Source organism: Archocentrus centrarchus, chromosome 19 (genome assembly GCF_007364275.1).
Source record: "Archocentrus centrarchus isolate MPI-CPG fArcCen1 chromosome 19, fArcCen1, whole genome shotgun sequence".
NCBI lineage: Eukaryota > Metazoa > Chordata > Actinopteri > Cichliformes > Cichlidae > Archocentrus > Archocentrus centrarchus.
Genome location: NC_044364.1, coordinates 5,985,001 through 6,267,634, shown reverse-complemented (window position 1 = coordinate 6,267,634; position 282,634 = coordinate 5,985,001). Strand labels below are relative to the sequence as shown.

Here is a 282,634-nt window from a genome sequence, read left to right as displayed (position 1 = left end):
TCTTCTACCCAAGGAGCATCTCCAGTCTCCAGCCATTACTCTCAGACTATGTAGCTGAAACCCTCAAGCATTCCTTCATCACCTCCCGCCTGGACTGCTGCAATGGTGTCATGTTTGCTCTGCTTAACAGAGCATCAGTTAAAGGCTTACTCTCTCACCCCCCCCCCCCCCCCCCCCCCCCCCCCCCACACACACACACACCAGACTGTGGACCTAGGGGTTCCTATGGGATTATTATCAGGTACAAAATGCATGGCATAGTATATTTATATATTTTATATAAACATAACCAACAAAGATAAAGATGATTTTTAAGATGAATTTAAGATTTTCGTGGCCCAGCGTACTCTTGACATTGCTTGTAAAAATAAATAAATAAATGATAATACTAATAATATAAAATAAGTTTATCTGAAAGGCAAAACACAATGTGTTCATCCTATTACAGTCATATATGGTATTAAACAGATCCCACATTCATAAGCATTACAGCATTAACTTCCATAAGCTGTAACCTTTAATCCGAAGAACATATGGACTTTATTTAATAACTCATTTATCATAAAGATGTACCAATATTGCATTGAGGCATGCACGAGATATTCTTAATGCATACATGTTTTCATGCATGCACGCTAAGATCAGAATCAGAATCAGAATCAGAATCAGAAGGTTTTTATTGCCATATGGGTGAACAGGTTCACAGCATTAGGAAATTGCTGCGGTACTTCGTGCTTACAGAAAGAAACAAATAAGTATAAAAACTATAAGACAATATACAAGTATACAATGAGACCACCAATGAGACCACCAATGAGAGATGAGACCACCAGGGGGAACTGTTGCATCTGTTAAGTTTTTTCGGTTTTTCACTTCCCACAGTACAAAATTTGCTTATGTCACTAACAGCTTTGTGGGCATAATTGTGATTTGGCAGAGTTTCTGCACCGGATGTCTAACGTGGCACAACCCCCGTCCAGGAATCTTTCACTTGCTGGGGGAGTGTATAAACCACTACACCATGGAGTCATTTTTAGACAGATTATTACACTTCCACAGATATTTGTGGTCTTTGCGTGTACTTGTAAGATGTCAGATGTTCCAGTCTATTAAAATTAAACAGCTGCGTCATTAGATGACTCAATAGCCAAACGCACGACTAATAACACAAGGAAACAACACCACCTGCTCAAAAGCCCAACATTTCAAAAGTCAATAAATCTTTGAAATACTTTCAATTTCCCTCTCCTCTTTATTTATTTATATATGACAGCAGGACAGTTTGCACAATCGGCAGGATACGACAGTAATTAAGGAATTTCTCCTCGTAAAATGTGACTTTCTGTTACTTTCTGTTACTTTGGAAACTGACATAAACTGCCTTCTTATTCTCTTTCCACTTCTTTTTAAATTTATAATTTTTTTCAGGTTCATCCAGTTAATCTCTTCTATTACTATTTTCATTAGTTTTAATTTTTTTTTAATTTTGTTTTGCTTATTTTGCGTTATTAAAATTTTATTTTTTAAAAACTATTTAAAAAAAAAAAAAAGCCGTACTCTCATTGTGAGTTCGGCATTATTAAATCACTATTCAGCAAATTCAGTGGGTTTTCAATAATTACTATTGAACAATTAATCAGTTACCCATCTGACGACGATGGAAATACCGTCAGTTGAGTCATAGGGGAATTCCCTTACATGGCCCAGCTATGGATATATAAATGTGCCATAAATCATTGATGGCGTACACAAGAGGTCAATACTTTAAGACATTCCTAGCAAGGGCCATGCATATCCTGATTGGTGAGTAGTGAGGTAATGCTTACAAAATACTGATTTCTCCTTTTTGCCGATCATCACCAGAGAGCGAAAAGAGTCTGTAGAGGAAGCTACAAGATAATTACAAAGATCAGCCTTTGGACTTCCAGCCTTTTTTGTTTGTTTGTTTTTTAACTGATATAAAGGCAGGTTGACTTTTGCAGGCCCAGATGTTTTGATTCATTAATAGTATATTTATAATATGTTGGCATCTTTTTTTTTTTTTTAAACATCTGCTCAGGATGTCATATCCACTATGCTGAATTAATGCAGTTACTTTTGGCTGGGGCTTCTTATTACACTGACTATTCTCAACTCATGCACATATTTAGCCCCAAGGGGGGACATGCCCAAATCTGCAGCGCAGAGGAGCTGCTTGGGGAGAGGCTTTGTTCTGCCTTTTGTCCTCATCCGCTCCCACTCATTCTGCTGGATGAATGACGGCGATTGTTTTAACACCACGCCGCTGATTTCTTAACATTTTTTGATTGTTTCATTTATATTTGTTTGCAGTTTTCCTCATTCCTCTCTACATGGCCACGTTCGCCAGCAGCGCACCTCTGCCGGAAAGAAGCGCACTTGTTGAAGATCCGCAATTTCAAGAGATTGTCAAGAGAAGTCGCACGTTAATACAGAAGATCCATCTCTCTATTCCCGACACGCACAAATCCTGCATTCACACGGAGGTGAGACACAGTGCATGCACACTAATGCAGTGCTCCGGGCGCATTTTTACGTTTTCTTGCTGCTGCGTCATGAGTTGTGAGGGTCTGTCGGCGTCCTGTCCGCGCAAAGGCCATTTTACTGCCGCATTCATGTATTTATTTTATTTTATTTTTTACTGAATTTAATCTGTAATGAAACCAATGGACTGATAAAGGGAGCAACATAAATCTCTCAATGGCTTTTAATTTTTTTTTTTTTTAAAGTTGAAAAGCAACTAAGTTTCCAACATCTGGCATACTTTTTGTTTTACACAAAATAACTGTATTTTAATGACTCGGTATTAAAAATTAGGACAAATATACTTGGGCCAGTTTTTAGAATGTGATATTAGTACTTAAGGACCTGACTGCTGCCGTCACGGTTTTTGTCCTAATCCGTGTTTACTTTAAAATTCCTCTCTGACACTTTGGTGCTATCTCTTCACCACAGGCCCTTCAGCTCAACTCCGCGGAAAATGCAAAGCTTGCAACAATGGCGTCCATTATTGGCATCCCCCCTGCTCCTGTTGTCAGAGCTGTGTCAGAAAATGTCACCTTGGTGAGCATCCTTTAGGAGTGAAATGTCATGTTTTGAGAGTTAATAAAAAGCAGAGGTGATGACCAGTTTGCTGTTGTTTCCCCTTCTGTAAGGAGGCCAGCTTGAGGCGGATGTACGAGGGTCTGCAGCTGCACAGGGCCTTACTGAGCTCCATCTCTCCTCGGCTCGGAAACAAAGTTAAAGTGACCGAGTTAATGGCTGATATCAGAGACCTCGGCATTCAGAACAACAAGGTAGCAGAACTCTAATAAATTAGAGCCGGTCTTGGCATATTTTTGCATATTGCACCTTCTTTATTTTTATCTTTTTTTTTTGCAGATGTTAAAAATGGCCCAGACAGAAGGTCCAACGCAGTCCACCCAACCCCCCGTGGCCTTACATCTACCAGGGGAATATGAAGTCCAGGTGGCTGCACACCTGACTCTGGTGCAGCTCCAGTCCTTTAGTCAGGACATAGTCCGTTTCCTCAGGAGTCTGGACCACAGCAATGAGGAGGACACGGAGTCCTGACGAAAAACTGTGGTACTCTGCTTTTGGCTCATGGCGTTATTTATTGATTTGTTACAAGATGTATTTATTTTTTTATTGGTATTTATATATTTATTTATGGAATTGGTCTATTTATTTTCTTTTCTGAAAGCTGAGGCAATGCTAACACAGGTGGCTGACCATTAAGAATAATGCTCAGTTTTTAAAAAAGCACATTTTAACACTGTTTGAGATGTTGGGGGGTTTGTTACAGGATACTAATACATTGTACAAAACCTAAATAAAACTGGGTATTTTTGTATGTATTTTATTAAAATTCTAATAATGATAACACACACAGTTGCATTTTTTGCCTTTTAATAATTAAAAAAAATTGTAAAAATTTTATGAACTTTTTTGTGAATTACTATGCATAATGATGCAATAAAGGCTGGCACACACTGCCAATAAAATGATACCCAAAATTCCAATGAAGCTAATACTATAATAGAGAAGTGCAACTAAGAGTGAAATAAGGACTTTGGAGTCATTATTTCCGCCACTAAACCAGACGGATTTCCTTGAAGAAGTGTCGCAAGAGGTGCATGACTCTCTCAAAAGATGACCCAAAGTCCCTTATGCACAGTATCATGTGTTGGCCTTGCTAGCATGTGACCATTCTGACTCAAGAGACTGCAGCGACAGCGGTGATGCATCATGTTACTGAAACTTACAAAAGTGGTGGCAAAACCATAATGTGACAAGGTTAAAAAAAAACCAAAAAAAAAAACCCACAAAATACATGCAACTCATTTTGAATAAGCAAATGCTTTTTTTTTAATTATTATTCCAAACTTTAAAAAAAAAAAAAAACATATAAAAGAATAATCAAAACAATGTTTAATGGGCCGATGAATCTGAGTTCAGAGCTCTTACAAACTGTTTTTAGCCCACCGATGTGAGATAAATCTGTCAATCTCTCAGTTTATTTCTGAGGTAAATTTAAACCTGGACTTTACAAAGCAGAGATGGCTTTGGCAGCGACTCGTCTCCCCAGCGGCAGAGTCAGGTCAGTGATAGCCAGGACAACTTTAGGTTTGGCCAGAGCAGGCAGCTTCACCAGCTCGGAAACCTAAATACACAAAAAAGACAATGAATTATTCTAAGAGGCCGTATTTCTGAAGAAACAGTTCAACGGGTATGTGTTGCTCAAGGCTCATGCTTTTTTTAAGGGTGGGTGTGTTTTGACCCTTGATCTGTTTTTTTGTTTTTTGGCACATTAATGGAAAATTTAACTAGAATCAAAAAGAAGTGTTAGGAAATATTTTTCTCAGAACTAGAAACAGATGTTCTGCTAAATCAGCTCATTCTTTAATTCTCTCCATTACACTTTGATTCTGTTTGTTTGGCATTTTATTCCATTTCAAACTGCGCATGTTCTGAAAGTATGTGACAAACATAACATTTTGAAGGTTTTAGGAATGCTTAATGTCTCTTGTAAATCCACAAGGTGTCCACATCATGACCTTTAGATTCCCTCTCCCCATTATCCAGAACAATTAATCTTTAAAAGCAGTACAGCAAATACTTGTGAAGAGGATTCCTGAACCCTTCCCAGTAATGCCTGATGCAACAGTCATCCCTGTCCCTCGTTTATCTCCACCTGTCTGGCCTCTCCCCTCACAGCTCATAACTCACCATTGTAAAGGGCATGAACTGCAGGATGCTCCCACGACTTCCCTGCTCCAGACACTCAACACACTCCTCCATAAAGCTCTGCACAAACTGGGTGTGAGGTCCAGCCATCTTGGAGCCAAGGATGGAGGAAATGAGGAGAAAAAGGTTGGCTACAGAGAAGAGAACAGATGATAAGCACCGTGGCAGCTAAATTTCATATCATACACCAATCAGCCCTAACATTAACACCACTGACAGGATGAGTGCCCGTCTTGTTGCAATGCAATGTTCTGCCGTGATCTAAACATTGTTGGGGACCAAGCACATCCATCTGTTGCAATGACACTCCTTGATGGCAGCAGTCTCCCCAAGCAGGATAGTGCACCTTACCACACTGCAGAAACTGCTCAGGAACGGATGGAGGAAATGACCCCCCCCCCCCCCCCCCCCACACACACACACACACACACACCAACACACCCAAACTCCCCAGATCTGAACTTAAATGAGCATCCACAGAGGACACTGTCACAGACACTGAGTCTACGCTCCAATATACTGATAGCTTTTAATAATTGGATGGAAATCCTTTGCAGCCAGTGACTGCTTGAAGCTGAGAAATCATGGACATCACCAAATTCTGCGTTTACTCCCTTGAGCTGCTCTGCAAGGACTTTACTGCAGCCAACTTCAGTTGCTGCTTCTTTGTGGGTCTCTTTGCCTTCAGTTACATCATCAGTAACTGAAAAACCGCTCTGTTGCATCTTGGCCATTGAAGACTATCTCACTGATTTGCTTTGAGAGGCTCTGGGTTGCATTTGCAGTATGCTTTGGATCATTAACCATTTGCAGTGTGAGGTACTGTCTGACCAATTTTGTAACATCTGCATTGTATTTCCACTCATGAACACGGCTTTTGATGCTAGACGAGACGCCTACCTTTTTGACAGACTTGATTAGATATTGTAAAGAAAAGAATTCTGTGATCATCCACTTCAGTCGTCCTCTGTGGTGTTTCAAAGATTTTGCTGTTGCCAAACTGAACAGTTCTTTCTCTCTTTTTGAGAATGCACCAGGTTGGCCACTAAAGGTCTTGCTATCTCTCTGGTAGGTTTGATTTTTCAGCCTAATGAAGGCCTTCACCACTTGCATGTCTTTGGACCTCATATGGAGCGTTCCAGACACCAAGACGCCACACGTGGAATCGACTCCAGATCTTTAATCCGCTTGGTTTGTCACAATATAAAGAGGGCCATAAAACTGCTCGTTATTGAATTATCCAATTATTGTAGTGGGCTGGGCCACACAAATAGATTAAATAGACTTTGGTGTGGAAACAAAACCCATTCTTCAAGATTTTTCTTCTCAAATTATGTTGTGATTACACCTAGTCCCATTGGACATTCAGAATATGAGATTTGACTGTTCTTTCTATCATTCTATTTCTATAAGAGAGATGGGAGGAGAGCGGAGAGAGATGCCGGTTGTTTTCTCTGCTCGATTCTTACCCAGGACTCGGTTGAGCGGGTCCCTCATGTTGACAGTGTGGAGCTGTGAAGCAGATAGTGAACTGCTCATAGATCGATCTCCTGTAAGGATAAAAATGAATATGCGACAGATGAGTTGACAAGTTTCATTTTCCTTTCATTCATTTAGTCATTTGAGGAAACAAAAACAATACAAAGAACAGGAGTATATGAACGGGGAAGTTAAAAGTTTTGTTGATGATTAGCAGAAAGTTTTACTGAGCAAAGTTGAAACAGTCAAAAATGCTTCCTTCCTATTCCATCTTACATAATATTCCAGTTCTTGGAACGACACATTCGAATGATATTAAAAAGCTGATTTTGTTACTCTTAAATGTAAAATAAAAGCTTATGTCTCCTTACACCAAAAGACAAATTTTATTCATTATAAAATTTTAAACAACTACATATAAAATTACTTAGGACTAATATTTCAGCTTTGCTATTTAAGAATTTCCAGATGAAAAATAAATATGCATCTAAAGTGACGTCCAGCACTGATGAACAGTTTCTAAATGACTTTGTGTGGCAAAGAAAACCTCTATCACTTTCATCTTAACAGCAATTTAGCTCATTCAGTTTTTCCTTACTCATGCAACACAGTGAAGTTAGACATCCTGGGAAGGAATTTCTCTGTAGCTAAACTAAACAAGTGAAAATTTCCAAAACATTTAGTCATGCGGACGGCAGGAGGAAGGGGGTATATTTAGTGCAGAATCGCTCAAAGCGCAAACATCACATTGGACTACTGTGCTCAAGTTAGAACCTGCTGACGCTCGACAGGATAATTAAATCACTGGTTCCTGCTGAGGAAGACCAGCTTACAAAGCAAAGCTTATCCATGAAGTGCTTACTAGAAGTAATTTGTTGCAACAGGTAACACTTTTCAAACTGTCTGGTATTTACCATCATCCCCAGCTCAGACTGGCAGACAAATGTCTTAAAGCCACAAGCTTTATAATTTCACTGTGTATTAAAGCCCAGGCACAAAAGGAGACTAACCTGGGCTGCAAAGGGCTACAGGCTCATCCTCATTGGAGCTGAGCAGCCGCATGAGTTTAGATGGTTGAGTGTCATCCAAGGGAAAGAGGCTGTTGTAGTCCTGCAGCCAATAATGAAGAAATCGGATCAGTATTTATACATTTAAACAAGTCCTTTTTTTTAAGGGCAACACAATCCACCTTTACCTCAATATCTTCCCTCTGCCTTTTGCGCTGACGAGCTGAGAAGGGGCCTTTGTGGTGAGAGGAGTAAGAGCTGAGTGCGCACCATACAGACAACCTTAGGGGCCATCAGGAGAGGAAAGTTAACACCAGAAACCAAAATGCCACAGCCTCTGCTGCCTTTAGGGTTTTTAAGCTTTTTTTTTTTACCTGGCCAGTGCCTTTCCAGGTGGGTCAGCCAGGCTGCGCCAGTGGGCGGAGTCGGTGAGTAGGTTGGGCAGTATGGTACCCAGCAGCGTGAGGGTGATCTGCTGAGTGTCCAAACAGAAGATGCTGTAGAGCAACTCGACCACCCGATTGGCCCACTCCTGTCGCGTCTCCTTTAGCAGCTCCTGCGTTAAGAAACAGCTTAATGTTTTCACAAATTGTCCATCTTCTGTTCCAGTTGGAACAGATTGGTCATTAATTCCACATTCCCATTAGTGTGATGGAACAATGTTAGCACTGTTTGGATGAGCAGGTCCTGCTACCCTTTATTCCTACCTTGATCAGATTGTTAGTGAACCAGAAGACACCTCCCATGTTGAGAAGACTCTCGAACAGATGCAGAGCTCGGCTGTCCACCCAGCCTTTGCGCAGCACCGCCTGGAACTGCTTGCTGAGGGCCATATGGATGGGCTCCTTGGGTGGCAGCAGGTTGCGGTAAGGGATCGGCTCCTGGCCCTCCATTGGGGGGCGCAGAGTTGCACCCGTTTGTTGGAAGACGTCGGCGCACATGTGCTCCATGATGGAGCTCATTATGATCACGCTGGTGAGATTGTGGAAGAAAATGACGTTACTTTTAAATCAGGTAATAACAGATTCTGAATCAAACTGATTTCAATACAGGGAAATTTCTCTGGATTTAGTTACAGGCTCAGTTTGTGACGTATAGAGCCAATGTGCGCTGGTGTTTGTATATTCTTTATATGTTTGTACCGTTCATTGTAAAACTGCAGCGTGTTCTCTCCATAAAGGGGCGTTACAAGTTGTCGGATCATAGTCTGCGGTTTCTCCCTCTCGTCCCTTCCCAGCATCCTGACATGGGCCACCAGCCACGCCACTGCACAGATGGCCATACTGCACACTTTCCCTTTGATGTTGTCAGTTATCTTCTACACTCGTGATGACAGCAGCACCGCACCCAGAAAAGAGGAAGGATGTGATTAGCAGAATGAGGAGAACGGTTAAAGAAAGATAAGTTCTAAGTAAAAAAATTAAAAAAAAAAATGGGCATCCTTCCATTTTGCATATGAAACCAAAAAAGTTGAATGGAACAAGGAAGAAAGGAGAAGTTGACTACACCTATTAGACGTCACTAATGATGCAAGTTTTTTACTCGACGGTTTCCACAGAATATTTCGAGATTAGTTAACTAATGAGTCAAGTAGAAAAATTGTTGAGATAAAGATAATGTCAGGGTGGTTACGGTTAAAGCTCGATAATCATATGAGACACTCAGGAAACCGCGGAAAGTTTCTTTTCTGCCCACAGGAAGGAAAAATGGTGAAGTTGGACAAACCTGTACCGCCTCCACAGAAAGCACTCCATTCTCCCATGCATTCAGAACCTCCAGTATGGCCGCCGGAATGCTGAGACAGATCTCGTGCCATTTCACCTGCCTGTCACACAAGGTTACAGAGCAGAGGTAACTACACTTGTCCAAGGGCCGGACTTTTTCTCGGCAGACAGTGTGAGGGCCAGATGCACTCGTAAAGTAAAATTAAATTAATACTGTATCCTAAGTAATATAATATCATTATATATTTCAATTTTCCTTTCGAATTTATACTATGTTTAATGATGCGATGTGCAAGTCTTGCACTTACGTGTTCTTCTCTGTTACGTTGACAGTTGTTGTTATGGAGACACCACAATTGTTCTCATTATAGATATAATGAGCACGAGAAACAATAAAATGTTTAACGAGAGCAACGAGTTTATCTCTGCACAATCTACTTTTCAGAAGGCGTTTTTGATGTTGATTTTTTTTTAATGAATATATGAAGAGTTCAGATGCAAAACTCTCTGAATCTGCCTGCATGCTTTTCTTTTAAAAGAGCATTTAAAAAAAAAAAAAAAAAAAATCAGGATCTTTTGGTAAAGTTCAGTGATTTCATTTTACAGGCAATGGTGTGGGACGCATACCGGGGGCTGTGACCAGCCTCCACCCGCATGCTGAGCCGTTGAGCCACCTACCCACCAGGTCCTTCCCCCGGAGCAGACCGTGTGAGACCCTCACAGCAAAGGAGACGGGAGCTCCTCAAAGGCCGAGAAGTACCTCGGCAGCCAGTAACAGTCCTTCCGCAGGTTCACTGATGGAAATCTCGTTACGACTTTTACTTCCGTTAGTTGCACAAGTTTGATCACCGAACAATTTTTTCTACACAAAACAAGGTTAGACTCACCTTCAGCTGTGTTCATAATCTGATCACCACCAACAAAAATCGGCTCCTCAGGGCACCAGTGCTTAAAATACTTGAAGTCACATTGCCCAGTCTTGCATTCTGATTGGTTCTAGGGACATGGAGGCTTTTGCGGACAATGGGAGGTGGCGTTTTGAGGCTTTTGATCATTCAGACTAGTCAGAAATGTGAATTTAATGGGTTAGGACACGAAATGATTCACTGGCGTATAGTATGTGTAGAAAGGATTCTGTAAATATCATCATCTCATTTTTGACAGAGGTAGCATTTAGTGGCTTTTGCATCTGAACTCTTCATATTTTTTCCTCCTCACTGGCCTAGTCTTGATTTCGGTAATATTCGGGGGGCCGAATGGAAAGCTCTGGTGGGCCGATGTGGCCCACGGGCCACCAATTGACGTTCACCGTTATAGAGCATTGCTAGTCACATTTAAGACACATTAAGACTAAATAAAGGAAGGAAGTAAAGGATCAGTTTACTGATTACACTTTCGCTGGCAACTTACACTAGTTTCATCTCTGAGGAGTTGTTCAACAGGGTCACCAGGCTCTCCACTTTTCCAGGCTCAGGTCTGAAGCAGGGGTGGTCTGGGTTCAAAGTCTTGCCCTCTTCAGGCATACATGTCTGCAGCCATGTTTCAAAGAAGGGCGTCTCTCCTGAGGGACTGGGGTCTGACAGGATCACCTGGACACACAGGAGACACACAGGGCAGCCATGTACTGTATGAATCTCACTAGGATGCACAAGACACATCCTTTTTCTGGTCTCATCCCTGTCACATGTTCATGGATGCAGATGTACATAAAGTTGCAACTGCAGTACATATCTTTGGCAAAATAAGCATAGCTGATTTTAAATATCTCAACAAATGTAATAAAAAAGAAAAAAAACCAGATCAGGAAGCAATATGTCTGCCAGCTACATGTACAGCTGATCCTGATGGAAAAAAGTTAATGTCTGATAACTTCACTCAGAAAAGGAGACTGAAGAAAACAGGATACTGTAGGCTGCAGTTGGCAAATTCCAAAAAATGGCAGTAAAACTACAGCAACAGAAGTCAGCTGATCACAGCCTGCTCGCAAAGAAAAAATATATCTACTGTTCATTATTTAGAGGCAAGTTATTTTTCACTGCTTCCCCACTGCACCGGCTCTTTCTCCTCTTTTAACCCCTGCACATCATTTGAAATATCTTAATATGCAATAAAAGCTTTTTTGCTTATTAAAGACACAAGTAGGTCTCTCCCCAATTATTGTCATTAAAACTATAATTCAAACCAATTTTCAATGGATTTGGTATTTGTGTTTGATAAATCATTCTGATTTCCCACATGCTTCCTCATTAACACCAACCACACCCTCTGGGGTGTACAGTTGACAGTAGGTACCAAGAATACCCTACAGCCCATAATATCTCTCTATTCTGTGACCTAAACCTCGTGGAGTGTTGTTTGCTGGGGCCGTTGGGGTTTGTGGGGCAAGCCTTTACATTAGGATTCACAAGAATACACATTTTCCTTTTTCCTTCTGATTTTTGTCTTTTCCTCTACACACAGATCAGTTCTGCACAGGCCTCTCTGGACACCTTGTGGTCTTAAACTGAAAGGGCATTTTAACACTGTGCACTTGAGCATTGGCAAGCTGAACTAACCTCAGATCCATACGTCTGCACCACATGGCAGAGCATGAGGAAGGAGATGTCGAAGAGCAGGGCCCGTACAGATGCAGACTTTGCTAAAGGAAATGAGAGGAACAATGTTAGTATCTTATTGAAAAAACATGTTAATGAGAGAAGAAATTCCCTATTTGGAACATGCCACTCTTGTACTTGAACTCACATCCTTCACCGCTGATGTGCTTGGGAAACTCATTAAGTCTGGAACAAAACGGGGGGAAAAAACATTTACACAACACATAACATCTAGTTAAAAATGATTTTGTACGTAAACTCCAAAACTTGAAATCTGCCACTGTCACAACCTGTGTAATTTACTCACTTAATGAACTTCCGGGCAAAGGATTTGAGTTTCCCGGTGGCTGCTGCTGCAGCCAGGAGCAGATCCAGGCTCTTCCCAGACAACATGTGGCCAAGAACACCGAGCAGGCCCTCGGGGGACTTTGAGTGGTCTGCATCTACTGTCTAATGTACAAGGAGGGAAAACATATACTCATTTGCTCTTTACACAAAAGTGTTGTAGTTCTGTGACCTTTAAAGAAACTTTTATTCTGATCCTAAACATACATTATGCTTCACCGGTTGTGGATCACATTTACAATCATACACATGCAAAACAATTCCTTTTCTCTGAACCTTCTTTGGCACCTCTCTTCACTACTTAGCAGTGAGGAGACAATTAATGACCAACATTACATCTGCATTTTGATGTACGATAATTAGAATAATGTGTACAGTTCAAACAAGGTTATGGTGCTCTACCTTGAGAATATTGGTGACAGTGGGCTCGGCTCTCAGGATGAGGCCTGGGTTAGGTTGGATGTTAGCATTTTCTGCTGTTTTTAGCCTGGGGGCAAACTCCCTGTCCTCGGTGCTAAATCAAATTTGCAAAGGAGAAGGGAACGAGGGAAAGGGCAGAGGATGGGGATGGGATGGAGGTGGGGTGTCGGCAGAAACGGCATAGGGGGTATACATGAATGTAGTGAATAAAATGCCACTCAGTTCTTACCAAATCAGAAATATTCCTAATCAAGTGTGCTCTGATAGCACGGAAACTCATACCGTTTTGAAGTGAGGCTGAGCGTATTTGAGTCTGACAGCAGACCGAGTTTGTTGCACTCCGTCAGGAGCATTCCAAGGCAGTCACAACTGTGTAAGGAAACAGAAAAAATGAAAAAGAGGAATCAGCATTGTGACGCTGGCTTTTCTTATTATTTTCTTATCTAAATTACAACATCTCGCTATGAGATTCGGGGTGGCTGTAATGAGAGTTACGGGCACTTACTTGCATCTCTGATCTGCTTTGTCCAGCAGTGGCGTGAGCTTAAGTAAGTACTGAAATGCAATATTCACATCCTCCATGAAATCCTGGGAAATAAATTTGCAGTGATTGAAACAGTTTTATTACATTACATACCAAATGCTCAAGTTTGGGCCTGTGTGTTCATTTATTATACAGTGAGACATTTACTTTACCTGTCCTTTGTCATTCTGAGGATATTTCTTTAGTCGGAGTAGAACTTGCGGGATCTAAGATAAAGGAATCAGAAAAAAGTGTAGCTGATTTCTGTGTAGTGTAGACAGTAATACTGCCACTCAAATCAGTTTCATGCTGAAAGCTCAGAGGCAATACTTAAAAAAAAAAAAAAAATCACTGCACCAAATGTTAATTTATAAACTAACTTTATGCTTCTCCAAACTAAAGTACTGCACCCCACAAAAGAGTCATTTAATAACGAGTTACTTGAGGCAGAGGGCTACGTTTTCCTCTCTGAAGCAGAGCTTACCTTAAGGAATGTAAAGGCAGTCCATTTAAGCTCCTCTGTGCCCTCTGGTGACTCGATGAGGCCAGTGAAGCAAGCTTTCCATATCTCCAGGACAAAAAGAGGGGCAGGAATTCGCTGAAGGAACAGAAACATTTCATTTGCCTGCTGCTAAAAAAATATGTATGTAAAAATATCTGTAAATGTGCACCTGAAACTTTGGCAAGTGCAAATGTTTACAATTGCAATACAAATAATTTTATATTGATTTTAAAAGGGCATAGGGAAAATGAATACAAGACACTCAATCTAACCTTTATGTTATTTACAGTATAAACAAACTTATTTGGCTAGCTAATGTTAGCTATTGGATGCTGACGTACTTCATTTGTACCTTGCTTGCCCCTTTTTATTTAAGTATAACATATAACATGTGTCATGCTTATAAAAGTGCATAAACATATGTAATTACTGTGATATCCTGCTTAATGACTTTAAAGGTAGTCAAGTACTTGGCAGTTTGACCTTCTGGTTCAAACAATAGTCTAAGGCAGCTGAATTTCTACAGTTTCTTTTTTTGTAGTTTAATGTTCACCTGCATTCTTTTGATCATCATTAACTGCTCCACCAGCGGCTGTGTCTCTCCTGTCAAATTCATAGTCCCTTCCAGCATGATGAAGGCATGGATTGATGGGAAGGAGGCATGGAGAGGTGGGTCACACTGCTCAGACAGCATCATGGGAATACTGAGGAAAATTTAAGAATTGGCACAAGGACAATGGATTGTAGTTCTCTTTACATGAAACTATATAACTGTCAAGTTAAAACTTAGGACCATTTGGTCTGCATCAACACGACAGCCTCACCTTTTTACTAGTGACAAGCTCTCCTCTAATTTAGCATGCAGCGTTGAGTTATTCACACTACCAAGACCATCTGTCAAATTAAGCACAGCTTGCTCTACGTTGCTCCAGGAACCTGTGGAGAAAGAGCAGCAGAAACACTGTAAAATGCCATGTTCAATACAAACAGGCGCATTAAACATTTCGCCAAAACTGACAGTTTCAGCATATGTGGTATTCTTGTATTACTTCTGCTGACCTTTTTCTTTTGGCTTCTGATTTCATTTTGAAATCAGAGGAACTTAATATTAAAAGGCAAATAAACTATGCCATTAAGCTTTGAGAGCAGGCTTATAGACCCTTTTCAGCAATTTATACACCATCACATAACTATAAAGATACTGTACTGATACATCAGGAGATTTATACACAAACTCCCACATGCACTATTCTATACCTTGATCCTCCAGTCGAGCGATGTGTACCAAAGCTCTGTTCTTGGTGCTGTTCATCAGACTGTGGAGCTTTTCCTGGCAGGCTCCAAGAGTGGCCTCTGTGCTGGCTGATGGACCCAGTTCTCGGAGCTTGTCACAGTACCATGCGCAGCCCTGTAGCAGCCACACTACCACTGCCAGCAAAGCCCGACAAAGCCCGATGCATTCCTCTGCTTTCCCATGACAGCTGCATCAATAAGAGACGAGAAGCAGAGAAATTTTAAGCAAGATCAACAGCAGCAGCAGTCAAAAGTTTGGATACACCTTCTAATTGGTGTTTATTATTTTAAAATTTTCTGCATCGTAGATTAATACTAAAGTCTATGCAAACACTAAAGGCTATGCAAGGGCTATCTGACCAAGAAAGAGGGTGATAGAGTGCTGCGTCAGATGGCCTGGCCTCCACAATCACCTGATCTAAACCCAACTGAGATGGTTTGGGATGAGTTGGACCACAGAGTGAAGGTAAAGCAGCCAACAAGTGCTCAGAACCTCTGGGAACTCCTTCAAGACTGTTAGAAAACCATTTCAGGTGATGACCTCATGAAGCTGACTGAAAGAATGCCAAGAGTGTGAAAAACTGTAATCAAAGTAAAACGTGCCTACTCTGAATTATCTAAAAATTAAAACATATTTTGGTTTGTTTAACACTTTTAAATTTATGTGTTCCTTCGTAGTCTGGATGACTTTAATATTAATTTACAATGTAGGGAAAAAATAAATAAATAAATAAATCACTGAATGAGAAGGTGTGTCCAAACTTTTGACTGGTAATGTACACTCACTCACTTTATTAGGTACATCTTGCTAGTATGTACGTATCCATTCTTTAATGATGTTTACGCCAAATTCTGACCCTACCATCCGGTCCTAGCAACCACGCCACATTCAAAGTCACTTAAATCACTTTTCTTGCCCATTCTAATGTTCAGTTTGAACTTTAGCAGGTCATCGTGACCACGATTGTCTAACTGGACATTTGTTAACCAGCAGTTGAGCAGGTGAACCTAATAAGTGGCCAGTGAGTGTACATTTCTCAGATTCATAACACAGTCCTGCATCAATGACAATTTTTTTTTTAAAGAAATTCATTAACATTCATGTAGATGCATTAGAAAAATGTAACATACCTAAGGCGATGGCAGAACATATCCATTATTTCTAACAATGACTTGACACAGAGTTCCCGGGAAAAATCATCAAACTGTCACAGACAAGACATGTGTTAAGATCATTCACATTTCCTTACAGTAAAAACCATGTTGTGATAAGTATTATCAAGCATAAAACTACCTTGCTGATAGCCATGAGCACACTGGAATAAGACACCATCTAGGGGAAGAGAGGAGACAATTCACAACTTTCAAAACAACCAACACTGTTAGAGAACCTTCTCACATTCACTTTTTTTTTTAATTTTAGCACAACAGTGCTTTGTCTCACCTGTGAGCTTATGGCATATTTCAGGTAAGACGAGATGAGGGGGTTAGGGGATGGTCCGATCATCGCCTGCTCCATCAAAGCCTCTGGAACACACAAGGAGCAGTTACAGCAACAGCAGGAATGACACGAATCGGTGCACTTTAATAGACTCATAATCACTCACCTGCCAGGTTGAGATAGTCCCATGTTGCTCCCTTTGGAAAGTTTTTCTTGATATTGATAGCCCACTGGTAGTCACTCCAGCGCTCTTTCCAAGCCTGCAGAATGGCTTGTTTCAAATTGACCACCTTCATCCTGATAGTGATTAGCACACAACTGTAATAATGATAATAATAACCAAATAAACATAATTCAGTCACTTTACGCTTTAACAGTAAAGCTTATTGCGGGCTATTCCCAAGCTACGTTAGCTGATGCTATTTGCTAATGACGTTAAATAGTTAAATATAATTTTCACAATAAAATAACCCCAGCTCCAGCCCCACAGCGGTGCTAAATCTGATACATACCTGACGTTTTGAGCTTTTCAAAACGTACGCTAAAACACTTTTGTTTACAGAACCTCAGCTTCACAATGCGAGGGGCGACATTTTTGTTATAAAAGACGTCACCGTTCATTGGCTAATGGCCTGACGTTTCAGTATTCTTTGCGCGGATTGGTTGAAGGCAATACGGGCCGCGCTCCTCTTCAATAGCGGAAGATGTCGCTGTTTACAAAGATGAGAGTCAAGGCTCAACCGGAGAGTTTCTACCTTTTTCCTCTGAAGGAGGAAAGGAAGGTAGGGAAAAAGTTGTTCTGCCAAAGAGCAGAAAACATTTCCTAATACAACCAGTTATTCTAGCTCGTTAGGTGTTTGCAGTGCTTTTTTTGTTGGTGAAAATGAGGGAAACTCTGGTGTTTTCGAGGGTATGCTCAAACATTCATGTCATACACAACTTTTTACTTCTATTCCACTATATTTTGGAGGGAAATGCTGGACTTTGTACACCACTACATTTATTTTAAAAATATTATGTTTTTATTATATTAAAATATTTATTATTATTATATTATTAGATATAAATATAAATATTTTATATATTATTAATATAAAGTCTTCTAATAAATTATGCTATGCTATTATTGGAGATTAAGCTGCTCAGCAATATCTACATCAGTTAAAACTAACTACCATATAAAACTGATGTACGCATTAATTAATCAGTATTTATTTGGTGATATATAAAATTCTGAAATGCAGCCTTATGCCTAATGCATGCTTTTACTTTAGGTACTTTATGTATAAATTTATTCTGATAATCTTATAGTTTAGTAAGTTTAGGAGGATTATGAGTACAAGATTGCTGTTTTCCAGTCTGATTTATTTACAGATAGATTCCCCTTCCCCTACCCCTACACATGCAGGTGTTGTTGTTGCTTTTTTATGACAAAATTGTAACAGCTCCCTAGCTAAATCTGTCTTGATATGGACAAAAAAATGTCCCGTTTTATTAAATTTTACTGTCACTTGAAAGGTTATGACATGCGTTATATGTGATATAACTTAGTTTGATTTATTTTTGATTGTCTCGTCCATGCATACAGTGAAATGCATTGTTGTCTTACATAACCACCTCATTCAGCTGTGTGATTTGCTACCTCATTGCAGCCCTTTGTGTGTGCCAGTCCCCATCTTTTTCAGCAGGATTTTGTTCATTATGCACAATGTTGACATAGAAAAAAGTAAAACAGAACATGTGTCTTTATCTCCTTTTCACATCCTTATTAAACCAAAAAGAAACAAAATTACTGGGGTGAAAGAAACTGTGTGCAAAGTTTGAAATGGTTCCTTTATTTAGATAGAAATGAATAAATGGAAATCTTTAGGAACAAAATGTATTCAGAACAATGCTGAAAGTGTCACTGGTATAAAAAAGAATTCTACTCATACACGCGTTTCTCTGTCGCCTTTTGTATTTCATGCTTTAAAAAAGGGGATACTGTTCTCTATATCAAAACCACCCACCTGCTTCTGTTAGGGAATATCCTGTATTGAGTTTATGACAACAAAGACCCTCATTCTGTCTGACACTGGAGACGGTGTCCTGATAGAGCAAAGCCTGTGTCCTGGGACGGAGCCGTGCCAGCCAGCAAGAGATGATCCATGCGTCCTGGTGTTGTCTTAGTAGGTAAGGGTTGGAGAGATTATGAAGTTGTGAGGTGTGTACGTGTGTGGAAGTGAATTTGGGCAAAATGATCCTTTCCCCTTGGCCTTCTACATAGTGGAGAGCTGCATTAGTGGAGGGTACTGACAGATTTGAGTCAACCCCTGAGGAGACCACTGGGACTAAAGTCACAGCTCTGTGTCTGTTCTCATGACTTCACTGCTGCAACAGACCCAGTTTTGCTGACTCTTATTTTTCTTCTATGTAAGCTATTGAGTAATCCCATTATAATGGGACTCACTGGTGTTTAGTTTGTGGTGCTCAAAGTCTCTCAGGATTACCTTAATGTAAATACTTTCACTGAGAAAGAAGCCTATATTGACAACTTATCTAATTTTGAAAAGCCACACACTGTTATGTATTCCATAAATTTTTTCAAAGCATTATTTTTACAATCATGTTCAGATGTTTATTAGTTTTTCAAACAAAATTTTATGAGCTCTCACAATACAACCAATGCCTTTGAGCTACATTATAATGAGATAAACAACATCTACTATCTCCAAATGGCAGCAATTAACAATGAAGCTATGTGGATTATGTATTGCATTGTGTTTTGTGTAATCAGTTTATCCAATCCATTAGGGCCAATTGCTTAATAACCCATAAATATCCACCTGTGTGGGGTGCACAGAGCGGTGGATGATAATGATCCCTGTATAAGAGTAGAACTAAATAATTGTGACATTTCACAGCTTGTGTTTCTGAGGTGTATTAGCTCTTTATATCTGTTATACTACTTTATTCTGTTTTTTTTTTTTTTAACACAACATTACTGTCATTCATTCATTCATTCTCTCCAGGGGCCTTTGGGCACACCGAGATAATTACCAAGGGTTGAGAGCCAGGAAATGAGAGTGGCCCTCTCATGTCCCCTCAGGTTGTCCAGTCACGTTGCCTCATGAATCAGGATAGACTAGAGGCAACTACTATAAAAAAGAGAAGGTAAGGTACATGACGTGTCAGCACGTTTAATGTTGCATAGAGCTCCTTTCTCTCAGGTTTGAACTCAAAATGGAAGTCTTTCTGGGGCAGTGATGCAGCCACTGAAATAGCAGCTGTAACAAAGGTGAACAATAAAGTGAGAGACACACACATTGGGTTGAAAACATCTCATGTCAAACCTATGGCAGCCTACTTTGGGAATAATATGTGCATGTGGAGGCTTTCTAAATTTGCTGACCCCTTGTAATATCAAACAATGTACATAGGAAAAGCACAGCTGCAGCAAATAACACTAAAAGTAATTTATATATATTTATATCATTAGTTACACCTTGCTAGTACTGGATTGGACCCCTTTAGCCTTCAGAACTGCCTTAATTCTTTGTAGCACAGATTCAACAAGGTGAACTTAAGAAAATTCCTTAGAGATTTTGGTCCATATGATGGATGGATGGATGTTTATAAACAACTGAATGAATATCTTTCAAAGTCTTTATGATACAGTAAGTGTCAATCAGGTTTCATAACCATTCACAGCACAGGAACAGCTCTTACTGAAGACATCAGTGACCTGATGATCAACAGGGATTCACAGAGAGTTTTAGTCTTAGTTCTACTTGATCTCACTGCTGCCTTTGAAATTCAGAGGTTTCATGATTCCGTTGGTTTAAGAAGTCAGATTCTTGATTAGTTCTCATCATGCCTAAAGTGTAGACATTTTAATGTTTCAGTGGGCAGCTTGTTCCCTTACTCTCGAGCCTTTACATGCTCCTGCTTGGTACTGTCATAAAGAACCATTCATATGTAGATGATCCACAGCTGTACGTAGAATTTTTCTGTGGTGATCTAACCTCCGGTTACAAACTAATGAGCTGCACTGATAACATTAACCCAGTATTGAAGTCACTTCATTGGCTCCCAGTTCAATATGGAATTATCTTTAAAATCCTTCTATTAGTTCATAAAGCTCTCAATGGTTTGGTCCCCCAGTAGAATAGAATAGAATGCCTTTATTGTCATTATACAGGATGTACAATGAGATTGGAGTACATCTCTGTCTGCTACCAGATCTTACCAGAATTAGAGCTAAGTGTGCTGAGGTGCTTTCAGTTACTATGGTCCTGTTCTTTGGAACAAACTGCCTGCTAACCTGAGGCCAGTTACAACCATATCTACATTCCAAATCAAACTCAAAACCTTTTTATTCTCACAGGTCTACACTCAATAGCCGAGTGTGCGCATGCAAGGGAGCCTGTCCCAGCTGTCATAGGGCAAGAGGCGGGGTACACCCTGTACAGGTCACCAGCCTGTCGCAGGGCAAACACAGAGAGACAGACAACCATTCACAGTCACATTCACGCCTAACCACCAATTAATCTAACCCCAGTAACTGCATGTCTTTGGACTCTGGGAGGAAACCAGAGTACTTGGAGAAAACCCACACAAACAGAACATGCAAACTCCACACAGAAAGGCCCAGGCGGATTTGAACCCAGACCTCCTAGCTGTGAGGCAACAGTGCTAGCCACCACGCCGCCTAAAAGAATAATTTTAGAATCCTATATCTGTCTAGGTTTTAGAAAGTGATGCTACTGTAGTTAGCTATAGCACTTGCATTCATTTTTAGCTCGGCTGTTTTGAATTAAAAGTCGAGCTATTGTCACAGCCTCGGTGTTGGCGTCTGTTCCGCTTTAACATTGGCCACAACTCGAGAATGATGTGACCTAGGATGTTCAAATTCATGACATAGATGAAGCTACTAAAAATCTTGGATAAGTTCAAATTTCAGCGACCTTGACCACAAGCTTAAGGTCAGAGGTCAAGTTTTCTGAAAATCCAGTGAACACAATAGCTAAAGAAGGATCTCACCTAGGATCTTCAAATTCACACCATAGATGCGTACTGTTCAAGCTATACTCATCAAACGTCACACAGTTGTTCACCAACTTTGCTAGAACAGCACTTTGAGCCCCCCCCCCCCCCCCCCCCCCCCCCCCCCCCCCCCCCCCCCCCCCCCCCGTCCTTATGAACCCCAAAGGGCCGAGCGTTGGCTCAGCGGTGCTCTTGTTTTTTTAAATCTATACAAGTCTTTTGACATGTACGGGGCCACGGCTTACAGCTAATGGGGAACACCAGTGGACTTTTTACACAGGATGACAAGCGTGGGTAGGAGGACAAGGCTGTTGTGTCTCTTCCATTTGGGTAACAGACTACAAAACACATCTCAGTAATTGGATAAAGTCCCATCACATTTCAGGATCAGTTTGTACTGTCAGCTCAGCGGCACTGGTTTTATTTTCACTTGTCTGACTGGAAACTGTTTTGGCATACAAACTGTTTCTGCCCACAAAAATACATAGCGTCTCTTTATAGAATACCTAAATTTATATCTAACTTCAGTATACTAATGTCCATCTCATAGCAACTAATTGAGCATACTTCAGATATTGAAATGCTGGTTACGGATTGGAGCCACATGTGGTTTGACACCAAAGAGCTTTATATAGCTTCTTCAACACAGTTTTCCCTGATTTTACTGTCATCAGCAATTTTGCATACAGGGACGTTGGTCCTGCATTATTTATAACTGGTCTATATGGGCTAGGTGGCAGAGAACCTTGCCAGGCTATTTCTTACATCCTTTCATATTCTTTAATTACATTTTAGTAGGTGTAAAAATTTTTTTTCGTTTTATATCATATGATCATATGAGCAAATCTCTCTGTCCAGACCCCAGCTGGCTTCATCATCTATTCCCTAGGAGTCACAGAGGGGATATTCCCATGGGATCCAGGTTGTCAACTTGCATAATTTAGATACAATATGTTGATGATGTGAAATCATCGTGTTATCTGTCTGTCTGTCTATCAGCATACATGTGGTAGTTATTAGGTTTTGTTTGCAGCAACTGTGAGTGTGAAGGAAGAGGCAGGCACTCAAAGCTTTGGTATTCAGCATCCTACACAACCCTGGATTAGTTGGTAAAGTTAGCGTCTGTGTTCTGCTCAAGAGGCTATGTGATAAAAATGTTGCCAACAACATGTTTCAAAAACACTGTAAGTCACTGTAAAAACAGTTACGGTATGTTACAGCATGCCTTTTACAGTTTTTGTTGACTATAAATTACAGTAGTTTCATATTTTTGCCAACAGAAAATTGAAGCCTATCTCTGCTGACACTGGGTGAAAGGTGGGATTCACCCTGGACTGGTTGACAGCCCATCACAGGGCTAACACAGACACAATGACCACCATTCACTCTTACATCAGCACCTACGGCCAGTTTAGACTCTGCCGCTAACGTACATGCATGCCTTTGGTTTATAAACTCCACACAGAAAGGCAGCAGGTGCTGATCTGATGACAGAGCTAACCACTTCATTACAAAACACTGAATGAACTGTGGTGTAATGAAATAGTAACAAAAACCGTATGTTGTTTTTTTTTTTACATTTTGAAATCCTGCATGTTGTGATGCGTTTGGAATGAACTGGGTGTTAATCCAAAAACAGTCAAATCAAGAGTGCTGTTATAAGTACTCCTTCCATATCAGCAATGGTCTTAGAGAAGCAATTCTTGCCTTCCATCAATATGGAAAGGGTTATAAGGCCATTTCCAAACAATTTAAAATCTATCATTCTACAGTGAGAAAGATTATTCACAAATTCCCCATGGTCAGAGTGTGCAATGCTCAGAGAAACTGCAAAAAACCCGAGGGCTACATCTCGAAGTCTGCAGGCATCGTTTAGCATGTGAAATGGTAAAGTTCATGACAGTCCAATTAGATAAAGAGTAAACAAGTATGGCTTGTTTGGAAGGGTTGCCAGAAGAAAGCTTCTTCTCTCTTTAAAAAGAACATGGAAGCTTGACTTAGGTTTGCAGGATTGCAGCTGAACAAATCGCAAGACTCTATTTCCAGAGTCAAATGTGAGGGCATCTATCCGGCAGCTAAAGCTTGGCCAAAACTGGGCCATGCTACAGGACAATGATCCCAAGCACAGCAGCAAAAGAGCTATGCATAAATAAATGCCCACAAACCTCAATGAAATGAAGCAATGTTGTGAAGAAGAGTGGGTCGAAATCCTCATCGTAATGACTGTGCAGGTTTGACCATGGGGTGAATTTGCTTCATATTATTGCTGCTAAAGGTGGTTCTACAGGCTATTGTATCATGGGCTGTACTTAATTTTCCACACACTGCTTCTACATTTTGGCTCAGTTTTTGCTAAATAAATAATGACATGGGGTAATATGTCATTAGTTGATCATCTCAGGTTGCATTTACCTAATTTAAGACTAGATAATTTTATTATGGTCCTGATACGTAAATATTTGAATTGACATGGGGTGTACTTTCAGTTTACCTTGACTTTGGGTAAATAGTGGCATATTCTAAAGTCATCATCATAATTTACCAAATATACAAGAACTAAAAACCACAAATCTGAGCACTGACTGAGCATGGCTGACTTGCCCAAAGGCTGTTAGTTTGTTCCTGGAATTATTTTGTGTTTAAACTTTGTAAAATGACAGAATAATAAGTGACTATAAAATTTTAGCAATTTGTTACGGTGGCTAAATGGAGGCCACAAAATACTTAGCATAGTAAAAATTCAATGGGATTTCACTTGCTCAGAATAATTAAAACTGAAGTCAGAGTCTCTCTCTGTCCCAATAGGCTGCATTTTATCCTGACATGCCCTTAATTATCCAGGACCTCTTGATGTCTAATCCTACTAAGGAAGCACACAAGTCTGACATCCCAGCCCTCTGAAGACAGCTCATTTTCGGTGTCAGGTTCAACTCTGGGTTCCACGACCCATGTTACACTGATAGGAAAAAAAAAAAATCTATGATGCTTTAATGCATTAGGGACTTATTAACACAGTTTATCACTAAGTCAAGTTTCACTTTTACTCTATCTATCCGATACTAAGCTGTACAAAGCATGACATACACTGCCCAGTCTATGTTATATAATCAACTTGGCAAAAGCTTTCAGCATAGCCTCTGTGATCCCAGTGTCAGTTAGTGCTGAGACCCAAAGCCTGATCTCAGCACAACCGGTGGCCAGCATGTTAATCCCGCTACTGTAACTCACTGTGTGTGACTTATTCACCCCAACCTGAATTATTGTGAAAAAACTGATGGCCGCACTTCTCCTGCATATCACAGAGAATTATTCATTACCTGTCGAATATCAGTTCAGTGGTAATAAGCTTTCTTACTTTTTATTTTAGCTTTGTCACAGAAATGATACTTTTTATGTACATGAGTATATCATACATGTTTTCTTTCAATATAACTAATGGTAAATGGACTAGCTCTTATCTAGCGCTTTTCTACTCAGTCAGAGCACTCAAAGCGCTATTACAACATGTTTACATTCACCCATGCACTCCCATTCATACAAGCACTTCCATGTTTGCTAAGCTAAGTGCTTTTTTAATTAACTATCATTCACACACATTCATACTCCGACGGGACGGTCGGAGAGCAACTTGGGGTTAAGTATCTTGCCCAAGGATACATTGGCATGTAGCCTGGAGTAGCCAGGAATCGAACCGCTGACCTTCTGATCAGTAGGTGACCTGCTCTACCTACAGTCCCACTGTTGCATTTTTAACTTCCATTTTGCAGACTCTGAGTCTACCAGCAATGCAACTGTTAAGCTTTGAAGGACGGTCTTTAGTCTAACTTTAACTAATAAATTCCCCTTTTATTTTTAAATTTTACAGTTGCCAGAAATTGTTTATGTAAATTGTAATCCCATTTTAAAATATTTGATACAAATAATATAATATTCTTAGATGTACTTGGGCAACAACATTGGCTGATATTATTTTAAAATGATTTTCATAAGTGTGTTAGTTAGCCTACAAATAATTATGTATGGTTGGCTATAACTCGCTCTGTGACAGACTGGTGACCTGAAACTGTACCCTTCCATTTACTCTGTGACAGCTGGGATAGGCTCCAGCCCCACCCCCCCAACCCTGAACTGGGTAAGTGGAAGAAGATGGATGGATGGATGGATGGATGAATGGATGGATGGATGGATGGATGGATGGATGGATATAATTTTCAATAACCAAATTTAATTGACCCTTACAAAAATTCTCTACATCATTCAAATTTTATAGTCAATTTCTTTCCCTCTCAAATACCAGTGAAGACATTTTAAAGAAGACATTTCATTGCATTATAGGAAGAAAATGAGCTGTATTACTTATAACATTAATGATGTTCAGTACTATTCAGGTCTCCCTGTAAGTCATGACAGCATGTGAGCATGCACAATACCAGGATGCTAAAACTATCAGCCATGCTCTTATCAACACACGTACTTTCTCTACTGCGGTATATGAACCTCTCTGCTGTGAAAAACTATCAGGTTTCCTTTATTTTTTGGTAGCAAAGCAATACTAATCTCTCATTTGTTGTTACCATATTGATATGACAAAGTCAGCTGCCGGCCTCCTGTTCAATTCCCCAAGGCCAAAAGGCCTCTGGCCCCTGTAGTTGTTTGTGTGTCACAGTGGTTAATTGATGAGCCTTCTTGAATAATTGGCCCAGGCCCAGGAAGTTATCTGACTGTGGAGTCATGAAGCTTGATCTCTCTTCTGCACACACCTCTCATGGTGATGCATTACCTCATGTCAGGGCATGCTTGAGGAAACCCTGGGTTTGAATTGGATCTTACATTTCAATACAGCTCTGATCACTTTGAACAAAAGAGATGAAAAAAAAATTCACAGTTATTTCTTTTTTTATTATTGAATCATTTTAATGACTTTGAATTAAAATAGAAAGCCCAGTAGACATTTTGCTGGACATAGGAAGACTTCTACAGAGGTCAAAGGTTTTTCCAATCATCCCTTTAAGAGAAATACCTGTTTGATCAATAACATCTGCAGAAAGGAAACAACAGAAACTGAAATTTGAAAACTAACACAAGAATTACATTTTTAGCCTCTCAGTGTGATTTTATTGTAGTGCTCTGGTAAAAACAGATAAATATTGATTGCTGTATTCTATCAAAACAACTTTGTATAAAAATAAGTAGGTTGTTCAGCCCGGCTGCTCCTTATTATCACTTTTTATAATATCATCGTTCTTTTTTACACTATAAATGTTTATATTTAGCTAAAACTTTAGCGTGTGCTTCTTTTTTAAGGGCTCAGGTGGGCAACATGAAATTGAAAGAAATCTTTGAAAAAAAAATTCAGTAGAAATTGAATTGATTGAATGCCATTAATGTAGCGTGGACGCTGTGGACTCTTCACCTTTTTTAATCATTAAAATTTCATGAGTAGGTGCAGAGGCTTCACACATCAGTGCGCAAAACCTTCCCAGAAGGTAGTGAACATATAAATGTTCAAGGGTGGGTAAAGAATGCTTCATTTATCAGCCCCAACAAAATCTATTTGTATTTCACTACATCCTACATGTTTCTAAAAAAAAGAAAAAAGAAAGAAAGAAAAGAAAATGCAACATACAACCAAGAATTATCGTAGACTCAAACATATGACTAAAGTTAAATGACAGGAAAATATCAGTCATTGTGATCAGCATAACAACCATTTTATGGTTCCTCTTCTTTGATGTCCTAGTTTCATTATATTCATTCAGCCAAACAGGCGTAGACACTGGTTGGTGAATCTCTGGTAACCATCAGTTGCTAGGGAAAAATGAGTATTCCCCGACTCGTTGGTGAGATGTTGCAGGAGGTTCCTGGCTGTCGCCAGGTGACAAAGAGGGTGCTCCACCAGTCCTCACTGTGTTTGCTTTCTTAGCAGATTGCCTTGGTTGCCAGTAGGTTGCATGGAAGATGCCAACTTGTCTGCAGACATTGGCTAAATAACTAACAAGTGGTAATTGAGAAGTGCAATGCAAACTGGAAACGGAGTGCGTTCGCCTTTTACGCTGAAGGAAATTGTTATGCATTTGCAGTTTGCGTTGCAATTTTTAAAATTTCTTTACTGCTTTTCAAGTAGTTGGCAAGCGTTGGCAGACAAGTTGGTGTCTTCCATGCAGACTGCAAGCAACCAAGGCTAGTGACCAAAGCAATTGCAAGGAGATTTTTAGTGCAGGACTGTATGCATATAGCTCTTTTTGACCAGTTTCAACCAATGAAAGCCAGCGTGTAACCACTCACCAACCGTTGGGAAATGCTAATTTTTTCTTAGATACAGGAGGTTGCCAAGCAGCCACCAACTGGTCTCTAGGCCTGTGCAGCTGAAGCCTAAGTCTCCTTCTTTACACAAATATAATCTTTTATGTTTTTCATGATTTTTTTATAGGACCGTGAAAGACACATTTTACTGAGGTAATAACTCAGCTGGACTTTATAAATATTATGACATAAACATGTTGAGGTTTGAATGATAAATTCCAGCTTGGCATCTAGAGCGAGGGCTCATTTTAAAAACTTATTGTCCATGCCATAGAAAAAAAGCTGTCATGCTCAATAATTTTATATCTTTAACTACTCTCCATATAGCAATCTACAAATAAAAGATTACTTGATTTGGTTTAAAACTTTTAGTCAACAGATTTATGCTGTATTTCATGATATAGTTTTAGAAGTGATTTAAATATGCAAACTGGAGACTCAAGCTCCTTCTTAGAGTCTACTACCCATGCTGTCTAGATCAGTCTGAACTGATTTTGGAAGATTAAGGTGGGAGTGATAACTTAACAAGTTATGTCCAGGCTACACTCCACTACTTTGGTATCAATCATGGTAAATTACTTTTATTATAAGTTTTTATAAGTGCAGTACAAACTGTGGTCATTGTCCTTGCTCAAAGCCTCTTACCTTTTATCTGTGAATTAAAGCTTCTATATTCACAGAGAATATAAGCTCATTTAAAACATGTGCTTCAGTGTTTATTGCTTCCATTCAGAACTCCCTCCAGTGTCTTAACTCATTGTATTAACATATTGCTGAACTGCATTTAGCTGTCTACAGTATGTGTTGTTTTTAAAGGCAAACATCAAGTACATAAAAGGGGAACAGTTTTTTCCCCTTTTTTGTTACTGTTGGTCATGTGTATTTGAGCTTTTAGCTTGATAAACAATAAATTTGTTGAATAAGCAATCATATTTTGTCCTGCAAATTTGCTAAAGTATCGTGTGAAACAAAGATGGGCTCTCAATATAGCAACAGTAGTTAAATCAAACCACTGTTGATGTAAAATTAATTAAAACGTTTGGCCGTGTCGAAGGTGGCTTATGCATTTGGAGAATTATAACCTTAATATAAGAGCACAGTGTTGCAGACACAGCTACCCTTATGGTGCTTGTCCATTTAGTATTTCAGATGGGTGCTTTTGGAGTGGATAAGTCTTAGATTTCTGATTTAGATTAATCGTAGGCCCATTCTTAGACCAAATAAATACATCAAGCAGTCTTCCTATGTGCGGTTTTTACAGTCAGTTTAGTGCCAATTCAATTTAACTCTGGTTAAATAGATTTCAATAGCAGTTACCTTTGGAAAAGACATTATGCTTTTTTAATCTCAGGCTGTTTTTCTAAGCATTGGCCACTGATTAAACCAATGCCATTATATTTCATCTCACACAGACCTCTAGGATGCTTGCCCCCTGATAGGTTAATATGCATAGATTTGTTTTTTTGTTTTTTTTAAAAAGAACATTAAGTGTAATCAGTTTATACCAGTTTTGTCTTGATAGAATTGGGAAAAAAGTTTTAAAGACTGCTAACATGCAGGGTTTAGTTTATCTTAGCTTATCACATTAGTTGAAAAAGTAGAAGAGCACTTCAATGTGCATTTTAAGAGGTGTTTATTTATTAGATTAATTAGATCAATACAAACCATGACATTGCCACCTGTAGCATGATTGCTGAGAAATTGTGTTTAAGTTTTGTTTTATTTGACTTCTTAGCAGAACAGTGTTTGCAAATGTCATCATATGTGTAGGCAGCCAAATCATGGTCTTGTTAACTTGTAAGAGGAATTAGGTAATTATATAGAGAGTCCATACAGTTTCATTTCTTTTTGTTCTTGCCTATATCTCTAGATTGGGTTTACAATGAAGCTGTTGACTTGTGTTGTTCTCAGTGGCTCACGGTCAGATGTTTTATCACGGCTCATCGCATCTGAATGCTGCGATGCACAAATTTTCAATGTGTCACTGAATGCAGTTCCAGTAAATCACAGCAATGCGAAGAGAGCTTAAGAGAAGCCTTCCAACACTATCTTTGTTGTCAAGAACAAGTTGAAATAGCAACTTCTATTTTTAGAGGTGTTTTTGGAAACAGATACTGCACACAAAACATAACTTACCTAATAAATGTATTTACACCTAAGGTTTGATTATAAGGTTCTGTCATAAAGGTTTTCGATGCTCTGTCATTTAACACTCTAAACTCAAAATGACCATGTGAGAAAAAGATTCAAGTTTCCATAAAGGAAGAAGGTATTCCTCTAGCCTTTTCCTTGATTGTAGACATTCTTTACCACAATTTTCTAAGCTGTGTACTCCCTCTTTTGCCTATTCCTTCCAATTAAGTCCCTTTTACTATTGTTCCATTACCTTTACACTCTTTCACAGTAGTCAGCTTTTCCTATGGCACTTTGCATTGTTCTGCATTTTTACCCTTGGTAAAGTTATTGAAATTTGACCCTCAGGTCAATGTGTAGAGGTCATATTTCTGATTCTCTACGATACGACCTTTGATCCAGCACCCTGGTGGTCTGTATGCGTTCAAATTCATGCCGGCTGTTTCGGTCTGGACTGAGGTTCGGCAGTGCTCTACCTCCACCGCCTACATCCTCTTCCTCATCATCGCGATTAAGAAAGGCCAGCTCGTTTTCATAGCAGAAGGAATTAGAGCTGGGGACTAGGTACTTGTTTTCCACCATGTCCTTGGCACTGCAGCGGGGGGTGGACGGTACCTCATAGGTTTTGTGAAAGTGAGAGTAATCCACCTTGTACAGATTCTTTTCCTCAAACAAGACTGGCTCAAACCGGTGACCCCAAAGGATCTCAGAGGACAAGTAGGAGCTGCGAGCCTGGGTGGTCATGGCAGTTGCTTCAACCATTCCCTCCAAAATGACAACAATCTCAAAGTCTGCGCTCTCCAAGTCCTGTTTGCTGATCCCAAAAAGGGGGCTCTCCTCATCTATCTCGTGTAGAATAGTGATAGGTGAAACCAAGAAAATCCTGTCCAAGCCTTTGTCGAAGCCCACATTAATGTCTATCTGGTCTAGAGGGATGTATTCCCCCTCATCTGTTATCCGAGGTTTGATGAGCTGTGCTCTGACATGGGCCTCTACAATGTGGCTCTTGCGCAGATTCCCTACTCTCCACATTAGACACAGCTTTCCGTCCCGCATGGCAATGACGGCATTGTGGCTAAACAAAAGGGTTTGTGCTCGCTTCTTAGGCCTTGCCATCTTGGCCATGATGGCGCCAATCATGAAGCAGTCAATGATGCAGCCCACTATAGACTGAAAGACCACCATGAAGACTGCCACTGGGCACTCCTCAGTCACACAGCGGTAGCCATAACCTATGGTAGACTGCGTTTCAATGGAGAATAAAAAGGCAGCCACAAATCCATTGACCTGTAGAACACATGGAGTGAAGTTGTCATCTCCGGCTGGGTTATCCAGATCGCCATGCAGCAAAGCTATAACCCAAAAGGCTAGGCCAAAGGCCAGCCAGGAGACAACAAACACAAGAGTAAAGACTACTAGCATCCATCGCCAGCGGATATCAACGCACGTTGTAAAGATGTCGGCCATGTAGCGCTGCGACTTGTCGTCCATATTGGCAAACTGCACATTGCACTGCCCATTCTTTTTCACAAAGCGGTTGCGGCACTTGCGGCGTGTGTGGATCTTTCCGTTTCCAAAGCCATTCATACCATGCATGGTAGTGAGGCGGAGGCCCTCTTCTTCAGATGACACAATGCTGTAGCGGTTGATTCGTCCTACGCTCATGTTCCTGACAGCACCTCTAGCTCCAGGGTTAGAGTAGAAGGGCAGACCTGGAGTCCCAGTGCGTGATCAAGGCCCCTTCACAGCTTGATCACTGGCTCAGCTGCGTATCAGTGAGTCATTTAGGGAGATGCATTAATCCAATCCCTGGAGAAAAAATTAGAATAGGAGAATATGCCTGAGCATCTTTCCGTGTTATGGTCAAATCTGATATATGTGTATTTAAAATTAGATATTCATTATGGAAGCTTTTAATGAATCAGTGCTAAAACATTGTTCCAGAAATATAATCACTTTTTTCTTTTTGTCCAAAAGAAATGACAATGAAGTTAATAGTTTTGCACTGTATTAATGGTTTGTGTGTTTAAGCACAATTGACCATCATGACTTGGTTTTTTACATGTATTTATCTGAATGAAAAAAAAAAACATATATGTTGGGATTTCATATCATTACCTTTCACAGCATAAAACATGATTCAAAATCTTTTATTGATCCTGTATTTCTCATGAATTCCTCTGTCCATGTGCATAATTATTTTCCATTAATTAATGCAGTTAGTCGGTCTCAGTGGAGTCCCTCTTTTAAATTTGCATACTCCCAAATCTATGCTAAACAATACAACAAAGACTGTTGTGGTTGTAGCAATATTGCTTCTGTTGTGCTTCCTAATACAAGCTGTAGTGGTAGTACCCATCCTTCACCTTGCCATCTTCCTTTCTCTAAACCTCATGATTCAAAATCTAATTGGCCCTCACTCAAGGGCCCTCATGTCTTTTGATGTTGACTTGGTAAGTGAAGCGCTGGCCTCACAGCACATCCACTTCTGTCAAATAGCATTTCCTCTCTTTTTCCTCTTGCAAATTATAAAGAAGGATCACAATGGAAACCATTCCCTGCCAGATGTTTATTGTTACTTAATGAACAAATTAACTCTGGTATGAATAACTGCTTCCAATTGTTTTTTTTTGTTGTTGTTGTTTTTTTTGTTGTTTTTTTTATGTAACGAGGATGCCTGTTGAATGAGGTGTTCTCAAATAGTTATGAGAACAGCTCCATTAAAATCAAAAGCTTCACCTGATTCAAATTTGGCTGATCGCAAGACTCTGCAATTTTGAGCACGGGTGCTTTTTTTTTTTTAGATCTCTCAGTGAAAGTCCTATTTTTTCCCCTTGCTCTTTTGCACCTTTACAATGGGCACAAGGGTGTCAAAATGGCAAGCCTTCAACTTGATGAACCAGATTGGGTGAGCGGTCCAGGTATTGAACTAAGACTGCGTTGATGTGGCCACAAGGCTCCAGAACTGGCACGCTGGTATGCACCACAGTTCCGATATTCTCTCTCAGAAGACTCAGGACGTTACACCAGAGAGCTCAGCTGCCAATCTTTGAAAAGAATTATGAGTTTGCTCTTCGTCTTGCTCCTCACCTGACAGTCTGCCATCAAGCTTGGAAACTGTGGACTGTCCAACAGAAAACAGCTAAAAACTGCTCGGTAGCTCGACTGGAGACCCAGTTCTCATCATCAGCAATAACATAAATAAATTTGGGTTGCATGAAAGAGAGGTTTAACCCTGCCTTATACAAGTTTAAGAGGTCTGTGGTGAAATCTTACAGGCCCAGTGTAAGTGGTCCAAAAAGGAAGCGGTCCAGGAAGAGATCTAAAAATAGCAGCCGCACTGGAAGCTGTCTGGATATGTTTGAGATGATGACTTTTTATGTATCTATTCTCAGAACTTTTTGATCACACCTCTTATTTCAGGCCAATCAGTTATAGGGAATTCTTTAAGGTGGTAATTTTCAAGATGTCTTAGTGTAAATAGTCCTTTTAGCACAATATTTTTGTCAGGGGATTGGATGGGGTAGTTATTGTTTATTTAAACTCTTAAGGGTACATGTGCCACCGATTTGATGGACATGCAGTTCCACGTGCTATATAAAGAGATTAATAAAGAAGGGCTCTTTTTTTATTTGGCCTCATTCTGTAAAATTTCCATGGTTATTAATCATGCTGTAAGGGTGCAGCAGGTATATTCTCTTCTCTTGGTGCAGCATACAAGTAGGTAGAAGATTTTCCCCTGATACAGTGCCCTGTATTACATAGCAATTCTTAATTACATACTAGAACTTGAGCTTGCAACAATGTGATGAGGTAGACGCATGATTTAAACCACATACTCATAATGTAAGCTTAGAAATTTTAGATTTGGATAAAATGGGTCCTAATTAATACAGCTGTAAAATCACTGTCTGGCAGATGACCTGGCCACTGAGCTGGATGTTGAGCCTCAGGATTAAGAAGTTTGACCCATGGGAGTTTACTGAGGTCCCACTGGGTGCAGACAGCTTTTATCGCCTGGCCACATCCGTTGTGTGTCTGCCTTCCTGATTTGGGCCCTGAAGACTAGACAGTTCAGTCATGTGCGCTCTCAAATCCCAGGTGTCCTGCCGTCTGCCTCACACTCACACTACATGCCCTTCTCATTCACACTCTTTTCAGGTGTAAGCTCTCCTGATCTCTAGCCCAATTACATCATGCACAATCTTTAAATTGTCCAGTGAGGTAAATTTTCCTATATCAGGAAAACAAATGTGTTATTTTCGCACGTTTGCCTTAGACAAATATTATTTTTTAAAGGGTAACCCCACAGGACAGGAAGCCATCTAACTATATGTTTATTGCTGCTGTTAAATGTGCGCACATCCAGTTGTCATCTCACGTTAGTTCTCACGCTGAGAGTCATGTCAGGCAGTCTGGAAGTTGTAACAGATTCTGCAAATTGCTTGTTTATTTTGGGATCATGCATCTTTATTATCAGTTGTTAATTCCTAGCTAAATAGAGCATTAAAATGCAAAACTTGCACAACATGCAGCATGTCATTATCTCAGGGGAAAGCTATTAGCAGTGCATTTTTGTATGTATATTGTTTTGTCCTGGGGTTAAAGCACTTCAAATTTGGAAACGTCTTTGACCACAGAACACACACCTTTCATTGAAAAGGCAGGACACAGAAAGTGATTTGCACCAAATTCAATAATTTCTTGTGTAACCTTTTTGTGACCTAGCCTGCTGTGTGTGTTCTTAGGGAGTTAAGAGGAGCGACTGGCGGAGATAATAAGCTTGCTGCTGATTAGGATGAATAGGATGAATAATTGGTTGTGCAAAATAATGGAAGGGATTGTGGGGGGGGGGGGGGGGGGGGGGGGGGGCAACAGTGAAGTGGACTTGGAGAGGGCACCTCATCTTAAGACAGGCTTGCAGAAAACTGAGCTGCTGAGGAACTATGATCCTAGCCCACCTCCCAAGGCCATTGTAAAGGAAGAGCCAAGGCTCAGGTATCATTGTATTTTCCTATAGCTCACCATGCGGAACCGTCCTGTCTCAAGTGACCCTTCGAGTGTTTTAGTATAGAAAGTGACACCACCTCAGCATGCAGAAATGATGCCTAATTGCAAGTACGTTATGCAAACAACTTAACAGCTTAATTTTTGGTGTTTTTAGGTGCAGTGTAATAACTGGTGACTAACTGCTAGACAAAAATAGTACAACTATAAACAGTTACCATCACTGCAGACTGGACTCTGTATGTAAGCTATCCTCTGTACTTGCTGAATTGAATTGCAATAAAAGACTGATAACCTTAACATAAATTATAGAGTCACCTTCACACATTGTTAGAACAGCTGGTTTATTAAGCAGAGTAACATTGTGGTTTTTTGGGTTTTGTTTTTTTTACAGCTGCACCTGTAGCTATTCCACTGTTCAAACACCTGGTTCCCACTGATTGATCACTCCCAGATGCGAGCTTCACTCTGGGCTTTTTTTTGATCTTTACTTGTGTAATTTTTTACAATTATTTGTACCCATTAACACAAGGTGAATCATCCATATTAAACCTGGACTCTGCAGTTTCAAATTTGACGTGACGTCTGCTGATTAGAGTACACAAGCTTAGACAGCATGACTTTTAATGCAGAACTATTCGTGCATTTTGTCAAACTGAGCGAAGCCGAGATGAAAAGCGGGATGAGGTCATTGAACTCTCGGGCAGGATTGCATAATGCTCATTCTCTTCATCCTATCTCCCCTTTGTACCTGCACATCAGTGATTTCTTTATACACTGGCAGAAAAGTGCCCCACCTGAAGCAGCAGACCGGTCCCTTGGTACTCGCTGTCCCCAACTCCAACAGTATTGGGGAATTTAGATGTAAAGCAGACAGAGTATTTATTTAATTACATTAATTGGATGTATGATTCAGCTGATTGTCTACTCGATGTGTGTGAAACAAACATAATTTCATTATTAATTATTATATCAAACGTAAAAATACCCATTGACCCATTTTTAAAAACATGCACAGCTATTATTGTTCATTTGAATGTTTTTAGACTTTATCACTGCATTCCTGCTGTACTGAATAATATTATGTGATCTGGATCGAAGTGAATGTCAGCTTGTTTTTTATTACAAATATTTTTGGTTACGCTTTTGTTTTAACCCTGTGAGAACTGGAAGCTCCTCAATATCCTGCTGTGGTATCGGCGGGAGGAAGGCCTTCTTGGCAAGTCTAGACTCTGATGCCAAAATTAAATTAATTAACACTGCATGAAAGGTTTATTGTGGAAATATCCACATCAATTACAATATTGTATTTAACTTCATTCCCTGCTTTATTTAAGCTATACAGTGTAACCAGGTACCTAGTTTGGCTCTGTGGATTTTTCTTGAAACCATTAGACTACAGCAATAAGTCCCAGTTCAGTTTGTGCTGCTTACACTAACATCCTATAGAGAGTTCCAGGTTCAAGGGGGACATGTGCTTGCTTGAAAAGATTATCATGAGTATACTGATCATACTAAATCGTGCTTGCAAAGCCCCGATTGGTTTAGTCTAATTCAAGGATTTTTAACAGCTGTTTTAGATGTCTGATTGGATTTCAGCAGAGTGACCTGTTGGCTCCATTGGGAATGCTTAAGAGTAGAAATTGCCATTTCCATTGCCATAGAGCAATGATATCTGACACAGAAGGATGATACATTCAGGCCCCAAGCTTGGTTTAAAGTTTTCTGTCCATATCTTACCTTTATGTCTACCTGTCCTACACCAGTCTGCAGAACTAAAAGATGGTATCTTCTCTCCCAGTATCCCTGTTAACCAAACTGAGGCATTCTCTCCATCTGCCACTACAACTCCTCCTCCTTTGTTGTTAATCTAATACTGAAGAAAACCACTCCTTCGTCTTCAGCAAAAGGATAAGGCTTCTTTTGAATTTCTTCATCCTTCTTTGAGTTTTCTCTCTCTCTCTCTCTTGGTCTCTCTGGCTTTTTCAGGTGCTTTTGCGAGCGCAGATGAAATGTAGTTCTGATGAGGCTGAATCGCACCAGAACCTTGGGCCAAGCCGCTGTTACTCAGCCAGCGCTGGACTTGCAGAACAGGTGCAAAACGAGAACTATCCAAGTGAAAATTCAGGTTTTTGTATCTCCATCTTCTGAGGCAATGCCTTCAGCTGGTGTTCATCCTTAATTTTTATTAACAATAAATCTGCCTGGAAAATTTCCTGCAAAACTAATGTCCCCTCACTGCTTATTAACAGAACAGCGCTCTCTATCAATCTTTTGCAATCTGATCTGGTTGGACTGCTGTTCTCTCTCTCGCACACACACTCTCTCTCTCCCTCTGACTGTTTCTTTCTCGCTCTCCCTCTCCCTCCCTCCTTCCTGTGGTGTCACAGAAGCTGCCATTTGCAGCCTCCCTCCCTCCCTCCCTCCCTCCCTACCACTCTTTCTCTCTTTTCTCCTTCCCTACTCTCTTTTTCTTTTTCTCTGTCTTGTTGTCTTCCTCCCTCCCTCCGTCCCTCCTACATCATGGCACTACCAGTTGACAGCAACTTGATGCACAGACGTATCATTCAGAAAACACAAGCAGACCACCAGACACCGTCATACTTAATCAAAAGTAGATGAATAACTCTTAATTCACCACCTTTCTGAATGCCTTTTGTTCACCTTTTACTCTGGAGATAAATCCCGTCTTTAAAAAAGTAAATTCACTGAGGTTACTCTTGTTAATTTGCAGTTTCAGGTGAGAATATTGACATGACCGAGGGCAAATGATCATGTGTCTTTTTCACCCTGCGGTAGCCAGTTCTGCGAATGACTGACTCCGTGGGTTCAAAATATCATGCTGCTGGGTGCTGTGTCTCAGTGAAGGGAGATGCCTTTCACACTTGTCACCAACAACTAATCAAACACATTTGACCACAGGATATGTGTGTGTATGTGCGTGTATGTGTGTGTGTGCGTGTGCGTGTTGCATGGCAGTCTCCACACCAGGACTTCCTTGTCAGAAGAAATGAAATACTAGAGAGATGCCAATCACTATTAGCCAGTTCCTTTTACCATAGTCTGAAACAGTGTTTTACAAATAAACTCCTCCAGGAAAACATAGTTAAATCCCGAGACTATTTGTTTTCATGTGTCACCATGCCTGCAACACTCTTCGGTGTTCCTGGTTTTTACCTTCAGTTGTTTTTGTGGCTTTTTGTTCTCCGTCACCGCCACTGAGTACTTTACCGTTACCCTTGACGGATTCAAAACTGTGACATTACCCTCAGAGCTGTGTGTCTGCTCCCCTTTTCTCACATCTTCTCAGAGAGCCTGTCATCAGTCAAACGCTAAAAGAGATGACAATTAGTAAGAGAGGGGGCTGAAAGAGTGAGAAGTTTCTAAATACAGCCATACTGGCTCAGCCCCAGCTTTATCACTAATGATTCATCAGTGCAGGAACCCTCCCTCTCTCTGTCTCTCTCTCTCTCTCTCTCTCTCTCTCTCTCTCTCTCTCTTTCTTTCTCTCTCTGCGCTCTTATTCTTTCTCCCTGGCAGCCTCTGATTTCAGACTTCTGAGGGTGATTTGCAATAGCCTGTGTGTGATCATCACCAAGCTATTGTGTTTGGCTGAGGACGTCAACTAATGGAGCTCAAAGAGTCCTTTTAAGGGGCCTCTCAGTCTGTGTCAGCAACAGGTACTGTACTGGTTTCTGCATAATGTAAGGCCGTAGCGATGCACGCTTTGAGAACAGCAGATCACACGGTTCACACATCTAGACTCTAAACCTTGTTATGTAACTGCACCATAATCACAGGTGGCTGCTCACATATCTGTTGCATGTCTCTGTCTAAATGAGAGGGTTTTGCCTCCCAGGGAGATCGCTGAGTGTGATTCACTGGTGCTTCCATGGCTACAGGTGTAATACACTGGTAGAAATGAAGCAAATGAGAGATGAAGAGTGAGGACAGTCAACAAAAGGCTTTTGCGTTCTAAAAGCACTGAAAATTTGTCTTTTTTTTCCCTTCTTCTTCCTCTATCAGCTGCTCCCTTTAGGAGTCACCACACCAGATCCATCTCAACCAAATCAATTTTTCTTTTCTGTCACACCAACCCTTTACGTTTCTTAAATAGGGAGATTTTAAATTACTCGTAAATTTGTTTTAGAGTATCTTCAGGCAAATCTGACAATTTCACAGCATTTATTTTTTAATTTAAACTTTACTTAATCTAGAAGACCCTTGAGATTAATGTTTTTTTTTTTCAAGAGAGTCCTGGCCAAGAAAGGACCATTACAAGGTTATAAAAATTATAAAATTAAATATAACGTGAGCAGACAGCGCAAATTAAAACAAGTAAAATAATACAAAATGCAAAGTCCAGCTTAGGAATAGCAAATGCACTTTCTGAGGGAGTCAAAAACTGATTTATTTCACAACCAGGGTGTTTAATAAGAGATGCTGTTCTACAGCAAAACAAAACCCTGGGTACCCTATAGAGAAGCATTCTAGAGGAGTGAAGATCATCGCAGTTAGCAGACAAGAAGGGAGTTTACAGGCTCTATTTCAATAATTAAAAACACAGTTTAACATTCATCTTTTTCACTGAGTGCTCAACAGGTGCGTTACAAGTAAGTATTTGTAGGATGATACTTTTTCATAATACCCTGTAGGATATGAATACCAACATTATCGGAGATTTGGAAGAAATTGAAACCATGTGGTCATGCCTGACTGAGAGTAGAGCCAGCTGTGTAAAGTATTGTATCATCAGCATAAAGGTGCACTTCAGCTGTAAACATATTCTTCCTAATATTGTTTATACAGATAGTAAATAAAATGGGACCTAAAATTCCCAAAGAAAATTTGATCTGCTTTTTGGTGATTCAAAGTAATAGAAAAATTTATCTATAGTGTAATTGACAATTCCAGCAGGTGTTGGAGTTATATGAAGTAACTGCTGTTTTTCCCCAACATAAACACGTTTTCTTGGTATTTGAATTAAAGCAAAGTTTTTTTAATCAAATGAGGGTTACATATAAAAATTATTGCAGTGGTGTGAAAAAATATTTGCCCCCTTCCTGATTTCTTATTGTTGTTTTTAATTATTTCATTTATTAAGGGAAATAAGTTATCTGAACCTACCTGGCCCTGTGTGAAAAAGTAATTGCCCCCCTAAACCTAATAACTGGTTTTGCCACCCTTGGCAGAAAGAACTGCAATCAAGTATTTGTGATGACTGGCAATGAGTCTTTCACATCTCTGTGGAAGAATTTTGGCCCACTCTTCTTTGCAGACTTGTTTCAATTCAGCCACACTGGAGGGTTTTCAGGCATAAGTGGACTGTTTAAGGTCATGCCAAAACATCTCAATCAGATTTAAGTCAGGACTTTGACTACGCTTCTCCAAAACCTTTGATTGTTTGATTATTTGAAACATGTAAGTGTGAGAAATGTGCAAAAAAATTAAAGAAATCAAGAAGGGTGCAAATACTTTTTCATAACACTGTATCTATAACTCCACCTAATGCATTTCTGCATGTGAGTCATGCCTCCATGAGCAAATAATAAGAGTGAGTCTCAGCCTTACATAAACTGTCTTGATCTTCTGTCCCACTGATTTCAGGTAATGCCTGGAAGTGAGAGATGGTTTAGGTATTAAAACAATGGCTGAGCACAGAAAGTGAAGAAGCTCTACTTTTGCCCGGCTTATGCAGTATGGTGTAATTTGCATTAATCAGACAGCCAGGCCCTAAGAATAAACTTTTCACAATCATTCTGGTGATAGTGATTGTGGCATTTTCATTTTCATTTTTTTTCTTTACAATGACACTCGCCCAGGGCGGACACAGCACAGGAGCTCTGCTGAATTATTGCTGCTGACAGCTCAATCTCTCTCCATCATGATCAGGAAAAATCATCAGAAAGGTTTTGACACACCAAGATGAATAAATAGGAATGGGCTAGTGACATAAAATGCATGGATTTAATAAAATCAGGATGTATATTTTTTCTGATTTACTTCAAGAATTATTTAGGTCTTTTTTTACAATTTTGAAAGCAATAGATTTGACTACCTTTACAACAATGCTAAAGTCCTGCACACACTTACTGCATGTTTTTAAAGATTGTGAAACAAATTCAACCTTTCTCTGCCTCTCTACCGCTCATCCTAACAAATCCTGCCCTTCACTAAAGCTTCCTTATACCGTGGAAACCCAGAAGAGCTCTGAACTCTCCCCGCTCTTCCTTCTTACTCGGCTTTGTCACTAAGCAGCCCAATTAAATTATTCTCTGAGACTCCTGTCTGTTGCGGCTATTTCAGGCTTTGGAGCCATTCCTGTTCATTTCATTTTTGCAACTTTGTTTCTTGTCAGCAGGGATTAAGAATGTGATATTACTGTACTCACACTGGCTGCAATAGTTGTGAAAAGGCCTTCTTGTTCTTGGGCCCAGCTGGTTGATGGTGGCGTATACTTGTTGGGGGTTGATTCACTCTTGGACAGTGTGGAAATAACATCTTACACTTACACTTAGCTTAAAAATTGTCATGGATATGTGTTTGTCATTCTCTCATTTTGGGCCGATTGTTGCAGGATGTCTCCAGGTGCTTTTATAGAGATAATGATTTCCAGTGGCTACTTACTGGTTGTGATTTATATCAAAGGCTGTAATTTAGTGTTTAATAAAGGAAAATGGTGTTTATAGTGAAACATAATAAAATATTGTTTGTTTATATGTCTCCTGCATATAACACATGTACACTCACCATCCACTTTATTAAGTACACCCTGCTGGTACCAGGTTGGACCCAGTTTTTCCTTTAGAACTGCCTTAATTCTTCATGACATAGATTCAGTGAGGTGCTGGAAACATTTCTCAGACATGTTTTGGTCCATATTGACATGATAGCATCACACGGTTGCTGCAGATTTGTCAGCTGCACATCTCTTTAAAACCTAGATATTTTTGTGCTGGATCAGTAGTTTCTGAAATACTCAGACCTGCCTGTCTGGCATCAACAATCATGCCAAATTCAGCATCACCTAAATCACCTTTCTTCCTACTCTGATGCTCACTTTGACCTTCTGCGGGTTTTTTTGACTATGCCAGCATGCCAAAAAGTATTGAGTTGCTGCCGTCTGATTGGCCGATTATATATATATTTTTTAACAGCAAGAGCACTGTCCCTGAGATGACCACATTAAGAATACCCTCCTCCCCCCAAGTGAGATCATAGAGCCAAGGGTAGAAGAAACCGTGAGGCCCATCCAAAGCCTGAGATATTGGTTAAAAGGATTACTTTTACATATGCTGACTTCTGTGCACATTAAAATCTCCACCATTATATTCACTCTTGTTAGCCAATCCTTGTTGCTATTAAAAGCGAGGTTTTATACTGTCAACTTTATACTGGAATGGTATAAATATGTCCAAGACAACAAAACACCTGTACAATAGTGTCTTCCACAATACCTCCATTATTTCATGTGAAGACTGAGACTATTACTGCATTTACATAATGATTCCTCCAGCTGCACTTAACATTTCTCTGTTTCCATACTTTACCCCACATGATGGCTGCACGGTGGGACCTGAAATGAAACAATTAAGATGCCATTAAAGTAACAGCTTTTCAGCTTTAATTCAAGGAGTTGAATAAAAAATGTTACACTAACTGTTGAGAAATTACACATATTTTTATACAGGGTATTGTGTTCAGAAGTGGTGCTTATGTATGGAGTTAATTTTCTGCCAAAAGGTTGCACGCAAAGAACACATGCTGCACACAAATAAAACCTGTTTTACAAACTGTCTTCAGACATCGCGCACACACAAAACATATTTTACAAACTGTCCTCGAGCACAAAATGATCTCTCCTCGAATACAGAACAGCCTCTCCTCGTGTACGCAACAGGTCCGCGGTAAGGTTGTGACAAAAGTCAGGTGATATGCCAAAAGTCACTTTCCCTCCTCGACAGCAGGGGGTGCTAACTATAAAGTTATATTATGAAAAAAAATCACCACCTCTTTATTGCCAAAAGATGATTCAGGCAAAAAAAAAAAAAAAATTAGTTTTGGCAAAAAAATGACTTAGGCCATTATTTTAGGAAGGTGACGAAATTTTACTTTGATTTACTCAAACAGTACAATCAGCTCTTCAGGCTAGGGAAATGTATCTCGCTTGATGTATTAATATATTCACTGCATGAAAAGGTAGAGAAAAAGTTGACCGTACAGTGTAATTGTACTGAGTAAACGTTTTAAAATGCTGAAGTTATGGAAAACTGGTTGCGTAGCAGAAATAGCAGAACTATGGAAAAAACTTTGACATAATGTACAATCCAGCATTTTTGACCTCGATTATCAGATATAACGGCATGCAGCAACAGTTGCAGGCCAAAACAATTAATATTGTGAACAAACAAAGTTAATACTGCTCTCGGCGCGTTTCAGTTGTCTCGATAGCACCCCCTGCTGTCGAGCAGGGAAACTGGCTTTTGGCATATCACGTGACTTTTGGCACAAACTTAACTGTTTTGTATGCGAGAAGAGATCATTTTGTGCTCGGGGACATTTTGTAAAATATGTTTTGTGTGTGTGCGATGTTTGATGACAGTTTTTAAAACATTTTTTATTTGTGTGCAGCAAGTTTTATTTGTGTGCAGCATGTGTTATTTGCGACCAACCTTTTGGCAGGAAATTAACTCCATATTGTATGTGTGTGTGTGTGTGTGTGTGTGTATAGTGTTACTCTCGCTGCTGACTTAGTTCCCGCCCCTTTCCCCTGTGGAGCCAGTGCACAGCTGGCTCCACTCAGCAATCAGCGCTGCGGTATAAAGGCTGTGGAGCTGCGGTGCCCAGCCTCAGTGGGCCGGTTCTGGCAGTGTTGTAAGTGGCTCATGATAGTGAGGGGAATGTGTTATACTGAGTGGTTGTTATTTTTCAGCTGCTTTGCCGCTACCCCGATTTCGGAATGTGCTGTTGACTTCCTTTTGTTTTAGGTTTTCTTGGCCTAGCTGTCTCTTAAAAGTAAACTTTTTAATAAAATCATGTTTTATTTGGGAGTTTTCACAGCTTGAAAGCTTGGGTTCAAATCCACCTTGGCCTGGGCCTTTCTGTGTGGAGTTTGCATGTTTTCCCCATGTCTACGTGGGTTTCCTCCCGCAGTCCAGACATACAGTTACTGGGGTTAGGTTAATTGGTGATTCTAGATTGCCCATAGGTGTGAATGGGTGCGAACTGTATAGGGTGTACCCTGCCTCTCGCCCTATGACAGCTGGGATAGGCTCCAGCCCCCCCGCGACCCTTAACAGGATGTGCGGAAGCCAATGGATGGATGGATGGATGGATCAGGAAAAATATGAATAAAATATACCATTAACAAGTGTGTTAATGGTCCTGATACAATCTCTTTTATCAAGCACAAATAAAAAAGGATAGGTACTCTGAAATGTACTTAGAGTGTTAAAAACAAAAAGTGTCCCATTAGAGGACATTTTTAAAAGCTATTTTTGTGCAAAGCTAACTAAATCTCATATTAATAAAATAAGGAATATTAAGGGTCCTGTCCACGCTTTCTTGCATCTTTCTCCATCTCTGAGAGTGAACTTATCACACATTAACCTCTCTTTTCTTTCCTGTTGTCTCCTCGCTTTTCACGAGAGCTTCATTATCTAATGTGCTGTGCTGGGGGTGAAAGTCGGGTGTCTATGGTTCCCCGTGTCCTCACCTGAGAAAAGCTCCTGTCTGATTTTCCACTGATACCCTGGGGGTGAGAAATTAATCAGCTCAGGATCCAGTGTCCTCACAGCCACCCCTCCTTCTGATGACCCTGACCTCAGCCTCAGCCCAAATGGCACGCCATCCCTGTGGTGATCAAAAGCTCTCCTCCTCCTTTAACATTGGTGCAAGTACATTTACTCAAATATTCAGCTTCAGTATAGTTTTGAAGTATTGGTGCTTTCCTACACTATTTCCTTCCTAAAGTTAGAGACTTTGCCAGCATTCGGATGTAAATATCCCTTTATAACCTTTTTCAACAGCTGTAAATACTAGTATGTTTGAGGATGATGGGCTTACATACAAAAAGTGTGTTTCAGTCCATCTATCTCCTGAGAGTGGAAATTTCATGTTGCATGTATAAAAGTGAATTTTAAGACATGAAGGTCTGTGTGACATTACAGCGTGTTCAGAATCTGAATTGGAGTAACATCCACTTGAAGGGAAGCCTTCCTGTGCTGCCTGACAGCAGCTGTTCGGTGGGTTAGAAGCCTATGACACTGCAACACATTCAAAATTATACAAGCACAGTAGCAAAAATCGCATCAGTACCTCCCAATTTATAGCAACCGAGATAATCTATAGTGAGTCTTTTAAACTGACGCAGGTAGTACATTTAGATTAGATTAATGACAAGATCATAAGACAGTAGGCAGCTGTAGCTCAAGGTCACAAGGTCACTTCTTATGTCTTTATATTTTGCTTCCAAGCAGCCAGACTGACTTGTAATTTTTTAAAGTGCTGACGAGCAATAATTCTCCAAATTTCAACATTTTTCTTTGGACATTGGCTGCTTTTTCACTCATTTTTATTCCAGTCCTTGTACCTGAACATTTTCAGAGGAATGCTTTTTTATTTAAGCCACTTAACACTGACCTATGAATCATTCAAGCATATAAAGGCACCTAACTAAAGGGATGAACCAGTGTTGTGTCTATACATAACAGACATGTTTGCAAAGAACAAAAGTTGTATCTTTATGCACATTGTTACTTGCCTGTTGCAAAAACATATCATTTGTTACAATTTAGTTACATCTACAAAAATGCCAAAGATAGCACAGTTTGACAGGCATAGGTTGGGGTTTTTTTGACCAACAAGGTGATTCTTAAAGAGCTATTAGCAGAAAACTTGGCATACTCTATCTTGGCAAGAATCTGAGAAAACTGGACAGGTAGAGAACAAAAGAAGTGGCAGGCCTAAAAAAAAAAAAACTATCTAGAGCAGATTAATTCTATCTGAAAGTCATATCCTTAAAAATAGGGGGAAAAGTCCAGAAAAGACCTGACACGGGACCTGAGAGATGCATCTGGTCCTTCAGTTGATCCATCTACTGTTCACTGAAGCCTCATCAGGAATAGTCTCATTAGAAGAGCGGCTTTTTAAGGACGGGAAAAAGGGAGAAAAGGCTGAGATATGAAAAATTCAACTCATGAACAATATGTACAGAGGAGGTGAGGAGAGAGGTACAACAGTGAGTGTCTGTAAACACAGTAGAGGCTCTGACATTGGTCTGGGGCTGCAGTTCAGCCAGTGGTGTTGGAGATCTTGATGGAATTATGAATGCAGAAAAGAACTGGCAGATTTTGATCCACCATTGTCACTGGCGACAGTTTCATTTTTCAGCATGACAATGATCCCAGACACATTGCCAGCCTCAACATTTTTGTGGCAGTGTGGGATCATTTCGACAGAAAATGCAGCAAAAGGCAGCCAACATCCAAAGAAGAGCTTTGATTGCCCTTCAAGAAGCCTGGAGATCTAAAAACTTCCTGAAGACTGCTTAAAGAAATGACAATAACGTTGCCTAAGAGAGTTCAGGCTGTGTTGAAGAATAAAGGTGGTCATACCAAATATTGACTTTCAAGCTCATTGGAAAAAAAACCAGCACAATGTCAGCTTCTTAAATGCCAAAGAAATCCATAGTCATGGAGTCTGCATTGAGGAAGGAGATGTAGCAGGAGTTATCAGTCTAAGAATTCTGAACATATAAAAAATGATTTTTACCAAATCTGAACACGTCATCATTCCCTTCACCAGGATCAATTAGATGAAATTACATTTTTAATTCTAACACGTTCGACACCTGGTATGTTAGAAGAAGAAAGCATCTATAAAGACAGCTGGGAATGCTTGTTGATTTGTGAAAAAACGCTAATGAAACTGCCTAATTTCTGCTGATTTAATGTGACAGGATGTTGCACTTATTGGCCTGTTAAACCAGACACGTGCAGAGCAAGATTTTTCCTTCTCCATTCATGTCAGGATTTAAGCCATTCAGGGACTCTTAATTTAGCCACATAAAACACTCAATGTCTGTTTTTTATTTAAGCCACTAGTGTTTCCACTAAATGACGTAATGTTGGAGAAGAGATGGCAAAATTCATTACGACAGATGTGGACATGACACAACTTCAGCCTCTCTCTCTTTTGCTGAACTGATTATGTCTTTAGGCACTCCTGGTTCCTTCTCTGTTTCTGATGTTTATATTTTAGAGATGGTTTCTCACAGTAAAACTAAGTACTCACCTCCTTTTTTAAAATCCCTTGCCTTTTCTTGTGGGTTACCTCACATTAAATGGCAGAACGAGGACAGGGAGAGCAGCGAGTAGTCCGCAGACACATTTTGACTTCGTCAGAGCTGCAGTGCATGTTTGCTCATTTCTCTGCTCCTCTAACCTTGTTTTTGGAGCTATTGGACAGTTAGGAGTTGGTCCAAAGCAGTAGACTGGTCATAGAACTGAGGCTGTGTGACTTTAGACAAAATCAAGTGAAGCCAAAGCAAAAACCAGGCCTCACAGTGTCATGTCATACAAAAAGATAGAGGAGGATGAAGGTGAGATCTTCATACCACTCTCTTGTTCTATGTGTGCAGAACTTTTCTCTTGCTTTGAGCTTCTTTCATGATTGCATTTATATGCATTTATACATGCACGTAGAGAATGTGTGCACATGCAGCTATTTGTAGCAGGTCTAGCTCCTTGGGAGCCCACCCTCCATCTGTCGGTGCTACACAGCCGAGTCCGGCGAGGCTCTAATTTTACCCTAAATTTACCAGCAGCTGACCTTTTTTCTCAGCAGCGTCATAGATGCTTATCACCAAGCATCGCTCTCTAATACTTTGTCTGTGCCTTCTCACTCATGCTGTCTGCTTTTACATTCTCCCTTGTTCCATCAACATACACTCAGAGGGACCATACTCTTTATGCACTTATGTGCTTTCACACCTACACACTCATCTCTAATGTCACCAGAATAGACACAAGACACAGTAGATTAATGCTAAATAACAAAGAGCATTTGGAAGTCATAGATATAATTGGACAACTTAAATGGCATGCAGAACAGGAGGTTGAACAAATATTCCAGAGTGTGTTGTGGTATGGCTGGTATATTGAGATGATGCAACACAGGCCTGTGGCCTTGGAAAAATGAATTAACCAGTGGGGCATAAGGTAGATTTGTGCAGGCATATGGTGAGATGCCATTTGCTCCTCTAGCTCAGGGCCTTTTTGGAAAATTCAGCAAGATGTCATTCATAAGACTGGGCTAAGAGGCTCAGCTTTACACATTAGAGCTTGAGTGGAGAGGATGTGCCAGGACCATGTGCTGTACTTATTTAAACAGCCATGTCTGTTGTTTTACATCCTGAAAACCATTAGCTGAAAGAGGGAATTCATTTTAGGCAGCAACTTGTTTCAATTCATGTTGGCGTACTATGAAAACTTGGAAAGACGTGTAATTTGTTGAAATCTCTCTGTGTGAATTTTCCACCTGTGTGCTTAAGAAAACCGCCAAGAATTTCAGACTTGGATGACAATCGGACATCATAGTTTATTGAAGAAGTCAGGATGTCCTCAAATGCCCCAAACAGAAGAATCAAAATGGTCGGTGCCATTGAATAGTTTGGAAAAATACCTCCTGTCATTTTTCCTTGAGCTTGTTGGAAATGGTCCTGAGGGCAAGGAAAGTGCAAAGGAGAACTTATAAGGACTTAGGAAAAGAGAGACTTCAACTGCACTTACACTAGACTCCTTAACACGTATTCTTATCGTGTTTCAAGCAAGTCATATAATGGGAACCACAAGTTAAAAACTATAATATATAATATTCTATAAGATGAATATGAATGAAAATGGAACATATAGCCTGAAAAAGGAAATTTTCTTATCTTTTTTTTCTGGAGAGATTACCCAGTGTGGCCCCTTTCCTCCTTTTTGTAAAGGCTTTCTATAACCCCACTTCCAAAAAAGTTGACATGCTGTACAAAATGTAAAGAGACACAGAATGTAATAATTTGCAAATCTCATAACCCAAATATTATTAATAGTAGAACATAGAAAACATATCAAATTTTGAAACTGAGAAAATGTACCATTTTAGGAAAAAAGCTTGGACAGGGCCATGTTTACCACTGTGCAGCATCTCCTCTATAAACGTCTCGGAGCTGAGGAGAGCAGCTGCTGGACTTTTGGGAGAGGAATGTTGTCTGATATGAGATTCTAGCTGCTCAACAATCCCAGGTCTTCTGTTTTCAGTTGGTGGAAGGTCTGGACTGCAGGCAGGCCAGTTCAGCGTTTGGACTCTTCTACTACGAAGCCATGCTGTCGTAATAGATTCAGTTTAGCATTGTCCTGCTGAAATAATGCAAGGCCTATTCTAAAAAAGACATAATCTGGAAGGGAGCATGTGTTGCTCTAAAACCTGTATGTAGCTTTCAGCACTAATGGTGCCTTTCCAGATGAGCAAGCTGCCAATTCTATAGGCACTAATGCACCCTCATGTAATCATAGACACAAGCTTGGTCATCTTTAGTTCAGAGGACACAGCATCTAAAATTTCAAATTTCATTTAGTCTGACCACAGAACAGTTTTCCACTTTGCCTCAGTTCATTTTAAATGAGCTTTGGCCCAGAGAAGGCAGCAGTGTTTCTAGATGATGTTCACAAATGGATTCCTCAGTGCATGATAAAGGGATAGAGCATCAGTAGATAGCACGGTGAACTGTGTTCACAACTTTATGTTGAGGAATATTATTATGAAATTGTTCCACAATTTGTAGATGCAGTTTATTGCAGATTGGTGAACCTCAGCACATCTTCTACTGTGGCTTTACTTGCAGTAGAGGAGAGACAGGGAACTGGGGAAAGATACAGGGGGAGACACACAGGCAAATTGGCAACAGGCCGGGACTCGAACTTGTGCCGCCCGCACCACAACGCGGCATATGTATGTGGTCGCCGGCTTTAACCACTAACCCAACCCTCTGCAGATCTTTAGTTCTGAAAAAATCTGCATCTCAAGAATTTCACTGACCAAAACATTTTTATGGCCACTCTTGTTACTGAGCTGTTACCACTTACACTAATTAGTCGCAAAATCTTCCTCCAGCTGTTTCTTTTTAGTACCGCTTACTTTTCCAGCCTCTTGTTGGCCCTGCCCCAACTTTGGTGAGACATGTTGCTGCCATCAAATTTCAAATGAACACATATTTTTTTCATGAAAGAGTAACATGTCTCAGTTTAAACATTTGATATGTGTTTTGTGCTCTTTTGTGAATAAAATATGAGAGTTGCAGATCATTGCATTCTGTTATTTATTTATGTTTTACACAACATCCCATCTTTATTGGAATTGGGGGCTATAAGATAGAAGTAAAATTCTCTCCATCTCTCACTTACCCAATTCAGGTGACCCTGGAGCCTTTCCCAGCTGACCTGAAGTAAAAATGTATTTAATGATAACCTTGAACGCTGTCAATACTGCAGCAAATCATAAGCATGCTTTGATTGTTTTATTATGTCTCATGATCTGGATTTCGAGAGCTTTTATAAATCTTTGTTCTTCACGCAAAATAACACCATGACGTTCACAATTCACCTGTTGCGTTAACAGCCATGCACCCATTTTCTTCCACTTATCCAATTCAGGGCGGAGCCTATCCCAGCTGCCATAGGGTGAGAGGCAGGGTACACCCTGGACAGGTCGCTAGTCTGTCGCAGGACCAACACAGAGAGACAGACAACCATTCACACTCACATTTACACCTATGGGCAATTTAGAATCACCAATCAACCTGACCCCACTAACTGCATGCCTTTGGACCATGGGAGGACCCTCAGACATGGGGAGAGCCCAGGACCTTCTTGCAGTGAGGCAATAGTGCTAACCACCACTCCCACTTTAACAGCCTGAAAAAAACTCACTGATAATTAACATTTGTATGATCACCACCACTTTTTCAGTTATGTTTATCATGTTTGTAATTACTGGGATGACGCATCAGTATGAACTTCTCTGCTTTCATGAATTATGGTCCAGTGAATAAGTTTAAGTTATAAATGAACCACCTTTCCTTTGTATTTGGAGCTCTTACTATGGTTCTGTGTCACGTTGCTCAGTTAAAATCCAGCCTAAGGTTGTCACCTCTCACTTTTTAACCAATAATCACCATTAATCATAATAAAACCACCAATCATCTGAGCTCTGTAGATAGAGTTTGTTTTTGCAGATAAATAGTTTGAGGTGTATCTGCTCTTCTTTATTGTCAGTTCTAGAGAAGACGAGGACTAGATGAGGTTTCCCCCTCGTGTACTCTTGAGCGCAATTCAGCAATATTCACATCCATATTTGCACACCCGTATATCACTGATGATGGTGTGGTAATCCCAATTGTTCTCAACTTTGGAGCTTTTCAGGTTAGGTCCAGTGTTGCATGGCAGAAGCTGATCGCTAGGCCATGGCAGTGTCGTTGCGTCAGCTTTATTCTCCGCTGAGGCTTTACGCTAATTCACTGCATCCGATCCTCCAGCAAGGCGCTCAATGGCCCCCGCTCATCGGCTCCAAAGGCCAAACATTTCTCCCATTGTTCCCTTGAGAGAGGCCGGATTTAAAGGGTTGGCCGGGGATGGGGATGATATTCAGCAATTTTTTTTTTTTTTTTGGATTGCTAGTGTTGACATGAGTGAAGTTCACCAGAACTTTTTTAATCTTTAGTGACAATCAGATAGAGAAGTGCACGTAACTAATAAGACTATGTATTTGCATATCACTGAACTGGGATAAGACACTGGGACTCACTTTGGCTTTGGTGAGAGATTAGTCTTTTTTAGCTGCTGTCCCTCTTTAACAGCTCTCACTGTGGGCGTGTGGATTTGAAGTGAGAAATAGACCGAGGCTGTGTGAGATATTAAAGCCCGTCCTCATTTTAGTTGTGGGAATCACGTAATGTTAGAAGACAGGATTCAAATTTAGCAGGTACACTGAATCATATCAGTCATCTTGAACTAGACACACACACACACACACACACACACACACACACACACACACACACACACACACACACACACACACACACACACACACACACACACACACACACTCACACAATGCTAGAGACTAGGCTTATGCTAATGAAATATCAGTGCCATCAGAAAACATTCTCACTGTGTTTCTCATGTTTCGTTCCTGTGCTGAATACAGTTTCGCATCCTTTTCCTGACTCAGTCGTGATTGTGGCACTTAAGTTAAAAAGAAAACAGTATTACAATATGCTGAATAATATTAAGAACACATGTAAGAATGTTTGAGCAAAGATGTGACCATAGACTGCACTGTATAATAAAAAAAATGGAAGTAGCCACAGTTACATTATCCATTCATTGGTGGATCGCTGTTTTCAAGCCTTACATTTGCCATCTTGGTTTTTTGGAGAAGTGACCATAGTTGGACGACAAGTTATAAGAGTCAGTCTGCTATCAGTATGCTATCAGTTTGTGATTAAATGCATCCAATTACAGTCATAAAATTGCAAATATCACAAATATTTTGCACTCTTTTGCAAATCTGTTGCCCTCTACATACACAGAAATTCACATAACTTCATATACTTACATTCAGAGTCCAGTCGGAACCTCATAGATCTGAAAAGAACTTCAAAACTTATAACAGAGTATAACCAAAATGCAACCAGTTGGCAACCGGTTGAATCAGGTCCCCTACTGCAAAAAGACTCATCGCAAGAGAGTTGCAACTCACTCAAACTGATTCCACTGTGTTGGCAGTGTGTCTGTATTTATAAATTAGACAGAAATTATTTGCAAACCTTTGCCAGTCTGTCTGGAAGGGATTGCAGTAATCCTGGGTCAGACCATGCTTGTATGGAGAAAGGTTGCCTTCCACCAGGCAACCTGTGGAGTCTTGTGATCACAAGCAGTGGCCCAGAGGTTGAGGCTGTTGCATGCTCAATTTCTGGACAACCAGTTGGTCATCAAAACTACTTGCAGCAAAAAATTTAATGCAATCACTGAGCAGCCACTGATTTTTACACTAGTGTGATTGAGCCATTAGAGATACAGATACTCGCTACCAATTTTTGAATTTTACTGACCAAAACCTAAGCACAGATTTCTTGGATAGTCTGTTAATACAACGAATAACTGCACAGAAAGTCATGTTATTTCTCAGGTAATTTCATCAAAATGCTCCGGAAATTAAAACCACCACAATCACACTTCAGCGGCTTGATTAAACGAAGGTGAAGCCTAGCAGAGAGCTATCAACTGCAGCCATTTGTGTCAGCATCCATTTTTCACTCAAGTCAATCTAATCAAGCCCAACTTTTAGCCTTAATTCAATTTGAAAGACAGCTACTTTATTTAACCCTGGAGGTTGGTGCTTGCAGCTATTGAACATAAGCAATTCCTTACATGCATTTAGGTTTGAAGCTGTACCCTTTGAGCTTTTGTTGGATGGTGACTTGCATTTAGCTTTAGTGCATCTAAAGCCTAAAGCTGACATTAAAGCCTAAAGCTGTGCACCTATAATATTATCCAACTCAGGACCCAGTGGGAGGGGATGCTCTCATTACAGCAGTGAGCCTCCTGAGAGAGCCCTCCTGTCACCATGGGGGTTCAGACCCACATCACTATGAAAGAAGAGGTGCAAACTGGCACTCAGCACTCTTCTCTGTTACACTGATGGGGAGAGGTTCTTATTAACCTGACAACACATTTGTCAGTAAGATTAGGATTGAGCGCACCCCCTGAAGTGTAACACCATCTCATCCCTGCTAAACATTTTATTGAAGTTAACACTTTGCTCTAATTTTGTAAAAGCTGCTTCTATGAATTATTGGATGTAGAGATAAGTGTCACACAGATCTCTCTATTTTTTTTTAACAATGAAAACTTGCATTTGGTTATAAAATGTGTGTTTCAGAATTCAATCCCAGTGTATGTAATAATCTTTAGTCCTGGTCACGCTCTAAAACAATTATGGGAACTGCCTCATTCCTGAAAGTAATTCAGACTCACAAGCATCGTTTTGCCCAAACATCACCACCTACAAATAAATTAAATTTTGTGTTAGGGCGCTCACTCTGGCTATGGCACAAGTGTCCTACAGCTGCAGTGTTATTCACTGTGTTGCATCACATCTTTACCAGGCAATAGATGTAGAGGACAGGAAGATCACAAGTGATGATGCTTCATGCTCTCATTTTTGAGGACTTATCTTATTTTTGGCCACACAAAATACCTCAAGTGCCTCAACCAGTAGCAACCAGTGACCTCAGTGTCTAAGCAATTAATGCATGACAGATGGAGCTCATGTTGCCTGTGGTTCCTAAAATTATTGGTTCGTGTTAAGAATGACAGCTTAAATCACTGATTACTTAATTAAGTAATTTTCTGGTCTCTGTCATAGTGATTGAGCTTTAGCTGGTTTGTTAAAATCACCAAATGTTCATTGAACATATTCTTTAAAAAAACCCAAAAGAAAAAAATGCTATGAAAGACAGTGATAGTTATTAGGACTGGATGGGCAAATGGAAGAAAAATGCAATGTAATGGAAATAATGATGCTATTGATGGAAGACCAAAACAGCCAAAATCAAAAATAAATGAATGATTAATGGCTTAAAAAACAAATGCACCGGATAATACCAGTAAATGTGCCTATGATATCAAATATATGAGCATTTAAGTTTCTGCAAATTGTTCCACCATGTTTGTACTGAAACACGTATGGTAGCAGCTGGAAAACTGAGCAGTTAGTCTTTCACTAACTGGAAAAGGGTGTGGTGGCATCCTGATCACCGACCTCTGACTGACCTCTGAGCATCATCACTTCAGCCGCCTTATCACCCAGCTGAGGTGATGATGCCCAGAGGATTCTGTTTCACCAGTCTGCACTTCATATCCACCCTCTACCCCACCCCAACAGCCCCATAAAAAGCTTTTTCTATGTGGGTAGCAGACCTGATTGTTTTATAGACTGATAATTGATTTTGTTCATGTATATTGCCATTTGGAAGTGGAACATACAAAAATTCCACCCATTACTCAATACTTTAACCATTATAAAACAGTGTCACAGCTGTCTCCCCTTCGTCTCCAATATTAACTCTAAAAATTGTTTCTATAGCAACAGTAACGGTAGTCTCATTTCCATTTCATCTTAGATGTTTTGTTATTCAGATGTACCACTGACCCTTTTAGACAAAACTCCAGGCCGTTGTCTTTGGAACAAGACATTGCTTCAGACCCTTAGAACTAAAGACAGGGCACTTTTGGAAGTGAAAGAGATAGGAGGAGCGCAAAGGAGAAGCAGCAGTGTATGGTGCTGTCAGTCTAGCTCATTGTCAGGGCCTCTACAGTCAGTCTCCAAGGCAGAGCACCAGCAGAGAGGTGATGTTCCCAGGACATGCAACCTTTTCTCAACAGTCACCCCTGGACTGCCCTCTCCACTGTACTTCTTATTGTCCACCTTGTTTTGTACACCATCTTGCCATCACAGTGGCAGTGGAATACAGTGTCATGCATGTTTTGACAAAGTGGATAAGCCCCAATTACCGATGGCCCACTTTCCCTCACCCTTCACCTTCAGTTATTGTTCTTCTACATTTCCCACAGTGTCTCTCAGAAGCCTCCAGTGACTGGGTGTGAACTCGCTGCATTCAGCTGTGGTCAACACGTGTACACCAGACAGAGAGGGGCAATTAAATGTTCTGAAGTGAGAAATTTTTCAGTTGTTAAAAGCTGAGAGTAACATCCCTTTCTGAACACAAAATGCCTTTTTCTTGCCTTGCATCATAGTGTCTTGAGGCTTCTTTTTTGATGGATTTCCCTGTGCGTGGGTGGTGAAAACGCCTTTTCATTCTAAGGGACTGACCTTAAGTGTCAATGTCTGTATGGATGACGTGTTGTGTTACAGGGTGTTTTTAGTTGGCCACATGAAAGAAATTTGAGTGATTCTGAGCTATTTTCATTGGCTGTGGACTGATGAAAAATTGAAGGATATTGCATGGCCCATACAATAACAGTTCTTCCTAATCACTGCCATACCAGTGGTAAGGATGGAAATGTTGATTGGTTGATTGGTAACTATTGGCCAAGTGTTTGCAGACGAGTCTGAGTCTTCCATACAAACTATGGGCAAACAACATCCTGCAACCACTGGACAGCTGCTTGGGGAATACACACTTTTCCCAAGTGACCGGAAGTTGCCCGGGGGTCACTCTAGACTTGTCCAGTGGGGCTTTAGCAATTGATTTCACATTGACTGCCAGCAACCTCAAGCAACCACTCACAACTAGTTGAGGAGTACATATTTTTCCCCAGTGACTGGTGGTTGCCATGTGTTTGCTAACCAGTTTCTGGGTCTGTGTGACTGGGGTCTTATATGACCATTAAAGTTTTCGCAACTTGTTTCTCGTTGCTGACCTCTGACCTCTTAAATCAGTAAGGCATTTTCTCCCAGACAGCAGTCGCTCGCTGGATATTTTCTCTTTTTCTGACAGTTCTCTTTAAATCCTAGAGATGGTTGTCTGGGAAAATCCCAGTAATCAGCAGTTCTGAATTACTCGGACCTTTGCACCAGCATCCATGGCACGCTCAAAGTCATTTAAATCACCTCTCTACTTTCAACTTGACCATGTTGTCTTGACCATATCAACATGCCTAAACATTCTGAGTTGCAGCAAGTATATTATTTTTTACTTTAGGTGAGTTTTCAGAGCTATTCAACTGCAGTATAGTCCAGTACATTAATGTAACATATGATTACTGGCAAAGTCTAAATGTCAGTTATAAACAGTGTGCTTTGGCTGGCACCTGTCTGAGGATTTGAGTAGAGACCTTTCACTCAGTAAAGCTATTTGCTGTTATGATAATCAGACACATTATTTTTTTGTCTGTCTGTATCTTCTGTATTCCCACTGGCCTTTGCTTCAGGAACATCTAATCAACTCCTGTGTAATTGGAGCTGTGCTTAGATGATCTGCAGGAGTGGAACGTCGGCACTACACACACGCACACACACGCACACACGCACACACTCACACACGATGTGAACTGTAGCACTCTGGCAAGAGCAATTATTACTTCACCACTGGTACCTTTGGTTACAATAGAGAGCAGCCTGTCCACAGGGAGATGAGAAGTCTAATGAGATGCTGCACATTTTTTCACATTTTCGCCTTGTAACCTTTAAGAGAGTTTATAATTAATCAGACTTTTGTGGTCTTTTCATTTCTGCCTTGTAAAATTTTTATCAGTTCCGACTGTGAAGGTATGTGTCTGTCCTGTCAGATCTTCATTTGCATATAATAAATTATTTCTGTCTTGACTGATTTGGAAAGGGGAAAAGTGTGCAATGTCCTGCATCTGACAGGAGCAAGTAAGTTTTTTTTAATCTGTGTTTTCTCTCTTTTTATTCCCACTTCCAACTGGTTTGGGGAGATGGCTTCACATCTGTGTGCAGCTGCTGCTACCACCACTATCAAGCTGTGGCTTGATGCGTGTACTTGTGCACGCATGTGTAGCTTATCTAAAATGATTCATCCTACTGCAGACAAGATCTGCTATGATCTGCAAAAAGACTTTTTTGGCCTTCCCTTTTAATAAAATGCAGCCCCACAGGTGACTTCAGTGACCTGACCTAAAGTAAAAGTTCAGTATCTGTAACATTAGTTGAGCTAGAAGTCAGTTTGGGTTAGCGATGTGGTGCTTTTCTCCTTATGAAACTAACGGATAAGAGCTGTTGTCCAAACAATCGAGGAGTTGGCCCTGAAGTTAGAGCCCCGCAAGTGTAATCAAATTTTATTCATATACAAAATCGAACTGCATCTTTTTTAAATGTCTGGAGTAGAAAACACTAAATATTACCTGGTTTGTTTCTGTTTCTTCATCAGCATCTTAGTGATGGAAACTGAGAACCTGTGAAAACGGACTGAACAGCTTGTCACTGTCATCTGGCGCCAGATGAATGAAGTCTTTGAGGAGTTTTTGGATTCATTTAGCAGCAATCAAGTATCACCGAGCTGCGCGTCTGCTGAGCTGTCAAACAATTCCCCTTTACTGGAAGATGTAGACAGATGTAATTTCTTCCTGCTTTCCTCTCTCTCTCTTTTTTTTTTTTTTAAATCCAAAATGGTGTGTCACTTTGTGTTTGTGCCTGTATCCTCCCTGAGGAATGATAAAGTGCCTCTATAAACCTCAGCACTGCTGAGTGTGCGGCTCTCCAGCAAAGTAACTACTGCACTGTCAAATAAGTGAGAGTCCCCAAGTACGACAGGACTTTGAGTATGTTTCAGGGTCAGTCCTCTGTCACTATTGAAGCTGGGTCAGGTGCTCTAAGGATCACACTTATTCTGTCAAAAGTTTTTAGTTTTTTTTTTTTAATTACAACCAGGAGGAAGTACTTATGTAAAGGTTCTGATAACTAAAAGTTTACAGATAAATCAGGAAGTTATAGCTTCAGCTGTTAAACACAAAACACTAAAGCATATAAGCCACGTTTAAAAGCACAGGTAAGCATTAGCAGGTCTTACTTGTTCTTTCTTTTTTTTTTTTCTTGGAAATTGCAAATAGTTGCCATCTGCTTCTTGGACACCTGCTATGTTTTTATGGGTGTTGGTTACTCCAGCCAATGGCTAAAGGCAGTTTGTAAAAGAGAAATCATCAAAAATGCGTGTGTAGTTGGGTAGTGTTGAGGTCACACTAATGATGTTTTTTTGTCTGCAAGTTATTAATATTAATATGACACTGGAATCCAAATCTGAAATCTGATCTGATCTTTTTAAAGAAAAGACTACAAGTTCATGCAGCCGCATCTGCAGTCACAGCTGCTTGAACTTGCACTGATGCAACAGTCCATATATTTAAATGCAGCTTTCATGTTGTAGTAATTCATCACGTCACAACTTTTTTTTTCTGGTCAGTGAATCAAAGCTTCATTAATGCTGTGTATAGATCTGTGATTAAGCTCACAGCTGCCAAGCAGGATTAGTCCTCCTGGGTTCCAGCTCCTGTCCATTTCTTTCTAATCAAGCTATCTGATCTTATTACTTCACTAATTAACTGCAGCCAGTGGTATTTTTAGCATATAGGTCAGCCTTGTGGCCCTGTGACCTGCTTGGATTGGCTGGACACATATAAGTAATAATGTGTGATTTATTTGATATGAATAAATGCTGTTTTACCTGTTCCCTTTTTACAATTCACATAGCTGATTAATGATTCAACTTATTTTAAGTTCATGAAAGCCTTTAGAAAATAATCTTTTTGATTGTGCTTTGGCAAAAACACTACAATCATGGACAAGCGAGAATGAATCCAAATATCCCCACAGATCACACTCACTAAACGTTCATTTTTTTTTAAAGAGTTTTCATCCTTTGTGCAAAACAATATTTTTATAGCTACTTAAACGCAGCAGTGACCTTCCAGAGGACACGTCTTTTCAGACAGCTGAGAGGCAGCCTCAAGAATGATGTGAAACGACAGCAGGGATCACCACTGACCTGCCCACACAGGCAAACATCTAGTGCAAAAAAAACTTTCCTCTGAGAAATAGCACCAGTCTGGTAATGTCATAGTAAAAAAAAAAAAAAAAAAAAAAGAATTGTTTTGTCTTTTTGTCTACTAAAAATCAAACTCTTTCAAGCAGTAATTGCTTGTGCATTTACAGCTGTCAGCTCACAAAACAAAACCAACTTCAGATCAATAAGTAAGCTCTTCACTTAAGTCCACCCACTCTTTCTTCCGATTGGCTGCCCCTTGTACACAGAAGGTTTGCACAGGAGGTGGGTGGGGTTTCTGTGCTCCCAGCTAGAGCTGTGTGTCTGAGATGACCATATTAAGGAGATCCACTCTCTAGGTTGTCGTACAAAACTAAAAGACAAAGCTGTCTCCTCTTTAAACTAAGCAGTCTAAAGCCTGAGATATTGGCTGGTGGGGATTACATACACTGACCTCGTTATTTGAAACTTTGCCGGTGTTTAATATGAACATCCACCATAATAACAGCTGTGGTCAGAAATTTGTGAGAACAGGTCTGTAAAAATCAAAGCCTTACCTGATTTAATTTTTTTTTTTCCCAATCTCACACTGAAGTTCATTTTCTCGTGCACCTCTGGTCCATTTTCAGCATGGCTGCTATTTTTAGATCTCTCGCTGGTAGTCCCATTATAACTCCCTGTACTTTTGTCTCTGCACAGGGCACTGGATCTCCTCTAGTATGTCAAAGTGGCGATTCTTCAACTCACTTTCAATTTTTGGGGAGAGGACGAAATGGCAGAGAGGTAGAGATACAGAGTAGTGAGTGAAGATTGTTGCACACTGGTGTACACCACAGTTCTAATCATTTCCTCTGAGCCAGGAGCCATTAGGAGCTCCTCACCTGACACCCTGCTTTTGGGCTTAGAACCTGTGGATTCTTCAACTTCTTGCTAGTACCAGGTTAGACCCGCTTTGCATTCAGAACTGCCAAATTCTGACCTTATCATCTGAACATTGCAGCAGGAATTGAGACTCACAAGACTGAACGTTTCTCCAATCTTCTGTTCGTACGTGGAAACTGTAGCCTCAGTTTCCTGTTCTAAGGTGACAGGAGTGGCAGCCGGTGAGGTCCTCTCCTGCTGTAGCTCATCTGCTTCGAGGTTTGTTATGTTGTACAATCAGAGATGCTCTTCTGCATAGTTTGGTTATAACGAGTGGCTGTTTGAGTTATTGTTCCCTTACCCTCACCTCGTGACCATGTCAGCATACCTAAATGCACTGAGTTGCTGCCATATGACTGGCAGATTAGATATTTGTGTTAACGAGCAGTTGAACAGGTGTATCTAACAAAATGGCCAGTTACTTTCAAGCACCAGATTTGATCTCCTAGCAGCAGCATGTGGAACGCTCTATTTCTGACTGATTGTGGGGCTTTGAAACCCTGCCCTTGTTATGAAACTGGATTGTTTTTTTCTTTTATTTATGATACTGTACTTCATTTTCACAGCAACATATTAATAATATGATATAATAGATTCAACTTGGAAGCATCAATATACATTATTTGCCTGTTTGCAATGTTAACCTACACACGACAGCATAGTTGCAGTGAGCATGAATGTGATTCTGTTTTAAATGCATAGCTGTGAATTGTCAGTCTTCCTACTCATGGTGAGTGTTTTCTCAACCACGCTCTCTTTGTCTGCTTTGCGGTCGCACTCAGAATGAATCATCACTCTGAGTGCATTGTTTCTGACCAGGTTACTAGCTGCACCGGCACTGGTGCTATATCAACACAAGCGCCGAGCTGATCCTCATCTCTGCCACCGTCATTCTGTGAGTTTGCACCCATTGCCCTTATTTTTGTTTAAAATGGATTCATCCACAGGTTTTGAACAGCAAACAAGAAACCCATTTCATTCTGAATAGACACAAAAACAACACAATGACAGACTCAAAGGCTCATTTTTTTTGTATGTAACATGTAAAAAGACCAGTGAGACGAATAAAGACTGAGAGCGAGAGTAGTTCTGTCAAAATGACTAATGCTTCCTCCACACTTGGATCCAGTTTAAAGTATTGTTAATGAGGCTATTAGTAATCTTTAAGAATGTAAATGCAATTAATACTTGATTATTTCTACATTTCTCTCTCCACATTCCCCAAAACTAACCCTAACCAACCCCCCCTGAAAAGCCTTCAGTCTGTTCCCATGCTAATGTGATGGCTGACTTACCACCCTAGTAGATACGTTCTAAAATTAAAAGAGCAGATGAGTCCCTAGTCCCTCGTAACGTGACATATTTCAAAGATGTGCAGAGGATCACACATCAAGACCTGTGATTATTAATTTTCACTTGCTGGCGCTCCCTAGGAAGTATGACTATAGCACTGAGCATGACTGCAGTTACGAATGCATGCACGCACTACTTTAAATTTTGATGCACTAGTTTTTATGCCTGTAACAACCTTTGCATCTTCAGTCGTGTCTTGCTCCTTTCATTTCTCACTGTGGATCCTGTACGCGTGGACCCTTGTTCTTCAGAGGAGATTCCGGCTCTGGTTACCACACTGACCGTGCGTCACTGGTCACCTGAAACCCAGCACCTACAGCCACCTACCTACAAACAGTCAGCATCTTTTGTCACTTTCACCGCACAGCTGCGGTGAGCTCCACTGCATATACATATACATATGCCTCCTTATCAATAAGGAGTGCAAACAGATGATGGTAATAATTTCACAGTCAGACAGTTTTAAAATAGTAATCAAAATAAAAATAATTTTCACACATCATGAAAGACTGCATTATAATATAGCATGTTATATATAGAAATAAAAATGTGCATTAAACATGTCCCAATCAAGCAGCCTATGTTGCACCAAGCAGTTCCCATCCATTTTTTTTTTCCACCAACTACACTGAGACGGTTGAGTTTCCTGCCATGGCTCCCAGTGGTCATGGCTGCCTTGCATCCCTGCAGCGAGCTGTCTGGCTGGCAAACTTTTTTTCCATTTTTGTCTGATGAAGCTGGTGCTGGCTGAGCCTTTCAATGAAGCCGTCTCCTCACTTTCACCGCACAGTGCTGAGATACTCTGGCACTGTGCCCCACCAGCCTCTTCCTCCTCCTCCTCCTCCTCCCCCTTCTCCTCCTCCTCCTCCTCCTGCCCCCGTTGCTTTGTGTCTGACCACCCCATCTGCCCCCACCCCACCCCCGAGGAGCTACAACAGTGCTCCATCCAGCAAAGATGTAAACGAAGCTAACACCAACACACCCTCCTCCATTATTCATCCACCTCCTTTAATGAGTTTTCCATCCACCTTCATGCATTTACCACAATTAAAATTATTGTGTTCAATCACTTTAATTGAACTTTATCAAAGTATTATGCTGCAATAAGTGGTCTTTTGTGTAAGGCAGCATGAATTAGCATGGCAGAATTGTATAATGGGCCAGAGAATGTAAAATGAGGGTACATTTTTCAGTAGATAGGGTGCCCTGAAACAGCATCAGCAGCAACACGCAGAACTGAAACAGATTTGTCTTTCATATTCTTATTTATCTCTCATAACTAATTATATTCAGTCAGGAGTTTATTTAACAAAAACCATGCCCTTCAGAGTGCGCCTGTGACATTCCCAGTGGTCTGATCAAATCTTGTGAGAATTAATTTGATAATTAATCCTCCTCTATGACCCTCTTTTCCTTTTGCACTAAAGGGCTGTCTAGGTTTTCGTTATGGTGCCAGGCCAAAAGATCGTGTGTCAATCACACAGATAATATGTTTGTTTACATACCCATGATCATGAAAAGGGTGCCAGCTAAATATTTGATGGCTTCTTCAAGTTACTCAGGAACAGTCAGCCTGTGACCCAACACTAGAGTTGGATCCCAGCACATACAATCATTGTTAAACACCTCTACAGAGCACTGGTTGACATTTGTGGGCACATGACTGGTTAGCAAATAATATAAAGCACTCTCAGGTTTGGTCTCTGCTCTCTGGATTGTAGTCATGGACACAATCATGGCTCTCAGCAACTAGTGGTCCACAGTGCACTCAGCTCATCCAGTTCTAGATGTTCTGCCACAATAACTGAAGTGTTTATATTCCCCAGGTTTTGTTTTTTTTTAATATCTAATCATCACCCAGTCGCCCCTAATGCCACCTTAAGTTGCAATCACGTTCCTTCCTTGCAGTGTGCCAATAGACGGCCCAAATAAGCATATTCTGCACTCTCCACACTGCAGGCATTTAGCAATACTCACTACACTACTCGAGCCAACCCACACATACCTCATTCCTCCTCCTCTGATCACAAAGTAGCTACCCAATGAGCAGAGACAATATGAAACGTATCGTCCAAAACAAAAGCCAAGAGAAAGACAAAGAGTGAGTGGGATGGGAGTGAGCAAGAGAGCTGGCAATGAGACAAAAGTCTGTGACAACATGAAAAGCCAATTAAGTGCTTTGTCATGAAAGAACATCTCATTCTTGTATTGTACATATTGTATCGCTCGGTACGACAATACATGAAAATAAGAAGTCAGTATCAGATTGACACCTTTCACTGGTTTACCTCAAGACGAGCTATGGAGGCCTTTTATTTTTCGCTGTTAATTCAAAGATGACACTAATGATACTTTTTGAAACACGTTGATTTGCCGTGACAAAGCTAAGATCTTATTGTGTGCAAAAATGTTTCCATTGTTAATGTTCCGAGTGGAAGCTAATAATGATTACATTGCAAAAAATAGCCAAAAGATTTGCGTGCATATGTAACACTTGGAGGGAATTACTTTAATTTAGCCATAAACTGTTGCACTACCTTCACCACACATACGGATGTATGCACGTAGGTATTTTCTTGTCATTTCTAACCATTTGGTAAACGCACTGTAGTAGATTACTGAGGCCTGCTGGAAATATTCCTCAGACATTTTGGTCCACATTTACATGACAGCATCACACAGCTGCTGCAGATTTGTCGGCTGCACATCCATGATGCAAATCTCCCATTCCATCACATCCCAAAGGTGCTCTGTTGGATGGAGATCTGGTGACTGCGGAGGCCATTTGAGTACAGTGTACTCACTGTCATGTTCAAGAAACCAGTTTGAGGTGATCGAGCTTTGTGACAGAGTGTGTTATCGTGCTGGAAGCAGCCATCAGAAGATGGGTATACTGTGGTCATAAAGGGATGGACATGGTCAGCAACAATACTCGGGTAAGCTGCAGCCTTTTAATGATGCACAGTTGTGCATCATTAAAAGGCTGCAGCCAAAGTGCTCCAAGAAAATACCCCTCACACCATTACACCACCAGCAGCCTGAATTGTTGATACAAGTCAGAGTGGATTCATTCTTTAATGTTGTTTACACCCAATTCTGACCCTACCCAGCAGAAATCGAGACTCATTAGACCAGGCACTGTTTTTCCAGTCGTCTATTGCCCAATTTTGGTGAGCCTGGGTAAATCATAGCCTCAATTTCCTGCACATGTGCCACAGGTGTGCAAAATTAATCATGTGGCTCCAGTGGAGCACGAATCACATCAAGAACGAAGATTTAATTAAATCAAATGTCCGTCAGCATCTGCTAATCTGCTTTTTGCTTCAGAAAACATGGTAAGTGATAGTGCTGAAATATTGCATAAAATAATTCAAGTAAGTATGTCTCTGTAAGCCAGCATGCTAAGCAGTAATAGAGGTGACCTGCCATTAAAGTAGCACAATTGAATTCACCTTAACTTGTGTGTTTTGACTACATCTGTAAAGTGAAAGCAAGCTTGATATTTATTTAATGACGGTTCAAGTGTTGTCAGGACAGCAGCTAATGTGAGCTGCGCCAAAGCATCAAGCCAGGTTAACAAAGTAAGACGAGGAGATGGATTTCCCCATTTACAAGCATCTAATTACCTTCATTGTAGGCCCTTAAGTACAACATTAGATCTCCAGCTCCTGCATTATTCTTTACCCTATCATTTCCCTTTTTCCTGCTCCCACTGTTTCTTGCACCATATTTCCCCCAGGGTCTCTCTGAAACCCCTAAATAATGTACGGCGAGCGAAGGGCTGAAAGGAGTTCTGTGATGGATCACTTGCCTCTTTCTGGAGCTGATGTAGTCTTCTGGTGCTGAAGCAATGACACCGTTCTCAGGTGAATCTCTAAATATCTATATTTACACCAGACAACCTTTAATAAGAAGCACATTTTTCCCCCTATGTTCCACTTTTTAGTGTGTGGCATCGCCGCTAAAATGGGTCATACAACAGCTTTGAGATTTTAATGTTTAAAGTTTGCTTATGATTATAATGTTTATAATTATAATGTTTATTTCTGAACTCACATTTTTACAGAAATTCAGTCTATAAAGACCACCTGGCATTTCATTCACTTGCTTAAGGCAAATAAAACCTCTAAGTTAAAATGCAGACCTACACATTTACTGATTCCATAGGAATTATGAGGGTAAGTAGCAGCCAGGTGCTGATAATCATATGCACTTGATTAATGTGAGCACCTCTGTAAAAGCAAACGTTTTGGCAGTTTGCATGTCTGGAGCATTCAGATGTGGCTTAACATAATGCCAAGGAGGAAAGACATCTGTAAGGATCTTAAAGAAACAATTATTGATGACTCTCAGTCTCAGGAGAGTTATAAGGCCATTTCCAAACAATCTGAAGAAAGATGATTCACATGTGGAAAACAATCTAGACAGTTTCCAAGGAGTTCCAGGAGTGAACGTCTGAGCAAATTCACCCCAAGGTCAGACTGTGTGATGCTCAGTGAAACTGCAAAAAACCCCAAGAGCTCCAGTTCAGACTCCACGGGCCTCAGTTAGCATGTTAAATGTTAAAGTTCATGACAGTACAATGAGAAAAAGACTGAACAAGTATGGCTTCTTTGGAAGGGTTGCCAGAAGAAAGCATACATTTTAACCAAATACATCAGTCTCCTTTGATAATGAATTTGAGCCACTCATCAGAGAGTATTTGTTTGCTAATTCAAATTGTTAAAAGTTTTATTTGTGACTCAGTGGGGCATTGTGTTTATTCATAATTAAAAGGATTTTTGTATACTGAGCATCAAGTTTGAGTCACCTGAACAATTTTGGAACTTGTACCTTGTCTGTGGTCCACTGACTCTGGTAAAGTTAGGCCATGTTTCTGAGGAGTGAACTTGCTAAACTACACAAGACTTAAGGATTAAGTGTGGCTGACCCCTGGTGGATAAAGAGATCAGTTTCAGTACTTTCCTAGTGGAGTTTAATCTCAGTTTGCACAGTGTCTATTCTGTTACATGTGACTGTTAAAGGGAAAGTCATCTCAGTGCTCCCTTTCTCATGGATTCAAACAATATTTTACGTAATGAGCTTGAAAGATTTATAATTTCTTAATTTAAACATGCAAAGCTTTGCTTTAATTCACCAGTTTCACCACACAGTCACACAATCACACTTACAGTATCTTAGGCAAAACTGAGTCAAGCCCACACTTATTTGTAGGTTTACCTTTTGTAGAGAGCCTTGTTTAGTTAATTGTGATGTTACAGGCTCATTTATCCACTGTCTCCTTGTCTGACCTCCTTCATTAAGGAGATTACTTTACAGGCGATCTCTCTTGAGGTTTCCTTTACAAACCTTATTCTCTGTGTGCGTCACAAACTAGGTCCCTGTGACTGAAACCCACTCTTTTTCTTTCCCTGGGAGTTTGAGGACAGGGCTGCATACCTCCATATTTGAACCAAGGCTATTTCATCCTACAAGGACCCTGTTCACTTCTAAAAACATCAACGCCACAGCCTGAGGTTATACCCTTGTGTGTCAGCCGCTCGACTGACGTCACCCAAAAGCACTTGCACAGTTCCCTGAATTTGGTGTTCATTGGGCTCCATCCTGTGGCTGCATGCAGGCTAATGTGACGCTAGAGGATTAAAAAAAAAATAACCTCCAACTGTCTTAAAAGAGAATAGGCATTGCTAGTCAAGGTGACCCAGTCTACAGGGTGAATGAAAAGGACCTGATAAAGTATGTTACACCTAAACGCCATAAAGCACACAATTACTGAACTGGATATGCACGCCCCACTGAAATTACCAGAGGTCATGTTTGCTGATCTAAATTTTTTTTTTATTTCACTTCCTCCAGGAAAGTGGGGCAGAACATAAAAATGTACTTTAGTCCCCACAGAATAAATCAGCTAAAGAGGGCTTTTCAAGTACTTTTGGGCTATAGCCAGCTCACTCAAGTTACCGAGTTACTGAAGTGGCCACTGAAATATTTTCAATTTTAAATTAGATGAACAGCTTTCTCTTGTTGATAAAATGTTGATACTTTCCTGTAAAGTTAATTGGCTTTCTTGGATTATTAATTTAAATCACATATTTCAGCTGGGAACCATTTCATCACTGTGTATAATTCTGTGCATAATATTTGGTATCAGTGAATCCCACATGAAAAAAGCAATTTATTGTTGAGTGATGTGAGTGAAATGAGAGGTGTCCAATGATGAAAACAAGTGAACTTCTAAAAAGAGTGAACATCTCTAATCATTTCGCAGTATGAGTGAATGCTCAGTACTCTGTGCTGGAAAATTGCTCAGTATTCAGTCAACAATAACATGAGTCATATTAGACATGGATCGCTGACCCCACCTGCAGGTCACTGTCAAATGGAACTGAAAGTGATGCACGACCCGAGCGGCTCTTTCACTGTACACGTCTCATTATTATGGAGGGAACTGAGGTAGATAAAAGAAACATGAAAGAAGACTGATTTTTTTTTTTAACATTTTGTGTTATTTTGTTACAAGATTTGTGATACAGCTGCACAGATTTGTTCTGTGTCTATTGAGTTTCAATAAAAACACCAATTAATGAATTTGGAAACATTGAAATTGTGACATTTACTTGTGAACAGACAGCATTTGTATATTTCTTTTCTAATGGACCACATTAATCCATTCACGCACACATTTACACAGCACTTTGTATTGTATACATAGATTGCTACAACTATCACACACACACACATTTAGGGTAGTATCTTTGCCCAAAGACACTTTCAACATGCAGATCGGAGGAACCAGGGATCAAACCTCTAACCCTGAGCTAGGTAGAGGACCACATAGTATTGAATATAGGACTGTGGTTCTTTAAATATCAAGAAGGAAAAGAAGAAGAAATGTTATTTTGTTTATTTATTTATTTTACTTTTCTTAATGGAAAGAATAAAGTGGTGTTGATATCCATCCATTTTCTTCCACTTATCCAGTTCAGGAGAAGCAGAAAAAAGCTGTCAGGCATGAAAGGCGGGGAACACCATGGACAGGCCGTGATATTAATATGCTTTTACTGATTTTCTGTCATAGATATACTAATAAAATGGATGCTTATATTAAACATAGCCAAATTTTGAAATAAAGAGGTCAGTGTATGTAAAAGTAAGACCTACTTTTGGTTGTCTATGATGCCACTGAAAGCAGATATTAATAAGGTCATCTCAGGCACACAGCTCTGGATGTCAACACAAGAATAAAGTTGGCCTTAAAAGGAGGGGCTATAATAACTTGTTGAACTGTGGATAAAAACAAACAAAAGTATTCACTCACCCAACCAAATCATCCCGATTCTGGTGTTCTAATCACTTCCATGGCCACAGGTGTATAAACCAAGCACCTAGGCATGCAGGCTTCTCCAAACATTAGTGAAAGAATGAGTCGCTCTCAGGAGCTCACTGAATTCCAGCGTGGTACAGTGATAGGATGCCACCTGTGCAACAAGTCCAGTCATGAAATTTCCTCACTACTAAATATTCCACAGTCAGCTGTTAGTGGTATCATAACAAAGTGGAAGTGATTTGGAACGTCAGCATGAAGTGGTGGGCCATGTAAAATCACAGAGCAGGGTCATCAGATGCTGAGGTGCATAGTCCACAGAGGTCACCAGAGTCAATTACTACAGACCTACAAACTTCATGTGGCCTTCAGATTAGCTCAAGAACAGTGCATAGAGAGCTTCATGGAATGGGTTTCCATGGCTGCTGCATCCAAGTCTTACATCACCAAGTGAAGTGCAAAGCATCGGATGCAGTGGTGTAAAGTACGCCACCACTGGATTCTAGAGCAGTGGAGATGTGTTCTCTGGAGTGACAAATCACACTTCTCCGTCTGGCAATCCAATGGATGAGTCTGGGTTTGGTGGTTGCCAGGAGAACGGTGCTTGTCTGACTGCATTGGGCCAAGTGTAAAGTTTGGTGGAGGGGGGGATTATGGTGTGGGGTTGTTTTTCAGTAGTTGGGCTCACCCCCTTAGTTTCAGTGAAAGGAACTTTTGATGCTTCAGCAGACTGAGACATTTTGAACAATTTCACACTTCCAACTTTGTGGGAACAGTTTGGGGATGGCCCCTTCCTGTTCCAACATGACTGCACACCTGTGCACAAAGCAGGTCCATAAAGACATGGATGAGTTTGGTGCGGAAAAACTTGACTGGCCTGCACAGAGTCCTGACCTCAACTCAATAGAACACCTTTGGGATGAATTAGAGTGGAGACAGCGAGCCAGACATTCTCATCCAACATCAGTGTCTGACCTCACAAAAGCACTTCTGGAAGAATAAACTCAATCCTAAACCTTGTGGAAAGACTTCCCAGAAGAGATGAGGCTGTTATAGCCGCAAAGGCTGGGCTGACATAATATTAAACCCTATGGACTAAGAATGGGATGTCACTCAAGTTTATATGTGCATACTTTTGGTAATATTTACATTTGTATATATACACTATATTGCCAAACGTATTCACTCGTCTGGCTTCACACGCATGTGAACTTCAGTGACATCCCATTACATCAGGTAATGGCTCTGAACCCCTTCTTGCAGTGGTGATGGACAGGTTTACATGATGTCTGCAGATGACATTGTGATCTGTAGTGAGAGAAGGGAGCAGGTGCGAGAGAGTCTGAAGAGGTGAAGGTATGCTCTGGAGAGAAGAGGAATGAAAGTCAGTCGAAGCAGGAATACATGTGTGTGTGAATGAGAGGGAGACAAGTGTAACAGTGAAGCTGCAAGTAGTAGAGGTAATGAAGGTGGATGAGATTAAATACCTGGGGTCAACCATCCAAAGTATCGCACAGTGCACAAGAGAGATGTAGAGGAGAGTGCAGGCAGGGTGGAGCGTCAGGGATGATTTGTGACAGAAGGATCGCAGAAAAAGTCAAAGGAAGGTTTACACAATGCAGTAAGACCTGCTATGGAGATGTTAGCACTGACAAAAAGACTGGTGGCAGAGTTGAAGATGTAACGATTTTCACTGGGAGTGACCAGGAGGGACAAAATTTGAAATGAATACATCGGAGGGGCAGCTCAGGTTCAGTTGTTTGGAGACAAAGTTAGAGAGGTATTCCAAAGAAGGTAGAAGTTTTGCCTCTCTTTCTCCAGCCTCATGGTATATCTCATTGCCCAATATACAGTGTATAGACAAAAGTATTGGGTCATACCTCTTAATCTTTAAATTCAGGTGTTTTCACTCCCTTTGTCAAATGTGTATAAAATCAAGAACACAGTCGTGCAGTCAGCCTTTACAAAACATTTGTGAAAGAATAGGTCACTCTGTCACTGCTGTTGCTGTTTTTGTCCATGTATCTGGATAAATTGTATTCTGATGCTTTGGCAACGCACTTGTTTAATCACCTTTAAACTGAATCAATATGCCACATCCTTCGACTGTTAGAAATAACTAAAAGCACTTTGTCACGTGTATTAAGCACAGTATCGCAACTGGTTAGGACACTTATGATTCACAACAGAGTGCCAAAATGCAACCACTAACTAAAGAAGCACATTTACCATAATTTACAACCTGTAGATCAGCTACTTTGTAGCTTTGTTTCTTAATGTCATCAAAGCTATTTAAAGCAAGTAGGTGCTTTATAATAATGTTTCATGTGTCTGTTAACATACTCATACCTGAAAAAGACCCTCTGATTATAAGTTCTGTTTCTAGCTCACGCAGTTCTTGCCCATTTATTTTTCAGGGCTTCAGAGGAAACCATATTAAATCAGCTCTAAATTTCTAGAGAAATGGAGAATGATGTGGAAATTGTGTTTGTACGGCCTGTTTCATATTTTGTTCGTAATCACACAGGTCACCCATGAGAAAACAATGATAAAAAAGAGAAAATGCTTGTGTGAAACCACTGACAAGTACTTCTCTCACTTTTTGGTTCCACTTTTTCACAAAAAAAAATCTAAAAAATAAATTAAAAGCTAAAAAAAAAAAAAAAAATTCGGATTATTAGAGAATAGCATAATCATAAAACTACACACTAAACTAACTGATTACCTGCCTTTCTTTCATCTGTATATATCTGTATATATTGCACTTGCTTTATTATTTATTTATTTTTATTTTCTACTTTTACTTTCCTAATATACTAGTTCTTAAATTTTATTTTAACTTAGTTGCTTATTTCAATTGTTTGTAAAGCAGTCGCAAGTAAGAATTTCATTGCTCAGCATAACCACAGTGTTTTGCGGTGTACATGACAATAAACTTCTTGAATCTTGAATCTTAAATAGTCTGGAAATTTGAGACACTTTATTACTCAAATGAACACAATAAATAAAATATACAAATTGATCTCATATTACAAATCCTTCTACAGTGGCAGCTTTCCTGAGCTGAAAGGACTCTGACAGTCTTCAGTTACAACTCGTGATTGCAAAAAAACAACAACAACAAAAAAAGTGGCTTTGTCCTGAAGGACGTGTGATCCTGCATCACTGAGCGCTTGCAACATTTCAACTGTAACAACACTCTAGTTTTCTCTCCCTGGTAACTTGAATTCTTGGCGAAGATCGGGGATATCAAGCATCAGGTCTCATCATGTGACTGTAAGTAAATTGGTTTGGCCTGTTTCCTCAGGCGCTGCTGTGCTCGCAGCTTCCTGCCCTTCTGAGTTGCCAGTCCAAGCGGTGGTAAATACGTCTGCAACATAGAGTATGCAAATAAAATTTACCAATAACAATATGATCCATACAGACTGAAAGAATATATCTGATTGGTCTAATAAAGGGTCATCACTTACAGCCCTTGGGTACGGGTTTCTGTAATGCAGACCTGTAAAAAAAAAAAAACTCTCAGTGATAACAAGCAATATGATATCAAACTCTGAATAAACTACTGGCATGCTGAAAGATCGACACAGAGTCAGTACTGTTAACCTTTTCAGAATGCCTGTAAATCAGACCATTCTGCATGCTTTTAGGCTAAAGATAAACAAAATAAAAGTAAAAAGTTTGCATTTCATTTGGCCAAATATATTCAATATTTCCCTAGAAAACATTAAAAGCAAAAATGCTGCTGCTGCTATTGCAGTGTCTTCACCTGCAAAGGTTTAATCTCAGCACAGCCGTATGCAAAGAAAACTCGCAGCTTCTCTCCATTCTTACCTATTTCTATCCTTGCTTCACATTCCTCTATACACCTTTTTATTGATTCTTGTTCTGTGAGCTGGAAAAAAAACAAAAAAACAAAACACAAACAGAAAAAAAAAAACCGCATTAGTCTTGCAAATGCAATGAATCTTTTCTTCCACATCTGTGAGCAGAGTGTCGTTCACACCTTTTGGTTCTGTCTGAACAGAGTGCGGGCCTCCTGCAGTATGTACTTTCTCTCAGTCTCCGTGTCACTCAGAACACCACTTTGTGCTTGCCAGTTTCGAGCGATTCGAAAAACACGCATGTACAGCGACAACACAGTGGTACGGGTGGAGGCAGTCATTGGGGCTCAAAGTTTGACAGAAACAGAAGATACCTGCACAATAAAGAAAACTATTGTGTGCACTATTAAGGCAACAAGGCTTTATAATGAGTAAAATAATGTGCATGCTAATAAGCAATTAGTCACTGAATATATGAAACTTGATGTCACCACAAAGAAACAATGATTGATGACAACTATTTTGAACTGATGTGATATAAAAAACTATATTGAATTAATCATGTAAGCAAAAAAAAAATTATGAAATTAAATGTATTAAAATGACAGAGTTCTTAAAGCTTATTTCCTGAAACATGAGTCAAAACTCTACAGTACTGTGTAAACGTCTTGAGCCACCCCTAATTTCTTTATATTTTGCTTCCAAGGAGCCAAACTTCCTTGTAATGTTTTAAAGTGGTCTTGAGCAATAGTACTTCAGGCTTTCTAAGGCCCTTTCAAAGTTTTTTTTTTGGGAAATTTTCTGCTCTTTCACTCATTTTCAGTCCAGTTCTTCTACCTGACCAGTTTCAGACACTGACTGTGAAGTATTCAAGCATAAAAAAGGCACCTAACTCAAGAGACGAACCATTTGTTCATCTACACATAACAAGCAATTTAAAATTGTATCTTTAGAGACTTTACTAGTGGCATTTTGAGAGGCATAAAATACACTGCTCAGAAAAATTAATACTTTTTATCAGAGTATAGCATCAATTCAATTAAGCATCTGGGATATTGATCTGGTCAGTTAAGTAGCAGAAGGGGTTCTTAATCAGTTTCAGCACTTTGGTGTTAATGAAATTAACAACAGGTGCACTAGAGGGTCAACAATGAGACAACCCCCAAAACAGGAATGTTTTTTCACTAGTTTTGAATTTGGCTAGAGTCAGTGTCACTACTGGTAACATGAGGCAATACCAGTGATGGTTTGGGGAGGGATATACATGGAAGGACACACAGCCCTGTACAGGCTGGGCAACAGCACCCTGACTATCATTAAGAATAACTTTATTGACCCCGGAGGGAAATTCATATCTAATGTAGCTCATTCGCTATTTGTATAAGAATTAAAAAGCCTGATGGCTGTGGGTACAAATGATTATCGCTCCAAGAGGAGTCTTCCAGTTTTTTTGTTCAATAAAGATGTTATAAAGTGGGTGATCAGCGTTGTTCAGGATGGCTTCTCTGGTGTTAACTGGTTAAACCACCAATATCTCCAACTCATCACTTTTGTTGGACAGAGAGTTGACATTTCCCATGATGACTGTTGGCAGAAAGAGATTATATCTCCACTTCCAAGCCTTCACCTTTGCACCAGCAAAGCAAACTCAAAAACACCTCTTTTTCTCAGCTGAAATAGGGTGGTATCTTCCAGATTTGCTCCATTTCAGTGAAAAAAAGCTCTTCTCTAGAGTCAACTCTTCTCCCTACTTTGGTGGGGAGAAGAGTTTTGTCAGTGCTTGACAAAAAAAAATATATATAAAAATATAACAAAAATAAAGTAAAGCTGAGTAAAGATCAGAGCTACCAGACTTTGCTGCTACCATTGTCAGACCCTAAGCTGGTACAGTGGGTCCTCGGTACCTCCTGGTGCACGACAACGCCCAGCCTCGTGTGGCAAGAGTATGCGGGCAGTTCCTGGAGGTTGAAGGAATTAATGCCATTGACTGGCCCCCACACTTGCCTGACCTAAATCCAATACAACGCCTCTGGGACATTATGTTTCAGTCCATCCGGCACCTGCCAGCTTGCACCTCAGACTGTCCAGGAGCTCGGTGATGCCCTGGTCCAGATCTGGGAGATCCCCCAAGACACCATCACTCATCTTATTAGGAGAATGCCCTGATGTTGTCAGGCATGCATACAATCATTTTTCCCTAACACATCACCCAGTCCATATCAGTATAGATGCCGAGCATGATTTTTTTTCCCCCATTGAGATCTAATGTGTTTTCAGAGCGTTGAATAATTTTTTTGAGCAGTGTATGTATTTTTGCACCAACAAGGTGATTCCCAAAGAGCTATTAGCTGAAAACTTGGCATCTCTCGGCATGGGGTGCAGTGTCTTTTTAAAAAAAAAAAATGAAGAAACTGGACAAGTGGACATGACTCTAAAAATCATTTCCTTAAGAAATAGGAAATTAAAATCCAGCAAATCAAGCAAAAGACACAGGACCCAAGAGATGCATCTGACCCTTCAGTTAATCCATCTACTGTTCACTGAAGCCTTATCAGAAATGGTCTCAAAAAGCCATTGTTAAGGAAGGCAAAGAGGGAGAAAAAGCTGAGGTATGCTGAATTACACAAGAACTGGACTGAAAAATCAGTGGCAACAGGTCTTATGGAGCGTATAATCCAAATTTGAAATTTTTGGTTAAAATGTCATCACTATGTACAGAGGTGGTCAGTAGAGAGGTACAACAGTGAGCATCTACAAGCATCTGTAAAACACGATGGTGTCTCTGTCATAGTTTGAAATGCAGCCCACATTTTAGCCAGTGAGGAGATCTTGTCAAATTTGGTGGAATTATGAATGCAGAAAAGTACCATCAGATTTTGGCAGTGGCTTCATTTTTCAGCATGACAGTGATCCCAAACACACTACTGATGCAGTAAAAGCATACCTGATTAGTAAAACACTATCAGTCATGGACTGGCCTCCTCAGAGCCCTTCAACACTACTGAAGCAGTGTGGGATCATCTTGACAGAGAATGAAACAATGGGCAGCCAACATCCAAAGAAGCGCTTTGAATGTCCTTCAAGAAGCCTGGAGAACTTTTCCTGACAACTGCTTAAAGAAATTAAAAGAAAGCTGCCTAACAGAGTTCAGGCTGTGTGGAAGAACAAAGGTGATCATACCAAATATTGACTTTCAGGCTCGTTAGATTTGTAAAAACTCAGTTTTGTGTTATATACTGTATTTGTATGTCTGCACGTTTCAATAAAATGCTGCACCTATTTCCAATTTTCCGAGCAAAATATAAAGAAAATATTTTTACACAGTACTGCAGTTTTAGATTTTTTAATTTTAGTTAAATATAGCCTTTGTCTGGGACAATGCTTGTTTCTCCTTTTAAATATCCATATTATTCAACGCTAGATGCCACTAATACCAAGACTGTGCTATTTAACAGACTTCTACATAACTAACTGTATGCTCTCGTATGTGTTTAGATTGACGGAAATTGTAAAATAAATGGCACGATTCTCGATGTTTTTACTCACTGTTCTTTTAGCACCACTTACAAACATGAAGCTAGCTCTTATTCTGACAGCCTAAACCGTATGAAGGAACGGAGATTAAATTAACAGCAACTCTTGTGTCTGTCCCATTAATGGCTTGTATTCGCGTCGTCACTAAACAAAATTTATTTAACATTACAAACGAAAACTTCACCTACCGACTGCGTTTAAAGAGGAGGCTAGCAACCAGTTGCTTGCAAGAACTGTCGCCTAATGATGACGCTTACCCATCGACAGTCGGGAAGAAGCTAAATAATAACACATAAAGATAAAAGATTCCCAAAGTTGTAGTTTTATTTTTAACTTATTTTTGAAAAAAAAAAAAATTAGACATTAGGCTGAAATGAATCGTTACCCCTCTACAGTTCAAAGTCTACGAGCGATTTTAATTAAATTATAACGGGTTCTTGACACATTTTTCATGCCGGATATTACAAAACATTAATTTTGTCCTTTTTATATCAAAGCGTCTATCAGTTGGTTAAAATTAAAAGGATGCACAGTAGCGTCGCAGAGGCGAGGATCAGCTGTTGGCTGCTTGCAGGCAGGGAGGAAGTGATGCAGGAAAATGTCCACAGTGTAGCTCCACTCAATGACTAAAAGGGGGAAGCACAAAGAAATTGGCTGCTTTAGTCCGAGCTGGCGTTTTAACTCACTTCCAGGAGCGAACACAATTTTAAAAGGACTCAGAAGCCAGTTACTAGTTTGTTATTTGTTTATTTTCTAAGTGTGGAAGATAATTCAACATTCATGTGGAAGTTTTTTTTTTTTTTTTTTTTTTGGTCAGCTGCTAGCTAGTTAGCTAGCAATCTGAGTTTAACGCGACGAGTTTGCTTCAGTTCGTTTCTGCTCGTATTTTTTTGTGCCTAACTTGTTTAACTACTTAATTTCTTCAGCCATTCACAAAGTGATGCACGTCCACATTCGGCCGAATGTGTTTTCCCATAAAGGTAAGTTTCTTTACGGTGATAATTTTTGTTATTTCTAGGTATCTTAATAGAAAAAGACCTAGCATAGCCGATAGCTAACTTTTAGTTACCCGAGCTGATGCTAGCTAGCTATGGCGACGTCGCCAGGGCCGGGCAGTTGGGATGGAGCTGTTAAATGGCCCGGTGACGGGGATCTGATGTGGATCAATGGCAGCTTAACAACGAGCACCATCTGAATTTGGGTGTAGCAGTTAAAAGTGCGAGTTGCGAATGATCATTTAATGTCTGTTTAAACTGTATTTGTGAGTGTTGTACATGTGTTGTTAACGTTTGTTGGGAGGGTGAGCTTAACTTGCTTGAAATAACATTAATGTAGATGATAGTTAAGGTCAGTTGAGGATATATTGATGTAACAGTGCTGTATATGTAATACAGTCGTATTCCAGTTCATCTAGGACGAGCTAATAATCTGGTTAAACTACTGGCTGTATAGGTCACTAGGCTGCTTAGTGTTTACTAAACTGTCGTGCCAGCTTATTGTGGATTATATTTGACGAAATAAATAAATAAAATAAAACTAAATAAACTGAACTTCAGAAATCCATCTGAGCGAACTTGGCCTCTTAATATACCTGGGAGAGATTTGCCCCTACATGCCCGATGCATTGATCAGCACTGGCTATTTTCCCTCATGTTGAATACGTGCAGTAAATTTGAAGTCAAGAGTGATGTCTCTGCTAGATTAGTGATGCAAAAAGTGGAAGTTGGTTTTGAAAGGTTTCCTGGAGTTGCTGCCTTTACATCACAAATTGGGATATTGTGGCCCTCTAAGACGTTGTTCCCTAAAACCAGCTTTTCACAGTACGCAACATAACCGACTTCTTTGCGGTTACAAGTCAGTAAATGAAAAATCCTGCAAAAAGCCAAACCGTTTGGAAGTGCTCATATTACATATTCATAGCATGTTGACCAAAATAGACCTGCAGGTTTGGGAATGATGAGCTATCACTTTCTGCTTATGATGACAAGATAATGTGTCTTTTCAGCATTACGGATGGCAAGGTCACAATGATGGAGCTCAGTAGAAACACAATGCCGTCTGAAGGACTGTAAGTCAGCTGTTTTATTAGTTATCAAACACATGATCATCTCATACGTTTTATGTCAGCAGACTTGATTAATTTCATGAACCTTTCTTCATCAAAGAAGCCTTATTTTTTAAGTAAATGGATGTAGGAGACAGCAGTTTACACAACAGGCTTTAGTATGATTAATGTAAACTCCAGTTTACATGCAACTTGGTCACTATCTCATAATCTAGTCTGCCTTTTGTGTGTTTGTCACAGTAAGTGATTTTTGTTATTTTACTTGCTAGAGATGGCCTGAGTAACCACTGTGGTGTATTGAAACTTACTTTTGAGACACAACTTCATTGTACAGTGATTACAGAAATGTTACTGTCTCATCACAGTAATGTCTTAATAAGATTCACAACTTAGAAGAACCTAGCAAGTTCTGTAGATGAACTTTTAAGATGCAAAATGTTGGGGGAAAAAAAAGTCATAACTACGTAAAGCCAGTATAATTTTGTTATGGGCTGCTGTAAAAATTTCCTAAAAAAAGACATTGTAGTTAACCATAGCAGCCCCGTATCCTTGGTCCATGGTTGTTATTTTAGCATGTTTAAGTGTTTTTCTTTTTCATCAGCTTTCATTACTGCTGCTACACAATACTGATGGAATATAGTGCAATCATCTACTGCCTACTATAAAACTATGTGAAATGTCCTCTGTTCAAAGAAATAAGACTCCACACCATTTATGTGAACACAGTCTCTAACCTCTAAATGAGGTTATTTTTATGGCAGTATTTAAACAACTGTAGTCATAATTTGAGTACCTATAGCTAACCCTATGTTGATGCCAAGAAAACCTTAATAGAAGTCATATAAAAATTTTGTAGGTCTTCTGACATGACAAAAAACACAAGAGTAGGTTTCTGTGGTTACGCCTCTTGTACTACTTTTGTCAAGGTTCCTAGGTTCCTATGGCAACCTGAACTGTGTATGTTTACCTATAGATTGTTTTGTCTTGGTTTTTTAGGGGTTTTATGTTTGCCAATTGAAGACTTGGATCGTGGCAGATTTGGCACAGGTAGCTGACCTCTTCAGCATTCAAAAATCCTAAGTTCTTTCTACTAATATCCACATTTTGACCTCTTTGTTGTGAGCTACATTCTTTAATTAAATAAATGTTCTTCCTCTCAGGCTTGAGGGTATGTTGAGACGTCTTGTCAGGCCAGAGCAGAGGCGTCTAGGTGGTTCGGACGGGGACTGAAGGCGAGGAGGAAAGACAGACGAGGGACCAGGGAGGAAGACATGGGCCAGTGTGTCACCAAGTGTAAGAATCCGACGTCCTCGCTCGGCAGCAAGAGTGGAGACAAGGAAAGCGGTTCCAAGTCCCACAAGAAAGGTGGTAGCGCAGGTGGTGTTGGGGGCCACAAAGAGGATCCTGGCACCCAGTGTAGCAAAACCACCAGTGAGCTGTCAAATGGCACCAAACCCTTAGAGGTCACAGTGGAGACGCCAATCATCCCTGCAGGAGACACACGCAAGGACGAGCGTCTGGATGGAGATGGGCTTTCAGTCGCGCGCATTGAGGAGCTTTTCTGCTGTTACAAGGATGAACAGGAAGACGCCATCTTGGAGGAAGGCATGGAGAGGTTTTGTAATGACCTCTGCGTGGATCCGGCTGAGTTTCGTGTCCTGGTTCTTGCCTGGAAGTTTCAAGCAGCAACCATGTGCAAGTTTACAAGGTAAGGTGGAGTTTTGGAGAATGGGGTGTGTCGTTTTCACCCGTGTTTGTCAATCAGGATAAACTAGCATGACCACTGCACTGCATTACTGCCTGACGGTAATTGTTTCTGTGTGAATATTATAATACAACACAGATGTATCTTTGTTTCATATCACCAAAACACATAGCTTTTGCCCTGATTTGTTTACCTAACAAGTAGTAGAAGCTGAAAAAGCTCATTAAGACAAGCACAGACTGCCACAATTCACATAAAACGTGTCAGATTTCCTTATTACAGCTCACTCCTGTTAGTCTCACAATGTTTCACATCTCTTTCTTCACTGTAAGTCAAGCAAACGAAGGTCAAAATGCAGGGAAAAAACACTTCCTCTTAAAATCTCAAATGAAATTTCCCAAGAAATGTTCCTTCGTGACACCGGTCCTTCTCTTCTCTGTAGCACACTGTCAAAAACATGTGATTAACTTAGGCGGGATTCCTCTGGAATGAGGACAATAACTGTATTATTGGTTATCTATTATACATAGCCTGATTACTGTGGGATTTGTTTACTGTAACTTTGTATGATTAATAGCTACTCAAACTTATTATCCATTTTAAAAAAACATTAAAACTTGATTCAGACATCGAGTAGTAGCTGTCACTGCAGGGGGGTATAGTGCAGCGTTGGCTGCTGGCTCCTTCTAGATGTAGCAGCCAGCTCAGTGGTAATGATAAGGGAATGAGAGGGTTTTTTTTTTTTTTTTTTAAGTAAGTACTGTCTTAGAAGTTGTCCCTGATTAGATCAGACTTTGAAGCTGATGTTTCTTAAATGTTCTTTCTTTTCATGGATCTTTCTGTTTGTTCTTGGTGAAGAGATATGCCCTTCAGATAGCTCGGGACCTGCAGTGTCTTCTCCTGAATTGTTTCCCCCTCAGTTGATTCAGCGATTGCCAAAAAAAAAAAAAAAGAACCATCATGAACTCCCAACAGCAGTGGCACAGAGCGCCTGTCACCTTCCCACTCTTTGTCATGTTTGCATTCTAAACAGTGTAGGCATTGGTGGAATAACCACTCACTGCCTTGGTGCACATTTAAACCCTCCTAAGACAGATTTGCAAGCACAGCATGCGTGAAGCATTTACTATAGGTAAGATTGCTTTGCTTCTTACGTAGGTAGCTTTTTGCAGATACACAACTGCATTAGTGCTGTTGGTAATATGCATGATAGGAGATCAGATTGAGAGTGGAAAGTTGAAGGTGAAAACTTTTTTTTTTCCCCTATTTCAGATGACTCTTCTTGATTTAAAGCAGCTCTTTTGCACTCTCTTTTCTGTCTGCCAAAGCTGACAAATTCCCTGTGTATTCTGACAAAACCCCGCATCTCCATTCTCCGTATGTCTACTGCAACTCATGTGAGGCACAGAAGCATTGTTGCAAGCAAACCTATTGTGCCACAACCACTAAATTGTCCACTGAGCCAGGAGATCTGTTATATTGACATTCAGTCATCGATATGAGTGATGAGAGAGCAGTAACTGCTTGCTGCCACCCGCTGCTGTTAGATCACCATTTGGCAGTATTTTTTAATGACAATATGATGATATGAAAACACAGATGATCGCCCGTCCCTAATGCCGGCTAATAAGAGAGGCAGTCCAAATCTCCTGACAGAGAGTTCCATGTTGATACTGTGTAACACTGTGTGTTAGAGTTGCGTGTTCTCCCTGTGCCCGCATGGTTTCCACCAAGTACTCTGGCTTCCTCCCACAGTCCAGAGACATGCACGTGAGGTTAATTGGTGATTACCAAGTAGCTGTGGATGTGAAGTACATGGGATAAGTCATTGTTTGAATGTATGGTTGAATGTGATTTGTAGGCTTAAGTGCTTTGAGTGGTTAGTAAGACTAGAAAAGCGCTGTCTAAATGTGAGTACATCATATATGCTGTCAAGCTGCTGGCTGATTAGTAAGTACACTGATTCATCTCAAGGAAGCTGCTTGTTATAAAGACAGACTGATGAGCAGTCTTCATATGACCTATGATCACGCCCTCTGCTCTTAAGGGTGGTGCAGTACCCATCAAAGAATTAAATCTTGGGGATGATAAATATGTGGGCTAATGCCAAGTTTGTTTGCTTTTTTTAAATTTTTTTTTATGTAGAGATAAGTTGACTAGTAATGGTCACATTTAAGAGAAGGTTTATTACAGCTGTAACAAATGTGACAAGCTTGGTTACTTTTAATACATTTTAGTTAGAGAATTCAGTAATTTCTTAACTATGTGCCAAGTGCTTATGTGTTGAAATCCTACTGTTGTTTTTAGGCTAATATTGTCACATGCTGTTAACCACAATATTGTGCACTCCTAATAACTAGCATATGTTCCCATTAGCCCTTTTATGCATATAAAACAGCTTAAAAACAATATAAAATGTTTTTTAAAAAGCAATAAAGAATGGCAAATATAACAATGTTTGACAAGTTTACGTGTTCAGTTAATAACCATCAACTTATCTCCACTAATTGTCACAGACTAAGTCTTCCTCACATCTCTCGTCTTCTCTCCCAACCAAGTCAACTCATCAGTTGTTCCTGTTATGCCATCTCTTACACCAAAGTCTAAGACTCAAACTGGTCCTCACATAGGTAGTCATACAACCACTCACCCACTGTTGGGTAGGGGGCACAGAGGAAGTGGGTCCTCTGCAGTTGAATAGAGCTGCCTGTTGGCTTGGTCATTAGTCTGTGCTCCCCCCTCTCTGATTTTTAACTCAGCACTTTTCTATCGAGAGGCTTTGGACAGTACCAGACTCTGGTAACCAACATGCTTCTTTGTGATCTGATGCTTACTGAAGCTTTTTATTACATTTGAGTTTGAAAAGCCTGCACTGCTGTAGGGTTCAGAGAAGCTATATCACCCTGGGTCAGTGCCCTCAACTTGAAGTGACAGTAACACTGTTCAAAGCTGCAGTGAAAGGATGAATTTTCACCCTGGGGACAGGGTGTTTTTTTTGTGTGTGTTTGTTTGTTTGTTTGTTTATTTGTTTGTTTTGTTTTGGGGGGAGACAGACAGCGATATTGATAGTCAGTTTTGAAATTTGAGATTTTTAGCATGTTTGGAATGTATAGTTAGTGTGTAGTGTAATGTGTTGTGTAGTCGTGGACGAGGCAGATGCTAGCTAGCTTTGGTAGCCAAAAAGCCACCAAAGGCAGACTCAAATGGAAACGTTGTCTCCAGGTGTGCAACAGGAGGAGTGTCAGGCTTGTGGTGAACCTCTCTGTGGTGGACAGGAACTGTTTTTTGGGGTGGCACAAATAATTTGTGCGGCATCTTATTGTGACACCTGGTAGTTTTTTTTTTTTTTTTTTAAATAGTTATACAAAAACTGCCTGCGGCATTGCCTGCATTTTCATGTAAATAGTTGTATAAAACTTTTGTTGGTAAATTTGTTTTTGAAAATTACAACTTTTGTTTCTTAAGTTATAAAAGTAATTTGTGGGTTTCACAATCTAACTTTTTCTACTTTAATTTTATGTTTTTGTGTGATTTTTTTTTTTTTTTTTTTTGGTCCAATATGTTAATACAATGTATCAAAATGAAAAAGCTACTGCACAGTCACAAAAGTGAGGTTGTGCTGATAAAATGATACCAAACAAAGCAAGGTAAACAGTTTTTAAGGTGAAATATGAATGTAAAATCAAAAGTAGACAAAAAATGGCCAGGTATACTCCAGACTCCACATAGCGCAAATTAAAAAAACAAAATCAGATCTCGAAGGATCAGATTCATCTGATATTCAGTGCACAGTTGTGAAGGGCCAAGAACTAGTGACAAACCAAAAATCATATGGATCCGATACAGGTTCTGTATTTGCAGGTTACTTGAATTTAACATGGGAAACTCCATATAATGCATATTTTTGGCCATATCTCAGTCAAAAAGATGCATTAAGAAGCACACCACTGTTGTCCATGGACATGTAACATTTGATCGGGATATGATCTGGATACCCAAATATATGACACAACTTTTGACTCTATCAATCCACTCACTCGATTCCCCTATTATTGCCCACCCGACAAATCCAAAGCATTTTCTCATTATAAGACATAAAGCGTTTACAAAAATATGAAAATGGCCATAAAATGAAAGTTATTTTAGTTCAGCTTTTTTAAACCTCGGAAAATTATCAGCATGGACAACAGGACCTGTGTGTTATCGCTGCAATTCAGTGTTTGAAGAGTAACATGTTTGTGAGACGGACAACATTCAAATCAGCTAAAACATCTTCTGGAGGTGGGGTTTGTTGTGCATGGCACCACTTCTTGTTCTGTAAATATTATAATGTATTCTTAAACTGCAAAGGGATTTGTGTTACAGATAAGCCTGTTTTTTTCCTCAGATGTCTAAAGTGTTTTGTTGTACTTCTTTTTGCAGATTTAGATCTTAGTTCAGTCTGCTTCTGCTGCTCATATGGCTCCATTAAGAAGTAAATGATTTTACTCTGGGGCTCGTCTGGAGTGAGATTGTCTGCCTTTTGTCATTCTGATGTCCAGTCTTGTTTTCTTTGTGTCACCAGGAAGGAGTTTGTTGAGGGATGCAAGGCTATCCGAGCAGACAGCCTCGAAGGCATCTGTTCAAGCTTCCCCTGCATGCTCCTGGAGGCCCAGGGTGAGGAGAACTTCAAAGACCTGTACCGCTTCACCTTCCAGTTTGGCTTGGATGCCGAGGAGGGACAGCGCTCCCTGCAGCGCGAAATTGCCATCGCTCTATGGCGTCTGGTTTTCACACAGGACACACCTCCGATCCTGGAGCATTGGTTGGACTTCCTTTCGGAGAACCCCTCAGGTATTCGGGGCATCTCAAGGGACACGTGGAACATGTTCCTTAACTTCACCCAGGCGATTGGGCCCGACCTGAGCAACTACAGCGAGGACGAGGCTTGGCCCAGCCTCTTTGATACGTTTGTAGAGTGGGAGCTAGAGCACAGGAAAAAAGAGGAGGAGCAGGCACTGACAGCAAAGGAGGAAGAGGGGAGGTGTACTGAGATGGACTGCTCTCCCACCACAGATAGACTTGAAACAGAGGGAAGCCGCGGCTCACAGACGTGGGGGGGCCACTGACCAGGAAACAAAAAAAATAAATAAATAAAAAATTTGTAAAGGAGGGAAGGAAAAAACCTATATGAGTGGACTATACATCTGTGAATCAATGGATGAATATTAGTATTACCATAACAGCTGTTCATTTTGCTCTCCTTTTTCTGTTGGGGTGGGATTTCTGCTTTTCAACCTTGTTTTTTGGTTTTTCAAAGGGCTCCGAGAACTGTTGTGTTTTACACACATCTATTTAAGTTATTGTTTTACTCTTCTGTCTTATGTGTTTTTAGAAATTGGAAATATGGTCCATTTTAATGTACATCTACCTACCATAACCCAGCAGAATTAGCTCTTTTTAAAAGCTTAAAGTCAGGCAACACAAAGCCACGAGGTTCCCCCACAATTACAGAAAATGGATTTAGACCAGTTAGTACCACTCATCTTGTATGAGGAAATGGTTAATAGTTAAGGTGAAGGAAAATTTGGGGCAGCCTGTCTACAAATAATTTCTTACTACCAAACACAAGATTTACCCTAAGGGTAGGGGTCAGTGAAATGGTCATGATTGGATTAATATAATTCTATGTTTTAATCTTGCAGTGCTATGAGACTGAATTGGTTCCACTTGTATTGCCTTTGCAGCTGTATGCTTGCAGTTACCCAACTAACAGTAATGGATTACAGTTCTGTAACAAGGGCATTTCATTTAAAACAAAAATGATACAAACTTAATTTATCAAAGTTTCAATATTAGTTTTAAATCCAAGTTGCTTTCCATGATAACAGACCCACCCTCTCTTCAGTGTTAAGTGTTTTTGAGTGCTTACAGGGCAGTGAGCAGCTTGGCTTGTGTAAGCTGCCGCTGTGTTTCCTTTTGACCTCTATCATTTTGATATCCACCTGTTTTTGAGAAGCAGTAATGTCATATACAACACAATGATGCTGCCTTTTTTTTTTTTCTTTTCTTTTTTCTTTTTTCTTTTTTTTTTTTTTTTTTTTTTTTTTTTTTTTAATCCAAGGAAATCCATACCTCAACAAATCTGCTAAAGCTAGGTCTTGGTCATTTCTGGACAGAAGATGCCTGCATTATATTCAAGATCGTTACACTGGGCGTGACATTAATGAAGCTTATCGTATATTGTTTACTTTTGGGAGTTTGAAGCTTCACATCCTTGAACTGCTAAACAAAAAATAAAATATGTGTGCGCACTTCACAAATAAAGTTGATTGCTGCTGGTGATGGTTGTAATGAATTGCACAAAAACCTATGGCATGCTAAGTTGCTATACTTGGGAGCGCTTTTGCAGAAAGACTGATGTCAACCATGTTGATTCCATTTGAATCCTTTTCCAAAATGTTGATTAATCTTTCCTATAGATTAGGGGGGGTTACCATGAGTGAGTGTTGATTAGACTGGTTAATCATGATTCTGCAATGGGGGTTCAGTGTAAGAGAGTGACCATAACCTGATTTGTCTGGTTTACATCTACAATGGTTTTATTTCAGACCCCCTCCCCATCCTTGTCCTTTTTTTATATATAAAATGTATTGATTTATAATAAATAAAAACAGTGTTGAATTTTTGACCTCCGAAATTTGTGTCATTTCACTTCAGTGATCTTATTCAATGTAGAGCTGTGCTGTATTAATTGCTTTAACGCCCTTCCTGTCAGGTGGAGTGGGGTTTGGCAGGTGGAGGCTTGTCGATGCAGGAGGCAGAGAGCGCACCGGCGAGGGGCGTGTCTCTCTCTGCTGCGGCTCTCGCCATTGGTGGACAGCTATCCTGGTTACCAACCAACACAACGCTGGGCACATGAGAAAACAGAAAAAGCTCAAAATTTCGAAGGTAGTGGCTAACAGATTACCCTTTTACGTGGACTGTAAGTATTTTTCTTGTATATATCAGACCTGGAGAGTTTTCGCTATTATGAAAGCAATACACGGCGTTATTTTGTCATGTAATGTAAAGTAGTTAGAGGCTAACTCGCTAGCCTATTTTAGTTTTGTTATGAATGTCAGCGCTTCTTTGAGCTGTGGGCTGCTTGCTAACGTTGCTTTTGCCGCTTAACCTACTAGATAATTTATGCGACACAGCCGCAGCGGCGTTGGAAATTGCAAAATGCGTTATCTTTTCTCTAACGCTGACATAGTCAGCAAAGGCTAGCTCGTTAGCTGTTACAGAAATTAGAACGGCAGCGCTACCGCACATGCCAACTCAGTGCACAAAATGCTGAGCTGTTTTACAGCGAGTTTTGTCCAAACCCTGGTTAAAATAAGATGAAAACGTTAACAAAACCGTGAGTATTGGGTATTTGGTCCGCCCAGCGGGTGTGGCGACATTTTCAACGAGCTGTTCTGAATGTATTTGGGTTTCATGTCGCGGCTAACCTCGGGGTTATCATCTGTGTCCCGCTGCAGTGGTGAACAAACAGCACAGATTTCAGGGATACATTTGAGGAGTGTTCGTCCCTCTTCAAAACTATGGGATAGGGTCATGTGAGCAGCAGCATCATCATCTGCACCCACACCATGGATAACGAGGTAACGATAGCTTTAAGTTCATATTATCTGCCATTTTAATTTACATGATACTCTTACAGTGAACACTCTGCATTTTCCCACGGCATTAAACTCAGTTAAAATAAAGGCATGCCATTTTTTTGTCTCAATACTCTGTCACTAACAACTATTTTCTATCCTTCCTTCACATTTCTTTGCCTCCCTTCTGCTCCTGACCTTGACAGATGCTGTAGGCTAGTTGACTTGTAGAAACTGAGTAAGGGCTTTGTGATTTCTTTGTTCATTTGCATGTTGTTTCTCTGTACACACACACACACACACACATACATATATATATATATAAAATTAAATGGCATGAGCTTTAGGCGATTGTGTTATGCAGTCAACCAGTTTGCTCTCCAAGACCCACTTTTTGTTTAATCTGCTTAATTTCACCACAGGCAGCATTATTAAGCTTAAAGCAGGCAGACATCTGGTCTTTTAATAAGGACCATTTCATCTCAGTTCAGTATAAAACTGTGAGAATAAAATGCCCGATGTCACGGTTGTAGAAGCCTGTGGTAGTTCCTTACTTTAGGGTTTTTGGTTTAAAGTGACACAAATTGTTCATTTCCAGGTATTTACATTTGGATCTGATACACAATTCAGACGATGCCTCCTTTTGTCTGAAGCCACCCATTTTGGGGGGGGGTATTGGAACATGTGATTGATAAGTGTGTTTTGTTGCCCAGGCGTGTCCTGTTACACTGATTATTCAAAGAATAAATGGCACTGAACGTGCGCTCAGTTTCAGATTTGGGTTTTGACCGTGCGTTTTATAGTATAGGAGTAACCACCATGAAACCAGAGTCGTCTATGGGTGGAAAAAACTCAAGAAGATGGAAAATCAATCAGAGGCATTGCACAAACATTAGCCATAACCAGTACAACAATGTCCTGTAGAAGAAAGTCATCACTGGTGTGCTAAGTAACATGTTAAACAGGGAGACTAAGGAAAACATCAGCAGTTGATAACAGAAACGTAAGTACTGTAAAGAAAGACCCTAAAACAACTGTTAATGACATCAGCAACAACCTGCAGATTGCAGGAGTGAAGGTGTCACAATCTGTTTGCAGAAGACTTCATGAACAAAAGTACAGAGGCTTCACCGAAAGATACAAACCACTAATTAGCAAGAAGAATAAGAAGGTCAGGCTAGAATTTGCCAAGACGTACAGAGACAAGCCTCAGAGATTCTGGGACAAAGTTTTATGGACTGATGAGACAAAGATTAATCTTTACCAAGGTGATGAAAAGGCTAGAGTTTGGAGAAAGGATCTGCACATGATCCCAAACATACAAACTCATCTGTGAATCACAGTGGAGCTAATGTCACAGCTTGGGCTTGCATGGCTTCTTCTGGGACGAGCTCATTAATATTCATTGATGTTGATATGCATGATGGCAGCAGTACAATGAACTCAGGAGTCTAGAGAAATATTTTGTCAATTTAAAGAAAGATGCAACCAAACTGATTGGGAGATCCTTCATCATGCAGCGAGATAATGGCCCAAAACGCACTGCCAAAACTACAAAGGAGCTCACTGGGGGCAGGAAGTGGAAGACATTTTGACTGGCTGAGTCAATCTCCAGACTTAAACCCTGATGAGGATTTTACCTGCTGAAGAGGAGACTGAAGGGAGTACACCTATACACCACAAAAAAAATAAAAAATTGAGAGGGGCTACAGTGAAAGCCTGGAAAAGCATCACAAATGTAGAATGTAAAAGTTTAGTGATGTCAGTGGGTCACAGGCTTGATGCATTTATTGCAAGCAAAGGATTTGCAACTCAATATTAAGTCCTCTTCATGGATGTGTTCAGACAAAAGGTGCTATCTTTGGTGCTATCAGATCCAGATGTAAATACCAGGAAATAAAAGCTGAGATGTTCATCTTTTGTCTGTTATTGAGATTTCTTTCTTCTTTTTTTTTTTTTTTTTTTTATTTGAATGTCAAACCCAAATGTTTTCACTCTACAGCAAAATTAAGGCATTGGCCTCACTGATCCAATACTTTTCGAAGGGAGTGTAGTAGAGCTGCATTGTGAAGAAGTGTCTGAATTTGGCAAGACATGCAAGTACTGGGGTCTTGGCCCATGCTGAGTCAATAATTTCAGCATGAGCCCTCAGCATGGGCTTTTTTTGGGCAGTATCATAATTGTGTGGCTTCATATAAACATTCAGACTTTGGAGCTCTTTAGCAGTAGATATTGTAGATACTCTAAAATTATGTTGAGAAAAAGGGTGGAGTTGATTTGAAAATGATACTGCTCACAAATGGCTGCACTAGGCTTCAACAATGTTAATGTTTGCAGAGCTGCTTTACAAATGATCGTGTTTTATTAGGTTTGATTGGTAAGGACCTTTTTTCTTAAGTCATTTTTACATCACCCATTTAACCTTAGGCCAGACACTGACTAAATGTTTTTAAATCCAATTATAAACCTTGTGTCATGACACATTGCATATCCTGCACTGAAGCTTTAGTTACACACTCAGTGGAGGAGCAAGTTGCTTGCATAATTGTGGTGATGCTCCGAATAAAGTCGATTTTTGTGACTGTGGATACCTGTGCAAGAATGACATGTATTATGAAAATGTGTTGCCCACATACAGCTAATGTAGGCCTTTCTGACTTTTTATTGTGTGTGTGTGTGTGTGTGTGTTCACTGATGCGTGTGTTCTTGAAGGAGAGTAAGACGTGCCAAGGAGAGAAGCTTGCCTCTGCTGTAGATGACACTCTGGATGAATATTTAATCGCCCTCCAGCACAAAAACAGGTGAAGTGTGAGCACAGGCTGCTGGGGAAGAGACAGATTGGATTTCACAGGGGAAATGCACAACTCCTGTATGACTTTCAGTGGTGTCTAATTGGAGCACTGATTGGTTTGCTTCCCTCCCTTGAGAAACAATACATATAGTGTATTTTTTTTAAAAGGTGGAAGTGGAAAATGTAACATAACTTAATAAATGTGTGAGATCTGAAATCATTTATTAGCCATGTCAAACATGTTATAGTTTGCTGTGTTTTCAAAAGGTAGTAATTAGCTGTGTTTTGTTTTTGCTTTTTACTCCTCAGGGTCATAAAGCGCCTTAAAGTCAAAGACCCCAGGGAGATCGAGTTGGAACGGCTTGAGCAAGGTTTTTCAATTTATCTTAACGGAGCCAATGCCGAAGCCAGTAGGAAGCAGCTCAAGGGCTATAACCACAAGCCTGTCTCCTCACAATCACCTTGGGGGACTCCACGTGCAGCAGGTATGCGTCTGCTGTTAAGACTGATTTTAAACCTACAGTCAAAACTAGATATTCGTGTATAAGACTTTAGTGTTTTTTTGTTTTTTTTTCCCTCTGTCATCCAGGGACAGGTATTGTTCTTAAGTGTTCAGTCATATTTAAGGTACAATATCATACTTTTTTTTTTGTTTCTTCTGTCACCCATAAACCATATGTAAAATTAGCTAACAGCCACCACTTCTCAGCTTGTAGTTTGTATGGCAGGATCCCGTGCCCAATCCCAGTGAATAAATGATCGTGACAGTTGTAGCTGGCAGGCAGTTTTTTTTCGTCTTCCTCTCTGTGCTGTGGACCATCTGCGTATGTGACTGTGTGTTCCTTCTCCTCTGAGGCAGTAGTCTGCTGCACGCTGCTCATGTTCCTTTCTGTGCTGTGACTCATCGGCAGATGTCTGTAGAAGCGCCCACCAGCTAACTGAAGATAGTAGTAAACTGGAGCAGACCAACAGGAAGCGGAGCCACACCGCCCCAGGAAAAGTCCAGAGGAAAGAATGGGTGCAGGTGCAGCCATTTGATTTCCTAATCTGATCTGTTTTAACTTTTACTTTGCAGTAAAAATGGATGTTTTCCTATTTAAGTACGCACATTTGATATTTCCTCTTTTCTAATATATGCAGGATTCTGTTAAAATTCGAACAGAGGATGGACCATGTTTGCAGATCTCCCCAACAAAACGCTACTCTGATGATTTTGAGCCCTATGAAAGTGTAGACATGGAGGTAGAGTGAAGACATAACAATGCCTACTAAGCCTGTATGTGTGGGTGTTTTATTTTTAGGGGAGGGACTATCTGCCAGATGCAGCTGTCTGTACTACTTAGCATCTCTCTATCTCTGCTATTTTCCCTTTATCCAATCATCATTTTTCATACAGAGCTCAAGTCCGCGCTCCCCTCGTAGTCCCTGCTGCCCGAGGAACACCTTCAAGGTGTCACACTCTTTCAACTCCAGGCCTGAGAGCCAAGGAGGCCAGCCAAACCAGGAGCATAGCGAGAAGGTGCTTCTCAACCTTGAGGAAGTGAAGGTGAGCAGATGAAAAAAAATATGTGCACTTTTTTTTAATGTCTTCTTGTCAAAGATGAATTAGAGGTAGTTACCTTAATTTGGTTCATATCCCTTGGTGTCAATTTATGGCACTTTTTTCAATAGTAGTTACTCAGATCGTGAGGATGGTTAAACTGTTTGTGCCTGTGAGTGCACAGAGTGATGCCTGTGTGCATGGATGGATGTATAAATGCTGACCTTTGCAAAATAGGTTTTGCGTCGGAGCCTGGAGGTTAGCATGCGACGGAGCAGCCGTGGCTCAGCTGGGGAGGAGTCAGATGAAGAGTGGGTCGAGGAGCAGATTGAGAGGGATGAGAGCACTGAGAGTCTGGATGAACTGGGGCTGCCTCTCCCCTCCTCCAAGTCGTCCTGCAACAGCTCTCGGCCCAGCAGCTCCCAAAGCCATTTTGACTCAGCAAACCTCATTGTGCTGGACTTCGGACCGTCGCCTAAAGGTAGGCTCATATGGAAATTTGTTATTGATTTAGGGTGAGTCAAGAATGGTTACATCCCCTGCTTTTCTGCTTCATCAGCACTGACATAAGGATACTTGTCAGCTTGCAGTCAGCAGATGATAAGAAGCATCTATTCCTGATCTAAAACAATTTCCTTTAATTTATTTTCAGGTCGTAAGATCGAGCGTTCTCTATCTGTAAAAAGGAAAGAAAGTGTTGAGAGTTTTATACCCACCAAACCTGTGCTGGTGAAGAGTAAGACATTAGATAGGCCACCTTCAAAAGAGAGCTGGGAAGGTCAGAGTAAGTTGTGTTTTACAAGCTTGTGTCCTATTTTGGAATAAAAATGTGTCTGCAAATATTCCATAGTTTCATGATTGTTGCTTGAAAAATATGTGTGCTTCCTGCTTAAGGGCAGAGGAGTCAGGTGGAGAGGCCCCTTTCAGCAACCAGAAAGGCTTCTGTTGAGGAGCGAGACTCAGAGGAGGTTATGATTAAGGTTCGCCAGGCCATACAGAAAGAAAACAACCCTGTCCAGAGTGCAGAGCTCTTCAGTCGACACATGGTCTGTCTGAGCCACACTACGCTTCTTACATCCTTTTATCTTAGCTCTCTGTCATCTGTAACTGTATACTTTGCATACTTCTGATTTTAGTACAGTTATATTTTCCTGGATTTCACTTACACGTGAACCTTGTCCCTTTTATATGGATTTGTCTACTGCTTTCATTGGGTTTCCTTTTCCTCTAGGCCAGGGGACATCAGGTGATGAATGGTTTAGTGTGCCACGACACTCACGACAAGGATGAGAACAATGTGACTCTGGCCATGCAGAGAATCACACTCATGGGCCCCAGGTATGGTGACAGAAAGTGACACTAGCATAACTGAGTGGCATACTATGAAGCAAGTTTGGTTTTCTTTGCATTAGCTGGTTCAACAGAACCTATAACCCCAGTCACAGAGAATGCATATTATCATGGTGATTATCAACTTTCTTTGTTATCCCAGGCTTACTTCTACTTCTGTCAGAGACATTACCAGAGAAATGGTGTTAAAAAACATGCACCTGTCTGGGAGCATGATATGGGATAATAATGTACAATTCCCTCTGTCTTATTTCTAGTTAAGTCACTGCTAATCAGCTAGCTGCCTGTGTCCTGTTTCGCTACTGAGAGGCTGATCAGGCTGCTGTTGTCCTCGAGGCCTTTCAGCTATCTCCCTAGAGAATCTCTCTTCTCGTGGTCAGACGTGTTAAGACTCTAACGTCTGTGACTGCAGCTGGTGACAGTAGTGCTTGCTTTGTTCTGGGGAAACACTAACCTGAATCTGCTGCAGGTGGGAAACTAGTTCATGGGCTACCACTCAAAGCTCACCGAGGCTGCAGAGCAGAACAAGGACTGCTGTCGCCAGGTGCAGTTTTAAGACGGTGGATGTGGAGTCACATGGTGAAGAACTCACTGAAAAGCCAGCTGTTTATTGCACTGTCATTTATTGTCGGTGTATAATGTATTATTTCTCAATTCTGTTAAGCAATCGTGCGTGCACGCCTCCTTTTGTGTGCACATGGTGCACAAATACAATCCAATTCTATCTGTTTTACCACTTGGTCTGCTTTCAGTATTGCCCTCCATTTCCAACAGGACAGCTGCACATTATAACTCTTAAACTTCACGATCCATTTAAACATGATACTTGACATAGATTTAAGTCAGGCTCTGTTAAATAATCAGAGGCATTGAAATCAGTTTAATTTTTGGCAAAATTGAAGTGAAACAAATTTTCTTAATTTAATATTCTTTGTAATAAACAAAAGAAACTAATATACTCCTTAATCTGTGGCTGCAGTACCAGCAGTGTAGGACCAAGTGTGCTACAACTTAACAGCTTTGTTTGTTGGTGTTACAAACATACGCCTCAACAGGCTGAGTGTGTGCAGAAAATCTGTATAGCTATTAGAGCACATAATCAGGAAAAGAATAAGTGAAAATGTTGCATTTACAGCCAATTTTATAGGTGGAAATTGAACTTGACCTCTGCAAGACTAGATTATGTGTTCAGCACAAGTTGCTATGGTGATCTGTTCAGGGCTTCTTTTTTTTTTTTTTTTTCTTTTTTTTTTAAAAGCCACCTGACCCTAAAAAGTCTGACTATAGGCTCAACGTACCTCACTAATACATTAATCTTACTTCCTGCTGCATCTTGCTATTGCCTGTTATATTTCTGTAAGTGCTTTGGTGTTAAAACACCGATTGGTTATGTATTGTAAGCGTATAATCAATGACCTTGAAATTATGTATAGATTTAGTTACCACAGTGCTCAGCATTGGCGTGAAGATCAGGGATAAAAAAACACAGCAGTAAACGGAACGGGCAATCTACGAATATCATCCTTTTATTCAGGCAACAACAGAAATTGCTCAAAGCCTTGGAGAAACTCGAAGATGGACCTAGTTACAGCATCCCCCAGAGTGTCAAAATGGACTACAGCAAGCAGCCGGTGAGAGATCTTATTCCAGATCAGAGTGAATAATCCTGATACTGCTGGGTGGCATGCTTATGAATGTTTTGTATTGGTGTTGCAGAGAAGGCAGTCCTCGGCAGAGTACACACCTGCATTGTATGTTACCATGGAGATACTGTCAAACTGGGGGAGCGCTTTGCAGGTTGGGCTGACTGAGTTGCAGTTCTTCTGCCTCAGAAGCAAGAAGTTGTATGTGTCGCCTCTTGACTTAGACATCAGGAATGTCGACTACCCTGGGAATCTGGGGGCGCTTGTCAATGGAAAAGTGAAGGTGGGTTTCTGCTGCCGTAAATTAAATCAGCTATTAAATTAACAATTTTTCAACTGAACAACCTTAAATGTGTATAGCAGGTGTTTTTAAGTCAAATTAAGTGTCAAATTACAGATTATTTTATTTCTCTTCTCTTGGTTTGGCAGACCACCAAAGACCGTCACATGTGGACGTGTCCATTCCACCCACCCATTCAACTGTACTTCATCATCAGGAACGCAGAGCGCTCTCCAGACTTTGGAATATCTTGTATTAAAATCTGGAACTACAACAGAAGCCTCAGCGTATGTGTTTTCAATACATTTTCCATCAGTTCAACACAATCAGTTACAGACTTTTTGATTTCCATAGCAAGCTGATAGCTCATGCATGATGTTGTGTTGGTTTGGTTACGTCAGAGGTGCGTTGCTCTTTAAGGAGTGGCTGCCTGAGCTGCCACTCAGTCTGTCCAAATGTGGAACAGTGAGAGATTAGCCTCAGAGGATTAGTGTAACATGGGCTTCTGCCTGTCAGCGTCTCGGCTGTTAATAATGGGGCACAAAGACCCAAGCTTTTCCTAGCTTACTACAACCATTTAACAATATTTGTACTGGATTGTGCATAAGAGCTTGAACCTGTAAGGTAAGCAGTATGGAGTATTTTCTAGACTTCTCTAGGTTTATAGTGGTTTACTGCCTAGAGGATCAAAAAAGGTCTCAACTGCACTTATTAGCTGCTAGCTAGAGCATGTTAGTCAATAGTGTATCTCTATGAAATTTGACGAGGGATACAGAGACTTCAAAAACTAAATATTTTCCCACCTTTTGGTTTGTAGCTTCACTTGAATTTTTGTGATAATTCTGTGAAGAGGTCCAATGTAAAAATCATAAATATTTCCTCATTTTGGGTCGTATATTAGTGCTTTTTAAAACTGTTAAACATCCCTATAAGATGCTTATAAATTGATGTGCTCTATCTTTTCCAGGAGCTCGACATAGGTGCACGACATATAAAGCTGTACCTTAACAGCACATTGGTGTTTGAAGGTGAGCTGGAGAAGGGCTGTGGCAACCAAATCTTTGACTACAGCACCACAATTAATCTTCAGGATTGCCAAGTCTCTGACTCGGTGTTTTCCAGCCCTGTGTCTTCAGGACACAGTCTTCGGGGGGCCAGTCCCCATTGCTATGAGGACAGGAAAGGTGGAGAGGGTAGCGGCTGCCAGAGGTACCAAAGTTCAAATGTGCTGTCCAACACAGTAGGCCAGACTGTGGTAGACATGCAGGAGAAATCACATACACCGCTACCACCTATCATTCCTTCTGTGGGTGTTACATCCTCTACTCGTCGCTCCTCCACACAAAGGAACTCTTTTGACCTGTCTGCCTCAGCTGAGCCCCACTCTCTCAGGCAGCAGGTGGAACAGTCAGTACCCATGGAGCAGACAGTCACCACGCAGCCATCCTCTTCACGGGTTGCCCCGCAGTGGCTGCAACCTCTGAACAGAGGCCCTCCGGAGGGCTGTGAGACAAGCAGGGAGAGGCCGCTGTGGCTGGTACCTCAGCATTCTGCAGAGACCAAACAACCACTGGCTTCATCCGCTTCCATGCTCCCGGAATTGCCATGTAACCCAGGCCGTGTGTGCAGAGGGGTGGAAAGGACAACAAATGGGGTTCAGTGGAAGGCTGACTCTTTGGACCTGAGCTGCGACCTGCTGGAGGAGGTCGGAGAGCAAAAGCCAGACAGGCCCATCAGTGGACGGAGGAGCTCGTTCAGAAACTCTGCAGTCAATGCCAGGCAGACAGAGGAACAACTAAGAGCTACAGCACTTACAAACACCGGTAAGCATTGTCAGTGTTGTTATACAGAAACAGAGAGAAACACCTGTATATGGTTGCGCCACCTTTCCATTAAATGTTGCATTAAGTCTTAACTTAAAAAATATCCAGTCAAGGTACTAACAGACTAGTGCACCTCTATCTTATAAGCCTTGTAATTCAAACAAGGAAACACACTAAATTCTAGCAATATTACCTTTCAGTGAGTTATTGTCTTCATTAGCTTATCAGTTCTTTTTATAGGAAAGTTTATCTGCTGGTTAAAAATTCAAAGATGTATAGGCAGTGAGATTTGGAGAATAACACTGATATGTACACTGCTCAAAAAAAATTTAAGGAAGGCTTTGAAAACATATCAGAGTTCAATGGGAGGAAAAAAAACATACTGTTATCTACTGATATGGACTGGGTAATGTGTTAGGAATCAAAGGATGTCACACTGAAAGTTATTAACCTACAGGGACCTGAATTCAAAGACAACCTGAATATCAAAGTGAAAAGTGATGCAGCATGCTAGTCCATTTTGCTGAAATCTTATCGCAGCAACTCAAAATGGTACTCAGTAGTTTTTAATGCCTCCACATACTTGCTGGGTGCCTGACAATGCTGGGGCATGCTCCTAATGAGATGATGGATGGTGTCCTGAGGGATCTCCTCCCAGATCTGGACCAGGGCATCACTGAGCTCCTGGACAGTGTGAGGTGCAACCTGGTGGTGTCAGATGGACTGAAACATAGTGTCCCAGAGTTGGTCTGTTGGATTTAGGTCAGGCAAGTGTGGGGGCCAGTCAAGTCCTTCATCCTCCAGGAACTGCCTGCATACTCTCGCCACATGAGGCCAGGCATTGTAGTGCACCAGGAGGAACCCAGGACCCACTGCACCAGTGTAGGGTCTGATAATCAGTACAAGGATTTCATCCTGATAACTAATAGCAGTCAAGGTGCTGTTGCTTAGCCTGTAAAGGTCTGTGCGTTCCCAGGACCATCAATGACCCACCACCAACTCGGTCATGCTGAATGATACTACATCCAGCGTAATGTTCTCCACAGCTTCTCCAGGCCCTTTCACATCTGTTACGTGTAATCAGGTTGACCCTGCTTTCATCTGTGAAAAGCACAGAGCAACACCAATAGCAATTCTGGTATTTTATGGTAAAGGCCAACTAGAGAACACTGGGCCCTCAGACCACCCTCATGAAGTCTTTCTGATTGTTTGGTCAGAGACATTCACACCAGTGGCCTGCTAGAGCTCATTTTTTAGGGTTCTGGCAGTCCTCATCCTGTTCCTCCTTGCACAAAGGAACAGACACCAGCCCTGCTGATGGGTTCTGTCCCTGTCCAGCTCCCCTAGTGTTAACAGCCTGTCCACTGGAATGTCCATGCTCTTGAGACTGCTGGGAGACACAGCAGACCTTCTGGCACGTATTGATATGCCGTCCTGGAGGAGTGGGGCCACCTATGCAACCTCTGTAGGGTCCAGGTATTGCCTCATGCTATGAGTGGTGATACTGACCCTAACTAAATGCAAAACTAGTGAATAAACAGTCCAAAAAGATGAGGGGGGGGGGGGGGGGGGGTGTCAGTGGCCTCCACCTGTAAAACCATTCCTGTTTTGGGGGTTGTCTCATTGTTGCTCCTCTAGTGCAGCTGTTGTCAATTTCATTAGCACCAAAGCAGCTGAAACTGATTAACAACCCCCTCTGCTACTTAATTGACCAGATCAATTTTCCAGAAGTTCAATTGAATTGATGCTATACTCTGATTTTAAAAGTGTTCCTTTCCTTTCCTTTTCTTTTTTTTTTTTATTTTAGCAGTGTAGTTTAGCTAACTAGAGTTTCTACTCTCACCTTACTGACTGCTGTCTGGCCTTTGTGTCATCCAGTCATTGTCGTTCTTTTCGCCATTGATTAATTTGACAAACATTTGTCCTTCTGTAATCTTTTAAATGTAACATCAAAGATGTACTCATTGAAATTTGAAGGACAGAGTTGGAGTGTTAACCCTGTGATGAACTGTCGACCTGTCCAAGGTACTTTCAACTGCTGTCTGTTAGCTGGGATAGGCTCAGCTTCAGCCTCAAGCGGCATTCTAGTAAAAATGATATCCAGTTAAAGCTGACTGCTTCTTTATATTACTGTTCTTTAATCTCACTGATTTATTTGCATTGGGTTCATTTATGTAATCTTTAGATATTTAGTGTAATACACAAACTTATATATTTTTCTTATATTTGATGTCTTACAATGAATCTGACAATATCTTACAGTCCTTGCAGGAATATCTCTTTCACTTTGGTTTGTTAGTAATTCATTGTGTAATGTTTGTGTATTCCCCAGAGGAGCCCATGTCTTTAGTGAACACTAGCAGGAGGCAGAGTAACTCTCGGGCTCAGCTGCACAGCCAGCAGGATGACACCCTCATGGAGTCCTGGGATTCACTCACTAAGTTCAACCAGTGTCAGCGTGGACGGATCTCCAACATGGGGTTTGAAGGTGACATATTTGACGAGTTCCTTCAGCGCCAGGGCCGTGGTCCCCCCCCAGTCCCAGCCATCTCTTCTACATCACCCCACAGTCCACTTTCCTCCTTAACCACTCAGGGGGCACTGTGTGAAGGCCCTGATGATGATCCATCCATGGAGCGAGAAGATGAGTTTGAGATCCCAGTGTTACCTCAAGGCCAAAGACTGGTAATCAATATCCTGTCCACCTGGGGGGATCGTCACTATGTGGGTCTCAACGGCCTGGAGGTGTTCAGCTCTAGTGGAGAGCCTCTCCGACCTGTTCATATCCGTGCTGACCCTCCAGACATCAACATTCTCCCAGCGTATGGCAAGGATCCACGCGTGGTCACTAACTTGATCGATGGCATTAATCGCACTCAGGATGACATGCATCTTTGGCTAGCTCCGTTTACCCCTGGTTGCAGCCACACCATTTTCATGGACTTTGGTGCTCCGTACAAAGTGTCCATGATCCGCGTGTGGAACTACAACAAGTCGCGCATCCACTCATTCCGTGGTGTGAAAGAAGTAGAAATGCTGCTGGACGGAAGGTGCATTTTCAGAGGAGAGATTGCCAAGGCTTCTGGAACCCTTTCCGGAGGTATCTGAGCAGAATAGCTTCACAAATATTTACACTCCATGGTACATTGCTTTTGACCAACACTTCCTTTATTTATACCTTCAGGACTGGATCAGTTTGGGGACACTATCCTGTTTACCACTGATGATGAGATACTAGAGGCTATGTCTCGTTACGATGAAACCTTCCTCAGTGAAGGTGAAAGTCCTGAGAGCATGGTGTATGAGGAAGAGCTGCAGAGACCACGCACTGCTGATGGAGAAGGAGAAGAAAGACCTTTTACACAGGCTGGTTTCAGAGAGGAGGACCTCACTGTAAGTACCTCACTCAGATTCAGAAACACATTAATCTAAGCTGTGATGTTGACAGCTTTTCATTGTGTGGCCCCGAGTGGGCACAGAAACAAGGACATAACTGAGACAAAGGGCAGATTAGAAACTAAACACCATCAACAGAACAGTGTTATACAGTCATGCTTTAAATACATTGTGTTTTGTTTCAGCTGAAACTTCAACTCAACCTCACTATGAGCCAATCTGAGGAGAGTTTAGATCATATTCCTGGGATGTACACAGGAAAGTGTGAGTACACCAGTCATATCCTTTGTGTTTTGGATACTTATGGATACCATGCTAACTGTTTATCTTAATCCCAGGCCTTAGACTGGAAATGATGCTGACTTGGGGTGACTCCCATTACATGGGCCTGACAGGACTGGAGATTGTGGGGAAGGATGGAGAGGCTGTACCTTTAGATCTCAGTATGATGGCTGCTTCACCCAGGGACCTCAACGACCTACCTGAGTATGCACATGATCTGCGCACACTTGATAAGTATGTCCTGCACTAAATGTAGTGTGCCCTTTTTAATATCACAATTCAAGTGCATACTGAGATCGCATCAACATTATGTTAGCAGACACTATACACTGTATCTGTCATTGTTCAGACTTATTGATGGCCACAACGTTACCACTGATGACCTGCACATGTGGCTGATTCCTTTCTCCTATGGAGAGCCCCACATCTTGACCATTACCTTCACTAAGGCCCAGACCATCGCTGGTCTCCGTTTCTGGAACTACAACAAATCTCCCGAAGACTCTTACAGAGGGGTGAGAGACTTTTCTGCCAGGCTCAACACACATTTGTTATGATGCAGAATAAAGTTTACTTCAAACAGTTAAAATATATACTACTTTACATTGTAATTCATGCATTAACAAATTTTATGAACTAAAGGTGTGGCGCCAGAGATCAGTTGATGATTTTTAGACAAGTGCAATTTGCATACTAATGAGGCCATATTATAATAAGATATATTAAGATAAGTTTTTACTTTTAACCACAAATGTTATTTGCATGAGACTATATGCACCTTTATAAAACATAAGAATGTGTTCATGTTTGGTTCAGGTGAAACTGATTCATTTGTTCATGGATGATGTTGCCATCTCCCCAACGGAGGGCCTACTGATCAGGAAAGGACCGGGCAATTGTCACTTTGATTTTGCCCAGGAGATCCTCTTTGTCGACTTCCTCCAGACTCCAACTGATAACAAGAGCAATGAAGACTACCACAGGTAAGGACCAGAGCATGGATTTGAATAAACTGCTCTTTTCATCAGAACTGCCTTTGGTTATTTATAACTTTATTTTTAATTCAGAGGAAGCTCTAAGAAACAAGAGCAGCCAAGCATGGACTATGAAGCTCCCATCATGCCTTGTGGGTGTATCCTTTTTCTACACTGGTTTGGCGCACACTCATGCATACAGTGCTCCTGTCTGCCCTGTTGGTTCAAAAATATTCTGTGGATATTTTCAAATGTATGGATCCGATTGAGTTCAGACCACGTTAAGTTATCTGCGTTGGTTGCTTTGGCAACAGCACTGGCATGCACATGCTCGTCAAGAGTTCTGAGAGAGGAAATGCTGGGCTGGAGGAGAAACAGAAATGTGTCCTGTCATTTCAGTGTGTTGTGATATTGCACAAAAACCCTTCCACATAACAGAAACTACCAGCGAAACTCTACAAAAGAGCGAAATCACCATGTAGTTTGCTGTAGTGATAAATTATATATAATTTAGGTATTATGTCAGACTCATGTATTCATCCAGTGTTCTCACAAACATTACAATGTGCCCTCCTTTCACACTCAGTCTAGGAACTAGCCAGGACTCAACTCTATCACCTCTTCTTCATTCTTCCTGTAACCATTAACTTTGTGGAGTAATATGAACACAGCTAGAGTTAAGGCTGGGCTAGCGCAGCAAAAACATTTTTTTTTTTTTTTGTTAACGTGACTGTTTTTCTGAGGTGGCTGGTTACGCAATTAAGTGGTTAAAGTCACAGGCCATGCCTCTGACTAGTGTCTGGCCTGACCGGCCAAAGGAACCACCTGGAATTTAGGAGGATCAGATTAAGACCAGGCCTAAAAAAAACAAATATTTAACCCATTCCATCTAAATAGTTTTGACTGTTTCAAAACTGCAACAAGATGAATATATCTTTATAACTGGTCAGTCTAATAAAGGTTAATGGTGCAGAGGAGTCTCAGAAGAACCTTTTTATATGACAGTCTGAACTACAGTAATGTGTTTTGAGGTTATCAGTAAAAGTTGGTGGTAAATCTGACAAATATGCAAAACTAAGAAATCAGGAAGGGGGCAGATACTTTTTCATGGCACCGTACACATTTTGAAATCTAAACAAAAACTGAACATGATGGACTTAATGAAGAGGAGTCTGTTGTGTTGAATTGCGATGGAGTCCAATAAAGCGGTAAACTGCTTTCATCTTTTCACTTTTTCTTAGCAGCTAGTCAGAAACTCAGTAGAATCACAAGTTAATGGAGTGTCATGGACGTGTGACCTGAAATGCTTAAAGTATTTTTCTTGACATTCACCTGTCAGTCATCTTTCAGCTGCAGCTGTTAACAACCTGGGGAGACCCATACTACATCGGTCTGAATGGCCTTGAGTTTTACAATCAGAACCATGAGAAGATCAGCCTCAGTGACAACAGTATCCTTCCTCATGATCCAGACATGCGTCTGAGCTCACAGACCCAAACTCTTTGTCACTAGTTGGAATATGAGATGTTTTACTGTGAATGTGGTCAGATAGGTGCTCGCTTAAGAATGTGTGGTGTACAGTTGTGGTCAGAAGTTTATATATACTTATCACGGCCATGAATGTCATGGTAATTTGGGGGTGAGAAAATCCAAAATAAATTCAAACTTGAACACCTTATTCTTGCTTTCTTTAAGACAATAAAGATGCATGCTGTACAATCTTTCCACCCTGGAAAAAGAAATCCTTAAAATCCCCAAATTACCATGACATTCATGCCCATGAGTGTATATAAACCTCTGATCACAACTATAAATCTGTCATCTTAGATTGATAGGTTTTAAGTCACAAGGTATTAATCTTTTCCTCTTAAGGGCTATGTAGGAGTATGAGAATTACACCCTACCCCGATAACACACAAGTTTATTTATGAAACTTGGTGGTAAAGACCTCAACATTATGTCCACTAGACATTGCAGCTTTTCCAGACAGCGTGAATGTGCTGGACAATGTGAGTGGTGATGTGAGGACTCCAGATAAACTAATAGATGGAGTCAACTGCACCCATGATGGAAGACACATGTGGTTAGCCCCGGTGCTTCCTGGACTGGTGAGGGACTGTGTGTCTGTGTGTGTCTGTGTGTGTCTGTGTGTGTGTGTGTGTGTGTGTGTGAGAGAGAGAGAGAAAGAGAGAGAACATGGTTAACCGACTGTTTGCAGCTGACACGAGTGCATGCTTTGTTTCCATGCAGGTGAACCGTGTGTATGTCATCTTTGATCAGCCGATGACTGTGTCCATGATCAAGCTGTGGAACTACTCAAAGACGCCTCAGAGAGGAGTGAAAGAATTTGGGGTAAACCTGTTTGCTGTGGGTTTGGCAGTCACTGGTGTTTCTTTACTAGTGAATCTCAAGCTGCATATTTCTCCGAGTGTAGTTGCTGGTGGATGACCTCCTGGTGTATAACGGCATTTTGGACTGCGTAAATCAAGTGGCACGAGGCATCCTGCCTACTTGTGACCCAGCGGTGCCCTACCACACAATCCTGTTCACAGATGATGTCTACATTACCCACAGAGAGAGGAACACTGTCATCAGGTACTCAGACTTTTTAAAATGAATTCATGAATGACTGCTTGCTCACATGACTAAATGCTGCTTCATTAGGGTTTGCCTGACAGGGGTGTCAAACATGTGGCCCATGGACTGAAATGACCCCTGATCTATAATGTAAATGATATTTGACACAAACTCACTGAACTAAATTTTGAGATCCCTGTTATGTTACAGACAATCAGATTGACTGACAAAGTGGGCTAGATTAACCTCACTACCCGGGTAACTCAGTAGTTTTGAAAAGAATTGTACTCTTCTCCACTTCAGCCCCCGTGGCAGCAGACGGCATCAACAGTGAGTAAAAAAAAGTAGTGAAAACCCAGTGCTGGTGCCTCCCTGTGGTCAATTCCTGTACTGAAGATTCCTCCAGTGCCCTCAAATGTCCCACAGCCATCCCACATCCTCCTTACCACACGCTTGACTTGTGATCCCCAAATCCCTCCTCTCCCTGACTTTGAGCTTTGTATACCCTTCATTTTGTGTTTTATTGCCCTCTCACTGGCACGACAGTTTTTATATAAATGGCATCTGCTGTTGTCTTCCTTTTCTTGTGTTGCGTTGCAGTAATTATGTGGAGGATCAGGATGTGAAGATGACCAATGAGAATCAGATAGTTTATCACAATAAGAAGAAGCAGACAGCAGACCCAGGTGATTCAGAGGAACAATTGGAGCACTTATAGGTGGATACATTCATTTGTTGTAAAATGTGTCAGCTCTTGTCTGTTCTCACTCACTTTAGCTCTGCGGCCTAAAACCTGCATGACTGATGGCGGGAAACATGGAAGGAGGAGATACTGACTGACATGGATTCAGCGTTTGTAAAGTTTGAAGGACTGAAGGGAAGGACCCGTGGCTGACTTTTGAAAACCTCCATTAAACCAAATCCCAAAGCAGCCACCCAGCTGTGATTTGTGACAGTATTGTTCCAGTGTCTCACATAGTCCACACTGAAGAGGACAAAGATTATATATCCACACATAAACACGCAGGATTCCACTTTATGGTTGGATTTCTCCCCTTTTCTTTGCTGTGAAACTGTGTCCACAGATATCCTGAACATGTACTGTATAGTTGTCCCTCCCTCAGTGCCAGGAGAAAACTTTTGAGGCTGCATTTTATCAGCCATATTATTGTGCCTAGTACAAACACTATATCTGTGGCTGCTACTTGTGACTTGTGCTGCATAACCCAATGCTGCTTGTGGCGTGTACATAATCCAAAACCGGTAAGCTCCAAGGCCACATGAATACACAGTCCCATCAGGATGTGGCCGATGCTATTTTTAATTAATATTAATCACCAATGAGCCTAGACGATTAGATCTTGGCCTAAGGGGTATGAAAACACTCCCACCAGTGCACAAACCAATCCTAATGCTATGCAGCCACTAGTTTATATCAATATTTATATCTCTTATATATTTCAAAAGTGACTGGTTTTTTTTGGAAGTGCTTTCAGAGAGGTTTTTACCTTTTGAAAGATTCATATTATCGACTAATGTGATAACTGAAGTGCAGGAATATTGAGAACTGAAGCTACACAAAGCTTCATGCTAACAATTAGCTATTTGGCTTCACATAATTGGGTCAGTTTGTTTTTCTGCTTAGCATCAGGTAGAAAAGGCTTGTTTGCAATCCAAGTGACCTTCATTGAAGTTGCTATGCACATGCGGTAGACTTTTCTTTTTTGGAGGCAAACATCTCCTGATCAGTCTTAATAATTTGGCTGAAAATTGGAGCAATTTTCCACTTCAGATTTTGAGTAGATAACAGGCAACTTCTAATATGCAAATATTAAAACTTACCTCAAATTGAGAAGAGTGGTTATTTAAAAAGGGATAAATAGGATTCTATCTTCACTATAACACTTTGTAGTCTGTGTTGTACTCTTCTTCATTCAGTATTCACTGTACTAACTTGTTGCATGGAAACGTCTCCTCGGCATTAGAGCAATCTTTCTGTTTTTGGAGGTTTTCGCTGCGTCATTGAGCCCCAGTATAAACTGTTCTACAATCCTTACAGCTGGGAATAATTGTATATGAAATGCAGTTTTATGTATTTAATTTCATTATGTCCAGCAGCAATAATACTCATTACTCTGCATCTCCATTCTGCTCTGAGGAGTGGTGGACATTATTGTAGCTGTGACATTTAGTGTTCTGAAATATTTATTTTTCTAATCTTGATTAAATATGTATATTTGATGTAGGTTTATTGGAATGAATAAAATCTAAAATAGATTTTTTTATCTTTCTTTCTGAGTGTCTGGATTGATGAAACTATCAGTGGGCCATTTGGGTTTTGCTGTTTGCTGTGTTATAACTTCCTTGTCCTGATTTCTTTGTGCATCTGAACAAAGCCAACAACAACAAAAAAGTCTTAACAAGAACAACCTTCCATCAATGCAGTTCATTCTCTGGGCTGTATCTACTATTTAAATCTACTTTAAGAAGTCTGCAGTAAGGGCAGCATGACAGAAGTTTACTTTGATTACACAAACTTGTAGGTGAACGTAGTGGATAATGGGTATTGACTTGTAAATAACTGGACATGAATAACTTGAGCTTATAAAATATACTACTGTATATTTCTAACTAATCAGGCAGCTTATTCTTTTTCTTAATCCTTTCTTTAAAGATAGAACACATTATGGGGACAACTTGAAAGAAAGGTAGATGTAAAAGTGAGGTCAGAGGTCAAATATATATATACACACACACTACACTTTAAGAATCATAGTTTCTAAGCTATAAGGCTAGCTATATTGGTCACTTTATGACCAATCATCATTAGTTTGACCTTGAAGACCTCGGTGTATGTAAACCAAATTGTAATGGGATTGTTAACCTGACCCCACTCTACACCCCTACAAAGTTTTATCAGAATTCATTCAAAACATTTCAAGCTATCGTGCTTAAAGTCTGACATGCAAACGCTACCAAAAACATAACCTCCTTGTCGGAGGTAATAATGGCCTCGAGGGGGATGAACGGCGTGCCATAAAAAGACAAAAATAATCCAGGACAAGAGAGTTCCATAAATATATCCTGAGATATTTTAATGCAGAATCTGCTGTACATTTCATGGTATCTGTAAGGAATGACCATTCAGTTTCGGTGTGCTCTCAGGAAGGAGCGTTAGAGGAAAGGCGGCGACAGAACCGCGAGTTTCACACCACTCTTACAAACGTTTAGCTGAAACGGTGACATCGCTGCAGACCATCAGCATTTGATATGCAAGGCTCAGATTTTCCCTGGAAACGTCCCATCTTCTCTCTGCTCATCCCATTTCTGGATCTAAAGGGACAAAATTTCAGAGGACAAAAAAAAAACGTTTGAGACATAAATATTTATTTTTAGTTTCATTTAACAGCTGTGCCAGGAATGCCGAAGAAAAGGGTGTTAAACTTCAAATTATATTTGGGTGTTTTATTATTATTCATGTCAGTGTAGGGCCACTTTTAAGGGGAACACCTTCAGCATCCACATTTGTTTTTATGCCATATACTGCAGGAAGAACAAGAAAGCATTCCAGTTGGAGATGCGGTAATGACTTGTGGTGTCACGCAGAGTTTAGAGAGTGGAAGAGCTTTGGCTGTAACTCAATGTGTTGATGCATTTTTAGTCAGCTGTGTAATGAGGAGGAAATCTCCGATCTGTGTTTTCCATGTTTCCATGTTTTGATTGTCTGGACTGAGCAGAGGCTCACAGGAATGTGAGGAACGATAAAGTTGTTTGACCCCTGCTAAACAAACTCTTCCCACTAAGGGGAGTGATATGTACACATTAGCAATACAGTTCAGCTTTGTTTTTTTTGGCAAAGTGTTTTTTCTCTTGAAAAAAGGGTTGATAGGATCTTTTTTTTTTTTTTTAATATATTTACCCAGGAAATGGGGCAGAGTGATTTGTAGACCCTCCTGTACCACTCACAAGGCTGGGTGTCTAATCCCTTAGCATCCAAAGCTTTCTGGCAGCGGTAGTAGTCTATAAATAGAGAAGCAACAATGATGAATATCAAAAATAACCTACCAGTGGGCCTCATCAAGAAATCTGACTGGACTATTTTCACACCAGAGGTCAGGGGTCAGTAGATGAGCTGTAGTAGCCTTATCATCAATAATATGATTGAATAAAGGTGTATTAATATGTTTTAATGCCTTAAAGCACAGCATGTCTTGCTTTAACTGGTAGTTACAGGTTAATTATCCACATTTGGAGAAAACAGCAGACACCTCTTTGACCTTGAGGTGTAGTCTTACCCACGTAGTTGGACCAGCAGTTCCTGGTCTGGTTCTGGTTGGGGAATCTGGCGTCAAAGGGAGCGGTGCGGTATTTCTCGAGTTTGGCTTTAATGTCCTCAGCCATTTTCACCCCTGAAAGGAGAAAGTAATCAATGGATTTTTCTGTTTGATCGAAACCAGCGATCGCTTCAAACGGTCGCTCGTTAGCCCGTGCGTCAGACGCAATCAGGTCGATATAATTGCGCTCAGCAGCAGCTTTGCTGTGCGGATAAAGCTCTGCAGGTTGACCCTGTATGTCTGAATACGCGCAGTGACCGGCAGGACCGATTTGACGCGTCAAGACTTCATATTGAGGCAGATGCGGAGGGTGCTGCCTGCGGTACCTGAATGACGCTTCTAGAAATGCGGCGCTTTCCTCAAATATTCTTTTCACACAGCTAATCTATAATATGAAACTATAGATTACGTCGACTATCAGTTAAACTCCTTTTAATATTTAACACAAAGCGCAAAAATCCAATAGGTAAAATGGCCATTATTAGCCGGTATTGGCAGTTATCAATAGCGTCGGTTATCAGGCCACACAAGCATTTCCTTCAAACACATCAGTTTCTTTCTTTTCTCGCACAAACAGGTAACTCTCGTTATTTCACTCTGCCTGGGTGATTAGTTTCTTTAAGAATGCCCTTGAAAGCCCATTGAAAACATCTACTATCGATACCACAAAATTAGTGGTGTCATTTTCACAACCGACTTCCGAGTCATTTTTGATGACCACACACAGAATGTATAGAATAAAGAATACCATGCGGAAGGTCTGCGGAAGAAGAAAACAGTAGTTTAGAGGGTGATGACATGCAGGTGAACGATACCTTAGTCGCACTTGCTGGCTCGGCTCAAAGTGACTTTATACCGGACGGTGAGTGTGTCGTTCCTCTGGTAGACTGTGTGTGTTCCACGCGTGCGCTCCGGTCTGGAGATATTGGAGCCGTGCAGTTCTACGATAAGGGCATGGCGGATACAGGTCACATTGAAATGACAGGGCTCCCATAGTCACACTTAAAATCAACCCTCTGGGTGCAGTCTAAGTCGTGTTTTGGAAATAAAAGCCCTCAGAGGTGAAGTAAAACCCCGGGGGTGCAGCGGGGGGTGTTTGTTTTTGGGTTTAATTTCATGTTCGAGCGTTAACTCTTATCAATCCGGAAGTATTCAGCTCTTCTGTATTTTTGTTAATCATTAATAGGGTGTTTTCACTGTTTAAAGTATATCAGGTGGATAGGTTTGAGTTGCATAACCAAAAAGCCTTTTTTTTTTTTTCTTTAATTCTTTTAGTGGGCTTCATATTTTTCGGCTTTCACGTGAACAAAAGTTGGCATGTACTCTCTGTCCAAACCAGGAACTGTCCAGAAATGCCTGCAGTCGTGTGGAGGTGCTGCAGTCACAGTTTTAAGACCCGCCAGCTGTGAACTCTTACAGGGAACAGCCCGGGAGTCCGTTTTTATGTGGCAGGTCTATTCGCCTGATGATAATAAGCAGACTGCAGCGCAGTGCCTCTGGAGCACTAACTTTTAAATGAAAGAAAACGGTAGTGTATGAGCTGCATTTCTGCGTGTAACCCCTCTATAGGTAGTGCACTTGCACTCGGAAGGCAACGCGCGCCTATCCGCCTCCGGTCTCTGCCCACGCCGGTCCACGCCCCTCCAGCCTAGTCTCGGGGCATTTCCTTAAGTTCGGCATTTCATAAAAATTCCAAGCATTTCCCTACAAGGAGAGCCTCTCCATTCCCCACATCTATTCAGGAGGCGCCCCCCGGCAGCCTTGCGTCACGGTAAATAAATGACGCGCTACAAGTATTTCGGGAGCAAACTGCGCGGTACTGCCCCGAAGATACGTGACTGCCTTCCATACATCCATGCCGACTGTCTGACGGCACTGCCTGCGCTTTACTGCAACCCGTGTCTACATCCACGAGGGCAACAAACAGCCTGTTTTTTGTTTGTTTGTTTGTTTTTTCACATTTATTTGGAAACACACAACTTTGAAATATGGCCCATTAATTCTAAAATCACAGCTTTTGATTTATAAATGTACAACAATGCTGTGATACTTTGAGAGTAAAAGGGAAGGTTTACAACACGGTATCTTGTATGGTTTGGAGACAGTGGCACTAACAAAAAGGACACAAAGATGGAGGTGGCAGAAATGATAAGATTTTCACTGGGAGGGAAGAGGATGGACAGGATTAAAAATAAACACATCAGAGGGACAGCTCAGGTTGAGCAGTTAGGAGACAAAGTTAGAGAGGCATGGCCGAGATGCTTTGGAGATATACAGAGGAGGAATAGGAGATATATTGAGCAAAGGATGCTGAAGATGGAGTTGCCAGGCACGAGGAAAAGACCACAGAGAAGATAGTGGAGGACATGCAGAGTTGTTGTGACAGAGGAGGATGCTCGGGACGGGGTGAGGTGGAGGCAGAGGATCCACTGTGGTGACCCCTAAAAGGAGAAGCTGAAAGAAGGAAGGGGCTGCCATCCTTAATCCTACTCTACAGTTAGATGCCCCCCCCCAAAAAAAAGAAAATTGTACACATCCACTGCCACATTACCTCCAATAGTGTCACACTGAGATTAAGCACAAGCAATTACTTCAAAAATATTTATTCAAACCCAAACATTTCATTACAAGTCATCTCCAATAAAGACCTCTTTCACAGGTTCAATAATAGATCAATCAATCAATCAATCATCAATGTTCAGCTAAAGTACAAACCTCATTATCAACCTTACCTAATATAAATCACTGAGGGGAAAAACAGCTTCCTAAGGAGCTGTGCATCCACAGCAATAACTATTATTTGATACAGCATTGAGTGAGAGTGTAGTCGGTGTGCGTTACAGCTTTACATCTTACAGCATGTTTGATTAAGTAACGATAAGGGATCATAACGGCTTGTCAACATCAGCACCGTTGACTGCTAGACTGCCTTTCCGATACGTTCACAAACAGGATATCTTACAAACTAAACAATAAACCCTCAGTGTAAACCTTAAACCAGCCCTATAACTGTATACCTATTCTTCTAAGGTTGTTTGAAACACTCAGGAAAAATCCCTGTAGCGGCATACATCTGCTACCTTTAAAGCACAGCGTGACATACAGTTGCATAGATCTGAACAGTCCAGCTTCTACAATATTTTTTTTTAAAAAAAGAAAAGAAAAAAAAAGAGCACTGCACTGATGCATGGAAGTGCTAGAAACAAAACAGCAAGGCAGGTTTATCAGCAGGAGAACAACAATCTGAGCAGAATGATTGTCAGTGAACAGCAGCTTTTTTTGACACTACACAAATTTAGACTTCTGATAATATGAAGATTCTGTTTTGAAGTATAAAGGCAGGTAATGCCCAGTTTGTCCACTGAAGGGCATCCCCGTCAAAGCAAATCAACCTAAAGTCCTCTAAACACAAATTCATTTCTTTGGTGGTCAGCAGTCATAACTAGTGTACACACTTTGGATTTAAAGTCAAGTTAAGTCAGCAGAACACTGAGGACATGCTGCACATGTTACAGTTGGTCCGTTCACCAATCACTAAAGCGGAGTCGGTTAAAGGCCTCTTTAATCTCCTCGTTGGATTTTGAAGTCCCGTCGCCAAAACGGAGCACTTTGCTATCGGGAATGTCCTGCTTCAGCTTCCGCTTGCTGAGGACCACGGTGCCTTCAGCTCCCTCCTCCTCAGGACCCATCAGCAGGATGTAGGCAGCATGGCGTCCACGCTCCATCAGTGTGGCTACAATAAAAAAATATATATATATAGCTGTCAAAAAACCCCAAACTGACCCCATGATGCTGGAGCTACATCATAGCAGTAATAACTTTGTAAGAACAAAGTAAGTAAGAACAGAAGGTACCTTTAAATGCTATAATGTGGTCTATGATATTAGTGGACTCGAGGAGAACATTAGAGTACAGAGGATGCAGCATGTAAGAACGTCGGTCACTTGCTAATGGCTCCTGGAAGGAAAACATTTCAGGTGTCAGCGAGCAGTTTCTGAATCTTTGAGCCAACCAGTCATTTTGAGCGTTATTTTTATTTTCATAAAGCCAGCGTACTTACAGATGAGTTTGACTCTGATGGCATCAAGCCCCAAAACATGAAGACTGAGAAGGAGTTGGTGGTGTCGATTGAAGCGGGTCTTGGGGAGTTTGGACTGGCCAAGAGGGGGACTTCCCACAGCACACTACCAGACTTCCCATCCAGAATTCTTATCTGCATACAAAACAGAAGGTGGTCAAGTTACTGTATGATTCAAAGACTTTCAAGATTTATATATAACAGCTGTTTGTAAGTTTTCAAACTCAACTTACCCTCTTTGTGTAGTTGCCAATATCCTCCTCAATGACAACATCTAATAAACCATCTTTGTTAAAATGACCAAAAGAGGGTTCACTGAAAGAACAACAAAGAGAAAAACATGTACTCCACCCAGCTAGCCTTATTTTATAACAATAAATGGCCTACTTTGGTATTTATTGTGCTCTCCCACAACAAAAATGACCAGAATTTAATACTGAATGTTTGAGATTGTTGGCTTTACTAGGAGTATGAGGTATCTGGCCAAATACATTTTGTACTGTCATGTATAATTTCCTCAGTGGACGTTTCCCAAATTATTACAGCCTATAAATGACACAGTCCTGCTATAAAACTACTGATGTGTTTTTTAATTACTCAATAGCTTAAAAAAAAAAAAAATCTTTATGTGTGGTTTTGAAATTTAGAGCTGCAAGTGTTAATTTGTCTGTAAACACTATCTATCAAATACCCATTACAGATGGCCAAGGCACGATAATCAGAGTTTTTTTTTAACCCATAGGAATATTTAGACAGCTATCCTGGAAGCAAATATTCACATTTCAGAAGCCAGAAATAGAACAAATTTTGCATTTTTGCTCAAAGATGTTTGTCAACTGATTTTCTGTTTTGAGCAAATTATGTTATGGCACTAATGTATGCCATGTCAGTTGTTCACAACTCATTATTGTAGTTAAGATGTAGGTAAATATTGCTCTTCTTGTCTTTCTGTATCCATGGCATTTGTCCAGTACTCTCAGAGACACTGACTCTGTAAGCACTCTGCACTGAGGCATTAATGAAACTGCTGTGCTGTGTAACTAAGAGCCTTCCTTTTGTGCTCTGCTTAACGCGCGCAGTCTAACATCTACACAGTCGGGTTACCTGATGACTGAGCTGGTGTTGACTCTCCACAGTAGCTTTAATGCTTTTCCATCAACCAATGCCACCTCCTTTCCAGCAACAACCAACAGGTTGGATGAATCATCTGTTTCATCCGTTCTGAGCACTCGACTCACTGCTTCAGACCTGCAAAGCAGAAACAAATATCAGTACGTCTCAGGGTAAAAAATCACTATAACAGACTGTTTTGTAGGAGTAATCAAGGCTGCTTCTTACTCGTAGATGGGAACAAGGCCGGCTGTGCCATTGAGATTTCTCTCCAAGTGTTTGTCCTTCTTGAGACCCACCTCCATCCCTGCTTTAGCCTTGGCAGCAATTTTCCACAGTGCCCATCCATACAAGCCAGTGTCTAGGAGTAAATACACACTTACTCACTACTGCTATTAGGTATTAGACGCTATACACCTGCTAACAACAGGGCATGTAATAGGTATATTTCCCCTTTCCTGTTGCAGAATCACCAATAGGAAGCAAAGCCAAAGGCTGAGATTATGAATCATTATCATTATGAATACTTTAACACTTGCACAAGTGTGCTTTGTAGCTCATTTTGAAACGTGCTATATAAACAGAGGCATGTGTCCTCAACATCAAGCTAACTCAGTCTTACAGTTCTAACTATTGCCTTCTTTAACATTGGCATCCATGTCTTCATCCAGGCAATAATAATAATAATAATAATAATAATAATATTCTTCCTCTGCTCTGGCTCAATTACTCACAGCCAAAACAACAAGGCATCTGGAGGATGGGGGCCCATGCACCACCTTACCATTTCACATCACCCTGTCTAACAATCAGAAGCCTTGCTCTTGCAAACATCTCTCTACTATGAAGTTTTGAGTTTTGCAGCTGTACTTGCATAGACTGCAACCCTTGTCATTTAGAACCTGCTAAGCTGGTTTGTCTGCAGATGCACTGTCACAGATGATTTCAGATGCAAACCTTTTTGTAGTAGTACGTAGTGAGAACCTGTCGCAGTGCAGTGGAGAAGATGATTGGCTGTCTCTGTGGAATCAAGAACCACTGTAGTACCAATCTGGACACCCGTCTTCCCTGAGAGGAATACCAGCTGAGTCTGCAGGTATGACAGGAGATGTTGAGATTGGGTGAATTCTATCTTTGCTCATTAACAGATTATTTCACTGTTGGTGTGAAACTTTTCCATATTTGAGTCCAGTTACAGGAAGAGACTGCTTTACTGTAAAATAAAAAACTGCTGCAAAGTAAATAAATAACATCACTGGAGTTATACCTGTGTGTTGTCAGATGCCACCAGAGCCACATCATCAACTTTGTCCCCATCCAGATCTGGGACACTGAGAACAGGTGCAGAGCTGTGCAGCCCAGTAGGCTGAGGCTGTTTCCAGATTTCATTACCTGAAACATCCACACAGCTTTCTTTACCTAGAACTGATCTTTAGTATTTAAAATGGCTTTACTTTACCTTTAACTAGACTTAAGGGACACTTCAATAAATGTCCTGCAACTAATGCATAGACTATAACAATTTTCACATCAGAACACAGTTCAAAGACGAGCATGCAGAGCACATATTTTCTGGAAAGTTTTTGCTTATCTCCGCAAGACAATGTCATACTAAATTTTCCAAATATTCCAACAGCATTGGTCCGTAGTAAAAGAATGCAGGCCCTTCATGAAATAAAAAAATAAAACAAACCAAGCCTGAAACTGTTGCTTATATCAAGCAAATATGGGAATACAATTCTCTTCCAAAAACACAGGAATTAGTGTCCTAAGACCCCAAACATGTTTAAAAAACAAAACAAAAAAAAAAAAAAAACGCTGTTAAACGAAGAGCTCATGCAAGTGGTAAACATGCATCTGGCTCCACTTATATTAAGCTTGTTGCTGCTTCCAAACTATAAATAAGCATTGCTTTTAATAAACAATAAAATCTCTCTCTCTCTCATCAGTTGAATAAAGGGTTTACTTTATTTGCCAATACTTGCATCATGTTGTTTTTTCACTAACCGGTGTGCTTGTCAATGGCTGTGAGGTTGTCAGAATGGGACAGCAGACAGTCCCAGGTTCTGCCTGTTTTTCTGTCCAGACCACACTGGGCCCAGTGGAACTCGGGATGCAGCGGATGTTCCCACAGGTTCTCTCCATGTGTGCCATCCACTGCCAACACAAACAAACATGGCGAGGGCAGACCTGGAAAACACACAGTTTTATCTGAATTATGCTAAACAAACATAACACATAGCAGGTGTGTTTTATTCTCATGAATACAAATAAACTGAAGATCAAGTTATACCTTCATCAGCACATGATGTGTTCTGAGTGCCTTTTGTGTTTTTGAGGACAAACAGGATATCCATCACCTTGTCTTCATTTGCATGTTCAAAAGCTAAGAAGTTATAGGTTGCTGTGGGGAAGAAAAGAGGGGGTAGTACTTAATCTCACAATTACAACACTGCCAGATGGCAAAGGGCATATAATTACACTCACCTGCTTCAGGGAACGTCCTGTTCCAGGTACTGAGATATTGTGGTCTCACAGGACAGGGGATGATGAAGGAGAAGGCAAACACGATGGTGAGGCAAAGGAACAAGGAGAGGAAGAAGACTGCAGTTCGCCAGTGGGTCAGTTTGGCAAAACTCAATTCCTTACAGTTCTTCTTCCTCACCTCAGTTGCTGATGGTGCTGTTCCTGCCTCTGCACCATCTTCTCCCCTCTTCAGAGGGTCGCCCTCAGTGCCATGGTCTGTGGTCTCCATTGTTACCTCAAAGCATCACTGGCCCACTGACTTACTTGACAGGTGAAAAGAACTTATGGTAAACACTTACATAAATACATACCACTGTAATGACAAATTGCGCTCATTTACAACAAAGTCAGGCTTCACCTGTTCCAGTGTGCAGTGGATTACAAACCTGCATGTGTCAAAGTAACACAAAAACTCGCTGGCATTCACAGATAGAGCCTGTGGGAAATAATGAACAGTCTCGCTATTTCTGCTGCATCAACCTTTGTGAATCTCTGCTTATTCAGATGCGCAGGCACAGATCCAGACATTTCTCAGCACAAAACAACAAACCCATAATAAACATCGCTCAGGATAACACACCCTATTATTTGTTCTGCAGCCACGGGCTCATTTACTCCCATGTAAAAAGGGAAGAGAAGGGCGTGTGCTACAAACTTAGTTACTTGAGTATCACAAACAGACTCGCTCAAAATTATTTTACGTCCTGAGACTATGCACTGTGAAGTTTTTCTTCGCCTGTCTCATCTTCGGATAGCTATGTTAGCGAGAATAGCTAAGAAAAGTTCACCCCTAACAGTGGGTTAATTTGCTAACTTGTTGAACGAAAGCCAGCCCCGAAAAAAATGGACAATAGGTAAAATTACCACAAAAAAAAAGACCCCGATTTGAGTTTAACGGAACAGTTTACGCAGACAGAAAGGACGTTTTTCTTACTTTAATTCTCCACCGCCGACTCCTGCGGTTTTTGGTGCGGCTAATTTCAGATAGCAGGCCTGATACAGGCCAACAAAACTGCCTGTCAACTTCAGCTGCGTAAAGAAATCACAGGCCAGCCCACTGTCACCAGAACGCTGTTTTACCTTGAACTTGTCTCGCAGGTGGCGCTACACGTTGAAGATTTATACATTCAAGCAATATTGAAATATCCAAAAACAACATGAACCTTAACATTAAGATTCATTGGCCTAAATGTGGATAATTCTTTTAGTGAGCGGTGCTCCCAGGGGATGAATGCCTATGGTTAAAAAGCTGCTGTTTGGAAGACTAAGCTCAGGGCAAATATTTTTAGGAGTTATGATTGGCTATTGTACTTGTACTCGGCCGTTCCGATTGGTGCATTTCAGACGGGGCTTTTTAGCCAGGCTACAGAGTAGTGTCGTCATTTCCCGGATATTGAACGGAAACGGGCGAGTTGAAGAAATAGAGAGAAGCTACAAGGGGGAGATGCTTGGATAAATAAATTCTCAAATAACCCGAACAAACAGAGGAACTGTTTTCAGTTGCTTGACTTTTATATATCGCTGTCGACGCAAGAGCCGCAATAATGTCTGCCCAAGCTCAAATGAGAGCTTTGCTCGACCAGCTGATGGGAACAGCGAGGGACGGTGAGTTGCTGTAGCATGCTAGCCGAGGTAGCTAGCCAAGATGGAGCCACTGCTGAGGCTGGCTTGTGTTGGCGTGTGATGGACAGAGCTGCATGAATGGATGTACTGCAGAGGGCTGTGTGACAAAGTAACGTTGTATTCAGGCAGCCTGTTCAGGGTTAATGTGAGAATTTAATGTTTGCATCCAATGTGGCTTAATGTAGTTTAATAAGTTGCAGTTTCGCATTTAGCTTTTATTAAATTTCTTGCTTGTGTAGGGTACGCAGGCTGAGGCTAGCTACTTGTTTATTGTGAACCGTGAGGCGCCGAGATACAAGATGCTATCCCTGGCGTTAATTAATTGGTAGTTAGTAGTAAAATTGATGTTTTCTGTATCTATGCGGCTCATTAATATAGTTTCATTAACACAATTGTAACCCTTGTGTGGCGTTCGGGTCTGTGGGACGCTTACCAAGAGGCAAATTATGCAATTTATTCTTATTTCAACCTCATTTTCTATATAAAAACCACACATTTTCAATAACTTTACCCTGCAATTTTGCTTCATTTATATTTGCACTGGATAACGTGTTTTTTTTTGTTTTGTTTTGTTTTGTTTTTTCCCGTTTTTATTACATTTTGGCACACAAACGAGTAGCACTTTTATTAATAAGTGTGCGCTAACAGAGGTATAGTCCAAATATCAACCAGTATGTGGGCAGTATTGCTTGGAATTAAAATAAAGTAAGCCTCCGTTAGGTATTTTTACATAAATTGTTGTGGCTGTATTAATTTAATAACACAATAATGTTAACACCACACAAGGGTTAAACGATAAAGAGGCCTGACTTTGTAGTAGGCCTACCAGTACTTTTAGAAGCTAAATGAAACCCTTTTCTAAAGGAACCAGAGTATTTAGGTCATGTACTAGATAATCTCCAGTATCTTTTTATTAGTATAGATTTTATTCAAGTAGAATACAGTTCTGTAATCAGTTTTACAGTTCTTTTGCATTGATGGTAGGAAAATGTAGTTTATTGTAGTAATGAGTGGATAGATGCCCTAAAATTAAGGTTGTTTTGGTTTTTTTAGTAGCTTCCAGCCTTTTGGATACAAACATTAATTGCCAAATAAGAAAAGACAAGATAAGATATCCTTTATTAGTCTCGTAGTTGGGCAGTTCACATAATTACAGCAGCAAACTGGGATAGAATACATAGATGCAGCATAGCCTATAACAGTGGTACTATACAACAATAGATGAAATGTACAATACAAGGTAGAAGAAGTATATATTTATGTGTGTATATCAGCTGTCAGGTCTGACTGTAGTAAGCAGAAAGTTGTAGCTTTTTGCTGCTCTGACGTTTTTGTTTGTTTTTTAAATATTTCATTCTGACAGCTGGTTGCGTAAAATTGGAGCACTGAGGATCATTTCTTTAAACAAATTGATCCTTAGAGTAAGAGTGAATTTGTGTTGTGAGCTTGTGTATGTGTGATGAGATATGATATAAAATTCTTCCCATACTTTTGTTGCATACAGACTGAACAATTGTGGCCCCTTTATTTTATTCATTAAGGTTCAGTGTATCTTTGCCAGCCTACATCAATCTGCAAAGGAGTTGCAGAAAAGCCTCATGTTCATCGAGCCGTGAGTCACACATAATTTTTAAAGCTGTTATGGTGAATATCCAAACAATTTGTTTGCCTTCCGGAAGTTATTGTAGCCTTTTTTTTTTTTTTTAATTAGAAAAGAAAAATCACACAAATGGGTAAATCTTCATTACCATTTGAAGTAATATTACACAGCTTGAGCTAAGACGTCTGGTCGCGTTGAGTCCAAACGAGCAGTTTTCCATTACACGTCTATTTTCAGAAGGCAATTTTAGCAATCAGTCCACACAAAAACTTTGCACACAGCATTTGCAATCTGACTTGTGTATGACTCCCAACTTCTTACTACAGGTATGGGCAAGAAAACTGTTTCCATTTATACTTTTCTACAGCGGGTTTAAAATTCTGCAGCTGAGGTCTTGAAGATGCAGAAGGGTACAGTATGTGGTGCAAGTCGCAGTGTGTATAACCTAAATTTTTTTCCTTGGATTTTTTTTTTTTTGGCATTTTTGTTTTGAATTTTCTGTGAATGCTCGCATTTATAAATAAAGGCTTGGCTGGAAGATTTATAGAAATTTTTAAAGCTCTATTTGTAGTCTTAATAGCCATCTTCCGTTTTCTAATGAAAATGATACAACATTAAGGTAGCTATTTTAACACAAGTTGAACAAAATCCCCAAATTGTATCATTATAATGTTGTTGCACCCTCCTCTAATAATTCCACCTTTGAGGCTTGGGTAAGGTAAGCACTAAGAATAAACGAAAAGTACGTACATACAAATCAATGTTTATTACAGTGTTAATACATTAATGTATTCCAGTAGAGGCACATTTACGCTACTAATGGATACTTGTAATGTTACACTAATAAAGTACAAAGAATACCCTGACAAGCATCGATATACAAAATAGTTTCTACTCATTTGGATGAGTACAAAATATTTAAATGCAGTTTTGGAATGTAGTACAATTATATTAATATCTGTTGAAGCACTGGATACCTCGCCACTGTTATCAAGTATGTGAGGGCTGTCTCACTGGTTCTTCTTTTGGGCTGTTTCAGGGGATGAGACGCGGCAGAGGGTCAAGTTCACTGACGAGCGAGTCTGCAAAAGTCACCTTCTCAACTGCTGTCCACATGACATCCTTTCTGGAACTGTAAGTGAGATGAACTTCAGATCTGATCCATCCTAAGAGGATATTACCATTCGTATTTGCATTTATGCAGTCTAACGTGTGTGTGTGTGTGTGTGTGTGTGTGTGTGTGTGTGTTGTTTATTGGTGATAGCGTATGGACCTTGGGGAGTGCACTAAGATCCATGACCTGGCACTTCGGGCTGATTATGAGATTGCCTCCAAGGAGAGAGATCTTTTCTTTGAACTTGATGTAAGTTATGTCCTTTTTATTAATAATATATAGGTGTTCTAAATGTAGAGTATGGTTGAGGTTGAGGAAGTTGCTGGAATTGTCAGAGAAATGCATTTACTGTTACTTTTAGTGTTAAATGGTAAGTGGCAGCTATTTCACCTCAAATGTTTCAGCAGAAGCAAAAAAATGAGGCCACAGTAATTCCAGTGTTTCCAAAAAGAGCAAATGGAGTTGTCCAGGACTGATCTCAAGTCTCTTTGCAACCTAGAAGTCAGCACCATCAATGCCAAAACGGTGCTTTTCAAGTTAAGTTGCAAGTACAAATCAAAGGATTTGTACTTGTCAAGTAGTTCAGTTAAGAACATTCAAAATAGGGTTGCAGCTAGGCAAATAGCCTAGTCCCATTTGAGAGGTTTGTGTCTACTGAGTGTGTTAATAAAAGATCTTGCTCCTAAAGGCAGTGGATCACCTAGAGTCTTTCATTGTCGACTGCGATCGGAGGACAGAACTGGCCAAGAAGCGCCTGGCTGAGACCCAAGAAGAGATCAGTGCAGAGGTGGCAGCAAAGGTGAATGACACAACATTTTTAGAATATATGAAGGCCGACTTTCTGTATGCAACATCCAGTGTACCCTGTTTGTGTGTCTTTTGGCTCAACATAACCTGCTGCCATTTGTGTTGGTGTGGCTGTGTTGTAGGCAGAGAAGGTGCATGAGCTGAATGAGGAAATAGGAAAACTCCTGGCCAAGGCTGAGCAGCTTGGAGCTGAGGGCAATGTGGATGAGGCTCAGAAAGTCCTGCAAGAAGTGGAAAAAGTCCGCACGAAGAAGAAGGATGCAGAGGTGAGAAATGACTTCAAGCATGTGGTGCTCTCTGACTCTTAATATTTTCACCTTCTGACCCCTCACTGTCCCTTTTATTCCCTCTTCAACCTCCTCAGGAAGAATACAGAAACTCCATGCCAGCCTCTAGCTTCCAGCAACAGAAGCTCCGGGTGTGCGAGGTGTGCTCGGCTTACCTTGGTCTCCATGACAACGATCGTCGTTTGGCTGACCATTTTGGTGGGAAGCTACACCTCGGCTTCATTCAGATCAGAGAAAAACTGGACCAACTAAAGGTGTGTACGCAGCAAAACCATAAAAACACGAGTGACATGGTGCTGACTACACACAAGAAAGGAAAGAAGATGGGTGATTAACTAGTTGAAGGCTGTAGAAAGTTGTTTTTACCTTTTTAAATTATTTATTGTCAGAAAACGGTGGTCGAGAAACAAGAGAAGAGGAATCAGGAGCGCCTAAAGAGACGAGAAGAAAGGGAGAAGGAGGAAAGGATGAGGAGGAGGTGATTGCCAACATTAAAAAGTTCAGACTCTACAGAAGTTTGTTTTATGTTTAACTCTGTGGTTGTAATCTATTTGTTTTATAGGACCAGATCACGGAGCAGAGAGCACAGAAGGTAAGGAAGCTCCCTCGTCGATCCATCTGTTCTGCTCGAGCGAGCTATGAGAGTGATTGGAAATCAAAAATGTTGTCCGCTATCTTTGCCAGGTCCCGTTCTCGTGACCGCAGAAGGAGACGCTCACGATCCACGTCACGAGACAGGCGCCGTTCCCGCTCTCGCTCCAGGGAGAGGAGGAGGCGGCATCGCAGCCGATCCCGCTCACGCAGCCGAGGACACCGTCACAGCCACGAGCAGAGCTCCAGACACAAGTAAAAATGCAAAACCCTTCATAATTTATACTCCAATGAAACAGACTAATCAAACACATGGAGACTTCATGTATTTTGGGGATATTAACACATATCGCTTCACTTAAAAACAAACAGGATAAATTAAAGGAAATTACACAGACTTTTTGTGGGGGACACAAAATAAAAGCTCTTATCGAACTGAAGTTTGTGTTTTTGCTTTTTACGGCCGCAGTCCTGTTTTCCACCTTCTTCAGCTACAAATTTGTATTTGTTACTACCCTGAATGTCTCATATGGTTTTGTCACACAGGTCATCCAGAGATCGAGAGCGCTCTTCCAGGGACCGCGATCGCTCCTCCAGAGACCGGTCACGGGAGCGAGACAGAAGGGATGGTATGAACGGCAGGTCGGACTCCCGCAGGGCGGACGACAGGGACATGGGGGACCTCTGAAGACCAAACTCCATCCACGAGAACACACACAGCTTCCTCCTGTCTGTCCATTTATAATATCCTAATGTCACATGCAGCCCTTGCTTTGACCCCGCCCCCCCTGTTTTTTCCCGCCTGCCTCCTTTCTTTGCTTTAGTGCAGCCAGAGTGCACACATACTTGAAGTATTGGATGGAGTCTTTTTTTCTTCTTCTTTTTTAATAACATCACATACATCTGATTGTTTTTGGATTTGGCAGGTTATTGATCAGTAGTGGAGTGCACTTTTAATGCCCACGTCTGTAATTCGGTGGCTGTCTGTATCCAGTCCATCCCTTGTCTTGTTACTACCCTGAAATGTGTCCACTAGAAAAGGCAAACTGGTCTGCCGGAATGGAGCATAAAATGTAACTGGTCCGTATTCTTTTATTATTATCTGATGGTGTTTTGATAAAGAATTTGTCTGTAAATATGTTTGGGGCTGACTGTCATGGTCTGAACAAGCCTCGTCCTGTCAAGTAGTTTTTTTTTTTGTTCCTTCTCTCCCTTTGAAGATTTAATTTCACTGTTTCAATGCAGTTCTTGAAAGCCTGTCTGCATCAAGGTCTTCAATACTTAGTTCTCTAAACCCCACTTAAAAGTTCAAATTCAAAGGTTTCAAAGATTCTAGTGTTAGTATCCAACTTGCCTCCCTTTTTGTCTTTGTCTTTAAGTCATCGGGTTTTGTTTTTTACAGTCAGTAGTGAAAGGAACTCATTTGGTGACGAGTTTGTTCAATGTAAGTAAAATCTTACAAACCGTTGGTGGCAAGTCTCTTTATCATTTGTTTCTATCTTGATTTCTTTTTAACATACTGAAAATAAACTCTCTAGAATTTGTGTTGGCATGTGAAGCAGTAGGTTCAGAAATGATAAAGGTGAGTAGCTTTGAACTTTTCTTAAGTGAAAAATTACAATTTTGAACATTTTTGGCCCAACTTGGACAGATTTTTTCTTTTGCGATTATGATAAAATGCAAACAGATTTTAATGGATGCACTGCTTTACCTAATGTGTGAAGTCATATCTGTTTGTTCTGCTGGAAACCTTTCTTTAAAGTCTCAATAAAAAAAATAAATTAAAAAGATGTTTGAAATTTTATTGTGTTGAATTTTGTTGACGAGGTCATGTCGTTCTTAAGACATGTTAATCGTGACTGAATTATTACACACGTGTAGTACAAAGATAAATACGTTTAAATTAATTAGGCAGAAAAAAGAAAACTGTTCACACTAAAATCAACATACAGGGCAGTTCAGCATTAAAATAAAGATCTGTTAGACTCATTTTCATATTCTTGTATTCTCTTATAAAAGCTTTGCAGGATGCACAGTTCAGGATCATTCTTACACTGAGCATTAGTGCAAAACCTCAGGTCATCCCGAAATAAACATTTTCCTTGCCTTTACGTCAGCTTTCTTCTGACTGGCTGCCACTTGCAAACAGAAGGTTTAAACAGCCAGAGCTGTGTGCCTGAGGTATGATGGTCCCTTTGTGACATCATTCAAAGCGCTGAGTAGAAAAAAAAAAATGGCTTTTAGTGCCCTTTGAATCCTGAGTGTTTGAGTCCTGGATTACTTGTACATACTCCGATTTCTGTTTGAAACTGTCCATGTTTAATATGAGCATCCACCACTGCAGCAGTACATATATGACACAATATAAGTAAAAGCAAAATAGGTCCCCTTTAGTTTGCACAGCATCTGGTTACATTAAAAGCCTACATTGCATTTTGCTGGCTAATACACTCCACTCCGAAAGTATTGGAACAGTGAAGCAAACCCCTTTATTTTTGCTGGGGACTGAAAACATTTGGGTTTTCAGTAGATGAATATGAATATGAGACAAAAGATCAACACCTCAGCTTTTATTATTTCCAGCTATTTACGTCTGGATCTGATCAAAAGGTGCTATCTTCTGAACTGTGTATCAGATCCAGATGCAAATACCTGGAAATAAAAGCTGAGATGTTGATCTTTTATCTCATTAAACCCAAACGGTTTCAGTCTACAGGCAAAATAAAGGAACCGGCCTCACTTTTCCAATGCTTTTGGAGGGGAGTGTAACATTAGTTAATATTGTCATAATGACCCATAATGGTATGATGCTCTTCATAAACATGATGTTAGATAGTCAAGTCACTGCCACACGTTTGGTTTCTGGTGACGGGAGAACACAACCTCTTCATTTAACGTTCTTCATGACGTTCGTCATGATGATGTTTCTCACAACGTACTGCTCTCCAGCTTGAGATCAACCTTCATTTTCTGTTTCTCCATGACTGACTCAAGCTCTGTGGCTCTTTTGGCATCCTGTATGAAGTAGAATCAATAAATATAGATGAAGTTTAAAACATTGTTAACAATCAGAATTGTATCTTTACTTTGTGTCAAAAACTATCATATTTAGTTTTCCTGAAACTTTGCTCTGTTTTGTGCTTATTTTAATAATTTTATTATTCATAACTGATTTTTTTTCCTTCTTTTTTTTAAAGATACAACAGTTCACTTTTCCTTTACCTCTAGCAGTGATTTTTGCACAGTGAGCTGACTGTACACTCTGGCACCCTCCTCTGGAATCACAGCTCTCAGCTCATCTTTGTTGAGAGAGAAGAGCTGGGCGCCTGTCAGTACTCCCAAACATGACACGGTCCTGAGGCACACAAAACACAAAACACTGCTGATTCGTCTTGTATTGAAGAAAAAGAAGAAGAAGAAAAAAAAAAAAAAACAGCACTTCCAGCTTTTATACAAAATGTGATTAATCTGGTCTGCTGTTGGTAGCTTGGTGTCACTCACGGCTCACTGAAACCCTTCCCCCTCAGCCACTCAGCCACCTCGTCTGGAGGAGAGTGGTAGTCCAGAGGGATGGTGGTGTCTGAGGAACGATGGATGACGAGAGGCTTGCTCAGACTGGCCTTTCCATTGGTCAGCCTGTCGAGCAGCTCATGATTCACCAACATGACTGAAAAGGATGGAATTGAAAGAAGTAATAGTGACTTTCATGCTCAAATTGTAATGTAAGTGCACGACTCAATGGGGGGGAAAACATAGCTCAAAAGTTAGGCTTCAAACAAATGATAATGCAATTTAATTCCAAAATAAATGCAGTCTAGGCCATGACAAAGTTGCAGTGTGTTACCTTTGTCATTTTCCTCGACAGCTTGCACATGTTGGTTGTATGATGGTAAGCTGCGTGGCTGCTGGGGCGAGTGGGTGGCGGTGGTTTGGGGAAGAGCAGGGGCGGCGGGTGGGCCGAGAGGAAGAGTCTTGGCGAGTGGAGGTGGAGCTGGAACCTGCAGGAATGTGGAGTTGAGAAAAAAAATGATGCTTGGAATTCACTCCAATGGAATGTACAGGTGAGAGCAGATCTGTGCTTGTGTGATTCATGTGTGCATGCATGTGCGTGGGTGTTTTTTGCTTCCTTACGCTGGGGGGTCTGTGAGTGACAGGGCTGTCTATGTGAGCCACGGGCTCCAAGATGTTGAAGGGGACGAAGCCGACCTGGTTAAACCGATTACGACACTTCCACCAGCGCTTGGATGACTCGATCACCTGTTGGACAGAGGGGTCGCTGACAGTGAGCAGGCTGTTGGGTGCATCAGCAACTGCAAGCTTTTCTACAGTATGTACATTATTCATGAGGTCAGACCCAGTGTTCTGCTTACACCACGTCAATGAGTAACACATGCAGTAAAATGCAAATAGAGTTTTATGATGGGTCCCTCGACATGTTGCACCACTAAATAGCTTTAGCTTTTCTGTGTGCTTTTGAAACAAATAATTGACTCTAATACCTCGAGTGTCTCCCCGTGCTGCACTGAAAGCTCACTGCTGTTCCTGGCTATGAAGTCGTAACTGCAGCAGTAGATTCTGTCCGACCCTGGGAGGGAACCTCTGATAAAAGGAAACAAACACTGTTTTCATGCAGTCTACGTTACAAGAAAACAAAAACCAAAACAAAAAGCAGCAGCTTACGTTTCATCACCAATATGAACGTCTGGTGGCTGCTGCTGTGGGCACAAAAAAAGAAAAAGAAAACGTGAAACTCATGAAAATAGAAGTTAGGCATAAAGGCATAAAATTTGCAGATAAATAAATAAGATATCAACAGCTGACAACACAAAACTATGGTACGGGAGCTTTGCAGAAACAACAAAAGGAGAGAAATGTGAGCTGATCTGCTGTGTTAGTATGTGTTGCACTTTTACACACTCAGATCCATATTTCTTCTTGCTACTGATGCATGATTAATGAGTTCTAAATCATGTTACACCTCTTGTTTTTCTTGAAGAGCTTCAAGTTTGTGCTGTGACTCGACTGGATCCTCCCAAACCTGCCCGTCTGGCCTCGAGGCTTCTGGCTTCCAGCCAGCCAGGAACACGGGAGTGTATGGAGCTATAGGCCCTCTGAGCTGAGACCTGAGAGAGAAAATACAGTCAGTGCCTCGGCCGTCAATGAACTGAACAACCAAAACTATGATAACTATTCACCCTGATTTCATTCAGTTTTTTTTTTAAATTTACTATCCATTCCTAGAGTTTTGTTTTTAGAGCTGCAAATAGACACTTTCAAAATGTCATGGACATTATTGCAAGATTTAATCAATGTGGTTTAAAGTGAGGAGAGCCTGAAATGCAGATGATCTAAAATTGTTAAATTCAGTGGATGAACTGAGGTGATGCAACAAAACCTTTAACTGCAAATCATGCAAAGCTACTCTTGTGTGGTCCAAGAATAAAAATAAAAATGCAGCTGGATATGAACAGATCGGGTCCCTTTAATTTCCGATTGCAAAAATATTAGCTTTTTTCCCAAAAGTAGGTAAAAGAGATCATCTCGAGCTCAAAAAAGGGGTAAGATGTAAAAAGGTAGCACAGCAGGAGCAAAATACTTTCCACAGCCTCTGGCCATCCTTGAGCTTAATGCACTACTGAGACCAATACACATGTGACTTGACTTGAAGCTTGTGATGTGCTACCTTTTTTACATTTTTGGAGTATAAAACACCAGTTTTACAAGGCGACTGCGAATTATCAAGGTCTCAGACGTCTGTGATTGTTGGTACCGACCGAGGGAGTGTCCAGTTGGGTCCCAGTGACGTCCAGAGCTGCCTCTCCTCATCACTCAGGGTATTTTGTAGCAGGGAAACAGCAGAGCTGGTCAGGGCAGGGCTGGACACTGAGGCTCCAAAAGCTGGTCCTCCTGTTGTTTTCACCATCTGTGCACAAGCAGATGAGACAAAAAAAATCAGTGTTTATGTTTCTACATCTGCAAAAATGGATCTGATATTCAAAGCCTAACAATCGCCAATGGTTTTGGCAAACAGCACGAACAATACCACCCATTCTACTGTCAGAGCGCTGAAAATCAAACCACGGATGCACAAACATAAAAGCCTAATGGATACATCTGCGCACAAAAGCCACACGTCGAAAAACACACAAGAAGAAGCACACGTATGTCTTTGAGATACAAGGTTGCGTGTTTTCACTCAGGTGTATCAGTTTACACAAATCAAACATACCTATTCCACCCTTCTGTTCATACCTGAGTGGAAAATTGAAGCATATACTTTTTAAAACCTGCATCAAACATAGACTGAGATGCGCTTAAAATTCCACATGCAATGCTTCACATTTTATTTGCAATCCGTGTGATGTTCCTTCAGTTTCTGCCAACTCCTGATGCATTATCAGGAATGAGGCCACGTCCTTGTTGCGGCTTCAATCAAGGGTTTTCCATGAAATGAAGGTAAATAAATGATATCGGAGCTACAGCCAGCCATGAAGGAAGCACTTACAGATGGACTGCACCAACATCCTAATTTAAAACAGCAGTCAAGAGACAACAGCGTGGCCTTTCTAGTGGCGAGAATCGAGCTCAAATCTAAACCAAATGTTTGAGAGGTATGCACCAACAACTCATGCCCGCATACAAATATCTGCGCCGATCAAACACAAGCTGCATTTATGGCATGTTTAGGGTTTCAATCAGGCTGCCGTTCAGGGAACTGCCCTGTGTAAACACTGAATGGAAGCTGTAGTTTCTGAAAACACTGCTGAGCTACTCCGAAGACTCTCCGTTATTTTGACATGACACATGCTTACAGTTTTACACCGATGTCCACTAATATCTCAAGAGGCAAAAACGCAGCCTGAATAATCATCCAGGCCTTTACCCCCCTGCTGATTTGCCCCCACATGACATCACTTGTCACATGGATTTATTTTGAGATGTTCGTCATGCCCTGTGCGTCCACTGCAGCGAAATACAACACCTCATATTTGCAGCAATAGCGACAACAGTTGCTGAGGTAAAGTTTATAACCCTGACTCACCATATCCAGAGGTTTGAACACATGGTGAACGAGTTCCTCTGATGAAGGACTGGTGATGGTTGATTTCAGACGAGCCTGACAAACAAACAGAGGTGCTGAATATGCAGCTCACTTGAGCGAGCAAATAATGAGGTTGGACTCAGTGGAATACATACCAAAAGGCTGAAGCAATATTTGAATTTCTGGAAGATATCAATGAATTCCTCCTCTGATGGAGGGCGGGCCTTTGTGGTGAGTAAATCATCTGTTTTCCAGCAACATTGATACACAGAAACATAACAGCTGTCAGCAGCTATGTCACTTTAAATTGAAGGAATGATTCTGGAGAAATCTATGCATCACCTTCGGCGCTTTGCTTTTTACTTTTCTTCTTCTTCTTCTTCTTCTTTTGGCTCAGCATCACTGCAGCCTCAGCAGTCTCCTGCAGCTTGCCCATGAAGGTCTCGATGTCGTCGAAGCAGTGATTGAGGATCCCCTGAGGAAAGGAGAACCGGCTTCATTTTGCTGTTCAGATGTGAAATGCAGCCAGAAGTGATGACAAAAAGACACAAAAGAACTGTGCTGGCATACCACTTCTCTCTCTGCTCGCAGGAAAGAGATATCAGGTCCGCCATTTGCTGTTGTGAAACAGAGCAGGGGATTCAGTTTAGCCATTTTCCTTCATCTTTGCACTTCCCAAAACCACCCGCTTATAAACACAAACTCACAAAGCCATCTCTTTGCTCTCAAAAGAAGTTTAACTCGAATACCTATCACTCCTCTCTTTTCCTTCTACTTACTTTCCCAACCCTTCTGAACACTTTTGAAGCATTAATGCACACGCAGAGAAAGAGATCTTTTTTCTTACCTTTGGGTCCAGGGTAGGGTGGAGGGTTGGCAGGTGGGGGATTTGGAGCATGTAGCCTGGGGTGGGTTGGTATATTATATGGGTCAGGCATCTCCCCTCCACTCTGAGAAAGCCTGCAGGACAAGAGGGGATTTTCAGAGCTTCTCCCACAACACTGCACTACGGGTTAAAAGGTGATAACAGTGTTTTCGTTGATGATGACGTAGATGTATGCTCAGCACCAACAAATGAAACGCCCTTCAGCAAGGGCCCGAGAAGCCATATTAAGAAATGCACATTTAACACCTTAAATCGGCATCCTCTTTGTAAGAGCCCTGAATGGTTCTGTGAGGATGGATCAATCAGTGCAGGCTCGAATCGATCTAAAATTTTATATATATATATATACATATATATATACATATATATATATATATATATATATATATATATATATATATATATATATATATATATATATATATATATATATATATATATATATATATATACACACACACACACACACGCACACACACACACACACACACACACACACAAACAACCTCACAGTGATGACTTCAGTTTTTTAGTAATTTTAAGTAAGTTATGATCTAAATACAAAACTCTCCAGCTGTCTGTCTTACCACATGTATCTGCCCTTCACGTGTCCTTTAAAAAGAAATATTTCCCAAAGCAAATCTACGCCTGGACCCTTCGCCCTCTGTTCTCTCTGCGCTCCCTTGTCACAGTGGCCTTGCTATCTCTGTCACACCTTCTTAAGTTATGTAGAAACCAGTAGAACAAGTCTTTCGCCCTCTCTCAGCTGTTTATACTGGTTGTCCTCCCTCTCTCGCTCATACAGGTGGATAGCAACACAAGGCTGCTTTGACTCCGTGGAAAAAAAAGAGGCACAATGACAGCAGCAGCTGGGAAAAATCAAAGTGTTTTAATGGGACATGGCTCTGAGCTTTTTTTCTATTATCTATGTCTGTCTTTTGTGTGGCTGCGTGTCTGTTGTTTGGCTATCAGTTAATCTCCACCCATACAATGTGATTAGAAACACAGACACAGGGCAAGAAATGCACTTCACTGTACCTGTGGTCATCATGGAGGACCTTACTCCTGCTGGTGGAGAAAGCTGAAACTGCGAGTGAGACGTCATCACAGATTTGCTCTGCCTGTTTAAAATAACAACACGGAAGTGGCGTCACTGGTAAAACCTGCACCTGGATGAATATTCAAATGGGCTCCATGACTCAGGGAGGAGGAAACTCCTCGGGTGTGACCACTCACCTTCACCGTTTCACAGTTGAAGAAGTGAATGTCCGGCTTCTTCTGATCTGCACTTTGGCAGACTAACATAAGGAGGGATGGGAAGTGTTTTTCTGTGTTAATGGCTTCACAGCGGTAGATGGATCTGAAGGTGTAGCTCTCCAGCTCGTCCTGCATGAGTAGATGGAACTGAAGGTCATTGTGGATGCAAACATGCGTGGTATTTCTCAGCTGAGCGTGTTAAATCTCTTCATCATTCTCTGGGCCACATACAACCTACAGGCCTGTCAACTATCAAATGGCTGCTCTCACCTGACTCTGTATGTCTCTGAGATGAATGCTCCCTGCTCCCACATCCAGCAACATCTGTTGACTCCATAGCTTTTTATTCTGAGCCAGAAAGGAAAGACGGTTCTGAGCTTCCTCAACGCTCTGCACTTCCCCGTTTTGGAGCGAGAACGTCAGGAGGTGCTGCAAGTAATGAGAAAGAATGAACACATGAGGAAAAGTGCACGTTAAAACATCACTCGCAGGAAAAGGTTTGAAGACAGCACTCACGTTAACAAGATGCCGAGTGACATTTGTCATCTTTGTGTCAGCAGGTGATGCTTAAGATGAAACAGCTTTTCTATGAGAACAGAGCTGGAGAGGGAACCAGAATATTAGCATCATTCAGAAATACATTTTAGATGGTAATGGTGGTGTTGATGCAACAAGTTCGCAGCAGTTCAAACGTCCTAAAACCAAGTAGGTTTACCCACAACAGTGATATCCTCATTCAAATGAGGCCTGCCCTTCCCCTGTTTCACTCTCTGTGTGTTTATCCCAGCTCTGCGGCAGTAACACAGGATTATGCTGTGTGAGTGAGCGAGCTGCCCGACCAGTCTGGTTACAGTGCAAAGTATGACACCAATCTCTCTGTTTCTCAGTGAACAAGAATCCCCGGTGTCAAACAGAGCAAACACTCAGTATCACTTAAATGGTTTCGCTTGAGAACGGTTTCCACAAAAAAAAAAAAAGAAAGCACTTAACCCCACGCTTATCAGCAGCCAGCGCCAGCCTGCTGTGACTCGAGCAGTCATATTTCAAGATGAAAGACTGAGGCAGTGCGGTAAGCGTGTTTATTCGTGCATAAAAAAATGAAATTATTGTTTAAAATTGTGGAAAACAATTCTATGTCCAAACAAAGAAGGTGTCAGCAGCCAACCATGATGTTTTTAAAATATATTCTATGTGCACAACCTTCAGAGTCTGAAGATATATCAGTTAAACACAAACATTGAATTCCTGGTGGCTCTATGGTTACAGCTTGATAAATTACTACAACTAAAAGACACACACAACATAGGGCAAAATTATTCCTTAGTTACCACACTCAACTAAATTTTACTGAGAGTACAATAATCAAAGATATGACTGACAGGAAATCGATGTTGAATCAACTTACCAAGTTTGAAATACTTCCAATGCCTGGCTCTTGATGTTAACAGCTGTGTGTGTCTGATCCCACCGATGACAAAACCTGTCCCGAGTCTCAGTGTGACTACAGGTATGTCACTCACTCGCTGGTACTGAAAGCTTTGGCAAGCTGAGGTGTGTCACATTGTGCAGTCCCGCCCAGTCTTTCACCCCACCTTAAAGATAAAAGTATTTGTTCTTTCTCTCACCTGAACACCCACAAGTGCATTTCATATATGTGACGTAGGAAATATATGTGATAATACAGGCTGGATGGTGTGGTTGGAAGGCAGAGTTGGTGAATGATGAGACAGAGTGGATGAGGTCCAGGGAATAAAGGTGCATTGTGCATTTCACTGGCATTCAGCTCAGATGCTTTTTTGTTGTTAATAATTTATGCAAATTGTGGGGTGGGAACATTTTTAGCTCCTGAGAGGAACATGCCAAAAGAGTTTTGAGAACCGCTACTTATTAATCATTTTCATTAAAGTAAAACTGTTAATACTGTTAATTGGTTGATTCACTAAATGCCTGCAGGGTGCTGTGGCTTCAAAACAAGCCCATATCTTCACCCCTCCACTACTGTGCTTTCTCCTGGCAATCCTTCCAAACAAGCCATACTTGTTCAGTCTTTTTCTAATTGTACTGTCATGAACTTTTATGGTAGTGCGGTGGTTAGCACTGCTGTCTCACAGGTAGAATACCATCTAGATTTGAGGATCCCTGATCTAGAAGGTCCAGGTTCGATTTCACCTTGGCCCGGGCCTCTCTCTCTGAGTGGAGTTTGCATGTTCTCCTCATGTCTGCGTGGGTTTACTCCGGTTTCCTCCCACAGTCCAAAGACATGCAGTTACTGGGGTTAAGCTAATTGGCCACTCTAAATTGCCCATAGGTGTGAACGAGAGCGCGAATGTGAGTGTGGATGGTTGTCTGTCTCTCTGTGTTGGCCCTGCGACAGGCTGGCGACCTGTACAGGGTGTACGCTGCCTCTCGCCCTATGCCGGCTGGGATAGGCTCCAGAATTTGCTGAGGGGGTCCACTCCTGGGAGGACTGTGGCATTTAATGCTCCACACCAGCAAACTGTTAGAATCTCTGCTTTTATAGAGCAGCTTACACTTACTAATGAACAGTTCAACAAGTGCATTTGATTAGCAGCCCCTTGCTGCGATTTGCCCTCTTAATTCCTATGGAAGCAGTCCCAGACTGTTGTGAAAACTTCCTTTTTTCTCTTTCACTGGGGTTTACGATCTAAAGTTATGTCCATGATGGCTGGTTTCAATATTCTACATTTTTTAAAACTTATTAGAAAGTAAATATTATTATTTCACACAGTGGAGAGGAGTATAAATAAAACTGTGGCAGCGCCTTTTTGTTAGAGTTCGGGAAGTTAGTTACTACGTAGCCTTTGAAAATGAACTACATGATTATAAACTGCATACACGTTTGATTTAAAAGGATCAGGTGGGTTTCTCAAGTAAGTGGGCTATCATATTTCATAACAGCGACGGACAAGTCCCCCTTTATCTGCCTATACTGGAGAGGAGGCGGAGCCATTTAAAAGTTCGGGAGAGAAGTTGCAGCTTGACTTTGGTTTGAGGACGACTGGAAAACCATTTAAACAATCGCATCCATTACAAGGACTATTTTATATATACAAGGTATTTATCATTTACTAATTAATATACATAATTATTTCCGAGCTCTTAGATTATTTGTAGTTTATGACTTGGGAGTGACAGTGTACTGCTTTATTTGAAATCCCGGCATACGTGGCACACTGTTTACGCCTGCATGTTGGGGAAAATGTCGCTCCTCGGTCAGAGTAGAATATAATCTCGCAGATATACAATCTGAACATTAATAATGTTACTGCAGCCACTCAAAGTGACGAAGTTAGTATTTCAGTGTGCTGTAAAAGCCACGCTGGAACTATTGCATCAGCCTTCTTGTGCTTTCCCCCCCCCCCCCATCTTTTTACTTATTTTGACAAAACTGTGAAAAGTGGGCATAGGCAAAGCATTTACTGGTGATTAAACATAAAGGTGACAACTTGACGTGGATAAAGTGATGTTTTTCCACGTGTTCGGATTTTGAATATCTACCTGGCATCCGCAGGTGACAGAAAAGCCCTTCAATGGATGACGCGGCATGTTGTGTATGAGTGCACCATCGAGACGCATGCAGGTTTTGCGCGTAAAAAAAAAATGTGCATGAAAGCTTTAATAGGTGGTACAGTAAGGTGAGTCGGCTTGTAAATAGTAGGTGAGTGAAGCTAACCTGAAATCTAAAACTGAGTTGGAAAAAGTTGTTAGTTAACCGAAATCAAAATAAAGACTAGACTTGTGTGCTCTTCTATCCGTCCATCCATCTTCTTCCACTTATCCTTTTCAGGGTCGCTCGAGGGTGGGGGGGATGGAGCCTATCCCAGCAGTAATAGGGCGAGAGGGTGGGGTACACCCTGTACAGGTTGCCAGTCTTGCAGAACTAAATAGGGATGACTTAAGTTTTAGTCTTTGTTCATTTAGCCAGCAAAAACAGCCCGAGGAGGCTTTGCCACATGTGTTTATTGAGGCTGGTATGTCTGTGTGATTGAGTTCTGCTCTTCTTAAATCTTACGGTCTTACGAATCTCACTTGTGCCATAGTAACAAATATATTTTATTTGTAACCAATAAATGTTTCATCTTTGGTGTAAAATAAAGTACAATTTCTGCTGTTTTACTTCCCATCATTCTATGTTTAGTGCAAATGGGAAAACTGCACTTTTGCTGTACTACAGTCCCGATGAGGGAGAGAGTTAAGCATCTCCTACGAGTTTGAACGCAGCACCGGAAACAGCTGGCTCATATATTAGATTTCAGTGGCTATTATTTTGAAATCCAAAATCAGAACGACTTAATATTGAGTGGGTAACACTGCGAGAGTGCGTAATGTGGATGTAGAGTGAAATAAGTCTTTTAGTCTGAAACAGGAAATGTATTTGTAATGTTTGTTCATGTCTTTTGAAATCTTAATTGTACATTTTTTTGTCATATTTTAATATTTCTGTTTTCTGTAATTTAATTTTTGTTCATATTAAGTTTTTTTTTGCTGATATGCATCTAATGAATTATGATATTATAACTAAATGTGTTGGCAAATGTTGAATTCACATAAGCTTGAAGAACGCTTTTACTTTGAAATCGGAAACTGGTGTTACAGTAGTGGAGGTATGACGTGAGAAAACTGCAGAGGAAGTATTTGTACTGCTCGTAGTAAGCGGTTTACCGCGAAAAGTACCCTCGTTTGTATCATATTTGGTAATTGTAAGTCTTTTATTAGGGTTTTAGAATTTCATAATAGCGGTTTAAAAAGTTTATAACATGTTAGATTTAACAAGAAATCTAGAAACAGAAGAATAACTTCGCTTCGATCGTTACGGTGACAGCAGCAGCTACACACGTGGTCGTCTCCTCTAACCGGAAGGCGGGATAAGAGATTATCGTCTTTTTTCTCCGTTTCTTCTCCTACCTGTTCGCTGACTACACTGGCTGCCTGCCAGGTGAGTTTGGTTTTATATGAAGGGTCCGTTTATTGTAAGTCGTCCAGCAGCTGAGTCCAGTAAAGCGGTCGAGGATGCTCCCGGCCATGATGAGACGTTTGCATCAGTGGCCGAGCCACTGGAAGGGTCTTTTGTTTTGGTTTTAAGCGCTGTTGGCTGTGGAGTATATGAGGAACTTTGTATCAACAATTATTTCAAACTTAGGTTACCAGAGTTATGTGTTCATTACCTGGCGGCATAGCTAACGTGCCAGTAACTCAGTGAAACGTAACCAAGTGTGATACAGTGCCTCACGCAACTACTCGTTGATAGGAATGATGTGGCCAGAGTATTAGGAATACCTCCAGTTGTAGCATATCCCGTTATGTGCATGATTTGGATACTTTGTACCTTGTGCTGTTCAGTCTGAGGAATGGCTGTTATTTAAACCTGAAATGTAACAGTGGATACATTGTTGCACCTCTGAATGTCAGTAAAGTTTAACGAGAGGTTTAAAAAAAAAAAAAGAGTACAGATCCCCAAATCATAATTTTACAGCTGTGTAAATAATTTAAAATAAAGTTGAAAATGGTAAGATGAATGAAGTTGGGACTATTGCAAGGTTTTACTGCTATTGGAGTGGAAAGCCCACACAGAAACTATCAAACAGAAATGGATTTCTTTTTAGGGTTAACCGCCAAGGTGGCAACCTTATAGGGAACATATACCAGGGACTGCCCCCTAGCTTGTAGAACTTGTGGAAGCCTTTCGAGTGAGGTGAAACATCTTCCTGAACCTACAAACAAACACTTAAGACTACCATGACCTAGATGACGGAGAACCTTTACAGACAGACTTCTTTCTGGTGGCTATAATAAGTCATAAGTCTGTGTGTGACACAGACACGAGCAGCACTTTGGAAATAGCTGTTCGTTTGCAGAGCAGTCATCATAAATCTGTTTAAGCAGTTCACATTGCAATGCTTCTTTTTTCATTTTGCTGCCTTCAATTTCAGATGGAGAAGCAGCCTTTGCCAGCTGATAATGAAAACACAGAACCCACAGAGGTCGACGGGCTCACGGGCGAGAGCGGCCCGCAGGACGTGTCTGAGCCAGATGCTCGAGCAGGATGGAACAGTAAAATAGAGTATTTTTTGGCTCAAGTGGGATTCAGCGTTGGACTCGGGAATGTCTGGAGGTTTCCGTATTTGTGTCACCAGAACGGAGGAGGTAAGTGCCTGTCACTCTTACCCATATTGCATTGCTCACGGGCACTGACATTCTGCAGGCACCAAGGGATTAATCTTAGTCACTATAGAAACCCTAAAATGCAGTTTTAGGTAAAAGTCTAACCTGTATAAGCCAAATAGATGGAACTGGTGCTGGGAGCAGCAGTACTCGGACCTGTTATAAATCCCGCTATTGTGCGAGCACAAACATCTGCTTCCCCTTTTGCTCACATTGTCGTTCTTCGGCTAACCGGGTGTCATTCTCTCCCCAGGAGCTTTTCTCCTGCTTTACATCTTGCTGATGCTAGTTGTGGGCATTCCCTTGTTCTTCCTGGAGTTGGCAGCCGGTCAAGCCATCCGACAGGGCAGCATCGGAGTGTGGAAGTACATCTCACCCAAGCTCTCCGGCATCGGTTACTCCAGCTGTGTGGTAAGATAACAACTGTTCAGTGATTAGCGCTCCTCCTAACACTATCAGCTCAGGGCTGCATGCTTTCCAGGTGCCTTTTTGCATTGTGTGCTGAGTTCCAGTCAGTAGTTATGTGTTTGAGCACATTTTGCCACTGCGCAACACTATAGAAAAATGCTTGATGAATTAAAAGGTGTTTGGATAGAGTGGTACACCATGTTTGTTACAAAAAACAATGGTTAGTTATTGCTGTGGCTTTCTTTGTCAAGGTCACTTTATCTTTTTGAGAAAAGGACTCAAAGCTACAGTGTACAACCATACACATACTTTTTTCTTTGCTTGCTTTCACATTATCACAATTATTCTTAGACTATTTGTATTTAATGTGGCATCTTGTTTTCAATTGTTCTCAGGTTTGTTTCTTTGTGGCTCTCTACTACAACGTGATCCTTGCATGGAGTCTTTTCTATCTCGGGAACTCGTTCCAGTACCCTTTACCTTGGGAGCAGTGTCCAAAACAGGGGAATGTAACAGGTAAACACGCGGCATTAAGGTTCAAAACTCACAAGTCACGAGCAGACATAAAAATGTGTAAGCTGTGTAGTAATTGATGCATATTTTTCTTTTCCCACCAGAAAGGGAATGCGAAGAGAGCTCTCCCACGTCGTACTTCTGGTACCGCAAAGCTCTGAATGTCACAGATTCAATCGAAGATGTCGGCACTTTCAACCCTTATATCGTCTGCTGTCTGCTGGCAGCGTGGACCATCGTGTGTCTGGGGATGTTCAGGGGTATCAAGACCTCCGTCAAGGTACCCGTCCCATCTTGTGCGTGCGTTGTCTTAGTGAAGAGCTTGTTTTCCAAAGCTCCAAAGTCTTCTTCAGACATCTCAGTTTTAGATGACTGTGTGTTTATCCATATTGTAATATACATGCTGGTGTTGTGTGAATCACATTTAAAGGGAAAAAAAAAAAGGACACTTGTATTGGAAACGGTGCTGGGACAGCTTATTTTGGTAGTTTTAAATAAAATAACTGTTTTGGAAATAAGATCCTTATTCTGGCATCAAACAGTCGCGTGTTTACCTGGGAATCAGCTGGAAAACTTAAAAAAACTAAAAGCGTGGGAGACGTCCTTCCTTCATCTCACTGACTAACGCTGACATGCTGCTCTGCTTGCTGTTTGCATTTCTCAGTGGGGTTAAATCCCTGTCATGTGTTGGACTTCAGGGTTGCTCTGAGTGACTGAATCCGTGGAATGTGTGGCTTAAGCGTTTGCCGACTTCAAATGGAGAGAAAAACCGATTCATGTGTTTTACATTTCTTTTGTACGTTTGTAGTCGTTTTCATGCCGTGCTGTTTGTTTTTCCTAACACATCATCCAGTTTTGTCTTGTTAGTGCTATACAGCACAGTGGGGGCCAGACCTTTAATCAAACGTATAGCTCCTACAATGTTGTCCTACCTACAGTAAAGGGGGTGATGTTACACTGTATACTGTATATTGTGGTAATGCAAACGTCACTGTCTCAGGCTCATATCAGATGGTCATGAGGACCATATGTTCATTCTGTGATAAGCACTGGGCAGCCAGCGAGGGAGGCCCAGAAAAGTTTTTATATTTCAACTGTTGTAACAGAAGAAGTTCCCATATGTGGGATAAATAATGTATTTTTTTATAATAACAATAATCATAATAGATTTTAATTATTTAAAGACAGTCAGATACTTTATAAACAATGAAGTACCAAATTCACAGTATGCATAAAAAAGCTGTTGGAATATATAATAGAATTAAAAATTTATGTTTATTTTTTATCATAATGGGACCTACTACACTTTCTTTACTGTTACATTGTCAGATGTTTATTGCCAAAGATTTAAATAGAATGTCTTTGCCCAAAGTTCAGGCTCCAAACTGCTCTAAATGCTCAGTCCTAGAGTGTTTGGGGCAGCCAATCAGAAGAAAGTTGGCTTAAATTGAAAGGAGCTAAAATAGCTTGTTAATGAACTAAGGGTCTGAGGCCAGAGGCTGATAAATAAGGATTATTTTTGAACTGTGACTCATGGAAAGCTGGAGCTGGAAGTGAACATAATAAGTTCCCTTTAATTGCTTATCCAATTGTAATCGTCCAGTAAATTATTGTAAAGGAGAAGTTTACAAGTCTGTAAATAGCTTTTAATGTTTAAAACCATGTTTAATTTTTTTTTTTTGGACTTATTTGACACCCTTACTGTAGTGTTGCAGGTTTGGGGTGGAGCCTTTGCGCACAGGTAACCATTGTTTTTGCTCCCGTAGGTGATGTATTTCTCCTCCGTTTTCCCTTACGTGGTGCTCTTCTGCTTTCTCGTCCGAGGACTCCTGCTGGATGGAGCCTCTGAAGGAATCACATTCATGTTCTACCCCAAGGTATCAGCAGATAAAACATCTGGTTCACTGTAGAGAAGAGAAGGAGCTCTAACTATTTCCTTGACACACTTTTTTTGTTTCTGCAATGCAGTTAGAAATCTGGGCAGATGTTCAGGTGTGGCGGCAGGCAGCCACGCAGGTTTTCTTTGCATTGGGCCTCGGCTTCGGGTCAATTATCGCCTACTCTTCCTACAACCCCAGAAACAACAACTGCCACCGGGACGCTTTCACCGTCTCCCTCATAAACTTCCTCACATCTGTGCTGGCTACTCTGGTGGTCTTTGCTGTGCTCGGTTTCCGTGCTAAACAGAAGGTCACGGAGTGTGTAGTCAGGTATGTTTAATTATAAGACTATAATGTGTGTGTGACATGTACAGCGTCATGAGAACTGCTGATGTAGCTAAGCGTATTTTCCTTTATAATTGTGTATGCTTTTTTAATTTTTATATTTTTAGTAACTTGAAGGAGCTGTTATATGAATTTCATGACGGCAATGTGGACGAAGCCCTCATGCCTCCATTCAACTACTCTGATCCCAAGTCAGTGGCTCTAGAGGGCTACAGAGCCTGGTTTAAACAGTATGGAGCTATGGTGCCTGGCAATCTAACAGACTGTGACCTGGAAACAGAGATGCAGAAGGTAAACATTATGGTTTTAAAACTAGTTTCGGGTTGCTTACGTGCATGACGTATTTGGTTTGCAGATCACGATGACTAAACCTGGCAGTTGTGTTTATGTTCAGGGTGTGGAGGGAACTGGTCTAGCTTTCATCGCCTTCACAGAGGCCATGACGCTCCTGCCCGGCAGCCCTTTCTGGTCCGCCCTCTTCTTCCTCATGCTTCTCAACCTGGGACTCAGCACAATGTTTGGCACTATGGAGGGCATCCTCGCCCCCCTCAGTGACCGCTTCAAATGTCTGGCAAGGAACAAAACCAAGCTCACAAGTAAAAGCAACTTTTTTACATCTTCTGTTGATTCCGAATTCATGCATGACTCGAGATGGTTGGACAGCTGATCGATCAGTTAAAGACCTTACAGCAGTTCATATTTTTGACAACACGTCTCTCTTCTTGCAGTTTTCAGCTGCATCCTTGGCTTTCTGCTTGGCCTGCTCTTCACCCAGCGCTGTGGGAACTACTTTGTGATGATGTTTGATGATTACTCTGCAACCCTGCCGCTCATCATTGTGGTGGTTTTTGAGACTTTCAGTGTTTCTTGGATGTATGGAGCTGATAGGTGAGGTCCCTTTTCAGATTGCGAGTGACTGATATGTCTATTTTAACTATAAATTCTCAGAGTCTAAGAAATCATATTCACAATCATATGTGCTCTTTGCACCCGCCCCCGGTAGATTCCTGAACGACATTGAAAAAATGCTTGGCTGGCGTCCCAGCGTCGTTTACAAGTACCTGTGGAAATACATTTGCCTGCTTGCTATGTTTGGGCTGCTGGGAGCCACCACAATCCGCATGTTCCTGTCACGCCCCACGTATATGGCATGGAACGAGGAAAAGGTATGAGGATTCTTATTAATGTTCAGTACTGTGCAAAAGTCTTTAACCACCCCTCATTTCTTTATATTTTGCTTGGAAAGTGGGAAATAGGTGCAGCAGTTTGTTATAGTATATAAGGCACTGCACTTGCAGTGTGTTTGGCATCATTGTCCTGCTGAAAAATGAATCGCTCCATAAGATTCTTCATTTGTGCTCCTTTTGTCCGGTTTCCTCAAATGTTTTAAGGACACACTGCGCACCAAGCTGTGATTTACAAACTTTCAGCTAATAGCTCTTTGGGAATCACCTTGTTAATGCAAAAAAATGCCTCTCCAATTATGTTATCTTTGGCATTTTTCATAGATTCACCTAAAGAAAAGCAAACAAATGATGCATTTGCAACAGGATGCTAGTAAAGTGTCTAAAGATACAATTTAAAATTGGTTTTTTGCTGACTTGTCTGTTATTTATCAACACAACACTGGTTCATCATTTGTGTTAGGTGCCTTTTTTATGCTTGACTGGTTTATAGGTTAGAGTTAAGTGGCCAATATACAAAGAAAAACTTTCAGAAAGCCTGGTGAACTATTGCTCAAAACCACTCTAAAAAATGATAAGAAGTCTGGCTACTTGGAAGCAAAATATCAAGAAATAAGAGGTGGTTTAAGACGTTCCACAGTACCGTAGAGGAAAACATGCACGCAGCTATTTGAGGAGAGACTTTTGCATCAGTGCTTTACGTTTTGTTTGGAGTGTCTAGTGTGTTTAGTGTTCAGTGAAGTAAGTCTGATGATGATATTTGTAGTAACCCGAAGCTCAAGATGTGTTGCATTTTCTTTGCTTCATGAAGGAAATGATGCATTTCCTACGTGAAGCTCTTTTAGCTGTTTAATTTCCTGAAGGATTCATTTGATTTATTTTATTTTTTCCAGGCTTCTGAGGAGTATTTGGAATACCCTGGTTGGGCTCTGGCTGTTTTGGCTTTATTGATCATATTTGCCACACTGCCCGTCCCATTGGGCGTCATCCACGCTCTTCTGCGGGACAGGAATTCAGGAACTTCCAGAGATGCAGAGAACGGTCCCTACAGGATGGTTAGCACTGAGGAAACTCCGATGACAGACTTTTCAGAACTGGACCATAGAAATGGGGTCGCTGCTCCTGTTTCCTAAACACTGGATGAAATTGTGAGAGGACCTGAAGAACACCCCCCAAAATAACAACAAAAAAAAAAAAAAATACATGGGCCGTATTTAAAGACAGTTAATTTATCAGTGAATTATAAGCTGACGTATTATGAAAGAGTCACAGTTTGTTACTGAGCCTAGCACTTACCTCAAAATCAGAAACACATCTACAGAATGACAGCAGTCACTCTGCACAGCGTCTCTGTGCTCTGCTGTTGCTCACAGAATGATGGAAAGAAAGTGGATTATAGTGGAAGTTCGTTATTAAACTGACAGCAGTTTTGCCGCTCCCAGAATTCTGTGAACTGTAGTGTTGAACCACATTTGCTGTTACTACCAGTACAGATGCTGCCAAATTAACCAGAAGGATTCCAAAAGGCCATTTTAATGTTTGTCCTTCTCTTTAAACCTTTGAAATCAAAGCAGGTCTAGATCATAATGATGTTCCAGCAGCTTTTAAAAAGTCTGTTATATGGAACAAATAATTTCTTAGTTTGTGAGAGGTAAAATTTCCAGTAAGGGATTTTGTTTGGTTTTTTTAACCAGAGTGGATATCTGAATGAGCAAAAATATATTTAAGTTCTTTAATATAAGCCATAAATATTTCATGTTCCTAAAGCCAGTCTTGGCAGCGAGGGGTCGGACCACCGGGGCCTCCGTTCCTGACCACTGGCCCATCCAAAATGCACAGAACCCCTACGTTTTTGGTTTTTTGGCCTGCGCCCATCAGTATCCCATGGACATTTCACCAAGGACAATTTTGCCTTGGGAGAACTCACAAGGGGCTGTAGTGAGACCTTTGCTGGCTCTAAATCTGACACATTCCTAATGGGCGACCAAGGGTGACCACCCTTGGTCAGTGTTTCTCTAAAACTTTTATGGACAGAATTTGTTGGTATAACAAGTGACCGAAAGTTGCCTCAAGATCACCGCTCTGCGTTTGCGATTTGTAGCTGAGTGCGAAGCTGAGATGGGGTGAGGAACTCTGTCATTTGGGAAGTGGTCAGAGTAGACCTGCTACTTCTCCACATCAAAAAGAGACAACTGTTGGTTTGGGAATCTGACCAGGGCACCTCTGACGCCTCCCAGGTGAGGTGTTGCAGGGATGTCCTACCAGGAGAAGGCTCTGGGGCAGACCCAGGGGACACTGGAGAGATTGTATCTCTCAGCTGACATTGGGAATGCCTCAGTGTCCCCCCAGAAGAGCTAGAGGAAGCATCTGGACATCTAGACATCTCTGCTGAGCCTGCTGTCCCTGAAATCCACATCCAGAAGGATGGATGGATGGAAGCCATAAAAATGTTATCATGTTCGTGTTGTATGTTGCTGCTGTAGCATACAAGATTCACCTAAATAATTTTTGACTTTTTTAAGCAGTTAAGATGAACAACATGTAGACAATCCATCAATTTGATCATAGATGTCCCCACAAGTGTGTAATTTATTTTTTAGCTTATCCGACCGAAGGAAAAATGAGCTTAGGCGATAGCGAGGCGTCCATTGATCCCTCAAAAGTTTACATGAATTACTACTCCTCATAGGTCAGATTCATTTGTCTTGGATATGTCTGTTTATGAGCCTCCTTGACTTTTTAAATGGATTTAAATTCTCATTATTTTGTACAATACAACCAACCAGTGACCATCAAACATATCACTTTCACTCTGTACTTCACACATTACAGTAACCTGTGAATTGTGATGGATCACGAGTTCATTGATGTTCTGGTTTTAACCTTTCACTGTTTGCTCCATTGAGGTCAGTTCATTTGTTTCTCCTGAGTAACTTGCATTAATACCTACAGTCCTGTACAGTACAGGTTCACTAACATGGTTACCCCAGAAAAGAGTCAATTCAGCTACATAATGCCACAGTTTAGTGCAGCTATAATACTATTGCCGTTCCCGCCATAAACACACTATGAGGATGTTTAAAAAACACACCTGGGACCAGACTGAGTGTTGGAACTTGATGCGATGCTGTACACTAAACAGGTTTAGGTGCTCTGTTTGCAGTAAACATGCATGTTGGCATTATCGGTCCAAACAAACAGCTGATAAACGTCATTTATTCATCAAACGTCGTTTATTATAAATCTCCTCGGTAACAAAGCCAGTGCAACAATGATCGCAGCTGTTTTTAGAGCACAGACTGAAGCTGTTTAGTGACAGCATCCTAATGCAAAGAAAAAAAGATATTTCTGTGATTTGTATATATGTAAATGGTCCATGTAAAAATGCTTTAAAGAATAATTATTTTGATGTTTTTAGTTGTAAATGAGAAATCTTCAGAAAGGATCTTTTTGTGTATATTTTTTGTAAAGTTTGGTGTATTTTTTAGACTTGATTGCTCTGTGCTATCTTCTCTGAGCTTTTTTTTTCCTGATATTAAAGCTGCAGTTTGTTTTCTGGTCTAGCTTTTCCATTTTAGCGTGAACTTGATGCATCGTAATGCTGATGAGTTCTGGGTGCCTTCTGCTCTAATGGAGCCGAATGAACAAAATGCTGAAAACATCCCAGTGTTCCTGTAATTTTGAAAACATTTCTTTTGGCATCGCAGTAGTATGCAAGTAGGCTGTGAGTTTGTGTACAAAATGTATGTAAGATGCTACTGCTGTGTCATATGTTGTTGTTCTTTTATTAATAAATGTTAGCATCCATTTTTTTTTTTTCCTACTTGGGAAACATTTTGTAAAGTCTTGACAGATGCTGGAAAAGGGCAAAGATTGAGCTGTGGCCCACCTGCACAGTTATCTTCCTGGGAAAGTTGTGAAGCATATCAAGACGTGCGGAGCGGTAAATATCTGTGCAGCTGTAACGAAGATGATACGTAAAGACAATATCAATCTCCAATCTCATTGTACATCCTGTATAATGACAATAAAGGCATTCTATTCTATTCTATGGAGGAATAGAATAGGAACAACAGGATAACCTCCAAAAATGGAATGGTTGCCATAGACCAGGGATTAGGGAACTCCAGGCCTCGAGAGCCGGTGTCCTGCAGGTTTTAGATGTGTCCCTGATCCAGTACACCTGAATCACATATAGAAGTCATTAGCAGGACTCTGGAGAACTTGACTGCAGACTGAGGAGGTAATTCAGTCATTTGATTCAATCACTTCTATATGTGTTTACAAAATAAAAAGAAAATACCCAATTAAAATAAATATATATATATATATAATTGCTTATCTTATCTATGCTATAGATCTTTATCTATTACTGATAAGATCTTGACATGCATTTGACAGAAGGTGGTACCTTATACCTACTTGCAAAACCATTTCCTTTTTATGGTGGTTGTTGTCTCCAGTGCATGCATTGTCACCTTTGTTTGCACTGCAGCAGGTGAAATGGATACACAATGGTTTATGCTTCCAAACTGGACAGACCGATATCCCTGAAGTTTAACTGATGTGTTATTCTGCAATGATCAAGTGTTCCCTTGATGTTTTTGGAGCAGTTCCTGATTTTCTGTCATATATACAGTACCAGTCAAAAGTGTGGACGCATTCCTCCTGTAACATTATTGTATACTGTGTTACAGTTGTGGTAGCTCATGTATCAATAACCACTATAAGCCAAAAGCTCAGGTTTCAAACTGCTTTAACTGATTGGTTTTTTACCAGTGGATGATGTCAGTGACAGAAGAGAGCCGACACAGCTCTGGCTGTGAGGAAACCAGTGCCACCCAGCTGCTGTTCTTTTTGCAAGGGGCAGCCAATTAATAAATCAGGAGAAAGTTGGCTCAAAGGGAACTAAAACAGGTTGTTTCAGATTGGATAAACTGAGCAGTTGCATCAAGGCTCAGTATGAGATAAATAAGGATTATTATGAACTGTGAACCATGTAAAGCTACTCTAGTAGTGTCTAAGAATGAAAAGATGGAGCTGGAAATCAGCGTAGTAGCTCTGCTTTTATGACTACATATACATTATAATGATCCATATTGTACATTGTTTGTCATTTGTCAGAATCAGTGAAAGAATACATGAATTTCACAAGCTTTTTTAAAAATATATACTTATTTGTCCAGACAATCCTACAGGTTTGGTTTGCACACAGTATTGGTTTCATGCAATTTTAAATGTCTTATAGTCATCTTTACCTTTTTTCTCCCTATTGTTCAATCTGCAAATAAAAAATTGGTATTTTAAAAGCTCACAAATAGTAAGAGAGGAAAACTTCCAGACATCTACCTGAACCTGGCACTTGCTACATGTATGTACTTGGGCGTACTCACATATGTCCCCTTGAAAATATCCAGTGTCTGGGGAGTTCAGTTGTCTTGGATGCAGTCTCAGTTCAGTTGTTGATAGAGGCAGAGAGGAAGGGACCAACGCCCAACTCTGAGAAAAACGACAGCCTTGGTTTGACCTCTGGTAAGTGCAAATAATTGATCTAAAATGTTATTAAATGTGTGTGTGGTAGAGAGGCAGTTGAATGGTATCGGGTGTGTTTTTATGTTTTTAAAGCAGAATGAATGTGGTACAGTGGGGAAATCATGACTGTACAAAAAAAAACCAACTACAGTAATGTTTTGATTGTTTTAATTTGGTCGCCAGTGTTCTCATTGTGAGGAGAAAGCAAATATACAGTTGTTGTTGTCGAGCTTAAAAGTCAGTATTTGGTATGATCACCTTTATTCTTCAGCACAGCCTGAACTCTCTGAGGCAGCTTTCTTCTCATTTCTTTAAGTAGTCTTCAGGAAAAGTTCTCCAGTCTTCTTGAAGGACATTCAAAGCTCTTCTTTGGATGTTGGCTGCCTTTAGTTCTGTTCTCTGTCAAGATGATCCCACACTGCTTTAATAACGTTGAGGTCCGGGCTCTGGGGAGGCGAGTCCATGACTATTAGTTTTCCGTTGTGTGTTTTTCTATCCAGGTATGCTTTTACTGCGTTTGCATTGTGTTTGTGATCATTGTCATGCTGAAAAATGAAGCTACTGTCAAAATCTGATGATACTTTTTATCAAACTGTTTTATCAACCAACATATAAACAGTGGTTAACTTTTCACATGAGTAAAATGCTGGAGAAGAAAAGGTTTTGTGTTTTATTTTCATCACTGATTGTATTTTTGCAAGAAATGTCATTTTTATTTGTAGGTGTGCTTGTAGATCATCCACATGGCGTGCCTCGCAGCTCTGTACCTGCTGCTGATATTTCCACTGAGCAGCTCCCAGAGCACACTGCAGTCTGAACAGAAAATCAGTGCCCAAAAGGCCCCAGCAGCACCTCCTCCTCCACCACCACCACGCATACGGGACCTACTCCAAAAGGAGGAAACCCCCCAGTTAAACGCAATGAGGACATGTAAGTTTTGCTTAAACAAACATTGTTTGAGAGAGTTTTATATGGACTGAAATACATTCTGCAGACAAACAGCACAGTGAGTTAAAAATGGTAAAGGTACAGGTTGTACAGGTTTCATCAATATGTGCTATTGCCAGAAGGTTTGCTGTGTCTCACAGTCTCAAGAGCATGGAGAAGATTCCAGGAGACAGGCTGTTGCTCTGGGAGAGTTGGACAGGGCCGTATCAGCAGGACCGGTATCTGTTCCTTTGTGCAAGGAGGAACAGAATGAGCACTGCCAGAGCCCTAAAAAATGAGCTCCAGCAGCCACTGGTGTGAATGTCTCTGACCAAACAATCAGAAAGACTTCATGAGGGTGGTCTGAGGGCCCAGTGTTCTCTAGTGGGCCCTGTGCTCACTGCCTGGCACCATGGAGCCCAATTGGCCTTTACCATAAAATACCAGAATTGGCAGGTCCACCACTGTTGCTCTGTGCTTTTCACAGATGAGAGCAGGGTCAACCTGATCACATGTCACAGACATGAAAGGGTCTGGAGAAACCGTGGAGAACATGACGCTGGATGTAGCATCATTCAGCATGACTGATTTGGTGGTGGGTCATTGATGGTCTGGAGAGGCATATCCATGGATGAACGCACAGACCTTTACAAGCTAAGCAACAGCACCCTGACTGCTATTAGTTATCAGGATGAAATCCTTGGACCGATTATCAGACTCTACACTGGTGCAGTGGGTCCTGGGTTCCTCCTGTTGCACTACAATGCCCGGCCTCATGTAGTGAGAGTATGCAGGCAGTTCCTGGAAGATGAAGGAACTGATACTGTTGACTGGCCCCCACACTCTCCTGACCTAAGTCCAATAGAACACCGCTGGGACATTATGTTTCAGTCCACCTGACACCACCAGGTTGCACCTCAGACTGTCCAGGAGCTCAGTGATGCCCTAGTCCCGATCTGGGAGGAGATCCCTCTGGACACCATCCGTCATCTCATTAGGAGCATGCCCCAATGTTGTCAGGCTTGCATACAAGCATGTCCATATCATATATCCATATCTTTTTTTTTTTAAAATTAAATAAGCGCTACTAAAAAGTTAAATGTATTTTTAAAAAATTCTGTATGAATGTATGGTCCTAACATCATCATGTTAATACCTCTGATGAGGGATAACAGGAAAGCATGTCAGGCCATGCCAGACCGAGTAGAGTATTATGCGTGCAAGAATACACTGCAGTGAATCTGTGGAAGGACGATGGGAAGAAACGAAAGTAAATGCAATAACCAGTCAACACTTGTTTGTCAGCTTTATGCTGCACTTAATGCATTAATACTGCAGCATTCTAAGGGAGTATATGGAAAATTCAATGTTTTCAGTAAGAGCTTAGAGACTGCAGATTGATATCATGATCTGCTTAATGTAGAACTGAAGAGCGACTTTCAAGTTGTCTCCACTAATGTTTTGTTATGTAAAAATATTGACCGTTCTATTACAGTGTGATGCTGCTGACGCTTTAATTAAAAAAGAACAGGCTAACTAGTTTAGCCAACACAGAAGAGTTTAAGTTAACTTAATCTAACTGGAGAGGTGAGTGAAAATTAAGTCATACCCACTGAAAATATTAAAAATATCAGGTGTTTATAATCGAACAGTACATGCACAGGTGAAAACTATTTCACAGTGAAAACACTGGACTTTAAGGTAACTTATTTGGGGTTTTCCAGTACAGCTGCTTGAACCAGCAGCACTAAATGCAGAATTCCAGTCCACCTAGTTTTTAAGTTGTTTATTTCTGTTTGTACCCCTGCAGATACCCACGTAGACAAAGACAATGCCAAAGTGGGTCTGTTCATCGCTGCAGCCATGGGAACCTTTGCTCTGATGGCTGCAGTGTACTGCATCTACAACAAGTTCTACACCAAACAGCAGTACCTGCACACCCAGCTCAACAATGACCCAGGTAGCTTTTGATTGTTTCTCAGAACTGTGTTCAGTAATATTAATTTGGATTGGAAGCAGAAATGATTACTTTACATGGCAACAGGTGAAGTGAGAGACCGTCAACTAACGACACTGTTAAGAATAAAAAAAATCAACTCACAGAGTTACATAATTAAAGTAAAAATTAAAATAAAATTGGACGATTCTCTGTCATCTTTCTGTCTCACTTGTTGAGTTTCTGTTGTTGAGCCTCATTCATTACTATCATAAAGCTAAAATCTTAAAAAAACAAACAAACACTTGTATTTAAAGAGAACCTCTAAAAGTTGATCTTTCGTTCTGTCTGCAGACACAAACCCCATGGACCCTCCCCCCGTGTTCTTTCACGCCTCTGTTGGCTCCAGTGCAATGGACGTGCAGAAAGCTGGTTATGGCTCTCTCTCGGACACTCCATCCATAATTTCTGTCCCTCCCAGCCTGTCCCCTCCTCCGTCTGCCATGCCCCTGCCTGCCCTCTTCCTCTCCTCTCGCTCTCTGAGAACTATATCAGCTAAAGATCTGGAGAAGAGTTACATATGATATTAAATGCTTAGGTAGCAGTTTAAGGTTTTTGGATGGTGGATTAGGGAGAAGTCGTAGTTATTTGAATGTTTGTGTTGTTTTCTTGTGTTTTTTCTACACATAGCAGACCAGACAGTAGGAAAATAAAGAGGAAACTTAGGCACATTTTAACGATATAATATACAGCACTTTCATATCCACCTCTGTTATTGTTGCTAATCATGGCTTCCTTTACCCTCACTGCTTACCACAGCTACCCTAAATATTATCCTCAGTCACAGTCATGTATGATCTATAGTCATTTGTGCCTTTTGTTGATCAGATAAAATAAACTAGATTGCTCGTGGACCTTATCAAAGATGCACCAGCCTCTAATTAGAAAATAAAAAAGAAAAGAAAAGTATGTCTCCCTTTTTTGTTATCAAAAATTACAGTCCCCTCAATTATTTCGTGCTGCAGCACAGGTTTATCTAATGACTTCAGCAAAACACACCTAAAAGGCACCAGTGGTTGAATTAATTTCTTATTTATAAGGCTTTATATTTGATGATTAAGAACATATACAATTAGACATATATTTAGTATTTAGATGGTTACACAACTTTTGTAGTTTTACCTCTGTACACCACCACAGTGGATTTTACAGCAAACAGCCAGGATGTGATTAAAGTCTACAATTTCAGCTTCAGTTCAAGGGGTTCAATTCCAAAGTGTTACAGTTAAATTTGAGAAATTACAGCCTTTACAAATTCACCATTTTCAGAGGCTGAAAATTAACTGGACAACTGACAGACTATTGGGTAGCTAACTGTCAAGATGTCCAAAGAGATGTTGATCTAAGTGAGGGAGGCCATCACTGGGCTGAAAAAACAAACAAAATAAGCCTATCAGAGAGGAAGCAAAAACTTAAGCAGTGGTCAAATCAAAAATCTAATACAGTCTTAAAAAGAATGAATGCACTGGCCGGCTCTGCAACACCAAAGGGACTGACAGACCACAGAAGATGCCTAAAGTGTATGATGACGTCATTATTTCGCAAAATCTAAATAGGACAAGAACACTCTTGAGTCGAGAAGGTAGGTGTATCACTGTCAAAGTCTACAGTCAAGAGATGCCCCCATGAATGTAAATGCAGAGGGTTTACAATGAGGTACAAACCACTGATTGCACTCAAGAACAAGAAGGCCAGATTAGACTTTGCAAGAAAACATAAAACTGTTCTAGAAACTAATTATTTGGACAGATGAAAGTATGAAGAAGAGAAAAAGCTCATGATCTGAAGTATACCACATCATCCGTTAAACAGGTTGGAAGCAAAGTTATTGCACCGTCATGTATGGCTGCCAATGGAACAAGGCAACTCATGTTTGAGGTGACTGCTGATAGAAGCACCGGGATGAATTTTGACATGTACAGGGCTGTACTCTCTGCTCACATTCAGCCAAATGCTGCAAAACTAATCGGGCAGCACTTCACAGTGTGACTGGATAATGACCAAAAGCATACTGCAAATGCAACCCAAGAGTTTCTCAAGGCAAAGAAATGGCCATGAAACTGCTTGTCGGTCAATTGTCTAGTTACTTCTGAGAAAATGGGGGGAATGGATGGATGGATCCCTAAACAGATATTGCAATTATTAATTAAATCTGAAAGTCTCCACTTCAGTCACATCTTCACAGTGTGATTTAAAATCCACTGTGGTGGTGTACAGTGGCAAAACTACAAAAATTGCCATTGTCCAAATACTTATGGATATTGCAGCAGTACTGAAATGCAATATTTTTCTTTTATGCTCTGTTCTTTAAGGATGGGTTATCTATAGTATACAGTTACATTAAGCCTGGTTTTATGCCATCAGAGACATCTATATCTATATAAAATGTGCCAAAAGAACACATTTGTTATTGTACGAAGAAAGAAAGCGGCTCTAAAAATAATGGATTGCAGTAACCAATAACGCCATATAGCAGCCCTGCCCCTGCCGCTGTTGGTATGGTGCAGGACATGAAGAGATCAAGGTACAACGAAGACTCACCCCTTCGTGGGTGAAATTCTATTTATTGTCAGTACTTTTAGAAATGGATTTCTGGTCTTAAAAGCGAGAGGGAAAAAAAAACAAAACAAAACAAAAAAAACCGGTAGTCTAATCCACAATCAGTACAGTGTCCTGAGGTGAGTCTGCATGCCCGCCCCTTCTTACAAATACCCGGAAACCTCTTTTAATGTTCTTGGTGGGACAGTGTTTACACTAACTCTCCATTCAAGGCTTGTGCGCTCCAAGAATAGCCGCTGCTTGGATATTCGGTGCTTAAAACGAGGAAGGAAGTGTCGTATACCTTCCACTCACTACACACTTGGAGAGATTAGCGCACAGGCAGCAGTAATCTGTTTTCAGGACCACGGCCAGAGACAACGTTCGGCCATGAATCCTGTCGAAAGTTGCTCGCGGCTCTCTGTGAACCTTCACGGACACCAAACAGTGTGACGAAGTTTGTTTGGACATCAGGGTATCCGGAAAAGTGGGGCTGGATATGCATATTCGGTTGCTTTTATATAAAGGGAGTTGAAGTAGGTTCAGTCAAATCTCTGGACAGTCTGTCGCTGATTACAAATCTCGTTTCACGTCAAACCGTGAGTTAAGAAATCTGGTGACCAAACCAAATCGTTTTGTTTTGTTTTGTTTTAAATGTGAGTAAGAAACAAGAAGCGGGGGAGTAAAGGAGAAAGGCTGTGCGCTAGGTCGGGAGCGCGCAAAGACTGCACATTGGTCCGGTCCTGGAGACGTGAGGATGGAGATCCGGCCGGACAGGTTTAAGGCCGTGGCAGCCAAGACTCTCGGGAAAATATACGGGTATGTAAAATCTCCACAGGGAACAGAGCAGAAACATGTTGGGTGACCATTAATGTTAAAAATAAGGTTTGTCTTTGGTAGTTAAGCTGGGCACCTGAAAGGAAGTTCATCCTTATTGATGCTGAAACGTGGTCTGTTAGTCCATGACGATTTCTGTTGAGAAGATATGAAGAAAATAATGTCCAGAGGCCTGAATTACCTGAAAATATTTGTCTCCTTCTGAATCTGTCGCATCAAAAAGGTACGCACAATAACTGGCTTTATATGGCAGTGCAGGGTTATGTTAGCTGATAAAAGAATTTCTCTGAAACCTAAAATTAAACTTAAACACTCAGTTATAAGCAATGCTTATCATTCTTTGTTCCTGAAAGAAAAAAAAAGGGAAAAAAAACAGAATGAAGTTTCATTTTAGGCTCAAAATGTTCTCTCAGTGAAAGATGAAGCGCTGGATCGATAATTTGATCCATTTCTTCCAGCTTTTCTGCCGCGCTGCTACGTTGTCATATTACAGAAGCACTGACAGGTCTGTGTGGGAGTCTGTCAGGAATTTTATGAAAGAACAATCAAATGGTGTGTTTCATTTTCTTCCCAGTTTAGAAATTAGAAGATATTGATGACTTCCAGAGAGGAAGCGTGTGTTTAGTGTAAAGCAGGCCTAAAGAGGCCTGTCATCTCACACCTGCCATTAGTGGACAGTAACCTTAGGAAGACTAATTAACCATCACTGGGGGCCACAACAGTTAATAACTTGTTACATATGTTACAATACCAAAAAAAACAAACAAAAAAACAGACACTGTGTCATTTTACTGTGACTTTTTTTAAAAAACACTTTCATAGGCTGATGGCGCTAGTGGAACCAATTTTGTTCACGCTGTGTTATAAAAAATAAAAAAAAAAAAAGAAAGAAAAAGAAGAAAAAAATGTGGCACTCCTGATAAATAGTGCGTAAGTTAGTGAGGAACCTGGCCAGTTATAGCATGAAAGCTATCGTGGACTCCCCTTTCTTTCTCTCGGGATTTGATGCAGCGTCTAAACACTTAAATCCTCTCCATAAATAGCATCTCCCCGTCCAAGCTGTCGGCCCACGTAAATCCCTGCAGGGCGTACACCTTGGCCACTTCCCTCCCCTCATAAGTAGCCTGATAGCTTGTCATGATGTCCCCCCTCCTCCCGACAGCTGGGATTAGGCCACTCGACCTGCGGCAGAGAGCGCAGGTCATTTCACTGGAGTCCACTGCTCTCACGTGCTCCCTCCGGTACCTTTGCGTAAAAGGCGCACCGGCCTCGTTGACCGGTCCTACTCTCTGCACGCAAAAATAATCACAGTACATACGAATCGTAACTTACTAACGCCTGTTTTATTATAAAAGTCTCGGACTGTTGTGTCCCTCTCAAGCCTCTTCTCATTTTTATTAAACAAACAACAACAACAAAAAAACCCCGAGTGTGACAAATTAGCAGTCACGCGTTCGTCGGTGATCATAGGAGACAGCTGTCGCTTGTCTTTATTTTAAAGATCAGGTGATGGACTCAAGCACACTCTGAATCTCCTGTTTAGCTCAGATGTTATCCTCAAAACGTTTACCTGGAAAAATCTTCCCCCCACTAGTATTTCATAATTAACTCTCTAATAGTTCTGTCCAGAAGGACGGAACCATTATAACCGGCTAGTGAGCAGAGAGGTGATATGCTATCATTTTATGTTAGGAGACTGAGTTCAGTAAGGTTGTGTTAATTCCACGGAGAATTTTCAGCCTGTCATCTTTCTCTTATCTAATCAATTATTCCGAGCTGACCAAGCTGTTGACCTTGATGTATGAATTAAGAGATTAACCCGCGGACAGAACCAAGTAGAGTGATTTAGCAGAACGGGAAATATGAACTCAACCCCCCTGTATTATCAACATTCATTATTATGCTTGTTTCGTGCTGAGTTAAATTGCACCACAGCGATGATTCAACTCAGGCTTTTCCACATGCTGTAAGGGGAGAAACTGGGAGAAGGTCAGGTAGCTTGTTAGGATTACGGCGGATTTTCCTTAACTCAGGGTCAGTCATGAAAAGTCACTGCAACTGATACAGTATAAAATATAAGATACAGTCACCCTTTATAGTAAAGTACTTGACTTATAGTATAATTTACCAACATTTACCATATTTGCTCAAACTCCAGGGTGTAGTTTTGAGTATCTAAAACACTAACTGGTTCTTAAAATGTCAGCACAGCAGAGCAAAGAGGTTTCAAAGGAAAGAAGAAGCACATTTTAGTGCAAGTAGCTGAAAGTGGTGAGTCCTTTAGATTATTTTAGGAGACACAAATGATAATGTCAATATTTCTTGCATAATAAGTAACTCTGGGGCAAAGAAAGAAAAACTAAAAACCAAAATATTATCCTTTCTGGCTTCTTACATTGCAAGTCCGCATCATGTTGCAATGTGCTTCGTTTATTGTGTTTTCAGGTGGAGAGAGCATCTAAAGAAATGAACTTGGTGTGCCCTGTTTTTCAGAAGGGACAACTCTGAAACATGCTACAGCTTGTACTCCAAAATAATGTGTAATTACAATGTCAGAAGGTGAGGTTGGGGTACTACAGCCTCTACCCTTAACAATACTGTGTAATTACACTGGGATGATTTGATACCCTATAATGCAGCCAATACCATAAATACTACTGTGTAATTACAATGTAAGAAGGAGAAACATCATTGGTCATTTCCTCTGAAATACCCAGACATAGTAATTACATATTAAATACTTACAGTGTAACTTATAACTTTGCTTTAAAACTGCCAGTTGTTACTTGCTTATTCTACTGGAACTACAGTTAAAATAGCGTTAGGAATCCAAAACAATACCCTAAATACAGAAAAATTAAATAAATGGTAAATGTTGAGAAATGACATCATAAGTCATGGACTGTATTGTGAAGTGCGACCAAAAACACTGCACATATGGACACCAGGGAAATAAACTGGTGTAAAAGAGGACAGGAATGCTGTGAATTGTGTGAGGCTGTGCGTGAATCAGGGGAGATGACGGTAAGAAGGAGGGTTAAAGATGAAAAGGAGACAGGAAGAAAGAAGAGAGAGGGCGGCCCAGACAAAAATAGTCCAAGAGAGCCAGAGGTATTAATAATTTAACACTGAAAATCATTAATACTTGATCAGTGTTGGAGATTGTTGGAAGCCCTGCTTACAGTTACCAACAAAGTGTCTTTTATAATGGCATAGCTGTTTACAGTCTTGTTGGTGTTTTGTTTGAATGTCCTGGACAGATTTATTGGCAAAAACACAAATTTCGTTGCTGCACTTTTCTGGTAATAGCCATTGTTATTTTAAAGCCCCAGCAAGAAGTATATTCTATCAAACTACGCAGTTGAACAGAGTGATAAACTACATATGAATGTTTTTGCCACGAGTTAAAGATACTCTAAATGTTATTGAATATCACAAGTATGATGCACATATTTACTCACAACAAAAAAAGAAAGAGAAATCTGGGGGGGGGGGGGGGGGGGGGGGGTTTGACCTTGTGTGTCTTTGTCACATGTCCCAATCTCTTCTGTGATTTCCCGTCTTTCTCAACTTTCAGTCACCTTAAACAAAAATACACACAAATCTTGGAATAAAAATGACAGCATCAAAGTGATACAAAAAAAAAAATCACTGAACTACATTCAGTGTTTTGATTCATATGTGGACATTTTCATCAGCTGCACTCATTATTTCTTATTTATATTTTTCCCCTGCGAGCGTCATGCTTTCTGTTTGGACTCAAGTGTCTCCCACAGCCCACCAGTTTCCTGTCAAAATGTTAAAATTATCACACTGCTTTGGTTAGGAACAGTATGAGGATGCAGAACAGCTTCACTCTGATCATATTTACTGCAGTGGTGTAGAAAACAGTGTATTACGTTTTTGAAATTTCATGGCTGATTCCCTTCAATATAAGCTGCTCACATGTATAAAACCAGAAGGTGAGTTACATTTTAGCTCACCCGGCTCAAGATCCATCACAATTCACAGGTTACCGCCCGTAAAAATGGCAAACACGATCCCGGCATTGTTCTTGAGCACAATTTGGGTGAAGACCCATCAGGTGATCGTTGTGTTTAAGTTTCACTAAAATCTGAGCAGCACTCTAAGAGGAGTGGCACCTTGTGAATTGTGGACGGCTGAACAGATGACAGACGTGTCATCGTCATCGTGGAATGAGCTCATCGGTCCTTCAGCTGGATGAGCTAAAAACTGATCTGTCACTTCCTGCTTGTCCACCTCTGACTGGAAGCAGCACTTTAATGACACCAAACAATAAACAGGAGCTGCTCTCATTAGCTCCTAAATGCATCGACTCCACGAGGTTAAGCAGTTGTTTTTTGTTTGTTTTTATACTTTTTTTAATGCATTTTATTGATACTTACATTATACCTTTACATATAATCATATGATGAAAATTCCCATACAGTATCATTACCCGCTCTAAACTCTTCCTGCCCATGATTACTGCTCACAGTGGAGACTATGGATAATTTAAAACTAGGAAGAGTCAGCTCCAAATGCTAATCTGATTCATTTCATCTCCCTCTGTCCTGTGCAAGCTGTCAAATAAAATAGGCCCACGATCTCCACTCCACTTTACTCGGTTGTCTTTTGGCTAAAAGCTGCAGGGTTGAGTTTACAGATGTATACTCATACTCAGTGCATCTCTCAACAGTTTGTTCATGAATTTCATTACCAAATGAATTGATTAATTTTACACTTAAATGTGCACGACAAATAAAGTGGTAATCTCAGCAGGACCCGCAGTGGTCTAATCTGAGAACTCAGCTTTTCACATGTCATGTTTAATAAATGACCGCTGCATTTAGATGCATATTTAATGTTTGTTGGAGGCTGACAGACATCGTGGTCTCTAAGGGTTTCAGAGTAAGAGTAGCTCGCTTTACGTCCTTTTCCTTTATGTTGGCCAGTTTGAGGATGCAATGGAAAAATCCTCATTGTGTTAACTTTACATAATAAGGTTTTTCAGCAAACCCCAGCAGTGGGATGCTAATGGACATTTGTGCTGACTGACTTCTTTTTCTTTAAGGTGCTTAAGTTAGCAGTCAAACAGACACCCAGGAGGATTGTCTGAACATCTAAACCTATTCACTTTTAACAGGCCAAGTTGTCAGTCAACAAGCTTTTCAGAAGAGGATCTGCTTTCACTGTGGCAGCGAGAGTTTGGAAAACCTCAGGCTCACTGTGATTCCTCTGAAAGAAAATCAATACTATACATAAACCTTTCAGGCTTCAATAACTGTTGAACTTTGAGTTATTTCCTGCCACTTATGAAGTGCTGATTACCTTAAATAAATCAGCACACTCTACTATCTGCTAGTAGAAGGCTTTCTAAAATATCTGATTTGCATTCAAGAGTGTTTTGGTGTGTGTTGTCAAGGTTATATCTTTGGCAAGCTACATTAAAACAGATGAGAAATGCAAATATTTTGCCTTTATTAAAAATGTAGCCATTAAAATAACACAGTCTACAAACCACCTCTTCAAAGACAATCTGTTTTTTGTTTTTTTATCTCTTCCTCATAGAGCTATTGAGAAGAAACAGGAAAATGGCGAGACGATTGAGCTGTCGGCGGAGGGCCGGCCAGAGCTGGTGCAGGAGAAGGAGATGCCTGTGGTGGACTGCACATGCTTCGGTCTGCCCAGGCGCTACATCATTGCAATCCTCTCCGGCATTGGTTTCTGCATCTCCTTCGGTATCCGGTGTAACTTGGGAGTGGCTATCGTCAGCATGGTCAACAGCCACACCATCTACAGAGACAACAAGGAGGTCATAGTGGTAAGTGACAGCAGATGTCTGTAAAAAAGTATGTGGACATGTTTTTTTTTTTTTGTCCAAATTTCACTTTAATAAAGCTGAAATAGCAGTGCTTTTTCTATGAACATGATTTTTATCTGAGTTATCCCCTGAAGACAACATCTCCCATGATTCCAAGCTACTTTTCTTTATCAAACCATAATTTTTGTTTATATCTTTTTACCTGTAGCAGCAAAAAATCACATACTCTTCTTTTAATAGTCACAACATATTAACTTGTCATAAAAGGAACAATAAGAATAAACAATACAGGCATCCTGAAACTGACCCACCAAATCAAACGCAGTTATTCTGAAACTTCCCGAAAAGCCAACATGCTGGCTGTGAGAAAGATTTATTGCAATTAACTTGAAAAAAAAAAAAGAAAGAAAGAAAAAACAGCAGCAAAATGTGATGTTTTAGGTGACAGTGTTCTTCCAACTTTGTGCAAGATAGAAAAAGGTACTTTTTATTTTAAGTAACTTTTTTTGGTCAAAAATTTCTTACAAATTTTGGTGGTGAAACCTGAAATTTGTGGGTCACACAAATTGCCTCAGCAGAGTAAATCTTTAGATATAGTTAAGAGAGCTGGCAGAATACTTATAATTGTTCAATAGGTGTCAGTAGTGGACCACATTATTTTTATGGTTCCTTGGGCTCTAATGTCCAGTTTTAGATGAGGTATGCTATGTTAAACACAGTCTTGCTTTTGTGAACTGAAAGAATAACTCGAATGCACGTGCACAGTCATAATTTTGAGTTACCTGTCTTACCATGTGTCCCAACAGAAAGCACAGTTTGACTGGGAGCCAGAAACAGTGGGAATGATCCATGGTTCGTTCTTCTGGGGGTACATTGTAACCCAAATCCCAGGAGGTTTCATCTGTCAAAAGTTTGCAGCAAACAGGTCTGTTAACCTGCTGCAGTGTGTCTCGTATGCAAGGAATGATTGACTTTTGTCACACGGCGTGTTCAGTATGGTAATTTCCTCTCTGTGTCTTACTGCTTCTTTTCTTTTTCAGAGTGTTCGGCTTTGCTATAGTGGCCACGTCGTTCCTGAACATGCTCATTCCTACAGCAGCGCGCATACACTTTGGCTGCGTTATCATTGTCAGGATCTGTCAAGGACTTGTGGAGGTGCTTCATTGTCCTCTGAAATAGAATTGACACTGAGTCAGATTTCTGTTTACATACTACATTTATACATTTAAGACTCTATTTTATAGTAATGCAAATTCCTGCCTTTAACTCTCATTCCCACAGGGTGTTTCATACCCAGCCTGTCATGGAATTTGGGCAAAATGGGCACCACCACTGGAAAGAAGTCGCCTGGCCACAACAGCCTTTTGTGGTGAGTGCACGATCAGGGCCCCTCTGCAGCTCTCTCTACAAACAGCAGGTTCTATTAAAATAGATTAATTTTTCAATAATTAGAGCTCAACCTAATAATGATGAGTGGATCAGCAGGTCAAAAGGGAGGAGTTGCTGCTTTCTTGACACATATGGCAATAATCAAAACAAGTTCATGTTTTGTTTTGGGGTAATTCTTTTATTTCTTTATCTTAAATCTCACTGTCTAACTCACTGCATTTTATGGACCAAGCAAATAAAGGGCAACATGGGTGGTAGATTAAGATTAAAAATATTGAAAAAATCTATAAAAGACATGAAAATTAAACCAATATTTTGCTTATTTTAGGTTCTTATGCTGGTGCTGTGATTGCCATGCCATTAGCTGGAATCCTAGTCCAGTACTCGGGATGGTCGTCTGTCTTCTACGTTTATGGTAAGACAGCTTTGGCTACTAGGCCTTATTTCAAACCATCACATTAAATTTAGACTCAGTGTGCATGTCAGGCGTTAACTGTTTCCATGACGAAACTGACAGCAGAGTTTTACATGAAGATGCTAATACATCAGGCACAACCATCACACAGCGGAGCCTGACTCATTATGAAACTGCAAGAAAAGGAAAACCACAACAGACCAGTGCATAAAATACCAGAAGTCATGGTAAAAAGGTTTTACATGTCAAGACATGCAGCACTGTGCAAAAATCTTGAGCCACCTCTCACTTCTTTATATTTTGCTGGGCTGCAGCAATTTATTGATGCATGTAAACATATGTGGAAATATGGTATATAAGGTTAAAACAGAGTTTGTACAATTCTAACAAGCCTGAAAGTCAATATTTGGTGTGACCACGTTCATTCGTCAACACAGCCTGAACTCTCATGGGCAAGTCTTTTTTTTTTTTTTAAGACCTGCCACTTCTTCTTTTGACCTCCACTTGTCCAGTTTCTTTTAAGGACACACTGCACAGCAAGCTCAGCATATCTCAAGTATCTTATATGCTCACATTGTCAGCTAATGGCTCTTTGGAAATCACCTTTTTAGTGTAAAAAATGTCATTTTATGCCCATCAAACTGTGTTATTTTTCACAGATTCAAGTAAAGTTAAGCTGTCTGTTATGTGCAGACACACCCCTGGTTCTTGCCTTGAAGTAGGTGGCTTTTCATGCTTGAATGATTCAAAGGTCAGCGTTAAGTGGTTTAACAAACAAACATTCCTCTGAAAATGGTCAGTTACAAGGACTGAAAATGAGTGAAAAAGCAGCCAATGTCCAAAGAAAACTTTCAAAGCTCAGAAAGCCTGGAAAACTATGGTTCCATTTTTAACAATGACAGGAAAGTCTGGCTGCTTGGAAGAAAAATATAAAGTAACGAGGGGTGGATCAAGACTTTTGCACAATGCTGTAATTTTTAAAAAATGATCTAGTCCTTAATAGTTTCTAAAATTAGGTAATACAACCTGAGATGAACAGCAACACATGACATTTTATTCTGTGTCATGATTTATTTTACAAAAATGAAGCCAAAATGTAGATGCAGTGCATGAAACACTGAGTACACCCCACGATTCAGCAGCTCACAGAACCACCTTTAGCAGTGATAACTTGAGGTATTGATTTTCTTTGTGACTTCACCAGTCTTGACATTGTTGTGAAAAAAACTTTGGCCCGCTCTTCTTAACAATGTTGCTTCAGTTCATTGAGGTTTGCAGGCATCTATTTATACACAGCTCTCTGGTCCCACCACAGCATTTCAGCTAGGTTGGGTGCTGGACTTTGACTGAGTCATTGCAGCACTTTGATTCTTTTCTTTTTCAGCCGTTCTGTTATAGATTTGCTGCTGTGCTTGGGATCATTGTCCTGTTGCATGACCCAATTTCAGCCAAGCTTTAGCTGCTGGACAGATGGCCTCACATTTGACTCCAGAATATTTTAATATAAAGAAGACTTCCTGGTTGACTGCAAGCTGTCCAAAAATAGGCCAAATCATCACCCCACCCACCACTGTGCTTGACAGTTGTTATGAGGTGTCTGTGCTTCGGTATCCGCCAAACATGGTGCTGTGCTTTATGGCAAAGCATCTTCACTTTGTCCTCATCTTTGCATCTTTGTAGCTCTTGGATTTATTTATTTATTTTTGCAGTGTCCCTGAGCATTGCACCTTGGTTTGACCTTGGAGTAAATTTGCTGGGACAGCCACTCCTGACAAGTTGTTGACTGTCCCAAATATTCTCCCTTTGTGAATAAACGTTCTCACTGTAGAATGACAGACTTCTAATTGTTTGGACATGACCTCATAACCATGCCCGGGTTGTTTGGTATTTTTAACTGGCACCTTGTTCTTTTTTTAATTTCCTCTGTTTTCCATCCTTCCTCTTCCCTCCCCAGGAAGTTTTGGTGTTATGTGGTATTGCTTTTGGATCCTGGTGTCATATGAAAGTCCAGCAGCCCACCCCACAATCACCGAGGAGGAGAGGAAATACATTGAGGAAAGCATCGGCGAGACGGCACAACATACAGTGACTGTCAGTACAGCATAATTCAAACACTGTGTTCACATTGCATTAGCTGCCGCTGACACTGATGCCGTGACCTGGTCTATAATTTACACTTCTTTCAAGTGCATGTGACTCATTTGCAGGATCGCTATGCTGCCATTTTTTTTTCTTTTTAAAAAAAAACCCTTAAAAATAGAGATGAGTTTATATGCAGATTCAAACTGAGAGCACAGAGATGGTAAACAAGCAAACACTGAGTCAGAAACACAATTGTTAGTCGGTCACAGTGACCAATTCAGAAACTCCTTATCAGCAGTCATTTCTCTACTTGCATTCAAGCAAAACTAAGTTCCACACACACACCCCACTCTACTGTAGTTTCTGATGCTAGTTTATTTCACAGGAAAACATCAGTAAATTCACTGGTTATATATCAGAGAATTTCATTACAAAATCTCTAAAATTATTACCATATTTTTCTCTTGCAGAAATTCAATACACCATGGAGGGCCTTCTTTACCTCCATGCCGGTGTATGCCATCATTGTAGCTAACTTCTGTAGAAGCTGGACTTTCTACTTACTCCTCATCAGCCAGCCTGCTTACTTTGAAGAGGTCTTTGGATTTGAGATTAGCAAGGTAACAAACGCCAAACATGAGGAATTTATCGTGTGCAGTAAACAAGCAAAAACTTTAAAACCGTCTCAGCAACTCAATTAATTAACCAATTGCTTTTGGTGGAGTGGCTTGCCACTGCAGTGGTAACCTCGAATGCACTTATTTGCACCGTTGTGGTTTGTACCTTATGGAGACCAGTCATGAACCACTGTACCTTAATGTAATGGTGCAAAAATCTAACTTTTAAAGAAAGCACAAAGTTGGGTTCAGGTTATCTATTAATTTATGGTATATATTTTTGATCATTATTAGTTCAAACTAGGCATTTTTGTAATGCTTTTCTAGTCTTACCGTAAAATTAAGATTTTTCTCCCAAGATTGCACTTTAAAATCTAGAAGAAACTGTATAAACATGTACGCATAGTTAGCTTGAGGTCCTGTAATTATCCCTAGAAGATACAATTCTCTATAGGCAGACTGTAACTGCATCGACAGACCTGTTGCCACAGAGGGGTGAACAGTCCAGAGTCCAGAAGTGGACTTTTTCAGTCCTTGTGTTTCTTGGAGTGAATGTGCAATAACAGGACGGAGATTCAACATTTTGTCAAACTTCATTGGATGTTTTTCACCTGTTTAAACTTCTTTCTTGATCTCATCTAGGTGGGCATACTGTCTGCTCTTCCTCATCTGGTTATGACCATCATTGTCCCCATTGGTGGACAGATTGCTGACTTTTTGCGATCTAACCACATCATGACCACCACCAATGTCAGGAAACTAATGAACTGTGGAGGTAAGAAAGGACCAAATAAAGGAGAGGCAATATAAACACTTGCACGAATGAAACTGAGCACATGTGACATAAATGAAAGAGCTGCCAGTAAATCTATGTGGCACTGGTCAGATCCCACTAAAGGACATCTGAGGGCATGCTCGTGGACACTGATTCTGACAGTTCTGAAACATGCAGAAGAGCAGCCAGCCAGGGGTCTTTTTGTGGGGCTCTCCTGTTCCTCCCCACACAGAGGGACAGATACTGGCCCTGTTGCTGGAATAACGTCCTTCTATAACCCTTGTCAGCACTCCTCGTGCAAAGGCCCATCTCCTCATATCTACCAAAGTCTTGAGGCTGTGCTGGGAGACACAGCAAACCTTCTTGCAATGGTTCATATGGATGTGTCATTCTGAAGGAAATGGACTACCTGTGCAACCTGAAAAGGGTTGCAGGTAACATCTCATGCTGCCAGTAGTAATGAGGAGTCCAACAATAGAGAAAAATCAGTCAGAAGGGATGCAGAGGGAGCTAAAGTGTGTGGTCAATACCTGTAAAACCTTTCCCTTTATGGGAGCTGTCTGGTTGTTGTCTCTCCAGTGCACCTGCTGTCACTTTAATATGCTCCAAAGTATCTGAAATAGTTTGTGCTTCCTAAGTGGACAGACTGATATCGCTGAAGTTTAATTGACTTACATATATACGGTCCTTTACTTTTGAGAGGTTAAACTGGCACATGTGATAACTCTTAAGTGAGTCAAGCATCCCTGGGGAAGAAAAAAAAGCACAGTAACTCTGTGGCTAATTATGCCGTTAAAAACACAAACTATGGTGAATAGATGTTTGTCACATAAGCCAAATGATGACTCACCAGAAAACAGAAGCCCTGCCACTGCTGCTATTTTTACATTGTAGAGAGAAACTGACACCAACGTGAAATGCAGAAGCTTGCAGTGCAAGTATCACTTAGTACTTGACAAGACTGCCCAAACACATTCAAGTTTATGAAAGCTGTAAACAAAAGGCACTTAAATAAACATTTTGCAATGTAATATGCTAAACTCTTTATGTCTCTGTTGTTTTGCTTGCCTGCATCAGGGTTTGGGATGGAGGCTACCCTGCTGCTGGTAGTTGGTTTTTCACACACAAAAAGCATTGCCATTACATTCCTGGTCCTGGCTGTGGGTTTCTCCGGTTTCGCCATTTCAGGTGAAATACAAAGTCTTCCTTTAAAGATTTTGGTCATAAATAGTAATAGATTTTGAAAGTTTAGTGGCTTTATAATTATGTTTTTATCACTAAGATGATAATGATATTCATTGTTCCTTAAAAGGTTTTAATGTCAATCACCTGGACATTGCACCGCGGTATGCCAGTATCCTCATGGGTATCTCCAACGGTGTAGGCACCTTGTCTGGCATGGTTTGCCCACTTATAGTTGGTACCATGACAAAGCACAAGGTGAGAACTGTTTCTGAATCTGTTTCTCATGCTGTTGAATGTTTGTAGGTGTCATCAACACTTTCACGTGTTTTTCTGATGTGTTTTTCTGGCTTTTTTTTCTGATAGACGCGAGAAGAGTGGCAGGGTGTGTTTCTCATTGCATCAATTGTTCATTATGGAGGTGTCATATTCTATGGTATGCATATTGGTCTTTCTTCTGCTTCACCAGGCCAATCACAAAAATTGTGAATAATGAAAATTTTGCAACATTTTCTGTAGGCTTGTCAGCTTTCAGTGTTTATTTCAGTGTCTAATTCTGTAACTGATTCGTGTCATTTGTTGCCTTACTGAGTTTGTGTATCTGCTGCAGGCATTTTTGCATCTGGAGAGAAACAACCCTGGGCAGAGCCAGAGCAGACGAGCGACGAGAAATGCGGGATCCTGGATGAGGACGAGCTTGCGCACGAGACGGAGGAACTGTATCGTACAAGTGGCGGAGCGGGTTATGGAGCCACAAACCAGGGATCAGATCCCAATGGAGGGGGAGGCGTGGCTGGGGGAGGAGGAGGCTGGGTGTCAGATTGGGACAAAACCGAGGAGTATGTCCAACCAGCCGGAACCAATAATTATCTTTATGGAGGAGAGGGTGACCGAGAGTTGACAAAACCGGCAGTTTGAGGTGGAAACAATTTATCAACAATGTGGAATTAAAAACTTTGGAGTGTGGACAATTTTTCAGCAGGTCTGACTATTTTATCATAAATTAACTGATTCCACAGAGACTGCACAGTAGAAGTGAAGACAGTAGTAAATGTAAGACGTGTGTTTGTGCATGATTGCAGTCATTATAGCCCGTGTGGCAGAATGGTTTAGGAATCATCAGCCGTTCTTCAGTGTTTGCTGGAGGACGGCTTCAGGCCTGGCGTGGCTTTCTTTGATGTTTGTTCATTGTAATTGTAGAAACTGGACTGACATCACTCGGATTTCATTTGTATGCCTCTTGTTTATGTTTTAATCATTCATGATTACACATTTTTAGGCGCACAATGATCACACTAGATTCTTAAATTAGATTTAATAACAATTTTTAAAGGGGTGGCCAGGTCAAGAGAGAAACAAACTGCTTTTTTTTCCAGATCATTTGCTTATGCAGCAAATGATAACTTTACTATGTAAAAATAAACCACAATAACCCATTTGTTGTTGTTTTTTTTTTAACTTAACCCTTATAGGATTAAAAAAAAAAACAGCTGTAACAGCTGCTAAAGTTATCCTTTTTGAAATGTTGCTCAGTCATGTTGTTAAAATACACTCGTGTGAGAACAAGTGACTGCAAAAAAGTTTTGCTGTAGCTATAGCAGCTTCTGGATGTAATTTCCTCATGAGTATATGCTTGGCCATAGCCACCCATGGCCACCCCTTGGCTTTGCCCCTGGCCACAACAGAGTATGCAACTCCACTGAAGCTAAAACCAGAAGGTTTTAATGCAATGTTGTTCATTATTGTCCTTAACCTGCACATTTTAGAAAAAAAAAACACGTGCCAATACAACAAAATATTTTGTTCTGTAGTATTGGTGTATTCATCCACTGAGAAAGTAACTGAACACCTGCAAATAACACCACGACCAGCTTTCTGTGACGTCTAAGCAGCCATTTTTAGATGCAATTTTTAAACACTGTATGTAGTGGAATACTAACCTACATTCATATACTTCATATAGGTCTAGAATAAATGTCCTTTTTAAATGGGTTTCTTCAGTATGAGACAGTTTTACTGTTTCCATCTGGCCCATTTTGTCAAAAAAAACTTCAGAAGTTTGTTTTGTATGATTTATAGCTAATACATCCTTTTATTGGTATTATTGTAGTATGGCTACAGTTAAAAGCTGGCATCAGAAGAAGCAGTTTGAGGTCTTCACAGAACTTCTCTACCCTCTGCTGCAGTGGCAAAGCACAAACAGCGCTGAGCTCAGGCTGTGGTGCGGTTCTCTATCACTCTCATTTAAAGGTGCACCTTAATGCGCCCCTGCTTGCATTTATATATGTTTAAAAATCATTACAATATCAATTACGACTAAGGCCATTTAATAAAAAGGCTGGAAAATCTATAAAAACGCATTTTTCTGTACAGTTTATTTTTGTTAGTAAATGTGGTAATGTATCCAGTAACGGGACAGTACTGTTTCACTGAGTGAAGTTTACTGATAGACTTAATATTAAATGTTAGGATTTTTACTGTTTCTGTCATTTTTCATTCATTTATTGTTAAATGTTCTGTTAACTAAACTGTACAAACATGTTGAAAAATAGTGTATAATAAAACTTATAGGTGATAGTTCCCACAGCAGTCACACATCTATATATCGGGCAGTTTATGCTTAAGCATTGCTTTCATTTTCATATTGTAACCTTTCATATTAGACGATGCAGCAATGCAAAGTTTGTCTTGCTGTAAGGAGATGATTACAGCTGAATTTTTTTTTTTTTTTAATTACAGCATCTGTTTTGTTCAAGTCAGCTCTCCTCTGTTTCATGCATGACTCAGGCGCTAATAATGTAGGCCTTAAACCCTCCTGATTCCTTGGTTTCATGTTACCCCTAATGCTGCACTCCTTTCCAGACAGAATATTGATCACTGAGCTGAACTGTAAGCAGCATGGAAAGGAAGTGGAAAAATAGGTTTTGACGACACATCCGGTAAGAAGCAGGATTCACCCTCACTGTGCTGCCCTGGTCTCTGAAATCATGGTTATTATCCTGCATCCATTTGCCATGGAGCATAGTAACACAGTAATGCAGCACTACAGTAGATTGTTCATCCCATTGCATGCAAATATGAAAGATATGCAAAGGACTAGCAGAGAAAGGACCTCTGAGAGCCTGAAGACCTGTGCAAGTACTGGTGGGATATAGAAAATATAAGAGTAATGGGTCAACATCAGCTTTGTATTGCAATAAAATGCCTTGTATGTGTGTAACCATTACTGGAATTACAATAGACTTCCCCTTATGCATGCAGCAATACATTCTAAGTTTACCAGCTTCTAAAATTATTTAAAATAAAGTCTGGGTTTCCTCCCACAGTCCAAAGACATGCAGTTACTGGGGTTAGGTTAACTGGTGGTTTTAAAGTGCCCATAGGTGTGAATGTGATTGTGAATGGTTGTCTGTCTCTTTGTGTTAACCCTGCGACAAGCTGGCGACCTGTACGGGGTTTACTCTGCCTCTCACCCTATGACAGCACCCTATGCCAAACATCGTCTCTCTGGTCTTGTCTGTCCAAAGGTCATGGTCTCTTTTTAGAGAGAAGAAACTGTCTCTCTGCAACCCTTCAAAACAAGCCATACTTGCTCAGTCTTTTCCTAATTGTGCTGTCATAAACTTTAACATTTAACATGCTAACTGAAACTTCCAGAATCTGAGATGTAGCTCAGTAGTTTTTTGTTATTTCTGAATATTACACGGCCTGACATTGGGGGGAATTTGCTGTGACATCCACTTTTGAGAAGATTGGTGGCTGTCTCGAGCATTTTTAACTTGTGAATAATCTTTCTCACTGTAGAGTGATGGACTTAGCTCAAATTTTGTTAAATAAATAACGGCACAATGTAATATGTCGTGTGGTTGTTCATCTGAACTTGTATTTAAATAATTTTGCTGATAAGAACCAGATTATTTTTATTATGTCCTGATATGTAAGAAGTGAAAGACGAAGTGCTTCCTTTTTCACTGCAGTATGTTATGTATTATACAATAAGGAGTCTTATAAATACAAAATATTAACAGTGTAAGAAATAGCCTAAAATATTTGGGGAAAAAAGCATTTTAATTCAAAATGGGGACTAATGATAGTGAAAGGTGCCATCAGTTAAACTATCTGTAAGTTGTGCCTAAGCACCATTACACTCATATTAGCCCAGAGGCATTTATGCTGTGCAGCACAGTGGTGCAAAGGTTAGCACTGTCACCCTCTACAACCCCTTAAGAAATTGATGGACAGACAAAAAAAATATTAAAGGAATGCTTTTTAATCAGAATATAACATCAATTAAACTTAAGTCAATTCAACTTCTGGGATATTGATCTGGTCAATTAAGTAGCAGAGGAGGTCATTAATCAGTTTCAGCTGCTTTGGTGTTAATGAAATTAACAGCAGGTGGACTAGAGGGGCAACAATGAGACAACCACCAAAACAGGGATGGTTTTACAGGTGGAAGCCACTGATATTTTTTCTTTCCACATCTTTTCTGACTGTTTTTTCACTAGTTTTGAATTTAGCTAGCGACGGTGTCCCTGCTGGCTAGCAATGCTTAAGCGTTGCTTTCATATGAGTAGTATGAGGTGATACCTGGACCTTACAGAGGTTGCACAAGTAGTCCGACTCCTCCAGAATGGCACATCAATATGTGCCATTGAAAGAAGGTTCGCTGTGTCTCACAGTCTCAAGAGCATGGAGGAGATTTCAGGAGACAGGCAGTTGCTCTAGGAGAGCTGCACAGGGTCACAGAAGGTCCTTAACCCATCAGCAGGATCGGTATCTGTTCCTTTGAGGAACAGGATGAGGGCTGCCAGAGCCCTATAAAATTACCAGCAGCAGCCCACTGGAGTGAATGTCTCTGACCAAACAATCAGAAACCAACTTCACGAGGGAGGCCTGAGGGCCCGACATCCTGTAGTGGGCCCTGTGCTCACTGCCCGGTACCGTGGAGCCAAACTGGCATTTGCCATAGAATACTAGAATTTGCTAGACTGCCACTGGTGCCTGTGCTTTTCATTGATGAGAGCAGGTTCACCCTGAGCACATGTGACACATGTGAAAGGGTCTGCCGGATGGAACATTGTTCGGGATGACCGATTTGGTGGTGGGTATGGCCTGGGGAGGAATGCACAGGCCTCTACAGGCTAGGCAACGGCACCCTGACTACCATTAAGTATCAGGATGAAATCCTTGGATCCATCGTCTGACCCTATCCTGGTGCAACAACAATGCCAAGAGCGTGCAGGCAGTTCCTGGAGGTGATACCACTGACTAGCCCCCACACTTGCCTGACCTAAATCCAACAGGGATTTGTCCCAACTGGGACATTGTGTTTTGGTCCATCTGATGCTGCCAGGTTACACCTCAGACTGTCCAGGAGCTCAGTGATGCCCTGGTGCAGATCTGGGAGATCTCCCAGGAAATCATTTCACCTTCTCATTCGAACCATTCCCAGATATTGTCAGGCTTGCATACAGGCGCGTGTGGGCCATACAAACTACTGAGTACCATTTTGAGTTGCTGTAATGAATGGCCTGCTGTATCATTTTTCTCTTTGATTTTTGGAGTGTCTTTGAATTCAACCCTCTGTAGGTTGATAATTTTAACATCCATCAAACAATGTGGCAGCCTTTGGTTCCTAACACATCACCCAGTCCATATCAGAATAGATATCTATGCCTTTATTTAAACCAACAGTAAAGATACAGGCAGGAAACTTTGTAAGAGAGATGGCGTATGATTGAGTGGTAACCTCTGGTACCACAAACTGCAGTTCCTCTCTTTTGACTTGAGCCCAGCAAATACGAAAATAGCATGTTTATCAGTAGAGAAATGAAAAGAAGATCCTTTTACTCTGATGTAAATAATCCTGTCACCTTTTTTGTGGTTTTCCAAGCACAATATTTTTTTTGTGTGGTCTTAAGATACATTTCCTTGTTTTTATTATACACTCTCAGAACAAAGTCTTAAAATTGTTCTCATTTTGTTATCTTTAAACTAATTTCCTTTTCCATTTGAAGACACAGATAAAAGAGTTGCAGCTGAAAAAGACTGAAAACACTGATTAACTGTTCAGCTGAAAAGCTACAACAGCTGTACCTTGAAGATATCAGACGTGTGTATGAAGAAGGAAACGGAAAGTATACCTACCACTGAAACGCAACCACCAAAACAACATGACTTTGTAAGGTTGGAAATGTTAGGTTAATGCATAAGGATATTTTGTATAGCGTGCCTTTATTTTAAATCCCTTTATTATGTGAATAGGAGCCTAAAGGGACTCCAGTCGGCTGTCACTTTGTTATTCCACACCAAGGCAGAGTCAGCGAGGAAGTAAAAAGGGGTTGGTCCTTTTTTTTTTAACTTTTATTTCATAAACTGGTGAATATTACTCGTTTAATTTGAACTGTGTTACTCAACACAGGAGACACTGCAGGACAGAAACCCACAGCAAATAAAACAACACAAAACATCTTTGTATGTTTATATAATAATATAATTTCAGGCCTTTATTGTGTAGACGTGTGTCGGGTACAGTCTTTTAACACAGGAAATTTTAAAAATCACACATACATATATATATACAAAAAAAAACCCACATGAAAACAAAATTGCAAAATGTCCAGTAAAAGCAAAACTTTTAACTTTTTAAATGACAAAAGAAGGACACTGCTGGGATTTTTAGAAGATTTTAAGAAAAGGTGCTTAATTTTTAAGACTTTAATCTGATGCCACAACATCAGATTAGAGTCTTAGGGCACAGAGCATTATTTTAGATTCAGGATTTTTAAAAATATATTTCTTAATGTCTAATTCCAGCATTTCAGCAGAGAAGCAGTCAAACAATATCAGTAAAACCAACCGAATAGGGTCATACCTGTGTCACTGGTTGCAGCACGCGTTGTACGTTTAATGAATTACAACCTTTAAAATTTTATTGATATTAAATGTTTGGTTATAGGAAGCTATGCAGGTTCATTAGCACTAAACATAGATTCACAATTATTTGATTTGCACAAAAAGGGGCACACAGAAAAACGAACAGACTCCCAGAAGATATAACTGATCATGAAAACACGACTCTACTCTGCAGCAACGTGCACTCTCAGGCTGCGGCTTTCATACTCGAAAACCATTACTAAATTGCACCCGATATCAACCTATTATAAAAAAATATATTACAAAATAAGAAATTGTCTTTTGTGCTAAAAGGAATCACACTCTTTTCATCATTAAAAGCATATTATAAAATAACAGTGAAACATTCAATATACAATACATTTTCTGGAGCAATCCTTTGAAATGCATAATCTAATTTGTTTGAGTGAGATGAATTAATAATATGTAATGCTGTAAGTAGAAATGAACTGATGCAAAGTGTTAATAACAGTTTGTAGCATCAAAGCTGAAGGACTAATGATGAGTTAAATATGATGCTGTGCTGGTGTAGGCCTTAAAATGAATGTAACGTGTGGATGTGTTGCTGTTTTTTTTGGTTTTTTTTTTTTTGACTCGGTGTCGCAAAATGTTTGCTGCTCTGGTGGATTACGATCACATTTTGCATTTTGCAGAATGCTTTGTATAAAAGTAGTTAATGTAATTCATATTGGAATCATCTCTCCTCGCCAATGACACAATGGTAACAGCAAAAACCCTCACTCCAGCTGTCCCCTGCAGTTTTCCACAGATTTATTTGCATCATTTATTACAGATTCTCTACCTGTATAGATGAACCTGAAGCTTGTTAAATGTTCATCCAATCAAAGAATTTGAACCTCGGGATCAAGACCAATACATCACAATGTTTTTAGATTGCATTAAATGTAAGTTTTCTCCGGCATTAAAGCTGCTTAAGCCTGTTTCTCCTTTTTTATTCATTTACCCACTGTTGCAGATTCACTGCCCTTATCTCTCCTCCATACTGCTTCACATCCTCCCTCTCCTGTTTACTGTGACTCTGCTATTACCCCCTCTCCTCCTGCTGCACCTTCCACACTTAAAGTGTGGTATATCCCCTCCTTCATTCCCGCTTTCTTCAGTGCTTCATATCCCCCCTCTCCTCCTGCTGCACCTGCCACCCCTATAGTGTGGTATTCCCCCTCCTTCATTCCCGCTTTCTTCAGTGCTTCATATCCCCCCTCTCCTCCTGCTGCACCTGCCACCCCTAGAGTGTGGTATTCCCCCTCCTTCATTCCCTCTTTCTTCAGTGCTTCATATCCCCCCTCTCCTCCTGCTGCACCTGCCACCCCTAGAGTGTGGTATTCCCCCTCCTTCATTCCCTCTTTCTTCAGCGCTTCATATCCCCCCTCTCCTCCTGCTGCACCTTCCACCCCTAGAGTGTGGTACACCCCCTCCTTCATTCCCTCTTTCTTCAGTGCTTCATATTCACCGCTTTTCGCCTGGCTGCCTGATGCTCCTGGATTGAGGGTGTCATATTCTCGCTCCCTCCCAGATGCCTTCTGCAGAGTTTCATACTTGTCATCGCCTTGCTTTCGTGATTTCATCGCCACTTCCTCATAGAGCCCTAAGAAAAGTGTGATAGACATTGCGGTATGAATGCTGTGACCCTTAGCTTAGCTCAAAATGAGAAAAACACACACACACAAATGAGTTATTCACCTGTGGCAGTTCTCTTACGCCTTATCAACAGCCCCCCCACCAGCACTAACACCAGCCCCACCAGCCCCAGTACCAGTCCCACCAACACACCCACCCTCACCCCACCCTCTTCTTCAACGTTCCAGTTACCTGCGGGAACAGAAAATATTTATATAATAGTTATGACTGTCCCTCTATTAAATGATCTGAATTCCCATTAACATCATTTCACTAAAACTGAAGATATAGTAAAGAGTGTGCTCACCTGAGGTCCTTAGAATGATTTGGTTACTTCGCTGATTTCGATTCCCATCCGTACACCAGTAAATGGTCTCAGAGTCATGTAAGTCCGCAGTTTGAAAGGCGATACTGTTATCGGTGTCTTTTAAACGCAGTTGAACCATGTTTGGCTTTCTCCCATCCCTGCATACCCAGCACTTCCATCCCTGCAGACGATCCCCATGTTCAAGCTTCAGGATAACTGCACCTCCGACCCACATGACAGAACGGCCTGTCTCAATGCTGAGTTTAGGACGGGGATCAGGTGCTGCTGGACAAAAAAAAAAAAAAGAAGTCACAGTCTCATTACATGTATGACTTGTGAATTTTCCTTTAGATGTGTGGGAGTTTGAGCTCTAATACATGTTGGTGGTGGATTTACCTTTGGCATTGATGCTAAAAACATCACTCTTTCCCCCGCTGGTCTCACAGTAATAACGCTCTGATTCCGCCGAGTTAATTTTAATATTCCAAGTCTTGAGTTGGTCAATTTGTTGGTCATTTTTGTACCATATCACTGAGTTCTCAGTTGTATTACATGTTAAGTAAACTGAATCACCAATGAAGAAACTTTTAAATGCAGGTGTCGCATAAACTAAAGAAGCAAAAAGACAAAAAAAAATAAAAAATACAATTAAGTATTTGTGTGGCCCTTCTGAGTTTTTGGCATTTCTAAGAAAAACTACAGTTTTGCTGTTACATATACTTATTACTTTGAACATAGCTCAGCATAAACAAGTGACATTGTTAGAAGGAGGTGAATATTGATTACCTTGTGGCTTCTGACCTCTAACCAGGAGTGGCAACACTGCAACAGCAAAAAAAAAATGTTCTTTAATTTGAGCCAAATTTTCCACTAAATGAAATGCGTGATTCATCTGTGTCTGACATTCAGCAGATACTGGCAGAAAAATACAAGAATATTTTTTGAAAATAACATTTGAAAATTAGGAATTCTTTTATTATGTATAAATGAGTGTTTGTTTAAATCCTCACAGAGTTTGTTGTTCGCTCTGAGATGCTCACACACTTGCATAAATAAAAATTTACACTTTGAAATTGTGAATACCTAATACATTTTTCTCAAACTTGCATCCTGTATGATGTCTGAAATATAATTTATCACCTTCACTTTAACCCTTTGTAGCAAATTTATTTAAATGTCATAAATACACAAGGTTTTTTTTTTAATTGTTTTGTCTAATCTGAAATATATTTTTACTTTTCTCAATGCATTTGAGTGAAACAGCTGACCCTACAAACATGTAAACCCATTCAGTTGAGATGTAGACACCATCTGTTACACAAATGCAATGCATGACTTTTAATATTAACATTTTTATTGACAGACGACAAATTAATTGGAAGGATAATTGTTTAGTGAATTGATGTAAATGTCAATATCAAGATTCATTCGGCAAATATGCTGACATTACAGTAATGCCAACCTCACGTAATGCATTAGATTAAAAAAAAAGAAGGAAACAAAACAAATAGTGGCAAATATAAAAATTTAGTTTAACATTAAATTTTCACATTAAATTTTTGCACATCATATATATATATATATATATATATATATATATATATATGATGAAAACTGTCATACTGCTTCATAATAACATGAAAAGCTTTTTATTTTGAATAATATAACTGCAGAAAAACTGCCAAATATGTTTTATTTGATCATTTTTGCCAATCAAAGAAATTTTAATTTTGCAGAAGTTCTTTTTCTGACATTTGGGAAATGACAGTTGCACAACTATAAAAATAACTGACAGCTGTGGTCCCTTCAGGCCTATGCAATGAAAAAGAAAGGTCCCACGCAATGTTTCATCTATTCCCTCTTACCTGCAAAGAGCATCAGATGTTTTCCATTCCCCATGGCCAACAGGGCAGAGAAACTTCACAAGGACTGAGGCCAGAGAAGAAGTGGCTGCTTCACTTATTCGGTCATGTTGAGGAAGTTGGGGGAGGGGCCAGCCTAAAAGTGTTGCAAAAGACAACCTTTTCTTTTTTTATACTCTTTCAATTTGAAATAGATTTTTCCTCATTCTCCTTGTGTAGTATTTTTCCCCCAGCAAAACACCAAAGGTCATTTATATGCTACATGCTACCTGTTTGCGAGCTCTCTTGCCATACTGAATGATATCAGAAGCTCCCCACATGGCATTATTATCATTGTGTGTTTGTGTTATATGCTGTCACTATGGCTGTGGACAGAGAAAAACAATGAATATGGCTTTTTTTCTTCACACTAGTGATAAAGTTGATAAAGTAAGCTTAAAGAGGGGAGCTTCTAGCACTCTCTGTCATAACGCAGAGGAGGACACAGGATACTAAACATACTGAACATGCATGCTTACCCCATACAAAGTGAAGAACATGGTTGGCACGTGAAGCAAAACAGTCAAGTGTATTATTGAAGATGAGTAAATATACATATTATAAAAAAGCAACAAAATACCTAAAAAGAATCAAAAGCAAATAAGGTCGAAATGCCAAAAGCAGCCAAAATTGTTTTTTATAAAACAGGAAGTTAACTCAAACATTATTATGGGGAAGCTCACATGAAAAGTCACAAGTCAAGTTATGAAGCAAGAACCTTAAGCTCTGTGATTAATAATAATAATTTGATGATGATGATGCAGGTCAGTCTGAAGGGAAGTTAAGTCTCTTACTCTGTGGACAGAGATCGAAACTATTGCTTTCATTTTGAAACTCCTCCCAATGTAATGGGAATGATATGCAGGCCTATAAATAAAACCAAGGCTTTAGTTTGATATTAAAATTTACATCTTGCAATTTTTTTGTGTGTGAATAAATTAATCCACACAGAATACTGTGCAGCTGGTACTATGACACCTCATAATGTGATCAATCCCATACGACTCAACTGTTTTAGCTGGTTGACAACACTGAGCTACTGGATACTGGACTTCCTCTGCAGAAACTGGACTTCCTGAGTGGATACTGGACTTCCTAATCAACAGACCCAAGAATTCTAGTGCGAGCTTGGTTGAGCTACCCAGGAAAGAGAATGAGAAGCTTTGAAACATGAAGCACCCCCCCACCCCCACCCCACGCCCCACCAGATAACACAAGAAGACAGTTCTGGCCAACACTTTTCATAGACGTCTGTTTAGGTTCTCAGTCATCCAGGTCATAGTAGACTCGGGAGCTTGAAAAAAAGGGTGACTGGACCTCTTTTTGTTTCTTGAAGATACTTCACCTCTCATCCGAAAGGCTTCTTCAGTTCTCGAGAACTGGAGAAGCCTTTCGCATGAGAGATTTTCAACTGCTTTACTTCCTGGAGAAGTTAACTTCTTCTATCGGTCTACAGTAGAGAGCCTTCTCACCAACTGCTGCACAGCGTGGTTCACCAGCTGCTCAGGAGAGAAGAGAAAGCACCTGCAAAGGGTGGTGAGGGCAGCAGTGATTGTTATTAGTGTGACTCTACCCTCCCTCAGCTGGCTCCAAAGGAAAGCCAGTTGTCTTATAAGGGACCGCACCCATGCCCTCTGGATGAGAATTAACTCAGAAGTCCAAAATCAACAGGATGAAAAAAAAAAATAAAAAACAGTTTCTTTAGCCTTGTCAGCCCATTACAATACACAGTGCATGGAGTGTAATGTTTTGCAACTTCCAAAGACATTGCCTGAATGGAAATTTAAAGTAATAGCGCCCGGTATTAGTTTCTTTTTCTCCTAGCATTGCGGTTTTAGTGTTCATTACTGACCTTCTTAGTATTTGGTTTCCATGCAGTGAAACAGTTCTGAGAAATGAAGGGGAAACGGTTACAGTTTCTCTCCAGTTCAAACTGTTACAAAGACTGAGAGACAATGTGCAAAGATGAGGTGAACCTAGAGTTCCACAAATCAGGTTTGAAAACTGCACCGTAGCATGAAAAGTTTTAACTGAAAATAATCTTTAGGTCAGATAGTTACATGACAGTTGACAACTTTTTAATGGGCAGGTCGCATCAGGACAGTGTGGGGTTTTATGGCGTTAGATTACCAATACAGATTTCTAAAAATGCAACAGCCGAGTCAAGTATGGTTAAAAAACTTCCCCTTTTCAATGCAGAGTTCAATAAAAGAAGAACTAATAAACCAAGAAGTGGCTTCATCTGCCTAAAAACTGGATACTTGCAATTTTTTTTTTTGTTGTTTCCAGGCATTTAAACCCTGGAAACTACTTGGTTTTGTGTGGTTGGAAATTTTTTGACTAACTGTATTCAGCAATACTTACGAATGAATAAGACTGAAAGCCAAATCAGTTTTTTTCCACACATTATTCTGAGGACATCTTTAAAAAAAAAATTGAATGAGGTATTTCAGTTACTTTAAACAGCCACTAGAGTCCAGCACTGCATCAGTATTTCTAGAGAGCGACACACGAATGGGGCCTTCAAGCAGGTTTGAGCAAGTTTTTACTGACTGGCTTTATGGTAAGTACATGCCTAATATAAAAAATCAGTTCATTTTAAGAGTGAATAACTGTGTTTGGGGTGGGAATATGCAAATCAGTCTCAGTTTGTGAGCGCAGCCCTTATAAGTAGCAAATCTTAAAATATGACTTTATTCTTTGACTAACATGAATGCAAACGTGTTTGTAGGTTTTCAGTGCACTCACACTGAAAATGTACAGTCATCATATTTTTGTTTTACGCCAAACCAGCAATTTAAAGTGCTTCACAGCTTCAAATTCATAGATCGATATTTTGTCTCGCATCCTCTCTTCTCTGCTTTTGTTGCCTTTTTGATTCTAAGTCACCTTCGGCAAAGAAGCTGAACTCACTAAAACACACAGGAAGTAAATAAATAAAAACCCGCCTTGCATGTTCTCACTACTGTGTGCTCCATCTGCCCGTGACCCACTTTCCTCTCCTTGCATTTGGCATGAGAGGGTTAATACGGAAAACAGGAAGAAAGCTAGCTTCTCAGAGATAAAAAAAAAAAAAAAGGACATTGGGTGGCAAAGGCAGTGTAAGCACCAAGGTAGGATGAAAAGTGTGGTGAATATGCACTATGGAGTGGCACGCCATTAAAGGAGAGCACCGACTAGGGCTCTTATCAACGGTAACAATGCAGGTGTCATGTTGTCCTTAAGAGGCTGGATATGGCAGGATTCATCTCCATCTCCTCTTAGCAGAGGGTACTGTTGTGCACATTAATGTATTTCAGTCAAGCTTTCCTTTCTCCATCCTTCTCTTTGATGTGCTCTAAAAGCTGCCATAAAACAAGCCTAAGGACAGTCTTTTCACTCAAACACTCCAAAGGCATAAATGCTATTCACTGAAAAATACTTGTTATCTAAACTTACTTGGTACCATCACACATATCCAACATTAGAACACTGAATATATCATTTCCTAATTTATTTTTAATTTATTTCTATGTGAATACACTAATCTTGCAACTTTTACTGTTGCTTTGTTGCTTTGCTGGATAGGTCACATACAGGAAATATGTAAGCGGAAGCAACTGGAAGCCTCTGCTGCTCCGTTTTAGAGTTTTTACCTTTCCTGTACTCGCAGCCTGCCCTTGCAGCAGTTGTCATGTCGCTGCCATGGGAGCTGCTGTGCCATGTATGGATACCAACCCAATACCCAGTGGGATGCAGAGAGTGACACAGTCACACCTTGAGATTGTCACAAACAAGCAGGCATCACCAGTCACTCTCAGGAGTGGTATGGTGGGGTTTTTGAGAATTTATATGCAATGTCACCATCAGCAGAACTGTGTGACTTTTAATTATCATCTCTGAAAATTTAGACCTTGCTTCAGCAATGTCTGGAAAACCGTACCGACTGGATCATTGTATTATTATTTTTCTTATTTGTTGAAGGATTCAAGCAAAACAAAAACACTAAAAGAGGTAAAGTCACCAAAAAAGTCACCTCCCTCAAAGAGGGTCCTCTAAATGGTGTCCACCACCCGCGTTTTCTCCTTGCAAACAAAAGCACTACATGAGAGATATATATTAGTCAGGGCTGATTGCCATAATTCCTCTCAGCCTTCTTTATCTTTCTTATCTGATTTGCCCATGTTTGAACTGCACCCACTGCAGTGCTATGATCAAAAGAGGATACTTTTCTGCACCCCTGCACTGGAAGGAAGTTGAAAATGAAAAAATAGGATTTGTGGTTTATTTGTTGAAACACCTTTGTGGGCCAGGTGGGTAAAACCAAACAGCAGCAGTAAACTTCCTGTGTGTCGGATTCATGCAGAACACACAGAAAGCCCTGAAGACTTGAATGTATTTTCACAGAATGTATTTTCTAATGTCTGATAACTTTAGTGGAAACACATTTTTCTCATTATGTTTTGTTTCCCGGTGGTTTTAATGTTGTTGTGTTGATGCGGTTCTTGTAGAATTGTCGAAGTGTTTTATGATTAGGATTGTTGGCACTGCCATGATTTTTTTTTTTTTTGCAGATATTATTGGAGCTTTTATATGTTGTGATTATTGTTTGCCTTAAACTATGCTGATGGGGGTTTATTGCTGAAGCGCGTCTTTTTACCCTTTAATAAATACAATGAAGTATTTTTTTAGAAAGCGTTGGCGTTCTCTTTCCTTTCAAAAGTCAAATACTAGTCATGTAAAAAAAAATTGGTATCAGTATTGATAAAAATAAACGCTATTATGATTTTTGCAGTATGGAGTGGTGAAAAGGGATGAGATGTTGGGTAGGTTTTAAGCAATTATCTCTTTTTTTGAGCAACTTTAAAGAAAAGATTGTTTGATCGTGCAATATTATTCCCACCAGAACTGTTCTCGTGTCTTGCCAGTCTCTATAGCTGCAGTTGTAATCGGGGTAGTTGTTGACATCAACATCTTCAGACATGGTTTGGACAAATCATAAAATAATTTTGTTATTTCAGTCACGCCAACAGATGACACATTTCTGTCTCTAGATTATAAGCACTTTCAGTGCTCAGACAGAGTAGAAAAGTGCTATATAAGAACTAGTCCATTTACCATTTTAGAACAAGGTGTAAATGTCCAAAGAAAAATGCCAAAACCTCCACTGTACGGAGACTGGGCCACAAGTCCCAGCACCAAATAGGTCTCAAGAACAAATGGTGAGACAGTTTGTTCGTTTTATGAGACGTTGTATAGCAGGAAAAAAAAGAAGAGTATTTCAAGTTGGCATTTATTGTTGTACTTTAATATGTTTTGATGGGAAGTATGGGTATATCCGGTAAAATATACCTGACGTTAGTGATGGTGGCACAAAACTGCACATTAGTGTTCTGGGGTCAATGCTGCACAAGCATATGGCAGCAAACCTACTAAAACAAGGCAGCATACCTGCTATATTTATCACTGGAAAGTGCCCAAACAGAAACAGAGTTTTGCTATTTTTTGATGACCTTTCAGCATCAAGGAGACAAAGGGAGCTGTGTAGTGTGGAAACCCATGCCCAGAATATGTGAGGCAGATAAAAGGTGGGAATCAGGTAATGTGAACGTATCTGATTTATAAATTGGCTGAAATAATAAGAGAGGGACTATCGAGAGATTGAGATGTGGTGGAACCGTGAAAAACTGAAAGAATGAGAGAGAATAATGAAGAAAATTGGGGATAATTGAACAGAAGAGCACTTGGGCATGAAAAAAGAGAGAGAACTGACAGATGGTGAAGAGTCAGTACACAGAGAGGAAGGAGAATGGAGGAGAGAGATCAATCTAGCAGCTGAAGTAAGACAGAAAGAGAGTATGCAATGCTGGAGAGGGAGTGCATGAATGTGTGTGCTAAAGAGACAGAGAGAGCGAGAGAGAGGAAGAGAGAAGCTACACCAGGGCATAGAGTAGGTGAAAGAGTGTGTGTGAATGAAAAAGAGAAAGAGAGGCTGCACAATACAGGAGCTGAGGCTGGCTCATACCGATGCATATTTAAAGACTAGGAGGCATGAAAATGTGATTTTGAAAGAGAAAAAGGCAAATCACTTTTTCTTTTTTTCCCTCATCTATATTTTATTGACTGGATCTTTCTCTCATTTCTTTAATCTTGGTCCCTTTTTTTTTACTCTCTTTGTGGTTTATGAAGGAGGTCACTACAGATACAACAAGGAGCAACACAACCTGAACTACAGACTAAAAGGTATTTAGTCTTTTTATGTTCCTTTATACTTACAGGCTTGGTTGTAATTGAATAAGAACTGATTTGTGTACATCACACAACTAAAGTGATATAAAGTGTTTGCAATACAAATGAGCATTAAAATATTGACAGTGAGAAATCTTGATTGTGTAAACTCTGAACTGAAAAGAGGTAGACGATCTTTAGCAGTGAAGTGAAAGTCACAGTGCTTTAGAAAAAGAAGTGGATGCTGCTGAAATTGTGGTGGCGGGGGGGGGTTGCATGTCCTCTGGGGTCTAATTCACATGTTTTATGTAGGTGGGTAGGAAGAGAAAAGTGGGACAGAAAACAAAAATACAAACAAAAAGAAATATCACAGAGCCTCCTAAGAAAAGTCTGTAGCAAATGCACAAATGACTCTAGAACAGCTTTAAGATGAATTAGTGAGAGCGAACTGCTCTAATATTAATGCATATGAGCTTCGATAGATAAAGTAACAGTATTCAGCCTGTGGAATGATAGTTGCGTGTTTGTTTGCTTGCAGTGCATGTAAATTTTGGAAATTCAATTACAGCAACGCACGCTTAGATGATATTGTAGCCGGGCAGATGGCCGCCCTCCCCGGTTTCACTGAAGGCTTTTTTGTCCTGCAGAAATATTTTTTTCCCTCCCCGTTGTCACTAAGTCTTTGCTTAAAGGTTAATGCTGAGTTCTCAAATGCTGCTATAATGTGACCTTGACCTTGCTTTGAGCGCAATGAACGCAGTAACTTGTGTTGTTATTTGACTCTATAAAAAGAAAATTGAAAATCTGCTGTTCTCAAGGTGGCTTCTTTAGTTCCCTGGAGGTTTGAGACTAAGAGCCAAAGTGGCTGCAAAATACCTTCCTATTAAACACTGCGCTGTTTACACAGCACCGGCTTGTTGGCCAGCTCCCATCAGCCTAGCCCTCTGCCACCCAAAGCATTTTATTTATTTTTTTAACCTCAAATTATGCACCCTTGCTTTAACCATCACAAACTGTCAAGAAACAACAGACAGAAGGGAGAACAGTGAAGGCTGAGGGCATGTGTTGCTGCCCCCAGCCTCCCCCCACCCCAAAGCAGTCATCCTATGGGACTGTTCTGATCAAGAAGTGAATATTTACATATGTGGACTGTTCACAACAATGGAGCTTCTTTTAATGCCTCTCATGTTTGCAATGAGTAGCAATAAGAAACTCACAACAAGCAGTTCCTGCTTGGTTCATTGGATGGCTAGCTGGCACAGAGACCACAAAAAACTTCTTGTGTACTTGAAAAAGATTTCTCCTATGTAAAGAGCACCTGGCCCCCAAATTTTTTGAGAACCCCTTAAGCTGAATCCACTTTGAATTACAACCATCAATTTGTGACTAACTGAGAACTGGCATCATGACCATGGCCATCGCTCGCTGTTACCCCTGTTTACAAACTAAGTCATGGCCTGTAACATGACAGCAATCCATGTGCAGAAGAAATGATGGCATGGTTGATAATGTAAGTTAGAAATGGATGTTTGGAGAAATAAAATATTAATCCTTACGCTTATGTAAAAGCTACCTACGTGCCTGTATTAATACCACCCAGACACTTATGGTGGATGAGTTCAAAAAGAAAAGGTGCTGAAATGGAAAGGTGAGCAGAATCAAACTGGAGCTCATCAACACCCACATTTCACACACTTGTTTAGCTGAGACTTGTCAAAATCGTTGCCTGCTCACATTATTTATGGTGTCGGGAGGTGGAGAGGTGGAAACCCTCTAAGGACCCTAGAGAACTGACTGCCATACGCATGCAGCCACACACATGCACCTAAATGCTTCATTTAGTTCAGGCCTGGTTGAAAAAAAAAGTGCACCACATTATTAGCTAGAGCTCTGCACCAGTGATGCATTCCAACTCTGTGCCCTTTCATCCTATAGATACCACATAATTGAGTTTTGCACAACCTCCTAAGACTTGCCCCACACTGTCTAATGCACAACAAGCAATGCTGGCTTTAAAAGCATATTTTTCTATTGGAGAATTGCACCAAGGGGAATTCATTTGGAAAAGAGAGAAAATAAACAAACCGGGCAATTTGGAGCAGAGTGGGCAAAGGAAGATTAATGGCCTCCTCAAAACACAGAACAATTGATCATAATGGAACAAAGGAAGCTGGGCGACAGTATCAGTGCCAGAAAGGGACTGAGCGATTATATGTGTGGGTAACACCAAAAGAGAATATGATTATGAAGCAATTGAGTGGAAGATGAAATAAACTGGACAGGCCAAACAAGGCTCGATGTGTCGGTGGAGATGAGTGCCTCTGAAAGTGAGTCAGAAAATTTCACCACGACCGATTCCCAGTTCATCCTGTCGTGTCTCATATTGTCTCTTTCCTGCCTGGTCCTGTTATGTCCTCCTCAATCAGGAAGAGCAGGAGTCCATTAGCGGCCTGGTCAGTGCAGCAGATGTGACAATGCTACACAGTCCAGTAATTCCCTAGGGTTTGGCATGGAGAGTGTGTAGGACAAAAAACAGACGTGCTGAGCGACTATTTCCAGTGACAGCTTACTGCTGTGGAAGAATACAGCTAGGCTTCATTTGCTGCAAGCTTCTGCTGTATATGTGAAGCAGAAATGCAAAACCACCGAAACAAAATATCCCGTAAATCAGTCCCACAGGGGTATGGAGCTATGAGAAAAACCAATAAATAAGCAAAATAAACCTGCGCATATTTTAATACACACACACACACACACACACACACACACACACACACACACACACACACACACACACACACACACACGCACGCACACACACACACACACACACACGCACACACACACAGTGGTGTGTAAATTAGGGCAAAAAGCTATAAAATCTGATCAAATAACTGGCATGGATCACTCTCTGTCTAACATTTAGTTGTCAACAAGTAACCTTGAGAAGTAATTTTTTTTAACACACTTCTAATTGTTATTTTTGGAACCAATAGAGTCTCATTGTTGTGCTCATTAAGAAGAAAGAGGAGAGACAAGCCGTTTCCCCTGACTCTGCAGGCTTTTCATTATTACATACAGGGAGATTTCCCCAAGGGGAAAGATCTGGAGGATTGCCGTAAGCCATGAAAATAGAAGCCAGCAAAATACAACACATCCACCATAATGAAACACTCAAACATCTTGAGCTTTACTGCTTTTGAACACAACTTCAAATTAATGATTGAACAATTAAGCGACAGTTGTTTAACACAGACGCCTCAGAAAGCAGCAGCTGGATTTCAGATGCCCTGATTACAGGCGTTTTAAAAGGGAGCACTTCTGTGCACTTGGCAGGTGTTGCAGCAGAAAGCAAGTGAGAGCTCAATCTTCTTTATTACATAAAAGCAGAAGTGATACATCATAAGGTGACAGAGCTCCAGCACAAGTGGGTGATCGCACACCTTTAGGTCTTAGTATAATTGTTTCAGCTCATTAACCTCACTGTTTCCTTCGGTTTCTTTTTCAGGCCCTTCTGGCTCACTTCAGAACTGTAATGAGGCGGTGCAGATCTTGTCACAGTGAAAAGCAGGTGTAAAAAAAAGAGGAGAAAAAAAATGTTTTCCACAAAATATCTTGAATAGGAAGTGTGCATTTAATGCTTTCTTTGCTTTCTTGCTTTTTTGTTTTTTTCTTTTCTGTCCAACATCTAAACTTAGCTTGGAAAAGAAACCACTGAGTGATCGAGCAAGGATAAATGTTACGCTCTCTTTTAGCTTAACTGTTCCTGGTATCAGATAAAGATTTATTACAAAGTCCTTTACTTGGAGAACACGGCGGTATAAAGTGAAATTGGAAAGTTAATAATGAAAGCTTCTCCAGACTGTAGAATGAATGATACTCCATTACATGGAAGGTGGATGAACTTTAATGGGTCCTGACAGCCACTGACATGGTTCTCACTTTGTCAGCCATGTCTAACAGCATTTATTAGTACCTTGTTGATTTTTGTCTCTCAGTGTTATCTTTATGTCACTGGACGTGCAAGGTAAGTGAAACTGTCACTAGTGGACGCTTAATTTGTGGCCATAAAATCCACCCTAAAGCCTTAAACCTGCGCTCATCTCCGTTTGTCTGACTGGTTTGCTTGTGGCATGCTTTTCATTGCATTTGAGGCTTGAGGCAGAAGCTCTGAGACATCCTTGAAAAGCTTACTTAATGCAAGGATGTCTATCGTATGGTTGGAAATGTTCCAACTTGCACTCTGCTCTTCCTCCCTCTCTTTTGTTGTTGTGAAACAGAAGGAAACCTGTTGTACAGTCGCCTTTGAAGTCTGTATTCTTGACATTTTAATGAGCTTTCTGTAGCGAGTGAAAGGGAAGCTTGTGTTGTAGCAGTCAACAGGGGGCACAGTCGAAAAAGCACTAGTGCTCTGTGTTTTTGTGTTGTACTATACGTGTCAGCACTGCACCATTTTCATGTAGTTCAGGCCATGCATTCAAGGTCAAGCCTTATCCACTAACGCACACCAGATGCATGAAACGAGTTTGGACTGAGAGCTGCTGCAGACACGTGCACATGGACCTGGCTGAGCTGTTTAATAGCAAAAATTACCCCCAATTAGACGTTGGGATACATTTCTCCAACGTTGCATGCAGATGAAATCATAATTCAAGATTTTAAACTTTGCATTTGCGCAGGGTCCTCTGTGTGTGTGTGTGTGTGTGTGTGTGTGTGTGTATGGGGCGGGGGGGGCAGGATGGTTGGTTGGTTGGGAGTGAGAGAAAGAGAGAGAGAGAGGTGTGGTAGCAGATAATGTTTACAGTCAGGGGGAAATCTCAGAAATAGCGCTGGGGATGTTCACTCCTAACTCAGTGCTGCATTGAGGTCTCCCGGCCCATCCAGCCAAGTTTAGACCAAGCGAGGCCCTCGGTGCACGCTCTACCTGACCCAATTATATCCAGTCTGAGGGGAAAGATAGCCCACTTTGATCCACATCAGACCGCCAGCTGACTGGTCTGGCACTTAATGCTTCTTTCCTCTAGACATTTTTCCAGAACAGATGCATTTGAGTGCTGCTTAAAAAAACTTAGTGAGTGCGTACAAGATCAGAGTATGCGTGTGCACATGTGCTCGAAACATCAGGTGAGTGGCATCATGTAACTTATGAGGCAAACTGTGGCCCCCTTTTGTTAAAAAAAAGGGGGGGGGGGGTAGGTCTTGGTGAGGTTATTGGGAAGGATCGCGTTGGCGTGCAGATCAAAGAAGGAGGAAACGGAGAGCTGGGGGTAATTATTTTAATCATCCATTTAATTGCTGATTAGCGGTGTTATCATTTTTTGTTTGATCAGCATCAGTTACGCAGCTGATTTAAGCGCATCTGTTTGTGGTTGATAGGATCTCTTTTTTTTTTCCTTTGCTGTGGGAATTGCCAGAATCTCTGGGTGCACAGAGGATGAATCTACTGCTGGCATTGTTATCCATCTTTAAAATGAATACAGTTTGCTAAGACTGTCAATGAAACACTCACACTTCGCCGCATTTTATGAAGCACGGATTTAATTACAGCCTGGAAATGCCAAGCCTCGTCACTGCAACGGTAAATGAAGCAAATGAATTCTCCTACGGAGCTTTTAAAACGTTTGTTTCAGAGAATGCAAACAGTAAAACTTACTGGCTCTTTTAATTGTACTGTCCAGCTTTAATGAGTGCTGATGGCACAGGGTAGCTCTCAGCTTAGCCCTTCCCCCGCAAACCCCTACGTCAGATGGCTAGTGCTGTACCATTCATATAAAACTAAGTGCCCTCTCCCTGGCTCATGCTGTCCATTTTACACTGGAGGAGGCCTGGAGTCTTTTTGATGGTTCTTTGTCATTGGTCGCATGAAAAAGGCTTGAAGGGTGGAGACCCAGTCAAAGAGAGGGAAATAGAGGACAGAACTTGGCCGCTCCACTTTTTCAGGACGTAAAAGTGGGACAATCTGTTCCTTGGATGATCTCCAATTCTACTTTCCGGGGACCGATACACTGAAAATATATCTATACACATGCACTGTCCTACATAAGGAGAGACTGAGAGAAAAAAGAGAGAGAAGAACAGAAAGAGAGAGAGAGATTGACAAAAAGAAACATGAATATGAGCTGAACTGAACTGACTGCCCATAAGGTCTTTCCAGTTTAGTGTGCTGGGAATGTAATTAGGAATTTCTGTGGCCAAAAGACGACGCGAAAACCTGCAGCACACAGGGATGAGACACTTACAGCAAGATCTTTTAAGAGGTGATGTGGGATAATTTAATGAAATACAGCAGGGATGACACATTTTGTGCAGATCAAACATTATTTTTGCAGCCTTTTTCGCCCAAACATATATTGGTAATAATAGGTTATTACTATAACTTTGCAAAAAAGCAAGCTGTACAAAAAGTAGAAGAAGCAAAGGCAAATAGAGATTATTTTTATGCGTGACGTCTCTCTGTAAACCTCTCCATCCATCCATTTTTGCCCTCTGGGGGGCTAAGGAGGGGATCCATCTCTGTCATCATTATCATGATTAATCAGCTCCTGATTCTTCATTACTACCTTTCATTACTGTCTTTGGACCCACATCCGACCAGAATTATGGAAATACTTTTTTCATGGGGTCTAGTCATCAAGCTGCTAGACTGACTTCCCAAGGGCAGAGACACTCACCAACTTCTGAAATCTTAACCCGTGCTTCTCCTCTGCTCTTACCTTCCATGCCTGTTAAAAAAATTTATGTCTGAAGTTCATAGTTTAGAGGGAAGGGGAGAATGCATGAAATATTTTGATGGGCAGCTAGCTGTTAGCTGAATTACATAATATACAGTGTGTTTAGATGTTAAAGGATAAAGGTTAAAAGGTAAAACTTTCTCTCAAACTGGTGATTTTACTTTTAAAGTCACACTGTCAGTTCATTTAATGTCAGCTGGCAGTGTCTGGTTTGCCACAGCTGAAAAGAGGAGCAGCCACAGAGGCCACAGCATCAAAGAGCATGAACCCTATATACTGTACCTATGAAGGATCCAAGAACATTTTCAGACTAAGAAAAAACTAAACAAACTATCAACATAAAGGAAAAACAGGGATTACCATTGGTGTAGCTATTTGCTCTTCAAAAGCATACAGTATCAGTACTGTTTACTCTCACTGTCAGATTGGGAGAAAACAGTTCTGTGCTATTTAATGTGGCTATCTTTGGATCATGCATAGTAGGGCAGCTAGCGTGCTCCCCGAAGCTTTCTAAAAGCATGATTTAAAAAAAATTTTTAAACTTTTGTTTTCAAATTAGACCAAATGTAAACACAGCAATATGCATGTGTGAATACTTACCGACTGAGCAAACCATGCATGTTCATCTGTTTGGTTTGTTTACAGTACTGTGCAATAATCTTGAGCCACCACTCATTTCTTTATATTGTGCTTCCAATGAGCCAGACTAATTAAAGTGGTCTTGAGTGATATTTTTCCAGGTTTTCTGAAGGTTTTTCAAAGTTTTTCTTTGGACATCAGCTGTTTCTCACTCATTTTCAATTTTGTTTCTTTGTTAAGCCACTTAACACTGACCCATGAATTATTCAAGCATTAAAAGGCACCCAATTCAAGGGAAGAACCACTGTTGTGTTCCCAAATTATGGACAACTTAGCAAAGAGTCCATTTTATATTTTGTCTTTAAGCACGTTGTGACTACATTAGCAGCCTGTTGCAAAAGCATCACTTTTTTCCATTTCTTTAGTTGAATCTATGAAAAATTCCAAAGTTTACACAGTTTGAATGGCATAAAATAGTATTTTCACACCAATGAAGTGCTTCCCAAAGCTCTATTAGCCCAAAAATGTGACATATCTTTGTACTTTAAAAAAAAAAAGAAGAAGTGGCAGGCCTAAAAAAAAAAAAAGATCTACAGCAGATGAACAGTATCTGAAAGTCATGTCATTAAGAAATAAAAATCCAGCAAAGTCCTGACACAGGCACAGCTGATCCATCTGTTATTCACTGAAGCCTCATCAGAAATGGTCTCAGTGGAAGGGTGGCTGTCAAGAAGCCATTCTTAAGGATGGGAAACAGGGAAAAAAGGCTGAAGTATGCCAAATTACACAAGAACTGGACTGAACAAGGCCTGATGGAGTGATTAATGCAAATTTGAAATTTCTAGTTCAAATTGTTGTCAGTATGTACAGAGGTCAGAGGAGAGGTATAACAGTGAGTGCCTACAGCCATCCATAAAACACGGTGGAGGCTCTGTCATGGTTTGGGGCTGCATTTCAGTCAGTGGTGTTGGGGAACTTGTCAAAATGATGGAATTATGAATGCAGAAAATTACAGTTTGAGACACCATGCAATACCATCTGGAAAAAGTTTGATTGGCAATAGCATCATTTTTGAGTTTGGCAGTGATCTAAAACACACTACCAATGCAGTAAACGTATACCTGGGTAGAAAAAATACATATTGGAACTCTATGTCCAGAGACTGGACCTCACATTATTGAAGCAGTGTGGGATCATCCTGACAGAGAATGGAACAAAAGGAAGCCAGCATCCAAAGAAGAGCTTTGAATGTCCTTCAAGAAGCCTGGAGAACTAGTCCTGAAGACTCAGTAAAGAAATTACAAGTTTGACTAAAAGAGTGCACACTCGGATCATGTGTGTTGTACCCTCTCACACCAGGAAGCTCAACTAGGGAGACATGATCGCATGTTGCACCACATCTCTGGAGAGCAGGGTGTGATCACCCAACAACTCGTTAAACTAAAAGGTATGATAAGATTCTCTGAATCAATGGCTGTCCCAGATCATAACTCTCCTCCTCCCAAAACACCAACTCACCCTTTAAGTGCCAAGCTGTGACCGCCACAATGCCCTGAACCTCCAAAAAGGCCCTTGCACATACCTGAAGTCTTCTAGGGTGAGTTGGAAAAGAGAGGGATTACTAACTCAGCGCTCTTTAGTTTGTAGGCAGAGGAGGAGAACCTACACTTCTGATTGTTTTTCTGGTTGAGCTACTGGGGAGGCGAGCCTTGAGGTGGACATAGGCTATTTTAAATGCTAACCAAAATCTCTCCTTTGTGGACTTTATTTCCAAATTCAAAAGTGTTTTTGACAAAGGTCAAAAACCTGATGGCCATCCAAGAAGACTTTGATGCCCTCAAAGAACATTTTGCCTCTGCTCTGGTCCTCAGTCAACAGGATAGCTCTATACAGTTCATAGTGGAGGCAGATGCCTCTGACTCCAGAGTTGGAGCACTGCTGTCCCAGCAGAAAGAAGGTAAAATGCACCCATGTGCTTTCTTCTCTCGTCATCTCTCTCCTGCAGAAAGGGACTATGATGACGGTGACTGCAAAGTGCTCACTATCAAACCGGCCCCTGAAGAATGGAGACACTGGCAGGAGGGTGTGGAGTATCCTTTTGTCATCTGGACAGATAACAAGAACCTGGAGTATCTCCAGACCGCTCAGCACTCAACAGGCCAGGTGGGCTTTATTCTTCACCAGGTTCAACCTAACCATCACTTACTGACCAGGTTCTTGCAACGTCAAACCCAACACCCTTTCTCAACAATTTGCCACGGAGGCCTGCATGATTGGTTCTCTGACTTGGGAGATCGAGTCACTGGTCCGAGATGCTCAGCGGGACAAACCTGTTCCTGGAAATGGACCACTTAACTCTCTCTCTGTTCCTTCAAAACTCTGTCCCCAGGTAATACACTGGGCCCACACTGCTGAATTTACATCACTCCTGAAAAAACAAACAAACACAACGACCTTACTGCAACGTCTGGTGGGCTTCCTTTGTTAAAGATGTCCAAAAATATGTTTCTGCCTGCTCTGTTTGTGCCCAAAATAAGTCTTCTAGCTCCCATCCTGCCAGACTGCTCAGACAACTTTCCACTCCCAGTCGTCCATGGTCTCGTATTGCATTGGATTTTGTTACCGGTCTTCCTCCTTTGTCTGACAATACATTACTATTAACCACCATTGATCGCTTTACCAACGCTGTCCATTTTGTCACTCTCCCCAAACTCCCATAAGCACTAGAGACCTTCCAATCCATGAACCATGTCTTCTGGCTGTATGGCATTCCGGACATCGTATTTGATCAAGGACCTCAGTTCACCTCCCGTGTCTAGAAGGAGCTCTGTATTCGTTACCTCTGTACAGCATCACTTTGCATTTGAGTCCAACTTGTCTGAATGGCCCTGTGATGCCAAGAAAAGCTTTGAAAAATGAGTATTGTCTAATTCATTGATACGGTTCCTTCTTCCACATCAAGATGAAAAAGAAAAAAACCCTCAAACTAATTTTATGGTCAAATGAAAGAAAAAATGTGTATGGCTGCTCAGATACAGATGGTGGATCAACTTCCCCACTGGCTCATCTTACCCCACAGTCTCCCACATTAAATCTAAATTCTTTACTGAAATTACAAGCAAAGCAAGTAACAGTACAAACTGAGGACAAAAAAAAAGTCATATTGGAGAGCAATTAAAGTAAGTGGTTGAAAAGAGAACTGCAAGTTTTGCACAAAAAGACTGTTCTGTCAGAGGGGTGAAATTAATTTCCTTATTACACCACTTTTCTCCCAAGAGGAAGAAAAGTCAAGACAAGATGTGAGATGATGGCCAGCAGAGCGACAGGAGAGCGAAACAGCTGGCAGAAGGAAACTGTCTGCGCTATTGTTGCTGCAGGAGTGTAGGAGTTGAGTGACACGATGGAGAAGGCAGAGACGCAAAGATGAGACAAGTTTGACATCCATGATGGCTCAGAGGAGAGTTTTAGGAGTTGTGATTAGAGTTTCCACAGTTAGATTATTAATTCATTTTACATAATGCTCGTCTTTTCCCGTTTTTAGCTGAGCAGTACTGTGTGTGTTTTTGGCTTTTGCTCTCATGTCTCTTCCAGCCTCGTTTTTCCCTCCCTCCCCATCCCGCCTCCCTTTTCGCTCCCAATCTGATTACTCTGCTTTATGCAAACTGCAGCTCTCTCCGTCTTTCTCTCCTGTGTATTCCCCTTTCACTTTTACATCGCAATTACAAACATGTAGTTGACTCCTGCCCACTCTCAGCCTGTCCTTCCTTATTTTGCGTAGTGCGGATTCAATGCTGTTTAATATTTGATGAGACTTTGTTCATAAATCAGCTTCCTCTGCTCCCTCGTGGTGTATTTGAATGATAGTGTTAATCTCTAAAAGCTTGCAAGTGTTAACATGCTGTTCGTTGTCAGCTTTTGATTAGAGAAGCTTTCAGCCTAAAATGTGATATAATGTGTAAATCACACTTATGACAATGACCAGAGGTTGTCCTTATGTTAAATATGCTCTGAATGTGAATTTCAGGCCATATTCAAAAGCTGAGCCCTCTTATGGTTATTGATAGGCACTGAGCCACTTCCTCCAAAACACTTGGGGTTATTGCTTTTTGTGCTTATTTATTTATCTGATTATTTTCCCTGATGTATCCAAGTAGTTACATTTTTTTCTCTAAAACCATCCATCAGTTTTCCCCTCTTCTGGTCTTTCCTTGTTTACTTGCTGTGACAGATATTGGATTTGCACTGAAAGGGCCCACCCTGTCACTCTCTCAGAGTCTGTGGGAATTGACTCAGGTCACTCCTCTTCCCTCTGTGGTACGCTTTTGCCCAGAAGTGCTCAACTAGCAGACTTTCTTTCGGCCAGTGAGATGTGAATAGAGCAGTCTTAGATCATTGTTCATATATCCAGTCAGTCTTTCAACCACTGCAGACATATGACTGTTTGGAAACATGCATTAAATTATATTTATATTGCTACACTGAATAAAACAATCATACACCAATAGTACAAAGCTGTAAACTGTAGTAATTTTTCATTGTTATATGTAAAAACCAATTTGTAAGAATCATATTTCCAAGTCAGTCTCTCCCTATCTCTCTCTTTTAATAGTTTTAAAGGCCTAGGTATACACACTAATTTGAAATAGCTGTTTATTGCATGTTTCTCCCTCTGCTCTTCTTTCCAGCTTTATATATATATATATATATATATATATATATATATATATATATATATATATATATTTAAAAAAACAAAACAAAACCAAAAAAAAAAACAGATGAACATAGCCTTCCATTAGTCTGCAAGCCTCTCCCTCACCTCTAGCTTTATCATCATCACCTTAGCTTTTTGAAACTACACATGATATGCATGAAGCTGATCTGACTGTGACTTAGAGGAATACTCAGTCACAAACTTTGTGTTTTTCTGAACACTAAAGGGAGCCATCATTTACAATATGATCTTCATGTAGAGTTCAATAATTCTTGAAGCTAGAGATTGAGAAATCAGCCAAGTGTTTAGTGTGGTCATGATAAAGGGAGCTGAGGGTAATTTTTCCCCATAGACGTCTGCATATTTGGACGCCTTTTTTGCAGCCAGGAATCATAACCTGCAGACTTTTAGATGGAAAGCAGGTTCAATGCAAATCCATCCTAGTGCAGAATGGTACACAGTACCTGACTCTAGCCTTGACAAAGCAGCAGACGTCCATCACCTTGAAGGTTGTTCTTCATCTGCCTGTGACTGGGAGCGTACGTGGTTGTCACAAAAATGTTCAAAACTATGCAGACACACAAACATTTCAAGCTGTGCAAAAATATGAAATTACAAAGCAGCATCCATGTTGCAATGTTTTTAACATGGGTATACTCTTCATCAGTTGTTCTGTTGGATGTCCCGCTGTTGGCTAGCTTCTTCATCTCTGCATTATTATTTATGTCGATTGCAGGCCACTGTAAGCTGTGCCAGACACCTGTCGATGTCCTTGGTCCCCGATAGAGGTTGATAAGTCAAAAGTCCTAGATCACTTAATGACCCCTTTAACCCTCATCAGCACGTTTTCTACATAATCTATTAATAACCGACTGAATTATCTGCATGTTGGTAATCTGTGATTGACAGACTTTAGATCTGTGTCCTGATTTGAGTTGTGCTCCATCTGTCCATCTGTGCATTCTGACTCACATCCATATCAGACTCAGAGCACCACACTGCAAATGAAACAGTGGGAGATTCCCCGCATCACTCACCATCATTAAGGCGGCTGTTGGCAATGGTCCAGATCTGCATGATGGCAAAGCCCCTGTAGCCAGACTTCACCAGAGAAAAAAAAAAAAAGGACAAAACATACGGAGGCACCAGTATGCCAAATCTGAAGCACGACGAAGCAACGGAACAAGCTTAAAGCAAAAATCCACCCTAAGACACTCGCTTTAAAACAAAGCGTGGTGATCAAAGAGAAAGGTACTCATCGTCTACTTTGTGTCTGCATTCATGAAGGAAGACCTTCTGAGGTTTCTTCCTGTTGAAATTGCGTTTCTCCTGCCAGCTGCCAATGAGTGCTTTCTTAAAGAAAGAATCTAATTCTTCAATTCTTCTTCACCATACTGTGTAAAGTGGCTTGATGTGAAATGTCATATGTCCAATATACATAAAACTGAATTGAAAGGTCAGACCAGAAAACCCTTCAGCCATTATTTTAATGAGAGGGCATGACTATTTCTTTCAGCTGGAAAAGTAAATATAATTTTGGCATAGTTTTAAAACTATGTCAACAACGGCAAATCCAGTCAGTACACTCAGATGTGGCTTCCCAGAAGCTGCTGATTCACTGCGTTGTTTGCAATTCTTTGCTGTGTAAAACCCCAAACCCCCTTCAATCTGGCACAGACAGATATTAAGACCAAATGACCCATTTCCTGCAACAAACCCTCACGGTCTGTTAATGGTCTGATCAGTAAAGCCTAAAAGCTACCCGATGAGAATATGTTGGATGTTGCGCAGAGTCGTGCTTACAAAAATACACCAGTTGTAATTTGAAGCATACTGCCAGCCATCCCATCCTTCATATCCTATAAATGAACCATACAGACATACTGGAGGCCAGTGTTTACATCCTAGAGTGTTAAATAATAAGAGTTGGGTTTGAAAAGTTCAGCAGTGAGAAAAACATCTTCCTGTTGCCTAAACCTGTTGTGTCATCTTGTGTGTAATTTGGAGATGCTACCAGCTTTGTCAGAACTGCTGCATTCGATGCCTTGGGAATGAAAACAGGCTGCCAAGGATGAGCCACAGGGCCAGGTCAATAAGCTAAATTGTATTTTAAAATAACACCTGAATCCCAGTGACCCTCAACAGTATATAAGGGTGGAATTTTCCTTTAAGAAGCTCACATTTAGCTGTTAGCCCTGGGCTGTGCCTCAAACATAGGTCTACTCCATTGTCACAAAGTAGCAATGATCTTGACCTCATGTGATGCCAGATCGCATCTCCAACTCACTCTCTTCTGCAAAGAACCTGTGATGCAGATTCACAGAGATTATATTTAGCCTGTCTTTCATCAGTCTGCTATTCCCAGATGCATTCCCAGTGGCTAAATGGAAAATGTGGACCAGCTCTGTGCTATTTCACACATGTGGACTTATTAGCATTGCCAGTGGCTAGATTTTCTATTACTGCACGTGTCTTTTACATACTTGAATTACTCATTTTCCAATATTACTAAGTTCACTCTCTCAGTCAATGTAAAAAGAACTAAATGACCAACATTTACTCCCTTTTCTGCCTTTTTCCTACAGCATGTTTCTAAGGATGAAGCCAGTCTCATGGGATAGCCATGTTTTGTCTCCATGACAGCTAGATCACTCAATCCTCTCTGCAGTGACCCCCCACACAGCAAAGGATGCTGGGAAATAATGAACACTTTTATCCCAGTCAGGATGACAAAGATGGGGAGGATGAGGAGGAGGAAGAGGAGCAGGGAAGAGAAAACAGAAAAGAAGAAGGTGAACGTGACATGGAGAATGGAAGACTAGAGTATCTGGAGGAGAAGGAGATGACGGGAGGACGACAATCCTGGGAAGGGAAAGGTGTTGAGGTGGTGAAACCAGCAGCCATTGTGGTCGGTAGACAGAGAGTAGACCGGCCACTGAGGCCGGGCAATCTGGGCAACCGTGGGGTCCCTTACATGCCCAGTATAGCCCCGCTACATCATCAAGCTGCCAATAAGCAGCAGCATGTGACGGCAGCAAAGAAACGAGCCCTCATGGAGCGCAGCATGACCACAGTGGCTCCACTGGAGGACACGTACCTGACCATGATGGTGTTCCGCATTGGAATTCCCGACATCAAACAAACAGTAGGTGCATCAAAGACACTGCTCGTAAAGTGTGTGTGAAATTCATAAAAGGCAGACACTTACAAAGCCGTCCCTGGAGCCTCTTGACTGATCATTTAAAAGCAAATAAAATAGGTGAAGCAGAAAATTTGAAGGAAAAAAAAAAAACTGTCAAACTCAATCCAAATCAAACAGTTTAAAAGTTTAGTTAGCCCTGTAAAAAAAAAAAAAAAAAGAAAAGAAAAGTAAAGTCTCCCTCACTCTGCACTGGAGGTCTTTCCAAATGAGGAAGTAGTTCAAGCCAAGTCTCGCTGGTATTACTGCCTCAGAGACCGAGAGCTTTAATGTGACAAACAGAATTTTAAAATCATATCTCAGGCTACTTAAACTATTAAGGCAGGTATATGTTTATGTGACGGTTACTGTTCTGATCTGTGTGCAACTACAGACAAAAAGCACCAAAAAGATCCTTCATTATATTTGTGGCAATTTAAAAAAGGACAATAGAGATTTGATAAGTGCTTTTTGGTTTTCTCCCTGTCTTTTGATTTGTTTCCCTCCTTCCCCGTTTCCCTTATAAATCCAGCTGTTTTGCAGCCCTGAAACACTTCAAATTATTCCGGTACAGCGCTGACTCTACATCTGTTTCAAATTATTCCCAGAAAACACCACATGGGTACTTGACGCATACAATTCTTGTATATTAATCAAACTCTGTGCACAACTGTACAAGCACATCTCTTATTTCAAAGCTTTTCCATTCCAGTCATCCGACAGGCTCAGGGATGAGTCCCAAAGGGAAATAGGAGCTAATACAGAGCTCAGCTTGTGCTGAGCCCCCTGCGAGAGCAAACATATTCAGTCAGCAGTACTGTGTAAGCATCTGCCTTGGGTCAGGTGGTCATAATTAGTTTCCAAAACTGAAGTTAGTCTCATTTCACACTATGAGGCAGCTCTCTGTCTTACAGTGGCAGCAGGTGAGAATTGGCCATCCCACACACACACACACACACACACCATATCCAGGTGAGAATGGGCGCACCACTGTAACCCCTCCCCCAGCTTCCTTTCTCCATTTTCAAGTCCCTGAACATGCCGACTGTTCTACATGTCAGCTAATCTGCCCTCAATACAACAGTAATTGCTAATTATTTAATAGGTTTTTAATGAGTTTTGGGAGAGCTGTGGAAGTGAGTGACTGTGGAAGGGATGAAATATGTGGAAGGCGTCTCTGTTCTTAGGTTTCCATCAGCCACAGGCGGCATACTGAGCTCTGCACGTCACTGACAAAACCTCAGCAAACCCTCGAAGCTGGAGTATTATTGAACTGAATTAAAAAGAGATAAAGAGAGGGGGTGAATATTAGGAGCTACTTAGACTGAAGGAGGAAAAAACAGGCGATGAAGAGAGAGGAAAATATGCTGTAATGCTACACACTGAAGATGGGAATAATAAAAACTGCCAGAAACATCTCAGGGAAACTGTATTAAAAAAAAGAAAGGGTGAGAAGAGAAGCAGCACCATAATATACAGTATACATTACATTAGACTTCACTCAGAGGGATTAGCCACTCGATCTCGCTTTCACACACACACACACACACACACACACACACACACACACACACACACACACACACACACACACACACACACGCACAAAAGGAAAACCACTACACTGTGCAAGTGCGCTCCCATAAGACAGCGCACACATACTTTATAGCTCACTTATATTCGTGCACATAAACACACGCATCCTCATCCCTGTCATGTGGTTAACCTCCCAGGGACCACCAAGACATTGCTACGGCAACGGGTGCCTGCCTTCACTAATGAACTGGTTGCCATGCCAATAGAGTTGGCTACACTATCAAATAGTGCAACCTAGTGGGGGCTCGAGGGGGGACAGAAGGGACATGGAAGTGTGCTGAGCTGTGCAGTTTTACTTACAGCCCTCTGAAATGGAACAATAGTATGGATGCATACATCTCTCAGACCTCTCAGCTCGCCTGTTGTTAAAGCTTTCAGCCAGCCCTCTCTCCCCCTGCTCCAGAAAGATGTCTTTCCTGTGGAAGTGTACAAAAAAAAAGAATAATAATATCGTCACCCTATTAAAATAATGGCCAAAGTCATTTTTTTTCTTTCAGGTTTTTTAGAAAAGACAAAAGAACTGAACCAAACATTGAAAATATGATGATAATATCTCAATATCTTCATATGATGAAAATGACTTAGGCCAATGTGACATAAAAATAAAAGTGAACTAGATCCAAATAACCCAACGGCACAGACTAAAAGGACAGAATGAGTCACCTTATGAGTCATGAATGTGGCGGGTAATTAATTAAAAGTAATGCATTCATAGTTCGCACACATCACCTTCTTACATTCATCACGCACAAACTTATGTTAAAAAAATCTACATTATGAATCCATGTTATTAAAATTAAGTTGAACAGATATTAACCAGATACACTGTGTGCACATATTGAAACACACAAATACCCTTACATTACTAGGTGAAAAAGTCTTCAAAGGACATTTCATTCCTTACATATCGTTAGCCTCACAGCATAATGGCCTAAGTCATATTTTGGCCAAATTGAGATATCTATCTAAATGAATCTACAGTGTTAGCAAAGTAGAATTAGGCAGATATCTCAATTTGGCCAAAATATGACTGTGAGGCTAACGATATATAACATCAGACACTTTATTAGGTATACCCTGCTGGTACCAGTGCCCTTTAGAACTGCCTTTCTTCATGGCACAGATTCAACAAGGTGCAACATTCCTCTGAGATTTTGGTCAGTATTGACATCACAGCGTCACGCAGTCGCTGCAGATTTGTCGGCTGCACATCCATGATGTGAATCTCCGGTTCCACCACATCCCAAAGGTGCTGTGTTGGATTGAGATCTGCTAACTGTGGAGGCCATTTGAGTGCAGTGATCTCATTGATCTCATTACAGTTTGAGATTATTTGAGCTTTTGTGGCATGGCGTGTTATCTTGCTGGAAGATGGGTGCACTGTGGTCATAAAGCAAAGAACATGGCCAGCAACAATACTCAGGTAGGGTGCAGTCTTTAAATGATGCTCAGGTGGTACTGCGGGGCTCAAAGTGTGCCAAGAAAATATCCCCCACACCATTACACCATCAGCAGCAGCCTGAACCATTGATACAAGGCAGGATGGATCCAGGCTTTCATGTTGTTTATGCCAAATTGTGACCCCACCATTCACATGTTGCAACACAAATCAAGACTCATCAGACCCAGCAACATTTTTCCAATATTCTATTGTCAATTTTGGTGAGCCCAGGTGAATTGTAGCCCTCAGTTTCCTCTTCTTAGCTGATAGGACTGGCACCCACTGTAACCCATCTGCCTCAATGTTCAATGAGTTGCACATACAGAGATGTGCTTCTGCATACCTTCATTGTAACGAGTGGTTATTTGAGTTATTTTTACCTTCTAATAAGCTCGACACAGTCTGGCCCTTCTCATATGACCTCTGACAAGGTGTTTCCAGCCAGAGAACTGATGCTCGCTGGATATTTTCTCTTTTTTGGTCTATTCTCTGTAAACCCCAGAGATGGTTGTGAGTGAAAATCCCAGTAGATCAGCAGTTTCTGAAATACTCAGATCTGCCTGTCTGGCACCAACAACCATTTTTTTCTTTAAAAAAAAGATGCTTGTTACGGTGTACACCAATCCCTGTGTTAATGCTTAAAAATATATACAGATGTCCTTATTTACCTGTCATGCTATCTAAGATACAGGTAGCTAATTTGGTCGGGTTGTTCTTGGTGCTCAAAGACTGAAAATATCAATAAAAATATATAATGTTTTGACAGGGGCACACTTAAAAAAAAACTGTACCATTTTTTAGCCATTATTTCTACCTCAGTACAGGTGCACTGTTGCCCTTTAACCCCGCCCCTGCCCTGTCCACTGTCTGACAGAGGTGTCTCCAGTTTGACCAGGACTGCACAGTATGGAACGCTAAGCAGCAGATCATCTGCTCCCTCAGTGAGTCCCTGTGGGACGTCTACAACTACGGCCTCTTCCAGCCAGCCGGAGAGGGAAGGGACGCCAAGTTCCTGGAGGAGGAGAGGCCCCTGAGAGACTACTCACAGTCCTTTGAGAAGGGGGTCCCTTACCTGGAGGTATGAAAGGGGGATGTGACTCAATGTAAGACCCAAACGTTATAGATGTTATGATCAAAGTGCACTTCTGATTACTCTACATTAGTGTTGTATAGATTCTTTATAGGTTTTGAGTAAGTTGAATAAACAGTAGTGATTTAAAAAACAATTAAGTATCCCGTATCATAATTTGAAAACTTTGTTGTTCATAACTGAGTAAAAAAAAAAGGCTGTAATTGCAGACAACTCCAAATTTGGTTGTCTTTATTAGAATTCCCCTTCTCCACACAGTAAGTGGACTGAGTAAATTAAACCCTTACAAAACTGGATGGATTTAAACGCATTATGTACATTATGTAACCTGCTAATTACATTGTATTTCCTGGCATTTCGATAAGTGGGTTGTGAAATAGCATGAATGTGAGGTTTTCAACTGTAATACAATTATCTCACAGCGCCCTCTGGTGGCTCAGCTCTTGCATGTGCTGCTGAGTTGGGTGGGGCTGAAAGAGTATCCTGCTCTCAGAGTTTGTCTTCAAACCAGAGTCTGTACATTCCTGACAAAGCTCCAGATGAGGTCATGTCTGTATATTGATGAGGCCTTGTGACTCATTTTTCTCTCCAAAACAGAATGCATGGAACTGTGCGCAGAAATCTAGAGATGCTGCAAACCATTTTTTTTTTGCAGCGTCTCTCTGGATTTCTGTGGTGAAGTGTGAGGTGCAGCTCAGCTGTCAGCTGTTAGACGCGATCTTATACTTCTTACCTCAGCTGTTAATTGGTTTGCCATGATACTATTGCACTGAGATGAGGACTGCACACCCAGTCAGGTGATTTTCAAGTCAAAAATAAAACCACCCAAACTCAGTGTATCCATTAGTTTTATCCGCATGTTTGGGACTCTTGGACTGATTCTCAAGAACAAATTTTAGGCTGATGTTTTTAAGTTCCCCTCCTTATCTTCCTGTTAAAACAGACACATTAACACCCTGAGTTAACCTGCTTCTTCAACATAAGAACATCTGTGGAAAACAATAGAAAATATTTTTTTTAAATGCACAATTTATAGCGCTGTTCAAAAATTAAACCCTTTTATTCTGTGAAAAACCAGTCTTAGAATTACACAATGGGGTGGCACTAATGTGCAGACAGTCAGTTCCTGATATGTAAATCACTTTGTATGAGTAATTAATGTTGTCAGGGTGATTTTAAGAAAACTGTATTATTATTATTATTATTTTAAATTTCATTAATCTGACATTATTCAACACATTATAAAAAAAAATATAGACATCATTAATCACCCCCTGGATCCTTTCTAAAGCTGTGTGCACAAACTGCTCTTTTGCATCACTTGGTTTGTACTTAAATGATCCTAAATGAAATATCAAATCCATCTTATTATAAAGATTGAGGCTAAAGATTTAACCATTATTACCCTTTTCCCAAAACAAAACCAATCATGGAGTAATTCCAGCGACTCAGTAGGAAACTGGATCTCTGGAAGCAGCGAGAGTTCAGCAGCATCTAACAAAAATAATGGTGCTTTTTCTGAACTACACTTTCACAGCACAGATCGTAATGATTTTGTTATAGCCCCCTATTCAGGCTGTCACTGAGAAACTGAACTGTGAAGTAAGATTATCCTCATTTTCATGTGTACTATCTTTTCTGGTCCTCAGTTTAGGTATAAAACCAGAGTCTATAAACAGACCAATCTGGATGAAAAGGCTCTCGCTAAACTCAGCACAAAGGTATTTCTTTTGCTTGTGTTTTGTGAACATTGCTGTTCTTTGCTCTTTTGTGTTTAGTTGCATTCATTGACATCGTTTTCTACACTCAGGCCAGCCTGAAGAAATTTCTGGATTACATTCAGACGGGCGCAATAGACAAAATAGCAAAAGTCCTCGATAAAGGTCTCGATCCAAATTTTCACGACCCTGACACCGGAGGTGAGTCTCTAACAAGACAGCGTATGCAGCCTCTCACAGTTTTATCTTTTTTCATGAAGCCAAGAGCGTGTGGGGGTGAACTGTCACTTTCACCTTCTCTGTGGGTCAGAAACCCCGCTCACTGTGGCCATGCAGTCCGGCCTCTCGGTGGAGGGCATCAGGGTCCTGGTTCAGGGCGGCGCTCACTTGGACTTCAGAAGCAGAGATGGCATGACGGCCCTGCACAAAGCTGTTAGGGCTCACAATCATGCTGGGCTGCTGGTAAGGACTGAAATGTTAAAGTCACAGGCATGCAGAGCACAAATACACTCAAGAAGGGCAGGTGGTGTGGACAAAATAAATGGACTCATTATTCTAATTAAAGGATAAAAGTAAAATGGCATAAATACCCCACGGAAACCGCCTTTACCTTTGAAGTTAATTAATGAACCCTGCAACAGAGATGGGTCGTATTATACTGAAAGATAATCAGCTGTAAGTGGCTTTATGTTTCTCGCTTTCCTCTTGGTTTGTGAGCACTGCTCCTTTTCTTTGATTAAACTAATTGCTACCAAGGATTTGCCATTTTTGTAGTTCTGAGAGCTGCCTCGGCTGCAGGTTTAGTCACAGACCAAACACCAAACAACACCACCCCCACTCATCCCACCCCCACTCATCATGATAACTTTGCAAATGTTACACTATGTGTGCTTATATAAGAAACCTAACTATCTGGTAACATTTCATATTCCTGTTGTACTTTTTAGTTTTTGATTTAATAACTGGACAAAATAATTAACACAACATACCTGCATTGTTCTATTTAGCCTTTGTGATATTTTACTACTCTACACATTCGCACACACACACACACACACACACACTTGGTGGAAAATAATACTTGTTCTTTGCCCTCCATGTTCCAACCTGTCCAGGCTGTCTTGTCCCTCGGAGCATCTCCAGACTACAAAGACCGCTGTGGCCTGACCCCCCTGTACCACACTGTGCTGACAGGGGGTGACACTTCCTGCTGCGAGACCTTGCTCTATTACAGGGCAAAGCTGGGCACAAGGGACGAGAACGGCTGGGACGAATCCCATCAGGTAATCTTGGATTTATAACCAACTACAAATACAAATCTATTAATCTGTACACCTGTTTGCTGATCCCCATGATTCATATTATTCTCTCATTTTTGTATGATCATGTCTGGTCTCCGTCTCCTTCATGTTAACTCAAGCAATGCACCAACATTTGCCTTTCTTATCTCTGTGGTTGATGTTGTGTACCATCACCTTCAGTGTCTCTCAGCATTTTCTCACACCTCTCTCCTCCCAGCCTTCCTCACTCGTCTCTCCATTCTCTCTCCTTCCTCCCCTCCTTCTCTCTTTCCATAGCACTGGGATGAAGAGGAGTTTGGAATGGAAGAAATACATAAGGTACCCTTCATCCCACCATCTCTTCATCCCTAACAGATGCTGTGACTATTACGTAAATAAACCAGAGGGAATGAGGTGACCACATTGTTTCCTTAAACCTGTTCAAATCTTGGTCATCTTGAGATGAGTCCAGTCTAGAAAGAGAACTGTGTCTTATCTCTTTCTCTTGGTGTAGATATGGGTGCATTGCCTACATTATGTCTCTGTGACATTCTGGGAAATTTGTGTTTGCACTGCGAGCCGGTTGTCATGGTATTTTATTTTGGTTTTGCCGTGCTCTGTGTTTTCTTTACTTTGTACGTATCTTGTGATATTTTAATCCCTGCAGAAAAATATGAGGGAACCTCTCAGGCTGCCGAAGGCTCGTTTCTGTCGTTTTAATGACTTTTGTTCCCTTCCTTTTCCACGGTGGTGCAATGTAATTTGCTCTCACCTCTCTATTTTTTTTTCTGCAAGAGTACTTTTGGATCTGAATGTATGACATAACATTTCCCTTCAGTTTTCTTTCTCTCTCGCTTTTGCAATGCCTTCCACTTTCTGCCCAATTCTCTTGCACCATCCTCTCTTTATCCCCGTTTGAAACCACCCTCTTTAGTTCAACTTGTGTCCTTCTATACTTAATAATACTGTGGATATTTCTATTATACTCTTGGCATTAAAAGGCTTGCCAGAATGGCTTTGCACAGCACTTGGAGCATCTGCTGTTTTATGGGGCAGACACCACTTCTCAAAATGCCTCAGGGAACACTGCGCTTCACATTTCTGCCCTGTACAACAAGGCAAGTATGGCAAAAAGATCCCATATTAAACTATTATTACTATAATGTTTACTGTTGTTTCTTCTAAAGATGCTAACCAATCCCTTTTCCTCTCTGAATTCTCAGGAAAGCTGTGTCCGTGTTCTTCTGTACAGGGGGGCAAATAAGGAGGCAAAGAACAAGCATGGTCAGACCCCTTTTCAGGTAAATATTGTAACCATATTTTTAATAATGTCTGCAAAGTGAAACTGCATTTGTAGACGAGCTTTGACATGCTGGAACAATAATATTTCTGTTTGTTTTCTTTGTTTGCAGATAGCTGTTATGTCTGGTCATTTTGAACTCGGGGAAATCATCAAAAACCACCAAGACTCTGACATAGGTAAGCTTCCCTTCTCTTCTGCAGGGATTTTCAAACATCACTTCCCAGCACCTGACTGCCTAGTACTTTCCCAAACTTCTAATTTATTTGCCCTAACGATGTACCTAATTTCTCCCTTCCTTTCATCCTGTCACATCAAACCTCACACATTCACCTGACATCTGTACCTTCACACCAAACCTCTGTACTGTATCGTGTCTTCAGTGCCATTTTTGGAATCACCAAAGTTTGTTCCAAAGCGAAAAGAGAGTTCCCACACACTGCCCCTCCCTTTGCTTCATTCCCACCCCCTACTGCGTGCCAATAGCGATAACACCATGACCCAGTCTGACCCTCTGGCCCTGCCGAACAAGGCCGCAACCAATCCCAACCCAGGACAGGTACTGATGACCATTAGGTGGATGTTCGTGTTCTGATCTTTCGTAATATTATGCTTGCCTGATGTTGCATTCCTTTCTCAGTTTTCTGTGTTGCCTTCTATGTCTAACATTCTCCATGTGTTTTTTTGCAGGGCCATCGCAGGGCCTCTATAGGGATGAGAAGCTCCAGCAGCCCCAGAACTCGTACCCGTTCCCCCTCCAGAGGGAGAGGAGGCCAAAGTGACACAGAGGAGAGGCACAGGCAGCCACGAGGCAGACAGGGGTAAAGAAGCCCGCTGGGAGCTTAATCTGACTAGGTCCATTCAGGCCACCCAACAGTAGGAAGTCAGTCATCTCCAATTATCATTAGATGCATGCAATGACTGTAATATTTATTATTTTCAGTTGCAAGAATGTCACTTATATATGTGTGTGTGTGTGTGTGTGTGTGTGTGTGTGTGTGTGTGTGTGTGTGTGTGTGTGTGTGTGTGTGTGTGTGTGTGTGTGTGTGTGTGTAATAAATGGGCTTTTTGTGAAAACAAAAGATTTTAAAATGTAGGCTCAGCTGCTTTATGAAAAAATACCACACTGACCGTGCTTTGGCTCACTGAAGATGTACATGGGTACAGCAGTTCTTTATTCTATGTTACTGTTAGCAGCTTTGATTGTTAGCAATGTTGTAAAATGCTAACAATCCAACAGCTGCTAATTAGAACTAAAAATTAAGGGCAACTGAGTCCCCCTTGGAACTGATTGTGTTTTGTTGGAAATTGTGCCAGTACACACCAACATTATAAATTGTTGTGGTGATAATCTTAGATGTGCTTGATCGCCACAATTGCTCATCTCTATTTTGTCCTAATCCACCAAAGCAGTGAACCAACAAACAGGACAAAAATAAGGGATTAAATCCTTGATAATACAAAATGCCTGCTACTTGATACATGTGATATCTTAATTTTTAAAATATAGATGAAAGAAAGTTGCTGAAGCAACAAGTTAAATATTAGACAACCTATAAATAATATTCTTATCATTGCACAAAATGAAGGCATACAGCTGGTTGTCAGAAATTGTCAGAATTTTCTACAGTACGCACCTGTCGTACTAAATACTAGACGCTGTTGTGTAAATACAGCAGCGCAGAATAAATTCATACTGTTGGTATGACAGATTAGCATGACTCAGATGTCTCTGATGTGGCCTGACAGGCTGTATGTTGTCTCATTTGTTTTTTCCACAGTGTGCCATGCAGTCTCATCTCTTGGTTTTCTAATACACTCTCTGTACTTCTCGCTCTGCAGCGCGACCTCGGCAGGCAGCGGCGGAGGTCAGATGAAGCGCATGTACAGCGCAGTTCCAGGACGAGTGTACGTGGCCACCCGTGCCCACTCTGCCAGTGGAGACCGAGAGCTCTCGCTGAACAAAGGGGACAAAGTTAAAGGTGAGAAAAGCCCCAGATTTTCATGTGCTGAACAGTTTAAACCCTTCTGACTGACTCATGGCATGGATTCATGTTATTGTTTAATGGTGCAATAGTTGAGATAGAAATTCTCGGCTCCAGATTATTTGGTGTAATATTGAAATATTTCTACTTGTGCTGCTGTAATAGAGTTTAATGAATAAAAATGTAGGGTTCTACATCTTAAACATCAATTGTGTGGAGGAGATACACATGAGAGAAATGAGAAGGATCAGCAGCCCAATTCATCACAATAATACATGTTCCCAGCTACTGTCAATAGATTGTATGATGTTGTTATAAAAATAATAGCTAAAGGTAAACAAGAAAGTATGTAAGGATGCATTTCCTGCACAGTTCTATAAATATTTCTGTGTCTGTCTGTCCTTCTGTCTGTTTCAGTATTAAGTGTAGGAGAGGGGGGATACTGGGAAGGAACAGTGAAAGGACGCACTGGCTGGTTTCCTTCTGACTGTGTGCAAGAGGTAGCGGCTCCCAGCAAAGACAATCGACCAGGTGAGATAAAAGTCATTTGGAGTTTTGTGGACACTGACTCTATAGCTAACATGCTGTATTGGGACACATATATAATACATGGATTAGTGAAGGGACAAGCTGGAAAATGGGTTACATATTTCCTAAGGCAGGATTTATCCTTTAAATTGATACGCAGCACATGTCACACTCATGTTTAGTAGTTGGTGCCTTTGACAGCAGCCAGTGCTACATGTACAGAGTACAGAGTTATTCACTTGTCTTCTATTTTCACAGCTGCTAACACAAGAAGAAAACCATATGCCACGCTGAAGACACAAAAAAACAGGGTGTAAATGCATTTGATTGCTGACGACACAACACTTCTACACAAAGATAGAGAAGGTGTCATGACGGTAGCTGAATGTTTGAATTGGACATATGTTTTTCCTGCATGTGCCTTGCAGAGACGCGCAGTGAGAAAGCCAAGAGGAAGCTTTTCCGAAACGTCACTGTTGGAGCCTACGATGGCACTGATGGGCCCAGGTAAAAAAAAAAAAAACTGCTGTGAATTTCATAGTCTCTACGAAAGAGTAGTAGTCAAAAAGCGAGTTAGGGCGGAAACAATAATCTGTCAACGTTAATCCTTCAAGAACCAAGCCACCTTAAAATTAAACCGTGGTGTTTAAAGAGGGCCCATTATACTCATTTCCAGCACCACTAGAGTAGCTTTGCTTGATTTACAGTTCAAAATAATCCTTATTTGTCTTATACCAGTGCAGTTCCTCATTTTGAACATTGTCTGAAACAAGTCTTTATAGCTCCTCTAAGGCCACCCTTCCTTTAAACCAACTTTCTTTTGCTTGGCTGCAAAAGCAAGTCCGAACAACAAATGTGCAGCACTTTTGTGTTCACAGTCAGAGATGTGTGCCTGACATGACCATATTGGGGTTTTCTGGCCTCACTGATGTCATCAAGATCCAGGAGTAGAGAAAAACTGCCTGAAACCGAGGTTTAGTGCAGTCTGAAGCCTGAGCTTTTGGCTCATCACTTGCACATATACTATATGGACAAAAGCCACCGACACATTACACTTACAGGCAGGGGTGTAAAATTTGGTAGGGACAGTTCCCTACCAATATCAAATGATGGCTGTTATGTTTCTGATTGAAATATTTCTGATTGAAATATCACAGTCTGTGCAGAATTCCCTCATGAATATGCTCTCTAGGAGTGTGGACGTTACCATGTCAGCAATTGGCGTTGACAACTTAGCGATTTGGCACAAGGGGGATAGCCATGCCATGAAGCTCCCAGTACACATTTTTTGTGCTGATGTTAATTGGAACTCTGCGGTTATTGAGTCAGAAGAGCGTTCGTGACTTTTATGCGTTATGCGTCTCGGCACTCAGCAACCCCACTTTGTAACTTTGTGGCTGAGTTGCTGCGTTTCCTAAACACTTCCACTTTGCAATAATACCACTTACAGCTGATCGTGGAATGTTGTAATATCTGCAATAACTCAGTGGTGCCGTCCTATTACAGTACCACGCTCAAATTCCTTGAGCTCTTTAGAACAACTGATTCTTTCATAAATGTTTGTAAAGGCAGACTGCGTGGCTAGCTGCTTGATTTTATACAGCTGAGACTGAAAATGCTCAAATTCAAAGATTAATACTTTTGTCCATATATTGTACACTGACCTTATTTTTGGAAACTTGTTTAATCTGAGCATCAGTCATTGTGATAGTACGTATATGACAGAAAATAACAAAATGTTATAGATCCACTATAAAGTCTAAAGTGCTGTAAATGTCAAGTTGATCGTGTTTGTTTTGAGCTGTTCCCAACCTCCCACCAAGTGCATGCTGGTATAGGAAACAGAAAAAAATATTCTATAAAATAATATTAAACTAAACCTGATTGGCTGCAGCCGCTGATGTGGCTGTAGTTATGGATTGCCACATTAGTGTGCAAGCAAACTGTTGCAAGGCAAGACTGTGAGGCCAGTCTAGGTGATTGTTTTATAGGTAAAGGAAGGTTCTTGTAAATGAAGTACGTGCACACTTTTTTCACCTACTGTGCTTTCATGTCTTCCTGTGTGCTGTATGTGTCAGTTTTCAGCAGTTTTCTGCTGATCCTGAACAGCACTCGTTCTCTTTTGTGCTACGCAAACACGTCAGTGCTTAAAAAGAACAAAGAGCAGCCATGTCATTTTGAGCTCTGCCCCTTTTAACTCCACCAGACAAATGCATTTGTCTCTTTGATTCTTCAAGCCACATACTTTTGTCGCTTTCGTTCACTGAGCACAATAATGCTGTAATAAAGAAAGAGTTTCTTCTGAAGCTGCAGCCCAGCCCTTGGCAGCGAAGGTTGTGTGTTATGAAGCTGTGTATGTTTGCTTAGAGTTAATGCGCATGTGAATGTGAAAATGCCTACGTCTTTGAGTGTACATACATCATTCTGCTGATGAGTCATGAGGAGGCTGAAGCACAGAGTGCTGGTTGGGTCCCTGGGCTACAGTGAGAAGGACTCACTAGTCCCCATCTCGAGGTTTTACAGCCACTAACGCATCGTAGCTGGCATTGCCCTTGTGCTGAGCAGATTTCAGTGTCATTCAAAAAAAGAAACAAAAAAACAAAAACAGGCATTCGCTTTAATTCAGCTGTGCTTATGTTCCAAATGGAAATAGCAGCCACTGGGGTTATATTACCTATGCTAAGTTGGTTATGCGTAATTGCAGAGCTGTGGTGAAGTGGTGCTCAATTAAGAGCAAGGTGATCCGGAGCATGTTCTGTCACTGCAGCTGGGCATTTGGGAGAATGTCAATTACTATTTCAGAGAGCGATGGAGAGAGGAAGAGTGTTTGTTATAGCATGTGTGGTGATGACAGCTCGGTTTTAGAGGAGAGGAGGGAGTGAGAGCAAAGTTGGCAAATGTGTGTAAGATCAAATCCAGGGTGGGAATCAGCTGTTAGCATATCTGTGATTTACCAGTTAGTGGATGTGAAAATGCAAGCGCTGACTCTCCCGGTGTTGCCTCACATTTATACCCATCCCCCGCATCCCTTCCCCACAAACTGAGCTCTCCGTCTCCCCCTATTTTGAAACCAAGCCCTCTTCTTGCCATCCACCAGCACACACACACACACACACACACACACACACACACGCACAGACAATATATCCTCTCCCTGTTGTGATAGTCACTGGTACTCTCTTTCTCTCTCCCCATCTTTCTTATACATTGTCTTTCTGTTGTCTGAAGTGCACAGGGTGCAGATCATCACACTCTCCCTCTCTCTTCTCATCCCCCACCTCTCTCGCTCTCTCTCGCTCTCCCTCCTCGACTCTCGCGGCTCTCTCCGGCTGAGCTCTCGCTGGAAGACCGGGAGGAGGAGGAGGGAGGTAGGAGGAGGGAGAGAGGAGGAGGTGGTGGAGAGCGAGCGAGAGAGGAGGGGGGGACATGGCAATGGGGGGTTGCGGAGAGAGAGATTTCTCTCTCTCCCTCTCTTCTTCGTGGCCGTCACTGGGCCCCAGAAACAGGAGCGTGTGGTTCATTTACAGGTAGCGGCTGTTTCCTCATTCATTGGCTGGCTATGGATGTGAGGAGAGGACAATGGAGAGAGGGGAGAGGTAGATGATGCTATTGAGAGGCCGTGCCTTTTCAAAGACAGACTAATAAGCTATGTATTCTGTGCGTGTGTGTCTTTGAGTGTGCGTGTGCGAATATGTGCGTGTGTCTTAAATCTGTATTATTCCTATGTATGTGTATATCTGTGGTACGGAAGTGGCGATTGAATGGAGACTATGCAGCATGTTTATTTCTGTGTCTTCCTCCCGTGCGTTTTTCAAACACTGTGTATGTGTCCGTGTGTGTTTGTGTGACTGTGTCTGTGTGTGTGTGTGTGTGTGTGTGTGTGTGTGTGTGTGTGTGTGTGTGTGTGTGTGTGTGTGTGTGTGTGTGTGTGTGTCTGTGTGTAAGTGTTAGTGTATGAAAGAGAGCACATATTGATGCATTTCAGTCAGACAGTGTGGGTGTATTTCATTCTCTTTGAGTCATGATTTCTGTAAGCAGATATTTTTAATTCACCAGGACTTCCCATACATTTCTGTTCCTTTAAAAACGCCATTGTCACATCCCATATAATTTTTTGATGTATCTCACTGTTCACTGTATCGTTAGAGATGTGTGGTATTTTTACTGTACGGGGAAAGTCAGTAAATGGAAAGAGTGCTTTTTCTCTTTCTTTCTCCCTCCAATGTGGGAAAACTGGTCGTTTCGCTGCACGTTTGTGCGTGTGCATGCATTTGTCTTGATGTGAGAGTGCATGCGACTATATACACTGAATCAAATGTATGTGGTTTTCGCATATAAGTGTGCATGTCAGAATGCTTGCAGTGGGAGTGTCTCTCCTGCACATTTATCTGTGTGCTTTTCATCTGTCTACCATGTCTCCATCCACAGTGTGTGTGACTAACATCTGTCAAGTGCTTCACTTGTGATGTGTGGGTAATGTCCCCACATAGGCTGCCTATTTGCATGTACATTCAGCAGGTGAATGGTTAAAAAGCTGCCTTTTTTCTCAGTGATTGTGGATAGAAGAGAGGATGACTCAGGAGGGTACATAATAACTCTAGTCTCTAGTAGGCTTACAGCTTTATTCCAGCCAGTTCACTGAGAGTGTGCCCTGCTAATTAACCAGGGACGTTTGTGCTTTTTATGGTCCTGCTTGGCTGGGCCATGCTGCACTCTGTAGCAACAGACGAGTCACACAGCTTTACATATGTAAAGGGAATCAGGTGTGTTACTGTAAGCCAGCAATGCAAATTAGAAACCCCCAAAAGACCAACAGTGCCCCCCCTCCCTACCTCCCCCATTAAACAAGTAGATGGATGAAGAGCCCGATGGATCTGTCCACCCACTCTGTGTTACTTTGATCCTCAGAGAGGGAAAGCATGATGGAGGACAGGGTGAGAGAAAAAGGAATGAGGTGTGAGGAGCAGATGGCTGGAAGGCGGCTGAGCGTTGGCGAAACAGTAACATTGATGGAGAACACACAAGGGATGGACCTCAGTAGGGGAAACTAGCGATCGTCTGTTCAGTGCTAAAGTTGCAGCTTCATGTCAAGTCTGGATCCTCGGGCCCATCAGCGGTTCTGCATGCAAACGTTGTCATTTGTGGGGTTATATACATAAAAACCAAGCGCTGAGATCTTGGGTCTGTACTCTAAGAGACGGTGTGGAATATAATACTGTCCTGTTATTGTTATTCTAATACCAGACAGCATTTTATGTGGTTAAGGCACAGTGATGAGGTCTTTGCCAGACATATAAAAAAAAATACCACGTCTGCTGACTAAAACTTAGAAATTAAATGTTAAAACATTTTTTTCTTGGTCCCTTGTGAAGTCAGAGTTATTGTGCAACCTTGCAGCCAGCAATGTCTGACAAATTTAATCCAAGTCCAAAAAAATTCTTCCTATAGTCACTACTTATCATGAAATAAATACACAAATTTATTTTAACTTCCCATTTAAAAGCAGGATGACTAAGACAACTTATTTCCTGTCCTTGAGCCTACCCAGAGCAATTTTGGTGTATGTTCTGGCAGTCAGGCTATCACTATAAGCAAGGACAGTTCTCCAATCAGGCTGCACTTCCTGTTCTCTCACAGTTCTGCCTTTGTTTTTTCTTTTCTTTTTTTTCAGAAATCAAATCCTTTGATTTGATTTGATTCTCGTTTTCGTCCGTTTGCGTTAACTTGAGCAGCACAAACTAACGCAAAAATGAGCTGCCTGTGAAAGAAATATCTGGAATTCCTCTTTAATCATACAACTCTGTTCAGGCCCCGGGCTCTCTAACAGGGGCAGGGTGAATTGACATTGTTAGAAAGTCAAGTCCAGAAATGACTCATGAGATGTGGCTGTGTGTGGCAGTGTGGAGTCAATTTAGCCAGCCCTGTATTAAAGGAAGTGTTGTAAAGCAGCCTGGCCGAAACATCCCAGACATGGTAATAGAATAATGAAGGAGCTTGCTGAGCCACTACTCAAGCCGTCTCATAATAAGATTTCATCACCAAAGCCTGTGATCGATGTTTCTGTCCTCTTGGGCTGTAGCCTTTGAGCAAGAGGAGCTGTTTGTGGGGGGGAGATTAGAGGCCTGTCTGACTTCTTGTACATAATTTGAAGTGTCATGTATGACCGGTAGTGGTGCGCAGGAGTCGGTGAAGCAGTATCCTTGCAAAAGCTGCCAGAGGCGGTGAAAGCTAATGCAGCGATTTGGGTGCATTTGGAAGTTTCCATTATCAGTGGATGTGCACATTTTTCTAATGTGCTGTTCCCCCTGGCCCAGTGCTTGTCAGCTCTAGCTGGATTACTCCATAGTATGGAATGTCATCTCATATACAATTCCTCCCATTGTGATACTAACTGCATCCCCGCCATCAACCCCTTTGTGCACCACAGCTTTTTGTGTGACATCCTCAAGCCCAAGTATCTTTTGCTGCGGTGTGATTTCAGAATGTGATGCAGTGTGGTTGTTTTCCACATTTAGAAAATGCATTAATTGCTTGGCTGTAGCACTTCTCTTTTACTATACAAATCATATCTTCATCTCCAACTTTCTCTTTTTCACTCTGTCTCTTCATTGCATATACAACTTGTGACTACAGTGACTACATCATTAAGGAGAAGACTGTGCTCCTACAGAAGAAAGACAATGAGGGCTTTGGGTTTGTGCTCAGGGGAGCCAAAGGTGAGCGTCTTTTCCAGAGTTCATCACATATCTCCGTCTCCAAGGATTTCTGAGTCTCGTTAGCTGTTTATCCACCATTTGAATTATCAAACCCATGTTCTTGTTGTCTGAGTCCTCATCCCTTTTGTTTTATCATCTACAGCTCAGACTCCCATAGAGGAGTTCACTCCAACGCCAGCATTCCCCGCGCTGCAGTACCTGGAATCTGTTGATGAGGGGGGCGTGGCGTGGAGAGCGGGCCTGAGGATGGGGGATTTCCTCATCGAGGTAACCGGCGTAATAAGTGAAGCTGATCCAAGGTTCTGAGTTTTACTTTCTTTTTAAGACCTATGAAGAAAGACTTACTTTGTAAAGCAGAAAGTGGGGGTTCATATGTTGGTGCATTGTTACACAACAAGCCTAACAAGCTGCAGGAAACACATTACAATTGTCTTGTTGCTGTTGTTTTTTTTGCTTTTTTCACTGTCTATTCAACAAGTGTAAATGTGTTCCTTTAAGACTAACAAAGGTCAGCAAAAATAAAAAATTAAGAAGTCAGAAACGGGACAGGGTGAAGAGATTTGGGCACACTGAAAACACATGCAGGATGCATCTTAAAACAACCTATCATTTTCAAAAAGCACATAACGTTTTAGCTTCTGATCCATTTCTGTTCTAATTATTCAAGCATTCATTTTTATATTGTTCATATGTATATCATTTGCATGTATTGCATTTTAGTTATGGTCACTGGTGTCCTGCTGTGCTCGTGGTTTCTGTTCCTCATCAGCAAAGCACAAGCAGTCCACGCAGCAACTTTCTAGCCTTTAAAAAGTTCCTATATGCTCCCTTGAAACCCCAGCACTAAAAATGGTGATTGTCAACCCTTTGTTAAAGCTGACAGAAGCTGCTTATTGCTATTCAACCTAATATGAGTCATATATATAGCTGCCCAAGCTTTTGTAACTGTTATTAAATTGCAGCTTGACTTGCTGGTGCACCTTTCCATAACCCAGTTACATTTACATTTTAAAATACACAAGAAAGCCAAATTGCCAAAGGGAACCAGTGGATACAACTAGAAACTGACTGAAGTGTGCACTGTCTCTCTGCTTTTGTGTTTAACAAAGCTGTCCCTGTCTGTCAGGTGAATGGCCAGAATGTGGTGAAGGTTGGCCATCGGCAGGTTGTCAATATGATCCGGCAGGGCGGCAACAGTCTCATGGTGAAAGTCGTGATGGTTGCTCGAAATCCTGAACTGGAGGACACAGTTCGAAAGCGAGGTAAAGCGAGTCAAACTTTCCCCGTGTGCCGTTTACATTCTGTGTTTACCATGTGATGATTAAGCTGATTGCAAGTTTACTTTAACCTAAAAGCCTGTTGCGATGCGTTGTATACAAGAATTCTAAACATTAAATCTGCATTTGGCTGGCTTCCCTTGGCAGCCCCACAGCAGACAAAAAGACTGACTCCTCCTGCTATTGCCCTGCGCTCCAAGTCAATGACATCAGAGCTGGAAGACATGGGTAAGATGAGAGAAGGGAGAAAGTGCAAAAGCATGAGTTCTGGGGGTCACATTGAAAAGGATTCTTCTGGGTGGGTTAGCAGCTTTTCTGCAGGAGGATGCTATAGTACTGTGGTAGTATTAGGGAAACACAGCATTAAATATTAACCAAGTTGATGCAGAAAGCCAAGAAAATTATCCAGAGTGGTGCATTTTTTTTCACTAGCAATAGCTTGATGGGAAGCAGTCTTTTGATTCATTTGCACTTATGTTACTCATGATGAAAGGTGGCAATTAAACAGTGAGGTTAAGCGACATAAAAGCAACTGCATTTAAAATGTCATTTGTAATAAACAGCTCTGTTTTTTTGTTTTTTTTTATCTTTCTGAACCAAATGTGCTGCCTTCAGTGGACAAAGGTGGGAGAATCACAGATTTGTGTGCTCTCATGATCATTTCTGTCTCCATCACAATCCCTATCATCACATCAGCATTCACACCATCACATGTGTCTGAGTATGTATTTCATCTCTTTATCTGCTTTGCACACTGTGCAGAAGTTCTAGTCTCACCTAATTTCTGTTTCTCCAATTACGTACGCAACAGCTGCCTCTCCGTGGAAAAAGAAAGCAGGTGAGTATCAGTCTTATCATCTCCCCTATCAGCCTCTGAGCTTTAATTAAAAATCAGCCACTTTGATGCCCTTTTTTTTTTGCTTATTTTTCCAGAATACGAGTCCTCTCAGGGTCCTGATAAGAAGAGGACCGTCTATCAGATGGCTTTAAGTAAGAAATCACTCTCGCTGCTCTTATACTTTAAGAGGGTGTTTAGATACGTTAAAGGTACAGTAAGTATTTTTTTTAATGTATTTAGTAGAAAAAAGAGAAAGCTGTACACATAAATATCTATTGATTAGTGTGTAATTATGTCTTCCAACAAACCGATGCATTCTCTTAAACGTAGAATTAATCCATTAGAAGTACATAGGAGTACATAGGAGAACGTCGCCATTCTCCCTAATCACATTTTATATGTGTAGCTAGAGACCAGCACATACGTAACACGCCTTATAATTTTATTTTAATTTAAAGATCACAAATATCTCTTTTAAACTACATGTGACCATTTAACATTTGTACATGTACATTTTCATCTTTTTCTCATTATGTCTTTTGGCTAAACAACAACAGCAGCTGGTTACAAGCTAAAGTTATACCAACTAATGTCAGCCTTGAGTTTCCAAAACAGTTTGATTACATTCTCACAACATATGCTCCACTTCAAAGACGGTTTCACTAACGCCGTCTAACAGCAGCTAACAGCAGCAAAAACAGCAGCACTTACTGACAGAAAAGTTCAGGATATCCTCAACAACTCACCTCAGTATCGCTGTCATCAGACAGAAGTGAGCTTCACTGACTCACCGACTCATGTCGGACTCCTTTTACAAAGTTTTACAGCCTCCTCCAGAGTAAATAGATGTAGACACATATTGATATCAGAGGTAAAAAGTGAACTGACAGCCTACACTCACTACAGATGAATGGCAGCCAGAGTCGTAGCTAAGAAAACAGAATTCACTTGAGTGCAATCTACTAACATCTAGTGGTGAGATTTTACACACTGTACCTTTAAGAAGGGGAGGGGGGGGGGGGGGGTCACTGAAATATTCCTTCTAAGTTTCTTTATTTAGCTCCCTTCCACTACCCCTCTGCCTTGTTATACCCTGTCTCTGCTCTGTCTTTGTTTTAGATAAACTGGATGAAATCTTGGCAGCTGCCCAACACACTATTACATCAGACAACCAGGGTCAGAGAGGTCATGGAGGCAAGAGGGACCGAAGCAAGAGCATTGTTCCCAATGTGTCCAAGGAGGTACTGTTGGGATTTGGCAGGAAATGGTCCTAGTTGAGGTCATTACTGTAACTGCTAGATTTGTAAGCACATACATGTCAACAAATTATTAAAGGGGACCTTTAATGCTCATTTCCTACTTTGTATTTTTATTCCTGGACTCTATTGAAGTTGCTCTGCATGAGTCACAGTTCAAAAGAATCAGTATTTATCTTGTACCAGGCCATTCCCGTTCCTTTATTCCTTTTCTTCAATATAACCACATTAATGCAACTGGTATCAGGTAATGTGTAACCCATAAGACACTGATATGAAATTGAGGGTGTTTACAGCTCTATATTTTTATTTTTGGGCTCTTTGCACAATTTCACAGTTAAAAATAATCCTTATTCATCTTACACTGAGTATTAGTGTGTAGCCCCTCAGTTGCCACTTTATTAGGTACAACTTGCTAGTAGTGGTTTGGACCCCCCCTTTAATTCTTTGTGGCATAGATTCAAAGATTGAACAAGCTGCTGGAAACATTTGTCAGATTCTACAGCATTACACCAGCAGCCTGCATCATTGATACAAGGCAGGATGGATTCATGCTTTCATGTTGCTTGTGCCAAAATCTGACCCAACCATCTGAATGTCATCTCAGTGTCATGTTATCTTTATATTTTGCTTCCAAGCAGCCAGACTTTCTTGTCATTTTTAAAGTGGTCTTGAGCAATAGTTCTCCAGGATTTCTGAAGGTCATTCAAAGTTTTTCTTTGGACATTGGCTGCTTTTTCACACACTTTCAGTCCAGTCCACGTACCTGACCATTTTCAGAGGAATGTTTTTGGGTTTTTTTTTGTCTGTTTGTTTAATTGATTTTTACTCCACTTTATTGAGCACTGACATGTGAATCATTCCTGCATAAAAAAGGCACCTAAGTCAAGGGATGAACCAGTGTTGAGTCTACACATAACAGACAAAGTAGCAAAGAACCAATTTTAAGTTGTATCTTTACTAGCAGCCTTTGCAAAAGCATCAAATGTTCCAATTTCTTTAGTTGAATATATGAAAAATGCCAAAGATAACACATTTTTACAGACATTAAACGTTATTTTTGCACCAATGAGGTGCTTCCCACAGTTCCATTAGTCAAAAATGTGGCATATCTCTACACTTAAACAAAAAATGAGGAAACTGGTGGAGGAAAAAGAAGTGACAGATCATCGTCAACATGTATAGAGGAGATCAATAAAGCAGTATAGTAAGTATCTACAGCCATCTGTAAAACACAGTGGAGGCACTGTCATGGTTTGGGGCTACATTTCAGCTAGTGTTGTCTGGTGAAAACTGATGTAATTATGAGTGCAGAAAAGTAGCATCAGATTTTGATCCACCACGGAATTCCATCCGGAAAGCATCTGATTGCCAACAGATTAATTTTTCAGCATGACAGTGATCCCAAACACACTGCCATTGCAGTAAAAGCATACCTGGATAGAAAAACACACAAGGCAACTCTATCAGAACACTATCAGTCATGGATTGGCCTCCCCAAAGCCCAGACCTCAACATTATTGAAGCAGTGTGGGATCATCTTGACAGAGAACAGAGAACACCCAAAGAAGAGCTTTGAATGTCCTTCAAGAAGCCTGGAGAACATTTCCCGAAGACTGCTTAAAGAAATGACAAAAAAGCTGCCTAAGAGAGTTCAAGCTGTGTTGATGAATAAAGGTGGTCATAACAAATATTGACTTTCAAAGTCATTAAGAAATGAAGAGTGACTCAGGAGTCAGTACTGTGTGTCTATATATATATATATATATATATATATATATATATATATATATATATATATATATATATATATATATATATATATATATATATATATATATATTCATTCTAATAATTACTCAGCAGCTATTTCATCCCCTCAGATCTTAGATCTCCACTGCTGTACCACATACAGTATTTAGTCATGGAAGTGACTAATACCAAAAAAAAATAAAAATCACAGCTATAAACCAACTTGGTCTTTAGCTCTGTGTGTTCTCCTGCCCTCGATGCACTTTAGAAAAAAATGATTGACAATGTACCACCCACTCCAAAACATTTGTTTAAGTGTGAGTCAGGTTATGTCCATTCATCTATACTCTTTTGCCTAATGTACTATTACTCAGACTTGCTGTTTATTCTGTATTGGCTTAATCTGTACATATCTACTCAATAACAGCCAACATCAGTTTTATCTGATTATATCTGAGTTCATGACGGCAGGACACAGCGAGAGGACAGACATTTTGGTTTCATTTCTTTTCTTTATACCCTACTTAATTTCAAATTCTCCTTTGCTGTCTTGTATTTCTTTTAAAATATCTTTGATGCCTGAAGCAACCATATGAGCTGCAGTCATCAGTGGCTATGGTACAAGCCGGACCTGGTTTTGACTACAACCAAGCTCATTTTCAACCAGGCCATGGTCCCCAGCATGCAGTCATGATGCGTCAAAAATCTATTGGTAATGGTAGTTCTTACTAAGTGATTTCTGCCAGGTCAATACAGCTTCTTGATGTATGTGTTTCTAAATGCTTGTGATCTTGTTCTCAGGTGTAACAGAGGAGGAAAGGCAGTACCTTCACCCACCTGCTATGAAGTTAGCTCGCAGCCTGTCAGTGCCTGGACCAGAAGAAATCCCCCCACCCCCAAACACATCTGCTCCAGAGCCACCCTTATCTGCAGGCCCTCATCCCGGGAGAGGTCCTGCTATGCCGATCCCCCCTGTATCTCAACCCCACTACCATCTCCACTCTCAGCCAGGACATCCTTCCCAAGCTGGCTGGGAAAGGGCAGGACCTGGTGGGATGAACCAGCAGGTCATGGTTCCCACCCTCCGCAGGCAGTCAGATGGACTGTGCATCAGAGAGCCAGAGGCGCCCAGGAGAGGTGGTGGCAAGATGGGAGGGTTAAGGAGAGGCTACAGCAGTGCTACACCTCCAACAAGTGCTAAGCCTAAGGCTCAACAAGCACCCCAGCATCAACCACCTGTGTCCAACCGGGAGCAGAGTGGAGGAGTTGGCAGAGGGGTGGCAAGGAGGGGAGGTCGGGGAGCTTTGATGAAGCAGTCAAAAGTGGAAGATGGTCTGAGACAGCATCGAGGAAAAGGAGGTGCAACCAAAGAGAAAAGCTCCATACCCATCCCCACCATCATTGTCAAAGCACCCTCCACCAGTAGCAGCGGTCGAAGCAGCCAGGGTAGTAGCATGGAGGCTGAGCCCTCCCAAGATGTGGATGACCAAACCTCTGGAGAGGCAACCCCAGACAGTCCCAATGCCAGCCTGCCCTCACCACTCACTTCTGTGCCACCGCAACCTCCAATATCAACATCTTTGCCTTCCTCAACTGTTGCCCCTTCGGTTTCCTCACAACAAAACCTGGAAAACTTGGATTACAGTTCAACATTTGGTACAACGTTTGCAGGTGGAGGAGCACGCAGGGAAAGAGAACGCTTTCGAGATATGAGAAGAAAGAGTGCTTCTTTCTTCCTCTCGTCAGAGGAGGACATCCAAGGGGAGGCAGGAGGTGGAGCTGGAGAGGGAGGAGGAGTACTAGGGGTACGAATTCAGCCTTTGCAGGGCTCACAAATGGAAGTGCCCACACCTCGACTTCGGCCTTCCAAATCTATAGATGAAGGAATGTTTTCTGGAGACAACTATGTCAGCTATTCCAGCAGCATGCCCCCAGCTTTTGGCCTGCCTGAGTATTCTTCCCCTATCCTTAATCAGGATGGCCAGCCCAAGTCAGCTCCCTCAATGTATGGCACCCAACCTGCTACTACCTTCATTCACCCACTTACAGGGAAAGTTCTGGACCCCTCGTCCCCTCTGGGATTGGCCCTGGCTGCAAGAGAGCGGGCTCTAAAAGATGACCGCAGGACACGTCGAGAAGATAGACATTTTGGCCGGCAGCTTTCCACAGTAGGAGCCTTCCCAACCCCTGTTCAAACCCCAACACCCTCCCTTTTTGCAACGCCAACACAGTCGGCCTACACTTCTCCAGTGTCTCTCCACCTAAGTTCCCCCACCACTACCACCTCTCCTGCATCTATGAGCCGGCCACAGTCACCAAGGATATTACGTCTGGGAGGAGGTGGGGAGCGTATGGAGAGAGAAAAGGAAGGAGGACCCAGGGAGGGTCTAAGAGTTCGCTTCTCTGAAGACAGAAACAGCCAATTTTCACCCCAGTACTACCCACAAAGTCCCAGGGAGAGAGAAAAGGAGGTGTATGACAGCAGGCCAGCTCCACCCATACAGCCTCCTCCCCCACCAGCTCAACCTGCCCCTCGCAGACCTTCTTTCCTGCAGATGGAAAGCACTCCTAACACCAGCTACATTCCTCAGTACACTGTCCCCACAGCCCCTTCACAAGCACATGAAGCAATGGAAGAAGCAAGGGCAGGAGCAGGCGGAAGTCTAGGACTGATGGTTCTACCTCCACCAGCTCCCTCGATAGATGCAGATGATGAGTTTGTCTTTGCAGATCCCTTGCCCCCTCCTTTGCAGTTTGCTAATGGTAAGAATGAGAGGGTCCAGGAGTTACATCACCATCATCAGCGCCAGAGTCAACATTCTGCTTCTGTTGCTCCACCTGCCCCACCTCCTCCTCCATCCCCCAAGACCTCAAATGCTACCCAAGCCACTTCACAGGGTGGTGACTCGGCTGCTTCCAGTCTTACTTCCTATGACAGTGAAGTGGCCAACCTTACTCAGTCAGTTCTCTCTCCATCTTATCCATCCCCACAGATCTTCCCCCCTTCCTCCACTACCATTACCACCACCACCTCTGCTGCTGCTCTGCCTCCTACATCACTGCACAGACCCCAGCCCATGTCCCATTCTCACCCCTATTACAGCAGCGCTAATGACCCCTCACTAGGTATTCATACCCCAGCCCAGGACAGAGGTACTGCCACCCTCACCACCACCATGACCTATGCTACCACTACCATGACTGCAACTGCTGCTGCAACCACCACCACAACCTCTCCAGCATCCTCTGACTATAGTATGACTATGGCTGGGCCCAAGACTGGCCTCAGCACAGGGGGGAAAGCTTCTGACCACAGTCATCAGACTACTATTATACACAAGAGCGGAGACTGGCAAGAAGCTGTGGTGGATTCTGGAATTGAGGAGCTGGACAGTCACAGTAGTAGTGACCACCATTTAGAAATGCTGGGACTCAGTGGGCTGAGAGGAGAGAGAGGAGGTGTTGGAGGAGATGGGCGAGGAGGAGAGGGAGAGAAAGTCAGTGAACATCAGGATTCTTGCACAACCTACTCAGGTGGGCAAACATTTGAAGTGCACAGTGCCAAACTGGCAAATCCTGTGTTTCCAAAGATGACTCATTACAAGGAGGGGGGAGGGAGGGGCCCATCTGTAGCACTACGTAGGCAGAACAGCACCAATCCCGCTCCTTTGCAGTTACACAGACAAAGCAACCCAGAAGATGCCGGTATAGATGGAATGTTTGCAGATGAAAGGAAGCACAAGCAGAGTCGATCCAAAATGGAGGACGGCTTCTCCTCCGCCTTGGCTGCCTGCTTAGAGAGGCCCATGGACACTCGATCAGTGGGCTGGGGTGACATCGGGGAACATGAGCAAGCTGGAATCCAGAGAGGTGGCATAGTTTTGGATGGCCGCAGACTTCACTCACCTCTATCAGGAGTGAAAGCCAGCATCATCAATGAACTAAGCTCCAAACTACAGCAGATGAGTGGCATGAAGAGCATGGATGAGTGGAGCCACACTCCAAAGTCTCCCACCATGCATAGGTTTGTTTATTTTCACATGCTCCTTGATATTAAAGTTATTTTATGGTATAAATGAAATTTTACAGGTTCATTTTTTTTCTGTGTATTTTAGGTATTCAGCGGATTACAGTGATGCTTTTCATAGCCCTCCCACTGGACGCTCGACCTCGCCGCTGCCCACCTCCTCCCCACAGCATCGTCAGAACCTGACCCCCAACCTCTCGGCGACACCTTCTGTTTCACCGTCCCCTCAAGTCCCGGTTCAGCGCAACTGGACCCGATCCCCTTCTCCACAAATGCCCCCATCCCCAGTTCACTCACATCCTCCTCATTCTCCAACCTACTCCCCATACCCAACATCACCTAAGCACAGGTCCAAGTTCCGCAGGCAGACTTTTGATTTTCCGTGCAGTCCTACTAAAGAGATGCGGTCTTCAGTCGCCCGGCGTCGGGCTCCCAGCCCCCTTATCTATAACACTGAACAGCAAAGCCCCACCCCTCCCAGGCCCTCCTCTCTCCCAATCCTTCCAAGCACACCTGTCTATAGCAACCCGTTTGAATTTCCCGGGCCCCTCACTCCTCCTTCTCCTGGCATCCCTCTAGGAGACGCCTACAAGTCTTCGACTCCTCCACTGTTTTCCCCATCTGGTGTGCCAAGTTCAAATCCCTTGCTTGTCTCCCGTTCACTCTCCCCCACTCATTTTCTCTCTGGAGCCTCATCCCCCATGCATTTACCACCTAGCCCTTCCTGTCTCAACTATCCCCACCTCAATCCTCCTCCACCAACCAAACCGTTTGCCATCAAACCCCTACCCTACTGGACCAAGTACGACGTGGCCGACTGGCTGGCTTATCTGAACCTGGGTGAACACAGAGAGCGTTTTATAGACAATGAGATAGATGGATCGCATCTGCCATCGCTCACCAAGGATGACTTCTTGGATCTAGGAGTGACACGTGTGGGTCATCGAATGAACATCGAGAGGGCACTGAAGAAACTCACTGACAGGTGAGGGAGGACTAATAGACTCTGGAAAACATAGAGGCAGCGGGGTCAAAAAGAAGCACTGGATGATGAAGGAAAGTCAAAGTGTCTCATTACTTCCATGCAAGTTAGCACAACCATCCTCTTCCTTCATTAGAGCCATATAAATTGATAAGTTATCACATCTTTTCTCCATCCCTTTCTCTTTCTCTTTAGTAACTTAGTCGTTCCACCTTTTTTGAGTTTCCACCCATTCTTATTCTTTGATTTGGCCTCCTTTTCTTCCCAGGCGGTTCTCCTCTCCTTTGCATGTCACTACTTCTCCCCGAGACACAGACTGAGAGAGTGAAGGTGTGATTCAAAGATGAAAAAGAGGGAAAGAAATGAAATGGCAAAGATGATCAGTAACAGAAGATTTGCAAGAGAAGAACAGTGGACAACAACAGCTTGTGTTGAACTTATTCTAATCGATGGATATGTGAAGAAACATTGTCTCGCACATTTGCTTTAGAGCACTGGAATGAAATTTGTAGAACTGTTGGTTAAAAAAGGTTATGAAGAAAGTAATAATTTCTAAAGATAATGCTTTTCATCTGAAAATGTACTTTAAAACTTTTGATGGACAGGCATTTAATTAACACACCGTTTTGTGCTGTAAAAGAATAAACACACATACGCACTTGCACTCATAGTCTCACACACACACTGACAGATGGATTCTCACACCATCTGCTGCTTTGCAGCAATGAGAAAACTTGAGTCTGAGTTCAAAGAAAAGTTGAAAAGTTGCTGCTTAAAGGGTGAAGCCCAATTAAATGTTACGGATTGTGTCTGAGCCAGAAATGCTGGTAAAAGCAGAGGGCCATATCCTAACATCAGTTTGTAGCTTTAAGCAGATCAGAGTATCGATGGCTGTGAGTGACGGAGCCAAAGTCAGAATATGGGAGAAAGACTTTTCTTTGTAAATGACGATAGAAGAAAAGATGAACAACCATAGTATTGTTTTTATATATTTGCCACACTCCCCGAAAGGTTGCCCCAGTACGCTTTGTATGTATGTACTTTGCAAGTGCTAAATATACCTTCCATGTTAAACGGAATTCACTATTAGTAGAACCACTTGTTTTGTACTAAGTGCTGATTGCAATCATTCATTTCAAACTCGTCAGGGTATTTCTAATTGTTGGGATCACGTTGTGAAAAATGAGGACAGAGGTTTGAAAAGTTGTCGTTGAATCAATCTTTTTATCATTGTCTTGATTATTCTGCAGAAAGGAAATAACACACTGGAAGCAAAAATGGTTAGCACGTCATTTCAAACCACGTTTCTTAGACTTTATTGGTGTTCACTGGCCACAGCACAGGTCAAAGGGATGGCTCCATCTTCTTCAATGCCATAATGTCGAACACTCTCTCTCACACAGCAGGTGCAGTGATCAAAAAGGGCTTTTTACTGCTTCTGTCTGCCTGACTTCCTCAACCTTAAGCCTCTGTGAGTCAGTGTGTCTGATTTTGTGCGCGCGTGTGTTCGTCTGCCTGCATTGGTAGCCAAACGCTTTGCCCCCTGAGCCCCACCTTTCTTTCTCTAATGCCTTTTTCAAAATGTATTTATAATGGTCAGAAAGCGTTGATTTTTTCTCACCAGATGACAATCCAAATGTTTCACTGTTCCACACACATTACCCTCGCCCCCCCCCCGAGAAAGAAAAGCTCTGACTCACTTTTAAAAGGGATTTTCTGTGATAAACTTAAAATACTATGAGTGTTACATAGAGGTGTACATGAACATCATGGATTTTTTTTAAACCAGTTTAGCCATTTGCAGTAAATTTAACTGTAAGGCAAAAACACATCATTTATAGCTCTGTGTGTAATGATGATGATGGCAACGACAAAGATAACATATAAAATATAGTATAATAAAGATTATAATATTAAGTATGTAAACATTTTAAGAATCTCCGTCTTCCAAATAGTGTGGGCAAATTCTCTGAAGCTTTGTTTTGTTTATGGTTCATTTTGGGTTTTCTGTAAATGCTTTCTATACTGCTCACCCTGTGGCGACCCCAGTGAAGCTGACACGTTAGTAAATGCATATTTTCTACATGTGAGTTTAAAAATTATGACTCTGTATTCTTATGACGAGTTGCTGTCACATTATGGTCAAAAAGGAGAAAGGATTGAGCAGTAGTGTAGAAAGCATTACATACTATGATTTAAAAGAGTATTTTAGGTCTAGTGAAATGCATAATGAATATGACTACATACAGTATGAGCATAAGTATGCAGAGATAAAAGGTATATATAAATATAAATATATATATAATTTTTGTTTTAAATAAAATACAGTACACTAATAAACAACATGATAGAGGTACAACTAAGGTGTTGAAATAAATGCTAAAGTAAACTATGGCCCTGTTGTGATTCTCATTTCATGTTGGATTCCCTCTTCTGACAGATTCACATAATGATCCAATTTCAAGTGCAGTGTTTGAATTGAGTCATTTGGCGGCAGCTCGTCTCAGCCCTAGGGTGGTTGAACACAACATTGTTTTCAGGTCCAGGATTGTTTTCCCATCAGGCTCACTGAGCTAATGGGACAAAAGTTTAGAGCTCACGGATAAGAAGATGAGATGGCTTAATTCAAAGCAAACACTGGCTGCATTCATGCAGCAAAACGAACGATGCCCGTAAGGCATGAAGAACAATGGAAAAGAACTTGAAAGAAATGCCTGTTTTCCACTGTGGTGGTCAGTTTAAGGATCATGGGAGAAAACTGTAAATCTAATCTTGTTTTGTTTTTGACTGTTTGTTTTAAAGTTTGCACCAGTTTGCCAGTTTTTCCTTTGTTTTTTTTTTGTTTGTTTGTTTTTTGTGTTTTGTTTTGGGGTTTTTTTTGGGGGGTGGGGGGTGGGGGGGGGTGTATTCCTCCAGCTGTGTCATGATTTGTGTGAGGGATGAGACCCAAGCGCAGACTGGAAAAAATTAAACAGATTTATTTACAATTTGAAAAAGACAACGTTGGAAGAGATAGCAATCAGCAATCTGAATCAGCTGATTGCAAACAGGTGAGTTACCTGAAAGGCGGGAGCTGGAATAGGACCCGCCCCTGAAACACATGGTGTGGTTAACCGGGACTGAACATATCAGACAGAGAGACAGAAACCAGAAGAGAAAGACAGATGGGTGGGCACGTACAGGAGGACAAGGGAGTTATGTCAAGCTGGGTTTTGCTCACATTTAGGAAGACTACAAAGGATTGGTTAAATAACAACAGCTGGTTATAAACTAATGTGCCAGCTAAAATCACGCTTTCCCTCTGATAAACAGCTTGATTACATTCTCATATCATATGAGAGTTTATTCACAAAGTGTCCGAGTCCAACAGTGTTAGATCCACTTCAAAGAACGTTTCACATACGCCGGCTAGCAGCGGCAAAAACAGCAGTGCTTACTGACAGAAAGCTTCAGGATATCCTCAACAACTCACCTCAACATCACTGTCATTGAACAGCAGTGAGCATCACTGACACATTGATACATATCAGACTCCTTTCACAAGTTTTACAGCCTCCTCCAGAATAAATAGACCCAGCATATTGCCAGCTGAGGTAACAGCGGACTGACAGCCTACACTCACTACAGATGATCAGTAGCCAGATTTGTTTCTCCTACAGTGGCCACTGTAGCTAGGATTATGCACTGACTCGGAAGAGATGAGAAAGCAGAATTCAGCTGACTGCAATCTGCAATCTACTGACATCTAGTGGTGAGATTTTACACAGTGTACCTTTAAGTCCTACCACTATCCAAATTGATGAGTTATTTAAAAAGTAACTCCCCTTACTCACTGCTTTGAAGGAGTAAATAGGAGTGCTGTGAGATGCTGTTAGTATCACAAGACCTGGGAATGGAGGGAAGATAAAAATACTATGTCCATCCTTCATTTACATGTCTATGGTTGTCAGTTGTTTTTCACCCTGTGAGAAAAAGAATTGTGATTTTAACAGACAGAGGAAACAGATCCTTGAAATACATAAAGGAGTAAATAAGCTATTCTGATCAAAACCATTTTTGCACCACATTATAAGCATGCTTTATTCTACTGTAAAGTTTAGCATTTTAATATAGAAATCTATGGGCCCTGACTTGGTTTTGCAGACAGATTCAAATAGCCCACTGAGGAATTGCAGTTTTTGGCAGCTCCTTGTTGGCTTCATGTTTCACTCCTGGAGGTTGCCACTTACTCACAAGCCTGTGTAGTTTTAAGAGGGGTTTTTTTTTTTTCAAAGTTGCTTTTCCTTTACTGACTGATCTGTTTTCATAAGGACTGCATTTCTGGTACAAATTATGAGTAGCAATCATATAACTGGGAAATCTGATTGGCAAAATGTGTGCTCCATTCTTTCTGTCCTTCCTAAAGAGAGTTTCTTCTTTTCTTCTCCATGTTGGTGTTGATGTCCCTCAAAACACATTGGTTTAAGTCTCAGGTAGCTAGTCAGTTGGGGTGAAATGCTCCATGGGGAAAGCCACAAAACTTGTTCATTTTTTGACCTCAGTAACAGGATTGTTTGTTGAATTTGCCACCAATGTGTTTGGATTTAAAGGCTATTTCTCCAAGGTCTGAAAAGTTGTAGGAAGTGGTAATTCGGGTCACTGATTCAGAAAAAAATCTAATGGTCTTTAAATATTAAAATGTAATTTTCCATTGCTCTGAGCACCACAATTGCTATATGGTTGGCTTGCATTGTCCTGAGGAGGCAGCAGAAATCTTAGATGCTTATTTGAAAACCAGGAGACACAAAGTCGCACACCATATTACTAGATACATCTGCGTAAAAACACATGCTTTTACAATTTGGATACAATGAATGTTACATTATATCACTTGGAAAGAAAGTACAAGGTGTCATGAAAAAGTTCCTGGACTTTCTGATCACTTTCACATTTAGACTTTCACAGTGGATCTCAAACCTGCCCAGAACGCGATCATCCAGTTCCGTGTCAAACTGACTTGCATGTCAAGCATCGTCACTGGTGACATCAGTGGTGACAGCTCGGTCTCCGACTACAACCCAGAGACCAAACAGCAGTTGTCAGTGGAAGAAACCACAATGTGCAAGCCTGAAGGAGGCATGTCAGGTCAGGAGCATGACCAGGAGTGTGCTCATTGTTATTTTTTGTTGGCTTGTTCTTTTTGTCAATGCTGAGTTCTACTGTAATGTCCTGAGACCTTCCAAGAAAAACCTTTGACACAAATGGCCTGAAGTGTGACGTATGCCATCGAGCACCAACTCACATTTCATTCGCATTTCTTTGAAAAGGCAGGAGGGTTTTTTTGGCCATATGTACATAATTGTGGCACCCCCTGTTTGCAAGACTTGACTCCCTGCAACATTTTCCTCTTCCCCAAAACAAAACTGAAGTTGAAGCATGCAGTTTTGTTTGAAGAAAAATAGTATGCATACCAAATGTGGAAATACAAATCATAAAAACTGGAATTCTGCACAGCAATCAAAATGTAGCAGGAGGATTGGAATATTTTATTAGACCTCATTAATCTCTTTCAGGACATAATGTGACTTTACATGTTACTTTAGTTAGGATAGAATCATTTTAGTAAGGATGTTGTTATCTTTATCCATCCATCTTTTTATTCTTATGATGGGGGGTCTCTACCACAGCTGTCATGGGGTCAGAGCCTGGTTACACCCTGGACTACTCATCGGTCTATCACAGGGCTAACACATAGAAACTTACAACCATTCACACTCAGATTCACTCCTACAGCCAATTTAGAATCACCATTTAACCTAACATACATGTCTTTGGACTGGGGACAGAATCCATGCAGATGCAGAGACAACATGAAAACACAGAAAGGCTTAGATTCAAACCCCTACTTGCAGTGCTAACAGCTATTATAAATAACAGTTGCTATTGTTACAGTTGTTATTTCCATCTGCAGTAATTTACATTTGATGGCACGGATCTGTTCTGAGACCTCCCTGCCCATCCATGCAGCAGCAAGACCCCAGCACAGGACAGAGCAAGCATCATTGACAAATAATATGACATTTGGGTTGCAAAGTGGTTTGCAGGATGCACTGAAAATGCAAAATATTGTCAATAAATTAGTTGTAAGTCAAACTGAAAAATAATATTAAAGAGTTGTAGGTAAAGTTATAAACTTGCACATATTTCAAATAAGTTAAAATCTGATCTTTTATTAATTTTACAATAAAAAAGGAAAGTTACTGCAATCCCACAGAATCTAAAGGAACAAATGTTGGTGGTGAGACTCAAAGAAACAGTATTGTGACTATTGGAGTCTCAGTTGATTGTTTAGTTGTTTGTTCAACAACTTTTTAGCTGGCTCTCAGTGGTTTTAAAGTGAATTTTGTACTGCGCATTACCTGCTCAGCACCAAAAGCCAGACAGGCAGTACTAAAGGCAAGGAGTTAAAGAGGCAGATATTTCCCATGGAGGATGGTGGAGAAAAAAAAAACAGAGCTAAAAAGAACAAAGTGAATACTAGACTAACAATAACTGGGATACCAGAGGCCTCCAAATCAATCATAACGTTGCTTTATAACTTATTCAAAACTGCAAAAAGTTAGCTATGTTTTATAATGTAACATGCCAATGTTGTGTTCACAACTGTTTCCACCACTTCCAACTAGCCTCAGTGAATCAATAAGACCAACTAGAGACAGGAGTAAATAGACTGTAACTCTGGATGACACTGGTGCTCTCCTTTCACTCCTGGCTTGCATCCAGAAGAGTGCAGGGCAGAATAAACAGTGAGTGGGTGAACATGCTGCATGCTGTACTCTCTTTCTAGGCCCGACCAGAGAGAATGGCAGGTCACAGTGGAGCATAGGGCTAATGTGGCAGTTCACGGGACCCCCACCACCACACTGTCACACTGTCACTAATAAGCTCACATGACTGTGTGCCACACTGACACGATTCTGGGACCAGTGAACAGTCAAAATGAAGGTTCAGCATCTCATTAGCACCATATTGAGAGAGACAGAGGGAGGGACAGGCAGGGCAGAGAGAAGGGGGGGTCTCTTCCAGCTGTTTTTCTAATAACAGAGTGGAGAGAAAGTGAGAGGGGGAATAGTCACAGCGAGGAAAAAGAGCTAAACAAGCTGAAAAGGATGGGGTTAAAATAAAGGATCAGAAGAAAAAGAGGAAGAATAGTCGATCATAGTATGACTGCAAATTAGAAGCACAGCTGCCAGGGAGGAGAACGAGAAAGGTGAGTTTCTTCCTGCTCATTTGTTTGCCCTGAAGCTGTTTAGCATAGAATCAGCTACCATGCAAATGCTCTGATTTGTTTTTTTTTTTGTTTTTCTTCCTACTGGCGTGAACTGTCTCAGTGTTTCACACCCACTTTGTGATCAACAACGTGTGTGTGTGTGTGTGTGTAACTTTAAATGCCATGGGAAAATTGGGTCAGTGAGAGAGGGCGAGGAGCATGTGTTAGAGGAGGAGAGGCACACTGGGAGAGGGGGAGACAGTCATGGAGAGAAATCCTCAGCAGCCCTTGAACTACAGTAACAAGTGGTCACTTGAGTAATCACTGGTGATTCAGAGAGAAATGTAAGTGCTGGTTGCTCCCTGGCATGAGCGCTCTGCTGCCACTTTTATGCTTTCTTGGCTTGCATATGGAGTTTTTAAAGTTAAAATGCTTGAATGTATATGTGTGATAAACTGTTTAAAACTTGTTCATATTCGCTTCTCTTCCTCTCCTCTGCATGGACAACAGAGTCAAGATAAAGGGACTCTGGACTGAGCCCCTGGGGGTACTTTTTTTTAACCTTTCCCTTCCTTTTTTTTTTTTACCTACCTTACCTTTCCTTTGTAGGAACTTGTAGAAAGTGAGAAAAATTAAGTCTAAACAAGATAATACAAGTGTGGAGAACAGAGAACTACAAGAAAGAAGCTACTAGATGAGTCTGACTCTCAGTCATGCTGAGTCTTGTGATGAGGTGTGGTTAGTCACTTTCATATTACTCAGCCAGCCATGTGTCAACGCGCTACCTAGACAGACACAGGCCAGATTGTGACTGTCCTCGACAAATTTGTGCATACATCTGCCTTCTTCTGTTCAGTTTGTCTTCTCTGTCTGCGTCATGGTTATACATAACATGCGGTGCAAATATGTCTGCTATCTGGACACTTAATTTAATTAAAATCTTGCTTTTTTGTTGCCAGATCAGAAATCTGCCCAGTCGTACTCTTGTAGACATGATCCCTGAATTGAATGGCAGGGGGAGTCAGAGTGGGAGACTTAAGCTGCAACAGGCCCCGTGTTAGTCAGAGCAAATGGGAAAGATGACCTTTCCGCGCTGTTTATTTTGGGAAGGCAACAGGAAGAATGCTGGAGCAGCTGTTCTATTCCTGCTGGCAGATCCCCACCCCTGTGAATTCCAGTCTGCCACTGGAACGGCACTCCCCTTAATAGTGCAGGGAGACTCGGGGGGGGATCTGGGTATTGTACAGTGTAAATAACATGCAATTTTCTAAGTTGTGATGGCAATAAGCTAAGCTACACACACATAGAACCACAAGCTTTAGCCTGCCAGTGTTTTTTTTTTCCCTTTCTGACGTACTTGCCATACAGGGGGAACTGCTTTGTTTATTAGGAAACTGTACACATCACAGAATGCAGACGTCCAACCTGTTGAATGATGATCAATGTCATCTGCCTGCCAATAAAAACTCTTTCTCTGCCTGTTATGCATCTAAACCAGTCTAGCAACTATCTTGTTTAATACAAATCTTTTCCTTTATGAGACAGACGTGTTCCCAATAATGGCAAGCCTTCCCAAAGATCTGCCTGAGGATGCCAGGAAGCAGAGTTTCTGGATGGTGAGGATTATATTTATGGTCACATCTTAAAGAAATCCAAAAGAGTAGTTGTGCCTATTTGCAAGAGATGCTTATTCTTGTGACGTAATCATCATCTTTCCTCCTTTCCTACCAGCCCGGGAATTATGTACACACAGTGCATCGAACTGAACAGTCCTTCCAGTCATGCAACGACATAGTGGCCTGCTTCATGGAGAGAGCAAAAGTAGAAAAACAGTACGCCCAGCAGCTCAGCCAGTGGAGCAGCAAGTGGAAGTCTGTTGTGGATTCTCGTAAGTATAAGAAGTTGTGTCATGCTGGCTTGAAAACAGACACTCCCAGGCATTTTTTTCACCATCTCTGTTCTCACCCAGTCAAAGTTAATCTTGATTCGTATTATATGAGCACATCTGTGCTTGCTTGAAATTCCAGTGTAAAAATGAAGGTCATTATTTCTTTATTAGTTCTGTGACTCACCACTACACCCTGAGCTGATTCATTCCTCATGCTCTCGTTTTTTTTTTCATGCTTCCCCAGGGCCACTTTATGGCTCCCTCATGAGGGCATGGCAGTGTTTCTTCACCTCCACCGAGCGTTTGTCCGCACTCCATTCTTCCATTTCCCAGTCGCTGATTGCAGAGGAAGGAGCCCGGGTGAAGACCTGGCAAAAGGAGACTTTCCCAAAGAAAATCTTCTGTGGGTTCAGGGAGAGCTACGACAACAACACGAGTTTTTCACGTGCACAGAAACCGTGGTCCAAAAAGCTGATGAAGGTGCAGTACACAAGCATCTACTACTGTGTATCTGCAGATGCTTGTAATGATTGTCTTCTTAAGCAGCAATACCAGATGGGCTCAAGGTCCACATAGATTTCGGCTGTATCATGGTCTTCATTAGAAAATGAAATAAGAAAAATATATCAGACATAAGCTGAAGACCACCCGGATGCATTTTTGAAGCTCATGGATAAGTAGACTTCAAAGTGCCTGGTATATGTTTAATACAGCCAGCACCCTGTTAGCTTAGCTTATCGCTGAGCAGAAAAACAAAACAAAAAAGGGAAATGGCTTCTTTTCAAAGGTAATCAAATATAACAGGCAGTGCCTTTAGGTTTTGCCAGCTGGCTGGAGTTTGTATGGGTTTTCTGCAGGTACTTCAGGTTCCTCCCAAAGACATGCTTGTTGGGCTGACTGGTGAATCTAAATGGGCTGTAGATGGCTGTAGACATAAATGTAAACATAAATGGTTGTCTGTCTCTTTGTTGCTCCCTGTGACGGACCTGTCCAGGGTTCCACATGATAGCAAGAAACTGGGTTTGAATCCACCCTGGGCCTTTTCTCACATATCTGTCAACTGTCCTGTTGCAATGAATGCTGAAAAAAAAAATCCTTATTGATATGATAGCATCACACAGCTGCTGCAGATTTGTTGGCTGGTCATCTGTGAACAGAGATGCAGTGACAGTGGAGCCCATTTGAGTACAATGAACCCATTGTCCTGTTCAAGAAACCAGATGGGTATGCTGTTTTCATAAAGGGATGGACGTAGTTGGCAACATTAATCAAACAGGCTGTGGAATAAGGGGCCCAAAAGGTGCCAAGGAAATATCCCCTCATCATTACACCACCAGCAGCCTGAACCATTGATACAAGGCAGGATGTATCCATACTTTCATGTTATGAATGCCAAAATTCAGTGCTAAAATGCACTGAGTTGCTGTGATTGGCTGATCAGATATTTACATTAACAAGCAGCTGGACACGTATATCTAATGAAGTGGCCAGTGAGTGTATCTGAAAAGGAGACTGCAAATACTCATAATTAATTTCCAGGTGTCTGCCATATTATGAACATCTATATTTTAGAAATCTGTAATGACAAACTCCATACCAAAAATGGAAAAAGGGGTGTCATCTCTTATCTATACTGGAATACATATCCAGCCTAGCTACTAAATGCTAAAATTGTTTGCCTATAGGACTGTATAGGGTCTTGTCTTGGCAGACAGAGGTATACCACAGCAAAGAACCTCCAAAACCTTGTTTTTTGGACACAGACTGTTTCTTGGACAGGCAACACCCCCAAAAAACTGAGTATTGAGTTTTCTGTATATAAAATTGATATAATGCCATTAACTGGCTACGATAGGCAGACCTTATTATTTACTTTTTTAGCAGAAGAAGCCTAGTTGCTTCCACTTTATTTCCAGCTTCTGTGCGAAGATAAACTAACCACCTGCTGGCAATTCCTTCATACTTACTTGATTGATGTAAGTAGTATCAACATCTTCATTTAAGTTCATTTAAAAAAAAAAAAAAAAAGCAGGAAAGTATATTTACGACATCTGTTTTCCATCAAATAAATAATATTCATATGTGAATGTATATTCAACAGCTGGAGAAGGTTCGAGTTGCATACCACAAGGCCTCTCAGAGGGAGCAAGCAGCTCTAGACAAAGAAAAGCAAGCAAACGACAACTCTGAGATGAGCCAAGAGAAAAAGCAGAAGATAGTAGAGGCCAGAGAGAAGGCCACAGAGGAGAAGGAAATGGTGAGGAGAGCTGTCTAAACACTGCAACATTTCACTCAGTCATGCTGGTTTAATAAGGGACGCCTTCATAGGACATGTAATTTCCCCATTCCTGATTCACGACCCACATGTGCTGATGTTTACTCAGTTGAGAAATTCTAAACACAAGGCCCAGCCTTCAGTTTCTGTTCCAAGCATTTCCCTTCTATGGAGATGTGTTACTGTTTCTCTGCTCACTGTTTATGGAGCCCAGCATGGGAACTGCGGAGAGCATCAGATGATTTATATGTATTAGATTCTCTCTTAAAGCCACACAGCAGAGGTTATTCCTGGGGAGGGTAACTCAACTTTGCATCATAGAATTGTTTCTGCCTGCAGGCTAGAGATAGATATGAGAAAATCCTGGAGGACGTGTCGTCCTACACGCCTCGATATATGGAGGAGATGGAAGCCATTTTCGAGCAGTCGCAGGAGGAGGAGAGGAAGAGGATCAGCTTTCTCAAGCAAGTCTTTCTGTCCATCCACAGACACCTGGATGTGACCAACAATGAGAGGTCAGCAGCCACCTGAATGCTTATGGGTGTTTATATGTGTACAAATTACTAGGTTAACACAAGTGGTCTGTGTTCACTGTCTCTGCATCCTTGTGCTAGTGTGAAGGCAGTTTACAGTGAGCTCCACCAAACTTTGATGGCCATCGATGAGCAAGATGATCTCAAATGGTGGAAGAACAATCACGGTCCAGGCATGCCTACCGACTGGCCAAAGATTGAGGTATATGGGCACTTAGATAGCTATACTATTCTATGTGCAACATAAGCATAAATATTGAGTGAGTTTTTTTAGCTAGAAATGTTAAAAGAATATCTATGAGTTAAAGATAACTTTTTTCATTATGTGAGGAAAAGTATGTAAGGATATTTCACAGTAAATATATAAATAAAGCACATCACTTTAATTTTTAATTTTTTTTTGTACTATAGATTAAGATTGATGTAGCCACCATAAATAAACTTCAAAATGCATCAACTTATGATGCATTTTGGCTGTTGCAATTTTTGGAATTAGAAGGGCCTATTTGGATAGATGGATGGATGGATGGATGGATGGATGGATTGATGGATGGAATGCTAAGCTATTAGTTACCACCTAGCTAGGTTATCATGACATAAGCCCCCCAAAATGGATGGATGTATCACAGACATACATGCCTGCTAATTAGCACTAACATACAAATAGTCTCTCACCAAAACCTGACCACAAACTTTTTGGACTATCTGTAGCACACAGAAAACATAAAATCTGTCAGATAATTGTGTTAAAACACTCCAGAAGGCAAGACCCCCCACAAAAATAGCAGTGCAGTCCAGTTCAGTGAGGTGAAGCCTAGCAAACAGTGGCCTAGCCAGCAGCTACCTTCACCGCTCATAATGCAGAACTTTAAGCCTTGATAGCATGAAAAAAAATCATCTTAACAATATTAATTAAGAGGGAAATTAGCCGGTTAAAATGTTTTTATACCAGGAGGGTAAACCTATTAATTAATGTTTTAAAGCTGGGAATTTTATCGTGGTACTGTGTGTTGATTGGGGCCAGCATCAAATGCCCATTTGAAGAACTGCAGTTTCTGCATCATGTTTTTAACAAGAGTGATTGCAGCATAATTTAACGATGACAAATAATGGTATATATAGGGTGCTTTGAATTCAGAGTCATGATTTGTATTCTTACGGGGCATTTTTTTGTAGTTGTTACATGTTGACCTACATCTTCTTCTTTTTTTGTCTTGCATCAGGAATGGGTCCCACCAGTAAAAAAGCTTAAGAGAAAGAAGAGAGACCAAAAAGGAAAGGAAAGCCGACCGTAAGTTACCCCAAGTGGTGTGTGCTCTTATTTCACTTTTCCATTAGTGCCATGCCACTGATTGGTCAGTCTGTGATGTCAATGGATGAGTCATAAGAGCGACTCCTCCACAAGAATCAAACCTTGTTTTGAAATCTGGGAATGAGGGAATGAAGGAGCACAGACGTGCCTAATCAGCACCGTTCCTCTGTTACTGATCCTTTCATATGCACAGCTGTTAAATACAGAAAATGCCGACTAGAGAAATAATTTTGTCACATCGTTTGGGCGGCCCTCTTGTGCGCTGCATATAGTGCATACCCACTTTTAGCGCCACCGTCTCCCATCGGAGCTCGGATCCATTCTGTAAGTGCGCTCTCTTTCTCCCACTCTTTATTATATTTTTTTCTATATTTTCCCCGCTTACTGGAGTTCATTCTTACGCTGCCTCCTCACTCTGGGCTGTTATGAGTGTTTGTTTGGGTGTGCGCCCCGTCAACTTGTGCAGGAGCGATAAACAGGAAGGGACAAACTACCTACCACTCGTCTTTTGCTTTATTATAGGGCGCCCAGAGATATTCAAGGAGTTTCACTCGGAAAGAAAGTCAAGCCCAAATAAGCAACTCCACGTTCAAAAACAAGCCCAAAAAACCGCAACGCGCGACTCATGAGATTTGCAAGCGACTTTAGAAAAAAACAAACCCAAACTCACTTATAATAAGCGGACTTGGCAACACTGGTTGAGAGGAGGCTAGCCGGAATGACTGTTTGTGTCACATACAAATGATGTCACGGGACTTTTAGGCCACCTTGCTAAAGGGGGTACTAAGCCGAGTAGGTACTATTGGAAAAGAGACATTATACAGTCCTTTGAAAAACTAAGAACACCATTATTGCTTCTGTAGGAATTAAGAATGTAATTAGCAGCCAGGCACTGTTAACCAAATGCATTTGATTAATTGATTATCAGCAAGTGTGACGGCCTCACACTTTTGCCTTTTGATACCTGTAAACAAATAACCAAAGAGCAACATCTCATACTCTACAGGACATCGCAATTAGAAAAAGCCTGAACAAATATGGCTTGTTTGAAAGTGTTGTCAGGAGAAATTCATGGTAGCACTGCTCAGGTTTCTGAATTTACATCCAAACAAGTCACCAGACTTCCACAGGACCTGGGCAACCAAACTATTCTAGAGTCAAATATGAAACCAGCTAAAACTTGGCTGAAAGTGGCAAATCTACAGCAGAACATCTGGGGAAATAAACAAACAAACAAAAGAATGAAGGTGCTGCAATGACCCAGTCTAAGTCCAGACCGCAACCTGACTGAAATGCTGTGATGGAAACTTAAACTGAGCTTTACATGCAAACCTCAATGAACTGAAGCACAATTGTAAAAAAAGAGTTCCTCCACAATGATGTGAAACACTGAAAAAGTCATACAGACAGTGTTTGCTTCAAGTTATTGCTGCTAAGGGTGGTTCTACAAGCTCTTGAATCATAGGATATACTTAGTTTTTCACTCCTTATATCCTGTGAAAACTTTCTTTTTCTCATGTCTGACTAATGAATGAATAATAATGATGCAGAGGTAACCAATACACGTTTCTGCCTGATGCATATTCATTGTTTTTACATTTCTTCTCCTCCTAGTGTGATGATTGGGGGTGTGAAGGTGCGAGCTCTGTACGACTACGTGGGAGAGGAGGGCGATGAGCTGTCCTTTAAAGCAGGTGACACATACAGTTTGACGCAACAACGCCATTTTATTCTCAGTGCAAAAGCAAGATGTTTATGCCAAATTACAACCACCATATCAACATAAATATGCGTGGGAGGACAGAATTATAATCAGTCCTTCTAAAACGATGATAGGCTGGTAAACACAAGTGTGCTGTGTGGAATTACTAATGTGATATTTTATGATTTGTGCTGCTGGAGTTTTATATTAATTACTTGTAAATGACCACGGGGGAAAGTATGAGTAAAATTAAGCTGAATGAATATGATTTGTATTTTTATCTTTATTTCACTGAAATTTAACGTAGGTCTTTTTTTATTGTTAATTGAATGATACATTAAAATAAGTGTGTATATTTGAACTTTGTTGGCTTCTAAGTGTGGCTTGCCAGAAAAGGTTTGGGAACCACTGACCCAGGGTGCTGAAATTTTAACTGTAGAAAAACACCAAAGAGCATCTGCAAGGTTGTCAGGAAACCCATCCCTGGACCACAGCATAGAGCAACCATTACTGTTGACTAAAGCTAACACGACACCTAAAGCCAAAACATTTCCCCCAAACAGGTGTCTATTTTTATCCACTGCACACAGCTGCAGTGTCTACGCTTTCTTAATAGTTATTTTATTGTCATTTAAAGGCAAGATGATCAACTGAATTTTGTTTGTTTGGTTTGATTCCAGGTGAAGTGTTCCTGAAGGTTGAGGAAGAGGATGACCAAGGCTGGTGCCGAGGAGTACTGAGCGGAGGGAAGGAGGGCTTCTACCCGGCCAATTACGTTGAAGTTGTCGAGTGACGTTACACTGTCCAACGTATTTTGCCCTCAATCTTTTTCTTACAAAGACTCGGTTGTTAAATTGTTCATAAAACACCACTTATTTATCGTCTAAGATGTCGTCACACTGAGATAATGTCAGATATAATTTTTCCCAGCCATTTTTAAATGTTTTAAGGCCTTAATAGCCTAACCCACTGGGTTCACATACTTATTAAATTTGAATTAACTTATGAAAGAATAGAATGTACTCTTTCTGCTGAATGTGTATGTGTTTGTGTGTGTTTATGTGTTTGCATGTTTACGAGACAACATAAAAAAAATACGATATTTATTTACTGCCATCATGTCTGGGTCATTAGGTCACACATGAAGCTGATAATTATTGGTGGGGTTTACACAGGTACATGTTTACAGTGGTGTGAGCATGTAATGCTGATTTTTGAGTATTAAGCACAGAAAGGTGGCTTGACTCAGGATGGATTTTCAAAATAAAAGTCATCACTGCCTCTATTCTATTTTGTTGGTTTTTGCTTCTGGTTCCTTCTCTTGGATATTTGAACTGGCGCTGTGAAAAATGATATCTGTGCAGATTTTGATGCTAGACTGACATTCATCTGCTGAAGAATGAGTGCATCAGTGTGTTCACCTATAAGAGGGATTTTTTTTTTTTTTGTAAAAACATTTGAAGGTAATGCTGATCCCATATAGAACTTACACAGATGTAAGTTTTAAAACCTCACACATACAGTGGTGTGTAAAAGGCCTGAGTCACCCTCATGACCTTCACAAAGGAGGTTATGTTTCTGGTAGCGTTTGCGTGCGTACACGACAGCTCTAAAAGTTTTGAATGAATTCTGATAAAACTTTGTATGTTTGTAGAGTGGGCTCGTGTTAACATTTGGCTTACATCCACCGAGGTCTTCAAGGTCAACTTAATGATTTACAACTTAGAAAATATGATTCTTACAAGTGTGGTGTGTATTGTCATCCTATAGAAAGCACTGTATAAAGATTTAAAATATGTCACATTTGACCTCTAACCTCTCCTTCAAGGTCCACAGAATGCTCTGAAGGTGGTGATAATGCTAGATAGAGCATTTAAAACTGTTTCTTGCTGCCATTGTTTGTATTGACAAAATATAGTAACATTTACAAACATACATGGAAATACAGTATGTAAGGCAAAACAGTCTGCAACTCTAATGACTTTGAAGGTCATTCCTGTAATTTCTTTTAGTCTTAGGGAGTAGTTCTCCCAGCTTCTGGAAGGACATTCAAAGCTCTTGTTTGGATGTTTGCTGCCTTTTGTTCTGTTCTCTGTCAAGATGATCCCACACTGCTTCAATAATGTTGGGGTCCAGGCTCTGGGGAGGGCAGTCCATGACTGATAGTGTTCTATCTTCTATCTCTAGCTACTATGGTACTATGGACTCACAAGCTCTTGTGTGTGTAAAAACATAGTAGTAGTGGACAAACAGAGGAAGAAGGCCATAGTGAGCAGGCCATAGTGAGCAGGCCATAGACGTTGCAATACCAAGTGAGGGCAACATCAAGAAGAAGGAACACGAAAAGCTGGATAAATACAGAGGGCTCCAAGAAGAGCTAGAAAGGATGTGGAAGATGAAGTCAACCGTGGTCCCTGTGGTAATCGGAACACTCGTGGCAGTGACCCCCAAACTGGGAGAATGGCTTTAGCAGATTCCAAGAATGACATCTGAGATCTCTGTCCAGAAGAGCGCAGTCCTGGGAACAGCTAAGATACTGCACAGGACCCTCAAGCTCCCAGGCCACTGGTAGAGGACCCGAACTTGGAGGACAAAGACTGCCCACTGGGCAAGCTGGGATTTATATATATATATATATATATGCGTGTGTGTGTGATTAACGTGGACTCAAATGCAGGACTCAAATGCAGGACTCAGATGCTGGCGGTAGTTTGCATATTTTATTAACAGGTAACATTGGAAAAGAACTAATTATCTCAGGTAAGTGTAGCTCAGTAGGAACAGGACACGGGATTCTTCCTGCAAGAGAGGGAAACAGGAGTTAGAGAGATCCAGGTAAGTTAAATTCCAATATTAATTTGAGTGGAATATAATTTAATTCTTATTTTACTCTTGGAGGTTGGTGATTGCAGAGGGAAAGGTTTGTATGCAGGAAGGGGAATCCAGGAGGACATGGAGAAAGTTTTGGCGTAGCGGTGGCGTGGAGGGGAGCAGGCAGGCAGGTGAAAAACTCCTTTATCATAACCAAGGATCACAACCAGGGTGAAACCTGAACATGTATGGTTTTAAATTTAAAACTTTTGCGGGATTTCTCAAAAGTACATCTTTTTTTTCTTCTCCAATGTCCCTTGCGGGGCTCCATAGATAACTAACCAAACACCATCACAGAAAACCTTTGAAGTCTCTTGAGAAAAGAAACCTGTTGGACGAGATATTCAAGACATGACTCAGTGAGAGACGGCAAGTGCAGCAGCAGCAGAAACATTTCTGCGACTTGACAGTGCTGACAGTATGTTTTCTGTTGTACTGCACGGATAGCACTCAAAGACCTCCACACGTGTAAGTACTTCTAGTTATTCTTACATTTAAGGTAGCTGTTTGTGTCACCTGATTTAAATGAAGTTTCTTTTGGAGTATTTGCACCTCAGGGCCATCTATGCTAGGAGTTGTTTGATTATACTGGAAGGGATTGTGCTGTTTTGAATGTCATTGCTGTCATGCCCTCTTTAATCTTGTACTTTCAGAATCACGATGGAATTTGCTTGTGCGTTTGTTTATGTGCCACCGTCACCGAGTCAGAAGGAGCAACCCAATCCAAACATCTTCAAACGCTCAGGTGTGATTTGATTTAAACGCTGCCAGGCATTACATCAAGGAAAATGTAAAGTTACAAGCGCAGGCACTCCTTTTCAAAAAGTCAGATGTTACATTTCTATATCAGTTTGCTTAGTTGTTTTTTGTTTTGTTTTTTCTCCACCACTCCCACAGATTGCTAAAATAGGCACACTGATAGTTCAGTAAAGGTTGACAAAAGAAAGTATTTCAGCTATGCATAACGAGGACCGGAAACATCAGATACTTCAGTTGCAGGTTCAAATAGCTTCTGGTGGTGTACCAGTTTGATGAAATCCTTCAAAAAGGCACAAAGGTGGTGCTTTCAGCCACATCTGTAATCTGATTTTCTCCATCAAAAGAAATTCCGGGAAATGTTTTTAAGTTGTTAGCTAAAGTATAAAAAGAGATTAGAGAACACGCAACCACAAAATAAGAACTTATTTGCTTTGAATATCGAACGCTGATGATACATAACTACGTGAAAGTATCTGTAGGTGGATTTTTCTTTCATCTGAGCTTTCGGGATGACTGGTTGTCTCATTATACAAGCAGTGACACTGTCCTGTCTGTCTTAGAGAAGAGAGTCCTTTAACATACTTTACTCAGGAAAAGCCATCTGCCACCTGAGTCACAGTACAAAGGTCAACACTGCACTGGCTGTTTTGTCTGAGCACAGATTTTTCTTTCTAGAAACTGTGTATTAATTTGTATTTTCATATTTTTTAGCTCTTCTTCCTCCTGTTAATCGCATCCATCCTCGTCCTCGTTCTCCTCCTCCGCCTCCTCCTGTACCAGGGAATCCGGCAACAGTCAAACCACCAAATCCTCCGCCTCTTTCTTCAAAGCAAGAGTCAGAAAATAGCAAGGACGTGACGGTCTTGAAGAATTCTGTTTTCTACGATAATGCTGAAATTCACATTAAACTGGACCCATTTTCCTCCATAATTCCTCAGCAGACGTCTTCTACTAAGACAGGTACAGTGAATGTGGCACTGATGCTGTCAACTGAATGTATTATTTCATATAGCACACTCTACAGTTAGGATTCCCAAACACACAGGAAATTTGGTCGCTATTCTTTCCGCTCCAGAGGGTAATGCAGCCATTTTAGAAGTGTGTTTATTGTTCTTTAAAGTACAATTGGGTGGCACAGCGGTGCAGTGGCTAATGCTGTGTGTCACAGCAAGAAGGTTTTGGGCTCAAACTCCTGGTAAGCTGGGGACTGTGTGTGGAGTTTGCGCGTTCTTCTTGTACTTGCATGTTTTTTGAGAGAGAAAGGGCAAACATTGCTCTTTACTTTTTGTACCCAGATTTGTCCCATCACCAACCTGCTTCTCAAACCTTTGGGTTTCATCACCGTCCCTAGATTTCAAGGATGTGCCACTTGATTTTTCTCTCAGTATGGAGGGGAAAAAAATGCTCATTGCTCTTTCACCTTATAGTTTGATGGAGCTGCTGGTGTTAAACGCATCATAATGTGTTTGGCGATGAGATCTAAATCTCATTAGACTGAACAGATCTGTGTCATGATCTCCAGTTTGTTCCAAAGTTACGAAGATTTGGAGGTTTTGAGTCCATGTTTATTTTTAGGCTCTCATGTCTCTTGGTTCTTACTTTTATTTATTACCAAGAGTGGAATTTGGATTTATTCACTATTCCTCTGAGTTCACAGTTCAAGTGTTGTTTATTGTTTGGGCTTCATATTGAATATTCTGTGCTTTTAGTTTCTGTCATGTTTTGGTCTTAGTTATAGTTTGTATCATGGAGATATGAGCACCATCAGTGTCTGTCTCTCTCTCCTCCTCCTGTGTTAACTTATTTCTTCATTTCCTCTTTTATTTTGTGATCTTTTGTTCTTTGTGTCTTGCATTTACTTTTACTTCCTGTCTGTCCCCTGATTATGTTCAGATGTGTGTCACTGCCCTTCTGTTTCCCATTCCCCTGATTACCCTCCTTGTGTATAAATAAGCCTGTCTCCTTTTAGTTCGTGTGTTATGGTCTGTGTTCTTGTTCCTGTGTGATCCTCGTGTTGCTATGTTCCCCAAATTGGATTTCTGTTGCCTCAGTTTGGTCTTTGCTGCAGTAAACCTTCATCTTTTGCTCATTTGTGTGAGCCTCTGAGTCCTGCAGCATTACAACAATCAGCAGTTCAGTAGATTTATGATCAACACTCTGTTTCTCTTTGTTTTACGCAGCTCTTCTTCCACCTCATATGAAACCCAGGTCAAAGTCATGTTTCTATGACCAGCCACTCATGTACCCCCACACAGTCAATCAAGAATTTACCTATGATTTGCCAAAAAAAGAGCCGGATTTCAATGCACAACCCTGGGACCCAAATTATGCTTACAATGTACCAGAAGGCACTGGTGGTGAGGTGAGCCTGCCAGCTGATCCTGGCATTGTGTCATCACCAGGTAAAAGGCAACTTTTTTTTTTTTTTTTTTTTTTTTTTAAATTTGTTCGGACACCCATTCCAGATGATCCTTTTTCGTCGTCTTTCATCTTAGCCCCAGCCATCCCTCCAAGACCTGAATTTATGAATTCAATCCCTGAATACCTGATGCTGTTACCTTTACCTCCCTCACCTCCTTCATCCTCTCAGAAGTCTCCTCCATCCCCAGAGCCTACTACTAAAGGTGATTATAACAGTCACCTTAGAGGTATCACAAGATACAGCACATCAGCTATAACTGATATAGTGTGAAATGCATATTTTTAACGCTCATGTTATTGCAAACCCAGGATCAGCGGCTCTGACAGGAAATCCTAATGTGGTTCTTGTCAGTTTAGGAAAGTTACTCTCAGAGGAAAGCGGTCAGTAAACTTTTATCATCACGTTAACGTCATACCAAGAAGATGTCATTTTGTTTTAAACAAAAACATCTGTGAAGGTTTTTACATTAAGAAAACTGTAGTTTGGGTTCCAGTTTCCAGGTGATAATAACTCTTTGTTTTTGTTTGTTGGGTATTTTTTTTGTTGTTGTTTTTCCAGTCCAACCCATGCAAGGAGAACCCAGCTTTTGCTCCTGCTGTGGCTCTGTTGTGGACACCTGCTATGACAATGTGGTAATTACAATTTTACCTTTATTCTGAAACTGATCAGTTGTAGTACACATTTAAGAGGCATTGATCTCAGAGGTAAATCCCTTGTAACCAATAACATAAAGTATGAAAGAAGCATGCGCGTTATTGATCACAACCTCATGAAACAATGGACGACTTGATTGGCTAAATTTATGCTCTTTCCTTTTGGTGCATTTCAGGTTGATGAGTGTTACTTCTGCAGTTTTTCCAGCACACCCAGTTTACTACAGAGTCCTCTAAATGGTTACCAAGACAACCTTTTTTTGCTCAATCCCAATGAAAAGCCTCTGTGTGATACTGATCCTCTACTGCTCTTCTGCATTGATGTGTCGGGCTCTATGGGAGTCACGTGCCAGGTACAACAACATTACTGACACTTGGCATCACGAGGCCATTTGTGACAGCAGGCGTTCATGAATACAACCTGTGATGTCTTTACTGTTTCAGGGGATGTCAGGAGGAGAGCGGACTGTGTACAGATCCCGTCTCCAAGTGAGTTTTTTTTTCTTTCTTTTCATTATTTTGAAGTTTGGTCAGGACCACTTCAGTCAAAAGAAATTCCATCTGCAGATATTTGCCAGTTGGATGCGTAGAAGGGTGTCAGCGGAGCCATTAGCCAATGAAAGCTGTGGCTGAGCTTGATGATTTTTGTGGTCTCTGCTGAACTAATGTAGTGCTTGATCTGTGCAGAGATGCTACAAATCAAATATTACTGTATTCAAACCAGTTTGTCCAGGAAGCCGTGTCACAGTGCGTTGAGAGACTAAGTGAACAACAACCTGGCACAAGAGTGGGGCTCGTCTCCTTCAACCATCAGGTACATGCGTGGTTGTGGAGTGCATCATTTTCTATTCATACATTTGCTGTTATGCTCTTGAGCAGACTCAGACTTATTTACTCTTCTGGGAAGAAGAAGAATGAGCACAAACTAGTCTAGCTGTTGTGACAAACTATCACCATAATACGACATACTGCAGACTGCCTGTTGTGAGGAGGCTGATGGTCTCGCACAGCAGGCAGGTAACCTCTGTGTCCTTTTTTTCTCTCTAAGAGGGGTGAAGTGAGGTGGAAGCCATAAAATTGGAATTTTAACTTTATTCTACATCTTTTGTCTTCATTTCATTTTGTGAAACAACTGCTTCTTTGGAATTTGCTTTATTTAAATTTCTGTGAGATTTTGGGATTGGGTGAATGCTGTTGTTTACATTGGATTTGGTTGTCCTCACTGGTGTTTTTGTTGTTACCCCACCACCACCACCATCACCACCTTCTGGTGTTTGTATCTCCAGGTGACCATACATAGCTTTGATAATTTCAGCTCACGTTGCCTGAGTGGGGCTGAGCTGATTGAGAGTCTCTATTTGAAAGAGGTTGCAGCCACTTTCCCCAGTCCACCTCCACTTTCACAGACCAAGGACTTCTTACAGAGTCAAGTTATGAGGTACAGAGAAAACAGCAATTTGTGTTTTTATTTATTTTAAACATGCATTAGTTGATTTCATTATATGTATTTATATGTTCTGATTGCTCCTTTTGTTGAAAGCTTGTCTCCAAATGGTGCCACCGCACTGGGTCCAGCTGCTCTGCTGGCAATTGCAATAGCCTCCAGACAACCAGGCTCAAAGGTAAGTTTGGTCATCAAGTCAACTGTATTTCTAAATTTTTGCCAGTTCAGAGGTCATGAGTATTTTACATGCAACCTGTACTAAATGGACTTGAAACTTGGGGCATATGACTGGTGAGAAAGCCTAAACTGTTTGAGCTGATGGAGCAGCTTCCAGATTTTAGATATTTTTTAAATTTTTCTCACCGGAGAGTCAGCAGTAGAAAAGCAGGCAGGAAATAAGGTGAGAGCAAGGTGGAAAATGTGTTTGGAATCAAACCACTTTTTTGCCCACCAAAAATGGTTTGAACCATACAGTTAGCAGGGCTATATAAATACTGTATTTCATGTATTGGATTTAAAACCTCCTGTGGTGATCACTTCAGTTTTCTAAACAATGCTTTCCTGATTCGCTATCCCTGCTGATCTTGAAGGTGATTATCTGTACAGATGGGAAAGCCAACACAGAGTTAGGAAATCTAGAAGAGGACGACAATAATGCTTGCACTTCCATCTCATCCACCATCTTCTACCAGGAGCTGGGAGAGTTTGCTGCCAATCAGGGGTAGGCACATAAAAAAACAGACTGTGAATAAAATTGTTGACGCAGTTATTTACATATTTAAGGCTCTATTAAAAGCAATACTACTTATAAGCTCAATAAAAATGTTGTTACTGTTGTTACTTTTATCTAGAGGTACTGTGATGATCTTCAAACATCTCTTTTGATTAGGGTGACCGTGTCTGTGCTGTCCATAGAGGGAACAGACTGCAGGCTGGATGAACTGGGGAAACTTGCTGATCGTACTAGAGGAAAAGTAAGACACAATGTAACCATATGTAACATATGAGTCATCAAATCATGCATATCTCATGGTGTCAGTCTGTGTCGTCTCCTTGAGTCTAGGTGGTAATAGCCAGTCCCAGCAGGCTGCATCCAGAGTTTGAGCAGATTATTCAAAACCAGACCATTGCCACCCACTGTGCTGTAATTTTACTGCTGCCCAAATCAATGTGAGAACTGCACTGCACATTATTACCCAAAATAAGCTTATTGAATTGATATCTAGAGACTTAAATGACCCTAAGCAGTGACTCATGTTCTCCTTTGAAGGTGCATGAAGGGAGAGAAGGAGGCTGGACACAAGGTGACCAGAGAGGTGGGGAATGTGGACCCACATACGGAGATCACCTTCCAATTTAGAGCGAATGAACAGGACTCAGAAGGTGAGGGGGGGTTAAAAAAAAACCCTCTGATAGACTGACACCATTGGCTCACTTATCTTCTCAGTTTCAGCTGCAGTTGTGCTGAATTTCTCAGTATCGCAGCTGGTGCGTGTTGCCAGGTCTTTGAGGAAAGTGCGAGATGTGGTGGTTTCTGTTGATGCCAGCCAAGAAAACCTGAAGTCTCAGTCTGAGATTACTCCAACACTGTAAAGTGAGACACAGCCAGAGTTATTGCATCTGAAAATAAACTAACAAAGTGGACCCAGTTTTGGCATGTTCCACTAATAACTGTGAGTTGAAAAACAAGACAGTAAGAAAGAGAAACTGCCAAAAAAAAATAGGCTTTCATTAAATTAATAGATGGTAATATTGGTCAGACAGTTGGTCCACCATATCCAAATGGATTATTGTAAAATTTTACACTCATGATTCCCTGACTTCTTCTCTAGTACCACCATGACTGTACATTTTCTTTAGCACATCCAGCTTTATTTTACACGTTCTATAAATCAGAAGGAAAACCCTGTGGCAAAACAGATTGGTAAAAGGCTCTCCCATCTAGTTTTGGTAAGATATTTGTTCCCATTTGAATTTAATCAACATGAACAGATTCACTGACAGACCAAATTCAGCTTGGGATCACCGAGTTCTTGCCTAAAGGGATTTAGCCTATATTCTGAGCTATGTATGTCAGATGGGTGAAAAGTGGTTCATTTGAGCCAAACTGACCAGCGACTCCTCATACAGGCCAGAGCAATGGTTAACTCATTTAACCACCACAGTTAGTTTCTGCCTTTATTAGACAGGACAGTATAGAGAGTAGGCAGGGAGAGAGCCAGCGGGATGGCACACAGGAACTCGTCTGGGGCAGACTCACACATAGGGTCATGGGTCACCTTCTCAAGCAGGTTTATAAACCAAAGAAGGCAGTAAGCTGGAATTAAAATATTCATGCAGATTATTGTTTTAAAAACTCTCAAATCACTCATCTTGTTCTTTGTAGTGCCGCCACCAGCCTCTGGTAGCCGTGTGTCCATCCAGCTGCAGATCAGATACAGGCAGAAGAACGGACAGACCATGCTCAGAGTGTTAACTACAGACCGGGATGTTACTGATGACAGGTGATAATGACGTGTCCTGAATTACAATGCTTTACTTACTACGGAGTTTTGAATTCTCCTCCACTTCCACACGCTGCTGCACAGAGCTATTTGCATGCCTATGCATGGCTTAAACAAGCCATTACCTTCTGAAATCTTTAATCAACGAGGCATTCTCCCTCCCCGGGACAACAACTGATTAGATGTGGTATTTATGACAATTTCAGTGAACCTTTAGGCAAAGCAGGTTTGAAAATCCAAGGAGACTGACTGTTGCTGAGATACTGGTGCTTTCATGCAGAAATAATGCCTCATCCATTCTAGCATTTAGTCACACAGTAAATGAAGCACTCAGCCCAGTCTTCATACACTCAGTGAAGGTCATGCAATTCATCGTCTGAGCAGATCCAAAGTGGCCCCCGTGTGTGTTTTTCCACATTAACATAATGGCATTGCTGATGCTGTAAATGTTGAGAAGCACTCTTGTGAAAACAGCGTGACTCTCCTCCTCAGCTCGGCAGTCCTGTCCTCTCTGTCTCTGGCCATCATTCAGCTCAACTCGTCACAGGCCAGCGCCGCTCTGGCTGTCAGAGGCCGCTTCCTCGACGCCAGGAGGGAAGGAGAGATGCAGATGCAGCTTATTGAGAGAGCGATGTGAGTTACAGCGGGGACCTCTGACCGACGGGCAGCATGTTATGCTGAAGTTTGACATTTAATGAAGGCTGAATCGAAACATTTGAAACACACAAAAGACAAAATGACACACAAGTAGAAAAGAAGGTGGAAAAAATGAGTTTATAAACATTTGGCATTATGTGGTATTTAGATAAGAAGTATGACAGTGTTGAGAAGCAGAAACTCAGTCACTTTCTATGCTTTTAAGGCCATTATTATCTCAAAATTTCTGATTCAGAGGTTACCCTGGATTCTGACATTTATTTTTTTTAATTTTATTCAAAGTTCTCATCTTTAGTGTATTTACAGTATTGTGCTAAAGTCTTGAGTCACCACTAATTTCTTTATATTTTGAGAGGAAAATGGTGCAGCGATTTATTGAAATGCACAAACATGCGTGGAAATATAAGGAAACCCGAGCTTGCACAATTCTAATGAGCTTTAAAGTCAATATTTGATACGATCACCTTTATTCTTCAACACAGCCTGAACTATCTGAGGCAGCTTTCTTCTAATGTCTTTAAGCAGTCTTCAGGAATAGTTCTCCAGGCTTCTTCTGCCTATTCTTCTGTTCTGTCAAGATGCTCTGGTTCTCCTGTTTCCTCAATTTTTTTGTTTTTTTTTTTTAAGAAAACACTGCACACCATGGCGGGTTATATCAAGTTTACAGCTAACAGCTCTTTGGTGCAAAAATACAGCCAATGTCCAAAGACCTTCAGAAAGTCTGGAGAATGATTGCTCAGGACCGCTTTAAAAAATAATGACAAAGGCTATTCACTAGCAAAATGTGAGGAAATCAGGCTTGGGTCAGGACTCTTGCACAGTATCTTTTATCTGTTTTATATTCCTTATGAATATAATTAACAAAACAAGAAATGGGAGTGTGTTTCTGAATGTATGCTCTTTCTAGACTGAGAAAATGAACTATACAAAATGTATGGCTGTTTTCAGAGAGTATAAGAGCAGTGCAGAGGACAAACAAATATACCAAGAATGGGTTAAAACCATGGAGCCAATATACAACAACATGTTTAACTTCACACGGGTGAATTTTTATTGTTTTTTATTACATTCAGTACATCACATTACACCACTTTGACACTTAATTTTTTTCCACCCCCCAGAAAAACCCTGTCCTTTCAGACTCACAGGTAATTCATTATTTTATAATTGTTCTTTTTAGAATACTTCCTGTGCTTCCCCATGTTGCTTTTTCTTTAAACCCTGCTTGCTTCTCCTCCTGCCAGCCTCTAACGGACGCTGCTGCAGCACTGTTCTACACCATGAAGCAGAGCAACAGGAAATCTATCTCACTCAAGAATGAGCACAAGCGCTAGCTGACTGTCCTCCTTCACCTTTTACCTCGTTGGAAAGCAACTCAAGTCATGAATGACAAGGCCAAACGCTGCAGCTTGACTGATTATTGGGCTGAATGAATATCCTCCAAATATTTCACTGTAAATAATGCATTACATTATATCACACACCTCATTTCTCATGTTAAGTGTTTGGGAGTATTTTCCCAGTGCTACATGGTGCACAAAAACTGCTGAGACAGTTTAGTTATAACAGTGTTTGACACTCTCGCTGCAGCTGAGTTTGTGCACGGATCAAAACACCAAGTAAAAACCTGATTCAGAAACACTGAAGCCAACACCCGGATCCTTTATGTCAGCAAAATATGTCTCACAGCACATATTAAAAAAAGCTTTAAAAAAGGTTTTGAGATTTTTTTTTATATCAGTTGTAGTCTATAATATTCCTTATAACTATATAGCTCTGTTTAGATATAATAAGACAGAAAACTAAGTAAATACAAAACAAGACTGAACACGCAATAACCATGCCTGATATAGAAACCAAAGCATAAATAGGCATGCGCTTCTCCAAAGCGGCCCTCAAATTACAAAGGCAGCCTTCTTTGCCACCTGTGTATTCATCACCGAGCACCCAGGTTCCAAGAAAGCAGCACAAACAAAAACCAGGCTTCAAGTACAAATGCACACAGCCATGCTGAGCAGGTAGAAGCTTACGGTACCTCTGTTTTTGTGAAAGTCTATGATCATCTTGCCCCTGGTGTCCGCCACCACCGCCTGAGCCTCCAGCTCCTCGTCTGCCTTCATCCTGGATCTCCTTTCCTGTGCCACTGTGTAGAGGTGGGAGGTGAACAGGTCCATGAGCAGGACAGAGATGACAATCAGGACAAACGTGAAGTTCCATGTCACCATCATGGGCTTCTTAAGTCGTTTGTTAAAACAGGCATTTGTTCAGTGTTTGGTGCTGTTGCAGGTAAAAGCAGCATCCAGTTTGGTGAGGGGCAGCTCAGCAAGGAAGAGGATAGCAAGTCGGATGCACAGAAATCCAAACCACAGGGAGAGCAGAGGAATCCACCATCATCCTTAGGATGGGATGAGATGTTATAATTGCTGCCATTGTCACTTCTGCACAAAAATGTAAGTCAGGAAGCTGGTGAAACATAAACCCCGCTGCCATAATTATAGGTGAGCAATTCTGACAGATCATTTCACTTTATGCTGCTCTCGATAGATTGTTTCTGTATCTAACTTAAGTCTGTGGTAGAGCTTGACTCCAAAGTCAATAACTCGCTCTGCCCTACACATTAAAGGGTTTCCCATCATAAAATGTACTCCAATATGAAATGTACACATGCACAGAAAAACCAACAAATCTCCTACAACTTGCAACAGATGCATTACAGTGCATCAAGCATAAAAAAACACCCTTTGTATACATTAACAAATGTCACAGCAAACATATGCAGCCCTGTTTGTGTCTATGCATCTTGGTGTATAACACTGCTGTTAATAGGAGTCAAATGTAGCACATAAGAGAGTTTACCTTGAAGGGTTGCAGCCCACTAACGGAATGCAATCACTGTGGCTTTTATGGGTTCAAGAAACAGCACTGCGACATGCACGTTACAGTTTCTCACCAAACTATCTGCTGATACAAGCCTCACTTTGTTTTTTGTGCATGTTCATCAACACTAAAACAGCGAGTGTGCAGATCCACAAAATATAAACATAACATCAAATAAATCTCAGATTATAACTGATTGTTGCACTTACGTGTTTTTATTGGTATAAAAATGTGGTTTTAAATGCCAATGAGCTTCGCAATATGACAAGTTTTATATTGATGACAGTGAAGCAGTTACAAATTGTTCAGACAAAATAGATTCAAAAACAATTTAAATTTTTTTTATAAAAACATAATTGCCATAAATCCAAGGATTTTATTGTTTTTGTTTTTTTATGGTGTATTTTTATGATCACAACAGATAAGACAATTTTATAGTAAGGTACTTATAGTACAGTATAATGTATATTTTAATACATTAACATATATATTATTTTTTTAAATACTGTGGCAATAAAAATCAAAGACCAAATATCAACCACGTACATAAGGATAATGTATTTCTGACATTTCTGAAAGAAGTCACTTTGAAAAGTCAGATCCATGATCTAAAAAAAAGATTTAAGGCCACTGGGTAAATATCTCGAATTAAATTTACAATGAAGTGAATAAGCTTAAATTCCCTCTTCTTTGACTAAGTACTCTGGAAGAGAGTGAAAAGCAGTGACAGGTACGGTCACTGGGACCGTCAGTGACATGGTGCTGGGCACCACTGACGGGGAAGAAACCTCGCTGGGCTGCGGAGGAGAAGGGAGGGGGTCTGTGTGAATGATGTTTAAGTCGGTGAGCTGTGTGGCAGCTCCATGAGTCCGTAAGTGCTTGCGAAGGTAGGCGGCGAACAGGAAAGCTTTGCCACAGTGGGGGCAGCAGTGGGGTTTGTTGCTAGAGTGGATCTTCTGATGTTTGCGCAGTCCAGATTTGTTGAGGAAGCCTTTGCCGCAGCTGTTGCACACGTGCGGCCTCTGCTTGAGATGCTGCTTTTCGTGCTCCTGCAAGTCTGCCAGTTGTGCAAACTCTGCGTGGCAGGTTTCACAGACATGCAAACCCAACGGCACAATTTTTGTAACAGACGACGTAGTTGAGTCAGTGGAGTGAAGGTTTTCATGGGTCTGAACTTCTTCCCAGGTACCAAATGTAGCATCACAGTGAGTACAGGAGAACTGAGGGAGAGTTGTGTGGGCAGTAAAGCCTGAGGCAGACCCAGCCTCTGTCTCCTGTTGCTGCTGCTGTTGTTCAGACTGCTCAGCAAGGTGAGTTCTTTCGTGTTTGCGCAGGCTTGAGGACACTACAAATGACTTCAAACACTCCTCACATTTGAAAGGCCTCTCTCCAGAGTGCACTCGCCGGTGCTTGTTGAGGCTGGAGCGCTCAGCAAATGACTTGTCGCACTCCGTGCATGAGAAGGGCCTTAGACCCGTGTGGACAAGCATGTGGCGCCGCAGATCCCAGGATGCAACAAAAGCCTTGTCGCAGCTCTGGCATTTGTAAGGCCGTTCTCCAGAGTGAACACGCTCGTGCACCGCCAGATCAGCTGGCTGCCGGAACCTCTTGGAACACTTATCACAGGGATAGGGTTTGAATCCCATGTGGGCTCGCTGGTGGCGACGGAAACTGGAGGGGTCTGAAAACATCTTGCCGCACTGCGGGCAGAGGAACGGCTTCTCACCAGAGTGAGTGCGAAGATGGGACTGGTAGGAGGAAAGCTGAGTGAAGCCTTTACCACACTGCTCGCACTGATAGGGTTTATTCTGGGAGTGGATGCGCTGATGGCAGGCCAGGGAGGAGGAACGGGAGAAGGCCTTGCCGCAGTCCGAACACAGGTAGGGTTTTTCTCCAGTGTGGGAACGCTCGTGGTTTCTGAGGTCCTTCAGCTCCGTGTACGTTTTGCCACACTCACTGCAGACATACGGCCGATGGCCCTGGTGGTTCCTTCTGTGCTTTCGGAACACCGAGGGGTCCGCGAAGCTCTTCCCGCATTCGGCACAGAAGTATGGCTTCTCTCCAGTGTGGGAGCGCGTGTGCACCTTCAGTTTGGATAAGGTTGGGTAGCTCTTAGAGCACTGGCGGCAGGAGAAAGGGCGCTCTCCACTGTGTTGTGTCATATGGATCCTCAGGCATATCGCCTGCATGAAGGCCTTACCACATTCTGTGCATACAAAAGGTTTCTCCCCGGTGTGGGAGCGGCTGTGGTTGCGTAGCTCTGTGGGTGTCTTGTAAGCTTTGTGACAGTCAGGACACTGAAAGGGGCGCTGGGCTGAGTGAGTGCGCTCGTGCTTTGAGAGCTGAGCTTTGCTTGAGAATGTTTTGGCACACTCAGGACACGGGTGCTGCTGTTGCTGTCGTTCCTTCGCATGTACTGACTGCTTGTGGCTCTGCAGAGCTGGCAGACTCTTAAAAGCCTCCGTGCATGCAGAGCATTTGAAAAGGGGTTTGGCTTTCGGAGGTCTGCCTCTGCCACGTTTTTTTGCAGGCTGATCCCTCTCCACCTCTTCCTCTTGTTGGCCCTCTTCATCCTGCACAGGAGGGGTATGCTCCGCGGCAAGAGGTGGGCTGCCAGGTTGAGCAGAGGCCATCTTTACGTCTGCAAAAAGATGAAACAAACAAAAAAAATGCACCGTTTAATAACAATGTAAAAAATAAAGACATATCATTGGAAGCATGAGACAAAAATTCTTCCACTGGCGTGAGGCTGTTTAAATCCTATGACAATTACGGATGTGAAGAGCAGCGCTTCAGTGACAGCGGCTTTTGAGGGACAAGAAATAGTCAGATAATAAGAGAAATATGTGGGTGTGCATTTAATAACAAAATGGCTGGCATTAGGACCTCAGGGACAATAAGCTAGCTGCTTTGATGCCAAAGGAAGTTGGTGAGGAAATGTCAGAGATCACAGTGCATGAACGACTGACATACGCACGACCAGAGAAAGAGATAAGAAAAATCACTGCTCAGCGTGATGGTCCTGCGAACAGCCGGACGTGATCTGTACGTATACCCCTCCGCTAGCTGTAGCTTGCTAAATATTTATACTAACTCAAAATGGCTGGCTTTAGGACCGGCTGCACTCGATAGTACCATCATCATCACCGCCATCACCATGACCGTAAATGTACAGAATGCATCTAGCTAATGTTAGCTGTCTTTGTAGCTTGTGTGTATTAGAAAAACAAAGATCGTTCTTACCGGAATCAGGGCATTAATCGCTGCTCGGTGGTACCTCGGTAAACGGCTGCGTTTGACACTGTGGCTGCCGCTGACTGGCTGCGAGAACCCGGACGGCTCTAGGACCACGAAGACAAGCTCTCGGCGAATCAAGTGTGCAACAATTAAATGCGTTTAATTATAAAACTTTTAATCTAAGACACATCATAAATGTGCTAGAACCCCTGTAGTAAAATATAAGGCCCAATAAAGTTTGATTGGCAGCGGCAGAGCTAGCAACCTTAGCTATCCAGTATTTTTTTTTTTTTTTTTGGGGGGGGGGCAGTTTTGTAAATGAACTGAACGTGAGCATTCATCTCTTGTTTTTTATTTGCATTTGCGATTTTGGTTTTTACTTATTATTATTTAAATTATTACTTATATTACTTATATTATTTTTTCTTCAAACCAGCGGTTTGTAACGTTAGTTAGTTGCTGTAACTTAAGCTCATCGAGTTACTTTGAAGAGGGAACTATTTCTCTGTTGCACATTTCCTGTTTCCTAGCAACAAGCGCACTGTGGAAATGGTGATGGAAGAAAAAAAAGACAATTGGAGAAGGGGGCTGCCCTTTACATAAAAGTAATATTTTTAAAATAACGAGGGAATATTTAGCTGTGGGACCCCCGTGAAATAAGTGCTCCTGTAGGTATTAAACTCTGTGCACTCGCTGGGCTCTGCAGTTTCGGGTTTAAAAACGCTTTTTTGGTGCAATGGGTGCAATGTTTGTTTAGCTAGCCAAGATGATGCTAGCTCGTAACCCGCTAATGTTAGCTCACTGCTTTTTTGCCATTTAATAGTTAAGTTGCTTGGTGTTCCGAAAAACTTAATGAGAACGTGTTCTATGAGTCCTGTTGTTACGTTTTTGCTCATAATGTGGGGGGCGATGCGTGTTTACAGTGTCGGTACATTTATATTGAGAGGCGTTGTTTTCCTGGTGTATTGAAATAGCGAGTTCAGTTAGCACGCTGGTGCAGAGAGGTAGTAAAACATGCCAGGCTGTTTACACTCCGCTAGTAAGTCTGCCCTCGTGCATGTTGACTATTGAGGGATGCGCATTAAATCTGAAATGTATCGGCTTCTCATGATTAAGAATATAATAGTAATGATAAGTTATCTGTAACGTCCTGAAGTGTGTAGTTTGATGTGCTCCATAAAACTAATACTGTTGCTGAAATCTTTTCTGTCCTCAACAGCTCCATTTGTCTGGATTCCACAAATTCAGCTCACTCTTCAGGTCTGTTGGGACCAGTTTTTGACGTCTTTCTGCATTGTTACCCCCACACAGTCTTTGGATTTTATTGTGAAGAACTGCCCTCTTTAATATGAATAAGAAAGGCAACTAATGCATTTCTGTCCTGCATGTTCAAATGCTTTGTGTCTGGTGCTCTTAGCTCAGTCCTCCTATTGTGATGGCAGTGCAAGACCCTGGCAGGACAACAGGTTTTCCTTGCAAACAGTGTGGCATGGTGTGTCCCAGTATGCCCAGTCTGGTGGAACATATGGATTGCCATCATCAGCGAGATGAAGAACGCAAGTTTAAATGCGATGAATGTGGACGTGGCTACAGGCACGCTGGTAGCCTAACTAACCACAAAAAGACTCATGAAGTAGGTTCTTTTCAGTGTAACATATGTGGAAAGGAAAACTCCAATGCCTCAGCCTTGAAGAGTCATCTCCGCAGCCACACTTCTCTAAAAAAGTATTCCTGTGTGGAATGTGGAAAAGCTTTTCGTCTGGCAACACAGCTAGCTACACATGAGAGGGTTCACCTTACCAGACGAGCAAAAGAGCAGTCATTGCTGAATGTAGACATGGAATATTCCTCACATGAAAATAGGCACGAACTTGAAAACGATCACCTGCATCATGTTAGTGAGCACTTGACCAGTGTTGGGATTTCCACAGTAAATAGCCCATCCGAGGACAAGACTGAGGTTACTTATAATCTACAATCCGAGAACTTGGAGGATGCAGTAAATCGACCATTCAGATGTGATTTATGTGACAAGTCATATATACACCATCGAAGCTTGACCAACCATAAAAAGACTCACCAAGTGGGAACATTCGAGTGCACAGTATGTTTCAAACTGTTCAATAACATGGCTGCCCTTTACAGTCATCAGAGAACTCACAAGGCAAGAAGCGGGACTGACCTCAGTTCAATAGGTGGGTCGTATACAGGCACACCTGTGGACCAGTTTTCACCTCAGAGCCAAGATGCTCCAGTAAATTTTTGCCATTTATGTCAGGTACTTTTCCCTAACAATGAGGAGTTCCAGGAGCACATCCAAATGCACAACTCTTCATCTTTGTCATTTGGCCTTCAAGATTCTTTGTCAGAGAACCATAATATGTCATATGAAAACAGTATTGCTTCACCTGAGTCGAACTTTTATGCTTCTCCTATAAACAGTATTCTTCCAGTGTCATCAACAGATAATCATGGAGACTTTGAATCACAAGAGAAGATTAGAAGTAATGGTCACATGTACTCTGACTGCTCTAGTAATCAAACCCCATCGGCCAATAGCACTCAGGGAGAACCCCCAGTCATGGACACAAACACTCTCAGTCCTACCCTGATGCCCACACAAAACAATTGCAATGCACCTGAAATTGAAGCGACTTCAACTGTAGATTGTGATGAGCGTCCTTTCAAGTGTCAGATCTGTGGTAAAAGCTACCGGCACTCTGGGAGCCTCATCAACCACAAAAGATCACATCAGGTTGGGATTTACCAGTGTTCCATCTGCAGAAAGAATTACCCTCACCTGGCAGCCCTCAAAAGTCATCTTCGCCTCCACAAAGCTCAGCCGTCTTCTTTTAACCTCAGTGGTGAGGGAGACTGGCTCTCCTCAGAGCCTCTGACTTTGGATAACCAGCAGGGCTCCTTCTCCTCCCAGGACGAAGAGGAGAACAGTGCTCACCCTGTGCTTTGCATGGATCAGGAGAATGGAGTTGATTGCAGCAATGGATCACTGTACCACAAGCAGTTTAATCAGGACTTCTCCCAGGACATGACTGTGCATCTACCTCACAATGAACACCTGATGCAGAGGCACATGTGTGCAGACTGTGGAGAGACTTTTGCAGATATTGCAGGGATTAAGTCTCACTGCTGCCCATTGCTGCAGCAGCAGCATAACACTACTAATGGTGACTATGACAACTGTTTAAACTTCCAGGTTAGTAATGGCCATTGTGAAGCTGGAAATCTAGGAAGTACTGTAGAGTTCCAGGGTTTGAATGCTAGGCACAACCAAAGTCACTTTGAGCAAAATTTCCAAGAAAATGTTGGTGGTGACCGGCTGAATGGTGGCCAAGAAGAAGTTGACACAGACGAGGAAGATGATGGTGACCTGTATCAGTGCTCCATATGTGGCAACAGCTACACAACCATGAGGGCTCTCAGGAGCCATCTTCGAGGGCACACGCAGTCTCACGGCACTCCTGCAAGCTCAGGGCCTTCTTCCATGTCCTCTCATGAAGAAGTGAAAGACGAGGAGTCAGGAGAGATGATGATCTGTAGTACATGTGGGGAAAGTTTTGCCAATAAGCAAGACTTGATTACTCATCAGCTTGTACACAATCAGGGCCAGGTAGATAATGCTATGCATTTCCACATGAATAGTGATGTTTCTGAAAGCAAAGAGGAAGCACAGAACATTATATGTGGAAGCTGTGGTATCTTCTGCACCAGCTACCATCATCTTGAGAACCATAACTGCACAGCTGAGAGGAAACATGAGTTAGTGGACAGCAAAGAGGAAGTCAAAGTAAACAAGGTTTCCCAGCATGAAGACAGCATCAAACAAACAGTCAATACTGAGAATCGTCAATACAAGTGTGATCAGTGTGGCCGGTCATACAGGCACGCCGGCTCCCTCCTCAACCATAAAAAGTCTCACAAAACGGGTGTTTTCAGGTGTCTTGTCTGCCAGAAACGCTTCTACAACCTGCTGGCCCTTAAAAACCATCAGAGATCCCACTTTGACATTAAGAGGTTAGTTCAGCACAAATACACATTATTAATATATATAATACATGACCAGTGCTTGTTGGAAAGAAATGATTGTTTAGAAGAAGAAGAAAAAAAGCTGTTGCCTGTAGAGTCTGTTTTGTTTTTTTTGTCTTTCAGAGAAGTGTTTTGTCATTGTGGCTTTACTTTTTGTGTAGACTGTTTCCAGTTTCACAAACATAGAATTAACTATAATTCTTGTCTCCTCCCTCAGGCATACTTGTCATGAGTGTGGGAAAGCTTTCAAAATTCAGAAACAGCTATTGAATCACCTGAGAAGGCACAAAGAGAACCAAGCCAAAATCCAGGAACTCAACAACCAGATCCAGGCCCTTATGCAGATGAATGGGACCAGGTCAGAGGGAGGAATGCAGCCCTTAGCTTCAAATGCCAATCAGGATTGTAATTCTCCTCAGTGCTGTGAGGAGCTGACTGAAGAAAGGACAGTACAGACAAATTCAAAGATGTCAGTAAAAACAGAGGACACTGGTGACCGGCGACCTTTTGCCTGTGACCAGTGTGGTCGCACGTATCGCCATGCTGGAAGTTTGGTTAACCACAGAAACTCTCATAAAACAGGTGAATATTACTGCTCTGTTTGTAACAACACTTACTCTAACCAGCTAGCAATGAAGAACCACTTGCGCACCCACTTTGCATATAAAAGGCACTCTTGCCAAAACTGTGGAAAGGGCTTTAGAGGAAAGAAGCAGCTTTTAGCTCACGTCTGTGGAGACCTCAGAAAGGATGGGTCTGGAGTAAGAAGAGGCCTAAAATCTAAAGCCTTTAAGTGTAAGGAATGTAAGCAGGCCTTTTTCTCTGCTGACCAACTGGCAGCCCACACCTGTGATCAACCTTCAGGTAGCAGGGAAGCAGATTTAAATGCTTCTCCAAATAAAGAGGAGCGGCCTTTCATGTGCAACATATGTAATCGCAGCTATCGCCACGCAGGCTCACTGTTGAATCACAAAAATACCCACAAGACGGGACACTACTGTTGCACCTTCTGTTCTAAGCCCTTCACTAACCCCATGGCTTTACGCAATCACACGCGCATCCACACACAGAAGAAAAAGTATGTGTGTCTCACATGTGGAAAGGCCTTCCGTCTCGCCAGCATCCTGCACAATCACCAGAGGGTCCACAATCGGGCGGTGAGTCACTTCAGCTGTCCTTCATGTGGGAAGAGCTTCCAGGGCAGGTCTGGCTTGAAGAGGCACCGCTGCCGCAGAGGTCAGAAGAACATAGGCTCTGGAGTCCAGCAGTCAGAGAGAGGAGACAGGTGTTTCATGTGAGCTACTAAGTCTTTTTCTATCTACTAGTCATTACTGGGGGGGTTGTTTTTTAATTCTTTCACAAAACCCTGGCATCCCATTCATTTTGAATATTTTTTTAATTTTGATAAAAAGCTGACATCAGTTGGCCAGACAGATATATTGTCCTGTATTAAATTGATGCAGATAAATGTGGAATTGCTGCATTTTTGTGGACTAAGTAACAGAAATGCCTGACTTGTGTGTGCACAGAAAACAATTTTACCACCACATAGTTTACTAGAGAGTGCTGACAAATTTATTTTTAAGCCTAAATGGTGGCAGCCATGGTTAGAGGCATTTTGTTTTCAAGTTGTACATACATTGAATTGTATAACACTTTATCCCATTTTTGCTAACCTGATATCTTTTGAATGCCTGGAAGGAGTTCTTCAAATTTGGCACAAATGTCCACTTGAATGTAAGGATAAAGTGATTTGAGGGCTTTTTTGCAGTGCTCAGCTTCATAGGATTTGTATGGAAAATAGGTGCTGCCGGCACAAAAATTGTTGCCATCATAATTGTCCTGCTTGATCAAGGCATGCAGTCATGAGGTTGTAATTCTAGTTTACCACATCAGTGCAATGTACTGAACAGTAAGTGTAATGTATAGTGTCCTGTTGGGATTTAATATGAACATTTCCCTGCTGCAGGTGTGACCTGTGTGGACGCTCCTATCGCCATGCTGGCTCCCTTCTCAACCATAAAAAGACGCACTCCGAAAACCTCCACCACTGTACCTTGTGTCTCCAAACATTTCCTGATCCTGTCACTCTGCAGGTACACTCCCAGATGAGGCGTCACTGCTGCCCCGAATGTGGCAAGACCTTCTGTCTGGTCGCCCACCTGCAGAGCCACATGGAGGTGCACTCAAAGGACCAGGCTGTGGTCTGCAGCTTGTGTCAGCAGAGCTTTCCCAGCACAGCCAGCTATCAGGAGCACCAAAACATGCACCACATGGCTCAGGACCACTACCAACAAGGCCAGGATGAACCTATAGATAACAGACTCTGCTGGGACTCAGGAGTTAATCGGTCCATGGGAATGGGAGGGATGCGCAATGAAGTTCCACCACCTTTGTCCCATATTCCAGAAAGCATCACTGATTCACCGAAGAATAACGGCACTTCTGCGACAGAGGAGAAGAGCCACGTCTGCGAGCACTGTGGACGTACTTACCGCCACGCCGGCTCCCTCCTCAACCACAAGAACAGCCACAAAACGGGCTCCTTCTTCTGCTCAGTGTGCCAGAAAGAGTTCACCAACCTGATGGCCCTGAAGAACCACCGGCGCATTCATACGGAGCCCAAGCGCTACCAGTGCCTGGAGTGTGGAAAGGCATTCCGTGTGTCCACTCAGCTCATATGTCACCGAAGGATACACACCAAAGAGAAGCCCTTCGCCTGCCTGCTGTGCGACAAGAGCTTTTCCAGCAAGTCCAACCTGCGGCACCATCAGAAGATGCATCAGAACCCCCAGACCTTCGACTCCTCATTTAACATGGATGCTAATGCATTTATGGACCTAGACATGGGGTCTTTTCTTTAAATAAGTACTCCAGAGCATAGAAAAGAAGAGGACAGATGGCCCTCTTATGTTTGTGTTATTTATCCCTCTATCAGTAATTGTAAAACAGTATTTTTTTTTTCAGAAAGTGCTTCTTGGTTCTGACAGATGCTCCTTTGAAGATACGCACATTTCATCACTGACTTCCAGTCTTACCTCCAAAAAAAAAACAGATGGCGACATCAGTGAAACGTCTCCAGAGGGATTATCAGTCAGCTTTTAATAAGGCCTGAATGTTTCCCGTGGATACGCAGGATCTCTTAAAACGGAGCAGGTGATGAAAACAGTCTTCGCTCATTCCTCAATGACGAACCAGCCAACCAAAGTGAACAGAGAAGGTCCGTGTAAGAACATAAAGCTGATGATACATTTTTGTACAACAGTACTGTTACAGCTCTCGCTCTGTATAATTGTGTTCAGTGCCTCTGTGAGTTCCTTAGGAAACTAAATATACAAACTGTATATATCTCAGAATCCTTTTGTTAGCTCTGCCATCAGTGTTGAGGGACTGCTCACCTTCCTTTGGGATCTCATATCGGGCAGGCCGGTTATTTTTAAGTCAAATACCTCTGGGTGTGTTTGAAGATCAGTGGCAAAGTGATTTACTGAAACCATATTATCAAATAAATAGATGTACCGCTAATAATATTCAATATTCAAGTTCACGCCGAGTGACATTGTATGCTAAAATGGATGTATTTATTAATTTATTCCTGTTATTTTCATGTGCGTATTATTTTATTAAGAAAAACGTTTTCTGAATGTTGTAAAAAAAAAAAAATCGTCTTCTAAAACTCATGTAGCCTTTAAGGGACTTCTCGTCGGTTGTTTTGTTACTCATTAATTCTCAGTTACAACAGGCAGGACCGAATGAGCCAAGGATGGTGTGTTATTGTTAGCACTCAGGGTTAACCTTTAAAAGGAACATACCTGATGTGTAAAACATTGTAGATAATCAGTTTCTGAACTGAGCTTTTTTTTTTTTTCTCTCCCATTTCTGCCATTTTAGCACCTGAATCCATCTTTGAGAATTATCATTCACATTTAAGTGCCAGTGCCTGAAATGTATATTGATTGTAGCAGTTTAATGTGAACAAACCTCTCACTGAGCGTTGTACTGTAAACCACAACAGTGATTTTTTTTTTTCTTTTTTCTTTAATGGTAAATTTAATTGTGAATTTATTTAATGTAGCTTTGGATCTGGAGCTCCTCAGTTCTAGTTACACTATCATAAAACAGTCAATACAAGCATTGCAACCATGAGATGCGTATAGAGGTGGATGACAAATTAAAGGAAAAAAAACAACCCCCATTCCCCAAGTCCCTGAATCTGTACTGAAGGGATAACCTGTGTTCATTGTGAGATATTCCCTCATTTGGTGTGTGAGCGCTAACACAATGGCTCAAAATAAGATGTGGTGACCACGCCCAGGCAAACAATATGACATAGTTTTAATCTTCATCAGATCATTTGTGTTGGGGCAATAATCCTGAAGGAGAACAGTCCCATCTGGATAGGAATGATATATTATTGCATCCCCCATGCCATTAAAAAAATAATGCCCCCCACAGTTTATCAGCGATGCCAGATCCCTCCCCTGTAGGCATCAGAGGTTACTCCACCCCCTCTTTTTTTTTTTCACCTGTCTGTATGTGGCCACAATGCCTCATTTCTACTAAGCACAAGTATTAAAATACAAACTCAACAGAGCTTTATTTATAATGACCGACCAGTTTCATATTTACTGTACACGTTCATAAACCTGTTAATGTTGCAAGATGTGCAATTATTTTTTTATTCTTGTCTGTTGTGCCTGTTTTTTTTTTTGTTTTGGTTTTTTTCCTGTACTTACAATTCAGACATCAATCAAAAGTAGACACATGGGATTTGTTTTTTACAGCAATGACAAATTATTATTATTTTTTTTTTAATTAGCTTTTTTGTTTGGCACTGGTCATGAAAGCATGAAATACCTCCAATGCCCTGCCTACCTGACAGACTGCTACTCAAATGCCTCATACAGCTTATCTGTAGAAAATACACTGTAATCACACGGCTGAAGCATCAGTTTTTAAGAGTTTGACTTTGTACAGACCGTTTCCTCCTCGTCGCGGTCGTCTGTTTGCAGTTTGTGGTTTTTCAGATTTATATTTGCACGTGTAGACGACACTTGTAGCCTAAGGAGGGTGGGAAGTGGGTAATAATTCAGTCTGTTGTTTGTTGCACCAACAAACAAGTCGGCTGCTTGATGAATCACCTCAGCTAGTTTGCGGGTTGTAATGTTTTAAGCAATATGCGGAAAGGATCGTCTCAGTGCACGAATCGAACGCGTCTCATTTGTCTTAACCGTTGTACTGAATACAGTGGCATCAGATTCAGTATACTGATTCTAATATCACAGCTTGCCTTGTGCCATTTTGTTGCATTATTTTAAATCATTTGTGCAGTAATTGTAATGATTTAACTGACATCACTGTCAGGATTTTTTTTTTTTTTTTTTTTTTAAATGCCACAGTAGCCTGTAAGGTGTAAAACAACACATGCACGTTTGAGTTAAACTGACTTGTTTTTGCACCACTGTCTCAGTCGCACCTCCTTTGGCACTTGACCTTTCGCACTGATCTGTCATTGATCACTATCACAGTCTGCTATTGTGATTTGTGTTTAATTTCAGAACGCTGTATATATATATTAGAAGGAAAATGATGATTGGTTCTCTGTACATTTGTATTTTCTTCAGCTGAGGAAAACTGCTAGATTAGTTATTGTGTAATTTAAAAAAAACATATACTACATGTTCTCATTTATTGGATTTCAGTGCTAAAAAATATCTGCTTAGTATTTAATTCATATTTATATAACTATTTTGTCACTCTAAAGCGTAGATTTTTACTTCTTTGTTAGAACTTAGTTTAGAAAAATGAGAAAATTATTTAAATTTAGTTGAAATTAATTAAAAGACTTGGAAACTAATGTGTTTGTTTTTTGTCCACATTTTTTTTTTTTGCAAATGATTTCTAAGTTTTTACACTGGGCTGCTGAAGGTTTAGTGGCTTTCAGATTCAAGAAAAAAACGCTTGAAACAGTGATGGAAATTGTCAGTTTTATTGTGAAAATACATTTGCTACACAAAAGCAGTTTGTAAAGATTGCATTAAGTAAAAGCCAGTGCATTTAAAAGTATATACAAGGCCTAAAAGGCAAGATAATCACGTAGAAAATGATATTGTTCAGTAATAGCTGGCCTGGTGGAAGTTTAACAAAATCTTCACTGGAGTCCCTTTAAAACTGTGCTTGTCTGTCACACTTGTTGCATTACAACACTGCAACATACTAAAATAAATAATATAAACATCTAAAAAAAAAAAAAAAAAAAATGAACAAACAATATAATGTATGTTAAATGGTTCCCCAATTTTGTTGCCAGAGGGCAAGCAGTTCACCCACAAGCAGACAGATCTAAAACATGACCTGAAACATTGTCAGTTTCAAAATGTCACAAGGATTGTGTGTTCAACATTGGTTAGATCCAGCCATCCTGTTCAGGGTCGGCAGGGGGGCTGGAGCCTATCCCAGCTATCGTGGGGCGGGAGGCAGGGTACACCCTGTACAGGTCACCAGCCTGTCACAGGGCCAACACTGAGAGACAGACAACCATTCACACTCGCGGGCAATTTAGAATCTCCAATTAACCTAACCCCACTAACTGCATGTCTTTGGACTGTGGGAGGGAACTGGTGGAAACCTGGAAGAAACCCACACAGACACAGGGAGAACATGCAAACTCCAAACAGAAAGACCCAGGCGACGGTGGATTCGAACCCAGACCCTCTAGCTGCGAGGCAACACTGCTAGCCACCATGCCACCGTGCTGCCTGCATTGGTTAGATGGGGGAAAAAATAAAATTAAAAAAATGCAAAAAGCAGAAAACAATCTAGTCCATTGTGGTTCACGCTGGTTTCAGTGGCGACAGAATTACACACAACTGCAATTACAACCATCTTTTTCCTTTTTTTTTTTTTTTCTTGCCTTGTTGCAAATCTGAAAAGCACTGTGATTGTGAATCTCCATTTAAAACACTGTTGGCTGGTTTCCCATTCATGGATTAAGCATGGTCCTAGACTAAAAGGAAAAAGTCAATGAAGACCACAATAGGAAAAAATATTTAGTCCAGGATTAGACTTAATCCCTGTATGGGAAACTGGGTCTGTAGGTGTAGCTGGTTTTCTCTGCAGTACATTCCTCACAGCATTCTCACATGTTAGCAGTTTGGGATTGTACGTCTAGTGTTACAAGCTCTGCATCTGAATTCAGGGTTTCTTTTAGACAAAATGACATCTGAAATCTAACAAAACAACAAAAAAAACAAAACAGACAAGACAATATTGTAACGACCTGCAATAAAGGGTCTGTGTTGGTCTCAGGAGACCCAGTAACAGTGCATGAGTGCAGATTGCTCCTTTACTCAACAGCGTTATCACTGTGTCAGGCTACTAAAAGAACAGCTACATGGAGGTACTGGCAGGAACAAAGGCTGGAATACAATTCACTTAAAAGGTAGCTACATTCAAATGGCCTTAATGTGCCAAACAGTATGTGTTACTCACATGTAATCTATCTTTCAGAGGCTGTTGGTGACTGACCAGCAACGAGACCCCATCTTATCCTGCTAAACAACAGGGGGATCAAACCATGGCCAGGCTGGCAGCTCTAGCTGTGTTACATTCACTGGAGTCCCTGCTGAAAACAGGACAATGCAAAACAGGCACATGGACTGTAGCTTTACGGCTATTTCTCAGTCAAACATCCGAAAACCCACAAAGATCCAGATCAAAATCTCATTGGAGTGGAATATAAAGGCACACAAATTCTAAAGATGATACCACTAGTATAATCCTGTTAATATTCCTACTTGAGGTGTGAGATTTGCTCACAGCAAGTCCTGTAGTTACCACTGGACTTACACCAAGCATGAGAACTGAGCACATCTCTTCACCAAACAGTCTAATAAATTAAAAAAGGTCCGTTTCTGGTCGAGGTACACCCTGCAGTCTACAGAGTATACAGTTCGTCGTTCAGAGGTTCCTCCGCCGGCTGTTAAGCAGTCGCTCCTCGGTTCTGTTACATCAGTTTTCAGAAGAAGATGAGGCTGTGGAGGACATGACAGCGGTTCAGTTCACCTCACTCTGTGATCGTTTCCTGCTCTATCGTTATTCTTAGAGTAGCTTAGAAGGAGTCACAGTTCTTCATGCAGCTCCTTAGTTTCTTCTGTCTGAAATTTAAAAATTAAGCTCTTTTTAGCTCTCCTTTTAAGCCAACTTTCTTATGATTGGCTGCACCTCACAAACAGAAGGGTTAAACAGCTGGTGGGAGGGGGATATACCCTCTCACTCACATAACACAGAGCAAAGGAAAAACACAATATGTCACCTTGAAGCTATACGCAGAATACCATTAGAGACTTTTAGTGGCAGATCTGCAGTCAAAATTCACATTTATCTGATGTTACACGGGCAGAAAGTCATGAAATTAATCTAAAACACTCTGTACTAAACTTGATAGTTTCAAACTCTGTGCTGACTAGTGGTGTGCGATACTACAAAATTTGGTATTGATCCGATACCAAGTATCCAGTATCACCAATACTGATACCGATACCAATACCGATACTTTTTAATAATTATGAAGAATTTTCATGACATTTAAGTGTTTTGTGACTTTTTCCTTTGGCTCATTAATTAGTTAAAACCCAGGATAGAATTGGGCAAAGTTTATAGGTAAATAAATACTTTATGAAAATAAAAGTTTTTGTTCTGAAACAATAGAACAGTAACAAAACAATTTTCCCCATACATTGTGATGTCTGGATTTTTTTTTTTCTTACAGTGTACAAAATGATCACTCAAGAACAAATCAAAACTTGACATTAAAACTCTGTGGGGAGGGGAGGAGCAAAGTGTGCCTGCGCTGTGCTGTGACAGGAGCGGCACTTAAACAGACAGTCAGCTTGCATCTTTGATGAAACCTCAGCACTGCATACAGGAGAGAAACTGAAGCTAAAGTATCAATCTTATTACACTGGTATTGATCAATATCAGTACCAATGTTGGTATCAATATTATTGATATTTGGATCGATCCACCCACCACTAGTCCAGACTAAATTAAGTCACATGCACTTGTCTCTTCACACAGACATTTGCAGCTCTGATTGATCAGAATTGTAATCCATGTATAGTCTAATACTGCTCTTATAGCAGTTTAATAACAAAAAAAGCCTTTGATACTTACTGAGTGGTTTAAGCTTGATAAAGTGGCCCCGCAGTTTCTTCAATAGGTTCTGAAATAAATGAAGAAAAAACAAATGAGCATTTTTTTTCCCATCCCAACAAAATGTTCTTTTTAAATGGTCTTAAAAAAGATGTTTCTAACACAGTAGCTCCTCCTAAACATTATTTCTCAAGCACACGATACAAATAAGCCATCAATAATTCAGTTATGCTTTTCCTACTGTGAAAATAGCCTCAGTGAATGAGGGTCTGAATAAAATAAAATACATTCTGAGCCTTTTGTGACTCAGCTGCAGAATTCACACCAAAAAAAAAAAAAGAGCGTGAGAACAGCACATACTGTTCTCATGTTTACCAAGAACTGCTTTACACCAGAGACGCCAAACAATTTTTAGAGGATCACTTAACCCCGTCACAGAAATCATACTTACACGTACAAATGCTGCTCTTACCACTGAAACAGAGTGGCTGATGCTACAGCAAAAATAAATTGATACCAAGGAGCCACATTTAAGTCATAATTACAAGATAATGCACAGCAGACTAATGACCTTCCTTCAGAATCTTCCAGTTTTTAAGAAAGCAAGAAAATAACTGTTAATGGTGAACTTCATTTTCCAAATTGCACACAAATGAGGTAAAAAAAAGAAATGAAAAGAAAAAGCACTGATGTTGCTGCCACGGTGTAACACAGTTGACTGAAGCTGTGGTGTCATTACTGTGAAAGTGTTCAATCACGAGATCATGAAGGCAGAAACTCACACAGGATGGCTACTTTGTGCGCATAGCTGCTCAATTCTACATGCAAAAAGGTTTGTACTGTTATCACAGTGGACCTTTGATGGGCGGTGAAATAATACCACTCGATTGTGACATGTGATCTAAATGTGTCCCCATGCAAAACGCACGTAAAATAAAGCAGGTGAGAAAATGTGTCATACATCACAAAGGAAACACCTTCCTCCTGCTTCTTACCACGTAGAGGCCGTTTGTGCGACTTGCGTCGATGCACCATGACTCCGATGATCAGTGCGGCGCTGATCAGCACCACAGCCAGCACTGAGAAGCTGGTGATTGCTGCCAGTTTCCACACGTCAGACGGCTCATCCACCAATTTGCCTGTTAAAAAAAAACACACACACACATATTAGAATTCAACTTTAACACTCAAACACTCAAAAAACAGAAGCATGTTTGTCTAATGTGACTCGTTGGGCTCACATGTGTTGCAGGATGGGGTCTTCGGGTACTTCTTGCACGAATCACAGGGCACGCAAACATCCAAGTCTGAGTTCCAAAACTCTGAGCTGCGACACTGACCTGCACACAGATAAGGAGGTCAGTTATTGCACTTTATATCAGGTCATTAAGTCAAACCTTACACTGCAAGTTTAGAAGGTAACCAAACAAACCGTAATCAGGTCAGTTTCAGGAGAAATGAGGTTTAGATCACCCAATGCAGTTAAAAAAAAAGAAAGCATGTGACCTGAACAGATGATTTCTCTTCTCATAAAATGAAACTGGGAAATTCCTTTGTGACCGACTGCTGATGCACCTTATCTGCATGACAGAGAATTAGTCAGTCTGGGTGCATGAACAGGCAGGCCATGTGTGAAGAGCAGGATGTGTTTTTGTGACTGCTTCTGTTGAACTGTGTTGTGTGCGTACGTGTGACTTCCAGAGAATAAATGAGAAAGACAGCAGTTTGGTTTATCTTGGATAGAAAATGTCTACCTCTGTGGCCACAAAGGACAGCTTCATCTCTTTATATGGCAGCCAGCCAGCCAAACAATTAAAGCTGTGCACTTCCTAGAAGATAAGGAAAAGGTCCAGCCTAAAGTTGCGAGACAGACTGAGAGCAGAGACCGTTTTATTGTTTTAATAGTGTGTGGTTTTCTCTGCAGGTTCAACATCCTGCATTTGGTTAAGAGGCGCATATGCACTAATACCCCGAAGACAAGCATGAAATACAATCTCTGCAAAAACAATATTACGACACAAAGTCAACCTAATAACATTAAACTATACCAGACATGACTGTGTTACAGATAATGTGAGAAGGAAACCGTCAGAGATACTCGATAAATGATGACAAGCATTCCTCCCTTCAGTGTCACACACGCATTTGCATTAAAATCTTCTTTTATGTTTAACAGTTTTTGATGACAAACCACCCCGAGCCTCAGCTGAGTCATAATTTGTGGTAACATTTGTCTTTAAACTTCTGGCTTTAACCAAGCAACACCAAAACTATCACCAAGGCGACCCTGACGCAAAGCAAAGCAGTGAAATGAATGTATGGGAAACTGCCGCCACTGCAGTGACAATACCAGGCAACAAATATCATTACACGGAGCAGTCAAAGAGAAAACAGAAACTACAACAGAGCAGATGGGCTTGGAGATAAATGAATCAAAGAAGTGACGAGCACCAGCATGAAGAATACCACTTTAGTATTGCGTAGGGAGATGCGCAGGCGTGACTTGCAGCGGTGGATGAAGTATTCAGATCCTTTATTCCTAATCACAGATTTTACTGTGTAAAAAGCCCCACGATCAAAACCTGACTTAAATAGCAATATAAAAGTATTATCAGCAAAACCTGAAACAATAAATATGAACCCTGTGCTATATTACTGTACAGTATCAAACAGCACAGTCAATGGCTGGTCAAGTTTAAGCTAATTTTGTAGTTTAGTTCAATCTAGTTGTTAAATAAATAAATGATATCACTTTCTCTAATTTTCTGAAATATTTAATAAATACTTAACCACTTTTTTTATATTAAGAAAACTCCATTCTGTCTAGTTTACTGATGAAGAGGAGTAGCTCACAGCCTTTGAAACAAATGGGTAGTATCTGTGGTTGAACCCCAGTGACATCACTTAAAGTTATCTCGGTTTGCCCTCAAAGAATTCTTGTTTCTTCTTTTTTTTTTCTTTATAAATATTTCACCAAAAGTCATCATCGCAAACTGGAAGCTCGACATTAAAATATTCTTAGTATTTAGGATGCATTTCAGGTCAGCACCAACACGTTCTCCCCACCAACTCATCACATACTGATGCTTGGTCAGATCAAAAGTCTGCATAAAGAGGCTGTCTCCTGGGTGGAGGACTTCCACCCAGGAGACAGCAGTTGCCCTCCATTCTAGGAATGCTATTTTTTGATGGTTGTTTTCTTTTTCCCTTACTTTTTGACTTTTAATTGTCAGTTGCTTTGTGGTTGGGTTTACGCATCGAGCCTACTTTGTTAGGCTTATGAAAAAGGTCATGGTCTGAGTCAAAACACAGTTTCACAATGCTAACCACAGGCTGGAAGACAAATTAGCTACGGTGACAAGCCACACAACAATGACGACACCAGCAGGGAACATTGTCTGTTTCACATGCTGAGGGACATCTGTTGAAGGCTATCAGATCTTGCATATTGAAATAGTATAAAGGGGTCCTGACCATAGGCTGTACATAAAAGATGGACACAGCGACCATGACATCACCTTGACAGCATCTTGATTTTTTTTTTAAATAAAGATGCCATCGTTTGCATGATCATTATGATGGCATCTTAAATTCATAAGAGAGCCACACACTGAAGCATATACTGTATTGGTGCCTACTTTAATTCTTAATGGTACCCATAGTTACCATCATGTTGTACATCATGTTGTATTAACCAAAACCTGAAACAAGCAATTCACACGGTAAACACATCAGAAACATGTTTGTTGAGGTATTAAATTAGGTGAGCATTAGAGTCATTTTTTCATAAACTTCTCTACAATCAGACCTTTTTTTTTTTTTTTGCAACCACATGAGTCGTCCCCTGTTGGCCATTGAAAAGAATGACAGTTTAAGGCGTGGAAAGAAAGAAAAGACACTGATATGAAGCTGTATTATGAGAATTATAGGAGTCACTCAGGGCATATCTTTGCTGCTGATTAACTGAAGTTTAATATCACAAAGACAGAGGAAGACAGACCTTTCTGTGTTGCAGGCTGTGGAGAGCACTGGGCCAAATCCACTAACGCAAACTGAACCTTACTTGGGAAATATTTTACATTCAGTTCATTTGTCTCATCAGTCACAGCTTGAAGAAATCCAGTTAACTCTGAGACCAGCATGAGTAAGTGTGTTTTTTCAGTACAGGTCATTGTAGGCCATCTGCAGCCAAAAGCCACCTGCTCATACACTCATGCTCGAAACATTCTGACCTCTAACTCTCTAGTTATATTACAGCCACATGCTCAGGCCCTCAGAGACTCTCCGTCCTCCACAGCCAGTCTCCCTGCAGGGTTTGACTGACTCATTTTATAGCCCTGGTCATATTAAAAAAAAAATGTGTCACAGTCCTTGTAAAGCATTCCTCTGGATGATTTCAGCTCTACATCATGCAGCTGGACTGCAGCACTAGAGTTCAAAAGGTAAACTGGAAGGAACTGAACCCTGACTGCTGGGTGACCTCTGTAAAAGCCACAGCTGACAGAACTGATAACATTTCACCCATTAAGCTAAAGGGTTAAGAAGGAACTGAATCATTCATTTCTACACCTCTTTACTACCACAGGTGTTTCTTGTGGTTCAGCATTTCAAATCTGGGGGGAAAAAAAGTTAGGAGTCATATGTTTTCTTTTCCTGACTAGGAGACCTTGGCAAGTCTCAACACCTAGTCTGACAAAGGATGTTTTTGGGTGTGGGGGTGTTGTATTTTGTCATGAACTGGAAGGGGTGGGTGGATCAACAGCTGATGTCCAGATGTAGAGAAAGCTTTTTCACAGATAGAATCAAGATTTAAGCAGGGTTTGCTTTTCACTCTTTAAAACGCATTTGGCGCTTTAATTCCTGAGGAAGTGGCCCTAACCCGTTTAATTATCCAGGACTTTATGTCCTTGGTGCACTCTACGCCTGGTGTTCTCCGCTGGGATTATGACTAAACTTCTGAGGGCTGTGGAAACAAAGTTAAAAGGTGAGGGTTTTTTGTCGCTTTTTTTGAGACACTATAAACGCGCCATTGTCCAGAATGGACACAGGCGGTGCAACATTTCCATGTGGCCTGTCCTTCTCACCATGGGGCTCGGACGGATGGGGTGAAATAAGGCGATCGGAATGCGGAACCGGTGAGAAATGCAGCTGGTAAAGGAAGCGGCTCCGTAAGCAGACCCACTATCTGACTCCATTAGAGGCAGAGCAGACCACCAGACTCTAATAGTGTTCGCACAAAACACGCAGCACACATGAGTCAAATTTAAAACTAAGAACAAAATGGTTTAATTTAACGCAGCCACTTTCATAATGAGATCCTTTTTTTTTTCTTAGTAAAAGTTGACTAAAATAAAAACTTATTTTACTTACTTTTCTGCGCGCTCACGCCATGGAGATTGGTCACCACCGCAATAATAAGTCCGCAGAGCGCGCAAAGAGCGTTTAAAGCCATGATGTCTGCGGGTGAAAAGCTGCTCGCTGTCGGCTACACAATTCCCGAAAGTTCATCTGATTAACAATCCTTGCTGGTTTTCACCATGGAAAAGCGAGCATCAGAGTGAGTCATACGGAGGAGTCTGCGCCTTGTTTTAATAGCGCGCACACACCCACGCTAACAGCTCAACTCATATGAGTCATTTCCTATGTACTGTACTGCTCGGATTCTCTGTGCGCACTCCCCGACTCACAGGAAACTCCAGTGCCATGAAGTGTGGTTTCGTTTGTTTCAGTTCGAGTGAAAGTTTGACCACCTCAGGTATGAGAATTTCAATACATAAATTTCATATTTTAAGGGCACACCCTGCATTTTTTTCTTCTCTCACTCTCTCTCTCTGAGAGCCCGCTTAGTCTGGACTTAATAGTGTTCTCATTGTTATTACCACGCCTGTCGACGTCACCTCGTGCTCCCTGCCAAAAAACACAACTCTCTGGCATGAGTCTGGGTCCCATACAGAGAAAAAAAAGAGGGGGGGGGGGGGAGAGAGAGAGAGAGCAGAAACCGAGGCAAAAACAGATGACATTCACTAGAAAAAAAACATATATATATATTTATTTTTTAAGCAATTTGGACATTCTGCTGAAAGTTAAAGTAAGCAATAAAGTAAGATAAGCTTTATGTGTCCACTCCAATGCCCTCTATCTAAACACAGCAACTCTGATGGTCTGGAGACTGATATCTGAATAGTAAGAGTCCCTGTTATTAATGCCTGGGGCTGGGTGTAGCCTGCTGCTGGAGCACAAATATGCAATAACAAAGCCAGCGGACGCACGCTCGGAGAGCTATCAGGCTGGCCTCCGTCACAGGATTTTCTCATGTATTAATAAAACCCATCAGTTACTGCAGCGTCTGAGCCCTGCGACACACAAACATACACGAGCCTGATTTATTCATAGCGTTCATACGATTACAGCCAGTGTTCAGGTGTTATTAAGGATCAAATTATTTTTGCACAGTCGGAGCCAATTCTCGAAGGAAGGCTGGGATAACGCTTCCCAAATGCCCAATAAACCCTTCCTTTTTTATTTTTTTTTATTTTCACAGATTCACTTTTCTTCTATGCAGCCTGGAACTTTTTATGTGTTTGTTACATGGTGCAAACTGCCTTTCCCACACGAGCTAACGTCAAACAGACGCTAACCAATCTCCCAGTAAATAGTTCACATCATCAGATCAGAGAGAAAAAAAATAAAAGGGGTGGGTTTCATTGGCTCAATTATGTTAGACGCATGTTGTTGCACAGATGTTTTTCTACTTGCCTGTCACGGCTAACCTTTAGGAAAGCGGTCTAAGAGGACCTGGAGCTCCACAGCCCACTAAGGACACCCATATGAGCTGACTTTCCACTGCAGTGATTTCATCGGTAATGAGGCACTATAAGCTGCAGATGTTGTGTCAAACTCTCCAGCAGGAACCATGGCAACAGGATGAACACACACAGAGGACCTTGCCCAAGGTGATCCAAACTCTCCTGTATGTGCTGACTGAGTGCCAAACTAGCTGATGTCTCTCAGGCATTGTTAATACTATAGCATAACTAAAGACGTAAGACAGTTCTGGCTGTTTTACTTCATATATTAGAAACATATTTAGCTGTAACCACGCAATCCTCCGGGCTGTAAAGGATGACATCTTTTAATTTTGCAAGTTTTAAACTTCAGCTTCAATGACTTTATGAGAGCTCCAAAACCAGCAGGACTAAACAATTCAAAGCGATATTTCAAGATGATCAACAGCATCTCACTGCAGTTCCAAGTTCTTAAACAATTCAATTCAAGACTAAAAGTGGGCCCAGTATGTGAAGAGAGACCATTTTAACATAGTAAGGAACAGCAAAGACAGGAGAACAGTACTGAGCAGCTCAACTTGTAAGAAAAGAAAAAAAAAAAAAAAACACTGTGCATGAAAACTGTGTTTATTAACTACAACATAACACTCTCAGTCCGATGTCTCTAAAACCCTTTTCAGACATGGCCCACTTTGTGTCTGAATGAGCACCTTGATCACTTTTCACAGCAGCAATCTGACTAATTTGGATCTCATAAGCTTTGAAATCGTACACATTTACATTAACGGATGTCTTTTGTGCATTTTGTGAGTTGCTCAGCTCACTGCAATGCCCTTTAACACCAAAAGCATGTGCATAAGAACTTTTTTTTTTTTTTTAATTTACAGTAAGATTAAAACAGTCCTCTGTGATGCTTTTTTCATATTCCCAATTTAAAAGAGTGACTATTCTCGGAGCCAGTGTGGGCGGGGCGGGAGTATCTTGTTATCATTTTGCTGCGGCACATACCGACTCAGAGACCCTGCTCTTAATGAAAGTGGTAAGCCAGCTAAACATTAGGGAAGTGTGGTATGTACCGTGGATCTGTGGGTCACTGTAAAGCCATTGGAAGCATTCAAAGAGACCCAGGTATGACTGGCAGGATGAAACCAGCAATGTTACACATTTCATGTCTGAAAAGGGCTGTTTGGTCACCAACTTAATGAAAAAAATAGCAAAGATGGATTAAAAATAAGTCTTTCCAAAGAGATTAAACACAGGGACACACTCATCTGAGATTCCCAAAATGTCTTTGAATAAATCTCCAGTTCCTTTATCATTTTTTTTTTTTTTTTTATTATTTCTCTCCTTTGGTTCTGTCTACTATTTTCTGTAGTCACTCTTCTTCTATGTGACTTAAGTGATGTAGATGCGGTGGAAGTCGTTGGCTCCAAACGCACAGTTGCACTTGGGGCACTTCCTCTGTCGGGTGTCGTAACGCATCTTCAGACATTCGTAGCAGAAAACGTGGAAACACTTGGTGAGCACCGTCTCCTTGTCTCGTGTGTTGCAACAGGGGCAACGCAGCTTGGCCTGAAGACAGATAAACACGTGTATAGGCCATATGCTTACACCATTATTATCTAAATTTATTCAGTGACACCTTAATAATACTTAAGGGTATAAAAAACATGTCCCATGTCCCTGAAGCACAGACAAATCACTGAACAGTCCATGATTGCAAGTGAATAGCAGCCAGTAAAACAAATCCCAAATCTGGAGCATTTGCATTAATTTTACTAGACCGTTACATTTTATGTAACAATCTACTTCAGATGGTGCCTGGCAGCTATTGGTGTTTTTGTGCTCTCTGCACATAACCTTCTTGTTCTCACCTTGTACTGATTGATCTCCTCCTGTAGAATCTCATCTGCATCTGAGTACATCTCCACCTTCTTCTGTTTCTCCAGCTTCCTTCTCAGCCTGGACAGATCCTCCTAGAAGGGGCCGGTATCCAGAGATGTTAGACCTGCAGCTTAAAAGTCCAACAGAAACTAAATACATGTAATCACCCAACAACAAACCTGTGCTCGCTTCAGGTTGCTGCTCTCCCTCTCCCGGGCGGTGCGGTTCTCAGCCACAGAGACTTGGATCTCCTTCAGTTTGGCCTGCGTGTGCTCCAGCTGCACCTTCAGGTCTTCTGCCAGCTGTGCGGCCTCCACTGCCTGCAGCAAGGAAGGAAGTAGGCACGCTCAATAAAAACACCCAACGATGACAGCGTTCAGCTGTACTGTGGTGGTGATACAGTGGCCATTATGAGTTTTTAGTCTCTTCAGAACTTCAAGGCTGTTTCAGTTGTGTAAGCAGACCCTTTTTTGGGGTTTTCTGCTTCGTTTTAATTCTAGTGGTGATTGATCGTATTTGCCGTCAAAAACCTCCACGAGACAAGACGACCTCATTAACTTTGTCTCAGTGTGCTCCTTTATGTCTGCACTCCTCCCCAGCAATTACCAGAAACATCTGAAACAAAACTACTTGGGGAAAAAAAAATTGCAACTGAGCATAGGGACAAACTCTGGGTCTAATATGTTGATGTGCTTTTCACATGCTCCAAACTAAACTGATGACTGTTAAAGAGGCGGAGCTGGCACCACGGAACACTGACACTTATGTTTTAAATGTCCTTCTAGCTTACAGCACCAGGTACCAGGTACAGCACCTGGAGCAGGATTACACCAGCTTGGTCTGGTTAACATAAACAGGCGGCATAAAAAGAAAGGTCTTGTGAATGGTATTAAAGTAGAATCGCTATGTAAAACGTCCATGATTGATGGTCTCACCTTCCTCTTGTTAAGCTCTAGTGCTTGTGTTCTGACAGCCAGCTCCTTTTCCAGAGCCGCCAGAGTGCTCTGCAGGACTCCCTCTTTTTCTTCTAGTTTCTGCACAACCAGCAGCTGGGCATCCACCTGAAACAGGCAGAAAGTGCTTCAGTGCCCTGACACAACAAAACCACAAGTTCTGCCTTTTCAGGTTAAAGTTACACCTCACCTGGGTTTTGAATGTAAGAACTTGATCAGCCAGCTCTTCCTTTTCCTCTTTCAGCAGCTTGTAGATCTGGTTAGATTTAATTCGCTCACTCATCAGCTTAAAATTGGCATCGTCCTTCTCCCGCAACTGCTGCAACAGCCGGCTGTTCTGCTCTTGCATGTCTTCAAAGGCCTGGCCAGTTACATCCATCTCACTCAGCAGGGCTTCCTCCTCCTGAAAAACACATGTCAGTTATTAAAACCAGTGAAAATCAGTGACAGTTAGCTGTGCTGCTTCTCCACTGCAGTTTATTAAAGTCTTTAAGATAAGAATGTGATGAGGGTGTGCAGTATTAGATATCTGCCTACAGTACCACACTTATTTCTCTGTAGCCAAATAACTACAACCGCTCAATGTTTACAAAAACAAATGTCTGAAATGAATTAAGATTTCTGATGACCTTTTTCTAAAGATTTTTAAAAGAATTACCAGGGTCTAATCTTTTAAACTCCTTTAAACTTATTCAAAAACGAAATAATCATAAGACACAAAGGATGTTTTTTTTTTCTTCTTCTGAAAACTTGTGCAGCCTCTCAATCTGAATCAAAACAGTCTGTGATCAATGTGCCAGAACTAGTAGCTCTTTAATTTGGGGATGCCATCCTATATTACATTGCAGCATACTTTAGCTGACCTATCAGTAGTTTGTGACATCAAACTAAGAGAATTTGGAGTCTACAGCTCAGAAATGCTACATATATTGTCTTGTTACTTATATAATATGCCATA

At 41.1% G+C, this 282,634-nt stretch overlaps 20 protein-coding genes across 42 annotated transcripts in view; 9 read left to right on the top strand and 11 right to left on the bottom strand.

Moving 5' to 3' along the window:
• Positions 1-3,954: 3,954 nt before the first annotated feature.
• med24 (mediator complex subunit 24) lies at positions 3,955-17,216 on the bottom strand. 3 transcript variants are annotated; one of them, XM_030755692.1, is made up of 26 exons: positions 17,106-17,216; positions 16,760-16,890; positions 16,597-16,679; positions 16,447-16,485; positions 16,284-16,357; positions 15,117-15,340; positions 14,684-14,795; positions 14,413-14,563; positions 13,842-13,955; positions 13,531-13,584; positions 13,340-13,422; positions 13,117-13,203; positions 12,817-12,928; positions 12,377-12,519; positions 12,218-12,255; positions 12,031-12,113; positions 10,886-11,064; positions 9,477-9,576; positions 8,894-9,069; positions 8,459-8,723; positions 8,126-8,307; positions 7,940-8,033; positions 7,755-7,854; positions 6,735-6,815; positions 5,248-5,396; positions 3,955-4,681 (listed from the first exon to the last, which is right to left on the bottom strand). In XM_030755692.1, exons 2-26 carry the CDS (start codon positions 16,887-16,889, stop codon positions 4,565-4,567), a joined length of 2,970 nt encoding a protein of 989 aa, XP_030611552.1. In that variant the 5' UTR covers position 16,890; positions 17,106-17,216; the 3' UTR covers positions 3,955-4,564. The 3 variants fall into 3 exon arrangements, with proteins under 3 accessions (XP_030611552.1, XP_030611553.1, XP_030611554.1); XM_030755693.1 differs by having other exon boundaries at positions 16,760-16,911; positions 17,106-17,205; XM_030755694.1 differs by having other exon boundaries at positions 3,956-4,681; positions 12,817-12,916.
• A 13,201-nt stretch (positions 17,217-30,417) lies between these two features.
• kcnj12a (potassium inwardly rectifying channel subfamily J member 12a) lies at positions 30,418-31,719 on the bottom strand. The gene has a single exon (XM_030754990.1). The coding sequence runs from the start codon at positions 31,717-31,719 to the stop codon at positions 30,418-30,420; it is 1,302 nt and encodes a 433-aa protein (XP_030610850.1).
• A 40,506-nt stretch (positions 31,720-72,225) lies between these two features.
• On the bottom strand, positions 72,226-76,850 carry lyrm1 (LYR motif containing 1). Of its 2 annotated transcripts, none has more exons than XM_030755572.1 (5): positions 76,774-76,850; positions 73,234-73,425; positions 73,062-73,122; positions 72,698-72,729; positions 72,226-72,597 (listed from the first exon to the last, which is right to left on the bottom strand). In XM_030755572.1, exons 2-5 carry the CDS (start codon positions 73,390-73,392, stop codon positions 72,484-72,486), a joined length of 366 nt encoding a protein of 121 aa, XP_030611432.1. In that variant the 5' UTR covers positions 73,393-73,425; positions 76,774-76,850; the 3' UTR covers positions 72,226-72,483. The 2 variants fall into 2 exon arrangements, with proteins under 2 accessions (XP_030611432.1, XP_030611431.1); XM_030755571.1 differs by having other exon boundaries at positions 72,494-72,597; positions 72,997-73,122.
• A 290-nt stretch (positions 76,851-77,140) lies between these two features.
• On the top strand, positions 77,141-85,504 carry dcun1d3 (defective in cullin neddylation 1 domain containing 3). 2 transcript variants are annotated; one of them, XM_030754267.1, is made up of 5 exons: positions 77,141-77,565; positions 78,591-78,653; positions 79,647-79,697; positions 79,811-80,358; positions 84,920-85,504. In XM_030754267.1, exons 4-5 carry the CDS (start codon positions 79,922-79,924, stop codon positions 85,461-85,463), a joined length of 981 nt encoding a protein of 326 aa, XP_030610127.1. In that variant the 5' UTR covers positions 77,141-77,565; positions 78,591-78,653; positions 79,647-79,697; positions 79,811-79,921; the 3' UTR covers positions 85,464-85,504. The 2 variants fall into 2 exon arrangements, with proteins under 2 accessions (XP_030610127.1, XP_030610129.1); XM_030754269.1 differs by lacking the exons at positions 77,141-77,565; positions 78,591-78,653 and having other exon boundaries at positions 79,559-79,697.
• A 1,692-nt stretch (positions 85,505-87,196) lies between these two features.
• katnip (katanin interacting protein) lies at positions 87,197-106,910 on the top strand. 4 transcript variants are annotated; one of them, XM_030754753.1, is made up of 29 exons: positions 87,197-87,319; positions 87,858-87,980; positions 90,690-90,778; positions 91,078-91,253; positions 91,680-91,792; positions 91,909-92,010; positions 92,165-92,314; positions 92,546-92,789; positions 92,961-93,086; positions 93,203-93,354; positions 93,540-93,646; positions 95,193-95,289; positions 95,375-95,584; positions 95,731-95,868; positions 96,549-97,404; positions 99,737-100,504; positions 100,589-100,797; positions 100,986-101,064; positions 101,139-101,316; positions 101,432-101,597; positions 101,899-102,065; positions 102,150-102,214; positions 103,396-103,506; positions 104,025-104,164; positions 104,307-104,408; positions 104,491-104,651; positions 104,937-104,963; positions 105,234-105,319; positions 105,411-106,910. In XM_030754753.1, exons 2-29 carry the CDS (start codon positions 87,969-87,971, stop codon positions 105,467-105,469), a joined length of 4,890 nt encoding a protein of 1,629 aa, XP_030610613.1. In that variant the 5' UTR covers positions 87,197-87,319; positions 87,858-87,968; the 3' UTR covers positions 105,470-106,910. The 4 variants fall into 4 exon arrangements, with proteins under 4 accessions (XP_030610613.1, XP_030610612.1, XP_030610614.1 ...); XM_030754752.1 differs by having other exon boundaries at positions 92,961-93,092; XM_030754754.1 differs by lacking the exon at positions 104,937-104,963 and having other exon boundaries at positions 92,961-93,092.
• Positions 106,911-107,702: 792 nt separating this feature from the next.
• Positions 107,703-109,938, bottom strand: cox6b1 (cytochrome c oxidase subunit 6B1). The gene is made up of 4 exons (XM_030755387.1): positions 109,783-109,938; positions 108,929-109,042; positions 108,553-108,653; positions 107,703-107,966 (listed from the first exon to the last, which is right to left on the bottom strand). Exons 2-4 carry the CDS (start codon positions 109,032-109,034, stop codon positions 107,913-107,915), a joined length of 261 nt encoding a protein of 86 aa, XP_030611247.1. The 5' UTR covers positions 109,035-109,042; positions 109,783-109,938; the 3' UTR covers positions 107,703-107,912.
• Positions 109,939-111,554: 1,616 nt separating this feature from the next.
• On the bottom strand, positions 111,555-117,918 carry fam234a (family with sequence similarity 234 member A). Of its 6 annotated transcripts, none has more exons than XM_030754232.1 (13): positions 117,616-117,918; positions 117,040-117,117; positions 116,643-116,944; positions 116,449-116,559; positions 116,163-116,345; positions 115,423-115,547; positions 115,113-115,245; positions 114,384-114,516; positions 114,150-114,293; positions 113,279-113,360; positions 113,028-113,180; positions 112,822-112,924; positions 111,555-112,700 (listed from the first exon to the last, which is right to left on the bottom strand). In XM_030754232.1, the coding sequence occupies exons 3-13, from the start codon at positions 116,908-116,910 to the stop codon at positions 112,492-112,494; spliced, it is 1,644 nt and encodes a 547-aa protein (XP_030610092.1). In that variant the 5' UTR covers positions 116,911-116,944; positions 117,040-117,117; positions 117,616-117,918; the 3' UTR covers positions 111,555-112,491. The 6 variants fall into 6 exon arrangements, with proteins under 6 accessions (XP_030610092.1, XP_030610094.1, XP_030610091.1 ...); XM_030754234.1 differs by having other exon boundaries at positions 116,643-116,940; XM_030754231.1 differs by having other exon boundaries at positions 117,068-117,117.
• Positions 117,919-118,074: 156 nt separating this feature from the next.
• On the top strand, positions 118,075-124,491 carry luc7l (LUC7-like (S. cerevisiae)). Of its 4 annotated transcripts, none has more exons than XM_030755375.1 (11): positions 118,075-118,286; positions 119,846-120,314; positions 120,944-121,038; positions 121,169-121,267; positions 121,707-121,817; positions 121,948-122,091; positions 122,190-122,366; positions 122,502-122,590; positions 122,675-122,704; positions 122,797-122,958; positions 123,250-124,491. In XM_030755375.1, the coding sequence occupies exons 2-11, from the start codon at positions 120,305-120,307 to the stop codon at positions 123,389-123,391; spliced, it is 1,059 nt and encodes a 352-aa protein (XP_030611235.1). In that variant the 5' UTR covers positions 118,075-118,286; positions 119,846-120,304; the 3' UTR covers positions 123,392-124,491. The 4 variants fall into 4 exon arrangements, with proteins under 4 accessions (XP_030611235.1, XP_030611233.1, XP_030611236.1 ...); XM_030755376.1 differs by having other exon boundaries at positions 118,144-118,286; positions 119,846-119,916; XM_030755373.1 differs by lacking the exon at positions 119,846-120,314.
• A 6-nt stretch (positions 124,492-124,497) lies between these two features.
• Positions 124,498-136,911, bottom strand: eps8l1b (EPS8 signaling adaptor L1b). 2 transcript variants are annotated; one of them, XM_030755370.1, is made up of 20 exons: positions 136,815-136,911; positions 133,294-133,480; positions 132,405-132,488; positions 132,159-132,317; positions 131,868-132,017; positions 131,670-131,752; positions 130,593-130,705; positions 130,316-130,362; positions 130,088-130,220; positions 129,901-129,989; positions 129,746-129,820; positions 128,478-128,626; positions 127,682-127,826; positions 127,384-127,415; positions 127,203-127,302; positions 126,835-126,960; positions 126,548-126,701; positions 126,205-126,370; positions 125,926-126,058; positions 124,498-125,718 (listed from the first exon to the last, which is right to left on the bottom strand). In XM_030755370.1, the coding sequence occupies exons 3-20, from the start codon at positions 132,432-132,434 to the stop codon at positions 125,632-125,634; spliced, it is 1,971 nt and encodes a 656-aa protein (XP_030611230.1). In that variant the 5' UTR covers positions 132,435-132,488; positions 133,294-133,480; positions 136,815-136,911; the 3' UTR covers positions 124,498-125,631. The 2 variants fall into 2 exon arrangements, with proteins under 2 accessions (XP_030611230.1, XP_030611229.1); XM_030755369.1 differs by having other exon boundaries at positions 127,384-127,418; positions 136,815-136,909.
• On the top strand, positions 134,872-146,208 carry slc6a16b (solute carrier family 6 member 16b). Of its 2 annotated transcripts, none has more exons than XM_030755371.1 (12): positions 134,872-134,963; positions 137,840-138,053; positions 138,325-138,482; positions 138,875-138,995; positions 139,097-139,272; positions 140,759-140,869; positions 140,961-141,202; positions 141,325-141,508; positions 141,612-141,813; positions 141,946-142,105; positions 142,221-142,383; positions 143,295-146,208. In XM_030755371.1, exons 2-12 carry the CDS (start codon positions 137,840-137,842, stop codon positions 143,532-143,534), a joined length of 1,971 nt encoding a protein of 656 aa, XP_030611231.1. In that variant the 5' UTR covers positions 134,872-134,963; the 3' UTR covers positions 143,535-146,208. The 2 variants fall into 2 exon arrangements, with proteins under 2 accessions (XP_030611231.1, XP_030611232.1); XM_030755372.1 differs by lacking the exon at positions 134,872-134,963 and adding an exon at positions 136,520-136,845.
• Positions 146,209-153,643: 7,435 nt separating this feature from the next.
• On the top strand, positions 153,644-169,104 carry slc17a7b (solute carrier family 17 member 7b). Of its 2 annotated transcripts, none has more exons than XM_030754691.1 (14): positions 153,644-153,930; positions 154,056-154,213; positions 159,803-160,055; positions 160,862-160,980; positions 161,096-161,210; positions 161,337-161,424; positions 161,773-161,859; positions 163,814-163,950; positions 164,412-164,561; positions 165,201-165,333; positions 166,411-166,521; positions 166,646-166,773; positions 166,882-166,951; positions 167,126-169,104. In XM_030754691.1, exons 2-14 carry the CDS (start codon positions 154,152-154,154, stop codon positions 167,431-167,433), a joined length of 1,761 nt encoding a protein of 586 aa, XP_030610551.1. In that variant the 5' UTR covers positions 153,644-153,930; positions 154,056-154,151; the 3' UTR covers positions 167,434-169,104. The 2 variants fall into 2 exon arrangements, with proteins under 2 accessions (XP_030610551.1, XP_030610552.1); XM_030754692.1 differs by having other exon boundaries at positions 153,645-153,930; positions 154,060-154,213.
• Positions 169,105-174,461: 5,357 nt separating this feature from the next.
• LOC115798373 (uncharacterized) lies at positions 174,462-177,365 on the bottom strand. The gene is made up of 6 exons (XM_030755210.1): positions 177,244-177,365; positions 176,165-176,200; positions 175,775-175,987; positions 175,379-175,663; positions 175,135-175,263; positions 174,462-175,039 (listed from the first exon to the last, which is right to left on the bottom strand). The coding sequence occupies exons 1-6, from the start codon at positions 177,275-177,277 to the stop codon at positions 174,462-174,464; spliced, it is 1,275 nt and encodes a 424-aa protein (XP_030611070.1). The 5' UTR covers positions 177,278-177,365.
• Positions 177,366-198,199: 20,834 nt separating this feature from the next.
• LOC115798697 (SH3 and multiple ankyrin repeat domains protein 1-like) lies at positions 198,200-228,809 on the top strand. The gene is made up of 27 exons (XM_030755639.1): positions 198,200-198,655; positions 202,600-202,803; positions 204,465-204,536; positions 204,626-204,734; positions 204,844-204,995; positions 205,649-205,816; positions 206,111-206,152; positions 206,815-206,931; positions 207,037-207,114; positions 207,226-207,292; positions 207,497-207,672; positions 207,804-207,934; positions 208,956-209,095; positions 209,516-209,629; positions 210,055-210,133; positions 216,260-216,342; positions 216,485-216,609; positions 217,469-217,604; positions 217,767-217,847; positions 218,235-218,243; positions 218,431-218,457; positions 218,553-218,609; positions 219,577-219,698; positions 222,051-222,177; positions 222,267-225,489; positions 225,581-226,477; positions 226,743-228,809. Exons 1-27 carry the CDS (start codon positions 198,200-198,202, stop codon positions 226,792-226,794), a joined length of 7,044 nt encoding a protein of 2,347 aa, XP_030611499.1. The 3' UTR covers positions 226,795-228,809.
• Positions 228,810-233,564: 4,755 nt separating this feature from the next.
• On the top strand, positions 233,565-242,710 carry LOC115798289 (protein kinase C and casein kinase II substrate protein 3). 2 transcript variants are annotated; one of them, XM_030755093.1, is made up of 10 exons: positions 233,565-233,723; positions 235,269-235,339; positions 235,455-235,611; positions 235,856-236,091; positions 237,713-237,868; positions 238,226-238,401; positions 238,501-238,621; positions 239,643-239,710; positions 241,346-241,425; positions 242,114-242,710. In XM_030755093.1, the coding sequence occupies exons 2-10, from the start codon at positions 235,283-235,285 to the stop codon at positions 242,224-242,226; spliced, it is 1,164 nt and encodes a 387-aa protein (XP_030610953.1). In that variant the 5' UTR covers positions 233,565-233,723; positions 235,269-235,282; the 3' UTR covers positions 242,227-242,710. The 2 variants fall into 2 exon arrangements, with proteins under 2 accessions (XP_030610953.1, XP_030610952.1); XM_030755092.1 differs by lacking the exon at positions 233,565-233,723 and adding an exon at positions 233,911-234,067.
• A 1,931-nt stretch (positions 242,711-244,641) lies between these two features.
• On the top strand, positions 244,642-255,767 carry LOC115798539 (circularly permutated Ras protein 1-like). Its single transcript, XM_030755415.1, has 20 exons — positions 244,642-244,772; positions 244,958-245,049; positions 245,775-246,023; positions 247,244-247,465; positions 247,559-247,687; positions 247,794-247,865; positions 248,044-248,117; positions 248,315-248,491; positions 248,583-248,627; positions 248,863-248,952; positions 249,425-249,576; positions 249,679-249,760; positions 250,173-250,303; positions 250,472-250,556; positions 250,646-250,752; positions 250,853-250,965; positions 251,969-252,086; positions 252,579-252,719; positions 253,865-253,891; positions 253,988-255,767. The coding sequence occupies exons 2-20, from the start codon at positions 244,965-244,967 to the stop codon at positions 253,992-253,994; spliced, it is 2,106 nt and encodes a 701-aa protein (XP_030611275.1). The 5' UTR covers positions 244,642-244,772; positions 244,958-244,964; the 3' UTR covers positions 253,995-255,767.
• LOC115798540 (uncharacterized) lies at positions 254,395-255,173 on the bottom strand. The gene is given in 4 exon segments (XM_075074452.1): positions 254,395-254,659; positions 254,691-254,736; positions 254,738-255,116; positions 255,118-255,173. Coding segments are annotated over 4 exon segments (660 nt in total). The 3' UTR covers positions 254,395-254,480.
• Positions 255,768-255,872: 105 nt separating the features above from the next.
• znf668 (zinc finger protein 668) lies at positions 255,873-259,020 on the bottom strand. Of its 2 annotated transcripts, XM_030755362.1 has the most exons (3): positions 258,864-259,020; positions 256,658-258,261; positions 255,873-256,415 (listed from the first exon to the last, which is right to left on the bottom strand). In XM_030755362.1, the coding sequence occupies exons 2-3, from the start codon at positions 258,251-258,253 to the stop codon at positions 256,275-256,277; spliced, it is 1,737 nt and encodes a 578-aa protein (XP_030611222.1). In that variant the 5' UTR covers positions 258,254-258,261; positions 258,864-259,020; the 3' UTR covers positions 255,873-256,274. The 2 variants fall into 2 exon arrangements, with proteins under 2 accessions (XP_030611222.1, XP_030611221.1); XM_030755361.1 differs by having other exon boundaries at positions 255,873-258,261.
• Positions 258,583-268,639, top strand: znf646 (zinc finger protein 646). 3 transcript variants are annotated; one of them, XM_030755360.1, is made up of 4 exons: positions 258,583-258,665; positions 260,077-262,889; positions 263,119-264,195; positions 264,871-268,639. In XM_030755360.1, exons 2-4 carry the CDS (start codon positions 260,293-260,295, stop codon positions 265,763-265,765), a joined length of 4,569 nt encoding a protein of 1,522 aa, XP_030611220.1. In that variant the 5' UTR covers positions 258,583-258,665; positions 260,077-260,292; the 3' UTR covers positions 265,766-268,639. The 3 variants fall into 3 exon arrangements, with proteins under 3 accessions (XP_030611220.1, XP_030611219.1, XP_030611218.1); XM_030755359.1 differs by lacking the exon at positions 258,583-258,665 and adding an exon at positions 259,400-259,462; XM_030755358.1 differs by lacking the exon at positions 258,583-258,665 and adding an exon at positions 259,411-259,525.
• An 848-nt stretch (positions 268,640-269,487) lies between these two features.
• On the bottom strand, positions 269,488-277,870 carry si:rp71-1c10.7 (tumor necrosis factor receptor superfamily member 12A). The gene is made up of 5 exons (XM_030754840.1): positions 277,425-277,870; positions 273,296-273,394; positions 273,050-273,193; positions 272,076-272,124; positions 269,488-270,934 (listed from the first exon to the last, which is right to left on the bottom strand). Exons 1-4 carry the CDS (start codon positions 277,504-277,506, stop codon positions 272,084-272,086), a joined length of 366 nt encoding a protein of 121 aa, XP_030610700.1. The 5' UTR covers positions 277,507-277,870; the 3' UTR covers positions 269,488-270,934; positions 272,076-272,083.
• Positions 277,871-279,170: 1,300 nt separating this feature from the next.
• rnf40 (ring finger protein 40) overlaps positions 279,171-282,634 on the bottom strand; it is a 12,909-nt gene continuing 9,445 nt past the window's right edge. Inside the window, exons 16-20 of the mRNA XM_030754829.1 lie at positions 281,867-282,079; positions 281,659-281,784; positions 280,903-281,043; positions 280,714-280,815; positions 279,171-280,411 (exon numbers count right to left, since the gene is read on the bottom strand). Coding sequence (XP_030610689.1) covers positions 280,235-280,411; positions 280,714-280,815; positions 280,903-281,043; positions 281,659-281,784; positions 281,867-282,079 — 759 coding nt within the window. The 3' untranslated portion in view covers positions 279,171-280,234. The remainder of the gene's footprint in view (positions 280,412-280,713; positions 280,816-280,902; positions 281,044-281,658; positions 281,785-281,866; positions 282,080-282,634) is intronic.

Coding starts and splice junctions, on each gene's coding strand:
- dcun1d3 (XM_030754267.1), top strand. CDS start 79,922: ATGGGCCAGTGTGTCACCAAGTGTAAGAATCCGACGTCCTCGCTCGGC. Junction 80,359..84,919: donor ACCATGTGCAAGTTTACAAG/GTAAGGTGGAGT, acceptor TTGTGTCACCAG/GAAGGAGTTTGTTGAGGGAT.
- LOC115798539 (XM_030755415.1), top strand. CDS start 244,965: ATGGAATTTGCTTGTGCGTTTGTTTATGTGCCACCGTCACCGAGTCAG. Junction 247,688..247,793: donor CCCAGAGCCTACTACTAAAG/GTGATTATAACA, acceptor TTGCAAACCCAG/GATCAGCGGCTCTGACAGGA. Junction 252,087..252,578: donor CGGGATGTTACTGATGACAG/GTGATAATGACG, acceptor TCTCCTCCTCAG/CTCGGCAGTCCTGTCCTCTC.
- si:rp71-1c10.7 (XM_030754840.1), bottom strand. CDS start 277,506: ATGGCTTTAAACGCTCTTTGCGCGCTCTGCGGACTTATTATTGCGGTG. Junction 273,395..277,424: donor TGGCGTGAGCGCGCAGAAAA/GTAAGTAAAATA, acceptor ATCTGTGTGCAG/GTCAGTGTCGCAGCTCAGAG. Junction 272,125..273,049: donor GCACAAACGGCCTCTACGTG/GTAAGAAGCAGG, acceptor CATTTATTTCAG/AACCTATTGAAGAAACTGCG.
- slc6a16b (XM_030755371.1), top strand. CDS start 137,840: ATGGAGAAGCAGCCTTTGCCAGCTGATAATGAAAACACAGAACCCACA. Junction 138,996..139,096: donor AAAACAGGGGAATGTAACAG/GTAAACACGCGG, acceptor TTTTCCCACCAG/AAAGGGAATGCGAAGAGAGC. Junction 141,203..141,324: donor GTCACGGAGTGTGTAGTCAG/GTATGTTTAATT, acceptor TTATATTTTTAG/TAACTTGAAGGAGCTGTTAT.
- LOC115798289 (XM_030755093.1), top strand. CDS start 235,283: ATGGCAAGCCTTCCCAAAGATCTGCCTGAGGATGCCAGGAAGCAGAGT. Junction 235,340..235,454: donor GGAAGCAGAGTTTCTGGATG/GTGAGGATTATA, acceptor CTTTCCTACCAG/CCCGGGAATTATGTACACAC. Junction 238,622..239,642: donor CCGACTGGCCAAAGATTGAG/GTATATGGGCAC, acceptor GTCTTGCATCAG/GAATGGGTCCCACCAGTAAA.
- LOC115798697 (XM_030755639.1), top strand. CDS start 198,200: ATGCTGGGAAATAATGAACACTTTTATCCCAGTCAGGATGACAAAGAT. Junction 204,537..204,625: donor TCGCTAAACTCAGCACAAAG/GTATTTCTTTTG, acceptor TTCTACACTCAG/GCCAGCCTGAAGAAATTTCT. Junction 204,735..204,843: donor TCACGACCCTGACACCGGAG/GTGAGTCTCTAA, acceptor TCTGTGGGTCAG/AAACCCCGCTCACTGTGGCC.
- znf668 (XM_030755361.1), bottom strand. CDS start 258,253: ATGGCCTCTGCTCAACCTGGCAGCCCACCTCTTGCCGCGGAGCATACC.
- LOC115798373 (XM_030755210.1), bottom strand. CDS start 177,277: ATGGGGAATGGAAAACATCTGATGCTCTTTGCAG. Junction 175,664..175,774: donor TTTTAGCATCAATGCCAAAG/GTAAATCCACCA, acceptor TTTTTTGTCCAG/CAGCACCTGATCCCCGTCCT. Junction 175,040..175,134: donor GCGTAAGAGAACTGCCACAG/GTGAATAACTCA, acceptor CACTTTTCTTAG/GGCTCTATGAGGAAGTGGCG.
- cox6b1 (XM_030755387.1), bottom strand. CDS start 109,034: ATGGCTGAGGACATTAAAGCCAAACTCGAGAAATACCGCACCGCTCCC. Junction 108,654..108,928: donor CTGCTGGTCCAACTACGTGG/GTAAGACTACAC, acceptor CTCTATTTATAG/ACTACTACCGCTGCCAGAAA. Junction 107,967..108,552: donor CACTCTGCCCCATTTCCTGG/GTAAATATATTA, acceptor TTGTCCCTTTAG/ATCCAGAAATGGGATGAGCA.
- lyrm1 (XM_030755571.1), bottom strand. CDS start 73,392: ATGACTGCCTCCACCCGTACCACTGTGTTGTCGCTGTACATGCGTGTT. Junction 73,123..73,233: donor TGTTCAGACAGAACCAAAAG/GTGTGAACGACA, acceptor TTTTTTTTCCAG/CTCACAGAACAAGAATCAAT. Junction 72,730..72,996: donor CTGAGATTAAACCTTTGCAG/GTGAAGACACTG, acceptor TTTTTTTTACAG/GTCTGCATTACAGAAACCCG.
- slc17a7b (XM_030754691.1), top strand. CDS start 154,152: ATGGAGATCCGGCCGGACAGGTTTAAGGCCGTGGCAGCCAAGACTCTC. Junction 160,056..160,861: donor ACAACAAGGAGGTCATAGTG/GTAAGTGACAGC, acceptor GTGTCCCAACAG/AAAGCACAGTTTGACTGGGA. Junction 161,211..161,336: donor TCTGTCAAGGACTTGTGGAG/GTGCTTCATTGT, acceptor TCATTCCCACAG/GGTGTTTCATACCCAGCCTG.
- kcnj12a (XM_030754990.1), bottom strand. CDS start 31,719: ATGAGCGTAGGACGAATCAACCGCTACAGCATTGTGTCATCTGAAGAA.
- fam234a (XM_030754232.1), bottom strand. CDS start 116,910: ATGGAGACCACAGACCATGGCACTGAGGGCGACCCTCTGAAGAGGGGA. Junction 115,548..116,162: donor AGCCATTGACAAGCACACCG/GTTAGTGAAAAA, acceptor TGGATGTTTCAG/GTAATGAAATCTGGAAACAG. Junction 114,294..114,383: donor GGCCTTGTTCCCATCTACGA/GTAAGAAGCAGC, acceptor TCTGCTTTGCAG/GTCTGAAGCAGTGAGTCGAG.
- katnip (XM_030754751.1), top strand. CDS start 90,672: ATGCGTGTGTTCTTGAAGGAGAGTAAGACGTGCCAAGGAGAGAAGCTT. Junction 92,011..92,164: donor ATGAAAGTGTAGACATGGAG/GTAGAGTGAAGA, acceptor TTTTTCATACAG/AGCTCAAGTCCGCGCTCCCC. Junction 101,065..101,138: donor TGGGATGTACACAGGAAAGT/GTGAGTACACCA, acceptor TCTTAATCCCAG/GCCTTAGACTGGAAATGATG.
- eps8l1b (XM_030755369.1), bottom strand. CDS start 132,434: ATGACAAATGTCACTCGGCATCTTGTTAAC. Junction 132,318..132,404: donor TCACTCGGCATCTTGTTAAC/GTGAGTGCTGTC, acceptor CATTACTTGCAG/CACCTCCTGACGTTCTCGCT. Junction 125,719..125,925: donor TGCAAAAATCACTGCTAGAG/GTAAAGGAAAAG, acceptor TACTTCATACAG/GATGCCAAAAGAGCCACAGA.
- znf646 (XM_030755360.1), top strand. CDS start 260,293: ATGGCAGTGCAAGACCCTGGCAGGACAACAGGTTTTCCTTGCAAACAG. Junction 262,890..263,118: donor TCCCACTTTGACATTAAGAG/GTTAGTTCAGCA, acceptor CTCCTCCCTCAG/GCATACTTGTCATGAGTGTG. Junction 264,196..264,870: donor AGAGGAGACAGGTGTTTCAT/GTGAGCTACTAA, acceptor TCCCTGCTGCAG/GTGTGACCTGTGTGGACGCT.
- med24 (XM_030755692.1), bottom strand. CDS start 16,889: ATGAAGGTGGTCAATTTGAAACAAGCCATTCTGCAGGCTTGGAAAGAG. Junction 16,358..16,446: donor TGCTCATGGCTATCAGCAAG/GTAGTTTTATGC, acceptor TGTCTGTGACAG/TTTGATGATTTTTCCCGGGA. Junction 13,204..13,339: donor AAAGCAGATCAGAGATGCAA/GTAAGTGCCCGT, acceptor TTCCTTACACAG/TTGTGACTGCCTTGGAATGC.
- luc7l (XM_030755373.1), top strand. CDS start 118,226: ATGTCTGCCCAAGCTCAAATGAGAGCTTTGCTCGACCAGCTGATGGGA. Junction 121,039..121,168: donor ATGACATCCTTTCTGGAACT/GTAAGTGAGATG, acceptor TATTGGTGATAG/CGTATGGACCTTGGGGAGTG. Junction 122,705..122,796: donor CGGAGCAGAGAGCACAGAAG/GTAAGGAAGCTC, acceptor TATCTTTGCCAG/GTCCCGTTCTCGTGACCGCA.